At 38.3% G+C, this 240639-nt stretch overlaps 3 protein-coding genes and 2 pseudogenes across 3 annotated transcripts; 3 read left to right on the top strand and 2 right to left on the bottom strand.

The window, feature by feature from the left end:
• Positions 1–4349: 4349 nt before the first annotated feature.
• Arf4 (ADP ribosylation factor 4) lies at positions 4350–21243 on the top strand. Its single transcript, XM_027389629.2, has 6 exons — positions 4350–4699; positions 11546–11626; positions 11804–11913; positions 17168–17239; positions 17838–17963; positions 20291–21243. The coding sequence occupies exons 1-6, from the start codon at positions 4633–4635 to the stop codon at positions 20375–20377; spliced, it is 543 nt and encodes a 180-aa protein (XP_027245430.1). The 5' UTR covers positions 4350–4632; the 3' UTR covers positions 20378–21243.
• Positions 9868–9970, bottom strand: LOC113832599 (annotated as a pseudogene).
• A 2046-nt stretch (positions 21244–23289) lies between the features above and the next one.
• On the bottom strand, positions 23290–31700 carry Pde12 (phosphodiesterase 12). Its single transcript, XM_027389628.2, has 3 exons — positions 30258–31700; positions 28507–28585; positions 23290–27971 (listed from the first exon to the last, which is right to left on the bottom strand). Exons 1-3 carry the CDS (start codon positions 31560–31562, stop codon positions 27529–27531), a joined length of 1827 nt encoding a protein of 608 aa, XP_027245429.1. The 5' UTR covers positions 31563–31700; the 3' UTR covers positions 23290–27528.
• Positions 31701–31871: 171 nt separating this feature from the next.
• Dnah12 (dynein axonemal heavy chain 12) lies at positions 31872–238165 on the top strand. Its single transcript, XM_035452634.1, has 75 exons — positions 31872–32494; positions 39383–39479; positions 45319–45518; positions 48885–48966; positions 49115–49141; positions 49979–50168; positions 53779–53851; positions 54361–54519; positions 54728–54923; positions 56698–56886; positions 57752–57908; positions 58845–58936; positions 68470–68648; positions 70058–70193; positions 72060–72185; positions 73733–73867; positions 74181–74374; positions 74859–75102; positions 92391–92576; positions 94297–94497; positions 97114–97308; positions 99353–99474; positions 99572–99854; positions 112941–113060; positions 113358–113514; positions 113700–113872; positions 116117–116269; positions 116526–116765; positions 117278–117523; positions 117832–117951; positions 122941–123050; positions 126594–126777; positions 129068–129208; positions 133017–133100; positions 133612–133800; positions 136168–136287; positions 138333–138521; positions 143056–143207; positions 143546–143684; positions 144743–144909; positions 152188–152443; positions 161418–161717; positions 162446–162624; positions 163208–163400; positions 165665–165826; positions 168347–168541; positions 172165–172298; positions 173883–174045; positions 174720–174800; positions 177227–177407; positions 182469–182596; positions 184345–184434; positions 185427–185567; positions 194664–194905; positions 196150–196297; positions 196650–196795; positions 198834–199048; positions 199730–199922; positions 201651–201843; positions 204910–205082; positions 206740–206880; positions 210105–210263; positions 215069–215213; positions 216518–216668; positions 216986–217239; positions 217930–218070; positions 221814–221951; positions 224674–224907; positions 225947–226135; positions 227612–227715; positions 231244–231448; positions 233016–233153; positions 233825–233916; positions 235849–235916; positions 237956–238165. Exons 2-75 carry the CDS (start codon positions 39399–39401, stop codon positions 238144–238146), a joined length of 11994 nt encoding a protein of 3997 aa, XP_035308525.1. The 5' UTR covers positions 31872–32494; positions 39383–39398; the 3' UTR covers positions 238147–238165.
• Positions 188748–189017, top strand: LOC103159739 (annotated as a pseudogene).
• Positions 238166–240639: the final 2474 nt, after the last annotated feature.

Here is a 240639-nt window from a genome sequence, read left to right as displayed (position 1 = left end):
CCTGTAACTCCAGATCTGTAGGAGCAGGGACAGAGACAGGAAGATCACTGGGTCATACTGGCTACAAGCCTAGCTTCAGCTTTAGTGAGAGACCTTTCTTCAGGTGAATAGGGTGAAGAACAACAGAGCAAGACACCTGATGTCCTTTTCTGGCCTTTACATGTGCACAACACACACAGGAACGTAGACCACAAATTATATAAATACACTTACATGTACACAGACAAACGTGAGGGGAAGGGGAGAACGGCATAAGGGGTGAACTTGTGTGTTGGTGAGAGTTGAGGTAACTTTATCACATCTTTGTCCACGTTGTTAGAAGTATAGGACTTCACCTGGATAAACAGTAGCAATTTTTTCTTGTGGATAGTTTCCTAAAGTAACAAGTCACTATATGTAGTAACTATAATATCATCAGAAAAAATAGGTTCCTATCCTAATTCTACTGCTTACCAGTGTGACCTTGCGTGTGTTATTTAATCTCTCTGATCCTAAAAATCATGAACAATTTGTATAATGTAATTCTAGCATGTCACTTGTTAGCATTCTGTTTTGTGAGTAGTTGGCTACTTGATCAATTAGCTACCTATATATTCTTAATTGGAAATCAGAAAATCTGTTTTGATATCACTTTTCCTTTTGCTTATTTTAGGTTTGAAGAGATGAACAGAATTATAGTACATTTTCCTTTTATTCTTCTTAACTAAAGATCATATGGAAGTTCTCTTGGGTTCAGAACTCAGGACCTAAAAGGGGGAATTGCACAAAATTGGAGAAATTTAAAGACTAAATTTGAGATCTTTTTAGTGATGTGGCCCACCATAGCACATTTGAGGCCAGCTTGGAATATATGAGACTCTGGGAGAAATAGGGGCTGGGAGACACACACACACACACACACACACACACACACACACACACACACGAGAGAGAGAGAGAGAGAGAGAGAGAGAGAGAGAGAGAGAGAGAGAGAGAGCGCACTTGAAAGAAACCATCTTTGTGACCTTTTATTATCTTTTTTAAAAAAAGATTTTATTTATTATGTATACAACATTCTGCTTCCATGTATATCTGCACACCAGGAGAGGGCACTAGATCTCATAACAGATGGTTGTGAGCCACCATGTGGTTGCTGGGAATTGAACTCAGGACCTCTGGAAGAGCAGTCAGTGCTCTTAACCTCTGAGTCATCTCTCCAGCCCCCTTATTATCTTTTTTTAAAGGTTATAAAGGTTATCTGGATTGTTTGTGTGTTTCCCTATTATAATTTTTAAAAAGATACCTTATTTGTATATTTGTTTTCATTTGGCGCTTTAAAAATTAAATGGGAGCTGGAGAGATAGCTCAGTGTACAGAGATAGCTAACAGTACTTGCTGCTGTTGCAAAAGACCAGAGTTGGAACTCACTGGGAGGCTCATATTTGCCTGTAATTCCAGTCCCAGGGGATCCAACTCGGGACTTACATGCAAGTATATAGAACCACTTAGATACACACATACACAAAAATAGAAATAAACCTTAAAAATACCAAGGGCCAGTGACTGGCTAGAGGCTGTTAGCAGAGAGGTTGAGTACAATGGAGTATGGGTAAGCTTGCTTTTGTGGGTAACAGAAATATTACCAGTGGTCTCACAAATAGGAATGTAGCAAAGGGTTTTATTCAGGGCAAAGTGAAAATATAGAATATATATGCTTTAGGGGAGCAATGGGTCCCAGGAGGCCCAGGTTTCTGGGGCTTCCTTTTATGGGTCCAAGAAAAGGGAGAGTTATTTTCTAGGGGTGGTATGTGGCTATTTTGTTTGTTTGTTTTGATACATAGACTTGTGTTTTGTATGCCTTTGTTCATTGCACATGTCCTATTTATATTAAAATATTTTCTGATTTTAATTTATATGCATGCCTCATCATAAATAGGAATAAGATCATTAATAGTTGGTTTTCCCCTAAAATTTCATTCCCAGGACAGCTTGCTTTACAGCATGTGCATCCAAAGCTAGTTCAGGCTGGCTTTTCCCATTGTCCTTAGTTCCTGGATATGTGTTTGGCCACAAAAGGGGATTTACTAAGGGTTTCTCAGGAGCTAAGTCAGTTTAATGCAGGTGAGGGTCTCAGGTTGCAAAGTGCATTATTGGGAAAGATGTGTGTGTAGGTCCAGCTAAGAAGGGTGCTAGGTTGCTAGGTCCCTATGCTCACAAGCCTTAGAAATGGATATACTACAGAATATATGTTATTAAATTGTACACTTAAAATTGGTGAATCATTGCAGTAAGTTATATCTCATTTAAAGTACAAATAAAACTCTCTCTATTTCAGTATGGGTTTCTCCATTTCCTGGAAAGGTTCCCTTCCTCCATGGGTAACAGGTAATGTTAAAGATGACTGAATTCTATTTGAGATTGTGATGCATCCACATGCATGAATGCATACAAGTAAACCCACATAATGATAATCTTTACTATTGTGGGGCAAGATCTCATACAGTTCAGGCTAGCCCTACATTTGCTTTTTAGTCAAGGTGACCTTGTCTTCCTGATCCCCCACTTTCTATCTCCAAAGTGCTGGGATTACAAATGTGCCCTATCACAGACTGTAGAAATTTGTATGTATTTTGTTTTAAAGCTGGTCTCATTTGTTCCAGGCTGGCCCTAAACTTTGTAGTGGAGCATGTCCTTAGACTTCTGATTATCCTCTCTCTACCTCCCAACTGCTGGGATTACAGGTATGTGCCACAACTGGTTTCATGCAGTCCTGGGGATGAATGAACCCAAAGCTTTTGTGACAAGACTTTCACCATCTGAAATGTAACCCCAGAAATATATTTTCATCTCACCTTACTGTATTTTCTATTTGTTCCCCCTCCCCCACTAGCCCTATTTTGGAGATCTTTTTATTAGGATACCATGTATAGTTCTGATTCATTTTAATTCCTCAATGTATTCTAGAGTATGGATATATCAATTTATTTGGTCATCTCCCTAACACTGCTTGTGGTATGCCAAGTTCTCTATTTTCAGACAGGAGGCGAAAGGTGGGGTGTTGCCAATAACATTAAATATGAGGTCATATTTATGAAGAGAAGTCATCACATTTTGAGCCTAACAAATGGGGAAATCTCTCAGTCAAAAAATACATTCCCAGAGAAAATGCTTACAAACCTTAAGAATTGGTCAGCACTAATAAGAAGGGTGAATTATGGGCACTACTAATGGTAAACTTGAGCAATGGTTGTAGAGGAAACGTGGGAGGAGGTGAAATTCTTAGTTTTCTTTTTTAAAGAAATGATATTTATCTTATTTTGTAACCATTATAACAGTAGTAAATTTTCATTATTCTTCTGGGAATGAAAAGGTCTCAGAAAAGCAGTCTTGACTTCTCAAAGCATAATACTCATCTGGGTGTAGTGTTACAAGCCTAGAAACCCAGCCGCACCGGAAGCTGATGTAGAAAGATCACCAATTCAAGGTCCGCCTGCCATTTCTGCCCAACAGTGGTAGAACATTTCTTAGCATGCTTGAGATCCTGGGTTCCAGTCTCAGTGATGGTGGGGAAGAAAAAGCCTTGGAGCACTCTTTCTTGTAATTAATGGGATTAGCGGTTTCAGTATAATTTGGCGTCGGGCGTAGGACTTTTCCACCTTTTCTCTGCTAGCAGTTCTGTTGTTAATTATCGCCGGAGAAGCTAGGGTCTTTCAGATGCTTTATTTACTACCTAATACTTCCATTGAACTGCTGAACTAAGAGACCTCTCTCCCATTAGAGGGAGACTTTAGAGGTCTATAAGTCAAAACAAAATAAAACAAAACCAAAAACGAATTTCCTTTGTTGTGCGGGCTGTTGTTAGAGCTCAATTTCCAGATTGTTGTGAGCGGCCGGGTTATTAAGGGTATTTCACATGAAATCCGTCTCAGCGCATCTCCCCACCTAACCTGGCAAGACTCTATTGTTTAAAACAGGGTCTATCTTCTTCATTGTGGAAGCATCCTGATCGCGTGCAACGATCGGTTACATTAGTGGGAGTGGGGAACCACCAGAGCTCCCCGGAAGGAGGAAGTCACCCAAAGGACAGCAAGAACGTCACTATTTAGCCCACAATGCCCATCTCGCTGGCCTGGAACGGCGAACTACAACTCACTCATCCGGGCGGAAGGCATTCACTTCGAACCCCATTGGCAGTGATGAAACAAGGAATCCTGGGAGCCTGCCGGTCCTTCCGTACGCATGTGCCAACCGTCCCCGCCGGGCTCCACCTCCGGTAGGTCACACAGCGGCGAAGCAGGCGCAGGCCTGTGCGCGCAGGCGCAGTGGTACGGGCGGCGTCTGCGACGCGGGGGGGTGGGGCAGCGGTGACGCGATTCTGTCCGCGTTGGAGCGGGCGGGCCGCCGCCAGAGTCTCCACGGCCTCCGTGTGACGTGGCACAGCCGAACACTTAACGCCGCGCCGGAGCCACCGCACCAGTCGCCGAGCAGGTCCCGCTCCCGCTACGTCGTGTCCCGTGGCCTCGCCGACACGCCGGCCAGAGAGACAGGTCTTCAGCCTTTTCTCTTCCGCCCAGCTGTTCGTGAGCCGGAACAGAGAAGGCCCGAGGACGCACCAGACCCCCTCTTCTGACCGTCCCAAGTGCCACCACCGCTATGGGCCTCACCATCTCCTCTCTCTTCTCTCGCCTCTTCGGCAAAAAGCAGATGCGCATTTTGATGGGTGAGTGGGAGGCCGGGAGCCGGGGAAGGCCAGGTGTTTGCGCCGGTGGTCTTGGACCCAGCCTTCTCCGGCCGAGGTGGGGGAGGGCGGCCAAGAAGAATCCTTCAGGGGGAACAATGGGAGCGAAGGGTGAGCGATCTGTCTTCAGCAGAGGCTGAGCCAGAGAGCTGGGCCAGATTCCCTCGCTCTTGGCTTTGCTTGTCTTTCTCTTCCTGATCTAATTGAGAGCCTGAGAAGATTGAGCGGGGTTACAGGGCTGGTTCATACTGGCGAGGCCCATTCTAAAGGTGCAATCTTCCAACTCACTTTTCTGGCTGTGGGCAGCGGTCGAGAGTGGGGCTGGGCCACTCCAGCCTTCCTCCTCCCCCTTTCCTGGTCGTGTACGCCCTGTGCACACACCATTGGTATGTGAGCCCAGCCAGGAGCCGCCTGGAGCAGGAAGTGACCAGGCCCACTGAGGCGAAGGAGCACCCAAGGTTTGAGGAAAAGTCCAGAGTCCTCTGAGCTCATTTTACTAAACTTTGCTTGGCTGTGGATTTGACCTCATTTTTCTCTAAATATAAAACACTAAACCTGTTTGGTTTACTACCTTTGCTCTTTTAAACTAATTTTATCCATCTGGCCTGGATAATAATAAAATTTAAAAGTCAGCTTTGAGAAAAGAACTTTGTAACCGGCTAGTTCTAAAGCCCCTAAACTGAACACGATTCTTGAGTTCGGGGTGATCTGTTAAAAAATAGTTTGTTTAAAACCTGCTTCTCAGCGGCAGGTTTTATTGCTCAGTGAGGCCATTCACTAGGGCGAAGTAAGAGTTCTCTCCTTAATACAGCAGTCTATCTCACAGCTGAGTTCCAGGGACCGGAATAGTGTCTTTTGACACTTGAGTGTGAGGAGAAAAGGGTTACTTTTCACCCACGACCAAGAAGTGCTTAATTTCTGTAATAATGAAGAGTATGGGGGTACAAGTTGGCTATTGTTTGTTTAGCTTCTCTACAATCCATAAAACAATTGTTCATGATATTCATTCACAAAGCTAAGTGACGATGTTTTCTTTCAGTTTTTCAGATCTCCTTTATGAAGAGGACAGTTATTTTAGGAGGGCCAGTGTGTTATTTAAGCCTTAAGAGTTGGAAATTGGCAGTGTGAAAAAAGATCTGAAGTCAAAGGGAGGACTTGGGACTGAGATAAATGTTTCTTAGAGATTAGCCAGTACAAGATTGTGTTACTGAAAAATAAAGAATTTATTGTAAACGAATTCTCTTTTTTTTTTTTTTGCTATGCTCCTGTGATGGCTAACTGGATAAGGGGAGACGGGTAGAATGATGCTTTAAGCACTTTACTGTGTTTGAGAAACTTTCCCATCCATCCCAGTAATGATTGGAAGAAAATGGAAGTAGACAAGCATTTAACCTGCTGTGATGGTGAAAGGATTAGAAGTAGAAGTCATGGGTTGGGATTGCTCTTTATGTTAAGTATATGATCACTTAGGTTTGCTTTCTTTTTGCTGTTTTTGTCTTATGATACAGGATCTCTCTACAATAGCTCTGGCTGTCCTGGAACTCAGTATATAGACCAGGCTGGCCTCGAACTCACAGAGATCCACCTGCCTCTGCCTTCCAAGTGCTGGGAGTAAAGGTGTGCGCCACCACACCTGGAGTTGTCCTTGGTTAGGAGCATTCTATTCATACAGTCAACTTTTATGATAGCTCATCAGAGGAAGTGTAAGTGTCAAGGGTTATGTGTATGAACTGGGGCATAGTGGTTTGGAAGTTTGGTGATTCCTAAGGTTTTTTGATTTTGCTTTGTGGCTTTATGAGTGATTAAATTTGTAATTAATAATCACTTTTATGGTGTCTTCCTCATCTAAGTATTGGGAATGTCAGTGAGTGGATGATTGTATGTACACCTGTGCATATGTGCTCCTATGTGTGTATTTTGCTTTGTGGTATGATTTTGAGAATGTAACTCAGGGCCTTCTGTATGTACCCTACCCATAGCCCTGAATGATCCCCCCCTTGATTAATGGGCTCCTATTTTCTTTATCAGGCTTATATATGGTTCCTTGAGTCAACAGCTTTATGAAGTCTTTATTCTTTTGCTGGGCACTAAAATCAGGGTCTTGAGTGTTGAGCACAACCACTGAGCTACTACATCTTTATTCCTAGATTACTGTTTATAAGCATATTAAGAGACAGTAGTAGTTAGCCAATGTGTCTTGTTGGCCCAACTACTGTGGAAAAGAAAACTTAATTTCTGTACTACTAGCTGCTCTCCCAATATTAATTTGAGATGTTGAAAGATATGTGTAATAGTTAACCCTAATTAAAAATAAACCAAACCTGGGTTAGCATGATGTGGTGTGCCTGTAATCCCAGCACCAAGGAGGCTGAAAGAGGAGGATCTCAAATTTGAGGTCAGGATGACTGTGTTTCAAGCACTAACAAATAAATAGCCAATACAATGCATTGAATTTAAAATCTTCCAGACTATTGGTCAATAGGCATGGTGTACTAGTTATTTATAAGGGAAATTTACTCATTGGAATAATACTAAATTTACTTAGATCACTCAAGTAGCCAGAGTTAGAAAGCAGTAGCTCTGAATTCTTTTTTCTCCCCCTTTTAAAATTTAAATTAGAAACAAGCTTGTTTTACATGTCAATCCCAGTTCCCTCTCCCTCCCCTCCTCCACTGCCCCCCACCAACCCCCTATCTCATCCCCTTTCTGCTCCCCAGGGAGGGTAAGGCCTTCCACAGGGGATCCTCAAAGTCTGTCACAGCATTTGGAGCAGGGCCTAGGCCCTCCCCCATGTGTCTAGGCTGAAAGAGTATCCCTCTATGTGGAGTGGGCTCCCAAAGTCCATTTGTATGCTAGGGATAAGTACTGATCCACTCCCAGAGGCTCCATAGATTAGCAGACCTCCAAAGTGACCTCCTTGTTCATGGGGTCTAGAACAGTCCTATGCTGGTTTCCCAGCTATCAGTCTGGGGTCCATGAGCTCCCCCTTGTTCAGGACAGCTGAGTAGCTCTGAATTCTAAGGTGTGTCCATATGTCCTGTCCTGTGTGGTGTCCCGTCCCCGTGTCTCCCCCCCCACCCCCCCCAAACCACAGGGTTTCTCTGTGTAGCTTTGTAGACCAGGTTGGCCTCAAACTCGGAGATCTACCTGACTCTGCCTCTCAAAGCAAGCCTCACCCCCACCCCACAGAGTTCCTAATTTTAACCTATTTCTTTTGAACTTGGGGAAAAGGCCTCTGAGGCTGTAGTGTCTTTACCCCATGAGCCATCTTGACAGGTTTTTTTGAGACAGGAGCTCATATAGCACAGGCTGGCTAACTTATTGACCTTGAACTTCTAATCTACCTCTTGAGCACTTCGAAGGGTCCTCTGTTTGCCAATTTAAAAAATACACTAATAAGTAATAAAATTTACTAATAAGTGAGGCTTCAAGGTAGAATGATGCTTCAGTTTTTTCCTCAAAAACATTTCATAAATTTTTTACTATATAATTCTTGTTTCTTAGTCTTTTTTTTAAAGTCCTTTTTGTGAAATTTAGACATGAAAAAAGTGATCATTGCCTGTAATTCAGCCATTTTACTATTATTATTTTATGTTCGTGTGTGTGTGTGTGTGTGTGTGTGTGTGTGTGTGTGTGTGTGTGTGTGTGTGTGTGTGAGAGAGAGAGAGAGAGAGAGAGAGAGAGAGAGAGAGAGAGAGAGAGAGAGAGAGAGAGATCGAGATCTCCTGGAACTGGAGTATACTGCCCAATATGAGTGCTGGGAATTGGATTCAGGTCCTCTAGAAGAACAGTAAATGCTTACCACTGAGCCATCTCTTCAGCTCCTACTTGTCACATTTATTCTCCACATTTTAGAAGGTTTTATTCCTCTAAAATTGTGTTTCTTTTTACTTAATATATTACAAGCATTTTCTTATACCAATTGCTAGCCGTTGATAATTTGTTGCTGATTAACTCATTCATAAAAGGGAAGATACTCTTCGATTTTGTTGGGTAAAAGCAAAATCCAAACATTAATTTTAGCAAAACCTAAACTTTTTTCTGTAGTTGGTAGTTCCAATTTCAGTTTAGATGGTCAAACCTCTGAGGAACTAGATAAAATATTAAGATCTTAAAGGTAAGATCACAGTATATACCATTAGAGAGCTCTGGCATTGGAATTAGCTTTCCTTTTTTTTTTTTTCCTTTTGGTTGTTCAAGAGAGGGTTTCTCTGTGTAATAGCTCTGGCTGTCCTGGAACTCACTCTTTGGAACAAGAGGCTGGCCTCTGCTTCCCCAGTGCTAGGATTACAGGCATAAGCCTGGGTCAGAATTAGCTTTCTTATGTTGATGGGTATTTAGTGATACAAGGTCTCATATAGCTCAGGCTGGGTTTGAATTCCTGATTTTTCTGTTCCATTTTCCATATTCTAAGATTACAACTGACCAACTGTTTTGTTTTTGATTTTTGTAAATAGAGGTAAACATTCATATACCGTAACCCACCCTGAACCATCAAGATGTCTCAGGAGATAAAGGGCTTGCTGCCAAGCCTGACCACTGGAATTCAGTCTTTGGGAATGGAATGGTAGAGGAACAGAAGTGACTCTGATCTCCACAGGCACTGCATTCATGCATTCAGCCACACATAGACACACAGAAACTCACACAGAAAATAATTAAATAAACTAATAAAAAAATGTGCCACCCCTAAAGTATAAGTTTTATGTTTACAAAGTTGTGTAACAGTTACCATTGTCAAATTCTAGAATATTTTCATGACTGCCCAAAATGAATACCATTACATACACCCCCAATTTTTTTGCTGAGATTGCCAAATCTAGAGCCTTATACTTGCTATGCAAGGGCTCTACCATTGAGCTACCACATTCAGATTTGCTCATCTTATTGATACTATTACACATTTGAAAAACAAATGTTTTGTGTAACTGTTAACCTTTCTTGTGTCTATAAGTCAGGGCAGATTAGTCGTTGCCTAATATCTGTCATAGTACTTTGGAAGGAAAAATCTGGTACCCAATATCAACAAGTGAGTGTCAGGGTTCAATTAGAGAGCATAGGAATAAGGAAATAAATGAATGCTTGATTCCCTTCCTTCTCCCACCCCTCAGTATCCCTCCTCACCACCCCTATTCTCAAGTTAGAGTCCTAAAAATTGGTGGGAGTACAAACCCATGTTCATGTTGTTAAGGCCTAGGGGCATTTTCTGTTACTGTCAAGAGGAGTGCTGACTTTCTTCCTTTTAAAGAGCATCAGAAAGATGCTACTGTTTTCAGGATATGAGTTGTAAAGGTTGTTTTATAGGTTGAAGTCCAATTCCTGTAGCTTTTCATTTCTCTTGGACTAACTGAAAAAGTCACACGTAAGCACACAAGAATATAAACTGGGTGGGTAAGGTTAAAACCTACTAGCTGTGTTTTCATGTGTTAAGTTGTGATTTGATTTAAACATTAAATGTAAGTATTTTTGCCTAAACTAAGGCTCTGTTGATTTTGTTTTGAATTCTGGGATAAAGTAAGTGCAGGCAGCCAAATGAGATGTTCTTAAAAAAAATAAATAAAAAGAAGTACATTCAATGACGTTATTAGATATTGATCTTTTATTTACGAGAGCTTTAATCCACAAAAATATATAGGTTTTGAGAGCCATACTTTAATTTGTTCTTTACTACTACTACTACTACAATAAAGAGGCTTATATAATACCTTCTAATATAGACTTTGTCCCATAAACAAGCATAAATCCTGTATCTCATGGATTTAAGAACATTTAGCATGTGTGGTGGCACATGCCTGTAATTCTAGCACTTAAGAGGAAAATTGAAGAATTTGACAAGAATATGATAGGACCATTTTCAAAATGCAAATTAAGACTTTGAATCTTTTTTTTTGTTTGTTTTTTTTTGGTTTTTTTTTTTTTTGGTTTTTCTAGACAGGGTTTCTCTGCGTAGCATTGGAGCCTATCCTGGCACTCGCTCTGGAGACCAGGCTGGCCTCGAACTCACAGAGATCTGCCTGCCTCTGCCTCCCGAGTGCAAGACTTTGAATCTTACTTATGCATATTTGATGTTGATATGGATTTAGTTGATATGTTCCCCCTTAGCATTAAGAATTTTTTAAAAGAAAGATTTCACTTTTAATTTTTAATTATGTGTATATGAGTGTCAGTGTGTGGGTATGTGCACATGAGTATAGTGCCTGTGCAGGCCAGAAGAGAGCATTGGATCCCTTAGAGCTGGAGGCACTTATAAGACATGTGATAGTGGCTTCCAGGAACTGAACCAGTACTTACTCTAAACCACTAAGTCATCTCTCCAGCATGAAGAGTATCTATTCAAAATAGATATTAAACAGGATTAATTTTTGGTCTGGAGACTTGGCTTAGTTGGTGTACAGTATATTAGCTTCTTTATTTCTAACAGGTACAGCTCACATATAATCCTAGCACTAGTATTCAGGGAGATAGAGGCGGGAATATCAAGAATTGAAGGCCATCCTCAGCCACATAATGAGTTTGAGGCCACTCTGGGATACATAAGAAGACCCTGTCTCCAGCAAAGGCACCCCGATAGTTGGTGGCACAGTGCCCAGAGATTAGAACTCAGCTCTGCCAGTTTCTTCTTTTCTATGTCTATAGATCTAAAAGGAAAAGCAGAAAGGGTAGAAGTGTTGATTGGGGATGGGGTGGGAGGCAGCTATGATAGAAATGAGAAAAACTGCTTATTAACTCATTTGTGTGTCAGACAATTAACTTTTACTTTGACACTAAATTGTTGAATTGCTTATGTATATTTGATTCAGATTTTAAATCTAAGGTGTCTTCTTCTAGTTGGATTGGATGCTGCTGGCAAGACGACAATTCTGTATAAACTGAAATTAGGGGAGATAGTCACCACCATTCCTACCATTGGTAAGAAAATTTATAGATGACTATATACAGTGAAAAATTAAATGTTGTTTATGTTAATCATAGAGATGATATTGGTAAGACTTAAAAAGCTATTCTAAGAGAATTCCACATTAAAGGGGTTTATTTCTTGGTACTTATGCATAGTGGTCATTTTGGTTTTGTTTTGTTTTCTTATAGGTTTTAATGTGGAAACAGTAGAGTACAAGAACATTTGTTTCACCGTATGGGATGTCGGTGGTCAAGATAAAATTAGGCCTCTCTGGAGGCATTACTTCCAGAATACCCAGGTGAGATATGCCATATATTTGTAACTTTAATTTATAGATTTTATATTCTGAATTTTATAGTGAATATTGACTTGTTTGCATTCTTCTCATCATACTCATTTTATTCTTTAGTATGCTCTTATCCATGCTTTTGAAAGTTCAGTTACATAGTGTGGAAGAATTAAATGTCGCTATTCCAGTGAGATTTTGGATGGGTGTAAATGAGTTCTCAAGAATGAAGTATTTCGAGGGTTGGCGAGATGGCTCAGAGGATAAGAGCACTGAGCCATCTTCCAGAGGTCCTGAGTTCAATTCCCAGCAACCACATGGTGGCTCAAAACCATCTGTAATGAGATCTGGTGCCCTCTTCTGGTGTGCAGATATACATGGAAGCAGAATGTTGTATACAAATAAATAAATAAAATCTTAAAAAAAAAAAAAAAAAGAATGAAGTATTTCATCAGTCTTAACCTTAACTGAGTCTTAATTTGAGTCTTAACCTTAATTTTGACTATGTTATATAGCACAGTGGACCTAAGATAGTGGTAGAACTTGATTTAACTTAGTCTGTTTTGTTAACTTGTAAGACATTTTTATCTTATCATATAAGATATACTGGGATGAAAATACCTTAGTACTTCACTTTGGACTTCTGAGGGAGTTTTGCAAATCCCAAAAGCCAAACAAAGCAGTCTTTTTTTTTTTTTTTTTTTTTCTTTTTGAGACAGGGTTTCTCTATAGCTTTGGGGTCTGTCCTGGCACTTGCTCTGTGTAGACCAGGCTGGCCTTGAACTCGCAGAGATCCTCTTACCTCTGCCTCCCAGGTGCTGGGAGTAAAGGTGTGTGCCACCAAAGCCTGGCCAGCAAAGCGGTCTTAATGTTGTAGGACTTTAGTATGTGTATGAATCACCTGGGTATCTGTTAAAAATATAGACTGAGTGGGAGGAACAAGCTTCTTAGATTTGATACTTCAAGCAAGTTCTCTTGTATTGATTTTGCTAGTTTGGGTTCTTATAACAGTAACTCTGTTGACGTTTTGAACCATGGGGAGGTCTCTCTTGGATTGTAGGATGTTTAACAGTATCCTTAGTGTTTACCTACTAACTGCTAATAGCCACTCTACCTTCCAAGTCAAGTTGTGACAACTACAAATGCTTGCATGATTGCAAAAAGAAAAAAAAAAGAACCTCCTTAGGGACAAAATTCTTTCCTGGTGAGAACAACTATTCTACTTCTATTTTTGTGATCTCTTTCTCTGTCTCCCTCTCTTTCCTTCCTTCCTTCCTTCCTACTTTCCTTCCTCCCTCCCTCCCCCCTCCCCCCTGAGTGCTGAAACTGCAGGCATGCACCATTATGCTGGGGTTTCTAAATGTGAGGAAGCTGAAACTTAGAAGTGACTTGAAGATTGAGTTCCAGCTGGGCAGCAATGGCACATACCTATAATTGCACTTGGGAAGCAGGAGGATGCATCTAAATTCAGTCCAGCCTGTTCCTACATAGCAAATTCCAGGCAGCTAAGGCTCCATAGGGAGAGCCTGTCTTTAAAAAGAAAAGATTGAGGAGTTCTTTTTTTGTTAACCTTGTCTCTTGTTAATAAGGGGTTACATACCAGGTTGTGTTTTACTACTAGAGTTGAGAATTTTTTGAAGTAGTATAGTAAACATTTGGGATATTTAAGATTTGCAGTGTTGTGCTTATTCTCCATTGAGGTTGTAGCCCAGTAGCAGTTGAGTGGCTGAAACAATCTTGGCCTAAGTAGTAAATCTTATTAATAAATAAGTGTATGAATATAAAAATGAATAAATGGCATAATTTTGTACTAAAAAACAATGTGTTAATTCACATGGCTTTGGGTAGAAAACAGATTTTGCAAAGTACAGACTTAAAAAACTTCAATGCAGAAGAAGAATTTAACACAATAAACTCACGCATATCTGAAGTAAAATTAGGCATGATATAAATCCTGCTGACTTTAATCCTTATATAATAGCCTTATCCTTATATTTGTTTAAAATGCTTTGTAAGACATGTGAATCATGAATTTGAGATTAGATCTATCCTGGCCTCTTTGGACAATCTTAGAATTAAAGGCCAGAGAGCATTCTTCATCTGAGGGAGTTCTTGCCGGATAGGGAAAAGTCTATGTGGCCTGATGTAATTACAGCTAAGCTCTTTTAGCTTGCATTTCTAGCATTTCTAATCACTTCTAACTCATAACACTTAAACAAAACTAATTGTTTACTATGGTAAATTCCTCTCCCCTTATAATTCCTTTTTTTTTTTGCTTTTCTAAATTTGGCTTTTTGTTTAAAGGTTGATTTTTGTTTTGTTTGTATGTGGGTTTTTTTTTTTTTTTGCCATCATGTATGTGTGTATACTACATACATGCCTGGTGCCTGCAGAGTCAGAAAAGGTTGTTAGAATCCTGGAACAGATAGTTGTGAGCTGCCATGTGGGTGCTGGGAACTGAACCTGGGTCCTTTACCAGAACAGGAAGTGCTCATAACCACTACCAAATCAACTCTTAGAACAGATGGGCTTGTTTTTAGAAGCCTAACTTTTCTATACTGTTGATCCTAGGCTATTACAGGAAAGGACTAACTTAGGATTTATTCTTAAAAATTTCCCTCTTACCAATATTACTTTGGAACAGATGACATTATTTGCATTTAGAAAAAAATGAAAATGTTAAGAAAATGAGATTGGGGCTTGCAAAAGACCTAAGTTTGATTTCCAGCACCCAAATTGTTCCTCACAACCATCTGTAATGCCAGTTTCAGGGGTATCTGATGCTCTCTTCTGACACCTCTGCCTTGCAGGCTTCTGCATGTGTGTACATATGTAACATTCACACACACACACACACACACACACACACACACACACACACACACACACATTACAAGAAATAAAATTAATTAATTAAATCTGTGGGGGTTAGGGTTGTAGAAAGAATATTTAACCAAACAAGTATAATGTATAGGCTTTAACAGAGATGTAATTTACTACTACTATTTTATTAGCTGGGAATTTTGTACTGTACCATATGGAAATTTTCTGTAAAGTCTTAATTCAGTTGTTTCCCAATCCCATTTTTGTTGTATAGAATTGTAGTATTTGTGAATAGCTTTAAAATTCTTACTGCTGTTATGAATTTATTTGTTATGAATTTGTTATGAATTTCTTACCTGATCATGCAAACTTTTAATTTTTCATGAGATATCTGCCTAGGGCTTGTTTCTCCTAATCCCAAGTTAACAGGCAACTTTTCGGAGCAAGATTTTTTTTTTTTTATTTCTATGATGAAGTATATAAAAACTATTGACTATTGACAGAGCAGCTTGTATTGATGTATTTAATAATACAGTAACAACAAAGCAAAAAAGGCCATGAATTTGAAAGAGAGCAAAAGCCTGGGGGTAAATGGGAGGGGCAGGAGGGACAAAAGGGAAGAAGAGAAATGATGTAATTATATCATATTCTCAAAAAATAGAAAAATATATAGTAATATTTTAATTTTAAAAGTTATACAGTTCCCATGTTTCTAGTGAAATTTTTTTTTTCTTAAAGATGATTAAACTATCAGGAAGTTATTCTTATAATCACAGAACTTATGCAATACCATTATGCAATTCTGGATTCTAATTTATTTAAAACAAAAAAGTACTGGTGTGTCATCTCTCCTTTTTACACTGCCTACATGCCTTTTACTGCATCCATAAATCCACAGTTTATAAATTTTTGAGGAGCCTTTGTTAATGTTTTCCTGTTGTTTTCACTATGTAGCCTCTGTTTGTTTTATTTTTGAGACTGTGTTTCACATAGCCCATGCCACCTTGAAAATCAAAGTATAGCTTATGGTCCCTTGGAACTTGTGATCTCCTGCCTCTGCTTCTTGAATGCTGAAATCAGTGGAGTGCAACACCACATCCAGTTTTATTCAGTGTAAGAGCTCAAATCCAGGGCTTCTTGCATGCCAGACAAGCATTCTACCCTCTGAGCTATACCCCCAGACCTGTAACTCTTTTGCTACTTGCATGTTACTATATTTAAATAGGATAGGGAAGAGAAAAGGGGTAACTATTGTTTATCTTAGGATTGAGAAAAGTAGTCATTGGTTAATAAAGTTTGGGGGCATGGGGGCACTTGGAGAATAAGTTAAAATTACATGGTGCTTAAGTTAAGTTTTCAATAGATGATCCTTGAACTTATTTTTCTTTTGTTTATTGGTTTTGTTTTGTTTTTGTTATTTTGGTTTTCTGAGACAGGGTTTCTCTGTGTAGCTTTGGAGCCTATCCTGGCACTCGCTATAGAGACCAGGCTGCCCTGGAACTCACAGAGATCCACCTGCCTCTGCCTCCTGAGTGTTACTGGTTTGTATTTAACAAGAATGTTTTAGTTAGGGTTACTATTGCTGTGCTGAAAGCCGTGACCACAGCAACTTGAGGAAGAAAGGGTTTATTTGGCTTACAATGTTCCTCAAAGGAAGTCAGAACAAGAACTCAACCAGGGCAGGAACCTAGAGGTGGAAACTGATGCTGAGACCATGGAAGATCTTGGTTTACTGGCTTGCCCTTCATGGCTTGCTCAGCCTGCTTTTTTACAGAACCCAGCACCACCAGCCCAGGGATGGCCCCACCCACAATGGGCTGAGCCCTAGTACATCAATCACTAAGAAAATGACCTACAGGCCCCCCTATAGCCATATCTTATGGAGGCAGTTTCTCAACTGAGGATTCTTCTGGATGAGTATCTTGCATCAAGCTGACAAAATTAGCCAGAACAGAAACTTTTTAATTTATTTTCTGGTGGCGGGAGGAACGAGTCTCTTCTTTACTCTCACCATGAGGGTTTTGGGACCAAAGTCATGTCATCATGTGCCTTTACTTGCTAAGCTGTCTTGCTAAGCCATGTTAGAGACTTTTAAAAACTATTTTTAAACACTCTTAGAGTTACTACTGCTGTGATGAAACACCATGATCAAAGCAACCCAGAATCACCTGTCCAGGGATAGCACTACCCACCATGGGCTGGGCCCTCACACATCAATCACTACTTAAGAATATTCCCTATAGCTGGATCTTATGGAGTCATTTTTCTCACTTTCAGTTCCCCCTTTCAGATGACTCTAGCTTGTTGATGTAAACCTAGCCAGGATGCAAGAACATATTTTCTACCTATGTGTCTAACTCCATACTTTTCTGTTAGTGTATTTTATAGCTCATGTGGCCCTTAAGTTTAACTGTTATAATTTATTGAAAAATATTTTCCCTAGGGTCTTATTTTTGTGGTAGATAGCAATGATCGTGAAAGAATTCAGGAAGGAGCAGCTGTGCTGCAGAAAATGGTAAGTGTGTATTTTAAGTTGATAATTTTCAAGAAGTGTTTTTTTTGGGGGGGTATTGTCTATGGTTACATATTTTAGAGGTAGAAGTAAACTTAGGAAAATATATTTTTCCAAGTTCTTAAGAATGCACAGAAAAGCCAGCTATAGTCTATTGATTTATTTATGTCGTTCATCGGTTCTCAACCTGTGGGTCAAGACCCCCTTTTGGAGATCAAATGACCCTTTCACAAGGGTTATCTAAAACCATTGGAAACCACAGAGATTTACATTATGATTCATAACAGCAAAATTACAGTTACAAAGTAGCAATGAAATAATTTTATGGTTGTGGATCACTACAGCATGAGGAACTGTATAAACTGTATTAAAGGGTCACAGCATGAGTATGATTGAGAACTACCTTCTTAAAAGCCAATCATTTATTTGCTCAAACAGAAGGATATGAGATTTATAAGAGTGCTTGAAATTTACATAAAGAAATTTAATTGGTGTTTAATAGATTGTTCAATGTTGAGTAAAATGTATATTTAAGAAGACTTGTGAGTATTCAGTTCAATTTTAGAAGAGTAGCTGCTAACGGTTTAACCTTTATCTCCAGCTTCTGGAAGATGAGCTGCAAGACGCAGTGCTGCTGCTTTTTGCAAACAAACAGGATTTGCCAAATGCTATGGCCATCAGTGAGATGACAGATAAGTTAGGTCTTCAGTCTCTCCGTAACAGAACAGTAAGTATTTGAAGGTGATATAACCTCCTCACTGATGAAATTGGGGTAATTGGGCTAATACTCAGCTGCTTATTAGTATTGCTATTATTCGGAGATAAATCTAACTCTAGTCCTGGCTGGCCTGGAACTTAACTCTGTAGACAGGCTGGCCTCAAACTCACAAGAGATATGCATGCCCAGTTTAAATGTGTAATAATTTCCTTTGGATAAATCATTTATAAAAATATGGTAATATGGTTATAGGAAATACATCACATACTAAAAACCAGCCCTTTCAGGCTTTATTTCAAAACTATAAATATTAACTTATATATTAAGTTAAAATTAGTTTTTAAAAAATATTGATAGTCTCTCAGATTTGTTTATTTAATAATTAACTATTTTCTGTATTGATACATTAATAGTACTGAGTTGAATGTTTTGAGATTACAAACATTCTTAATTTTGTATCATTCAAATAGCTCTCCAGCTATTTTTATTTAATACAAATGTTTTATTTTTACTGTTTCTTGTGGTGTTGGGGTTTCAACCCAGAGTGTTTCTATCATGTGTGAGGGCAGTCACCCTAACATTGAGCAGCATCTGTAGTTGAACAACAATTTTTTATACTTGGCTTGCTTTTTTTTTTTGCTTTTTTTTAAGGTGCTTCTCAGTGTGTAGTCTATATTGGCCTTGAACTTAGGGACATTTTCCTGCCTTTTTTTCCCTAGTGCTAGAATTGCAGGTGTGTGCAATTGTACCAAGCCCTACATTTTGTGCTGTTGATAAAAGGTCCAGGATTTAGCAGCTGTATGTTAAATCATATTGTTTAGTGCTCTTTGTTTATTAACTTCAAAAGCTTATGGAGGAACTTCTACTGACATTTTTGAATACAAAATTACAAGAAATACTGTGCTTATTAGTGATCATACACATAGAAATTGTACCACAGATTGTATCACAGTCATGAGACCATGTCTTCAAAAAACAAAAGATACTGTGAAAAACCAATAGTGCCCCATACTTTACAGCAGCTTTTTATTAACTTGTCAACAACGAGCAGACTGTGGTGATGTCCCACATGAATTAAAGATACACTATAAAAAATGCAAGACTAGGATATTTGGTATTCAGATAATTGGCAACATGGTAAACCACTATGACTTTGCAACATTAAGTCTTTTCTTTTAAGATTTATTTATTCATGTGTTTTATGTGTATGAGTGCTCTGTATCCATGCACACCAGAAGGAATCTGATCCCATTACAGATGGTTGTGAGCCACCATGTGGTTGGTGGGAATTGAACCCTGGTCCTGTAGAAGAGCAGTCAAGTGCTCTTAACCACTGAGCCATCTCTCCAGCCCCATTTTTTTTTTCTTCTAAGGTGAAATAAGACTAGTCAGTTTAAAATGAATAAGCTGTCCATTTGTGAGTTGTTTTCTAGGTGTTTTTTGGGGTTTTTTTGTTTGTTTCTTTGAGACATGGTCTCTCTCTCTCTCTCTCTCTCTCTCTCTCTCTCTTTTTTTGGTTTTTCGAGACAGGGTTTCTCTGTGTAGCTTTGGAGCCTATCCTGGCACTCACTCTGGAGACCAGGCTGGCCTCGAACTCACAGAGAATCCACCTGCCTCTGCCTCCGGAGTGCTGGGATTAAAGGCGTGAGCCACCAATGCCCGGCTGACATGGTCTCTTATTATTTAGATTTTATGGTGTTTCATTACAAGCAATTAAGGATTTTTACTGTTTAAAAGGTGAAACTTTTTGGAATATGTGAGATCAAAGATGCTAACACTATTTTTCTTAAAGTAAAATTACGTGAAAAATTAAAGTTCTTAGAATATCAGCAAACATATTCCAGAAACGTAATCCTTTTAGACAGGGAATGTGGTTTAATGGCAGAGGACTTGCCTAGGACATTGAGGTCCTGGGTATGGTCTCTAGGACTACAAAAGAAAAGTTTAAAAAAATCTGCACATGTGTTTTACTTAGTTTATGGGGTATAATGAGAGGATCTTAAGGACCAGTTAAATAATTTGTTAGAGACTTTCCCATTACTCTTCAGATTTTTAAAAGGATAGAGTGAGGAAATTCCAAAGGATACTTTTGAGTGACCTTTGTAGTTAGTTACTGAAAGCATTAAATTCCTGTGTGTGGGATGCAAGTAGATAGTAGATTACTTATTTTCTTAATGTTTATTACTGGGATTTTATAGTTTCCACTTTTGTATACTCATAATTACTTACTCAGTAGTGCCCTTGGGCATTTATTGGCAGGGATTTAATATTTTCTATTTAAAATGGCAGTGTGTATTATCTTGTTAATCAAGTATTTTCTTGTCCTTTCTTCACAGTGGTATGTTCAAGCCACTTGTGCTACCCAAGGAACTGGTCTGTATGAGGGACTCGATTGGCTGTCAAATGAACTTTCAAAACGCTAAATGAACTGGGATATCTAACCAAGGACATGTTTGATAGAATTGGTCTAGACTTGTTACAACAAAATTAGTTTGCATCTTGGTTATTAAAGGATATCTGAGACAGGTTTGGGCAGAATATTACAGCATTTAAAACTTAATTTGTTGCCAATTATTGTTTACCAAGCACAACGTTGCTATTTAGCAATATGCTTGGGTGTAAGAGAAATTCTCCGTGGGGAAAAAAAAAGTATCCACTGTTATACTTCCCTTAAGCCTAAAAGCCTGGACATTTAGCTTTTGTGACACCTTTAAACAAATCTGTTTTGAGTGTTTTTTGAGCCCACACCAATAATGTTATAAAGTTATTCCCTTGATACTTTATTGATACCTTTATCATTCCTAGAACAGTCTGCTGATTTAAAAATGTAGCATTCCATTTGTATTTATTTCTACCCCTTGCCAAAAAAGATTTTTCTAATACTGCTTGGACCAGCCAGGGGAACACTATTCAATTTTCTTGTACTGAGGATTCACCACCACCACCCCCTCACATTATTGACCCCAGGCTTCCACCAGCCAAACTTACCTCGTCAATGTGGTTTGGATTTGATAGCTAATTCTGTGCTGGTTGCAAAGAGTTCACATTGAAATAACTTTTAATACTCAGCAGATTGTCTTCCTTTATATTGTTACCTTTTTTATGTTGCATGTTGCTTTTGGAATCAGCCTGACTCTTTGCCCAGTATATGATAGTTCTGCTGATATTTTACTGTTTATTGATGAACATATCTTCATTAAGAATTTTTTGAAAATTCATTAAATTCAGCAAATAAGTTTTCTTCGTAACCCATTTGAAATTATTCCTAATAAAATGATTCAAAATTGTGTTCGAGTCTTTGCAGTGTTTAAAACTGATTTCCTTACATAGCAAAGTTGATTTGCATATTTTACATGGTATGGCCAATAATACAAATCTCAGTGAGTTTACTAATGGTTTAAGCTGGCAGTAAACTTAACCATAGTTTATCAAGAATGTCAAAGTAAGGTGCAGTATAAAGAATTTTACTTTTTCTAGTAGAATACCAGTTAAAGTTATAAAGTTCAAATGACAGATCGAGTGTGAAGTTGAACTCCAGAAGCAGGGTATGAAGGGGTTAGTGATCAAGCTCAGTTGGAGTGCTTGCCTTGTATGCACAGAGTCCCAAGTTTGATCCCTAGTACCATGTCCCATGGAAGTGTCAGGCTTGTCAGAAATTGTCAATGTTTACTTAGTGAGTTTGAGGCCAGCCTAGGAAACAGACCTTTCTCAAAAAAAAGTAACAAATGGGTATGCATACATTTGGCAGCTAACATTCGATGGAATAGATCGCTAAATGAGAATAGGCTACAAGCACTTCATAACTTGGTGGTTCACAATGTCAAGACAAAGCTGTATGAAACTTACTTGTTAAGGCAGCAACAGTGGTACATGCCATAACTATACTAATTAGAATAGATTTTTGTATATATGTTAATGTCTCATGCATTATAAGCCTCTTATGATTTTTTTTAACGATCCTTAATAGCTTAGAGGTTTATATAAACTCATGGATCAAAAATTTTTGCTGTGTTTTGAGACAGATTTCTGTAACAATCCTGCCTGTTCTGGAACTTGTTTTGTAGACCAGGCTGGTCTCAAACTCAAGAGATTCACCTGGTTCTGCCTCCCCAGTGCTGGTATTAAAGGTGTGTGCCCCTATACCTGGCTTCAAAAATCTAATTCCACATGTGAATTTTTAAATGGTTGATAAAAAAACCGGATTTAGCTAAATAAATTGAAGCTAAGCAGTTTATCAATATCTGAAATAGGCCACTGGGATAAAGTATGTTCATTTAGTCAGTTTCATTTGATGTGATTGAAACTTCCTTAGCCTAGCAGGTGAATTCTCTGTTTTCAAATAAGAGAGGTCTTATTTCTTGTTGGAGAAAACTAAAATACACTACAGTATGTTTTTTATGGTGTATAGACAATATGAAACTTAAGTTCAGGGGTAGGAATTGTAAGTTAGCACCATAGTAGTTCTTAAAACTAAGCCACTTAAAGATTCTTTAGTTTGTTTTTTGTTACATTTAGGCAAATATATTAATAACAATATAATTATTTCCAGTTATAAACTTATATTTAGGTGCCTAAATTGGATTTGGTGTACAGTAATACCAAGATTCAGATAGAAAAAAATTAGTAAAGCATCTGTGGTAGTGATGCCTTCTAGGTCATTATTACAGTAGAAATGGATCTAGGCTCCCTTTTGCCTTGACAGTTCCTATTTTGCCAATGAATGGTATGTGTTCAGTTTTCTTGAGCACTTAAGAACTAACTCTTAGGAACTATTCTGGCTTTAGTTACAGTGGGTTTTTTGTTTTGTCCAGACTTAGAACCATTCAAATAGGGATGTACAGTAGTTTTCTCTCATCTACACTTTGCTTTCCATAATTTGTCTTAGTGTTCAACCTTGTTTTTAAAAAATGGAAATTCTCAAAAGAATTAGGTTTTAAATTTTATAGTATGTAAATTTTTCTATTTGTTAGTTCATTGTGCTTAATTTATCAGTTAAACTTTTATCATAAGTATGTACACACAAAAAAATTGATATAGGCTGTGATACTGTTTTAGGAATCCATTAGGAGTCTTACTAGTAGGGAAGATGATCTCTAGAGGAATGCAAATTAAAAGGCAAAACCAGTACCACTTCATACTAGAATCCCTGTTATCAAAGAATAAAACTATTAAGTGTTGAGGATGTGCAGAAATCAGAGCCTTCATGTATTTCTGGAGATTGTGTACCCACTTTGAGTAATACTCTAACAATTTCCCAAAAGGTAAATATATTTTCCGTATGACCCAACAATGCTCCTGTGTTAGAGGAATACTCAAGAGAAAATACCCACACAAATCTTATACACAAATGTTTATAGCAACATTATCTGTGGAAGCAATATAAATGGCCATCAGTTTGTAAATGTAGTATAACAATGGAAAATTCATTAAAAAAACAAAACAAAACAAAACAAAAAAACGGTATTGATGCTACAACATGGAAGTACCTAAACAGCCTAAGTGAAAGACACCAGTTACAAAGAACAGATTTCTTTGCATTTATGAAAGTCCAAAACAGACATTTCATGAAGACAAGAGTAGGTAAAAGGTTGCCAGGGCAAACAGGATTACTACTTATAAGTACAAGGTTTCTTTTAGGTGTCAGTCTGACACTCAAATACCAACAACAGCTCTCAACAATAAAAACACCAGTTTAATCCTAGCACTCCAGAAGCAGAAGCAGGCAGTTAAAGGCCAGCCTGGTCTAAAACAGAGTGAGTTCCAGGACAGCCAGGGTTACACAAGGAAACCCTGTCTACAACAAAAACAACAAAACATTACAGAACTTGGGTTTTGACAAATCAACAAAGGTTCCTATCAGAATGAATCCAAATGGCAGATAGATGAAAGTAATATTAAGCCAGCTTAACAGGTTTAATGGTTTTTGTTGCTAGCTTTTAAACTTTTTAAAGTTTAATTTATGGGTATGGGTATTTTGCCTCTCATGTATCTTTGTACCATGTGTATGCCTGGTACCCAGAGATGCCAACAGAGATGTTGGATTCCTGGAACTGGAGTTACAATAGGTTGTAAGTCACCATGTGGGTGCTGTGAAATGAACCCCAGGTCCTCTGGAAAAGTGAGCACTCTTAACCACAGTGGTCTCTTCAGGCTCAAGTTTAATGTTTCAAATGCCATTCATTATTAGTTATATAGAGGCTGGTACCAGCCAATTCAACTGATTAAGTTTAATGTTTGAAATTGTAATTCTTACATAAATTTTAGCATCTGTATGTTAATACACTAAAGGCAGTCAAGTAATATTTCACCACCCCCTATTAACAGGGTAAATGTCAACTTAATTTACTGGCTTACAGTTTAAAGGTTACCTTGAATTTAGGGATTTTAAAAAAATGCAAATAGCTTTAACTTTTTATTATATATTTAATTATTATACTCAATTATAATCATCTCATTTCTCAGTAATGAGTATTCATTCTTGCTATCTACTAACCTGGATTTAGCGTTCCCATTTAAAAGTAAGTTCTCTGAAATTGATGAAGTGTAAAAAATGGCCTTTTGTTGTGAACATCTTAGGTTTTTCCATAATTTTTTTGTTTACATTCAAGGTTGTGATATTTTTGAACTTTGATATTTACAGTTTTCTTCAAAGGAAGCAGTAAGACCTTTTTCACTTGGAACAAACTCATAAAAATAAGTAGCAGTTGCTGAAGGTAGGCTCTGGAAAAAGAGGTTTGGTTAACTTTTAGAATAAAGCATGTTATGACTGCAAGAATTTCAAAAGCTAAAAATGTGTCAGAGTATTACTTCATAGTAACTAGGATGACCGTTTAAAATGGGAATAAGAGCCTGGCTGTCTTGGTTCCCCAACCCCACCAAATGTTCAGATAAGCAAGATGTATTATCCATGCAGTAGAAAATATTTGGCTGTAAAAGAAGATGAAGTATTGGTAGAGACTGTAACACAGATGAACCTGAAAAACATACCAAGTAAATAAAGCCAGAATACTGTAGCCAGAAATGCTCTTCTTGCTAATGAATTACAAACTGTTAGTATTTCTTATGGGGACAACTGTGTAAGAGTTGGTTTTAACAGAATAACATTCTCTAAAATACTCACTTTTCCTTCAGCAAGAACTTGGGACATAAAATGTGGTTTACTACAAAGTTGCTAGATTTCTCATATTAAAATTAAATGTACTAAAAAATTCCAAAAGTAATATAAAAATTCAATCACAAAGATAGTTTTAGACACTTCTAATTAATACCTTGTACTAACTTGTAAGTACAAATAAATTTTGGTAAGATATTTATAGAACTTTTATAGTGTTGCCTATCTTTGTACTCCAGTCATCCTAACATCTGATTACTGGAGATTTGACTTTTAGTCAAATCTTTATACTTCATTATCTGAATGTCCTAAAATATCTGTATATAACCTGACTATATCATTTAATTCACAAATATCAAATTTAAGGGCTTGGGATGTTTGGTAAATCCTAGTTTCTCTGACCACAGTTCAAGCCCACCATAAGATTAATATAGGATCTTGATGATTTTTTTTGTGTGTGGGTATGAATAATCTCACATTATAAACATTTTTCTTTCAAAATGTTGACTTCTTGCTGAGTAATACTATTAGCTCCTTAAGAGTCAGTGTAAAAATTTGTCAATATGCTTATTTGAAAGCAAAACAAACCTAAATTTTGAAAAGTGTTGCTGATATAGTTTGGTAGTACTTCTGGGTTCATTCCCCAGCAACACAGAAATAATCCTGAAAATTTTTTGGTTTTGCAAAAGAACTACTACTGACTATATAAACTGCCATTGAAATGCTCTTTTAAAAAAAAGTATATATATATGGCTGGGAATGTAACTCAGTGGCCCTGAATTTGATCCTCAGGAAGAGAAACAAACAAAATAACCCACTACCATATTTAGGAAGGCACAATTTGGTAGCATCAATTTTTTATGAGCTATTTTTTTTTTTTAAACAAGATCCCAAGAAACTGCCACCTTAATGATTATTTTCCTTTAAATAATTTGAGTAAAGAGGTTCACCCTTTAGTGCAGATAAAATGTTCTTCAGGGTACCTGATAGAATATGAAAACACAGACTACATTAGAAGAATATGGGTGAAAAGACACATTTTTCAAAAGAGGAAAGTTCTTACAGTATTGGGTTAGAAATGAAAATTTTTGAAATAGGGGCTTCAAGACTCGAAAATCATACCTCTTTTTGAGGTGAGAGGCCTTTACTATCTAAGCCAGAAATTAACTGCAGAAATAATGAGCTACGCTACAGTTAATTCTGAATAACAAAAGCAATAGCTAAAGCATTACCAGTTAGCTATGGTGACAACAAATTTAGTAAAACTTAAGTTATCTAAACTAGATACTAATCTATACAACTTGCAATTTCTCCTCTTCAAATGTTTGGTTTCATTAAATTTTATATATAAATTATGTGGCACTCTTCTGTTACTCAAACTATAATGCTTAAGTCTATAAAAAAGTTTATTTCAGATATTGGCAAAAGCCCACTGTCCCCCTTTTTTATATTTATGTAGCCCCAACTGGCCTTGAACTGTGTAATCCAGATTAGTATTGAACTCAAAGCAACCTGACAGACTCCTGAGTGCTAGGATTGCAACTATAAAGCACCATGCCTGGCTCCCTTCTTCCTACTTATAAAAACTACAATTTTGAAAACACTTCCAGCATAGAAATGCTCAATGGTTCAAGTATAACTTGAAGCCCCTATCAGAAGTTTCTCATAAAATAATTGTGCTCTGTTCTTTCATATCATATGGTCATGTACCCTGTATGTTTATAAATATTTTTCAATAGTAAGAGTGAAGACAAGAGAATCAAGTTATGTTGCTGCTCCCTTTGAATACTCCATTGTGCTTACATCTTACTATTAAAATGGGCTGAAGTGCAAATGAGAACACAAATTATGTGCATTTGTGCCATCATTTGTACACTAAAAAAAAAATGCTAGAAATAAAGAGAAGGAAAATACCTAGCCAACTGAAAAATAAAGAAGCTATAAAAATTGGTAATGGCATATTTTAATCTTTTGTTAAAGCTCTAAAATTATAATAAATTCTAAACAAATTGAGGTAGTGATAGACTAATGTATTATTCCATGTCTCTCTGAAGTCTTTCACTTTTTACCTGCATGGCCCCTCCTCCCTCAGTTATATGAACATAATTCAATGTAAAATGTATTATGAAAGAAAAGTTATGAGATTATTCAAATAGTACTTAAAAATCTTAATTACCAGCTTAAAAAAACTTATAAAATGTACACAATAATTCATTTTTTTCTTCGCTAGTCATAAATATGTTTTTCCCCAAATGTAGGAAATTAAAAAGAGGATAAAGATATTATATGATGCAAACATTATGAATTGGTTCTGTAACAAAGCCATCTGGAACTAGTAGGGAATGACCATACTAAAGTTTAGTGTCTAGATTTCCTCTTTGAAGATTTTTATATATAAGCTCTGATTCATATTAAATTTTCTGAAAAGTAACTAGCTTCCCTTTCAGACAAATGAAGCAAAATCTATTTCCATTTTAAATCGCATACCAGTGCTATGTGATCGGAAGGATGAGAAACACTAGGTAAGGCCTGGTGGGTGGTAACTTCTTCATGACTAGGTAACGGAATCACTTGTTCAACTTCTAAAGCATTTAAGTCAATGAAAATGTAATCTAGACATCCGTGAAAGCCGCCAACATAATTTGTGTAAGCAGGTTCACCACAAGCACTTTTCAGTTTGAAAAGGTGTGTGAGAGACATGTTGCATCTTTCCTCTTCCCCATTGGAAGCCCAGTCTTCATGATCCTCAGTAATGTTGCCATTGATGACAAAATGATACATTCCTGTTGACGGTGTACTATTAAAGTCTCCACAAAATATAACAGGTATGCCAGGATACAGATTACATGAAACATGTCTAATGTGAACCAAGGCTACTGCCATTTGAATGAGACGAATGTATCCACCTACAAACAAACAAAATTACTGTAAGTACTTTTTAAAGCCCTCTCTAAGGAGGGGGGACCCCTCACAAATTATGGTACCTGAGTAACATTCAACATGTATATGTATGTGCATTTACACACACACATACATTTTTACATTGAGTATGTGACAAGTGGGATGTGATGTGCCTTGGAATTTGTGTGGAGGTCAGAGGGCAATTTACATTGAATTAGTCTCTCTCTCTACCATATGGGTCCCTGGGATTGAACTCAGGGCATCAGGCTTGATGGAATAAATAATCACCTACAGCATCTGAGTGACATTCAAGATAAATGTTTGTATAGGGCTGGGGTAGTGGTACACACCTGTAATGTCAGCTGTGAGAAGGCTGAGGTAGGAGGATTTCAAGTTCTAGGCCAACATACATTTCAAAGCTCTATCAAAAAAAAAAAAATCAACTAAAAGCAAGGTGTGTGTGTGTGTGTGTGTGTGTGTGTGTGTGTGTGTGTGTGTGTAAAACAGCTTTAACAACATTAAGTCACTTATAAAACCTACCTTTTGGGTGCCAGTAGAGATGGGTATTAGCAACACATATCTTTTTAGAAGAGTCCTTTGTAGATTGAAGAACTGAAATCTACAATAGGAAACACCAAGAGTTCAGTTGGTCTGCCAATCTGAGAAAACTTTTTGTTGCTTGAGACAGTTTCTCATTATATAGTTCTGGCTGTCCTGGAACTTTATGTAAACTAGATTGGCCTTGAAAATCACAGAAATCCACCAGCCTTTTCCTCCAAAGTGCTGGGATTATGGGCAGGTGCCACAACACCCCACCCTTCAAAATAATTTGCACTTAAGACTGTAGGTGGGCTGGAGAGATGGCTCAGAGGTTAAGAGCACTGGCTGTTTTTCCAGAGGTGCTGAGTTTAATTCCCAGCAACCACATGGTGGTTCACACCATCTATAATGAGATCCGGTGCCCTCTTCTGGCCTGCAGGGATACATGCAGACAGAGCACTGTATAATAAATCTTTTTTAAAAGAAAAAACTGTAGGCTGAGCTATTTTATTTCATAGTCCCTTGAAAACTAAGATACTTTTAAAATCTGATATTGCAAGTTTTAAGGTATGTTAACATGAGTAAATGTAACATTTTAGTAACCAATATATAGAACCATTATGAAAAAATACATTTAGTTGACAAAATTAGGACTGGATACTGTTTTTAAGTGTGAAGGCACATGCCCTTGGAGTCAGGCAGATTTTTTAAAGAAAAGGCAAGGAGCTGGAGAGATGGCTCATCGGTTAAGAGCACTGGCTGCTCTTCCAGAGAACCCGGGTTCAATTCCCAGCACCCACATGGCAGCTCACAACTGTAACTCCAAGATCTGACACCCTTCACACACAGACATACATGCAGGCAAATACCGATGCAAATAAAATAAAACAAAGACAAGATCCAGTGTAACGGCACACCAATTAGATCCCAGCACTTAAGAAGCAAAGGAAGGTGAATCTCAGTTAATTCAAGGCCAGCCTGGTCTACATATGCAGTTAGTTCCAGGACATTCAGAGCTACACAGTGAGACCCTGTCTCAAAAATCAACAAAACCCAAAAACAAGCAAAAAAATAACAAAGACAGTTTTAAGCTAAGAAGCAGTTCACACCCTGAACAATAATTCTAGCCTCGTCAACTGGCTAAGAATCCTGGCTCATACTTCTATGAACTAGAGTAACAGCATTTGAACATTTTCTCATTTATGAAACAATAATCTGTAAAAACAGACTAAAAAGCCAATGATTTTTTTTTTTTTACAATCTAGGCAATAAATATGAAACAGGTCTTAAAACAAGAGGCACTTATACTTGTAACTGCTTTAAAGTGCTCTAAAACAGTGCTTGGCAAGTTACTATCATTACTGAATTTCATGTGTATCTATCTGGATCTTTTGGGGTTTTGTTTGTTTTTTCAAGACATGGTTTCTCAGTGTAGCTTTAGAGCCTGTCTCTTCCAAGTGCTGGGATTAAAGGCGGGCGCTACCACCACCTGGCCTCTACCTATTTTTTTAAGCACTAAGAACGTCTCCATTCATCTTGTTCAAGACAACCTGCAGGGTTAGGCATACTAACTAGGGGTGCTTAATTTATTCTGGATAAATGAACACTGTATAAGACACTAGGGCCAACATACTTTAAAGAAATGCAATCTAGATAGTTTTCAATGATAAGTACTAACACCATCCCATCCCTCCACTCCTAAGACCCCTAAACATGGGTGAGTATGAAGAAAACAGGCAGAGCTACTTGACCTGAAGGACAGACGATCTCTGGAGTACTTTCTCCTGCGCTAGAGGGTTCAGAGCCAGTTTCTCTAGTAGTTCTTTGTGCAGTGGGTCCGACTGCAGGGCTTCTTGAAAAGAAATGTCGTGTTGGCTAAGAAGGCTGAATTTTGACTTCCGGTAGAAAGTGGCTAGGCCTTCATGCTGTTTGATTCGAAACACGCCCTCCAGCCCGAAGGCCTCCAGAGCGGGTACCAAGCTGTCCGTGAACACTGCGCGATCCACCTCCTGCAAACAGATGAGGTCTGCGTTGTAGCCCGTGAGCTCCTTCTGGATAAGGTTCTGGCGGTAGTCAAGCTCCAGGGCGTAGGGGGCACAGTACGGGTACAGGACTGTCCGAGAGAACTCAGTCTGGGCGTACGTGTCTGCCAGGAGGTTGTAAGAGACAGTACGGATGAAGGAGTTCTCTGTCACCTTCTTGGTGTACAGATGTCGATGGTCAAAAGTGCAGGTGCCAGGCCCGGCCTCCACCGGACACACGCTTTCCAGCTCGCGGCTTGGCCCGAAGCGCTGTCCATTGCCCGGAGTGCAGTGAAGCTTGAGCCGCAGCCCTATGTCAGCATTGCTCGGGGTGTAGACACGCTCTTCGACACCGGTCTCGGTCCAAGTTGAAGACGGCAAAGAGTGAGACGACGACGCGAGGCCGCTGTCCCCAAGCTCTGCCGCCCCGGGTTTGACTTCCTTGTACCAGCGGAACACGGAGCTGGCGGAATCCCCAAATTCCAGACTGAGTTTAGGGCACACCGGGAAGCCAGCCATGATGTAGCGCGGCAACTGCAGCTCCGTGAAGGCGGGCGGGTTGCGCTCTACTTTGTACTTGACATCGCCGATCTGCAGCACCGCGCCGTCCTGCCAGGCATCCACGTTGAGCACATCCTCGGCCACGGCCTCCTCTCGGTAGTACAGCTTCACCACCGGCTCGCACGCCGCAGCCGCTTCAGGCCCCGCCGCCGCGCAGGCCGCGCCGCCGCTCGAGTGGGCTCGGTTCTTCCTGTTCTTCTTGGCAGCCGCTACCTTCGCGTGGCCCTTAAGAGCGTTGGTAGCGATCCGGCTGAGGGCCCGGCCCAGAGGCTCGCTCTGGTCACGCTGCATGTTTTTGTGGCTGCCGTCGGCCAACGCAAAGGACAGGCTGAGCTTGGGCTCCGAGGGCACACAGCGCACCACAGCGCGCTCCATGGCGCGCACCGCCTCGTCAGTCGCTGCCTCGGCCCGGCTGCACCGCTCCACCACCGACCGGACCCCACGAAGCGCGACGCGACCTAGGAGCCTCCACATGAACCTAGCGGTCGGCTTGATCCGAGATCAAGAGTCGCCCGGTGTTAAGCCCACATAGAGGACAGACGGCCACCGGCTCAAGACCCATTCAGAACGGGAACTTCCGGCCTGCGGCCCGTAGAAGTCGCGGTGGGAGAAGAAAGCGCACGGTGTTTCCGACACGCACTTTCGCCAGGTCCCACTACCCGCTCGTTCTTGTCATAGCCGCCCGTGTGGACGTTCACGCGCCTTGCTGTTGGTATTCAACAAGGGTTAAAAACAAAGAGAGAAGGAAGTGTAAAGGTGCCGGAGGGAAATATCACAACCCAGGGTTTTGTTGAAAGTGCAGGCTGAGGGTAGGAACCTTACGGAACCGGAAGTGACTGGGCGGTGTCACGCACTCTCCTCCAGACAAAACTAAGCTTTCTGTGACATTGCGCCAGTCTTTGCTGTGTGAAGGCGTGGGTATCCTCACCAGGATTGCGACGTCCGCTCTGCACAGATTGGCCGCCCTGCTCTCTTTTTTTCCAGGTGTGGCGGGTTGCGTATGAAGCTAGACTTGGCAGGCGCCGCGAGCCGTCAGCCCGCCGGGTCTCTTAACAATCTAGTGAGCACTGAGGGTGCGTGATTTACTTAAGTGTCACGTTGTTGTTGTTTTTGAAGTAGGTCTCGATTGCGTCGCTTAGAAATGTGGAACCCAGAAAGACTGGGTCAGAGCCACACAGCACAGTAAATTGACAGGGAATCCCGACAAGTTGCCGACAGCTGTTAGTCTTTAAGTTGTAAACAGCTTGGGAGGCCTTGTCTGTAGGTTTGCAAGATTTAGCACCTTTACCCATTGGGTCACTTTGCCAGCCTGACCTTCTGTTTTTATGATCTTTCATTTTCCAAGAAGAATTGTGAAGTGTCAAGTCTCGTGGAAAGCTTGTTTTTAATTTACAAGCTTGGAAGTAGTAAGTAAATGCCATGCTTGAATCTTTATTTTTATGAGATTAACTTATAGCCCTATTTATAAAGCCTGTAATTGAAACGACATTGAAAGATTAAGCAATAATATGATTTCGATAATACATATGGGGGGATGAGGTGAATAGAACTAATTTTATTCACCTACTTACAGTTCATGTCAAGAACCAAGCTAAGGTTGTAGCTCATTGGTAGAGCCCTTGGCTAGCAAATGTGAGGACCTTAGAAAGTCCATACCGAAAGGAAGCCTACCCCGCTGGTAAAATAGCATACTTAGTAAAGTGTTTGTCACACAAGAATGAGGATTTAAATTTGATCCACAGAACCCAGATGAAAATGCTATGCAGGGTGGTATTTGCTTGTATTCTCACCCTGGGAATGCAAAAACAGGTGGAGACTTGGGGCTACTGGCCAGCCAGTATTACAAGCTAGCCTGATTACAAGCTCCAGGCCGATGAGACACCCTGGTATCAAAAAACAAGGTGGTTATGCCTGAATAAAGACCTGCAAGTTGACATCTGGCCTCTGTACACATATGCATACACCCCCCACCACCACCACAAACACAGAACACGTGTGCCCACATAGACAGACTTTTTTGTTGTTAAGTTTTAAAAGAAAAGAAAGCCTACAAGACTAAGCTAGCATGGTGGGACATACCTCTAATCCCACCGATCGAGAGGATCATGTGTTCTGGACCAGCCTGGGCTATATAGTGCTATATCAAAATGAATAAATAAAACAGCACAAAAGAAGCATGCTTTTACCAACCAGAATTATGTCTACCTATGTATCATTTATAAATCTCCCAATATTCATATGTGAAGACTAGGGGTTTTTGATGTTGTTGTTTTTGGTTTTTCAAGACAGGGTTTCTCTGTGTAGCCTTGGCTGTCCTAGAGCTTACTCTGTAGACCAGTCTGGCCTTGACCTCACAGAGATCAAAGGCGTGTGCCACCACCTCCCGACAACTAGTTACTTTCATTCTGGTAGATGATACTGGCAGTTAAACACATAGATTGCTTATATTACTATCTATACTGATGGCCAAATGATACTTTAGTTTTGGGTGATATCAACTACTACTCAAAATTTCTGAATGTTATCAATTTGTGTTATTTCCCAGCATAATTCAAAAGTCAGGCTAGTGATAGAGTGCCTAACAGAGACAGGGCTCTAGACTCAGTCACCTGTACTGAAAAAGGGGTGGGGCATCGCATTAAAATAATTTCCATTCGACATTTTATAAAATTTAAAAGGGTCAACTTACTTTTTTCTTTCCTTCCTAAACCACTTCCCTTTCTTTCTTTCTTTCTTTCTTTCTTTCTTTCTTTCTTTCTTTCTTTTCTTTTCTTTTCTTTTCTTTCTTTCTTTCCTCTTTTTTTTTTTTTTTGAGATAGGAGATAGGATTTTACTCTGTAGCCCAAGCTAGCCTTGAACTCACAATTCTCCACTTCAGTTTCCTCAATGCTGGCATTACATTACACTATCATCCTAACTAACTTGTTTCTTTTAGGTTTTGTGCTTTTAAAATATTTGTGATACTATGTAATGATATTTTGTTTGTAATATAACAAAGCTTGCCTGAAGATCAGAGTACAGAGCTAAGTCACTAATTACTAGTTAAGAGCTAAGCTACTTGTTAGCCACACACCTAAGCCACTGGTTAGCTAGCCATAGAGGACAGGCAGTGATGGCCACACCATTAATTCCTGTGCTTGGGAGACAGAAGCAGATGGATCTCTGTGAATTCAAGGTCACCCAGGGCTACATGAGAGTGAAATGAAACAGTCTAAGAGAAACAGAGCTCACACCTTTGATCCCAGCTCTAGAGGGAGGAGCTTAGTGCAGTCTGAAGTTTGGTGGAGAGCATTGCAGTCTGCAGTCACACTGAGGACAGGCTCACCCCCTTTAGTCTAAGCCTTGGTAGAGGTAAGAACTCTCTAGTGGCTCGGCTGCTTTGCTTATTTGATCTTCAGTTTGAATCCCAATATTTGTCTCTGGGTTTTGTTGTTTTTTTATATTTCTTTAATTTTTTGTACATTGGTGTTTTGCCTGCATGTATTTCTAGTTACAGACAGTTGTGAGCTGCCATGTGGGTGCTGGAAATTGAACCCAGGTCCTCTGGAAGAGCAGCCAATGCCCTTAACCGCTAAGCCATCTCTCCAGCCCCTGTCTCTGGGTTTTTATTATTCATGCTACAACCTTATATATGCTATTTATTATAATGCTATGTAATTGCAATCAAAATTAGTTTGAAGAAAAATTTGAAGAGCTCTTGTAAAATCTGTCCAAATTTAGCAGCCAGTGAGATGGAATAGAGTAGGTTAAAGCACTTGCCACACAAGCCCTACAACTTTAGTTTGATCTCTGAAATTAACATAAAGGTGAAAGAAGATCCCACAACCAAATTGTCCTTTGACCTCTAGTAAAGCTATGTGATGTACATGCTCCTAAAATACACACAACATGCACACACAAAATTAAAAAACATTTATGCAAATTTAGAGCTATATGGAATTCTTAAGCTTATTTCTTTTTTCAAACTTATTTATTATGTATACCATTTTCTGTCTGCATTCAGGCCAGAAGAGGGAGCTGGACTCATTACAGATGGTTGTGAACCACCATGTGGTTGCTGGGAATTGAACTCAGGTCCTCTGGAAGATCAGCCAGTGCTCTTAACCACTGAGCCATCTCTCTAGCCCTAAGCTTGCTTGCTTATTTATTTATTTATTTATATTTAAGTATTGTCCTTTGTTTCCCTCCATTTTTTAAATTTAAATTAGAAACAAAGTTGTTGTACATGTCAATCCCAGTTCCCTCTCCCTCCTCTCCTCCCTTACCCCCAACTAACACCCTACCCATTCCATATCATTTCTGCTCCCCAGGGAGAGTGAGGTCTTCCATTGGGGTGTCTTCAGAGTCTGTCATATTTTTGGGGCCCTTTCCCATGTGTCTTGGCTCAGGGAGTATCCCTCTATATGGAATGGGCTCCCAAAGTTCACACCTATGCTAGGGATAAGTACTTATCTACTACAAGAGGCCACATAGATTTCCGAGGCCTCCTCACTGACACCCACGTTCATGGGGTCTGGATCAGTTCCATTCTGGTTTCCCAGTGATCAGTCTGGGGGCCAAAAGCTCCCACTTGTTCAGGTCAGCTGTTTCTGTGGGTTTCACCAGCCTGGTCTGGACTCCTTTGCTCGTCAGTCCTCCTTCTCAGCAACTGGATTCCAGCTCAGTTGAGTGTTTAGCTGTGGGTGTCTGCTTCTGCTTCCACCCTAAGCTTATTTCTTTATCCTTTGCTCCAAAATCATCTTATAAAATCTCGTAGTATCTTCAACATTTCTCTTGTAAAGAAGAAACTTTAAAGATTTATTTATTTATTATGTATGCAGTGTTCTGCCTGCATATATGCCTACAGGCCAGAAGAGGGCACCAGATCTCATTATAGATGGTTGTGAGCCACCATATGGTTACTGGGAATTGAACTTAGAACCTTCTGGAAGAGCAGCCAGTGGTCTTAACCTCTGAGCCATCTCTTCAGCCCCTAGGAAACAATTTTAATAAGGTAATTTTTAAAAAAAGGTCAGGAGGCTGTATCCAAAGTAAGAAAACATCATATCTTAGATACCTAATGGTTATTACACAGGTAAAGTACATGAATAGTTTTTGTTTTCATGCCAAATTTAGGTTCTCTTAACAGGCACCTTAAAATGTTTTTCATTGTTGTTAGAAAAAGCATTCATGTCTTATTAGTGCTTGCGAGGCATCAAAGGTAGACTAAAGCATCCAGGGCAGAATAGCTTAGAATTTATGATGTTATTGTAATATTTAAGATTTAAATATGTTTTAAAATTATTTTTAAATTAATATGGTTATAACTACATTAAAAAATAAAAAGGCTATGAAAATTATAAGGTAAATTTAACACCCTGAGAGAAAATTAATGATTGGTTTTCTACATTTTTCTTAAGTATTGAATTGTTCTTAATATCATTTTTCTGAATTGACATTCTATGATTAAAAAAAGAAGAAGCATCTTGATGGCCCAGTGGTCAAGAATGCTGGCTGCTCTTTAGTACTCATGTGATGGCTCATAAATGCCTATATCTCCAGTTCCGCAGCATTCAACACCCTCTTTTGGCCCCCACCGGCCCATACAGACATACATGCAGGCAAAACACCTATACACATAAAATTTTCTTTTAAAGAAGAAACTTGATATACATATCAGAGGATCACTTTTTGGTGTTTTTTTAATTATTACTTTTATTTTTGAGACAGGGTTGCTCTGTGTACCCTTGGCTGTCCTGGAACTCTCTGTAGACATACTGGCCTTGAACTCACCGAGTTATGGGATTAATGGTGTATGCCACCACTGCCTGGCTTGGTGTTTTGGTGTTTTGTTTGTTCTCTTTTTTGCTTGTTTGTTTTTGATATAGGTTTTCACTGACTTCAGGCTGGCCTCAAACTTGTAGTCTTCCTGTCTCAGCTACACAAGTGCTGAAATTACACTGTATGCCACTAGGCTTAGCAAGATGATCCCATTTTGATGTCATATCCATAAATCCTTTTACAGTAAACAAGACTTTGTAAAAAGAACCTTATCTGATTTTACAAATTGTATTCTTGGACTCAGAAGTGGAGCTTTTACTCCTCCTGCAGCAGATAGGAACAAATACAGAGACCCACAGCCAGACATTATGCAGAGAGTGAGAGACCTTGGAACACACAGCCCTAAATGGGATAATCTCCATCAAATCCCTCCTCTCAGGGCTCAGGGAACCCTGTAGAAAAGGAGGTGGAAAGAGCGTAAGAACCAGAGGGGATGGAGAACACCAATTTTTAAATTCTACCTTTAGCCAAAAATGTCTCACCTTACCTCCCTTGTCCCTTCTATTTGTACTTCCCTAATTCTCTTTGTGCATTTTATACACACACCAACTAATATATTACGGCACACAGCCATGTCAATGTTCCTTCTTAAAATGATTGGCAATTAAGGGATGACTTTTTTTTTGCTATCACTATTTTCATAATGTTCCTACTCTTTGAGAGCAATTATTTTGCAGGCAGTGTTCCCTATGAGGAAGTACTGGTGATCAGCCAGATACCACAAACAGTGAAATAGAGGAAAATGACACCTCAACTCTACTAGAACCTAGTCATTCTAAAATATTGCACATATTTCCAGGTACGGAATAAGGATTGTATTTTTTTTTTAAAAAAAGTTTATCCTGGGTTAACAATATGGCTCATAGGATAAAGGTACCTGTTTCCATGATTGACGACCTGGGTTGGACACCTGGGACTCACTTGGTTGAAGGAGCGAACCAGCTCCTACAGGTTATTCTCTGACCTCCACATACATGCTGTGGCATATGCATACAAACACCTGCATACAAACACATACACTGAATAAGGAAATGTAAAATAAAAAAATTAACCCCAGATATGCAACTTGCATGACAAAAACACAAGAAACATGAAAATCCAAGGCAACATAACTGCTTCACAGATTACTAACCCTTGAGTAATGGCTTCCAATTGCAAAGAACACAAAAGAATGATTCTAAATATGCACAGAAATTAAAGAGGACACTCATTCATGAAATGTATTCCAAGAGAACACAGGTATCCACATTAACTAAAGAAATCAATATATGATATAAAAATAGAGTTTAACAAAGAGATGGAAATAATGAAGAAAGATCAAACTGAAATACTGGGAACAAAAAAAAAAACTCAATAAGGAAAAGGATACTTTCTGCAGAAAGTATCAACAGTAGAATGGATCATGGGAAGGACAATGTCAGGGCTTGGAGACAAAGAGAGAAATTGGAATAGTCCACACTCACAAACTTTGAGCACAGCACTTGAGATCTATGGGACACTTTGAAAAGACCAAATCTATGAATTATGGGCATGAAAGAAGAGTACTGTGTTAAAGCAATACAAAACATTTCAATAAAATCATAGCAGAAAATTTCCCAAATCAAGGGAAAAGATGCTACAGCACTAGAAAACAAGCAGGTATCATTGTCCTAAAGCCTGACAAAAGATATTTTACACTAAAACTGGTCAGAGAAATTAAGGAAGATAATTTCATACTGATTATGGGAACAACCTGACAAGAGGGCATAACAATTTAAAATTATATACATCAAGCATGGGTGCACCCAATTATATGAAACTTATTACTAGATGTAAAGTCACAGATGTGACCCCAACACAAAAATAGTGAATGAAAGAGAGAATTGATAAATGTAATAAAAAAGTTAAGTAATAATATTTTTTTTACAGAAATTTACAACGTGCAAACAGAAGCCAAAGTTACGTAGTGGTGAGAGCTTGTCTGAAAATATAAAAGACATTTACAAACAATCTAAACTTTTTATGGAAATGCAAAGTACCTACAATAGAAAAAAACTAGTTCTTTTTATAAAAGATCAAAGAAGAGTAAAACTACCTGATCTTAAGACTGTAATCATTTTAATAAGTTACAGTGACTCAAGGTAACATTGTATTATGCACAGGTAGGCATTCAGACCAGTGGAACAGACTGAGAGTCCAGAAATAAAACTCTGCAGTTACATTGTAGTCAAGTAATAGTTTTGTTATTTTTGTTTGTTTTTGGTTTTGTTTGGTTTTGAGATATGGTCTCACCATGTATAAGCTGACCTTGAACTCCTTGAAGTTCCAACTTCAGCCTCCTGAATAACTGAAGATACAGGCATGTGTAGGCCACCATTTCTGGCTATTCAAGTGATTTTTTTTCTTTAAAATAAAGATGCTAATGCAAATCAGTGGCAAAAAGATAATGTTTTTCAGCAAATGATACTAGAGAGTTTGTATTTTCTTTTATAAAGGTTTATTTTACTATGTATGCATGCATGCATACTATGTGTGTGCCTGCTGCCCAAGAAGGCCAGAAGATGGATCAGACCCTGTGGAACTAGAGTCCAGGTTGGTTGAGAACCACCACGTGGGTGCTAGGAATTGAGCCTGGGTCCTCTGCAAGAGAGCAACAATGTTGTAAATTGCTGTGCCATCAGTCCAGCCTCTGCATTTGTATATTCTTATGCAAAATATTAACTTGGGTCATACTTGTAACTATGTAAAAATTTAATGGAGTAAAACATAATTAGAAGAAAATAGAAAGTCTTCATGAGTGTGCCTACCTTTTATAGATTACCTCAAAATACATATACATACACATTGGCTTTATCAAAGTTAGAAATGATTGCTCTTCAAAGACATAATTAAGAAAAGAATAAAACAAAATGAAGAACAGGAGAGCATGTATTTACAAAATATCTAATTCAAGACTTGCATCTAGAATATGCAAGGATCTCTTAAAACTCAGTGTTAAAAAGCTATATAATCCTGGCTGGATGAGTTAACTCAGCTGTCAAAACAGTTACGAAATCTTAACCTGAGTTCAATCCCTGAAACCCATGTAAAGGTAGAAGTGTAGACTGGGTTTTTCTGTGTCCCAACAGCCACTCTCAACCACACAAAGACAATATTAGTTATAAATGTTTGACCAATAGCTCCTATAACTTAAATTAACTCATTTCTTATCTGCTCTCTGCTATGTGGTGGTACCCTTTTGCAACATGGCAAGTTTATCTTGCTTCTTTTGGAGTTTCCTCAAGACTCCTCAGACTTGTGACTCCGCCCTTCTCAGCATCCTCTCAGTTTGACTCTCCTGCCTATTCTCTTCTTCCCTAGCTATTGGCCAGTTAGCTCTTTTATTAAACCAACCAGAAGGTGCCTTGGCAAAGACACATCTTTATGGTGTACAAAAAGATTATTTTATAACATAGAAGGAAAAAAATGATTCAAAGGACAGCAAAGTTGTCCTTTGGCTTCACAGGTATGTCACCACATTGCTACCCTCACCCCATCATACACACATATAATGATTATTAAATTTTATATTTTTATTGTGAGCCTAGCCTTTAATGGCTGAGACATCTCTCCAGCCTGATTATTTAATTTTATTTAAAAAATTTTCATACAATATATTTTTATCATATTTTCTCTCCCCAACCCCTTCCACCTCCCCACCTACCCAACTTCAAGTTCTCTCTCTTTACAAAGCAAGGATTAAAAAAATGAAAAAAAAAAACAGGGCTGGAGAGATGGCTCAGGGTTTAAGAGCACTGTTTGCTCTTCCAGAGGACCCGGGTTCAATTCCCAGCACCCACATGGCAGCTCACAGATGTCTGTAACTCCTCTTCTAGGGGATCTGATTCCCCATACAGGCATACTTGCTGGCAAAACACTAATGTATATAAAATAAAATAAATAAAAAGTGTTTAAAAAAGAAAAGAAAAAACAAATATCAAGACAAAAACAAAATCTCATGGAGTTTTGTGTTGGTCAACCACTGGGCATGGTCCTGCTCTGGAGTGTAGTTGATACCTAGAGACACTATACACTGGGCAAAACTGGTTTTCCCTTTCCCAGCATGTATCTATTGCAAAGACTTTAGTAATGGGAGATTGTGCCCAATTCTTCTTTTAGTTTAAATTTATTTTTAAATTTAAACATTTGGGGGGTTCAAGACATGATTTTTCTGTGTAGCCCTGGATGTCCTGGGACTTGCTTTGTAGACCAGGCTGCCCTCAACCCCACAGATATAACTCCTCCCTTTACCTCCCAAGTGCTGGGATTAAAGGTGTGCACCACCACTGCCTGGCCAATTCTTTTCGTGCTGAGATTGTCTGGTTTAAACCTATGAATATTTTGTTCATACTATCAGTCTCTGTGAGTTCATATTTTATCAATCCTATTGTATCTAATAGACACTGTTTTCTTGGAGCCATCTATCACCTCTGGCTCTTACTGTCTTAACATTTCTTCTGAATAGGTGTCTGTGATGATTTGAATAGGAATGGACCCCTAGGCTCAATTATTTAAATGTTTGGTCATTAGAGTGAAGCTCCTTGGAAAAAGATTAGGAGGTTTGGCCTTGTTGGAGGAAGTGTGTCACTGGGAGTGGACTTTGGGGTTTCAGAAGCCCAAGCCAGGTCCAGTGGCTCTCTCTCTCTTCTCTGCTGCCTGCTGATCTAGATGTAGAACTCTTAGTTCCTCTCCATGTTCCCATGTCTGCCTCCATGCTGGCCATGCTTCCCACCATACTGTTAATGGGCTAAACCTCTGAACTATAAGCCAGTCCCAATTAAATTCTTTCCTTTATAAAAGCTGCCATGGTTATGTTGTTTCTTCACAGCAATAGAACATTGACTAAGACAATATCTGAGCCTTGAGGGAATGGAGTTTGAGAAAAACATCTATTTGGGGCTGAATGTTCCAAACTTTCTCACTTTCTGAACATTTTTTTTATTTCAGTTTTTTTAAAATAATCTTAACATTTTCTACTTGTGAGTCTCTGTGCTAATTTCCATCAGTTGAAAGAAGTAGCTTCTCTCGTGAGGGCTGAGTGATGCATTGATCTATTGGTACAGAAATATGTCATTAGGAGTAATTTTATTGCCATGTTCCATTAGCAGAATAATAGTAGTAGGTTTTCCCCTAAGCCTATGACCTTTCCAGTATTAGGTTCTTGGCTACTGTAACAGTGTTTAGTATGAGTTTCTTCTCTCATGGAGTGGGCCTTATGTCCAGTTAAAAGTGGTTGGTTACTTCTGTAATGTTTGTGCCTCTATTACACCAATATATCTTGCAGGCAGGTTATTGTTATAGGTCACAGAGTATCTTGGCAATGTTGATGATTACCTTTCTCTCTCTTCCAGTAGCATGCAGTGTACCTTCCAGGACCATAAATGCTAGTCAGTAGAGGTGAAGCTTCCAGGTAGACACTAGCTTGATTTCTCCATGTTCAGTGACATAAGTAAGTGCTGTCTTACATCCTTACAGCTGGATGTAGTAGCACATGCCGTTAGTCCCAGTACTCAGGAAGCAGAAGCAGGAGAGTTCCAAGTAAGCCAAGCTACACAAAACAACACAACGCACAAAAACTTGTCCTTTATAGGAATTGCTGTGTCAATGGTTGAAACTAGAAGAAATCATTCTGATCAAGGTAACCCAGTCACAAAAAAAGACAAACCTGGTATGTACTCACTCATATATGGATTTTACACATAAAGCAAAGGATTACCAGCCTACAAACCACACCACCAGAGAAGCTAGGAAACAAGGAGGACCCTAAGAGAGACATACATGGTCCCCCAGAGAAAGGGAAAGGGGCAAGATCTCCTGAACAAATTGGGAGCATGGGGGGAGGGTAGAAGGAGCTAGGAGAATGAGAAGGGGAGAAGAGGAGGGGTGAGGAGGACATGAGGGAGCAGGAAGGTTGTGTAGGGGGAAGAATAGAGGAGAGCAAAATAAGAGATACCATCAGAGAGGGATCCAGTATAGGTTTAAAGAGAAATCAGGCACTAGGAAAATGTCCAGAGATCTACAAGGATGACACCAACTAACCATCTAAGCAACAGTGGAGAGGCTACCTTAAATGCCCTCCCTTGATAATGAAATTGAAGACTAATTTACATACCATCCTAGAGCCTTCATCCAGCAGCTAATGGAAGTAGAAGCAGGTACCCACAGCCAAAAACTGACCTGAACTGGAATCCAGTTGCAGAGAAGGAGTGATGAGCAAAGGGGTCATTCTGGCATGGTGACTAGCACACAGAAGATACTCAATACCATCTGGAAACTGCGAAAAAAAAAGAGAGAGAAAGAAAGAAAGGAAGGAAGAAAGAAAAAAAATTAGAAGGGAAATCTGCTCTGAGCTTGAGAAGCACACTTTGGACTAAATTGTAGTCTGCTATGTCTCTTTTCCTCCAGACTGGGGTGAAGAAGGGTGTTTCTGAGTACAAACCCTGTTACTATGCTGGTCTGCCAGGGAAAGAAGAAAAATCAGCACTATACTCTCCAAAACCTTCAGTACTAAACAGCATCACTGACTAGGCAAGGGAAGACCCCCTCTAACTGTGCAAATAGGAGAAATAAGCTAAGCCTGACAGAATCATGAAGCAAATATACTCAGGCAAAAACTGTAGGTCCTTGGAGAAAAAGTCAAAGTCCAGGAAGAAGGAAAGTGTCCACACACTGTCCCCACCCCCACCCTGGGGTTTGAAAACTAGCAATATAAAATGCTACCACTGGCACAGTGGAGAGAAGCCTGCAGCTGGTGGGAGGACAAGGTATTAAATGGGACAGGTCATGTCAAGTGAAACAAGCCAGACATAGACATCTACCACATGTCTTCTCATGTGCAGAATGTTTATTTGAATGCATATACAGTAATAAAAGTAGAAGGGTGAAGAAAAGGAGCCAGTGTGAAGAGAGAATAGGAGGGGGAATGCATTAAAGCTAAAGATAAATATGTATAGAGATCTCATAGTGAAACACATTATTTGGTATGCTAACTGAAAAAAATACTCCACAAGAATGTATTCATCCCACATAATCTTTTTAGACTATACACAGGGGTTTCAAATCACAACATTCTTTCCTCAAGCATAACTGCAAATTTTGCACCTTAACCTGTTTGATTCTTGGTAAGGACTTTTTTTTTTTCAGAGACAGGGTTTCTCTGTGTAGCTTTGGAGCCTATCCTGGCACTCTCTCTGGAGACCAGACTGGCCTCGAACTCACAGAGATCCGCCTGCCTCTGCCTCCTGAGTGCTGGGGGTAAGGACTTTCTAAAAGTGTTGTATAAACAAATAGCAAATACAGAAACAAGATAAATTCGATTGAGCATTAGTTACAAGAGTTACAGAAAGTCACTATGTGGATACATGCAAACTCCATTCTTCATTATGCATATTTACATAAATCTGTATGTTTTCCAGTGTATCCAATTTTCTACTTCTACAATTTTTGAAAATCCTATTTCCTGGACTTCTTCCAAGGTAGTTAGTGAAACAGCAGCAGCGACAACAAAAAGAATTCTCCCTCCATTCAATTGAGTGAAAAATTATGGGGCTGTTAATTGTAAATCTGTCCTAGTTCAGCAACTGCCTCTTCAAGCAACCTTCAACCCTTCCAGGAAGCCAGGACAGTTCCCATGGTGACTGTGTTGTTTCTACTGGATTGTCTACGCCCTCCACTGGATACTTGTTAGAGGTTTCTACTTTCTTTATCCATGTCGCTTTCACCAGAAGAGAAATTCTTAAGTCTGTCTCTGCGTGACGAATAAGACAATCAGATAGGTACCAGTCCTCTGCATTTCTCTTCCTTTGCCTCTGAGATCTATGAATTGGGTGCCTACAGAATTATCTCCAAATCCTTGGGGCCTAAGGGGGAAGTGTAGTTGGTACCATAGTTAAATTGTTGAGTGTTTACATGTTTTACATTTGCTTTGCATTAACTACTACTATTTGTGTCAGTCATGATATCACTTTACATGATGTTAGCAAGACTGATTCAATAATGCTTTGAAAAATGTTAATGATATTAAATACTAGCTTGGGGGAGGGGCATTCTCTCTTAACAACTAGATTTTGTTGTGTTTTGCCTCTAGGGGAAAATAACAAACCCTGGGTTTTAGAGTTGAAAGGCTATTCAGAGCACACTTAATTCAGTTCCTCAATTTCCGATCCTAAGGGAAACAATATCTGGCTTCATGTCTTCATAGTAAGTGGCTGTAGAGCTATGTTTAGAATCTCTACCCACTCATCTCAACTGTCATTCTTTAACTACTACCATACTTGGCAAGTGAATCTGAAAAGGTGTGGAATTTTATTTATGCTATCAATGTGTAAGATTCACTGAATATATTGAGACTTGATTTCATGAAATAATATCTGTATGAACTTTTTCTTTTCAGGGTATAGATTATTTAAATTCTGATACCAAGATGTCAGATCCCAACAAAACTGCCATTAGAGCAGAAAAGGAGGCTTTGAACTTGAAGTTGCCCCCTATTGTCCAGCCTCCCAAAGACATAGGTGTTGACACACCAAAACAAAGCCAGCTGCTAAATTACAGAAGATCTAAGGAGCAGCAGAAGAAAATTAATCAGTTAGTGTAAGTAGCACATTAGTAAATAATTATTGCTTGGGATTAATAAAGTTTTTTAAAACTATATAAGTTGTCCATGGATAAAATAAGGATTAAGTTCAAATTAACTAAAAAAGCAATTGAAAATTAATCATGGTGATAGCCAAATTTGTAGAGTGCTTGCTTGTCTCTATCACCTTACTTATACTTCTCATAGCACTTTGATGAGGTATATATTATTGTTAAACTCTTTTTAATTTAATTTATTTTTTAATTTCTCTGTGACTTTGGAAGCTGTCCTAGAACTAGCTCTTGTAGACCAGACTGGTCTCAAACTCACAGAGATCCACCTGCCTCTGCCTCCCAAGTGCTGGGATTATAGGTGTGCACCACCACCGCCCGGATTTAATTTTATTTTTAAAATATTTATTTTATATGTATGTGTATGTACACCACATGTAAGCAAGAGACCAGGGAAGTCAGAAGAGGGATCAGATCCCCTGGAACTAGAGTTGTGAGCTGCCATGTGGTTGCTGTAAATGGAATCTGGGTCCTGAGACATTTATCCAGACCATTTATCTGTATTTTTTAAATGACTGAACTAAGGAATAGAAAAGTAATCTGCCCACATCCCTGAGATTTGGTCTGGTTCTGCAGTTCAAGTATCTTGTTATGTTGCCTATTATGTTATAACTGTACTGATTTCTGAAAAAGAATCAGAACTTTCCCTTCTTGGTCAACTTCTTTTAAAAGTGGTTTTGCAACTGACTTAAATTTTATTGCCACATGTTTGATGGTCATATTGTCAAAAATGATCATTTAAATTTTGATAGTTACACATTATAGTTAAACAGGTGTGGAATCATATAACTTCCATAGACATTTTTATAAGCCCATTATTCACTTACTCATATTTAAACCTAAATTTATGAGGAATATTAACCAATATCATGGTATATACTGTTAGATATCTTTTGCCCTCTTCATTCTTTTACAAAATATTTCATTTGAGTATGTATGTGTATGTATGTAAATGTACATGCAAGAGCCCTCAGAGGCTATAAAAGGATATCATATTCCCTGGCAGTTGTGAGCTCCCCAACATGAATGCTGGGAACCAAACCCTGGTCCTCTGGAGGAGCAGCAAGCTCTCTGAGGCACTGAGCCCTTTCTCCAGCCTCTTCTCTGGTTCATTCTGAAGACTCAGTAATATTGTAGAAGACTTAGAAAGGCTTCCCAGCATCTCTTTGTGATTTCCCATTGTCATGAACTACTCACAGTTCCCTGGATATACTGTATTTTTATCAGTTTAAGGATATGCTTTGCAATTAAGGTGTTTGAATCCCTTCCACACTGCTTTAATCCTTTCTACAATTTATATCATTTTATGGAAAGATATTAATTACCTGATAGTGCCTGTTACTAGGAAGATCATAGAAAATAGTAAGAAAGGACTGTGTCTTTAACAAAATTCATTTGCCATGAGGATAAGACAGTAAACATGTAACAAAAAATTATATTAATCCTTTAGATCAGTTTTCAAACTGTGGGTCTTGATCCCTTCAAGGGTTGAATGACCCTTTCACAGGGGTCTCCCAAGACCATTGGAAAACACAGATATTTACATTATGATTCATGACAATAGCAAAATTACAGTTATGAGGTAGCAACAAAAACAGTTTTATGGTTGGGGTCACCATAACATGAGGAACTGTATTAAAGTGTTACAGCAGGAAGGTTGAGATCCACTGCTTTAGATGATTGGTACTTGAAGAAACAAGATAGATAAATAATGTGTTAGTACAATCTTGTAATCTCAGTACTGAGAAAGCTGAGGCATGAGAATTGTGAGTTCAGCCTGGCTTGCATAGTGGGACCCTGTATGAATAAAAAATAAGGTAACATAAATAATAGTAACATACAAGACTATCCCAGGAGCACCACAAGAAATGGTTGTGGGGACAATATTTAAGTAGAGAATTAAAGAATGGAAAGAAACTTTCCACTTAAACAAATAGGAGAAAGTCAACCTATGGATGGGATAGCAACCACAAAAGTCATGAAATATGAATGAGTGCTTTTAATGTACATAGCAGTTGACAACAGCCAATATCATGAAGGTACCATAGGCCCAGGGAAGACTGGTAGAAGGTGAAGAGGAGATTGGAGGAGATTGTTCAGAGCTTTATAGACCATAATAAGGAATTCAAGATGAGTTTTTAGAACAGTGGATGCCATTAAAATGTTCTAAATAAGCTAGTTGTGGTGGTGCATGCTTTGATCCTAGCAGTTGAGGGCCAGAGGCACGTGGCTACAAGACCAATATATTAAGGTCCAGATCAGCCAGGGCTAGAAGAAGAAGAGGAGGGAAGGAAGGAAGGAAGGAAGAAAGGAAGGAAGGAAGGAAGGAAGGAAGGAAGAATGAAAAGAAGGAAGGAAGTGCTCCAAACAGGGATGTGATGGGGAATTATTACCAAAATTTTAATAATCAGCAAATGAAAGTGGTATTACTTACTGTATGGTCAAGATGGGTTTTTGTTTTGTTTTGTTTTTTCAAGACAGAGTCTCGCAGATCTGTACCACTTTTATTTCCTGACTGATAAAATATACTGCCTCAAAGTTTCCCAACCATAATACTACATTAATAATAATGAAAGAATTTCCATGTATTTCTTTGCAAAGAAAGACTGGAGTTAAATAATAATTTGCCTCAACTTCTCTGATGCCAATAACATTGCTATGGCCTCCTAAGTATTTCTGGTGCTTGCTCAATGTGTCTGTGGCTCATGTGTCCCCAGTTTGTTTTCCTTGTCTTCTTAGTCTCAATGGCATGTCAGCTGAAAGAAAGGGGGAAGCTTTGTGAAGTCTTCAAGAGGTGTTTCTTAATACAGGATGTAAGGAAGCTTCCTCTGACATGTTGGCATTTTAACAGAGATGGCTTAGTCTATATCAGACTTCATTTTAAAACTATCAGTAAGCTATAATTGAGAATGATTTTATTTTTAGTATTATGTTTACAATGTTCTTGAATAATTTAAAACTTAAGATATCATTGGTAATGGCCATTAGTATTTGTTTCTCATAAAAAGTTCTGTCAGAGGCAGATATGATGGCTCATGCCTGTAATTTCAACATTCTGGGAAGCTGAGGCAGTGGTATTGCCACAAATAGAAAACCAGCCTCAACTACATAGTAAGTTCAAGGCCAGCCTGGGTGAGATTGTCTCTCAGTATCTCTCTCCTTAAAAAAAAAGGAAATGATAATGTAGTCAAATAAAGATCTCTTGAAAATTTCCTTGTTTAGTATTAGTGTAGAGTCTAAAAATGTTCAATTTGAGGTATTTTAGTAATTAATGATAATTTTATCATACATTTTTCTAACCATAAATTTCAGAATTGCTGGAGCAAAAAAAAATTTAGACAAAACCCTGGATAAAAGAGTACCTTCATTACCAGAGCCAGACTTCCCTCCAACTGTGAGTTCTCTCCTTAAAACTACCCTATATCATTTTACTTCTTAAAGCATCTCAATAGAACTCATTTTTAAAAGAACAATTATATCTGACATTTGATTAAAATGTTTTAAACTTCATCCTTGTTTTTCTTTTGTTTTATTTTTGACAGATGACCAGTGACATAAAAAAAAAAGGAGTGAGTTGGATTTTCTTGTTTTGAAAATATTCAAAATAATTATTACAAAGTATTTTTCTAAGACCATCCACCAAATTTCCTCCTAGGAAAGAAGTCTGTAAACAGTTTTATATTTCTCCATCCAAAGGAGCAAGCATGTTGTGGGCCACAAATGAGGTTTTTCAAAAATTATATTTGTGTTGCCATCCATTATTAGAGGATTATCTGCATAAATATTTTAGTTCTTATTCAAAACTATTGAAAAATATTCAAAATATCAGCTACAGAAGAAATGTATCTCTCTTGTAAAACTAGTATAATAATTATTAATCCTAATATTGATATAATGTTTATTTTTCACTTAACAAATACGTAATGAGAAGTACTATATGCTAGGGACACTAACTGCATGAATAATGACATGGGGCTGTGAATGGTCGAGCATGACAACATGTACAATTTATTCAGTAGTAAAGGATCCAGAAATTTTTGGAGCTGGTTACATATAAGAGGAAATTATGAAGCATGTTTGCAGATGGGGCTGTAAATGTCCTAAGTCCATTAAAATTTTCTTTGGGGATAGAGGACTGAATATATGAATATGAAATTCTCCTTATGAACTGATAATACTATGGAAGAACCTCCTTTTACAAGTCAAGATTTTGGTTTAGTTTATCTGATTTTTTTAAAAAATAAATTACATTTATTTATGGTGTGGGCTGGTGGTGTGTGTGTGTTTGTGAGACTTTTAGAATATTTTTATTATGAAAAACATTGTCTTAGTAAGTAGAATGTAGGAGCTACACAGAAATGCTGTATCATTCTGACCATTTGGCTTGTTCCTTTACTGTTCCCAAGCTCAACTACATTTACATGAAGCAGTGCGTAGAGAGTAGTCCTATCGTACCTATCCAGCCAGAATGGCTGGACAACATGTTAATGCTGATACCTGAGCACTTAAAGGAAGGGAAAAAAAGAGAAGAACTACTTGGAAGTCTTATAAATGAGGTGTCAAATGACTTTGAAAAAAGCATGAAGAGATATTTGGGTAAGTAACATTTGACACAGACCGAACTTCTTTATGCCTATCCCACAGGTGAGTAAGAAGAGGAAGGAAGCTGAGGTTTGCACCTATCTATGATACAAGCACTTGAGAGGTAGAAGGGGGAGCATGAAGAGCTCCAGGTGTATCCTCAACTCCATAGTGAGTTTGAGACCGGCCTGAGCTACATGAGGTCTTGTCTCAAAAAAAGCAAAATAAGACAAAATAGTAGAAGCAAAATGAATACTGAATACTATATATTTAAAATGTACATATTTATTCACTATGATTTATAAATACCTTCACTTATAATCTGAGACTACAACCCAGTGAAAGACTTTGTAATTTAAGGGTACCTTTTGTATTAATTTGCTACTATTTATTGCTATTTGATTTTTTTGTCACTATAGTTTTAGCTATCCTGTTTTTTTAAAGATTTTATTTATTATGTATACAACATTCTGCTTCCATTTTTTATCTGCACACCAGCAGAGGGCACCAGATCTCATAATGGATGGTTTCAAGCCACCATGTGGTTGCTGGGAATTGAACTCAGGACCTCTGGAAGAGCAGTCGGTGCTCTTAACCTCTGAGCCATCTCTCCAGCCCTAGCTATCCTATTTTAATGATTGTTAGAAACATTAATATATCTTAATATTTGTGGTTTTTATTAGAATATTGTTGTTGTTGCTTTTGAAACAGAGTATCACTTTGTAGCCCAGGCTGGGCTACAAAACTTATTATGTACCCTTGGCTGGCCTCAAAGCTCATGACAATCCTCTTGCCCTAGTCTCTTGGGCACTGTGGTTACAGATACAAGCTGCTGTGTTAGACCCTGACTTTAATTGACAAAATTATGTATATTTATCATATATAATATGCTTCAAAATAATGCATGTGTTGTATAATGTCTAAGGTAACCAGTTGACACGTATTACTTCATGTACATGCTGAAATTGCTTAAAAGTACTGTTAGGTATTGTAAACAATGTATTTTTTCACTGTCTTCACAATATTGTAAAATAGATCTCTTTAACTTATTCCTCCTAGCTAACTGAAATTCTCTAACATTTTACCAACATTTCCCTAACTCCCTTTCTCCCCAATCCCTAATAGCTGTCTTAGAATGGATTTCTTTTTTTGTTTTAAATTATTTTATTTTTTACATTCCAACCCCAGTTCCCCCTCCCTCCTCTCCTCCCACTACCCTCACTTTCTCCCTCCTCCTACCTGCTCCATGGAGAGGGTAAGGCCTCCCCTAGGAAGTCTACTAAGTGTGTCTCATCATCTTGTTGAGGCAGGACCAAGGCACCTCTCCATCCCCACACCCTGTGTCTAGGCTGGGCAAGGTATCTCTCCATATATAATGGGCTCCACTAACTCAGTTTGTACATTAGTGTTAGATCTTGGACCCACTGCCAGTGGCCTCATATATTGTCCCAGTTACTCCATTGTTACCTATATTAAGGGAGTCTAGTTCGGTCTTAATGCAGGTTCCCCATTTGTCAGACATGAGTCAGTGATCTCTCACTAGCTCAGGTCAGCTGATTCTGCGGGTTTCCCCATCATGGTCTTGATTCCTTTGTTCATATTATCGCTCCTCCATCACTTCGGTTGGTCCATTGGTTAGCTGTGGATTTTTTTTATTGATTCTTTTTTTTAAAGATTTACTTATTTTGTATACAATGCTCTGCATGTACACCTGCATGACAGAAGAGGGCACTAGATCTCATTATAGATGGTTGTGAGCCACCATGTGGGTGCTGGGAATTGAACTCAGGACCTCTGGAAGCACGGAGCCACCTCTCCAGCCCAGTTGCGGACTTCTGTATCTGCTTCCATCTGTTTCTGGAAGCTTCTCTGGGGTTATGGATTGTAGGCTGGGTATCTTGCTTTATGTCTGGTATCCACTTAAGAGTGAGTACATACTATATTTGTCTTTCTGGTTTTGGGTTACCTCACTTAGGATGGTTTTTTCCTAGTTCTGTCCATTTGCCTGCAAATTTTGGGATGTCATTGTTTCTTACTTCTGAGTAGTACTCCATTGTGTAAATATACCATGTTTACTTTATCCATTCTTCAGTTGAGCGGCAGCTAGGCTGTTTCCAAGATCAGGATATTACAAATAATGTTGCAGTGGATATAGTTGAGCAAATGTCCTTGTGGTGTGAATGTGCCTCCTTTGGGTATATGCCTAACAGTGGTATTGCAGGGTCTTGAGGTAGGTTGATCCCTAATTTTCTGAGAAATCGCCATACTGATTTCCACAATGGCTATACAAGTTTGCACTCCCACCAGAAATTGAGGAGTGTTCCCTTTCTCCACATCCTCTCCAGCATAAACTGCCATTGGTGTTTTTGATCTTAGCCATTCTGATCGGTGTAAGATGGAATCTCAGAGTGGTTTTGATTTGCATTTCCCTGATGACTAAGAGATTGTTCTGTTGAGAATTCTCTATTTAGATCTGTACCCCATTTTAATTGGATTATTTGGTGTTTTGGTGACTAGCTTCTTGAGTTCTTTATATATTTTGGAGATCAGTCCTTTGTCAGATATGGGGTTGGTGAAGATCTTTTCCCATTCTGTAGGGAACCATTTTGTCTTGTTGATTGTGCTCTTTATTAATTGTTTCTCTCAGAGTCTGTGCTACTGGTGCTCTATTTAGGAACTTGTCTCCTGTGCCTAAGCATTCAAATATATTTCCCACTTTCTCTTCTATGAGGTTCAGTGTGGATAGATTTATATTGAGATTTTTGATCCATTTGGACTTGAGTTTTGTGCATGGCAATAGATATGGATCTATTTGCATTCTTCTACATGTTGACATCCAGTTATACCAGCACCATTTGTTGAATATATTTTCTTTTTCCATTCTATATTTTTAGCTTCTTTGTCAAAAATTAGGTGTTCATATGTATGTCGGTTGATATTGGGGTCTTCGATTCAATTCCATTGGTCCACCTGTCTGTTTTTATGCCAACACCAAGCTGTTTGCATTACTATAGCTCTATGGTAGAGCTTGAAGTCAGGGATGTTGATGCCCCCAGATGATCCTTTATTGTACAGGATTGTTTTGGCCATCCTAGGTTTTTTGTTTTTCCATGTGACATTGAGTATTGTTCTTTAAGGTCTGTGAAGAATTGTGCTGGGATTTTGATGGAGATTTCATTGAATCTGTAGATTACTTTTGGTAGGATTGCCACTTTTACTCTGTTGATCCCACCTATCCAAGAACATGTGAGATCTTTCCATTTTCTGATATCTTCTTTAATTTCGTTCTTAAAGACTTGAAATTCTTGTCATACAGGTCTTTCATTTGTTTGGTTAGAGTTAGAATGAATTTAAGTAGTCATGCCAGTGATCTTTGAATAGATAGAATGCAAAGAACTCAGAAATAAGAGTGTTCCTATATCTGAATTCGCCTTCAAAGGAAGGCCAAAACAATGCTAAGCTTGATAATATGAAAGAAAGGGATTTTTTTCTTTTACTCATTTTAATATACAGTAAATTTTACTTTACAGTATCAAGTTAGGGATGTAGACAAAAAAATCTAACTTAGTCTTAGTTAGAACTTGGAAGGATATTCAGAAAATGTTAACATATATGTGTATTTTAGTACAGAGTGTTCTTGTGAAACCAGAAGTTAAGTGGCTTGAAGATGAAGGGGGCCCTTTGCCTGAATCTCCTGTGTGAGTAAACTATTTTTAAAAACAGTATATCATCTACCTTTGGATACAATTTAAGAACAAACTGACCTTATATTCAAGTCTGCAATCATGAAGCTCAAATGTGTTTTCTTTTTAAAATTTACAAAGATATTCTCTACATTAATCATCTCATTCTACTTACCTTACTAGGAGGACCTATGTGAAAAAATAATTAGCCTTGAGTAATCTTTGATATATGCCAGATAGATTTTCCTATAAACCTAAATTGTTCTTGCTTCTGTATTTTGGATAGCTGAGCTATAGTAAAGTAGAAGTTAGCCAGGCATACAGGCTAGCACCAGTAGTCTTTTCAGCCACAAATGATCTCTCTGATAATGTAGTTTCAAAACTGAGTGTGCAGACTCAAAAGACTTCCATTCTTGACTGCAATACCTTCCTCCAAGTCCCAAGCATTTTCACTTTAACATTAATTTCTTAAAACTTGGGGTTTATTGTTTCAATTGTGTTTAATGTGGTTTTTGTTTTTCCAGAGGACTAGATTATTCCAATCCTTGGCATTCAAACTTTGTGCAGGCAAGAAGCCAAATATTATCTAATTTGCACATTGTTCATCCAACTATGAAAGTATTACTGGAGCTTGGTTATACAACATTTGCAGATATGATTTTGCTGGACTTAACAGGAATTAGGTAAAATTTTATATGTATTTATTAAAACTTAAAAGTTGAATGACTCCTTGTCTGACATATTTTATTGTGTAATTTTAAAACTGGTTTATAAATCTTTAAAGCCTTCTTATATTTTAGAACTTTAAAATTATATCTTATGTGTTTCAACAATTGTATATAGAGACCAATCTGTCATTTGCTTGAACTATTTCCCTTTGTTCATCTATAGAGCTAAAGGACCAATTGATTGTGAAGCACTGAGAAATGATCTATCCATTCAAGCTAAAAAAGCAGAAGAGAAGATAATGAACACATGGTATCCAAAGGTTATAAATCTCTTTACTAGGAAGGAGGCACTAGAAGGCATTAAGCCTGAAAAATTGGATTCCTTTTATAACTGTGTTTCCATACTTATGTCAAATCAGGTATATATACTATTGTGTCAACTCAGATATATGTGCCATATGTATATTTTGAATGATAACACTTAAAATTCAGTACTTTAAATAAAATTCATTATATCACAGTGCAATGCAATTATTTACAAATAAAGTAAAGAAGGCCAAGGAAATGAATCATTAGGTAAAAGAGCTGGCCATACAACAACCCAGGTTCTACTTCTGGGACCTATGTAAAAAGCTGGATGCAACAGCCTGCACCTGTAATCCTACAGTAAGATGAGCAGTAGAGACAGGAGAATTGATCAGAAGTTTGCATAGTCAGTGCAACAACAGAAACAAGAGAGGCCCTGCCTCAGCAAGATGAAAGGAAAGAAATGACTCCCAAAAAGTTGTTTTCTGACCTTACAAAAGTACCATGGCACATACATGTGGCATGGCATGAAAATGCCTGTATTCACATATTACTATATAAATTTTAAAAATAAAGAAAATATTTTATTATAATTTTACTTAAATAAATGTATCAGTAAATACTCATTTTCTGAAGCAACCTAAAGTGAGAAGAGAACTGGTAATACAGCTCAGTGATATTGTGTTTCTGTCATGCACAAGGATTCTATTTCCAGGACCACTAAGCACATACATAATGAAGTAAAAACAAAGCAAGAGGAAATTATGGAAGCATGTGCCAATGAGTATCACCTAACGCATGCTTAAAGCTTATAAGACAGTTGTCTCTAGTTTTCCTGTAATGTGTTAACAGAAAGAGTAGCCTAGCAAATATATTTTTCTAAGATGGTTACTTTTCACTTAATTCTCATGAAACATTTCAGAATATTTTTGATCATTTTAAGCTGATAAACATAAAAAGAACATTAATCTTATACAGTTTTTATTTTATGGATCCCTTAAATTTTTACTATTTTAGACATGGAACTCTAGAAAATTAGTTTTGAATGAAAACATTCCTTTTCAGTGAAGAGCTCCAAAAGTTCACAAACTCTACCTTGTTTCTTTAGGAGGGTACAATACAAACATATACAATACAATACATAATTGGTAGCTGTATCTAACATGGCAATTCAAATATATAGTTTCCTTTCCTCCTACTGTTACTATCCTAAAGACTATGATTATTTAATGAAAAGATGAAGCCCATTTTGGAGATTGTTCAGATCCATGCATGTCCTCTGGGCCAAAAATCTAACAGTTGATTCTAAGTAAGAATGCAGTTTTCATACTTAGAAATGTTGTGCACATTTCTAAGTTACCATGGTTCTACCCTTGCCTTCACCAAGCAGTGTGATGGAAATCTGACTTTTTAGAAGGAAAAGTACCCTGAGTTCTGCTTACTGATTTCTGCAGTATAAATATTTTCAACATTTGGAATTCAAGTCCCTAAAACTTTAGCAACTCCTCAAATTTGTGATTATTTAACAGTTGGCTCTTGTGACTGTACAAGCTATCTTTAATATCAGTCCACTGTCCACTCTTGCCTTCAGGTGTGAGCCTTCCTAATCTCCAGGCTTCCACATATTGTTTGGTCATTTGAAACGTGCCAGGGACAAACTTACTAGTAAATGTAGAAATTCTATATTGTCATCTTCAGAGTGCTAATATTCTATTTCAAAATTTTGTTTGCATATATTATTCTATTTATTATTTAGACATTTATTAAGAGAGTTATATCTCCAGGAGAAAGCAAGTTTATAGAGATGATATAATTACACACAACTCATTTAAGGTAAAGATTGAATTTATACCTTCTGAAATAATAGTAATTTATGATGTCATGTAGCTAAAGGATCTCTTACGGAGAACTGTAGAAGAATTTGTAAAGCTCTTTGATCCAAAACACCAAGACAGGCTTCCAATATTTAAGATGGAATTGACATTTGATGACGATAGAATGGAATTTTACCCCACCTTTCAAGATTTGGAAGATATTGTTTTGGGTTTGGTAGAACGAATATCTGAAACTCTGCAGGTATTACTTTATCCTTAACCACTATGGATTCTTATACTATTATATTTCATAATACTTGAATAATTGAATCTCATTGTACTCTGTATAAACATAAAATATTACAGCTATTTCTTCCCTCCCAGTTATTGTAAGTTATAAAATGCTTTTTTCTTTGAAAACATCTGTTAATTGGAGATGTTTTCCTCATTTTTACCTTTTATTGTTCTGAACTAATACTTTTGTATGTGTCTTCTTGCTACTAAGTTGTGAATACCTTAAAAAGAAAATCTAAATCATGGTGGCACACCCCTTTAATCCAGGCACTCTGGAAGCAGAGACAGGTGGATCTCTATGAGTCTACGGCTAGCTTGATCTACAAAGAGTTTTCCAGGACAACCAGGGCTACATAGAGAAACTGTCTCAAAACAAACAAACAAAAACCAAAGCAAGATTTAACTCATATTTCTTTCTAGTACTTTTTAGTATTATTACCTTGATGTAGTTAATAAATACTTTTTAAATGGCAGAAAACTAACTAAACTTAAGGTGGTTTAGGTTCCTTTTGTGGTTGTTGTTCTATCTTTGAGGTTTTGAGTTTGTTGTTTTATCTTTGAGGTTTTGCATTTGGAGACATGGTGTCATTTTGTAGCCCAGGTTGTTCTGGAACTCTTTATCCTCCTTCTTTAGCTACATAGAGAAACTTTGGGGATTTAGATATACATCATGCTCAGCTCCAATTTAAGTTTTTATATTGGATTACAAACTATTTACTATTAAATTAGTACTTTTCATTGAGTTACCTTTTCTTGGACCACAGAAATTTAAAGAAAATGTTATAGATCAGTTAGATATGTGTGACATTCATTTCTGTTTTTATTTGTGTTAGAATGTCCAAACAGTACCTTCTTGGCTGTCAGGAACATCAGCACCTGTCAATCTTGACACAGAACTTCCAGAACATGTGCTACAATGGGCTCTTATTACACTGAAAATGGCAGTTTATCAGAACTTAGAAGGCGCAAGAGCACATTATGATTCATATGGTACATATAAAATATATTTTATCATTCTATTGTTAGCTAGAATTTGGGCAGATATCTCATTTTCTGGTATTGTTATGAAAGAACCAGAAACAAGCAGAATCATGGATTCAATAGTCATGGATCAGACCTAGAAACTTACATTTTGTTGTCTGGTTTGAGGGGTGACTGTTAATGCAGCAGGGTGATAAAGTCAAAGGAGAAAGAAAATGGGGATGTTGGAGTAATAAAGAAGCTAAAGCAAGGCTGAAATCAAGTGAGTTTGACCATGATACAGTGAGCAATATAGATAGCACAAATTGATCTTGTTTTTTTCTTTTTTTAATTTTAATTTTTTATTTTTGGGGGGAGGAGTCACAAGAGTGGGAGGATGGACATGGAAGGACTGGGAAATGAGTGTGATCAGGATGTATGATATGAAATTACCAAAGAATCAATAAAATATTTTTTTAAAGAGAATAGTTTTGAAAACCTTGAAGTTTCATTTTACTACACAAGTGTATCTGATGCCAGGATGGATAGTTGCCCTTTGACAGGCTATTGGCTAAAATTGTCTGCTATCTGACATAATTTATTCCTCTAAATTATTTTCAAAGTTTCAAATATTGTAGTACATTTAACATTTAAAGATACACACATGTTTGGGCAGACAGTTCTATTGCTCCTTTGCAATATACTAAATAAACTTGTCCTTTTGGCTTCAGAATCTATTTTACTTGGTTTACATCTTGAATCTTTAAACATTTTCATTAACTTTTTTAGGTTAGAATACAAAGTAATGGCTGTTAATTTTTTTCCTCTTCTCTAAATGTAATCTACATATGTTAATACCCTATTAAAATCATTCTTTAGTATTATCATAGTAGTTCTATGATAATACAAAATCATTTTACTATATTAAAATGTTATCCAGATTTTAATTGGAATATTAATTTTCAGTTGAAAAATATAACTGGCTCCTTGATGGAACTGCAGCAAAGATGGTAGAGACTTTCCAGACAGAAGACCATACTTTTGATGAATACACACAAGTAAGTGGTAATTCTGTTTTTTCATCTTTACTCATATATTATTTTTGTTTTTTGAGACAGGGTTTCTCTGTGTAGTTCTGGTTTTCCTGGAACTCACTTTGTAAACCAGGCTGGCCTTAAACTCACTGAGATCCACCTGCCTCTGCCTCCTGAGTGCTGGAATTAAAGGCATATGCTACAACTGCCCTGCCTTTATTCATATTTTTAATTAAAGTATAATTACATCATTACCTGTTCCCTTTCCTCCTTCCAGTCCCCACCCCCCTCAAATACACACATACACACACAGAGAGACACCACATACACACACACACACACACACACACACACACACACACACACACACACACACACACACCACTGACTCCTTTTTGTTGTTTGTGTGTATATGGTTTCAGGACTGATCACTTTATCTTAGCTAACCAATATGGGGCTCACCCCGAAGAGGCTATTTCTCCCTCTCAGTCATTAGTTGCCTGAGTGTAAGAGCCAGAATACCATATATCATGCTGTGAAACTATCTTCCCTATAAATAGTTACAAAAACAGGACCTGGAAAATCACAATATGAATAGACACTATAACTCATAAGGATAACTCTGTTTATTTTTAATGAATACTTTTGAATTTTCTTTAATTAGGATTTTTTTGCCCTGTGTATAATGCTTCAAATAATGTAAATAGAATTTCTTAGTCAAAGCATCATTTTAGTAAAGCCATTGATTTACCTCATAATTATTTTAATTATTCATTCAGTCATCTGTTGAGTTAATAAAATTTTATTTGAACATTTTAAGATGGGATTTATTTATTTACTTGTGTGCCATGTCGAGTCAGAAGAGTTGGTTCTCTCTCTATTATGTGAGCCCCAGAAATGAAGCCCAGGCACTTAGGCTTGAAGGCAAGCACCTTTACTTGGTAAGCCATCTCACTCACTCCTATATATTCTTTTTAAATCACCTTCAGTAAGATTTAAAAAAATATTTAAATGTTCTCTTCAGAAGCTTAAATTTGTCACTGAATTCTTAATGTAGAAATAGCAATTATGGCTGGGTGGTGGCACATGCTTTACTCCCAGCACTCAGGAGGCAGCGACAGGCAGATCTTTGAATTCAAGCCAGCCTGATCTACAGAGCAAGTTCCAGGACAGGCAGGGCTACACAGAGAAACTCTGTTTCAAAAGACAAACAAACAAACAAATAACAAAAGACAAAAAAGAAAGAAGGAAATAACAATTATGATATGTTGATATAAATATTACAATAACAAAATATTATGTGAACACAGAAGAAAATTGCTATTGTTTTTAAAGTTGAAGATTTCATGTAAGAAAAGGAACAAAAAGTGAGCAAGTGTGTGTGTGTGTGTGTGTGTGTGTGTGTGTGTGTGTGTGTGTGTGTGTGTGTGTGCCAGTTTGCATTAGACAGGGTCTTTGTGTTCACTATGTTGAACAGGCTAACCTGGAACTCACTATGTAGCCCAGGCCAACCTGTCTTAAATGCATGATCCTTTTGCCCCCAGCTCTCAAATGCAAGGATTACAGGAACACAATATTTGTATGGAGAAAGAAGGAATAGAGAAGAAAGCTGTGTGTGTGTGTGTGTGTGTGTGTGTGGTGTGTGTGTGTGTGTGTGTGTGTGTGTGTGTGTGGTGTGTGTGTGCGTGCGCGCGCGCGCGCACGCGTGCACACGCACATAAGTGCACATGTATGTGTACCTACCATGGCACTTGTGTGGTGGTAAAACAACACTATCAGTTCTATCTCTACCATGTCAATCCCTTCTCTCTCTCCCTCTCCCTTCCCTCCCCCCAAGCCCCCACCAGCTCCCCATTCCAACCCCCTCCACACCCCAGGGAGGGTAGGGCCCTCCATGGGGGCTCCCCAAAGTCTACCACATCATCCTGGGCCGGACCCAGGTCGAGACACATGTGGGATGGGCTCTCAAAGTCCTTTCTTACACCAGGGAAAAATACTGATCCACTACCAGGGGTCCCATATAGTGCCCGAGGCCTCCTCATTTAATACACATTTAGGGGTCTGGATCAGTCCCATGCTGGCCTCCCAGACAGCAATCTGGGGTTCGTGTGCTCCCCCTTGTTCAGGTTAGTTGTTTCTGTGGGTTTCACCAGCCTGGTCCCAACCCCTTTGATCTTCATTCCTCCCACTCTGCAACTGGGTTCCATAGTTCAATTCAGTGTATAGGTGTGGGTGTCGGCCTCTGTTTCCATCAGCCACTGGATGACGGCTCCTCATGCTCCCAATTAGCTCAGGAGATCCTACCCCTTCCCATTCTCCAGGGTTCATGCATTTTTCTCTTAGAGTCCTTCTTGTTTCCTAGTTTGTTTGGTGATGAGGATTGTAGGCTGGTAATCCTTTGCTCTATGTCTAAAATTCATATTTGAGTGAGTACTTACCACGTTTGTCTTTTTGTGACTAGGTTACTTCACTCAGGATGTTTTTTTTCTAGTTCCATCCATTTGCCTGCGAATTTCAAGATTCCATTGTTTTTTGGTTTTTGTTTTTTTTTCTGCTGAGTAGGACTCCATTGTGTAAATGTACCACATTTTCCCTATCCATTCTTCAGTTGAGGGGCATCTAGGTTGCTTCCAGGTTCTGGCTATTACAAACAATGCTGCTATGAACATGGTTGAACATATGTCCTTGTTGTATGAATGTGCATTATTTGGGTATATGCCCAAGAGAGGAATTGCTGGATCTTAAGGTAGAATGATTCCCATTTTCCTGAAGATCAGCCATACTTACGTCCAAAGTGGTCTTTCAAGTTTGCATTTCCACCAGCAATGGAGGAGAGTTCCTTTTTTCTCCACATCCTCTTCATCATAGACTGTCATTGGTGTTTTTGATTTTAGCCATTCTGGCTGGTGTAAGATGGTACCTCAGAGTTGTTTTGAGTTGCATTTCTCTAATGGCTAAAGATTTTGAGTACTTTCTTAAGTGCCTTTCAGCCATTTTAGATTCCTCTGTTGAGAATTCTCTATTTCTGCACCCCACTTTTTAATTTCATTGATTGGTGTTTTGGTGGCTAGCTTCTTGACTTCACTGTATATTTTGGAAGTCAGACTTCTGTCAGATGTGGGGTTGGTGAAGGTCTTTTTCCATTCTGTGGGCTGTCGTTTTGTCTTGCTGACTGTGTCCTTAGTCTTAACAGAAGCTTCTCAGTTTCAGGAGGTCCCATTTACTAATTGTAGATCTCAGTGTCTGTGCTACAGGTGTTATGTTCAGGAAGCAGTCTCCTGCACCAATTCATTCAAGGGTATCTCCCACTTTATCTTCTAGAAGGTTCAGTGTTGTTGAATTTATGTTGAGATCTTTGATCCATTTGGCCTTAAATTTTGTGCATGGTGATAGATATGGATCTATCTACAGTCATCTGTATGTCTGAATCCAGTTATGCCAGCACCATTTGTTGAAGATGCTTTCTTTTTCCATTGTATAGATTTAGCTTCTTTGTCAAAAATCAGGTGTTCATAGCTGTGTGGGTTAATATCAGGGTTTTCATTTCGATTCCATTGGTCTGTCTGTCTATTTTTGTGCCAACACCAAGCTGTTTTCAGGACTATGGCTCTATAATAGAGCTTGAAGTCAGGGATGGTGATGCCTCCAGAAGTTCCTTTATCATACAGGGTTGTTTTTGGCTATCCTGGGTTTTTGTTTTTCCATATAATGTTGAGTATTGTTCTTTCAAGGTCTGTGAAGAACTGTGTTGGGATTTTGATGGGGATTGTGTCAAATCTGTAGGTTGCTTTCGGCATGATTGCCAATTTTATTATGTTGATCCTACCTATCCAAGAGCATGGGAGATCTTTCCATTTTCTGGTATCTTCTTTCATTTCTTTCTTTAGAGACTCAAAGTTCTTACTGTACAGGTCTTTCACTTTTTTGGTTAGTGTTACCCCAAGATATTTTATGTTGTTTGTGGATATTGAGAAGGGTGATGTTTCTCTGATTTCTTTCTCATTGCATTTATCATCTGTATATGGTAGGGCTACTGATTTTTTTAGTTAATTTTGTATCCTGCTACTTTGCTGAAGGTGTTTGTCAGCTGTAGGAATTCCCAGGTAGAGTTTTCTGGGTCACTTATGTAGACTATCATATCATTTGCAAATAGTGAGAGTTTGACTTCTTCCTTTCTGATTTGTATTCCTTTGATCTCCTTTTGTTGTCTCATTGCTCTAGCTAGAACTTCAAGGACAATATTGAAGAGGTATGGAGAGAGTGGACAGCCTTGTCTTGTTCCTGATTTTAGAGGAATTGCTTTGAGTTTCTCTCCATTTAGTTTGATGTTGGCTGTTGATTTGCTGTATATTGCTTTTATCATGTTTAGATATGTTCCTGTTATCCTGTTCTCTCCACAATCTTTATCATGAAGGAATGTTGGATTTTGTCAAAGGCTTTTTCAGCATCTAGTGAGATGATCATGTGGTTTTTCTTTTTCAGTTTGTTTATATGGTGGATTACATTGATGGATTTTCATGTGTTGAACCATCCTTGCATCCCTGGGATGAAGCCTACTTGATCATGGTGGATGCTTTTTCTGATGTGTTCTTGGATTTGATTTGCCAATATTTTGTTGAATATTTTTCATCGGTGTTCATGAGGGATATTGGTCTGTAGTTCTCTTTTTTAGTTGTATCTTTGTGTGGCTTGGATATCAAAGTAATTGTAGCCTCATAAAAAGTTTGGCAATGTCCCTTCTGCTTCTATTGTGTGGAACAATTTGAGGAGTACTGGTATTGGCTCTTCTTTGAATTTCTGGTAGAATTCTGCAGTGAAGCCATCTGGCCCTGGGCTTTTTTTTTGTTTGTTTGGGAGGCTTTTGATGACTGCTTCTATTTCATTAGGGGTTATAGATCTATTTAAATTCTTTATCTGTTCTTGATTTAATTTTGGTATATGATATCTGCCCAGAAAATTGCTCATTTCCTTTAAATTTTTGAATTTTGTGGAGTACAGGTTTTCAAAGTATGACCTGATGATTCTCTGGATTTCCTCAGTGTCTGTTGTTATATCCCCCTTTTCATTTCTGATTTTGTTAATTAGTGTGCTCCCTCTCTGCTTTTTGGTTAGTTTGGATATAGGTTTGTCTATCTTGTTGATCTTCTCAAAGAACCAACTCTTTGCTTCACTGATTCTTTGTAATGTTTTACTAGTTTCTACTTTATTGATTTCAGCCCTCAGTTTGATTATTTTGTGGTGTCTACTCCTCTGTGGTGAGTTTGCTTCTTTTTGTTCTAAGCTTTCAGTTGTTCTGTCAATTCTCTAGTGTGACTATTCTCCAGTTTTTTCATGTGGGCACTTAGTGCTATGAACTTTCCTCTTAGCACTGCTTTCAAAGTGTCCCCTAAGTTTGGGTATGTTGTGTCTGCATTCTCATCAAATTCTAGGAAGTCTTTAATTTCTTTTTTTATTTCTTCCTCGATCCAGGAATTGTGCAATTGGGTTGTATTCAATATCCATGAGTTTGTAGGTTTTCTGCAATTTGTATTGCTGTTGAATTCTAACTTTAAAGCATGATGGTCTGATAAGATACAGGGAGTTATTTCAATTGTTTTGTATCTGTGGAGGTTTGCTATGTTGTCAAGTATGTGGTCAATTTTAGAGAAGGTTCCATGTGGAGCTGAGAAGAAGGTGTATTCTTTTGTGTTTGGATGGAATGTTCTATAGATGTCTGTTAATCCCAATTGGGTCATAACTTCTGTTAGATCCTTTGTTTCTTTGTTAAGTTTCTGTCTGGTGGTCCTATCTAGTGGTGAGAGTGGGTGTTGAAGTCTCCTACTATAAGTGTGTGGGGCTTTTTGTATGGTTTGAACTTTAGTAATGTTTCTTTTCCAAATGTGGGTGCCTTCGTAATTGGGGCATAGATGTTCAGGATTGAGACTTCATCTTGGTAGATTTTTCCTGTGATGAGTATGAAATGCCCTTCTTCTCTTTTGATTGGTTTTAGTTTGAAGTCTAATTTGTTAGATATTAGGATTGCTACACCAGCTTGTTTCTTGGGTCCATTTGATTGGAAAATCTTTTCTCAACCCTTTACTCTGAGGTAACGCCTGTCTTTGAAGTTGAAGTTTGTTTCTTATATGCAGCAGAAGGATGGATTCTGTCTTCGTATCCATTCTGTTAGCCTGTATCTTTTTATAGGCAGATTAAGACCATTGACTTTGAGGGATATTAATGTCCATTGATTGTTAGTTCTTGTTTGTTTTGGATTTATTGGTGATGTCATTGTGTGTGGATTTTGCCCTCCTGTTTGTTTTTATGTTCCATAAAGTTGGATTATCTATTGCCTATGTTTTTGTGAGTGTAGTCATTTTCATTGGGTTGGAGTTTTCCTTCAGAACTTTCTGTAGGGCTGGATTTGTGAATATTTTTTTTTAAATCTGGTTTTGTCATGGAATAACTTGTTTTCTCCATCTATAGTGATTGAAAGCTTTGCTGGGTACAGTAGTCTGGGATGGCATCCATGTTCCCTTAGTGTTTGTAGGACATCTATCCAGGACCTTCTGGCTTTCAATGTTTCCATTGGGAAGTTGGGTGTGATTCTGATAGGTCTGCCTTTATATGTTACTTGGCCTTTTCCCTTTGCTGCTCTTAATATTTCTCTTTATTTTGTAAGTTTGGTGTTTTGATTATATGTGGCAAGGGGACTTCTTTTTGTGGTCCAGTCTATTTGGTGTTCTTAAGCTTCTTGTACTTCCATAGGCATCCTTCTTTAGGTTGGGGAGTTTTCTTCTATGATTATATTGAATTTTTTTTGTACCTTTGAGCTGTATTTCTTTCTTTTTTTAATATTTTCTTTTTTAATGAAATATTTTTAAGCATTTATTTTTAAGATTTATTTATTCATTATGTATACAGTGTTCTGCCAGCATGTATGCCTGCATGCCAGAAGAGGGCACCAGATCTCATTACAGATGGTTGTGAGCTAACATGTGGTTGCCGGGAATTGAACTCAGGACCTCTGGAAGTGCAATCAGTGCTCTTAACCTCTGAGCCATCTCTCCGGCCCCTCGAGCTGTATTTCTTCACCTTCTTCTATATCTATTATTCGTAGGTTCAGCCTTTTCACGGTGTCCCATATTTCCTGAATATTTTGTGCTGAGATTTGTTGGACTTGAGATTTTCTTTGGTAGATGACTGAATATCCTCTAGCGAGTCTTCAACACCTCAGACTTTCTCTTCCATCTCTTGTATTCTATTGGTTATAGTCACATCCTTAGTTCCTGATAGTTTATCCAGCATTTCTATTTCCAGCATCCCCTCATTCTGTGTTTTCTTTATTGTTTCTATTTCAGCTTTCATGTCTTGAACTGTTTTGAGTGCTTTCTTCATTTGTTTGGTTGGTTTTTCTTGGCTTTCTTTAGATTCTTTAAGAGAATTACTTATTTCTTGAATTTTTTTGTTTGTTTTTTCTTCTATTTCCTTAAGAGATTTTTTTTTGTTTCCTCTTTAAGGGTCTCAAACATCTTCATAAAGTAGATTTTTAAGTCTGTCTATTTTTCTTCCTTTGTGTTGTGCTTTTCAGATCTTGCTGGTGTGGAGTTCCTAGATTCTGGTGGTGTCATATTGGTCTTTCTGTTGTTGAGTGTGTTCTTATTCTGTCTTCTTCCCATCTCTTCTTCCAGTGGGTGCAGGTGGGGGTCTCTCTATCTCCTCTTGTCACCAGGTGGTGTGTGTGGGCCAAGACTTCAGTGTCTGCAGCTCTGGATGGTCTTGCCTCTCATGGTAGTCTCTTCACTCAGCAGGGGTTGGGGTGTTGGAGGGGGAAGAAAGAGTGAGGTGTTTCTGGACTCAGGGAGATCCTCCCTGTCTGGGCGGATCCACTCTATGCCAGGCTCAAGGTCAGAGAGATCTGGTGGGAGGGTGGGGGAGTTGGGCAGGAGTCGGGCAGGAGCCCGACTTATATTGATTTCTAGTTTCATTGCGTATTCAGTACAATTCCAAGTTTTCAAATTTTGTTGAGATTTGTTATGTAATCTGTTCCTATGAGTTATGCTATCCCTATGAGAATAAAAGTCCTATGGGTACACTATTATACCCAAATTTCTCATGAGTTCTGGGAATCAACTCAGGCCTTCATGCTTGGCAGCAAGCAGTTTAACCATAGAGTCATCTCCCCAGCCCATCCGTTACTCCATCGTTTGGTTGTAGAATTTAATCCATTGATAAATTGCTGATAGATAAGGTCTTATATAGCTATATGATAACTTGTTTTCTGTGTCACCTTCCAATGGTTAAGTGACATTTTTATTTCAGATTTTGTGTTTCAGAGTATCTTTGATGAGTTTCATTTTTCCTTCTTATATTCATATTTTCTCTATTTTCTTGAACATATTGAGCATATTTGAAGTATACTACAGGAAGATTATGCCTTAAGACTTTTCCACTTTCCCCCAGCATTTTTGTATTATATAAACCTAGCATTGTTTAATTTTGTCTCATGACAAGTCTATATGAAACATAATATAGTGATTGCATTTTTGTGGTTTTCTCTCTCATTGTTGTTAAATTCATTGATACCCATTGGTTTCTATTAATATCAGTACTATTTATTTTTTGTTATATTTTCATCTAACCAAAAGGAAAGTATTCAAGATAATCATTAAATTAATGTTCTCTGATCCATTTGACAATGAAAAGGTTAAAGCCAATTCATTAAATACTTCAAAATGCAGAAGAATATGATAGCTTTGAGATAAAAATGAAGGAAAATCTTTTCATGAATGAATAAAAGGAACAAGATGTTTGGCTTGGGTGGAATAAGGATAGCAAGGATGAAGGTTGATAAAAGCATTAAAAGAGGATTGTGACATTAAGTCAAAGATTGTTCAGAGTTTGGAAGCATGTTTCATTTGCACAAAATGCAGGATATGTTGTCAAAGTTTTATTTTATACTACTTTAATTTTTGAATATCATCCCAGTTTTTAAGTATTAAGAAATTGATATAAATTTCAAGATCTTGGATCTTTGGTAATGGTAGACTATAATATCTCTGTCCTTCTGTACTAATTTAGCACAAAAAGTTTCTTGTATTTCTTTTCCTAAAGATTGAATTAAACCTTCAGAGATATATTCAATAGTGTCAAAAGCAAATATATGCAGCTGCAAACACTATAGCATACTATACTATACTATACTATACTATACTATAGCAGTGTACAGGTTTGTTCCTAAACAGATTTGAATTGAAGAAACTTTGTGAAATATGCAGATTTTGATGTTATAGATGTCAGCACACTCTGTATTTACTAGTAGATCAAATTCCACCATAAAGGAACAAGAACTTTTAGGCACTGACTGTGTATGTAGTTCAGCGGTAGAGCACAAGGTCAGAATCCTCAGGCCCTGGGTTTAGTCTCAGCACCAAAAGGGAAAAAGTTTGTGTAACAAAAGGAATGTGAGTCACTTAGCAAGAATAATATATTATGTGATTAAGAATTTCATCATAATATAGTGCTATAAAACCACAAATTATAAAATCCTAACTTATTTTTTAAAACACTCTTCTTTAAAGTTTATAGAAAAGTTTTTCAGCCTTGCTTCTGAAATAATGCTTTTGCCTCAATGGGTTCATTATCCTATGGTTCGTTTGGACTGTGAAGACTTGAAGACAGGCTTGACAAACAAAGCAAGAGCCTTTGCAAACATATTATTAAGTGACATAGCTTCAAAACATAAGAAAGAAAATGAAGCGTAAGTAAAATTAATTACTCTATTAAGAATAACAGGCCAAATAAACATTTTACTAAAAATTACTCTTGTTTAAAAAAATGAAAGATTTCTGGGCAGTGGTGGCTCATGCCTTTAATCCCAGAACTTGAGAGGCACCCTGGTGTATAGAGTTAGTTCCAGGACAACCATGGCTACAGAGAAACCCTGACTTGCAAACCCAAAATATGTAAAATATTATACACACACACACACATATATATAGATATATACATAGTGTTTCAAAAACCAAAAAAAGAAAGAAGGAAGGAAATAACAATTGTGATATGTTGATACAAATATTAGAATAGAGATTAACAAAGTATTATGTGAACACAGAAGAAAATTACTATTTTAAAATAAATAAGGATTTATTTAAAATTCAAACAAAAATTAAATAATAAAATTAATATTAAAAATAAAACCAAAACATTAAAATATGTACATGCACCTTTTTCAGCCTAGCTGGACTTTTTCCTGATATTTCTAGTGGTAGCATAGAAAGGAAATCTGAAAAATACACTTTTGTTGAATAATGATACAGGGTACCTAGATTCACATTTCTATACATGGGATAGAAGTTTAAAATATATAAACAAGGATTTGATCTTTTTCTTTGCTATACTATTATATTTCACAAGGACATGAGCTACACCCTTTACATTTGTTTTGTATTACACAGTCCATCGAGATGAATATTAATAGCTTCATTTTATAAATATAGAAACTGGATCTTGAAGTTTGGCCTAAATTCATAAAACTAGTTGTCTTAGTATGCTTTTCATTGCTATGATAAACACCATGGCTGAAAACAATTTTGGGGAGTCAGGGCAGGAACTCAAGGCAGGAGCCTTGAGGCAGGAAGTGAAGTAGCAACATGGAAGAAGTCTGCTTACCTAAATGACTTGCTCCCATGGCTTGCTCATCTTGGTTTCTTGTACAAGTCTCTCCTGTATCAATCAATCAATATACCCCCAGGCCAGTCTGTTGGAAGCAAGTCTTTAGTTGAGGTTTCCTCCTCTCATATGACCCTAGTTTATGTCGAGTTGACAAAAACTAATGGCATCCCAGCAGCAGCTGAGACAGGATTTAGATTAGGGCAGTCAGAGTTAAGTTCTGCTACATTGTTTAAATCACTCTTGAAAAGAATTTAAGAGATCACTAGAAAAATAATGAAGTATGCCGTAATTTCAAATGAAAATATTACCTTGATTTTTATTGATATAAAGTATGGTGACATCAGACAAATAAGCTTAAATATTATATGATTCTTAATGAATCAGCCAGTTGTTTTTAGGATAGAGAGTTCCAGTTTTATAATAATCATAGCACATATTTATTAAATATGCTGCAAATTACTTGTCTAAGTAGAGTCAATCAGAGTGTTCTGTTAGTATTTGCAGTGAATTTGAAGCAATCAAAGATCATGCTCTACGAGTTCCTGAGACAACAGAAGAAATGATGGAGCTAATATCTTATGTAGAAAAAGCCCGAACTTCAGGAATTCATGATTTGGGTGTAAGGATCCAGGTAAAAAAAAAAAAACTAAAATATAAAGTGGGTTATTAGTATTGACACTCCAAGGTTAAAAAAAAATCAGAATAACCCAAAAGGCCTTACATGTGTTCTTCTGGTACACCCATTGCTCTTTCTCCTCCCTCCATTATAGGCGTCTGCTGTCTTTCTCCTCCATCCCCTAGAAGCTCCTACTTGATTTTCTCTGAAATGATGTTTTTGATCTTCTTTAGTTTCATCAATTATGTTTATATTCTTAAACAATATGGAATTTAAAACTTTTTAGACTTTCTACATCTAATATTAGTCTTAGAACATGCACAAGATTCTTTACCCATTCAAATAAATTAAACTTTCATTCTATTTGGAAGGCTTTATATACTGCAAAACATGACAGATTACGAAAATCACATCAAACATAATTTAGGATGTTGTAAAACAAGTAATTCCTACCCAGAGAAAGAATAGAACCATCACCCACCCCTGGCCTATCAGCATGTGAATACTGTCTTCACTTTGTTTGTGTTCACTTTCTTACTCTTCTTTATAGTTTTATCAACTAAGTGTGCATTTCTAGTAAACATGGTTTATTTTTGTCTGATGCTGATATTTATCCAAGAGGAATCATTTTGTTTGTATTCTTTTGCACATTACCAGCATTATATTTGCTGAGAACGCCAGACCCATTTTATATTTAGTTACATTTTAATTAATGCAGTAATTAATTAGAGTGGGGTGTGCACATGCTTAGACATATGTGTGGAGGTCAGAGAACAACCTAAGGGAATTGTACCCCTTTGTGTGGTTCCCAGGAACCTAACCTAGGTTATGGGGCATGGCACCAAGTGCTTTTCCTTCTGAACATGTTGTCATCCTCAACTTTTTAGAAGTGTTACAGCACTGCTGTATAACATCTGGATCAATGGTATCCATAATGATCCTGCCTCTCCAATTAGGTATATCTACTGTGTTAGGTATTTTTCCTTTTCCATTCACACTGGAGCTCTTCTGGACTACTGCTATAATACTAAGTAGTCAAAAATATGATAATATTGCTAGCAGGTAAAGTAAAACAAAAGATGAGAAAGTATTTATCATCAGAGATTAAAAACAAGTCATAAGAACAAAAAGAATTTAAGTTTTTTTTTTGTTTTTTGAGACAGGATTTCTCTGTGTAGCTTTGTAGACCATGCTGGCCTTGAACCCATGGAGATCCTCCTGCCTCTGCCTTCCCTTCTGAGAATTTAAGATATTTTAAAATTAAGTTTCAAAGATTGCCAACTTTTAAAATCATGGACAAAGAGGACAGAAGAGTTACCTTTATAATTAATTATATTAAGTCAATAATCAGAGAAAAATAATTTCATGTAAGGGAGTGTGTGTTTGTATGAGTATGTATGTATGTATGTATGTATGTATGTATGTATGTATGTATGCCAGAAGTCACATCATATGTCTTTGTCTATCACTGTCCTCTTTGTGTTTGTTTAGACAGAATTTCTGTCACTGAATCTGGAGCTAACATACACAGTCTGGTGGTCAGTAAGTCCCTTGGATCCTCCTGTCTCCACCTCCCACATTCTGGCATCACAGGCACACACCACCATACCTATTTATTGTTGGTGCCAGAGATCCAAACTCAGGTATTGTGTAGTAAGCATTTACCCACTAAATCATCTTCCCAACCCCAGGTGAAAGCACTTAAAAATTTTTAAAACCCACATTAAAGTACAGTGTATGACTTGAGGCCAAATAAATGTATGATAGGTATTAAAATACCCATGTGATTTGGACAGTGCATAAAATATTAAATTTGAAGGAATATTAGAAATTGTTGACCCTGTTCTTTTTCATATGATATATCTAGAGTTTCTTTTGTAGGAATCTAAACGGCAAATGAGTTACTTTTTAGATGTTTTTCTGTTTCCACAAGAAGACTTAAATTTAAATGCTAGTGTCCTCATGTGGCCTACACAAATTAACCCTGTCTTTGATGAGAATGATGAAGTAAGTATATTTTTAAATAATTTGTGTTCTGAAAGTTTTAATATTACATCGCTCTCCCTGCCCTGTGTGTGTGTGTGTGTGTGTGTGTGTGTGTGTGTGTGTGTCTGTGTGTCTGTGTGTCTGTGTGTCTGTGTGTCTGTGTGTCTGTGTGTATATGTGTACACTATGGCATGCATGCAGAAAGTTAGTTGCCAAAGTTAGTTTTACTTCCACCTTGGGGGTCCTGGGTATAGAACTCAAGCCATTGAGCTTAGTGGCAATCACCTTTACTGGCAGAGCCATCGTACTGTCCACATTCTGACATTTTAAGTACAGTGTGGATTTTAATTTTTATACCAATTTGCCATCTGACTTTAAAAACTCCATACCTGTTATGGTCATGCCAGCCTAGAACAGGCTTCTAGGCTTAACTCACTGGGTTTGATAAGTATAGGATGAACAACAAAGAGGTCAGAACTGTTATGTAATTAGTACAAGCATAAATTAAGTGATTTTCATTTACTAAGTTATTAAGTACTCATAAAATCCCAGCTGCTTCCATTTGTACTATTTTATAGATGATTAAAATATCATTCAGAGAAGTTGATTAACTTGCTCAAATTTATAGAGATTGGAGGTGTCAGACTCAGGATTTTATATCAGACTGAATATAGTTTAAAATTTTTGAAAAGTAAACAGTCAGTTTTAACCTAAATTGTGAGACAAAATAGAATAATGACAAAAGTCATGGGATAGACAAGGTTTTAATCTTGACTTTTTGCTTTTACAATCTTGTGACTTTGTTATGCAAAACAAAATATTGATTTTCATATATCAATTTCTTTATCTTTGCAGAGAAAATAATAATGTGGAAAGGGTACTTAATGGCTCTTGATATATGATATATGTATGCTCAATAAATAGTAGGCTTTAGTATTATATCACAATATATAAAATAATCAAGCTATATAATTAGCTATTTTTGGGGGGGTTTTCGAGACAGGGTTTCTCTGTGTAGCTTTGGAGCCTATCCTGGCACTCGCTCTGGAGACCAGGCTGGCCTCGAACTCACAGAGATCCACCTGCCTCTGCCTCCCGAGTGCTGGGATTAAAGGCGTGCTCCACCAACACCCGGCCTAATGAACTATTTTTATATTTATTTTTTAATTTAAATTGGAAACAATCTCGTTTTACATACCAGTCCCAGTTCCCTCTCACTCCCCTCCTCCCATGACCCCCACTGACCTCCTATCCCACCCCCAGGAAGAGTGAGGCCTTCCATGGGGGATCATCAAAGTCTGTCACACCATTTGGGGGAGGGCCGAAGAGATGGCTCAGCTGTTAAAGGGTAGTCTCACACATAACCAAAAATATAATTAACAGTTTTGAGTTTTGAAACATCTAGGAAAATTTGTCCCTGTGATTAACTCTTTGCATTTTTACACCAGTCATTAAAGACAATGATTCTGTTTCCATTTTCTCTAAATTACTATAAAACATTCATATTTCTATTTCAAAATTATTTTCTTTCTACTATGTTAACATCATTAAATGATCTTTTTAAAAAGCTCATTGAGAATGCTAAACTTTCAAAAGAGAATGAACTAATAGCCAAGAGAGAAAAACTGATTTTGGAAATAGAAAAGGAATCGCGTCGCATGGAAGAGTTCACGGAGTTTGCAGAACTGGACCGCATGCAGCAGGTCAGATACATACTTAGAGCTGTAACTGTGGCCACCCACCGGTTAACACAGGGCAGATGAACATATTTGAAAATGTAGAGGAAACATGCATTTACCATGTCGAAGGTTTGCTTGGTTATCAAACCTGGTATCTGTGACTTAGTTTACTGTAATACAGTGTGCATAACCATATCCTGTTCATCACCATGGTGATGTTGTGAAGTAGATATTTAACATAGTTGTATAAATAGGAGAACTTTCCTTATGTAATATTATGCAATCTTGTTATTATATCATCTGGATATTTCTGGAACAGACATTTGTTTGCTTTTAGTATGTGATGGATGTAAGACAACTACAGAAACGTATTCAGGAATCAGAAGAAGCAGTTCAGTTTATTAATAAAGAAGAAGAACTCTTTAAATGGGAATTGACAAGGTATCCTGAACTGGATAAATTAAAGGTCAACATTGAGCCCTACCAGAAGTTTTTTAATTTTGTTTTGAAGTGGCAGAGAACAGAAAAACGGTAATTATTGGTAATGTAATATAAAAATAAGCAAATAATATAAAAAAGTGTATAAACATAAAGCATTTCTTGTTAAAAGTTTACAAGCAGGACTTATTCATTTACTTGTGTGAAAAGTAAATATCATATAGGAGAGCCTCAGATGATGCTAATGTGCCGCTGGGCCTTATAATAGGACTTCTGAGTCTTGCTTGGATTTATCAGAGTCAGTTTGCATTTTATGTGACTAGTTTACTGACACATACACAAAATGAAAAGCATTTTACTTGAGTAGTTTTAGTTAGCTGTTTGTATTCTGATGCATATTTTAGCACAGTCACTGTAGTTTAAATGATGATGTTAACTCTATCCCTTTACCATCATTTCTACCTGTGTGCCTCAGTTGTCTCTCTTATGGAAAAAAAATGAGTTCACACAAAAGTTTCTCAATACTTATGTATAATTCAAAAATGTAAGTTTTAAATTATTTTTTCTTTTGATTCAGGTGGATGGATGGAGGGTTTTTGGACCTTAATGGGGAAAGCATGGAAACTGATGTAGATGAGTTTTCCCGAGAAATTTTTAAGACACTGAAATTCTTCCAAGTTAAGCAAAAGAAAGAATTACAAGAAAGAAGAAAGGCAGCAAGAAAACGATCTTTGATGGAAGAGAAGCCCGAAGAAGAACCAAAAGAGAATCCTACAATTACTATGTGTAATACAGTAATGGAGCAGATAAAGGCTTTTAAGGTATATGTGAATTTAATGGCATTTAAATATTATACATCTCTTCTCAGTACCATGTTGTATGGAGGCCAGAGGACAACTGTGGCTGTCATTCCTCAGGTGCATGTGCATGCATTCCTTATATATGTGTATAAGTCAGAAGACAACACCTAGGAGTCATCTCTCTCCTTCCTCCATGTGTGTTTTGGAATTGTACTCATGTCATCAGTCTTGTTATGCAGCCCAACCTGTCCTGTAATGCAACTGGGGGGCCAGCCTCCTAATGTGGGAAATTACCAATATGGAGTCAGGTAAAAATACAAGGGATTTTAATAGGGAAAAGCCTTACTTACAGAGCCATCTAGCCAGCCGGCAGGCAGCAGTCTGTACAGCAAGCCAAAGTGAAAACATAGGCAGAAACCCAACACCTGAACGTCCCTCACTCTACATCACCCTGACATGCCCTCGCAGGTGTGGTCAGGCACACCTGTAGCCAGCCCCTAAGCAGGCGTGGCTACAGCATCCCCTACAATTCCCCTTTTAGTCTAAAAGAGGATTAAAACTTAACAGTGTAAAGTATCCAAAATTAACAATCATAAAGGTGAAATATAAGAAGACACAACAATCTGCTTATTTCATATCCTAACTATTTTAACTAAACCCTAAAATCATCTGAAAGAGGTTTCCAAGCCTGAACACCTCCTTCCAATCCCAGCCATAAACAATAGGAAGCTATCCCTAACTAGGTATATACAGTATCCTAAATGACAACAATGGAAAGGGAGCGTAGCATCCTCCAAGTTAATTCCTGCTGAAATGGGATGACGACATCCTTGTGGGGTCATGTAGGAAGAAAATGTTAGTATAGTGAAAGTCTTGAATGTATCTAGTCCATGTTTGATGGGATTCGCTTGATTGAAGATCTTGCTTGAAATCCTCAACTTGATTGAAGTCAGTACCCGAAGCTTTGGTCAGAGTGTCAGTTGAAATGGAGCAAGTTGGACCCAGTGCAGTCAAGGAGGTGTGGCCCATTTTCTTTCCAGGGTGTCCAGGGATTGCTATCAGGCAGGTCTCCGTTGGCTGTGTGGGACTCAAACATAAACAATTAGCAGAGAAATGTTTGCTTGTGTAAGTATGAATACTAGAAAAGGCAACCATGGGAGCATAACAATTGTGAGAGGGTATACACCTTGAAAGAAAGAGCCAAGAAAAGACAAAGACAGTCCCCACATTCTTCTCTTATTATGTATTACATCAATTGGCTTCTTGATACAATACAGAAACTCTAAAGTTTAGTTAAACAACGTGCTTGGATTTTAGAGGAAGAAAGCCAAATCCACCTCTAAATCCAGCATTGGTTTAATTGAATAGGGACTAGGAAATAAAGAGAAATAGAGTTCTCTGAGATACATCTGTAAAGTTTTCTGTATGGCACATTCCTTTTGTTTGATGGTTATAGCTACCTTCTCTTCTTAAGTATCTACCCATGTAGTGTCCTTTGACTTCTGGAGATGAGTTTTCCTGTGAAGATAAAAGCAAAACACTTCACTTTCCTTTGGGAGGTTTCTATTTAGTTTATGAGGTATACCTTAGTAGAATACCTGTCATTTCTCCTCATCAAGAGGTTTTTCCTTTTCCACTTGAATCTTGATCAACTTTGATGGTATCCAAAGTTTTTCTTCTCCTCTGGAAACCAATGCAAAACCCTTACCCCATTGTAACACATGTCCTGGTTTCCATACAGAGGTTAGTACATCTTTGAAGTATACAGGCTGATTGAGTTCAGCAGTTTTTTCTGTAGTCCAGTGTCTTTCCGAAGCTGTTTGTCCTTTTTCATTGACATTAAGAAAGTTTAGTGCTAATAAAGCATTATGAAACCTATGTTTGGGGGGTTTAGTCTTCCAAGAGTGTTTGTTGAGTATCTCCTTAAGTGTTCTATTAGATCTCTCAACCACTGCTTGTCCTGTAGGATTGTGTGGTATACTGGTGACATGCTTTATGTTATAGTTATTTGAAAAACTGTTCCAATTTTGTGGAGACATATGCTGGAGCATTGTCAGTTTTTATTTGTGCAGGTATACCCATAACTTCCATCACCTCTAGCAGGTGTGTAATAACAGAATCAGCTTTTTCAGAGTTAAGAGCAGTAGCCCATTGGAACCCTGAGAATGTGTCTATAGTATGAATCACATATTTCAAATTTCCAAATTCTGCAAAGTGAACGACATCCATATGCCAAACCTCATTTCTCCAAATGTCCTTAGGATTACAACCTGATGGCAATGGAGTTTGATTATAAAAGGAACAAGTAGGACAGTTTCTCACTATCTCCTTGGCTTATTGCCAAGTGATGGAGAAGTCATTTTTCAAACATTTGCTATTTACATGATGTTTCTTATGAAATTCTGAGGCTTCTAGCACACTTCCAATGAATAAATGATCAATCTCGTCATTGCCTTGTGCTAGTGGGCCTGGCAGACTTGTATGGGATCTGATATGTGTAATGTATATAGGATTACTTCTGTTTCTGATTGTTTCCTGTAATTGTATAAACAGTGAAGTTAATTCTGTATTATTAGGAACGAATTCTGAAATCTCAATGTGTAACACAACTCTCTCTGCATATTGAGAATCAGTAACTATATTAAGAGGTAATTATGTAAAATCCATAAGTACCATGAGAATTGCATATAATTCTGCCTCCTGTACAGATGTATATGGGCTTTGAACTACTTTACTTACCTCACCTGCTTTATAACCTGCCTTACCTGATTTGTTGGCATCAGTGTAGAAGGTAAGAACTCCAGAAATGGGAGTTTGTCTTACAATACGTGGAAGAATCCAGACTGTCTTTTTTATGAATTTAATTCTGTCAGTTTTGGGATAGTTGTTGCTAATCGGTTCCAAAAAGTCATTAAGAGCTATTTGCCAGTATTCATTATCCTTCCACAAGGAGGAAATTCCTCATTAGTTAAAGGTACTATAATTTCTGCTGGATCTTTTCCAGTCAGTTGACAAAGTCTTAATTTTTCCCTTTAAAATCAAATCAGGCTGGGCATTGGTGGTACACGCCTTTAATCCCAGCACTCAGGAGGCAGAGGTAGGCGGATCTCTGTGAGTTCCAGGCCAGTCTGGTCTCCAGACAGAGTGCCAGAATAGGCTCCAAAGCTACACAGAGAAATCCTGTTTTGAAAACCTAAATAAATAAATAAATAAAATCAGAAATCTTTTCTATATATGTCTTTAACTTTTTATTCTGTTTATGTGGCAGAAATATCCACTCCAATATAGTGTTTTCCTTCTGCATCAGAATCCCAGAAGGATATTCTCTGGATGGCAAGATAACCAGAATACAGTCTAAATCGAGGTTTATCTGATCTACATGCACATCCAATATTTTGTTTTCTACCCATTGTAACTCTTTTTCTGCCTCAGCAGATAATATTCGAGGACTGTTTCGGTCCTTATCACCTTTAAGGGCCATTTTTAAATGCTTTAAGTCATGTCTTGCTACACCAATAATCGTCTGTAATTGAGAAATTTCCCCTAATAATTTCTGAAGAGAATTAAGAGTTTGATAACGATCCCTTCTAATTTGTACCTTTTGAGGTCTGATTCTTTGTAAATCTATCTTGTAACCTAAATAGTTAATAGAATCTCTTCTTTGTATCTTTTCTGGGGCAATCTGTGACTCCCAATGAGGCAGAACTTCCTTCACCATTTCAAACATACATTCCAAAGTTTCCCTATTAGAATCTGATAAAAGAATGTCATCCATGTAATGATAAACAAGAGATTGTGATAATTTCTTACGAATTACTTCCAAAGGTTGCTGTACAAAGTGCTGATACAAAGTAGGACTATTTAGCATTCCTTGTGGCAAAACCCTCCACTCATATCTCCTAACTGGCTGTGAATTATTAAGAGTTGGTACAGTAAATGCAAATTTTTCTCTATCATTTTCCTGCAATAGTATTGTGAAAAAAAACAGTCTTTTAGATCAATTACTATGATTGGCCATCATTTAGGTATCAAGGAAGGCAAAGGCATTCCAGGTTGCAGAGAGCCCATTGGTTGAATTACCTTATTTATGGCTCTCAGGTCTGTCAGCATTTTCCACTTACCTGACTTATTTTTGATAACAAATACAGGAGAATTCCAAGGACTGGTAGATTCCTCTATATGTCAGCATCTAGCTGTTCCTGTACTAACTTTTCTGAAACCTCTAGCTTCTCAGAGGTCATAGGCCATTGTCCTACCCAAACAGGTTCATCTGTAAGCCACCTCAATGGCAGGGCCTTTGGCTCCTCTGAAGGTCCATCATTTGTACCTTGTTTCTGTATAGCCTGGATGGTTGGTAACCGTTTTCTGTAGCGTCTTACCAGATCTTTTCTACTATCTAAAGATTGTACATAATTTGTATCCGACACTGGAGGAATATTAATCTGAGTATTCCATTGCTGTAAGAGATCATGACCCCAGAGATTTATAGCTATATCTGCCACGTGTGGTTTCGGTCTCCCTTTCTGTCCTTCCAGTCCAATGCAGACCACCGAGTTAACACTCTGTCGAACTCTAGAGTTCCAATTCCTAAAAATTGTACATTAGCCTCTCTAAGAGGCCATTTCTGAGGCCAAGACTTTTGGGTAATAATAGTCACATCCGCCCCAGTGTCTACTAAGCCAGTAATAACTTTGTTAATTTTCACTTTCAACTGAGATATTTTTATCATTAATAAAAGTTTGCCAAAATATGCGTTTCTCATTTTGTCCATTCACATTTGATTCTTCATCACTATTCAAACTACCATCTAGAGCAGTATCATTTTTCACAATAGGCAAAGAACTATCTATTCGTCCTATGAGAGATTGTCTTTCACTGCTACTGGAAATGACCAGGCCTTTCTTGATGTGGGGGACTTCTTGATCCCCCCTCGGGGTTTCCTGGCCTTAATGGGTTTCCTTGCATGTCCCTGGTTGATGTACATTCATTGGTCCAGTGCCTGCCTTTACCCCATCTTCTACACAATCCAGAAGGCAGTGGCCTTCCGTATGAGGCATTGTTAGAATTCATTTGTCTACAATTTCTCTTAATATGTCCCATTCTACCACAGCTGAAACATCTAGGTTCCTGGTGCCTTTGTGGTCTCCTGGGGAAGGCTCTTCCTACCCAAGGTTCTGGTTCATAGTAGTAGTAATTACTTGGTACCTATGTTGACCTCTGAAAGGTGTTTCTCCTTCCCAAGCCCTTGCATCCTCACCTCTAGAACTTTAATCTCCTCTTGCCTTTTTAAACCTTTCAAGATGGCTTCTCCTACCCAAGCTCCAGTATCTTGCACATTATAGTCAATGTTGGCTGCATGCAAAACCCATTGTTCTAGTGGAGCTGATCTGATCTTTAAAGGCAAAAGTATTCTTTTGCATATTGGGTTTGCATTTTCATAAGCTATTGTATATATAATTGATTGTCTTGTTTCTGGATCTGTTACCTTCAATTCCATTGCCCTAGTTAACCTTTGTAAGAAGTCCTAGAACTGTTCTATAGGTCCCTGTTCTATTCTGGTATAAGCTTCTAGTCATTCTCCTGGCTCACAAACCTTATCCCAGGCGTTTAATGCTGCTTTCCTGCATAGGGACAGTATATGGTCATCATATTCAGCCTGAGCCTGTGGGTTAGCATAAATACCCTCACCAAGAATCTTATCTAGGGGGGCTTCAAAACCTTCCTTTATGCTTTGACACTCAATGAGCTTCACGTCCTCCCTGACCAATGCCCTCCATTGGATTTGGCATGAATTCCCAAGTACAGCTACTACCAGTCTTTCCCAGTCTGTGGGTGTCACCCTGTTAAAGGTTGCCCATGAATGTAATAGCTGTTTTACATATGGGCTATGGAGACCATATGAGACAACTGATTCTTTAATATCCTTAAGATCCTTCAGCTGTATAGGTTGCCATACATAAGCCATCTGTCCCTGAGGGTGTTTTTTAGAAGCTGACTTTTCTACCATGGTAGCTGGGTACACTAATGGTGTACGAGTAACAAACAACCTTAGAAGAATAGTCACGGAACCTGGGTGGAGTAGGTGCCTCGGATTGGAGTGATTCTGCCTCTGAGGCATCCCAATGTTCTTTAACCCTAGTAATGATATCCTCATGAAAAGTTTCAATTTCCTGCATCATAAAATATTCCAAGCATGTTAGGGAGTCTGTAAATTGCTCTAACTGCTCCTCTACACGTTTTTCTAGGTCTTTAATCAGGTCATACGTAGACAGCATCTAGATGGTATGGAAACTGCCTTCTAGGTATTGGAGTCTAGATTCGAGGTCATGATTTGCTGATTTTGAGTCCTCAGCAATTGACCGTATGGACCTGCCTAATCTGTCAGCTGTGTACTGTAAAATATCTTCCAAACATTCGAATCTAGACTCAAATTTGTGATCTACTACCTTAGATGCTTTAATAATTGATTGAATGGCATTGTCCAATTCTTCAACCCTATCCTGGGTATTTTGTAACTTTGCATCTAGTTTCTGGGTCACAGCGCCTATCTGAGTTTCTAGCTGGCTACAGATATTCTTTAGTTCATCATGGTCCTTTGACAGCCTAGCCTCTAACGCCTCAGACATGGAGGATGTCTCTGTGTTTATCTTATCATAAATACACTGCATCTCATCTTGGGTAATAGACAGCTCTGTCTTTAGCGTATCGGACACAGAGCCAATTTTGTCATCCAATTTCTGTTCTATTTGCTGCACAATTGTGGCCTGACCTAATCTGTTCTCCAAAACCTCATTGCATAAAGCTGTTATTTCCTGCAAGCAGGTGGTGAGGTTACCTTTGTCCCTGTTCCTGAGCCTTTTGCCTAGGAATGTTATTTGTACCAGCAAGCTAACTGCCATTACTGTTTATAGGCCAGTAATTGGCAGATTAGCCTCCTCCTCAAACATTGAATTCACGTAATAAGCAAAAAATTACCGATTTTAGCAAATGATAAATATTCTGCCATGATTTTACCTCGTGGCTCCTACTCCAGATGCAGTAACTATCTTTGACCAGCAGGTGGCACAGGCGCTCAGTTAGTCTGCTTGGCGTTTGTCAGAGGTCGGTCAGGAAAGATGGTGGCAGCGGGGGAGAGAGGTCACAAAGTTGGCTGCACTTATCTTAGTGAGTATACGGCCTTGCAGCTGCAACCACTGAAAGAGATGCAGCTTTATGGCCACAGTGGTCAGGGGAAGCTGCTCCTGAAAGCTGAGGCCTACTCGGCTCTAGGGCAGGAGGCTTCCAGGCGCAGGTAGGCCACAGTCCGGGCTGGTCCTTTGCACATGGTGGTAAAACCGTGGGAGGTCTGTAGAACTCTCCCAGCAGAACAGACTGTTCTGAGCAGCTCAGCAGCAGCTGGAAGGTGCTCGTGTGGTGCAGTGGGTCAGCTGTGAGCCAGGAGCACCTGTGGGGAGGGTGCTTTCCTGGCCTAGGCCGCCATCTCGTTGGGACCCGCAGGCTGTCCCAAATGGAGCCTAGGTTTACAATATCCCACTTCTGACAACCAGATATTGTGGGAAATTTCCAATACGGAGCCAGGTAAAAATACAAGGGATTTTAATAGGGAAAAGCCTTACTTACAGAGTTACCTAGCCAGCCGGCAGGCAGCAGTCTGTACAGCAAGCCCAAAGTGAAAATGAAAGCAGACACCCACCACCTGAACATACCTCACTCTACATCACCCTGACCATGCCCTTGCAGGCATGGTCAGGCACACCTGTAGCCAGCCCCTAAGCAGACGTGGCTACAGCATCCCCTACAGCCTCCAGTCAGCACTTGGTTACACAAAAAATTTCATGAATGTAGTGAGGACTAGACTTTTCTATCTGAGGGATAAATAAGGAAACACATAATTTCTGATGGTAACTTTCTCTTTTACTTCATCTTAAATAATCCTCTCTGAGAATATCTGTGTCCACACAGCTACATATCTCCACATAGCCACTGCTATACATCTCATTCATATATCTCTTTCACCATACAGCACTTTACACAGTTTCTTAACACTCTTGCACACATTCCTTTACATAGCAACAGCTCTTTCACACAGCTCTCTCTCTCTCTCTCTCTCTCTCTCTCTCTCTCTCTCTCACACACACACACACACACACACACACACTGCCACAGCTCTTACATAGCTTTACACAGCTACCTCTCTATACACTACCACCCCACTCACAGCCAAAATCTGAACAAGTATATGTTACATTTTCAGGGCCCAACCCATTCTCATAACACAATATAAGTCACACAGTATCTTTTAGGCTAGGGAGGTCATATTGACTGGCCAGTGAGTAATGCTTGGCCATGTACTTGGGCCTAAATGTTTAGGGTTCTCAGACAGAAAGTAGATAGTTGGCTGAACCTTGAGCCTATAACATAAACTGAGACTGGGACTATGTGCAAAAAGACAATAATTGTAGAGGGTTATGTCTATCATAGTTGCTTCTAGCCTGGCCCTGAGTCAACAATAAACAACACATGGGGTCGATGTGCTCTCCCTTGTTCAGGCCAACTGTTCCTGTGGGTTTCTCCAACCTGGTACAGACCCCTTCGCTCTTCATTCCTCCCTCTCTTCAACTAAATTCCAGATTTCAGCTCAGTGTATATCTGTGGATGTCTGTCTCTGCTTCCATCAGCCACTGGATGAGGACTCTAGAATAGCATAGAGAGTAGTCATCAATCTCATTTTAGGGGAAGGGCTTTTAGGTTATCCTATATTTTTAACACTTGCTTTTCTATGGTGTACCCTGAGCCTTGAGGAGGGTGTATGATATAGAAGTCCCATATAGGTGTCTAAGCACTCAACAGAAACCTATTCTTAGCACTCTGGCAGTCTCTGCTTTAACTTCTGCCCACCAAAGATAGAACCCTCTTTCCATAGGTTGAGAGAAGTACTTACTAATCTATGAATCTATACATAGCTATATAGAAGTCAGCTTGATATGTATATTTAACGGAACAACAGTAGTATTTTCCTCTCTCAGTCCTATGACCTCCTCAACCATGGGCTTTTTACAACATTTGCAGTAGAAGACATTGATTCCTTTCTGTGGAGCATGCCTCAGATCCAATCAGAAAGTAGTTAATTATCCAAATAATTTACTTACCATTGCACCAGTAAGCACATCTTGCCTGGCGGGTTGGCATTGTAGTATGAAGGGTCCAGCACTGGATAATACCATTGGTGTCTTTTCTTCCCCAGTAGCCTGCATAATAACTTCCATCACTATGAAAGCTAGCCAGCATGGGGGAAATTTTTTTATCAGTTCCAGCTTGATATATGTCCTGCAACCAAAGTGCATGATGTCTTCAGCAGTAGGATCTTACCATGAAGTTTTAGTGAACAATCAAGAGCAATGGCAGTACCTTGCAGTGTTTTTAGCAGGGGAGCTCTGGGATGGTATACCATAATTAATTCATTGAGTTGTGCAAGTCCTTCATATAGTTTAGTCTCTCATCAGATTGTTGATTTGTGGAAACTTTTCTTCTTTTGTGTGAGTTTTCTTTTCTTTTCTTTTCTTTTCTTTTCTTTTTTTTGCATTACTGAGAATTGAACCTAGGGCCTTAAACAGGGTAGGCAAAGTCTCTCAGCTATATCCCCATTCCTCTTTTACTTTTTTTTGAGATAGGGTCTCATGTAAACCAAGCTGAACCAAAGTTCACTATATAGCTGAGGCTTGCACTGAATTCTTGATCCTCTTGATTTCATTTCCCAAATGCTCCCCAGTGTGCCACCATACCCAGCTTCATTTTACTTTTGAGACAGGATCTCAAAGTACAGGCTGGCCTTTAACACACACTGTAGCTTAGGCAAGCCCTGAACTTGTGATACTCAGTAGCCGAGATTTCAGGCCTGTATCACCAAATATTCTTTCTGTCTTTTGTATTGCCTGTATGTTTCTCCTTTAAAGCCCAATACTTTAAAATTTTTGTTTGAATTTTTTCATCATTTTTTATTTTACATACCAACTACCATTTCCCCTCTTCTTCTACTTTCCTTCTACCTCGCCCCTCCATATCCCCTCTCCTCCTTGCCTCCATTCAGAAGGGGTAATGCCTTCCATGGGAATCAACAAGACTTGGTGTATTAAGTTGAGGCAGGACCAAGCTCCTCCCCACTGCATCAAGGCATAGGGAATAGGCTCCAAAGAGCCAGTTCATGCATCAGGGACAGGTCCTGGTCCCATTGCTAGGGGATCCACCAAAGACCAGGCTGCACAACTGTCACCCAGATGCAAAGGGCCTAGGTTGATCCCATGCCGGCTCCCTAGCTGTCTGTCCAGAGTCTGTGAGCTCAGGTCAGCTGTCTCTGTGGGTTACCCATCATCATCTTCACACACACACACACACACACACACACACACACACACACACACACACACACTCATATAATCCCTCCACCCTCTTTCAATGGGACTCTGAGAGCTCAGCCCAGTGCTTAGATGTGGATCTCTGTATCTGCTTCCAACAGTTACTGGATGAAGGTTCTATGATGACAAGTAGGGTGGTTACCAATCTGATTACAGGGAAAGCCAGTTTGGGCACCCTCTCTACTATTGCTAGGAGTTTTAGCTGGAGTCATCCTTGTGGATTCCTTGAAGTTTCCCTGACACAGGTTTCTCCCTAACCCCACAATGGCCCCTTCTTCCTGCCCACAATTCAACCATCCTGATTCCTCATGTTCCCATCTCCCTATCACCTCCTCTGTACTCCCACACTTATACCCCCAGTTTACTCAGGACATCTCATCTATTTACTCTTCCCAGGGAGATCCATGCTTCCCTCTTAGGGTCCTCCTTGCTGGAAAAAAAAATCATCCTGAGTGAGGTAACCCAGACCCAGAAAGACAAACCCTGTATGTACTCACTTATAAATGAATATTAGATATAAAGCAAAGAATAACCAGATTTCTTAATTTTTATAATGTTTTGTTCACCTTTTCCCTTTTACTTTCAATACTTTGTGAGGTGATTTTGTGTAATGGTTAGCCTTGATTGTTAGTCCAACTTGATTAAGAAATTAAGAAATATCAAATATTTAGATGCCTTAGTAAATTCTCTCTCCCTCTCTCTCTCTCTCTCTGAGTGTGTGTGTGTGTGTGTGTGTGTGTGTGTGTGTGTGTGTGTGTGTGTGTGATGCTAAATAAAACACCCAGAGACAGATATTGGGGTTCAAACTTCAAGCTGAAGGTCAGAAAAGCAAAGCCGCTGGTCACTAGCTCTTATTCTACCTCAGGTTGAAAGGGCTGATCCTGTCTCTATGAGCTCTCACCAAACCTCAGACTGTAGCCTTTTCTCAGCATGGCTGGAGAATCCTGAGACTTCAATATCTTCCTATCCTCAGTGTGGCTGGAGAATGAATGCCTGATACTGACTATTGAAGACCCTGCTCCTAACTTTTATACCCCTCTAGTGCTTGGATTAAAGGCTTGTGATCCCAGGTGCTGAGATCATCTTTGTGTGAGCTGTTTCTCTTTAGGATTGGATCAATCTTATGTAGATATGGGTGGCCTTAGACTCACAGAGATTCATCTACCTCTTAATCCTGAGTCTGAGGATTGAAGATGTGTACCACCACCTCCTAGCTTCTGGCTGCTGGGATTAAAGGTGCGTGCCTGGCTTCTATGGCATGCGGCTGACTTTGCTTTCTGAATCCTCAGGCAAGTTTTAATAAGTCATAAATGATATATCACCGTGTGTGTGTGTGTGTGTGTGTGTGTGTGTGTGTGTGTGTGTGTGTGTGTGTTTCCAGAAAGTTATATCATGAGATCATGAGAATTTGTAATGAGTATATTTGCACATTTATCCCTTGATGGATTCATATGATTTTATTTTTGGAAGTAATGAAAAGGAAGAGGTTGGGTCTTTAGAAAAATTAGGTCATTGGACCAATATGTTCTATGTTCATGTCCTACTCCCATTTACTCTGCATCCTAGCTCATAATCACTTGAACACCTTCTGCTGCATACTCTGTGGTGATTTGAATGAGGATGTCTCCCATGGTCTCATATTTGAATTCTTGGTCCTCAACTGTTTTAAAATGATTAGAAGGTGGACTTGTTGGAGTAAGTGTGTCACAGGGCAGACTTTGAGGTTTCAAAAGCCTCCCATGATCCCCAGTGTCTTCTCAGCCTCCTGCTTGTGATTCAAGATGTGAGCTCTCAGCTGCTGCTCCATTCATCTGCTGCCTGATATCTCCACTCTGCCATCATGGACTCTAACTCTGTGAAACCACAAGCTCAAAATAAACTTTCTTCTATAAGTTCTAAAACACCTTGGTTTATAACAGAAATAGAAAAGTAGCCAAGACACAATCCCAGCATCATGATGTCTGCTGTAGTGCACACAGCAAAACAACCATTAGCTGAACCCATTGCTGAAGATGCTGTCTTTTTTTTAGTGTGATTTCTGATTTCATTATCAAAAACCAGGGGTCCATAGGTGTGTAGATTTATGTTTGGGCCTTCAATTCAATTCGGTTGATCAATATGTCTCCTGCCCCCCCCCAGTGCTAATAGCGTGCTGTTTTTATTACTATTTCTCTGTAGAACAACATGAAACTGGGGTTGGTGATACTCCAGCAATTCTTTTGTTGTTCAGGATTCTGTTGGCTATCCAGGATTTTTGATGTTTTCATATGAAGCTGAAAATTGGACCTGCAAGTTCTATGAAGAATTATGTTGAAGTTTTGATGGGTGTTGCATTGAATTTGTAGATTGCTTTTGGCAGGATGGCCATTTTTACTGTATTAATCCTACCAATCCATGAGCAGAGGAGATTTTTTTTTCATTTTTAGGTATCCTCTTTAATTTCTTAAGGTTTTTAGTCATAATATGTCTTTCACTTGCTTGGTTAGAGTTACCTCAGATATTTTATGTTATTTGAGGCTATTGTAAAAGATGTTGCTTCCCTGATTTCTTTCTCAGTCTATTTATCATTTGTATATAGGAAGGCTACTGCTTTTTTTGGAATTAATCTTGTATTTAGCTGTTTCTATGGGTTTCCACAATGTGGTCTTGACCCCTTTGCTCATCACTCCCTCCTCTCTACAACTGGATTCCAGAAGTTTGGCTCAGTGCTTGGCTGTGAATCTCTGCTTCTGCTTCCATCAGCTACTGGATGAAGGCTCTATGATGACATTTAAGGTAGTCATCAATCTCATTACAGGGGAAGGGCATTTAAGGTAGCCTCTCCACTATTGCTTGGATTCTTAGTTGGGGTCATCCTTGTGGATCCATAATGTGGTACATTTACACAATGGAGTACTACTTACTCAGCAGAAAAAAAAATGAAAACTTGAAATTTGCAGGCAAATGGATGGAACTAGAAGAAACCATCCTGAGTGAAGTAACCCAGACACAGAAGGATAAACATGATATGTATTCACTCATAAGTGGATATTAGACATAGAGCAAAGGATAATCAGCCTATAATCCACAACCCCAGAGAAACTGGGAAACAAGGAGAACCCTAAGAGAGACATACATAGTTCTCTGGAAAAGGGGAAAGGGACAAGATTTCCTGAGCAAATTGGGAGCACAGTGGGAGTGGTAGGGAAGTAGAAGAAAGAGGAGGGGAGAAACGGGGAGGAGAACATGAGGGATCAGGAAGGTTGAGTTGGGGGAAGAATAGAGAAGGAGAGCAAGAAAAGAGATACTTTAATAAAGGGAGACATTATAGGTTTAAAGAGGGGGGCTTTTAATATCTGCTTCTATTTCACTAGAGATTGTATGTCTGTCCAAATTGCTTATTTGATTTTGATTTAACTTTGGTAAATGGCATATATCAAGAAAAGTATCCTTTTCTGTGGGGGGGTCTCTTCAAACACCTGAGCCAGCAAAAAGCATCCATATGAGGCAAGAAGGAAATCTGGTTCAACATTACTCAATAACTGGTATTTGTTCAGACTTCTAGAGCATGATGCCAGGCAGTTTATTTTAACCATATTTAAGCATTGCACAATCTTGGAAAAAAGTTTCCTGGTGATAATTAACTCAATCTCATGTGTACAACAAAACTTTGAAACACTTTACAAAGTACATATGGCCTCTTCCATAATGATGGGTTCTGCTGATTTAGAAATGATGCTCAAGATAAAGGTCTAGGAAGAATGACAGAGAGCATAATAGTCTGTGGGAGTCAGGATTGTTCTGTCCTTACATATAGCATAGATGTTACCTAGACTATTGTAAAGTACATGTGCCTCTTCCATAAAGATGGGTTTTATTGACTGTGAAACAATGCTCAAGATAAAGGTCTAGGATAAACATAATAGTCTGGAGGACTTGAGTGTGGCCTGACCCTACAGATAGCATACATCACCAGACTATTAACTACATCCATTCCCCAGTTTAGGTGGGAAATATGTATATATCTCCTCCACTGAGGAGACAACCCTGCATGTTCAACACTCCTAGTTTCCCTAGTGCTTATCTGTGAGCACAAGTATTGCATGGGAATCAAGATTCACTAGACTCAGTACAGGTTAAGTGAAGTTTATTTGGGGAGATTGCACTTATACAAGAGGTAGGTGATTGCCACAGGTTCCAGCTCCAAGAATCCCCCCTTGCGGTTCCCTGTGACCTGACCAGCATCAAACCTGTCTGGGACCCCAGACTAAGTCCCCCAAACTCACATATGTACCTGTGACCACTCCCAAGGGCGTGGTCAATACCACAGGTGTATAGTTAGATCTCTTACTACAATTCCCCTTTAAGTATAAAGAAAAAGATTTAGACTTGATACAAAACTATACACAAAGACAGTAAATATCAAGTATGCACTAGGAGAGGAAAAATAAGGGCATATACCCTTAAGACATATTGTCAATGAGGCAACAAGAACAAATGGCAAGAACTACATATCCAGTCCTAGGGTAATGGTATAACAGAGATTACTATAGAGCTGTCCTAAGCTGGAAAGTTTAAGTCTAGTACCTAATATTTCTATCTGGGAAGAGAGAACAGTAATTGTGACAGTCTAATCTTCAACCTCATCAAAGACCTAAGAAGGAAGATAACAATACTAGGGTAGGCAGGAAGTGCAGGTGAGTAACTTCCAAAAGTTCAGTGAAGACAGAAACAGCAGGCTTCCTGGAAAGTCACCCAGAGTCTCACAGCAGGGTAAGGCCAACAAGCTTTGGCTAAGTCCTAGAGTATCTGACTGACCAACACAGAAGCAGGGAGGTTGAAAGGCTGTCTTACCCTGACTTGGCAAGGTTCAGCAGTCTTCTAATTTATCTCCTGCAAGCACAGTAGGACAGCATGTCCAAAGTCAGCGGTTGAGGTGGGAGCAGTTCTTTGCCCAAGAGGCCATTAGCCAAGAAGAGAATGGACTACAGAAGGAGTGACATTGGTGTCCAACATATTCTGGGGAATAGCTTAGTGCTGTCAGGAGCAATTGTGTCTTATGTCAACAGATTACTAATATTAAGATATTTAAATGCCATATTCTGCAGGACTGTGAAGTATTTGAAGATCAAAATCTATGTATGACTAATATAATAGATATAAGAAATGTGGGTGAAAATATCTGTAATTCTTGGGAACCTAGTCATACAATGGCTGAAGCTTCGCAAAATAATTTAGCAAGGACCATGATTACAGCCATATAACTATATACACACATATATGTGAACCTAAAACAGAGGTAGAATTGAAATATCTTAATCAAAGGTAGAACTGTATACTGCAACATGATAAAAATATCCTAAATTGTGTCAATATACAAAATATCTTAAACATGTAAAAGAATACATACATAGAGTATGATAAGGATATTTGTGTACAAAACATTGTAAACAGAAAGAAGACCTTACACAATATGACAAAATATATAAATTATCTGAGAAAGGAATACAAACTTAATTATACATGTTACATTATATGAGAATCTATAACAATTAAGTTGTCTATAGTTAATAATTACTAAGATAATACAGAAGAAGATATGTTAATCTACCTATATCCCATCCTATCCATACCTTTCCCATCCATATCCTAAACTTATCTAAAAGAGATACGTGAGTCTGAACACCTCCTTCCATACCCAACCCTAAACAACTAAAAACCAACCCTATGCAGGTGTAAGTTATCCCTTAATTCCAACACACAAGGCCCTTGTATCTTCTACATATTTCTTTTAGGTTTTCTAGCTTGATGTAATACAGGTTTTTAAAGTATGTCCTTATGATTCTATGGATTTCCGTAGTGTCTGTTGTTATGTCCCCCTGCTAATCTCTAATTCTGTTCATTTAAATATTTTCTCTCTGCCTTTTAGTTAATTTAATGAGGGTTTGTCAATCTTACTGATTTTCTCAGAGCCAACTCTTTTGTTTCATTGATTTTTTCCATTGTTAAAGATTTTATTTTGTTTTTTATTTTATTTAAATTAGAAACAAACTTGTTTTACATGTCAACAATCCCAGTTCCCTCTCCCTCCCCTCCTCCCCTGTTCCCACCAACCCCCTGTCCCATCCCCTTTCTGCTCCCCAGGGAGGGTGAGGCCTTCCATGGGGATCTTCAAATCTGTCTTGTCATTTGGAGCATGGCCTAGACCCTCCCCTGTGTGTCTAGGCTGAGAGAGTATTCCTCTATGTGGAATGTGCTCCCAAAGTCCATTTGTGTACTAGGCAATGGCAGTAGCCTGTAATATTTAAGGGTCTATGGGACTTCATTGGTCAACAACTTCAAAAGAGCTAACCAGTTCCTGGCACTGGGCTTTTCACATGTTGACCTGTGGTGTCTAGTGGGGGCATTGTCACCCTGAAATAGAGTAACGTTATCTAAACTCTTTCAATACATGTGTATGTATATATTTTAGAAAGCCCCCACAGTAGTAGATTTGCAGGTGACTTTTTCAAAAGGTCTGTAGTAGTGGTTATCCCTTCTCTACTCAGCCCTTAACATAATTTATTCTTCCAGGAAGTAAGCATTTTTCCAAATATTTAGATCTCCATTCCCTTTAAAATTATATTTTTTAATTTTAAACCCAAGTTTTACTGGGTAGGCCTCACATTTCTTAAATTTGCAACTAAGCACTTTATTTTTTGTGATACTAAAGTTCATGGAATTTTTTTCCTTACTAATTCTTACTTTGGTAATTTCATGATTATTTTGCATGCCTAATGAACTTTAGAATCATTTGCCCCTTGTTCCCTTCCTCTAAATCTAATTGATGTTTTGATTGTACTCACATTAAAGGTTTCACTTATAGAGTCCATGTGTGTGGAAGGCAAATGAGATTATTGTTTGTATTTTTATCCTCAGGAGTATATCCCCACTGTCTCCATTCTGTGCAATCCAGGCATGAGAGCTCGACACTGGAAACAGATGTCAGAAATTGTGGGCTTTGACTTAACTCCAGATTCTGGAACTACGCTGAGAAAAGTCTTAAAATTAAACCTTGCACCATATTTAGAAAAATTTGAAGTGATAAGTGCAGGTGCAAGCAAGGTAAACATAAAGAGAAACCGAATACTTCATAAGTTTGTTCTCTGATAGTCATAGTTTTTGTTTCGGTGTGCTGTATATAGTCCAGATAGCAATGGGAAGTGGAGTGGAAGATGATAAAAGACCAGTCTTTTATGACATAAACATGTGCTTGCTTTTTTGAAATCCAGACTAGAAACTGTTCCTTTGACATATTCCTAATTCTGCTACATTCTGATATAATTGAATATACACTAGTATTGATGTATGATTATTCCATTAAGAATCTGAGTGGATGATATGTGTGTGGCATGTAGTGTGTGTGTGTGTGTGTGTGTGTGTGTGTGTGTGTGTGTGTGTGTGTGTGTGTGTGTATGTATGTATGTGTGTGTGTATGGTCTGTGTGTATGTTCCAACAAATAAGTTTGGCCTTAGAGAGAAGGTTCTTGAAATACACAGAAAATTCCAAACTACAGGCTACCTGCAGAAAGGCCATTTGGGAGAAAAATTTCAGTGGGAATTTTATTATGTTGCCCATTTTAACAGTGACAACAAGGGTTTTCATAACATCTAACCTTTAAAAACTTCATTTTTTTCTTAGGATTTTTGTTTTTTAATTGAAAGTAGAATTTTTTCATGCAATATATTCTGATTATGGTTTCATCTCCCTAAATTCCTCCCACATCCTCCCCATTTCCCCTCCAACCTCAACCCACATGTTTTCTTTCTCTCAATAGAAAACAGGCATCTAAAAATAATAATAAAATAAAATAAGTTAAAATAAAAACAACAAATCAGAATAGGACAAAACAACCAGAAGAAAAGAACCAAAAAAAAAACCCACACACAAGAAACAAATATAGACACAATGACTCACTTGCTCACACACACACTCATAAAAACACAAAATCAGAAGCCATAATATATATGCAAAAAACCTATAAGGTTAAAAAAAATGAATATCATTGAATTAGTTTTCTGTTGGCCATATGCTTCTGGGCATGGGGCCTACTCTTAAGAGTGCTTTATATGCCCAGTGAGACTTCATTGGAGACAGCCAATTTTTCCTTTATGAGCAGTTATCAATTGGAGATAGCGTCTGTGTTCTCTCTCAGCACTGGGACTACAACTGACATAGACCTGTGCCTGCCCTACTGTGTTTGGAAGGCCTGGATACTTGGTGTCCTCCATCCCCTCTGGCTCTTACTCTCTTTCCACTTCCTCTGCCACAGGGTTCCCCGAGTCCAGAAAGAGGGTATTTGATGGAGACATTTAGGACTGAGTGTTCTAAGGTCTCTTACTCTCTTCAGACAAGCCAGTTATGGATTTTATTTGTTCCCATCTAGTGCAGGAAGGAGCTTCTCTTATGGTGGCTTGGCAAGATACCTATGAGTACAAGAGAGTGTTATTTTATTGCTCAATTCCTTTAGCAGAACTACAATGCTTGATTTTCTCCTAGATCCATGACTTATTTAAGGAACTTTTAAATTATTAAAAAATTACCCCTTCCCAATAGACAGATGATAGATAGATGGATGGATGGATGGACAGACGGACGGACGGACAGACAGACAGACAGACAGACAGACAGACAGACAGTTATGGAGATTATGTTGTAATGAGCAAAATGCTTACTGAGCTACCCAGGGAAATTAAATAACATAATTAAGTTCCTTTTTCATTGTCCTATTGTTATCCCCCTCCAATTTTGATCATCCTCTTCTTTTCCATTTCTCCCTTTTAGGAATTTTCCTTAGAGAGGGCCTTGAATTCTATGATGGCAACTTGGGATGATATTTCTTTTCATATAAGTCTGTATCGTGATACTGGAGTCTGCATCCTTTCTTCAGTGGATGAGATTCAGGCAATTCTTGATGATCAAATTATAAAAACTCAGACAATGAGAGGCTCACCTTTTATCAAACCATTTGAAAATGAGATCAAGGTATGTTAAATATGATAACTCCTTGTCACTTATAAAAACTTCTATCTTGTTTCATATATTTTCTCATGGAAATATTCTGGATGCTTTAAAATGTTGATTTGAGTGATAGAAATGAGCCTTGATATTTTGTGTGGTGAGATACAGAAATACATATTTGAAGATGAACATGCAGTAGGAGGCGGAAGAGATGGGATGGCCTTTCTTGTTGAAATTGTGTGTGTGTGTGTGTGTGTGTGTGTGTGTGTGTGTGTGTGTCTGTGTGTGTGTGTGTGTGTATGTGTGTGTGTGTGTATGTGAGTGAGTGTCTTTAAAAGTTCTTAAGAAGAGAAATTTAGAAATCTTATGTTTTTTCAATTTATTTTTCATTTTTATTTTAATTAATTTTTTAAAATTAAAAACAATCTTATTTTACATATTAATCTCAGTTCCTTCTCCCTCCTATCCTCCCATTCTCCCCACCATCCCCCCATCACACTCCCCATCCACTCTTCAGGGAGGGTGAGGCCTCCCATGGGGGAATCATTAAAATCTGTCATATCATTTGGGGCAGAACCTCGACCCTCCCCCATGTATCTAGGCTGACAGAGTATCCCTCCATAGGGAATGAGCTCCCAAAGCCCATTTGTGCACTAGGGATAAATACTGGTTACACTGCCAGAGGCCCCATAGACTACCCAGGCCCCCCAACTGACATCCACGTTCAGGGGACTTGGTTTGGTCTTATGCTGGTTCCCCAGCTGTCAGTCTGGGGTCCATGAGCTCCCATTTCTCAGGTCAGCTGTTTCTGTGGGTTTCTCCAGCATGGTCTTGTCTCCTTTGCTCATCACTCCTCCCTCTCTACAACTGGATTCCAGGAGTTTGGCTCAGTGCTTGGCTGTGAATCTCTGCTTCTGCTTCCATCAGCTACTGGATGAAGGCTCTGTGATGGCATATAAGGTAGTCATCAATCTCATTACAGGGGAAGGGCATTTAAGGTAGCCTCTCCACTATCGCTTAGATTCTTAGTTGGATCCCTGGAGATTTCCCTAGTGCTAGGTTTCTTGTTAAGCCCATAGTTGGCTCCCTGTGTTAAGGTATGTCTTTCCTTGCTCTCCTCTGTTCTTCCCCCAACTAGACCTTCCTGATTCTTCATATTCTCCTCACCCCTCCCCTTCTTCTCTCCTCTTTCTCTTACCTCTCCCCTGCCCCATGCTTCCAATTTACTCAGGAGATCTTGCCCCTTTCCCCTTCTCAGAGGTCCATGTATGTGTCTCTTAAGGTCCTCCTTGTTTCCTAGCTTCCCTGGGGTTATGGGTTGCGGCTGGTTATCCTTTGCTCTATGTCTACTATCCACTTATGAGAGAGTACATACCATGTTTGTCTTTCTGTATCTGGGTTACCTCACTCAGGATGGTTTCTTCTAGTTGCCTCAGAAATGGATAGAAATTTTATGTGTTAAAAAAGAGAAATGAAGCGACAAACCTAGGCCATTAGACCATACACTTGAGAAATATTTTATTAACTGTAGGTAATCTCTGAGAGTAAGGAGGCTTATTTTGCAATTTTTATTTCAATTCTCTCCAAACTGTGCTGATATAGAACAAGATCATTCAACTTTATCCTGTTGATATTTGGGAATGACTATATATATATACATTTCTTTCTTCATATGTTTGTTACTGTGTATCTTTGTGTAAGTGTGTGCACATGCATCAGAAAGCAACTTATAGAAGCCATTTCTCCCCTTCTACTGTGTGGGCCCCCATTAGAGGCACCAAACTCAGGATGTCAGTCTTGGTGGCAAGTTCCTTTACCCACTGAGCCATATCTCTGGTCCTGAGCTGAATAATCCTTTATTATGCGTGTGGTGGGATATTTGTATACTGTGTGAAGATATATTGCTGCGATTAGTTTAATAAAAAGCTGAATGGCCTGTATCTAGGCAAGAGATATAGGCAGGACTTCTGGGCAAGGAGAGAAGAAGTAGGAGATGAATCCCACAGAATGGGATAGAGGTAAAAGCCATATGGTAGAATGTAGATTAATAAAAATGTGGGTTAATTTAAGTTATAAGAGCTAGTCAAAAACAAGCCTGAACTAAAGGCCAATCTTTCATAAATTATAAGTCTCTGTGTCATTGTTTGGGAGCTGGCTGGTGGGACAGAAGAAGACTCGTTACATATGTTTCTATCCTGAATATTATAGTACATTTTGCGGTATTTCTGGTCTCCAGACACTAGATATTAGCAGTATCCTCCCCCATTATCTGTAATAACCAACATTATGATATTTCAGACACACTTAAATATTGCCTGATATGGAGGACAACATAATCCATAGTTGATAATCACTGATGTATAGCAGGATATACATTTAAGATTTGGAGTGATTCCCTGAGAGATAAAGAAATGAAATAATTTTACAATCACCACCAAATATGATTTCCATTGATTTAGGGAAAACGTATATCTCCTGTGTTTTTTCTAAGCCTATATGAGAGTCCTATGAGTGAGATTAAGGTATAAGTTATTTTGTATTGATAGTAAAACAATGGTGAATTCTAATGCTTTTTTCTTGCTATAATTTATAGTTTTTCTTTTAAAAACTGGAATTTAGTACAGTATGCTTTTTATTAAGGCCTGGGAGGACCGTCTGATTCGAATACAGGAAACAATTGATGAATGGTTAAAAGTGCAAGCGCAATGGCTGTACTTAGAGCCTATCTTTTGTTCTGAGGATATCATGCAGCAGATGCCAGAAGAAGGACGTCAGTTTCAGACAGTAGACAGACACTGGAAGGATATCATGAAGTTTTGTGCTAAAGATCCAAAGGTGAAGTGCTTGTTTCTCACTTATAGTAGGTGAACCTTAGTTGTGGTTTTAAATAAACATTTGGCTTTTTTCTGATTATTAAAATAAAACTAACTTACTGTATACAAATTGGAAAGTTCATAAAATAAAAGTTCAAAAATATCAAAATAATTTTATTTTTCAATTCATAAAAATGCTACTGTGACTCATTCATATATGTGGGTATGAGTGTGTATATCTCAGCATAGTGTAACTCCTTTAGACGAACAATTATCTCACTTGACTGCCACTATATACAACCACTGTTCACCACTTCACAGAGTACATAAAATAATGAGATAAAGAAAAAATGGAGAATGCTTGATCAGCACAAGCCATTCTTCATTTGCTTGGAAGTGTTAATTAGGGGGAAAGAATCTACTCTCAATTGGTCTCAATTCCAATGTGTCTTTCCTATTATGAGTACCTTGTACAGGTTCTGATGTTGAAAAACGGTATTTTTCATATATTTAGCATAAATCATAGCTGTGCATCTACTTTTAAAATGTATTCAACTTAAGAAATAACATCTTCCAATACTGAGAAAAAAGCTAAATAAGTGCTTGACTTATTGAGTGTTAATTACAGAAATATATGAGTTTGAATGATTTTTATCTTACTGAGTTTAGGAGCTTTTCAGTACATGATTTCTTATAGATTAGATTTTTCTGTAAATAGCCAATTAATACGTTTTTTAGGCTTTGAAAGACATGTAGTCTATTTTGTAATGCTTACTTGCCATCATATAGTGAAAAGTGGCCAGAACTAATATAGAATGAATGGGCATGTTTCTGTCATAATAAAGCTTTGCTTATAAACACTGACAAAATTGTTACTTACGTTATGAAATAGCATTGTTATCTTCATTTTTGTTGTTTAATTTCATTTTTGAGGCAGGGTCTCTAGCCCAAGTTGCTTCAAATTCTCTATGTAGCTGAGAATGATCTTGAACTTCTGATCCTCCTCCTCCTCCTCCTCCTCCTCTTCCTCCTCCTCGTGGAATGCTAGGATTGCAGCTGTGTGCCAGCACCCTCAGCTTATGCATGGTGCTCGAAATACAACCCTAGGCCTCATACACACTCAGCAAGCATGTTGCCAGCTGAGCTACATTCCTAGCCCCCCTTTACTTTATTATTATTAGCCTTCTGAAAGTATAAAAATATTCTTAGTTTGAGGATCATACAAAAACTAGCAGCTGTCTAGATTTGGTCAGTAAGCTAGATTGCCAAAACCTGCTGTAGATTAAGTTTAAAATTCGCAATTGTAAAAGCTAAATTTAAATCACACACCATCCTAACAAGACTCTTTCCATATCAGTCAAAAGAACAAAGGAGCGGGACTGTAGAGAAGACTCAATAGTTATGATTACAGCCCACTCTTCCAGAGGATCCAAGTTCAATTCCCAGCACTACTCAACTGCCTGCAACTCCAGCTCCAGGGGATCTGACATTTTTGACCTCACAAGGCACTACACGCCCATGCACAAACCCATGCTCAGACCTACCTTCATTTCATACACACAATTAAAAATGAAAAGGTCATAAAACAATATAATAAAGTATACATGATAATCATAATATCATTTGTAACTAATGTCCTCAGATTACAATATGTTTTACTTAGTGAATTTCAATATTTTTATGTTATAAAAGAAATTTCAAAGCTGGATGTGGTCTGTTCAGGGTGTTAGAGCAAGAAGAGAATTAGAAGTCTGTGGCCAGCCTTAGCTACATAGTGAGGTCCAATAAGTGGGGGGGGGCAGATATTTCACTACTAATTTCCTTGAGTTTCAGAAACATTAACATTTTTGTTTTGGTGTTTTTGAGATAAGATTTCTGTGTGTATTAACCCTAGCTGTCCTGGAACTAGCTCTTATAGACCAGGCTGGCCTCAAACTCACAGAGATCTGTCTGCCTCTGCCTCCTGAGTACTGGGATTAAAAACGTTGACATTTTTCCAAGTGTATATTAATGCTTGTGTCTTATACTAAGCATGTAAGTGTGACTCATACGAATCTGTCTTTTAGGTTCTTGCTGCTACTTCTTTAACGGGCTTGTTAGAAAAACTCCTGAACTGTAATGACCTTTTGGAGAAAATCATGAAGGGCCTGAATGCATATCTTGAAAAGAAACGACTTTTCTTCCCTCGGTATGATAGATAGTCAATTATGCTATAATTTAAAACATTTTCTGGTGTGTGGTGAATTGCCACCAAAACTTTTTTTATTCACCTATTTCTTTTCTAGATTTTTCTTTTTATCTAATGATGAAATGTTAGAGATTTTGTCAGAGACCAAAGATCCACTCAGGGTTCAGCCACACTTAAAAAAGTGCTTTGAGGGCATTGCTAAATTGGAGTTCCTGCCTGATCTGGATATTAGAGCCATGTTCAGCTCTGAAGGGGAACGAGTGGAGCTGATCGCACTGATTTCCACATCTGCAGCAAGAGGTGCTGTAGAGAAGTGGCTCATTCAAGTGGAAGATTTAATGCTCAGAAGTATTCATGATGTGATTGCTGCCTCCAGGCTGGTATGTTTCCTAGGATTAAATGCATACTCTATATTCTACAAATGTTAGGCTTTTCTTTTGTTTGGTAAACATTATTTTTTCCCTATTTCTTTTTTCTTAGATGGAGATAATCATGTGAGCATTTTATTTATGTTTTTTATTAGTTCAAATTAGAAACAAGCCTGCTTCCAATGTCAATTCCTGCTCCCTCTCTCTCTCCTTCTCCCCCACTCCCCACCAACCCTCCATCCCATCCCCCTTCTGGGTAAGGAGGGTAAGGCTCTCCATGGGGATCCCCAAAGTCTCTCATAACGTCCTAGGCAGGGCATAGGCCCTCCCCCATGTATCCAGGCTGAGAGAGTATCCCTCTATGTGGGATGGGCTCCCAAAGTCCTTTCATACGCCAGGCATAAATACTGATTTACTACTACCAAAGGCCCCATAGAGTGCCGAGGCCTCCTCACTGACATCGACGTTCAGGGTTCTGGATCAGTCCCATGCTGGCCTCCCAGTCATCAGTCTGGGGTCCATGTGCTCCCCCTTGTTCAGGTCAGCTGTTTTTGTGGGTTTTACCAGCCCAGTTTTGACCTCTTTGCTCATCACTCCTCCCTCTGCAACTGTGTTTCAGAGTTCAGTTCAGTGTTTAGCTATGGTGATAGGATGGCATATAACGTAGTCATCATTTAGGGTAGTCTCTACATTATTGCTTAGATTGCCAGTTGGGGTCATTCTTGTAGATCTCTGGAAATTTCCGTAGTGCCTGATCTCTCCTCAAACCCATAGTGGCTCCCTCTATTATCTCTCATCCTGCTCTCCTCTATTCTTCCTGCAACTCAATCTTCCTGCTCCCCCATTTCCTCCTCTCCCCTCCTTTCTTTCTCCCAGCTCCCTTTCCTCTATCCCCATGCTCCCAATTAGCTCAGGAGATCCTGTCCCCTTTCCCTTCTCCGGGGGGACCATGCATTCTTCTCTTGGGGAGCTCCTTGTATCCTAGTTCCTCTGGTGATGTGGACTGTAGGCTAGTAATCCTTTACTCTCTGTCTAAAATCCATATATGAGTGAGTACATACCATGTTTGTCTTTTTGTGACTGGGTTACCTCACTCAGGATTGATTCTTCTAGTTCTATCCATTTGCCTGCGAATTTCAAGATTCCATTGTTTTTTTCTGCTGAGTAGTACTCCATTGTGTAAATGTACCACATTTTCTCTATCCATTCTTCAGTTGAGGGGCATCTAGGTTGCTTCCATGTTCTGGCTATTACAAACAACACTTCTATGAACATAGTTGAACATATGTCCTTGTTGTATGAATGTGCATCCTTTGGGTATATGCCCAAGAGAAATTGCTGGATTTTGAAGTAGACTGATTCCCATTTTCCCGAGAAACCACCATACTGATTTCCAAAGTGGTCTTACAAGTTTGCACTCCCACAAGCAATGGAAGAGAGTTTCTTTTTCTCCACATCCTCTCCAGCATAGACTCTCATTGGTGGTTTTTATTTTAGCCATTCTGACTGGTGTAAGATGGTACCTCAGAGTTGTTTTGAGTTGCATTTCTCTGATGGCTAAAGATTTTGAGCACTTTCTTAAGTGTCTTTCAGCCATTTCAGATTCCTCTGTTGAGAATTCTCTATTTAGTTCTGCACTCCACATTTTAATTTCATTGATTGGTGTTTTGGTGGCTAGCTTCTTGAGTTCTTTGTATATTTTGAAAATCAGCCCTCTGTCAGATATGGGGTTGGTGAAGATCTTTTTCCATTCTGTGGGCTGTCATTTTGTCTTGCTGACTGTGTCCTTAGCCTTACAGAAGCTTCTCAGTTTCAGGAGGTCCCATTTATTAATTGTCAATCTCAATGTCTGTGCTACTGGTGTTATGGTCAAGAAGTGGTCTCCTGTACCAATTAATTCAAGGGTACCTCCCACTTTCTCTTCTAAGAGATTCAGTGTGAGTGGATTTATGTTGAGGTCTTTGATCCATTTGGACTTGAGTTTTGTGCATAGCGATAGATATTGATCTATCTACAATCTTCTACATGTCTGAATACAGTTTTGCCAGCACCATTGGTTGAAGATGCTTTCTTTTTTCCATTGTATAATTTTAGCTTCCTTGTCAAAAATCAGGTGTTACAGGTATGTGGGTTAATATCAGGGTTTTCAATTTGATTTCATTGGTCTACCTGTCTACTTTTGTGCCAATATCAAGCTTTTTTCAGGACTATGGCTTGATAATAGAGCTTGAAGTCAGGGATGGTGATGCCTCCAGAAGTTCCTTTATTGTACAGAGTTGCTTTGGCTATCCTGGGTTTTTTGTTTTTCATTATAAAGTTGAGGATTATTCTTTCAAGGTCTGTGAAGAACTGTGTTGGGATTTTGATGGGGATTGTATTGAAACTGTAGATTGCTTTTGGCAAGATTGCCATTTTTTTTATTTTAAAAATATATGAACATTTAATTCTACCAAGTCCAGAATGACATAATGCTCTCCCACACAATGTTCTACATACACATTCAGCAGGTTTATGTATAGTATTAGTTACTGAGAACAATGAAGTTTTCTTTTTCTTTTTTTTCAGATATTTTTATTTGAATTAGAAACAGGATTGTTTTACATGACAATCCCAGTTCCCTACTCCCTCCTGTCCTCCCCTACCACTCCCCCCAACTAAAACTTTACCTATCACATATCCTTTCTGCAACCCCTGGATGGTGAGGCCTTCCATAGAGTGTCATCAGAGTCTAGCGTATCCTTTCAGATGGGGCTAGCCCCCCCCCCCCCCCCGTGTGTCTTGGCTCAGGGAGTATCCCTCTATGTGGAATGGGCTCCCAAAGTCCACACCTATGCTAGGGATAAGTATTGCACTACTACAGGAGGTCCCATAGATTTCGGAGGTTTCCTCACTGAAACCCATGTTCCTGGGGTCTGCATCAGTCCTTTGCTGGTATTCCAGCTATCAGTCTGAGGAGCAAGAGTTCCCCGATGTCCAGGTCAGCTGTTTCTGTGGATTTCATCAGCCTGGTCTGGGCCCCTTTGCTCTTCACTGGTCCTTCTTTGCATCTGAGTTCCAGTTCAGTTCAGTGATTAGTTGTGGGTGTCTGCTTCTACTTCCACCAGCTGCTGGATGAGGGCTATTGGGTGTCATATAAGTCACTCATCAATCTCATTATCAGGGGAGGGCATTTAAAGGTAGCCTCTCCTCTGTTGCTTAGATTGTTAGCTGGTGTCATCTTTGTATATCTCCAGACATTTCCCTAGTGCCTGATTTCTCTGTAAACCTAAAATGTCTCCCTCTATTATGGTATCGCCATTCTCGTTATCTTCTATTCTTCCCCTGACTCAACCTTTCTGCTCCCTCATATCCTCTGCATCCCTCCTCTTCTCCCCTTCTCATTCTCCTAGCTCCCTCCCCCCTCTTCCTGTGCTCCCAATTTGCTCAGTGGTTCTTGACCCTTTCCCCTTCTCCATGGGACCATGTATGTCTCTCTTAGGGTTCTCCTTGTTTACTAGCTTCTTTGGCAGTGTGAATTGTAGGCTTGTAATCATTTATTCTGTCTAAAATCCGCATCTGAGTGAGTACATATCATGTTTGTCTTTTTTGTGATTGGGTTACCTCACTCAGAATGGTTTCTTCCATCCATTTTCCTGCCAATTTCAAGATTCCATTCTTTTTTCCGCTGAGTAGTACTCCATTGTGTAAATGTACCACATTTTCTCTATCCATTCTTCGGTTGAGGGGCATTTAGGCTGCTTCCAGTTTCTGGCTATTACAAATAATGCTGCTATGAACATCGTTGAACATATGTCCTTATTGCATGAATGTGCTTCTTTTGGGTATATGCCTAAGAGTGGAATTGCTGGATCTTGTGGTAGACTCATTCCTATTTTCTTGAGAAGTCATCATAATGATTTCCAAAGTGGCTGTACAAGTTGGCACTCCCACCACCAGTGGAGAAGTGTTCCCCTTTCTCCACATCCTCTCCACCATGAACTGTCATTAGTGTTTTTGATTTTGGCTATTCTGACAGGAGTAAGATAGTATCTCAGAGTTGGTAGCATGGTAGATCTTTCCATTTTCTGGTATCTTCTTTCATTTCTTTCTTTAGAGAGTCAAAATTCTTATCGTATAGGTCTTTCACTTTTTTGGTTAGTGTTACCCCAAGGTATTTTATGTTGTTTGTGGCAATTGTAAAGGGTGATGTTTCTCTGAATTCATTTGCCACCAATGTGTCATCAGTATATAGTAGGGCTACAGATTTTTTGAGTTAATATTGTATCCTGCCACTTTGCTGAAGGTGTTTATCAGCTGTAGGAGTTCTCTGTTAGAGACTTTTGGGTTACTTATATAGACTATTATATCATCGGCAAATAGTGAGAGTTTGACTTCTTCCTTTCTGATTTGTATTCCTTTAATCTCCTTTTGTTGTCTCATTGCTCTAGCTAGAACTTCAAGGACAATATTGAAGAGGTATGGAGAGAGTGGACAGCCTTGTCTTGTCCCTGATTTTAGAGGAATTGCATTGAGTTTCTCTCCATTTAATTTGAGGTTGGCTGTTGGCTTGCTGTATATTGCTTTTATTATGTTGAGGTATGTTCCTGTTATCCCTGATTTCTCCAAGACCTTTATCATGAAGGGGTGTTGGATTTTATCAAAAGGCTTTTTCAGCATCTAGTGAGATGATCATGTGTTTTTTTTTCTTCAGTCTGTTTATATGGTGGATTACATTGATAGATTTTTGTATGTTGAACCATCCTTGCATCCCTGAGATGAAGGCTACTTAATCATGGTGGATGATTTCTCTGATGTGTTCTTGGATTCGATTTGCCAGTATTTTATTGAGAATTTTTGCATCAATGTTCATGAGGGATATTGGTCTGTAGTTCTCTTTCTTAGTTGTGTCTTTGTGTGGTTTGGGTATCAAGGTTATTGAAGCCTCATAAAAAAAGTTTGGCAATGACCCTTCTGTTTCTATTGTGTGGAATATGTTGAGAAGAATTGGTATTAGCTGTACTTTGAATTTCTGGTAGAATTCTGCAGTGAAGCTGTCTGGCCCTGGGCTTTTTTTGTTTGGGAGACTTCTGATGACTGCTTCAATTTCATTAGGGGTTATAGGTCTATTTAAGTTGCTTATCTCTACTTGGTTTAATTTTGGTAAGTGAAATCTGTTCAGAAAATTGTCAATTTCCTGTAGATTTTTAATTTTGAGGAATATAGGTTTTCGAAGTATGACCTGATGATTCTCTGGATTTCCTGAGTGTCTGTTGTTATGTCCCCCTTTTCATTCCTGCTTTTATTAATTTGCATGTTCACTCTTTGTTGTTTGGTAAGTTTGGATAAAGGTTTGTCTATGTTGTTGATTTTCTCGAAGAACCAACTCTTTGTTATATTGATTCTTTGTATTGTTCTCCTAGTTTCCATTGTATTGATTTCAGCCCTCAATTTGATTATTTCCTGGTGTCTGCTCCTCTGGGGTGTATTGGCTTCTTTGTTTTCTAAAGCTTTCAGTTGTGCTGTTAATTCTCTAGTGTGATTATTCTCCTGTTTCTTCATGTGGGCACTTAGACCTATGAACTTTCCTCTTAGCACTGCTTTCAAAGTGTCCCATAGTTTTGGGTATGTTGTATCTGCATCCTCATTGAATTCTAGGAAATCTTTAATTTCTTTTTTTATTTCTTCCTAGACCCAGGAATGGTGCAATTGGGTGTTACTTAATTTCCATGAGTTTGTAGGTTTCTGTAATTTGTGTTGTTGTTGAATTCTAACTTTAAAGCATGGTGGTCTGATAAGATACAGGGGGTTATTTAAATTTTTTTGTACCTGTTGAGGTTTGTTATGTTGACAAGTATGTGGTTGATTTTAGAGAAGGTTCCATGTGGTGCTGACAAGAAGGTAAATTGTTTTGTATTTGGATGAAATGTTCTGTAGATATCTGTTAAGTCCAATTGGGCCATAACTTCCATTAGTTCCTTTGTTTCTTTGTTAAGTTTCTGTCTGGTGTTTCTGTCCAGTGGTGAGAGTTGGGTGTTGAATTCTCCCACTATAAGTGTGTGTGGTTTTATGTGTGATTTGAGTTTTAGTAATGTTTCTTTTACAAACATGTATGCCTTTGTATTTGGGGCATAAATGTTCAGAATTGAGACTTCATCCTGATAGATTTCTCCTGTGATGAGTAGGAAGTGACCTCCTTCATCTCTTTTGATTGATTTTAGTTTAAAATCCAGTTTGTTGGATATTATGAATGCTGCCCCTGCTTGTTTCTTGGGTCCATTTGATTGGAAAATCTTTCCCAAACCTTTAATTCTTAGGTACCATCTATCTTTGAAGTTGAGGTGTGTTTCTTGTATGCAGCAGAAGGATGGATTCTGTCTTCTCATCCATTCTGCTAATCTGTGTCTTTTTATAGGCGAGTTAAGACCATTAATGTTGATGGATATTAATGACCATTGATTGTTCATTCTTGTTTGTTTTTTAATTTGGTGATGGTGGTGAAATTATGTGTGGGATTCTATCCTTTTTTCCTTTTGTCTGTTGGTAAGTGGGATTATCTATTGCCTATATTTTTCTGGTTGTAGTTAACTTCCTTGGGTTGCCGATTTCCTTCCAGAACTTTCTGTAGGGCTGGATAGGTGGATATGCATTGTTTGAATCTGTTTTTGTCATCAAATATCTTGTTTTCTCCATCTATATTGATTGGAAGCTTTGCTGGGTATAGTAGTCTGGGCTGGCATCCATGGTCTCTTAGTGTAGGAAGAATATCTATCCAGGTACTTCTGGCTTTCAGAGTTTCCATGGAAAAGTCAGGTGTAATTCTGATAGGTTTGCTTTTATAAGTTACTTGACCTTTTTCCTTTGCTGCTCTTAATATTTTCTCTTTATTCTGTATGTTTGGTGTTTTGATTATTATGTGGCAAGGAGACATTATATTTTGGTTCAGTCTATTTAGTGTTCTGTAGGCTTATTGTATTTTTATTGGCATGTCTTTCTTTAGGTTGGGAACGTTTTCTTCTATGATTTTGTTGAATATGTTTTCTGAGCCTTTGAGTTGGATTTCTTCACCTTCCTCTATACCTATTAATCCTAGGTTTGGTCTTTTCTCCGTATCCCATATTTTCTGGATATTTTGTGTTAGGGATTTCTTGGACTTAAGACTTTCTTTGGTTGATGATTCTATTTCTGCTAGTGTGTCCTCAACTCCTGAGATTCTCTCTTCCATCTCTTGTATTCTGCTTATGTCTGTTGTTCCTGATCATTTACCCAGCTTTTCTATTTCCAGCATTCCCTCAGATTGTGCTTTCTTTATTGTCTCTATTTCAGTTTTTAGGTCTTGAACTGTTTCCTTGATTGATTTGTTGATATCTTGTATTTTTTTGGTTTTTTTTTTCTTCCATTTCTTTAAGGGATTTTCTCATGTCCTCTTTGAGGTCCTCTATCACTTTCATGAGGATGTTTTTAAGGTCATTCTCTTCTGCTTTATCTGCATTGTGATATTGAGGTCTTGCTGGTGTATGGTTCCTAGACTCCATTGCTGTCATATTGGGTTTTCTGTTGTTGAATGTGCTTTTTCCTTGATTGCTTCTCATCCTTTCTTCTGGTGGGTATAGCATGAGTCTCTTCCTCAACTGGTGGGTATGGGACCAAGGTTACCTTCTGGTAGATGTAAACAGTTCCAATATTCTGATGTCTGTCCTCTTGTCATGGATGGAGGCAGAACTGCCACAGGGTCCTCGGCAGGGTCCGGGTGTGTCGGATCAGATGACTCCAAGCAGGGTTGCTCTGTAGTTCTCTTTCTTAGTTGTGTCTTTGTGTGGCTTGGGTATCAAAGTTATTGTAGCCTCGTAAAAAGAGTTTGGCAATGTCCCTTCTGCTTCTATTGTGTGGAACAATTTGAGGAGTATTGGTATTGGATCTTCTTTGAATTTCTGGTAGAATTCTGCAGTGAATCCATCTGGCTCTGGGCTGTTTTTTTGTTGGGAGACTTCTGATGACTACTTCTATTTCCTTAGAGGTTATAGGTGTGTTTAAGTTGCTTATCTGTTCTTGATTCAATTTTGGTAAGTGATATCTGCCCAGAAACTTTGTCCATTTCCTTTAAATTTTCAAATATTGTGGAGTACAGGTTTTCAAAGTATGACCTGAAGATTCTCTGGATTTCCTCAGTGTCTATTGTTATGTCCCACTTTTCATTTCTGATTTTGTTAATTTGCATGTTCTCTCTCTGCCTTTTGGTTAGTATGGATAACGATTTGTCTATGTTGTTGATTTTCTTGAAGAACCAACTCTTTGTTACATTGATTCTTTGAATTGTTTTCTTTGTTTCGACTTTATTGATTTCTGCCCTCAGTTTGATTATTTCCTGGCTGTCTACTCCTCCAGGATAAATTTTCTACCATTTGTTCTAGAGCTTCCATCTGTGGGATCAACTCTCTGGTATGACTATTTTCTAGTTTCTTCATATGAGCACTTAGAGCTATGAACTTTCCTCTAAGTACTGCTTTCAAAGTGTCCCGTAAGTTTGGATATGTTGTGTCTTCATTTTCATTGAATTCTAGGAAATCTTTAATTTCTTTATTTCTTCCTTGACTCAGGAATGGTGCATTTGCCTGTTGTTCAATTTCCATGAGTTGGTAGGTTTTCTGCAATTTGTTTTGTTTTTGATTTCTAACTTTAAAGCATGGTGGTCTGATAAGACACAGGGGATTATTCCAGTTTTTTTGTACCTGTTGAGGTTTGCTATGTTGAAAAGTATGCGGTTGATTTTTTAGAAGGTTCCATATAATGCTGAAAAAAAGATATAATCTTTTGTGTTTGGATGGAAAGTTCTATAGATGTCTGTTAATCCCAATTGGGTCATAACTTCTGTTAGTTCCTTTGTCTCTTTGTTAAGTTTCTGTCTGGTGGTCCTGTCCAGTGGTGAGAGTGGGGTGTTGAAGTCTCCCACTCATAACTATGTGAGGTCTTATTTGTGATTTGAGTTTTAATAATGTTTCTTTTATGAATGTTGGTGCCTTTGTATATGGGGCATAGATGTTTAGAATTGAGACTTCTTCATGATGGATTTTTCCTGTGATGAATATGAAATGACCTTCTTCATCTTTTTTGATTGATTTTAGTTTGAAGTCTAACTTGTTATCTACTAGGATAGCTACCCCAGCTCGTTTCTTGAGTCCATTTGATTGGAATATCTTATCCCAACCCTTTTCTCTGGGGTAATGTCTGTCTTTGAATTTGAGGTGTGTTTCTTGTATGCAGCAGAAGGATGGATTCTGTCTTCATATCCAAACTGTTAGCCTGTGTCTTTTTATAGGCGAGTTAAGACCATTAATATTGAGGGAAATTAAGGTCCATTGAGTGTTTATTCTTTTTTGTTTTTTATTTGTTGTTGGTAGTGGTATTGTGTGTGGATTTACCCTGCTTTTTATTTTGGGTTTTTGTAAAGTGGAATTATCTATTGCCTATGTTTATATGAGTGTAGTTAATTTCCTTAGGTTGGAGTTTTCCATCCAGTACTTTCTGTAGGGCTGAATTAGTGGTTACATATTGTTTAAATCTGGTTTTGTTGTGGAATATCTTGTTTTCTGCATTTATAGTGATTGAAAGCTTTGCTGGGTATAGTAGTCTGGGCTGGCATCTGTGTTCTCTCAGAGTTGATAGAATATCTACCCAGGTACTTCTGGCTTTCAGAGTTTCCATGGAGAAGTCTGATGTAATTCTGATAGGTTTGCCTTTATATGTTACTTGGCCTTTTCTCCTTGCTGCTCTTAATATTCTTTCTTTATTCTTGTATGTTTGGTGTTTTAATTATTATGTGACGAGGGGACTTTTTTTGTGGTCCACTTTATTTGGTGTTCTGTAGGCTTCTTGTACTTTCATTGGCATGTCTTTCTTTAGGTTGGGAAAGTTTTCTTCTATGATTTTGTTGAATATGTTTTCTGCATCTTTGAGTTGGGTTTCTTCACCTTCTTCTATACCTATCATCCTTAGGTTTGGTCTTTTCATGGTGTCCCATATTTCTTGGATATTTTGTGTTAAGGATTTGTTGGACTTAAGATTTTCTTTGCTTGATGAATCTATTTCCTCTAGTTTATCTTCAGCATCTGAGACTCTGCCTTCCATCCCTTGTATTCTGTTGGTTATGCTTGCATCTGTGATTCCTGATTGTTTACTCAGCTTTTCCACTTCCAATATTCCCTCAGATTGTGTTTTCTTTATTGTCTCTATTTCAGTTTTCAGGTCCTGAACTGTTTCCTTCAGCTGTTTAATTGTATTTTCTTGGCTTTTTTGGCTTTCCTTGATTTCTTGCATCTTTTGGTTTGTCTTTTCTTCCATTTCTCTGAAGGATTTTCTAATTTCCTCTCGTAGGGTCTCTATCATCTGCATGAAGTTGTTTTTAAGGTTGCTCTCTTCTGCTTCTTCTGTGTTGGGATGTTCATGTCTTGCTGGTGTAGAGTCCCTAGACTCTGGTGGTGTCATATTGGTTTTCCTGTTGTTGGATGTGTTCTTATATTTTTGTCTTCCCATCTCTTCTTCCAGTGGGTACAGGTGGTATCACTTCCTTTCCTGATGTGTATGGGTCCAGTGTTCTCTTCAGGTGGGTGCAATTGGCTCCGATACTCTGATGGGTCTCAAGGTGGGTGCAAGCAAGTCTGAGGCACTCACTCTCCAGGTGGGCGAGAGCAGGACTGGATGTCAGCAGACTCTGGGTTGCTTGGTCCTCAGGGTTCAAGTCGTCCTGTCTGTAGACCCTTGCTCAGGAGTTCCCAGAGTGGGCAGGCAGAAGTTGGGCCCAACTCAGGGGCCAAAACAGCTCACCTCTGCACTCTCTGCACTCTGCACTCTGCACTGCCTGGGGGGCGGAATAGCCCAGTGATTTCAGCAGAGTCAGGGTCCCTGGGTCCTCAGGGACCAATTAAGTCTGCCTGCAGACCCTGGGGCGGGATTTCCCAGAGTGGGCAGGCAGAAGTTGGGCCCAGGGCAAGGGCCAAAGCAGCTCACCTCTGCACTCTCTGTACTCTGTGGGGGCTGGAATAGCCCAGCAATCTCAGCAGTGTCAGGGTCCCCCAAGATTGGCATTTTTACTATGTTGATCCTACCTATCCAAGAGCATGGGAGATCTTTCCATTTTCTGGTATCTTCTTTAGAAAAATATGTATAATAACATATACAACAATATGGTTATGTTAAAAGGAAGTTGTATTATCAGAGAGAATAATACTGTATAACAATTTAGAATGGGAGAGGGTTCAGCAATAAGCTCATAGAGGAAGTTAGACTGAGACTGAGATATGAAGGATAAATAGAAAATAGCTAGATAAAGAGTGAATTTGGTATCCTGTGTAATGACTCTGGGCTCAGAAAGATTCAAGGATTTGTAAGAAACTGTTAGAAGATCTTTGTGTCTGGAGTAAAATTAATATGATAGAGAATGAAGATAAATGAAGGCTGAAAGAAAGATGAGCAAGGGAATCATTTTTATTTTACAAAGGAAATTTAAAAATATTTTGATCAGGAGAAAGTCATAAAGAATAGATTAGCAGACTATCAAAACAGGAAGACAAATTAGGAGACCTTCATATTAGCCTAGAAGATAGATGAAGTGGTCTGACATTAGATAGTTGGTGGGAAATATGGAGGAAGTTAGGTGGATGAGAAATATATTTGTATCTAATTTCAGCAAGTCTTAAATTGGTTGTAGAGTAAAAGGGGAGGAGGGAGAAAGTCTCAATAATTACTTTAGTAATTTTTACATGAGCATATCAGTGAGATTTACTCTGGGGGAATGCCTGAAAGAGAAGTAGGTTTGTGGAGGCTTGTGAAAAGTCAGAATTTTATTTCATAAATGTCCAAATTAGAATGTTGCCAGACACAGTAGCTCACAGTTGCAATCTCAGAGCTGGAGAGACTGAGGAAAGTGAACTTCCCAGACTTTGAGGCAAACATCAGTACATAACAAGTTCCTGGGCAGCATTGGCTACACAGTGAGACTCTTGTCTCAAAAAGCAAAATAGGGACCACAGAAATGGCTAAACAGTTAAAGGTTCTTTCTGCCAAGCCTGACAAGCTGAGTCTGACCTCTAGAATCCGTATGATGGAATGAGGGAACTGATTCGCACCAGTTGTCTTTTGATCATCACATGTGCACTCTGGCATGTATACTCACCCCCACAATAAATAAGTAAACAAATACTTTTTAAAACTCAATAAATAAAACATTGCAGTGCTACTTACATATTTCTTGTAGGCTAATAGTCATGTGCTTTAGTACTTGCTGATCTACAGGTCAGATTCACTCAAACAAGTTGTTAAATAAAATTTCCAATTCACTTACTGCTTTTGAAACTTAACTACTTTAAAATTCTAAATAAGATGGACATAGGACAAACAGGAACTTATCCTTAACTGCAAACAAAATTCTTAACCTGCAAGGTATTTTTCCTCTTTTGGTCTTACACGAGCCTAGTTTTTACATTATATGGTCTCTGTCTTAGCTACTTTTCCTGTTGCTGTGATAAAATATAAGCAACTTAAAGAAGGAATCATTTGTTTTAGCTCACAATTCAAAGTACAGTCCATTGTGGCAGGGAAGTGAAGATAGCAGGAGCCAGAAGCAACCACAGCCAGGAAGAAGAGAGCCATGAATGCTTGCTAGTGCTTAGCTGTCTTCCTCCATTTTATATACTCGAGAATCCTCTATACAGGGTATGGCCCCACCCACAGTTAAGATGGGTCTTCTTGAATCAATTAACTAATCAAGATAAACCCCTGTAGTCCTGCCTAGAGGCCTACCTCCCAGGTAACTATAGACTCTGTCAGGTTGACAATTAACCAGCAGTTTGCTTTTCAGTTAAAATTTAACATCAATATATACATATTATATTTGACTTGTTTTCAAGTCTTTGTATGTGCATAAATTATACATTGTATAACCTTCACCTTCCTTATGTATGACTTTTCAAATATTTTTATATTTTCCTTATAATAGAAATAATGTGTATTGTTCACCAAAACTTGGCAATTAACCCAGCAAAAGAACATAAAAATTGTTGTTAAATGTTTACAGATGTCTTTTCTTTTGTAACCTTTTAAAGATAGAAATTCATTTTAATTACTCAGGCTTATCCAGAATCTGCAAGAAAAGACTGGGTCAGAGAGTGGCCTGGCCAGGTTGTGCTGTGTGTTTCTCAGATGTTCTGGACTTCCGAGACACAGGAAGTTATAAGTGGTGGAACAGAGGTAAAGCATTGTTTGATTTAAACAACAACATTCTTTCTTTCATTTCATATTTCTTTGTTTACTTGTTTGTTCTTTGCAAAGATAATATCCTCAATTTCTATATGTGGCATTAAAATTATACAAATTTTGGAAAGCTTGTTTTTACTAGGATTATACAAACTCACTCTTTAACTCACTTAATGTTTTGAAATAGATTATGAAGGCACAGTTATTTCATAAATAAGTATTTATAGTGTTTTGAGTCATATACATACATTTATATATAGCATCAATTAAACTGTCTCCATTATTTTGTAGGGATTAAAGAATTACTACAAGGAACTTCAGTATCAACTAAATGATATCGTAGAGCTAGTAAGAGGAAAATTGTCTAAACAGACCAGGATCACACTGGGTGCTTTGGTTACAATTGATGTTCATGCTAGGGATGTTGTTATGGACATGATTGAAATAGGTAGGTGACTTTTTCTTTAATTTAAAATGTAAAATATCAGTAGCTTCTAATAAACAAAGACTTGTGAGTTTTTTCTTAATAGGATCCTTTGGAATGGTCTTTAATTTGAAAACATGAATTATTTTAATATTTGCTGTTAGATTATTTTTCAGATTATTTTCACTTAATGATATCATTCTTTCTAGGTGTCTCACATGACACAGATTTCCAATGGCTTGCTCAGCTTCGTTATTACTGGGAATATGAGAATGCACGAGTTCGTATCATTAATTGCAATGTAAAATATGCTTATGAGTACCTTGGTAATTCCCCTCGTCTTGTCATAACTCCTCTGACTGACAGATGTTACAGAACATTGGTATGCACTTAAGTTATTTTGTATAGAATTTTTTTGTCCAAATTTAATATTGACTATCCTCATTTACTTAAAACATTTTTATAGGTGTGTGTGTGTGTGTGTGTGTGTGTGTGTGTGGTGAGAGAGAGAGAGAGAAGAGAGAGAGAGAGGAGAGAGAGAGAGGGAGGGAGGGAGAGGGAGGGAGGGAGGGAGAAGGAGAGGGAGGGGAGGAGGGGGAGGAGGCATGCAATGCATCAATACACATGTAGAAGTCAGAGAACAACTTTCAGGAGTCTGTTCTCTCCTACCTTATGGGACCTGGGGATTAAACTCAGGTTCTCAGGTTTGGTGTCAAATACCTTTACCTACTTGCCATCTCACTAGCCACTCATTTGTTAACTTAGCTCTAATAATCTAATGCACTTATCCTTTCCTAACCCCAACTTCTCTTTTAAAAATTATTTTAACATATATATATATGTTAAATATATATTAATATATATAAATATATATTTAACATATATATATATATGTTAAAAATGTGTGCATGTCAATGAAAATGCTGGTGTATGCCCCAGAATGCACATATGCCACAGAGGACAACTTTCAGGAGTGAGTCCATTTCTACCTTCTCCTATTGGTTCTGGGATTGAACTCAGGTTCCCAGGCTTGTGTGGCAAGCACTTTTTTTACTGCTCAGCTTGCTGCACTCCAAATTCTCTTTATATGGAATTGTAATACTAAGTATTTACTTCTCAGCCCCCCTTTTAACATACAAAAATGTTTGAATTCTATTGTATATAAGTCATAAGTCACTTCCAATGTGACTAATTAGAAAAAGAAAGGTACTGAAGATAAAAGACAAAACCAGAGCTTCAGAAAATAGTGTCAGATTTTACAGTGGAGTACTAGAGAAATGACAGGAGGATCAGAGTACAGTTGCATTCTAGAACTCCCAATTACTGCTGCTGAGTATGAACAACAGAACTAAAAGTAGGGGGCAGAGAGCTGCGCTTGGTTGAGAAGCTGTAAAGACAGAAGTATAACTATTAAAACCCATGATAATGATAATAATGGATAGAATATAGGACTCCTGGGTAAATCTAAATTTCAAATGATTACAAAATTTATTCATATGTACTTAAGGATAGAGATGCATTCTAGAAAATGTTTTTAGGCGATTGTGTCTTGTATAAATGCCACAAAATATATATTTGCAAAACGAGATGTTTCCCAAAACTAGATGGTATGGTCAACAGGATGAGGATGTATGACATATGTTATTGGCACCATCTACTGTTAACTGAAGTATCATTATGTGGTATTTGGTGTGCGTATGTGATGTTTTCTTTAAATAGAGCAAGAGAAGAAAGAGGAGTGCTAACAAATAATCCACTGTTCATCTGAAATTCAAATTTCCCTATGCATTCTGTATTTTTACTTGCTACATCTGCCAAGCCAACTTGGGATTTGAAGAGAAACATTTAGGAACTCATTTAATGTTGAGTAGGTTACAGTGTGAAGTTGAATTCTCTAAGTAGCAGATGAGATGAGGATCCTTGTCCATACAATTTATATAATTCATATACTAGTGAATTTAAATTCTGATTAATGGAAAAGAGGAATCCATGTTAACTGCAATATAAAGTAGAAAGCAATAATATTGGCAAGAGAAATATAGAGTAGTTCTTTTGGGCATGCAGAAAACCAAGAGTATGTTCTCCAAGGCAAAATCTAGAGAAATCATAAATGATATATTTGTTTGTCTTCAAAATATGGACCCCATTTGTACCACTTATTTCAGGTGTTTACCCTTTTGTAACTTGCCATTTGGAAGATATCTTTATTATCTTCTACTTTCTGAAAAAAAATCACCTTGAATGAATTTTACTCCCCCAGTGCTAGATTCTCTGTTCTTGAAGGGGAACTATGCATATGTGAAGTCTTAAACAAAAATTTTTTTAAAGATAAAATTTTATTAATTCACTCGGTTAAAGTATTTTCACTTGAAGATATAATCAGTATAAAATTATCCATGAGATATTTTACAATCTTTTATTCATTTATACTAAAGTCTTCAAATTAGACAACAATTTTTACAGCTGTAAATTTCTATGCTGAAAAGTAACTGAACAATATATAATAATAACTGGCTTCCCTGAAGCTATAAATACAAATAACTTCATTCGGCCAGCAACTATCTAGTTTGGTTTTTTTTCCTGGCTAATCATAGATTTCTTTTCACACATAACTTTTTTTTTTCAGATAGGAGCATTCTATTTAAACCTTGGAGGTGCTCCAGAAGGGCCAGCAGGCACAGGAAAAACTGAAACCACCAAAGACCTGGCTAAAGCTCTTGCTGTACAGTGTGTGGTGTTCAACTGCTCTGATGGGCTAGACTATCTAGCAATGGGAAAGGTAGTCATGTCAATTGTTACAGCTGGGTCTACCTGGGTACACCAAGGCAAACTGATGTGCTCATATTACTGGATTGTAGTTTCAGTGTTACTTGAGGTTTGATTTTAGTGGTAATGACATTGAAAATATCCTTGGAGCTTTTTAAGCTTAACTTTTAATTTTGACTTAGAAGTTCAAATGTTTTTGTGTGTTTTGTTTTGTTTACAAATGATGTCCTTTCTTAAGAAAATTCACCATTTTCCTCCTATATCCTTAGTTTTTTAAAGGATTGGCTTCTTCAGGCGCCTGGGCTTGCTTTGATGAGTTTAATCGGATTGAACTGGAAGTGTTATCAGTGGTGGCACAGCAGATTCTTTGCATTCAGAGAGCCATTCAACAGAAATTGGAGGTGTTTGTTTTTGAAGGGACAGAACTTAAACTCAATCCAAACTGTTTTGTAGCTATTACCATGAATCCTGGCTATGCAGGACGTTCTGAATTGCCAGACAATCTCAAGGTAATTTTTTTGAGAGTATAAGTTTGTTAATCAAAACTAATAGCATAATCCATTCAAACTGTAATAAATTCATCCATATAGCTTGTCATTTCCTTTCCCCTTTTCCCTTTCATAAAAAGTAAACTTCAAACCCTCGTTTGTTTGGTGATGCAGGGGGCTTGGGCTCAGGCATACTAAACAAGCACTCTACCCATGATTGCTTTTATTTTTTTTTTGAGAAGTCCCACTAAATTGCCTAGTTTGTCCCTGAACTTGCATTTCTCCCACTTTAATCTCTTAAGTAGCCAGGATTGTGCATATAAGCTACCATGCCCACTTTCTAAAGCATTTTTAGAAATCCAAAACTATCAAGTACATAAAAACATTTAACTACTGCTGAAAAAATAGTTTATAAATAGATGTTGCATTTAAGGAATAAACTTACTATCAACATCTTTTGATCCTATTTCTGCTTAGCTTTAAAAATGGTTTCTTCTGCCTAAGTAATATATTTCATTTATTATATGCCTCAGGTTCTTTTTAGAACAGTAGCTATGATGGTTCCAAACTATGCCCTTATAGCAGAGATCTCTCTCTACTCCTATGGATTTCTGAATGCAAAGCCTCTGTCTGTGAAGATAGTGATGACCTACAGGCTATGCTCAGAGCAGCTGTCATCTCAGTTCCATTATGACTATGGAATGAGAGCAGTGAAAGCAGTTTTAGTGGCAGCTGGAAATCTAAAATTAAAATATCCTGATGAAAATGAGGATATACTGGTAAGTATTAATTAAATATGTGCATTGTGAAAATATTAGTAGAAAGATAACTTCTTTAGTGAGATTAATCAGCAACTAAAAGAGTTATTGCTCCCAGTCTTTAAGGTAAGATTTTAGGTTACTTATTGTAACATTGTAACATTAATACAGATGCCTTTATGTTTGATAACCATAGTGTTAGTTTCTCATTATGGGAATTCTGTGATCAATGTAAAATAAATTGACTTTAGCTAAGAGTGTGTGTGTGTGTGTTCAGTGAGCATATAAGTGCAGGCAATTAAATTATATTATCCTTTTTGTGATTTTAGCTTCTTCGATCAATTAAAGATGTAAATGAACCAAAGTTTCTGTCACATGACATACCTTTATTTAATGGAATAACTAGTGACTTATTTCCTGGTATTAAACTTCCTGAAGCTGACTATAATGTAAGTGAACCCGTGAGAATGACTTACTCTGTACAACAAATTCAACTGATGGCTCAGTTGTTTACAAACCTTTATTGAATTGGGGACCTTATTCTGTTTGGATAGTCTTGTTATTTTGTTTTTTGAGATAGAGAGTTTCTCTGTGTAGCTTTGGGGCCTGTCCTGGAACTTGCTTTGTAGACCAGGCTGGCCTTGAATTCACAGAGATCTGCCTGCCTCTGCCTCCAGAATGCTGGAATTAAAGGCGTGCACCAGCACCGCCCCACTTTATTTTTATTTCGAAGCATATCTTTTTCATTCATTTGCTTTTGCTCTGCGAGTATTCTATAAGATGAAACAAGCAGCACATGTTTGGTCTTGTGTTTGTTTAATCCATGCATGCCACAGCTCTCAGAGAGGTCCGAGAACAGCTGGCAGGAGTAAGCTCTCAGGGACTGAACAAAAGTCCTCAGGCTTGTTGGTGGCAGGTGCTTTTACCTGCTGAGTCAGCCCAAATTAATTATTGATATGTAAGGAGTAACCCATGCTATTTTGTTAATTGTTTTAGGTTTTCACATCTGTTTTTCACTTGTTTCCTTGGTTGTTTGAAGGCTTTCTGTAGTGATATGCTTTCCTGAGTTTTACATAAAATGTACTTACAGCTGGCTTTTTAAAGTTGGTAGCAACTTTAATTTATATTTACATACTAAAACTCCTGTTTTCCCACATATTGTGTTTTTAATATCACACTTTGTATCTTATAATTTGTTATCACTTAGTTACATTTGACTTGTTTTGTGTTTTAATCTTTGTACCAGAGATAGAATTTGTTAACCAACTACCATTATTGTGTCATTGTGTTTGGGATTTGACAGTATACTCACTCTTTTCTCTTTTGTTAAGCAAGGAGTGAATCTATCTTTAATCACAAATATGATTTTTATAGAAAATCTTGAATAATTTACATAATAATTATAAAACATAGTTTAGCAAGGTTATGGAATACACTATACAAAATCCAATCACATTTTTGTATGTTTGCAATGAACAATCCAAAGTGAAATTAAGAAAACAGTTTATAGCCAGGTGTGGTGGAGCATGCCTTTGATTCCAGCACTTGGGAGGCAGAGGCAGGCAGATCTCTGTGAGTTTGAGGCCAGTCTGGTCTTCAAAGTGAGTTCCATGACAACCAGAGCGGTTACACAGAGGAAATCCTGTTTTGAAAAACCAAAACCAAACAAAACAAAAAAACCCCAAAACCAAAAACAAAACAAAACAAAACAAAACAAAAAAAAACACTGGTTCATTTTTAATAGCAACAAAAAGAATAAAATTCTGAAGAACTCTGAAATTTACAAGATTTCATTGAACAAAAGTAAACAAGCTTAGTGAAATAGTGCATTTCTAGGATCCCAGAATTCAAGACCAAGGAGTATGAAGCAGTAGGCTCTTGAGTTCAAGGCCATTTTGGGCTATACCTCAAGATGAGGGTAGGGGAAGAGAAGCAGAAGGGAGAAGAAAGGAAGGGGGAGGAGAGAAGAAAGAAGAAGAAATGGGACAAAAGGAAGGGACAGAAAGCAAAACAAGTTAAATAAGTGGGAAGATACCTCATGTTCATAGGTTGGGGAAATTAAAATGTCTAAGATAACAGTTTTCCACAAACTGATCCACAGCATCAATTCAGTCTCCACTAGAATCTCAACTGGCTTTTATAGGCATTTAGATTTTTAGATGGTCATTCTCAAAGTCACAAGTAACTGCAAGGCACTCCAAATAGTTTAAACAATCTTGAAAGAAAAAGAAAAAAAAGTGGAGATAAAGCTCACTGTAGAACACAGGCTCACCTTTAGCAAGTTAGTTCAGACACAGAACCAAAAGGTGAGCAAAAAGAAAAGAAAAAAGGTAGGAGGACTCACACTTCAATTTCAAACTCAATAAAATGGTATTTGACTAAAAGTGACACCTAAAGATAGGCATATATAACAACAGAATTGAATTTGCAGTTAGAGGAAAAAACTCATACTTACTAATTTTTTTGACTAGATATCAGGTCAACTCACTGGGCTAAGGAATAATTTTTCTAAAACCCAGTACTGGTGCAACTGGGTAGTCACATTGGAAATAATGAGAGGGACCCCTGTCTCACACGTGCAACAGTTTTTTCTTTTACTGAAAATAGATTCATTTTTCTCACATAATATATACTGACTACAATTTACTCCCACTCTACTCCTCCCAGTTCCTCCCCTCTGATCTGGATTCACTCCCTTTCTGTCTCTCATGAAAAAACAAACAGGCTTCTAAGGAATAATAATATAATATAATAAGTTAGAACTAACACACCAGAGTTGTACAAGACAAATAGAAGGAAAAGAGCCCAAGAGAAGGCACAAGAATCAGAGAGCCACCCATACACATACCAGGAATCCCATAGAAACAACAAACTGGAAGCCCTTATATACACAAAGGACCTATTGCAGACCCATGTAGGCCTTGTGGATGCTCTGTGAATCCATGAAAGCTTTGATAATGTTGGTTAGAGGCTTTTGTTTCCTTGGTGTCCTCCATCCTCCCTGGCTCTTGCATTCTTTCCACCTCCTCTTCCATAGGGTTCTCTTGCCTTGAATGGAGGGAGGGACTTGATAGAGACATCCCATTTAAGGCTGAGTGTTCCAAGGTCATTCACTCTTTGTATAATTCCTGGCTATGGGTCTCTGCATTTGTTCCCATCTGCTGCAGGGGGAACCTTCTCTGATGATGACTAAGCAAGAATATAATGAGTATATAGCAGAATGTCATTAGGAGTCATTTTATTGCTATAGTTTCTTTGTGTGTTGGGGTGGGGGGTTAGAACAGTAGCATTTGGTTTTAGCCTAGTCCCTGGGCTATTTGATCTCTGATTCTTAGTCACCCAAGCAGCATTAGGTTTGGGTTCCATTTCATGGATTGGGCCTTCAGATATTGGTTGGTTACTACCACAAGAGTACCTTACTGTATGAAAGATGATGGAAGTAGGAGTGAAGGCTTTGTGTAGGAACTAGCTTGACTTCTGCGTGTTCAATGAATTGTGTAGGTGTTGTATTCAGCAATGGGGCTGTTTGTGGAGAACTAGTCATAGTCTTGGCAACAGTCTGGGTTGTTTGGTTCCCATGGCTCTACTTTAGCCAACCACTCAATTAGATGTAACACAATCCTGGTACTGGAAGCTTCATTTGCTGGTTGAAACACTGTTTTCCCCATTATTGGTAATTTCATTTGGATTACCTTCATGTATGTATGTGTGTGTATGTATATGTATGTATGTATGTATGTATGTATGTATGTATGTATGTATGTATGTATGTATTTTAGGAAGCTTCTATTTTATTAGGTTTCCATACTACCTTTCAAATGTCCCTTAACTTTAGCTGTCTCTCCTCGAATTCATCATCCCCATCTCCTCTCCTCCTTTCCACTCAATCCTCCCATTCCAATCCCATCCATCCTTAACTATCTATTCTATTTCCTTTTTATAACAAGATCTATCTGTCCCCCTTACTCCCTGCTGCACCTATTCTCTGTGATTCCACAGATAGCTTCTTTGTTTTCATTGACCTAACAGCTAACATCCACATAGAAGCAAACGCATACCACATTTGTCTCTTTGGCTCTAGGATACCTCACTCAAGATGTTTTTTTCAAGTTCATCTATTTACCTGTGAATCTTGTGATTTCACTTTTTTAATGGCTGAGTAATACTCTATTGTGCAAATGTACCAATTTTCTTTATCTATTCTTCTGTTGAGACACAGTTGTTTCCAATTTCTGGCTATTATGAATAGAGTAGCAATGAACATGGTTGAGCAAATATCTCTATGATAGGATGAAGCATATTTTGGGTGTATTCCCAGTAGCTGATCTTGGGGTACACTTTTAACAGTGAGTTTCATCCTCCCATGTTTTTGTATGCTATCCAGCTGTAGTATAGGTCTTTTCCTTCAGCAGAAATTTATTTTGGGGGAGGGGGATTAGCACAGGGTTGAGACAGAGTCTCACAATGTATCTCTTGCTGGCTTGGATCTCACTATGTAAAACAGACTGGATATATATATATATATATATATATATATATATATATATATATATATATAATAATATATATATGCTTTTGCTCCCAAGTGCTGGGATTAAAGGTATGCACTACATTAAAGAGGACTTTAAAAGAGCTGTTGCTGTGTTTGGCCAGTGTCTTACTAGAGTCTCTATTGCTGTGTTGAAACGCTATGACCAAAATCATCTTGAGGAGGAAAGGATTTCTTTAACTTATACTTCAGTATCACAGTTCATCACTGAGGAAGTCAGGACAGGAATTCAAACAGATCAGGAACCTGGAGGCCGGCTCTGATTGCAGAGGTTGTGGAGAAGTGCTGCTTACTGGCTTTCTTCTCATGGCTTGCTCAGCTTGCTTACTTGCAGAACCCAGGGTTGCATCACCCACAATGGGCTGGGGCCCCCTACATCAATCACCAATTAAGAAAATGCTGTACAGGTTTACCTGCAGTCCAATCTTATGGAGACATTTTCTCAATTTAGGTTCCCTCCTCTCAGATGACTGTATCTTGTGTCAAATTGAGTTGGCATTAAACTAGCCAGAACACCAAAGAAAGAGTAACCCATTTATGAACTTAAGTTCCTTCAGAATAATTTGTATCTACAATACTTTATGGCTCTTAAATTTTAAATGATTTTTTTAGCTTCTCTGTTTATTCCTTGCTATGGTATGAAGGATTCTCTAGCATATTCTTTTGCATTTTAACCAAAAATAGAATTTGGGCAAACACCATTAGAAAGAACTGTTTTTATTTAACATACATCCAGTGCTAGAATGCTATGATCATTAATAACTTACATTGACATATTAACAGCATTGTAGTTTTATTTATTCTTTTTAATTTGAAAAAATAAAACTTTCTGTCTCAGTGATTTTAATAACATCTCATAGGAACACATTCCATTTTTATTTTATTTCAGGAATTTTTGGAATGTGCACGTGAAACCTGCGAAGCACATAATATTCAACCTGTTAAATTTTTTCTTGAAAAAATGATTCAGACATATGAAATGATGATTGTTCGACATGGGTAAGGATTGATTATCTGCCATAGTTTGATGTTATTTTAAATTAAACTAAAGAACAAAAAGAAGCAATAAACTTTTATTTATGAATGCTAGAGAACAAATAGTTTCTCCTTTCTCAGTAGCTTACAGCATAAACCAAAGAACCAGGGATGGGGAGGCATACCTGTAACCCTCATATGAGGCAGGAGGATCTTGTATTCCAGGCCAGATTGGCCTATATGCAAAGATCCTGTCTCAGAAACTAGAGTAAACACAACTCACACTATTAGGTAACAATTCTGAAATCCACTTGGACACATAATGGCCCCATTTAAGAGATGGATTTATTGTGAAACTAATGGAGTTTAAGCTTCAGGGCCTCTTCCTGGTAGGGAACCATCCAAGAGCTGTAAACATTTTATGTATATAACTTATATTATAAGGTATTATTAAAGTAGATATGTAATAATTTTGAGCCACAGACCACCCTAGCCAGGTATGGGAGTCCCTGGGATGAAGGTTCTTGAATAAGTGGGTAAGGATTCGGGGGTGACAAACAGAAACAAACACAGAGGCAGTTTGAATCTGAGTGTATTTTGCAGTTCTCAAACAAGGTTTTTTTATAGAGATATTTTCTCAGGGGATGTTTTTGCTAAACAAACCCAAACATATGACATTATTGTTACTTGGCACAGTGACACAGAAATCCAAAACATAGAATCATCCAGGGTTAATAATACATAAAATTTGTCCTTGATTAGTCAAAACATAAGACCAACATAGTATCATCCAAGGCTAACCACATATTTCTTAAATCAAATTAATATATTTTTATGGTCAGTTATTGTTTAACATATATTACCTAGTTCTTGTGAGTTTTTGAAGTATTGAGCTATTTTAACTATTTTAACTTTTTCTTATTAAAAGCTTTCGTTACCAGACACTTGAGCCCACTTTCGATGACACATGTACAGCCATATGACATTCTATTGTTGGGAAAGTTTTTACTATTTGTACTTATGTGAATGACGTGAATGATTTGGAAAGTGCTGGTTTTTCCTGAGATGAGGTCATGGTTAGTAACCCCATCTCAGGGGATGGTTTCTTATCTATTTCTGTTGTTTGAAATGTCAGCATAGGCTTTTAGGAACATTTCGTTAATGTGAAAAAAGGAATAGAAGAACAAACAAAAATTGCCACGAGAATCACAGCCCAATATTTTTCTCTGGCTGAGAGTTCCACAACTGTTTCCAGGAGACCTCCTTCTTTTGAAGTTATTGCCTCAGTCTGTGGAACTTGTTATACAGAATCTACTGGATTTGGTGTGGCAAATTTGTGTACGTGTGTGTGTGTGTGTGTGTGTGTGTGTGTGTGTGTGTGTGTGTGTGTGTGTGTGTGTGTGTTTCCTTTACAAGATCTCTTAAATTGTGTAAACTTAAGGTTCTTTTTAACATCTTGGATCTAACTCTTCTTGATTTTTCTTTCTTGGGAAGCACTTTCTTTTTTAATTTTTTTTTATTAGTTCAAATTAGGAACAAGCTTGTTTCACCTATCAATCCCTTCTCCCTGTCCCTCTCCCTGTCCCTGTCCCTCCCCTCACCCCTCACCCTTCCTCCCCCACCCCCGACCTACCCCCACCCCATCCACCCTCCACTCCCCAGGCAGGGTAGGGCCCTCAAAGGGGGCTCCCCAAAGTCCACCACATCATCCTAGACCGGGCCTAGACCCTTTGGGAAGGACTTTCTAATCAGCTGTATTCCAAGGGACTCAACCTTTGAAAGGTCTTCCTATTTTTGTCTTTTCTCCTCAATATGCATGAGTTATCAACAAAGAAAAATGTTATTTGTAGTAGTTGAAAAATGATTCAAGCCATTTTCTGCTTACAGAAGTTAGGGTCTAATAATCATGATTTTTGAAAAGTTAAAAAGGAAACAACTTTGTATTATGCAGCATTTCAAATGTATACTAAAATGAGGGAATAGTAAGTCAATCCTTATGTATCCAGGATTGAACACCTATATATGTTGTTAGACCAGAATCAGGAGGTAGAAATCAGTAGATATCTTCAGAAATTTAATCAGCTTTTATGTGTTTTATCCTCCATCTGCCCTAATTACAGTTTTATTGTCATATTTCTCAAAATCTTGTGGTAACCTTAATCCTGCCAGGCTTGATTTGACACCTCTAGCCTATTTTCATCAAGTTTGTTCTCCTGTAATGATTACGTAGCCCTCCTTACCATCAGCTTTTATTTCTATGGCTTTGTTTACCCACAATCAGTTAACAGCTGTATAAAATATTAAAGGGACAATTTCATATTTTGAGAGAGAGAGAGACTAAACGCTGTCATACAATCTTCTCAAAGTATATTATTGTAATTATTCTACTTTATGACTAGCTACTGTTAGTCTCTCACTATGTCCAATTCATAAATTAACCTTTATAATAGTTCTGAATGTGCAGGTAAAAAACATAGTATTATATACACTTGTATAGTACAAATGGTCTTGGGTATCTACTGGTGGACTAGAACATAATTCCCAAATATTGGGAGACTCCTGTACTAAGAACCACATCAATCCTTCATAGATTTTAATAATGTGATAAAGTAGCCCTGTCCTTTATAACATTCTGAGTTTTCATTGTTGAAAAGTATTCTTGGTGAGTTTTTTTTCCAAAGTGCATGAAAATTCTATAGGTCCCTGAATTTCTGAACTCTATTTAGTTTCTTATTAAATCCAGCTACATCTTTCCATTGTACCTAATAACAGTGTTCACTACCCTTCCCCCCTTCACTAGGTGTATTATCTGTCTTCCAAGTTGCCTAAGTGGTTAAATTCATCAAATGTTTTACCCTTGTATAACAACAGTTGTCAATCATTTATACTCTAGAAACTTAATTTGCCCTGGCTTCTAAGCCAATGCCTTATATTTCTTTTATTATTGCAAGAACATCCTCCCACGAGCTGACTACATTGTAGGAACAACCAGCCAAAATGTTAGTGATTTACAATGCAAAGGCATAGTTCATTTATAGGTTATCAGGGAGACTCTGTTTATAATAGTCACAAAGAGTAGCCACCATCTCTCCATTGTGGATTACATTTTTGCTAGAGAGGTGACAGAGCTCTGTCAGTTCCCTTACTGGGAATTATCTACCTTGTATGATTCATTGGAATTAGTCACCTCATGTTTCCACAGAGTGGCAAGGAAGCCTGTGTGCCAGGAGGTCTGGAAATCTTTGGCAAAGAGCACTTTGCCACTACAACAATTGAAAGCTTTAGAAACAGTTCTTCCCATGCCTTGGGTTTTATTTTAAGAATATATAAATAGTAAAATTTTATTGTCATTTAGACTCTCTATACTTTTTGATAGTGTTATGAATGTGGAAAATTCAATGTAGTCTCAATCAGTTTAAGGGAAGTGTATTTTATCTATCTGAGGAAACATTTTAGAGATTCAAAAACTATATATGGTGATTAACACAGAGTGGTGTTTTCTATGCTGGTATAAATAATTTAATTGGCCATATTTTTACCATCTTATTGTATAACTCTCTTTCATAGTTTTATGCTGGTAGGAGAGCCTTTTGCTGCTAAGACAAAAGTTCTGCATGTGCTGGCTGATACTTTAACTCTTATGAATGAACGCAACTATGGAGAGGAAGAAAAGGTCATGTACAGGACTGTAAACCCAAAGTCAATTACTATGGGCCAACTTTTTGGGCAGTTTGACCCAGTGTCTCATGAGGTAATCTACAAAATAACACCCTTGCACATTTTTTTTTTAACCAATTAAAACAAAGCAGCTGTTTATTTTTGGTTTGGCATTCAGTATTTACAAAAAACAAGTTGTGTTGCCCAGGTATGGGTTATTGTATACAAGAAAAAGTGGGGTGCAGAACTAAATAGAGAATTCTCAACAGAGGAATCTGAAATGGCTAAAAGACACTTAAGAAAGTGCTCAAACTCCTTGGCCATCAGAGAAATGCAACTCAAAACAACTCTGAGATACCACCTCACACCTGTCAGAATGGCTAAAATCAAAAATACCAATGACAATCTATGCTGGAGAGGATTTGGAGACAAAGGAACATTCCTCCATTGCTGGTGGGAGTTCAAACTTGTAAGACCACTCTGGAAATCAGTATGGCAGTTGCTCAGAAAAATGGGAATCAGTCTACCTCATGATCCAGCCATTCCTCTCTTGGGTATATACCCAAATAGTACATGTTCATACAACAGGGACATATGTTCAACCATGTTCATAGCAGCATTGTTTGTAATAGCCAGAACCTGGAAACAACCTAGATGCCCCTCAACTGAAGAATGGATAGAGAAAATGTGGTACATTTATACAATGGAGTACTACTCAGCAGAAAAAAGCAATGGAATCTTGAAATTCGCAGGCAAATGGATGGAACTAGAAGAAACCATCCTGAGTGAGGTAACCCAGTCACAAAAAGACAAACATGGTATGTACTCACTCATATATGAATTTTAGACATAGAGCAAAGGATTACCAGCCTATAATCCTCTTCACCAAAGAAACTAGGAAACATGAAGGACTCTAAGGGATAAATGGACCCCAGGAATGGGAAGTGGCATGAACTCCTGAGCTAATTGGGAGCATGAGGGTAGGGGAGAGGGAGCTGCCACAATAAGAGCAGGAGAAGAAGAGTAGAGGAGAGGAAATGGAGGAGCAGAAATATTGAGTTGGGGGAAGAATAGAGGAGAGAGAGCAGGATGAGAGATACCATATTAGAGGGAACCACTATAGGTCCAAGAAGAGATCTGGAACTAGGGAGATCTCCAGAGACCTACAAGGATGACACGATCTGACAATCCCCTTTAATTTTTTAAAACAATCTTTTTTTATTTTACATACCAATCCCAGTTTCCCCTTTGTCCCCTCCTTCCACTCTTCCACTTTTCCTCCATCCCATCCCCCATCCACTCCTCAGAGAGAGTGAGGCCTCCCACAGGGAGTCAACAAAGTCTGTCACATCACATTATCACATTGAGGCAGGAACAACGCCTTCCCCTCACCCCACCCCCACCCTGGTATCTAGGCTGAGCAGAGTATCCCTCCACAGGGAATGGGCTCCAAAAAGCCAGTTCATGCACTATGCCCCACTGCCAGTGGCCCCATAAACTGCCCAAGCCACACAACTGTCACCCACATTCAGAAAGCCTATTTTGGTTATGCAGAAAGCCTATGCAGTTTTCCCCACTGTCAGTCAGTGAACTCCTACTAGCTTGGGTCAGCTGTGGGTATCCCCATCATGCTCTTGACCCCTTTGCTCATATTATTACTCCTCTCTGTCTTCTACTGTACTCCGGGAACTCAGCCCAGTGCTTAGCTGTGGATCTCTGTATCTGCTTCTATCAGTTACTGGATGAAGGTTCTATGATGACAATTAAGGTAGTTATCAGTCTGATTACAGGGGAAGGCCAGTTCAGACTCCTTCTCCACTATTACTTAGAGTCTTAGCTGGGGGCATCCTTTTGGATTCCTGGGAATTTCCCTAGTGCCAGGGTTAGTTTTCCCTAACCCCATAATGACTCCCTCAATCAAGATCTCTCTTTTCTTGCTTTCCTTCTCTGTCCTTCCCCCAGCTGGACCATCCCATTCCCTCATGTTCTCCTCCTCCTCCCTACCCAGTCCCCTTTTACCCTGCCCCCACCTCCACATTCCTGATTAACTCAGGAGATCCTATTTCCCCTTCCCAGGGGGAATCTATGCATGTTTCTCTTAGGGTCCTCCTTATTACCTAGATTCTCTGGGGTTGTGACTATAGGCTGGTTATCCTTTGCTTTATTTCTAATATCTACTTATGAGTGAATACATACGGTGTTTGTCTTTCTGGGTCTGGGTTATCTCACCCAGGATGATTTTTTCTAGTTCCATACTTTCCTGCAAATTTCAAGATTTGACAGTGCATATTAAAGCAAGAAACTAGAAGTATTTATATGGTTTTTAATGATAAATTCAATTTACTTTATGAAGGAAGCTTTTTAGCTTTTCCTTTTTTCCACAGTGGACTGATGGTATTGTGGCAAACACATTTAGAGAATTTGCCTTAGCAGAGTCACCTGACCGGAAGTGGGTTGTATTTGATGGTCCTATTGACACTTTGTGGATAGAGAGTATGAATACAGTCTTGGATGATAATAAAAAGGTAAATAACTACTGTTTTAAGCAGAACTTATTCAGATAATTAAGCAATTCTAGGATTATATACTTAAGCTAAAGTGTGTAAAAATTGAATACACTTGTAAATTGTCTTCAGTAAAGACTATGCTATAATAAGCCTTTTGTTTTTAATAGAATAAAAGTGTATTATATTAAAGCTACTGTGTTAACTAATAATTGTCTTAGTCACTGTTCTATTGCTGTGAAGAGACATCATGACCAAAGCAGCTCTTATAAAAGAGAGCCTTTAACTGAGTGCTTGCTTGCAGTTTCAGAGGAATAGTTCATTATCATCATGGCAGGAGCATAGAGGCATGCAGGCAGGCACTGGAGCAGCGGCTGAGAGCTGCATCATGATCCAAAGGCAGAGAGAGATAGTCTGGGTTTGGTGTGGGCTTTTGAAACCTCAAAGCCTACACCCAGTGACACACTTCTTCCAACAAGGCCACACACACCTACTAGTCCTTTCAAATAGTGCTACTCCCTGGTGACTCAGCATTCAAATATATAAGCCTATGAAGGCCAATCTTATCACAACCACCATAGTAATCTACCAGCAAATCAAAATGAACTGGAGAGATTGCTTGTCATTAAGAACACTGACTTCTCCTCTGGAAACTGATGACCCAGAATCTGTGTTTGAGTCCCAGCCCCCACATTGTGGCTAGCAGTCATCTGTAACTCAGTTCTTGGTACTATATGCACAGATATACATGTGAGCAAAACACTCATACCCATAAGAAAGAATTAAGCTATTTCAATTTTATAGTTTCATACAGAACTTTAATATTTTAGAAGAAGATGAAAGTCTCATTTATTTTTTAAAAAAGTTGAATACTTTAGTTTTTATCTGTAAAATGTTACCCTGGGACATAAGTTGATATGTAAAAGATAGATACTATGATTTTAATGTATTTGTATACTTTCATGACTGTTACCAAAACAAAGATGCATAAAATTCTCTGTACCCAAAAGTTCATTCATGCACATTCCAAGTCAGTATATTTTCTAGAGATCATCACTTAATCAGTAATAATTGGTTTTAGCAGGACTTCCTATGAATGGACTCATATTCTTTATTGCTTTCCTATTTTGATCCATGTACATGAGGTGTTAGTATTGTATTCCACTTTATTCCTTATTCCTTTTCATGTCTATATTAGTATTCTCCTATCTGTATCTCAGCTTATTTCCATACTTGTTTTGTGACACTGGGGACTGAATCCTAGGGCCTTCATATGCTAAAAAGTACTCTATCATTAGGTCATTTGCCCTGCCCTGTTGATTTCCATACATATATGAAATGACTGTCATAATAATTAGTAAATTTATTTAATTAGTCTCAAATTTATGTTCAAGTACCTTATCATTGCTGGTCATTATATTTTTCCTTATTTTTACTCAGTAATATTGATTGCACTGAGAGTGGAAAGTAAACTGACAAGTATTGATGATTCAGAAAGCAAGAATTAATCAGTAGAATGAAACATAAGAATTTAAACTCAAATATAAGGGTGCTCCCCAATTAGAGGAAAGGGGGAGTATGGCCAGAAAGTTTGGATATAAAAAAAAAGAAAGTTTGAATATACAGGGTTGATGGTGAAAAATGAAAAACAATCCTAATGACAACTTGTCTTTGTGAAGTGGTAAGCCTCAGTTCTTTGCAGATGTAAGAAGAAATGAAACGTTTTTGTTTTTGTTTTTTTTTTTTTTTTCTGGGAGTGGGGAAGCGTTTCAAGAGAGGATTTCTCTGTGTAGTTTTGGAGCCTGTCCTAGAACTCCCTCTGTAGACCAGGCTAGCCTTGAACTCACAGGGATCTGCCTGCTCCTACCCCCTGAGTGCTGGGATCAAAGGAGTACACCACCACTGCCCAGTGAAATGAAACAGTTTTAATTAACCATAGTAGACTCTGGGAAACAGGTCTGCTTTAGCAGTGGTTCTCAACCTGTGGGTCATGACCCCTTTGGAGTCATATATCAGATATTTACATTATGACTCACAACAGTAGCAAAATTATAGCTATGAAGTAGCAATGAAATAATTTTATGGTTGGGGGTCACCATAACATGAGGAACTGTATTAAGGGGTCACAGCATTAGGAAGATTGAGAACCACTGGCTTAGGGAAACATAGAAGTATGTATGTGTGGGTAGTGCTGGTTAAATTAAAAGGCTTAACTCACAATTCATTCAACCAAGGGCTGTCTTTGTGAAATATTCTCTACAAATAAGCAGCCTGGGCTTAGGTAAAGGTAACGCTGCAATCCTGGAAGTACACAAAGACTTGAAAGACTGTAGCAGGAGAATAGTAGAAACAATGGACATAAAGCAGAGTTTACCTAACAAAGGAGACAAAACCTGCCATGATGAGAAATTCCTTACAAAAATGAGGAGAAAGTGTATTAGGGAGAAAGAATTGGTAGGAATAGAGGAGTGGAAACTGTAATCAGGATATATTATGTAAGAAGAAAATCTATTTCTAGTAAAAGGAAAAAGTGTATTTGGTGTCAGTGGGAAAGAGAACTGGGTGGTTGGGAACTGTGGACAAGAAATTAAGATGCTTGAATTTAGTGGCTCAGAATTACTTAGTTTTTTTTTTCCAAGAGATAAATTTCTAGGTATATGAAATGAATGGCTGGAACAAAGTAAATAAAAAACAAATGAAGACAGGATGGTAAGGAGCATAACATAAGTTGCTATTGTTTTAAAATGTTCGTCCTCATGAACCCTGGCCCAGGCAGGAATTAGAATGAGATTGGGCCAACTGCTGAGGGCTTTGATGAGAAGAGAATCCTTAGGGCCTGTTAGGTGACAGCAAGGCAAGGGTTGCCAGACGGCTGACTTACACTTGATGGTTAAGTATAAGTAGCTGGTTGACAACACAGTAGATTGAGTGACAATGTTATCCTAACTTGGTAGCAAGGAGAAGAGTGTTTACTGGCATAATCTGATATACATTTAAAAGTATTGTAGATGAGTTCTCTCAACTAGAACTTTCTACAATTATGGAAATGCCTGCGCTGTTAAGATAGTCATCAATAAGTCACATGTGGCTTGTTAACATTTCATTTGCAGAATGACTTAGTATAGTTGGAGAACTGAACTTGGAGTGGGGAGATAGCCCAGAAGTAGAATGCTTGCCTAGCATGCTTAAGGCCCTCACTTCATCTTTGGCACCAAGAAAATAAAAGTGTTAAAGAACCAAACTTTAAACTCTATTTAATTTTACATTGGCAAGTTAAATACAAATAGCTCTTCATGATAGTAACTACCATATTACAAGGCTACTCCTTGCCACACTATTTTATACCTAAGGACTTGAATCCAGTAATGTTAGATGCTTCACTATTGACATATGACTAGACAAGGTAAACCTGAGTCTATAATGGTGACTGTAGGAGTGAAGAGGAAACAGAGAGAAAAGTAGATGTAGGAAAAACTTTGTAGTGAAAATTAATTTGACATATGGATAGTTGGTAATAATAGTTACTAATACTATCAAAATTTCATGATCTTTAAGCCAAGGAGCTTGAGATAAGGTAGCTTTAATAATAATGTAAAAGATAAGAATTTTAGAGAAAGGATGAATTCAGTCAATAAATCCAAGTTTTGAACATATTTGATACGAGTGTTTTAGATTAAGGAAGATAAGGAGACATCATAAACATGGGACTAGACTAGGGTTTTTTCTGGCTTCCAGGCATACTCATGTCTTTATGTCATAGCACATGCTTTATCTATAAACAGATTAATTCTATCTAAATTTTAAATATTTAAAAAATATTTGCCTCTAGCTTTGCCTTATGAGTGGAGAAATCATTCAGATGTCCCCTCAAATGAGCCTCATCTTTGAAACAATGGACCTTTCACAGGCTTCTGTAAGTTCTTATTATAATAGTATTTTGTTTGTTTGTTTATTAATTCATTAATTGAATCAAAATATTTTATTTTGTGTCCCAAAGTGGCCTTAATACCGGGGATAGACAGATGAATAAGACTCAATGTATATTTAAAAAGGATGAAAAGCATGCTAATAAATAATCCCAACACACAGTTACACATACTCCCTCTAAGAGTATGGAGGGGACTGAATACCCATGGGGGCAATTGGAAGAGAAAGACCTTAGAAGATGTTTGTGTCTGACTTCGTCTTCCAGAAGATTCAAGACTTCTTGAGGGAGATTAGTTACGTTAGTTTCAAATCATGACTGGATGATACATAAACTTGAAGAGGTGTAAGATGTCTAAGGACATGACTGAAAATAGTTTTCTGTACAGGGAACATCTAGTGTGTGCTAGACTGTAGAAACAGGCAGACCTAGATCATGAATGGACTTAGAAGTAGTAGCTGATAATTGTCAGTTAAAGAAAGATCTGCTTTTTCTCCAGCCTGCCACCGTCAGTCGTTGTGGCATGATTTATTTGGAACCTTCACAGTTAGGATGGGAACCAATTGTGACTTCATGGTTGAATTCATTGGAAGAGCCTCTATGTGAACTAGAGCATCAAATTCTGCTGAAAGAACTTTTCAAATGGCTAGTACCACCTTCTTTAGTATTTCGAAGGAAAAACTGCAAGGTAACAGCACTGTAATTCTCTGACTTACTACAGTTTCTAAAGATTCTGTTTAGCTTACCTAGATCTACAGTCACTATTGTAGAATGACTGACTAAAGCCAGTTTTTTTTTCATTACCTTTGTTTTATTTATTTATATATTTATTTTGGTCTTGACCTCATTATGTAACTGAGGATGACCTTGAACTTCTAATCCTCCTGCCTCCACCTTCCAAGTTCTGGGATTACAAGCATGTTCCTTCCATGCCTAGCCTTCTTTGGTTTTATATTGCTTAAATTACAAATTACTTAAAAGGTTAAATTTACTTTAGCTAGAATATTTGTATCAAACCATAGTTTCTAGACCTTTAAAATCCTAATTACTTCCTACATTTTAAAAATATTTTAGCTGCTAGAGAGATGGCCTAGTGGTTAAGAATACACACTGCTGTTGTAGAGGATCCACATTCAGTTCCCAACACCCATGCTGAGTGGCTCACAACTGTCTATCACTCCAACTCCAGGGGCTCTGATGACTACCTACCCTCAGATTCACACACACACACACACACACACACACACACACACACACACACACACACACACACACCAATAAAAATAGATTTTAAAATATTTCACATATGTCTTTTTAAATTCACCTGAGTGTTTAGCATTTTATGAAGATACTTTATGCTGTGCTATTTTCCTAAGACTGTCATAACAAATTATACAAATGTGTCTTCTTAAATAAGAGAAGTTTACTTTCTCATGGTTCTGGAGATTAGAGGCTGACATTAAGATGTTGGCAGAGCTGTGCTTCCCCAGAAATGCTAGAGAGAATCTTTCCTTTATCTTCCAGATTCTAGTGGTTCCAGTTCTGTGGCTCGTGGCTGCATAACTCCAGTCCCTTCTTCTAGCTTCACATGCCCTCTCTCTGTGTCTCTTCTCTGTGGCACTTGGGGTCTTAGATTTCATGCCTATTGGATAATTCATAAGATGTCCTCATCTCTATATTCTTAGTTACAGCTTCAAAGATCTTTTACCATAAATTCTTGGGATCATAAGGTAGAAGTGTCTTTTGGAAGACCACCATTCAGTGACAACTACCACTCTTGCATGAGTACACATGCACACTTAATATATTGATATAGAAAGATACTCAATGGCTTCCCATCCTAAAATATGATTTTAGGAAGAGAAAATATATGGTATTAAAAGAAAAATGCTATACAATTCCATATTACAAAGATTATTTAAGGTGACTTCATAGGAAAAATAAAAGTTCTTAGCAGTCTATCAGTTTTAAATTCCTAGTACTATACAAATAAACAATACAAAAGAAGCTCCATCTTTCCAGGTTATGAATGATGGGTTTTCTTTCGGTAGTTATCATATTCTCTATATGAAGCCAGTTCTAAAGCAATGTTGTTTTATATCCTCTTTGGTAATCTTTCCATTTGTCTTCTCTCCAACCATTTCCATACTTCAGCCTTCCCTGGAGAGTGGCCTCAGTTCTGACTTCCCTCCTACCTGGATCATCACAGTAGCATTGCTCTGGTGCAGTGTAAACCTTACAATTAGAATGGAGATTCTAATCACCCACCTATCCTGTTTCTTCCCTACTTAAAAATCCTTCTTTGGAACTTTCTTCCTATGATGACCTTTAACAAAGCCCATATAACTCCTGGAGTACGATTCTTGTCTGCTTCCGAAGCATAACTTTTTTTTTTGTCATCCTGCCTTTACATCCCCTAAGTCTGTATCTGTTTGTACTTGTTATATAATTTATGGCCTTAAACATCTCCCCTACTGTATTTATCTAACTCGTATTTCCCTTGAAAATTCAGTTCACCACCTTCTTCTTCCTTGGGAAGGCCTTTTGTTTTTTATACTTCTTCAGTTTCCCTAAAAACAATTTCTGAGCCCATTTTTACACTAAGTACTCTATCACCATCTCTCTCATCTGAGACTGACTCCTTTATATAATTATCTCACTATATTACACATTCCTGTTTTGTTTTAGTGTTGCTCCTTTTCAGGGATCATGCCTCTTATTTCCACATCTCCCAGCTTGCTCCAAGGCTATAAATATGTCTTTCATAAACATAGAATAAATAATTGAATGAATGTCTATAAGAGACTTAGAATTATCCTTAGAATATTGTTTATTCTTGTGTAATACCTAATTTCCATTTGTCATGGGATTTAAAATAAGAATACATAGTGTACAATTTTGTCATATAATAAGTCAAACTAAAAATCTTTGAAAAATGTTTTTATTGTACCTATATATGTCCCTACATTTGTATAAAATGAAATATTTACTTGCATTTCTTCTCCAAATAAGATGGAAATTTTTTAAAAAGCATTTTATTATTTTCCCTTTGCAGGAACTGATTCCTACAAGTAACATCAATGCAGTTGTCTCTCTCACACGCCTCTTTGAGACACTTCTCTGTAGTGTGCTGGAAAGTGAACCCACCAGCAAGCACACTCGTATTTGGATTATGGTTGGTTTTATATTTAAGGTGGTTTTAAGTTAAAAATAAAATGTGGTTATAGAAAATAATATTTGTATTTGAAAAGACCTTTACAAGATCCAGAGCAGTTTTTTGATGATCACTGAAGAGTAGCTGAGGATGCTAAGTTAACCTGACCTGGCATTCTGATTCTAAAAAACAACTCTAGCGAAAGTAAAATATGTCAGAGTGAACTCAAACTGTGCCATTCTTAATGAAAAACCATATGTTGATAGTCCCTTAATGTCGTGGTGCAGTGTTAAGCTCACTTTCTTTAAATTAATTGATTTTTTTGTCTTAATGCTAAGCAGGCTTATAGGCAGCATAGAAACTAGCTATGAAAGACTGGGAGAAAGTATCCAACCAGATAGGTGGATACAGGCAGAATCCATGGAGGCCTTTGGGAGCATTAGTAGTAGTCCTTGTTAGCTAGTGTCTAGAGTTCAAAAATCAGAGACTATGGCAATCATGAGCAGAAGTTACCAAAGGGAGACAAAAGAAAATTTTAAAAATCTCTGTCCCTGTCTATGCCTTTCTCCAATCTACCACCTTGTTCTTAATGCACTCTACCCTTCCTTCTCTTCCATTATGTGGCAATATCATTTCCCTCTCATTGTTTTTCCTCCACCTTGTTGCTAAAGAAAATAAAAATAAAAATAAACAATCTACCTCTTAGGTAAGGGAGATAGCTTAGTGAGTAAAGGCACTTGCTGCCAAGATTGACAAGTTTCATCTCTGGGAGTCACATGAGTGGAAAGGAGAGAGTCAACTCCTGTCAGTTGTCCTCTGACCTCCACTCATGTACTTTTGCATACACACACACACACACACACACACACACACACACACACACACACACGTACACACACATACGTACACATACACACATACATACATACATACATACACATACCTACATACATACACACACATACATACGTACGTACGTACACACATACATACATACACACACATACATACATACACGCACGCACGCACGCACGCACACACGCATGCACACAAAAATAAAATGGACCACAGTCTCTTAACTTTGGAAACTCTCTCAGACGTCTCACAGTCCAGGCTTTCCTCTTAACTGTGACCTCCCCCTTTTCACCTTCCTTTTCACCTCACACCCCTTCACAAACATGTTATGTGAAGTTTGTTTATATGTTTTCTCCTTATATTTGGAGTTGTCTTTTCAGGTCTATCTCTTCACATTCTTCCATGGCCATTACTGTTTGCTTTCATAAAACTATCCCAGGAATAGTCCATCTATATATAATTTCGTGTATTTCCAGAAAATGTTTCTTCCTTGATAAACCCAAACTCCCAGCTTTATCAGATGGCTCAGAATCACATCATAAGACTTATATAGATTGATTCCTGATTGAAAATTTGAGGGCAGTGTTTTTGCTAGCCATATAAAAATGTACACAGAATAAAATTTAAAAGTCAAAAGCATATTTTCCATTTGTACCAATCTCCCAGCTACCCTCAAGGTAACTATTGTTAGTGCCCCACATAGCCAAGCCTTGTAAAGACATTTTGTGTGTGTGTGTGTGTGTGTACTCTTTCCTGTATATGTATTTTATGTCAATATTTACTAATTTGCATGTCACTTGCAATATGTTTTGATTTTTCTGTATCAGTGTTACAGAGTTGTACCTTTTTTAATAGCTGTATATATCCATCAGTGTGTGTGGCATACTCTAAATAACCAGATTTCCAGTTGAAGAAATAGTGATGTAATAAATATTTTTATACCTATATTGGTTTTCACTGGTAGGAATGCATTTGAGGATGAATTAAATAGATGTCCCTAGGTCATTTGATGTAGACATTTAAGTTTTTATCACTATTGCCAAAGAAATGATTCTTTATATAATTTAGCTATACAAAGCACTAATTTATTTATCTGATGACCTTTCCCAGTAATGTAAACAGGCCTTAACATGTTAAATTTTAGTTATTTCCTCTGAACTTTCTTTAAAAATAGTCACTATAAGTTAGCTTTTTTTTTTTTTCACCAACAGGCCTGCTTTATATTCTCTTTGATTTGGTCAATTGGAGCAAGTTGTGATACACAAGGCCGCCTTGTTTTTGATAATTTCATCCGATCCATTGTAACTGGGAAAAATGAAGAAAACCCAATGCCAAACTCTGTGGAAAAATGGGAATGCCCATTTGATGAAAAAGGCCTGGTCTATGACTACATGTATGAGGTATGACCTAAAGTGCATACATATTAGGACAAAATGTAAAACACAAAGCCCTGAGTTACAGTGCCTGCGTTTTCATCAGAGTCGAGATTCCCTTGGTGAGATGCTTAGTCCCTTCTTACTTCCCCTTGTAGCCTTGTTCTAGTCATAGTTTATGATGTCACATGCAACTTTAGTTTACTCTCCGCTCTGTGAAAGAATTCATAAAAGCCTTCTTTAAAACACATATTTAATCAATTATCTTATTCATGAAAATTTTATTTTACAACCATAAAATCTAATTAGAGCCTTGCTTATAATTTTACCTAATTTATAGAAATCTAAAAAGAGACAGGACTCAAACCCAGATAGCAGTGGAGAACTAATTCCTTCATCCAAATCGTATAAACATTAAAATTTAAGAATATGACCAAAAGCAGTTTTATCTTTATTAGTCATAGAAGAAAGCCAGTGGGATAATCTCTAAAAGTGAGTAATCAAGAGACAACAATATAAGCATGTTTTCTAAAAATTAAAAGTAAATATCAAAATATCCAGTTTAAATAGGTAAATGTGGTTTCCATTGGGAAAGAGAAAATGGGAATTGAGAACTGTTCTTTTTCTTAATCTTTTTGTTTGTTTGTTTGTTTCATTTTGTTTTTTTGAGACAGGGTTTCTCTGTGTAGCTCTGGCTGTCCTGAAACTCACTCTGTAGTCCAGGCTGCCCTTCCTCCTGAGTGCTGGGACTAAAGGTGTGCACTAACCACACACAGCGTCTTTTTCTTAATCTAATAAAACTTTTGAATCTGAAATACATGTCTGTATAGCTTTAATATGACTCTAAAAGTTTTAAAAAATGAATTACTGAGCCAGTGAGATGGCATTGAGTAACAACACTAGGCACACAAGCATGAGTACCTGTGTGCTACCATGTGTGTCCCACAGGGGAAGGAGAGGATGATTCCCAACAGTTGTCCTCTGACCTCCACATGCATGCTATGGCACCTGTTTGTCTAATAAAATATAGCAACAAATTCTTAGCACCAGCTATAGCACTGGAGAAGGTCCTAGATTCTGGCTACTTTGCCAGTAATTAACTTTTATAATTTGATAATAGGAGACCTGGGGATCTACAGGGAAAAGGGAAGAATAATCAGAAGAAAATAATGGTTGAGGCTGGTACTGATTGGAAGACAAGACAGCAGCATGTTCAACTAGTGGTTCAAAAGACTGCAGTTAGACCCAAGCCTATCGCCTTGCACAAAACTTAAGTCAAAATGGATCAAAGATCTCAACATAAATCCAGCTACACTGAACCTTTTAGAAGACAAAGTGGGAAATACCCTTGAATTAATTGGTACAGGAGACTGCTTCCTGAATGTTACACTAGTAGCACAGACACTGAGGTCAACAATTGATAAATGGGACCTCCTGAAACTGAGAAGCTTCTGTAAGGGAAAGGAGACAGTCAGCAAGACAAAATGGCAGCCCAGAGAGTGGGAAAAGATACTCACCAACCCCACATCTGACAGAGGGCTGATCTCCAAAATATACAAAGAACTCAAGAAGCTGTTCTCCAAAATACCAAACAACCCAATTAAAAAGTGGGGTACAGAACTAAATAGACAATTCTCAATAGATGAATCTAAAACTGCTGAAAGACACATAAGAAAGTGTTCAACATCCTTAGCCATAAGGGAAATGCAAATCAAAACAACTCTGAGATACCATCTTACTCCTGTCAGAATGGCCAAAATCAAAAACACTAATGACAGTTCATGGTGGAGAGGATGTGGAGAAAGGGGAACAATTCTCCACTGCTGGTGGGAGTGCCAACTTGTACAGCCACTTTGGAAATCTGTATGACGACTCCTCAAGAGAATGGGAATCAGTCTACCACAAGATCCAGAAATTCCACTCTTAGGCATATACCCAAAAGAAGCACATTCATACAACAAGGACATATGTTCAACCATGTTCATAGCTGCACTATTTGTAATAGCCAGAAACTGGAAGCAGCCTAGATGCCCCTCAACAGAAGAATGGATAGAGAAAATGTGGTACATTTACACAATGGAGTACTACTCAGCAGAAAAAAGAATGGAATCTTGAAATTGGCAGGAAAATGGATAGATCTAGAAGAAACCATTCTGAGTGAGGTAACCCAATCACAAAAAAAGACAAACATGGTATATACTCACTCAGATGCGGATTTTAGACATAGGGTAAAGGATTACCAGCCTATAATCCACACTGCCAAAGAAACTAGTAAAGAAGGAGGGCCCTAAGAGAGACATACATGGTCCCCTGGAGAAGGGGAAAGGGTCAAGATCCCCTGAGCAAATTGGGAGCACGGGAAGAGGGGGAAGGGAGCTAGGAGAATGAGAAGGGGAGAAGAGGAGGAATGCAGAGGATATGAGGGAGCAGAAAGGTTGAGTCAGGAAGAATACATGATAACAAGAATGGAGATATAATAGAGGGAGACATTTTTGGTTTACAGAGAAATCAGGCATTAGGGAAATGGCTGGAGATCTACAAAGATGACACCAGCTAACTATCTCAGCAACGAAGGAGAGGCTACCTTAAATGCCCTCCCCTGATTATGAGATTTATGACTGACTTATATGCCATCCTATACACTTCAACCAGCAGCTGGTGGAAGTAGAAACAGACACCCATAACTAATCACTGAACTAAACTGGAACCCAGATGCAGAGAAGGACCAGTGAAGAGCACAGAGGTCCAGACCAGGCTGGTGAAACCCACAGAATCAGCTGACCTGAACATCGGGGAACTCTTACTCCCCAGTCTGATAGCTGGAATACCAGCATGGGACTGATCCAGACCCCAGGAACATGGGTTTCTGTGAGGAAACCTCAGAAATATATGGGGCCTCCTGTAGAAGTCCAGTATTTATCCCTAGCATAGGTGTGGACTTTGGGAGCCCATTCCATTTAGAGGAATACTCCCTGAGCCAAGACACACCGAGGTGGGCCTAGGCCCTATCAGAAAGAATACAATAGACACTGATGACACCCTATGGAAGGCCTCACCATCCAGGGGGAGCAGAAAAGATATGTGACAGATAAGGTTTTAGTTGGTGGGGGCGGTAGGGGAGGACTGGTGGGAAAAGGGAACTGGGATTGTCATGTAAAATAATCCTGTTTCTATTTCAAATAAAAAAAAAGTTGGGAAAAAGAAATAATAAATAAATTTTTGTTTTGTTTTCTCTTGTTTTTTTTTTGTTTGTTTGTTTTTTGTTTTTCAAGGTAAGGTGTCTCAATATAGCCCTGGAGGCCATATTAAACCAGGCTGGCCTTGAACTCAGAGAGATTCACCTGCTTATGCCTCCAGAGTGCTGGAATTAAAGGCATGCTTCACCACTGCTTAGTATGAATTTAAAGACTATAGTAGTTCAGCTCTGCGGATTATTTTGCCTGGACATCAGCTTAGGTCAAAAAGCTAAAATGTCAAACAAATACAGAGGTCTCAAATGAATTTTTATTTTTAGTTAGATTATAGCTCATTTACTTCAAGACATGAAAGATACAAAATCAAAATCTAGCAGATTGTAACATAAGTTATACTATAATACTTTGAAATAAATACTCAGAATATGCAAAAGGACATAGTAAAGGTGTTTAGGGAAGATTAGATATTAAGAGGACATAAATTCAGCTGGCGGTGCACGCCTCTAGCCCCATCATAAAGAAGGCAGAGGCAGGTGGATCTCTGTGATTTCAAAAAATAAAGGACATAAATTCTAGATACATTGAGTTTATGATAATGTTTATATTCTTTGGATTATCATTAAAATTAATTGTATTAATTGGGTGGTAGATTCATGAATGTTTACTAATCTGCTTTATGACTGAAGATATTACATATATTGTATATGAATTATTATAATATTTCATTGTAAGGGAGGGAAATGCTACAGTTTTTTATTTGGGGGTTTCATTTAGAGTATTTAAAAATGTTTATGTATACGGGTGTTTTGCCTGCATGCATATATGTGTACTAAGTGCATGCCTGGTGCCTGCAAAAGTCAGAAGAAGGCATTAGATCCCCTGGAACTGGAGTTACAGATGTTAGCTGCCATGTGGATGCTGGAATTGAATCTGGGACCTCTTGAAGAACAGTCAGTGCTCTTAAACACTGAACCATTTCTCTCTGATTTAGAATTTTTAACAAAAACTTACTTTTCAAATAGACAGTGAAGTCCCTTCTCCAGCACTGGTCATCCAGGAATTCAGGCTCTGGCAGTGAGTGCAAATGACCTCTCAATGTTATCTCAAGTTGCAGATCCTTACTGCAGCAGCTGTCTGCTGCCCATTTGTATTTATTCTTCTATAAACTGCACATTTCTGTCCTTTATCCATCTTTCAACTGAGTTAACTTTTCCTTGTCAATAGGTAAAACGCCATTGTGTTACAGTTGTTATATTTTATCTAAGGGCTCAAATTTTAAAAAGTAAATGGTGCAAGTGTTGTACAGTTTCTTTCAGATGTAGCAAATGCATTGTTATAGTATTATTTTTAAACATTTTCTCTTATAGTTAAAAAACCGAGGCCGCTGGCTCCATTGGAATGACTTAATTAAAAGTTCCAGTTTAGAAGACAAACGTACCAAGATTCAAGATATCATAGTTCCTACAATGGATACAATTAGATATACTTTCCTAATGGATTTGAGTATTACCTATGCAAAGTAAGAAACTCTACCGTAAATGTGAATTCTAAATGTATCAGTACTATTCTAATAAAATGATAGCATTTTTACAGTAAACTTTGAGGTTCATTGTTACATGGGTTCTAGGGATCCAAACTCAAGTCATCAGGCTTGCAAAGCAAGTGCTTCTACCTGCTGAGCCATCTCCTTGTCCCTGCCTCTACTGGTCTTTCAAGAACAATTATATACATGTTGAGTTTTAGATAGAAATGACTTGACTACTATTTAAAGTCTTTTAAATACTTGAGTTTCTTTTCATAAAAATGCTTTCATATGTTCTTCCATTTTGAATTATGCTATTCATTGTTTTCATAAAGGCCACTGCTTTTTGTGGGTCCAACTGGTACAGGAAAATCAGTGTATGTGAAGGATAAGCTAATGAATCACTTGGAAAAAGACAAATACTTTCCTTTCTATGTTAATTTCTCTGCACGGACCAGTGCCAATCAGGTTCAGGTTAGTATAAAGCCAGAAACTTGAGCTTATAATTACTATACTTTATCTTATTTGGTAAATATTAAAAATTTAAAGCTATATGTTAGATATGCAACTTTGTAAATCTATGAACCAAAAGATAACACTTTTACATTAGCCCTTTATTAAGATTTGTCACTATTTTTGACTAAAGCAACAATTGATTTAACTGGAGAAGAAAATGTAAGAGACTCATGTATGTGTAAACAAGAGTAGTGGGTGTGCACAGGAGAATATCCAGTTGTTCTTTCAGTATTCTTCTGTGTGGCTTTTAGGAACATTTGCTGCTCACTTGGTTGGCCCAGCCATGATCTATTACATGCCCTTCTTTGACCCTAAATATAACAAGCTGAAGCTATTTCAAGCTATTTCATGAAACCTCTTGTAATTGCCATGTTCAGCATCTGTGCCTATTTATTGCCCCCAACCCTATTTCTGTTGTTTTAGCCAATAGATTTGCCTTAACTTCAAAGTCCTTCAAAGTTAGAATACTGTAAAATTTCTAAGTAAAAGAATTTTGATATCCAGTTTTACAATGGACAAGCAAGTTTAAAAATTACCAGAAATATTTAAAAAGCATATACATTTATGTTGGCTATAAAAATCCAACAAAGGTTAGGAACATTAATGTTTTAAAACCTTTGGTAAAGAGGTATCCAGTGTGAAAAGTATTATAGAATTACGCATGTATATATAATGCAAGCTTGACATGTAAATACCTGTTATAATTCTAAGTGCAGAGGAGGGTCTCAAGAGATGTATTTGAAATGATGTTGAGTTTAAGGTTTAGTATCAATTTAAGTAAGAGTAACTCAGAGTAATTACACACATAACATTATTTCCTCTGAAAGACTGTTCAGTTCTTTTTTCTGATGTTAATTTTTTATGTTAAGTTATTGACTAATTAAACAAATTGTAGCTGCTACTGGTGTACCATGGATACTGGAAGCATAGATCTTAATATTGACTTAAACAATGGTGATAATAGTAAGTTAATAATACTACCATAGGTAAATATATCTTTCTTTTTAAATTTTTAGAACATCATTATGGCAAGATTGGACAAAAGGCGCAAGGGAGTATTTGGACCACCTATGGGAAAGAAGTGTGTAATATTTATAGATGATATGAATATGCCTTCATTGGAGAAATATGGAGCCCAACCTCCTATTGAGTTATTACGACAGTTCTTTGATTGTGGACACTGGTAAATAATTAAAGTATTTTTTCATTTATATTTATTCTTCTCTCATACAGTATATCCATTTCTAATACAGCCTCTTCTCCCTCCACTCCTCTCAGACCCCTACCGCTCCTCCAGATCCACTCCTCCTCTGTTTTCCTTCAGAAAAGAGCAGGCCTCCCAGGGATATCAACCAAACACTGCATAACAAGCTGCAATATGACTAGGCACAGACCCTCATATCAAGGCAGGATGAAGCAACCAATGAGGAGGAGAAAGGGTGTCCCAAGAGCAAGCAAAAGAGTTACAGACGCTCCCGCTCCCGCTCCCGCTCCCGCTCCCGCTCCCGCTCCCGCTCCCGCTCCCGCTCCCGCTCCCGCTCCCGCTCCCGCTCCCGCTCCCGCTGTTAGGAGTCCCACAAAACTCCCAAGTTAACAACCATAACATATGTGCAGAGGACCTAGTGCAGACCCATGCAAGCTCTGTGATTGTTGCTTCAGTCTCTGTGAGCCCCTATGAGCCCTGCTTAGTTAATTCTGTGGGCTGTGTTTCTCCAGTGTCATTGACCCCTCTGGCTCCTACAATCCGTCTTCCTCCTCTTCCCTAGGGTTCCCCAAACTCTGCCTAATGTCTGGCTGTGTGCCTCAGTATCTACTCCTGTCAGCTGTCAGGGGAAGCCTCTCTGATGATGATTGGGCTAGGCACTGATCTAAGAGTATAGCAGAATAACATTAGGAATCATTTCATTCTCTCTCTCTTTTAAAACTCTTTTCTATCTGAATTAGAAACAGGATTGTTTTACATGACAATCCCAGTTCCCTTCTCCCTCCCATCTGCCCCTACCACTCACCCCAACTAAAACCCTATCTATCACATATCCTTTCTGCAACCCCTGGATGGTGAGGCCTTCCATAGGGTGTCATCAGAGTCTATTGTATCCTTTCGGATAGGGCTAGGCCCACCCCCGTGTGTCTTGGCTCAGGGAGTATTCCTCTATATGGAATGGGCTCCCGAAGTCCACACCTATACTACGGATAAGTACTGAACTACTACAGGAGGTCCCGTAGATTTCCGAGGTTTCTGCACAGAAACCCATGTTCCTGGGGTCTGGATCAGTCCCATGCTGGTATTCCAGCTATCGGTCCTGGGAGCAAGAGATCCCCGATGTTCAGATCAGCTGTTTCTGTGGGTTTCACCAGCCTGGTCTGGATCCCTTTGCTCTTCACTTGTCCTTCTCTGCATCTGGATTCCAGTTCAGTTCAGTGATTAGTTGTGGGTGTCTGCTTCTACTTCCACCAGCTGCTGGATGAGGGCTATCGGGTCACATATAAGTTAGTCATCAATCTCATTATCAGGGGAGGGCATTTAAGGTAGCCTCTCCTCTGTTGCTTAGATTGTTAACTGGTGTCATCTTTGTATATCTCCAGACATTTCCCTAGTGCCTGATTTCTCTGTAAACCAAAAATGTCTCCCTCTATTATGGTATCTTCATTCTTGCTATCATCTATTCTTCCCCTGACTCAACCTTTCTGCTCCCTCATATCCTCTGCATTCCTCCTCTTCTCCCCTTCTCATTCTCCTAGCTCCCTCCCCCCTCTTCCCGTGCTCCCAATTTGCTCAGGGGATCTTGACCCTTTCCCCTTCTCCAGGGGACCATGTATGTCTCTCTTAGGGCCCTCCTTGTTTACTAGCTTCTTTGGCAGTGTGGATTATAGGCTGGTAATCCTTTACCCTATGTCTAAAATCCGCATCTGAGTGAGTATATACCATGTTTGTCTTTTTTTGTGATTGGGTTACCTCACTCAGAATGGTTTCTTCTAGATCTATCCATTTTCCTGCCAATTTCAAGATTCCATTCTTTTTTCCGCTGAGTAGTACTCCATTGTGTAAATGTACCACATTTTCTCTATCCATTCTTCTGTTGAGGGGCATCTAGGCTGCTTCCAGTTTCTGGCTATTACAAATAGTGCAGCTATGAACATGGTTGAACATATGTCCTTGTTGTATGAATGTGCTTCTTTTGGGTATATGCCTAAGAGTGGAATTTCTGGATCTTGTGGTAGACTGATTCCCATTCTCTTGAGGAGTCGTCATACAGATTTCCAAAGTGGCTGTACAAGTTGGCACTCCCACCAGCAGTGGAGAATTGTTCCCCTTTCTCCACATCCTCTCCACCATGAACTGTCATTAGTGTTTTTGATTTTGGTCATTCTGACAGGAGTAAGATAGTATCTCAGAGTTGGGTTTTCATTTTTAGTTGTTTTGATTTACATTTCCCTTATGGCTAAGGATGTTGAACACTTTCTTATGTGTCTTTCAGCCATTTGATATTCCTCTATTCAGAATTGTCAATTTATTTCTGTACCCCACTTTTTAAATAATTTATTTAAGTTTATTTTATGTGTATTGGTGTGAAGGTGTCAGATCCCCTGAAACTGAAGTAACAGACAGTTGTGAGCTGCCATGTGGGTGCTGGGAATTTAACCCGGGTCCTCTGAAAGAGCAGACAGTGCTCTTAACCACTGAGCCAGCTCTCCAGCCCCTGTATCCCACTTTTTAATTGGATTGTTTGGTATTTTAGATACTAGCTTCTTGATTTCTTTGTATATTTTAGAGATCAGCCCTCTGTCAGATGTGGAGTTGGTGCATTCTCTCTTTTTTTGCCAGTTGTGCTTGGTTCTATCCTAGGTCTCTGAGCTATCCAGCTTCCAGTTCCTTGCCATCTAGGTAGTGTCAAGCATGGGTTCCCTCTTGTGACCTGGGCCACTCCAAATTCTGAGCCACCTTTGCCCCAGAACTTCAGGCAGGACAGGTTGTATGTCTAAGGTTTTGTGGCTGGGTTAATGTCCCACAGGAAGTTTTGCCTGGTTACAGAAGATGGCTGGTTCAGGCTCTATATCTTCCATTACTAGGAGTCCTCACTAGGGTCACATGTAACAGTAAGTCTTTACTCCAAAGCCACTCAAGCCCTGTCGCCACATGGGCGCTTTCCACCAGGCCACCCAAGTTCCACCTGCCACCACTTTAAGGTCCCAGGTAACACACAGAGACCTATATTAGGTACAAATGCTGCTTGGCCAATGACTATGATTTCTCATCTGCTGTCTCAGTCTTAATTATCATAAATCTATATATGTTATGACTTATCTTATTGAGGACACCTTCTGCTGGCACCCTCTCTTGCTGGTGGATCATATGGTGACTCCAGAGCAGAGACCAGGAGGAAGAACAAGAGAAAAGGAAGGACTTCCTTCTTGTCCTTGCTTATATATGAGTCTGCCTGCTATGTCACTTCCTGCCTGGATCTCTACTAAATTTCCCAGAATCCACCTTGACTCCTAGTCCCACCTAACTTGCTGCCTCATTGGCCAAACAGTACTTTATTTTTCATCCAATAAGACAAACACATACACAGAAGCACTTCCCCGATGAGTCACCCTCATGGGTTCCAATATGTTCCCACTGTACTAGGTTTCCACATAACCCTCCAAAGTTCCCCCCAATTCCAGTCATCTCTTCCTCCATTACTCCCTTGTCTACTTGATCCCTCCTGTTCCCATACCCAACCACCCACAGTCCATATGCATAATCTATTACATTTCCTTTTCCCAGAGAGATCCATTCTTTTCCCCCTTAGAACTCTCCTTGTTACTTAGCCTCTGTGAGTCTGTAAATTGTAGTGGGATTATCCGTTACTTAACGGATGGTCTGAGTTGCCTTGCTCTGAATAATTTTTCTTTTAGTTCCACCCATTTGCCTGCAAATTTCATGATGTCTCTTTTTTAAACAGCTGAGTAATACTCAATTGTGTAAATGCATCACATGTTTAAAATCCATTCTTTAGTTGAGGGACATCTAGGTTGCTTCTGGTTTCTGAATATTATGAATAAAGCCTCTATGAACATAATCAAGCAAGTGCCTTTGTGGTAGGATGGAACATCTTTTGCATATATGCCCAGGAGTAGTATAACTAGGTCTTGAGGTAGATCAATTCTCAATTTTCTGAGGAGCTGCCATATTGATTTTCATAGTGGCTGTACAAGTTTGTACTCCCCCCAACAATGGAGGAGTGTTCCCCTTGTTCCACATCCTCGACAGCCTGAGCTGTCAATTGTGTTATTTATCTTAGCCATCTGACAGGTTTAAGATGAAATCTCAAAGTAGATTTGATTTGCATTTCCCTGATGGTTAAGGATTTTGAACATTTAAGTGTTTCTAGTCATTTGAGATTCCTCTATTGAGAAACTCATTTTTTAAATTCAGTCATTTGGTTTGTTGATGCTTAGTTTCTTGAGTTCTTATATAGTTTAGATACTAGCCTTTTACTGAATGTAGAGTTGATGAAAGTCTTTTCCATTCTGTAGACATCCATTTTGTCCTATTGAATGTGTCCTTTGCCTTATAAAAGCTTTTCATTTCCATGAGGTCTCATTTATTAATTGTCAATCTTAGTACCTGGGCAATTGGTGTTCTGTTTAGGAAATTGTCTCCTGTGCTAATGAGTTCAAGGCTATTCCCTACTTTCTCTTCTATCAGGTTCAGTGTATCCAGTCTTATGTTGAAGTCTTTGATTCATCTGGGCTTTGGTTTTGTACAGGCTGATGAATATGGATCTATTTGCACTATTCTTCATGGTGACATCCAGTTAGACCAGCATCATTCATTGAAGATGCTTTCTTTTTTCCATGGTGTATTTATGGCTTCTTTATAAAAAAAAAAAAAAAACAAGTATCTACAGATATATGGATTTATGTCTGGATCTTCAATTTGATTCCATTGATCAACATATCTGTCTTTATGCCAATACCATTTGGTTTTTAATACTATAGCTCTGTAGTAGAGCTTGAAATCAGGAATGGTGATATCTCCATAAGTTCTTTTATTGATCAGGATTGTTTTAGCTCCCTGTTTTGTTTTGTTTTTCCATATAAAATTGAGTATTGTCCATTCAAGGTCTGTAAAGAATTATGGTGAAATTTTGAATGGGATTTTGTTGAATCTGTAGACTGCTTTTGGTAGGCTGGCCATTTTATAATATTAATTCTAGTGATCCATGAGCATGGGAGATCTTCCCATCTTCTAATATCTTCTTCAGTTTCTTTCTTCAAAGACTTAAGGTTTTTGTCATACAAGTCTTTTGTTTACTTGGTTAGGGTTACCCAAGATACTTTATATTATTTGTGGCTATTATGAAGGGCGTTGTTTTCCTGATTTCTTTCTTAGTCCATTTGACATTTGTATATAGGAGGGCTACTGATTTGCAGGGGTTAGTCTTGAATCCAGACACTTCACTGAAGGTGTTTATCATCTGTAAGATTTCCCTGGAAAGCAAAGCTGCTTGTCTTATAGCTGGGAAGCAAAGGAGAAGATACTGGGTTCCCAGAGTCCCTTTAAAGTCATAGCTCCAGTGATCTGAATACTTTCCACTAGTCCTCATCTCTCAGTGGTCTACTGCCTCTCAAGCTGGCTACCAAGCTTTTCTGTTATGGATTTTTGGAAATTATACCAGGGCATCAGGAACTTAAAGCAGTATTCACAGTCCATTTGCAGTCAGAAGAGAATGCAGGCACTGGAGCTCAGGTGCTTTCTCCACTCTTATACAACCCAGGATCCCCAGCCTAGGAAATGGTACTAACCAAAGTGGACAGGATTTCCCACCTCAATCAATGTAATTAAGATAATCTCCCAGCTGGGTGGTGGTGGTGGTGGTGTACACCTTTGATCCCAGCACTCAGGAGGCAGAGACAGGCAGATCTCTGTGAGTTCAAGGCCAGCCTGTTCTACAGAGTGAGTTCCAGGACAGGCAAGGCTATACAGGGAAACCCTGTCTTGAAAAAACAAATAATAATAATAATGATGATGATGATGATGATGATGATGATGATGATGATGATGATGCTCTCCCATAGATATCCTCAGAGGCCCATCTCCTGAGAGATTTTGACAATTAAAACTAACCTGCACAAATTGTTATGGCAATATTCTATTTGGTTTTAAGATAAGTATGATTGGAATGTAAAAAATAAATTAATTTTAAAAAGTAAAGTAAAAAATTATCAATACAAGTAACATTATACAGATTAAACTATGTTATATTTGGTAATATGCATGTATGCCCATATATATATGCATGAAATGGCAATTATTGAAAAAAGAGGCCATGAGCTTGAAAAAGAATGGCAAGAGGTATATGGGAGGGTTTGAAGGGAGGACAGGGAAGAGAGAAACATCATTATATAGTACAATCTCAAATAGAAAAAAAATACATATAAAAAGATGAGTATGGTAATATACTCCCATAATTCCAGCCCTCAGAACAACAGCCCTATAGAGTAAAACCCTATATATATAATATATTATATATATATATATATATATTCTTTTCTCCTAATCTATGTCTTGCCTTTCACAAATAATAAAAGTTTTTATTTTAATGAAGATAGCCTTTTCAATTATTTCTTTCACAGTTTGGGCCTTTGTTATCATAATTTTCTCCAATGTTATCTTCTAAGATTTTGGTGATTTTGTACTTAATATTTAGGTCTGTGGTCCATTTTGAATTAATTGCTGTGATAGGTGTATAAACCCAGTGTTTGAATGTATTTCTCTACATGTGGATGTCCTAGCACTATTTATTGTAAAAGCATTATGTTTTGCAAGGTCTTTGAACCCAGCTGCTCACTCTTCACATCTTCTGATGAAAGTTTCAGTATTAAAGAACTTAGCTGCCTGTTGAAAATAGTAAACTAAATTTAGTTATTCAGCTGACTGACTAGCACTTCTTTGAAGTTTTGTGTTTCTGTAATAAAGCCCTCTCTGAATGTAAAATGTGTAGGTAATATTTAGACATTGTTATTGCACTCTGAAGATAGGACCCCAGATGATAAGAAGACCAGGACTTTACCATAAGCAGAGTGTTCAAACTGAAGACACTGCTGAGCATAAAAGGACAGTGTTGTTGCTGCCAAGCACAATCCAGACTCATCCTAGGCAAAGTGGAACAGTCACCCCTAACTATAACCAGCTACAAGTATGTTGTAACAACATGCTTCCAGAGTTCTGGTTTTGAAGAAAAAGAAAACTTATAGAATCAAATTTAAGGAAGCATGGAAAGGAAGGGAAAGGCAGGGGAGGGGAAACAGAATCCCCAAACCTGGAAGGAGGAGTAGAATATTTTCTTCTACTTGAAACATGATCTAAAGTTATTCCCTTTACAGAAGCTAAAACTAACATTAAATTTCTAAAGCTATCTGTGCTTCATTCTGTGTTCTTTTCTGTCTTTGTCTTGTGTGTTTTTTCCAGGTATGACCTTAAGGACACCAGTAAAATCACATTGGTTGACATAGAGCTGATGGCAGCCATGGGTCCCCCAGGTGGTGGAAGAAATGCAGTCACTCCCCGTTTTATTCGACATTTCAACATCTGCACTATCAATACTTTCAGTGATGAAACTATGGTCCGAATTTTTTCATCAATCATGGCATTCTACCTTAGGACTCATGAATTTTCTCCGGAGTACTTTTTAATTGGAAACCAAATAGTCAGTGGGACTATGGAGGTGAGCAAGTAATACAGTGTAAGATGTGTTAGTGTCAATTACTACCCTTACTTGATCTTCCTAAAAAAAAAAAAAAAGCATTCCCTTGACCATCTTTGGTTTCCATTATCAGAGATCCTGTTCAAACAGTTTCACAGCAGGAAGATCATAGATTCTGAAAGTAGAGAATCTACCTGGAGTTGAGACTTGTCTGCTATCCCTAGTTGGATATCCTAAAAGAAGCAATTTGACCTTTTGGAGGCCCAATGTGTAATCACTGAAATGACATATAATACATGTTTCCTAAGCTTATCGTAAGGAATTTGCCCATAACCAGTACCTGCCTCACCATAATCATTTCCTTGATGCTTAGGTTCCCACTGTGGTATTTGTTAAATTTTCTCTTTTCTGTCTCCCTTCTTAAAAAAAAAAAAAAAAAAAAAAAAAAAAAAACGTATTTTTTATTGATTCTTTGGGAATTTCACTTCATGTACTCTAAGCCCACTCATTTCCCAGTTCCTCTGTATCCACCCTTTACCCTTGTAGTGTGCCTCCAGCCAAAAAGGAAAATTTAGAAAGAAATAAAATAAAAAATAAATAAAAAATAAAAACAAAACAACACAAAACAAAAACAATAGCAACAGCAAAAAGCAAAACAAAGCCAACAGGATCTCCATGACTCCAGGCAACCACAGGATATCTGGGAGGAATTTGGGGGAGGATCCAATATTAATGGTGTTCCAGAATCCAAAGTCCTTGAACCTAACCTTTATAACTCATTACACAATAAACATTTGCAAATAAAGCTGTTTGGACAAAAGGGTCAACTGAGTGACATAGTGCAGTTCCTAATGTCTCTAAGACAAATGAAGAGGTGATGCAGAGGCAGGAAAGATGGAAAAGTGAAGAGGGTTTTTTGTTTAGTTGGTTTTGTTCTGTTTTCCTTCTTGTTCTTCATAATTTTTTCTTCTTTATAATTTTTTAAATTTTAAAACAGTCTTTTATAATATTAAAAAACCAATACCAGTTCCCACTCACTCCCCTCCTCCTGTTTCTCCCACCTCCCCCAAACCCCACCTCACCATCCACTCCCCAGAGAGGGTGAGGCTTCCCATAGGGAATCAACAAAGTCTGGCTATCACTTTGAGGCAAGACCAAGGCCTTCCCCCATATATCTAGGCTGAGCAAGGTATCCCTCCAAAAAGATTGGGCTCCAAAAAGACAGTTCAAGCACTAGTGATAAATCCGGGTCCCACCATCAGTGGCCCCACAGACTTCCCAAGCCACACAACTGTCACCCACATTCAGAGGGCCTAGTTTGGTCCTATGCAGGTTCCTCCACTGTGAGTCCACAGTCAGTGAGCTTCCCCTAGCTCGGGTTAGCTGTTTCTGGGGTATCCCCAAAATGGTCTTGACCCCTTTTCTCATATTATCTCTCCTCCCTCTCTTTGACTGAACTCTGGGAGCTCAGGCCAAGTGCTTAGCTGTGGATCTCTGTATCTGCTTCCATCACGTTACTGGATGAAGATTCTATGATGACAAGTAGGGTAGTCAAACTGATTGCAGGCACCTTCTCCACTAATGCTTAGGGTCTTAGCTGGGGTCATCCTTGTGGATTCCTGGGAATTTCCCTAGTGCTGGGTTTCTCCATTGCCCTATAATGGCTCCCTCAATCAAGATATTTCTTTCCTTGTTCTCCCTCTCAGTCCTTCCCCCATCTCAGCCATCCCTTTCCTTCATGTTCTTCCCTCTCCCCCTTTTCCCTCTCCTTCCACCCTCCCTTATACCCCCATGCTTCCAATATTCTCAGGATATCTTGTCTATTTACCCTTCCCAGGGGATCCATATATATGTCTCTTTTAGGGTCCTCCTTGTTTCTTAGCTTCTCTGGGGTCATAGACTATTATCCTTTGATTTATATTTAATATTCGCTTATGAGTGAGTACATACTGTGTTTGTCTTTCTGGGTCTGGGTTACCTCACTCAGGATTTTTTTTCTAGTTCCATCCATTTGCCTGCAAATTTCAAGATGTCATTGTTTTGTTTTGTTTTGTTTTAACTGCTGAGTAGTAATCCATTGTATAAATGTACCACATTTTCTTTATCCATTCTTTGGTAGAGGAACATCTAGGTTGTTTCTATAGGTTCTGGCTACTATGAATAATGCTGCTATGAACACAGTTAAGCAGATGTCCTTGTGGTATGAGTGTGAATCCTTTGGGTATATGCCAAGAATGTTATTGCTGGGTATTGAGGTAGATTGAGTCCCAATTTTCTGAGAAACCACCATGCTGATTTCCAAAGTGGCTGTATAAGATTGAACTCCCACCAGCAATGGAAGAGTGTTCCCCTTACTCTGAATCCTCTCCAGCATAAGCTATCATTGGTGTTTTTTATCTTACCCATTCTGACAGGTGTAAGATGGTATCTCACAGTTGTTTTCATTTCATTGCTCAACTAAGGATGTTGAGCAATTCCTTAAGTGTCTTTCAGCCATTTGAGATTCTTCTGTTGAGAATTCTCTCTTTAGATCTGTACGCCATTTTTAATTGAATTATTTGGCACTTTGATGTCTAGTTTCTTGAATTCTAAATATAACTGGTGTTATATTTAGGAAGCGTTTTACTGTGCCCATGCTTTCAAGGCTACTTCCCATTTTCTCTTCTGTGAGATTCAGTGTGGTTGGATTTATGTTGAGGTCTTTGATCCATTTGGATTTGAGTTTTGTGCATGGATATAGATATGGATCTATCTGCATTCTTCTACATGCTGACTGCCAGCACCATTTGTTGAAGATGCTTTTTTTTCCATTTTATATTTTTAGCTTCTTTATCAAAAATTAGGTGTTCGTATGTGTGTGGGTTGATTTTGGGGTCTTCAATTCAATTCCATTGGTCCACCTGTCTGTTTTTATGTCAATACCAAGCTGTTTTCATTACTATACCTCTATAGTAGAGCTTGAAGTCAGGGATGGTAACACCCCCAGATGATCCTTTATTGTACAAGATTGTTTTGGCTATCCTAGATTTTTTGCTTTTCCATATGAAGTTGAGTATTGTTCTTTCGAGGTCTGTGAATTGTGTTGGGATCTTGATGGGGATTGAATTTAATCTGTAGATTGCTTTTGATAAGATTGCTGGTTTTTACATGTTGATCCTATCTATCCAAGAGCTTGGGAGATCTTTCCATTTTCTGATGTGTTCTTCAATTTCTTTCATCAAAGACTTAAAGTTCTTGTTGTACAGGTCTTTCATTTATTTGACTAGAGTTACCCCAAGATATTTTATGTTATTTGTGGCTATTGTAAAGTGTGATGTTCCTTTGACTTTTTTTCAGCCCTTTTATCATTTGCATATAAGAGGACTACTGATTTTTTTTAGTTGATCTTGTATGCTGCTGCATTACTGAAGATGTTTATCAGCTGTAGGAGTTCCCTGGTAGAATTTTTGGAGTCACTTATGTATACTCTCATATTGTCTGCAAATAGCAAAAGTTTGACTTCTTCTTTTCAAATTTGTATCCCCTGATCTCCTTTTGTTGTCTTATTTCTCTACCTAGAACTTCGAGTACTATATTGAATAGATAAGGAGAGAGTGGACAGCTTTGTTTTGTTCCCGATTTTAGTGGAATCCCTTTGAGTTTCTCTCCATTTTATTTGATGTTGGCTGTTGGCTTGCTGTATATTGCTTTTATTATGTTTAGATACATTCCTTGTAACTATGATCTCTGCAAGACTTTATCATGAAGAGGTGTTGTATTTTGTCAAAGGCTTTTTCAGCATCTAATGAGGTGATCATATAGTTTTTTTCTTTCAGTTTATTTATATGGTGGATTACATTAACTGATCTCATATTGTGAACCATCTCTGAATCTCTGGCATGAATCCTACTTGGTCATGGTGGATGATTTTTTTATGTGTTCTTGGACTTGGTTTGCCAGTATTTTATTAAGCATTTTTGCATCAATGTTCATAAGGGAGATTGGTCTGTAGTTCTCTTTCTTTTTTATTTTTTAAGTTTTTTAAAATTAAAAACAATCTTGTTTTACATACCAATCGCAGTTCCATCTCCCTCTTGTCCTCCTACTCTCCCCACCATCTCCCCATTCCACCCCCAATCCACTCCTCAGAGAGGGTGAGGTCTGCCATTGGGAATCATCAAAGTCTGTCACATCATTTAGGGCAGAACCGAGGCCCTCTCCACTATATTTAGGTCGAGCAAGCCCACAGGGAATGGGCTCCACAAGCCTGTTCATGCACTAGGGATAAATACTGGATCCACTGCCAGTGGTCCCATAGACTGCCCAAGCCCCGCAACTGACAGCCACATTTAGGGAGCCTAGTTCAGTCATTTGTGCAGGTTCCCCAGCTGTCAAGTCTGGAGTCAGGGAGTTCCCACTTACTCAGGATAGCTATTTCTGTGGGTTTCCCCAGCATAGTCTTGACCCATTTGCTCATCACTCCTCCCTCTCTACAACTGGACTCCAGGAGTTCAGCTCAGTGCTTAGCTGTGAATCTCTGCTTCTGCTTCCATCAGCTACTGGATGAAGGCTCTATGATGACATTTAAGGTAGTCATCAATCTCATTACAGGGTAAGGGCATTTAAGGTAGCCTCTCCACTATTGCTTAGATTTGGAATCTACAAGGATGACCCCATCTAAGCAATAATGTTGTTCTCATTCTTAGTTGCATCTTTGTGTGGCTTGAGTGTCAGGGTAACTGTAGCCTCGAAAAGAGTTTGGCAATTTCTTTCTGTTTCTATTGTGTGGAGCAAATTGAGGAGTATAGGTATTAGCCCTTCTTTGAAGTTCTGATAGAACTCTGTGCTGAAGCTGTCCAGCCCTGGGCTTTTTTGGGGGGGGTGGGGAGACTTTTGATGATTGCTTCTATTTCCTTGGGTCTATTTAAATTGTTTATCTGGTCTTTAATTTTGGTATGTTGTATCAATCAAGAAAATTGTCCATTTCTTTTAGATTTTTCAATTTTGCGGAGTAATGATTCTCTGGATTTCCTCAGTGTCTGTTACGTTCTCTTTTTCATTTCTGAGTTTGCTAATTTGGATATTCTCTCTCCACCTTTTGGTTAGTTTGGATAAGGGTTTGTCTATCTTGTTGATGTTCTCCAAGAACCAGCTCTTTGTTTCATTGATTCTTTGTATTGTTTTCTTTGTTTCTATTTTATTGATTTCAGCCCTTAATTTGATTATTCCCTGTTGTCTACTCCTCCTGGTTGAGTCTGCTTCTTTTTGTTCTAGAGCTTTCAGATGTGCTGTTAAGTCACTAGTGTGAGATTTCTTCATGTTATTTATGTAGGCACTTAGTGCTCTGAACTTTCCTTTTAGCACTGCTTTCATAGTGTCCCCTAGGTTTGGGTAATTTGTGCAATTATTTTTGTTGAATTCTAGGAATTCTTTAAATTTCTTTATTTCTTCCTTGACCCAGGGGTGTTTCAATTGACTATTGTTCAATTTCCATGAGTTTGTAGGATTTCTGCAATTAGTGTTTTTGTTGAATTCTAACTTTAAGCCATGGTGGTCTAATAAGATACAGGGGGTTAGTTTAATTTTTTTTGTGTCTGTTGAGGTTTGCTTTGTTACCTAGTATGTGGTCAGTTTTAGAGAAGGTTCCATGAGGTGCTGAAAAGAAGGTATATTCTTTTGCTTTTGGGTGAAATGTTCTATAAATATCTGTTAAGTCCTTTTGAGTAATGATATCTGTTAGTTCTCTTATTTCTCTGTTAAGTTTCTGCCTGGAAGACCTGTCCATTGGTGAGAGTGAAGTGCTGAAGTCTCCTACTATTGGTGTTTGGGGTTTGCTATGCAATTTAAGCTTTAGTAGTGTTTCTTTTATATATGTAGATGCTCTTGCTCTTGTATTTGGAACAGAGATGTTCAGAATTGAGACTTCATCTTGGTGGATTTTCCTGCAACAAATCTGAAATATTCTTCTCCATCTCTTTTGAGTGATTTAATTCAAAATCTAGTTTTTTAGATATTAGGATAGCTACACCCACTTGTTTCTTAGGTCCATTTGATTGGAAAATCTTTTCCCAACCCTTTACTCTGGGGTAATGTCTGTCTTTGAAGTTGAGGTTTGTTTCTTGTATGCAGCAGAAGAGATGGATCCTTTTTTTTTTTATCCATTCTGTGTCTTTTTATAGATGAATTGAGTACATTGATATTAAGGGATTCTAATGACCACCAATTGTTAATTCCTGTTATTTATTTATTTATTTTGGTTTTTCGAGACAAGGTTTCTCTGTGGCTTTGGAGGCTGTGCTGGAACTAGCTCTTGTAGACCAGGCTGGTCTCAAACTCAGAGATCCGCCTGCCTCTGCCTCCCGAGTGCTGGGATTAAAGGTGTGCGCCACCAACATCCAGCTAATTCCTGTTATTTTTCAGTGGTAGTATTTGTGTGTTTCCCTTCTATGGGGTTTTCTGGTGTGAGGTTATCTGTTGCCTGTGTTTTCATCGGTACAGCTAACTTCCTTGGGTTGGAGTTTTCCATCTAGTACTTTCTGTAACATTGGATTTGTGGATAGGTATTGCTTAAATCTGATTTTGTCATGGAATATCTTGTTTTCTCCATCTATGGTTATTGAAAGCTTTGCTGGGTATAGTAGTCTCGGCTGGCATCCATGGTATCAGTGTCTGTAGCACATCAGTCCAGGACCTTCTGGCTTTCAGAGTTTCCATTGAGAAATCGGGTGTGATTCTGATAGGTCTGCCTTTATATGCTACTTGGCCTTTTTCCTTTGCAGCTCTTAATATTCTTTTCTTATTCTGTATGTTTAGCATTTTGATTATTATATGGCAAGGGGACTTTTGTTTGGTCCAGTCTATTTGGTATTCTGTAAGCTTCTTGTACCTTCATAAGCATATCCTTCTTTAGGTTGTGAAAGTTTTCTTCTGTTATTTTGCTGAATATATTTTCTGTGCCTTTGATCTGGAGTTCTCCTTCTATCCCTATTATTCTTAGGTTTGGTCTTTTCATGGTGTCCCAGATGTTTTGTGTTAAGAATTTGTTGGATTTAATAGTTTATTTGACCAATGACTCTATCTCCTCTATTGTATCTTCAACTCCTGAGATTCTCACTTCCATCTCTTGTATTCTGTTGGTTTGTTTGCATCTGTAGTTGCTGTTTGTTTACCCAGATTTTCCATTTCCAGAATTCCCTCAGTTTGTGTTTTCTTTATTGCTTCTATTTCAATTTTCAAGTCTTGAACTGTTTGCTTACACCTATTTGTTTTTTCTTAGTTTTCTTGACTTCCTTTAAGGGATTTATTGATTTCTTCCAATTTTTTGTCTGTCTTTTCCTCCATTTCTTTAAGGGAGTTTTTCATTTCCTTTTTAAGGGTATCTATCATCTTCATAAAGTTATATTTAAAGTTGTTTTCTTCTGCTTCTTCTGGGTTAGGATGTTCAGGTCTTCCTGTTGTAGGACCACTAGGTTCTGGTGTTGCCATATTGCTCTTTAGGTTGTTAAATGTATTCTTTTGGGGGCATTCAAGATAGTGTTTCTCTGTGTAGCTTTGTAGACCAGGCTGGCCTCAAACTCACATAGATCCTCCTGCCTCTGCCTCCTGAGTGCTGGGACTAAAGGCGTGTGCCACCACCTCCCAGCTGTTAAATGTATTCTTGCATTGACTCCTACCCATCTCTCCCTCCAGTTGGTGCAGGCAATGTCTTTGCCTATTGGTCCAATCCTTGCTGTCAGTGTCTCAGGGATCCTCTCTTGGATTGCTCATTGCAGTTGCTGTCTGTGCCTCAGGGAGCCACTGAGGTCATGGGGGATGGCTGGGTTTGGGGCCTGAGTGGGACTTGTAGATTACAGGTTCCAGTGGTGGTGCTGGAGTAGCCTACCTGCAGGAGGCTTGCCCGATGACTGGCTAGTGCAGCTGAGGTGGCTGAGGCACTTGTTCTTTTTATTTATTCTCTCATCCCAATTGTGGCATTTCCTCCCTCTACTCCTCCCAGCCTCCCTACCTCTCCTCTTCCCCAGATTCACTGCTCCTCCATTATCCTCCAGAAAAGAGCAGGCCTCCCAGGGATATCAACCAAACACTGCATAACAAGATGCAGTAAGTTTAGGCACAAACCGTCATATCAAGACTGGATGAAGCAATCCAGGAGAAAGGATGGGGTCCCAAGAGCGAGCAAAAGAGTCAGAGATACCCCCACTCCCACTGTTAGGAGTCTTATAAAACCCCCAAGCTAACAACCGAAACATAACATACCTAGTGCAGACCCATGCAGGCTGTGACTGCTGCTTCAGTCTCTGTGAGCCCCTATGAGCTCTGCTTAGTTGATTCTGTAGGCTGTGTTCTCCTGGTGTCCTTGACCCCTCTGGCTCCTATAATCTTTCCTTCCCCTCTTCCCTGGGGTCCCTGAGCTCTGCCCAATGTTTGGCTATAAGTTACTGCATCTGCTCTCATCAGCTGCTGGAGGAAGCCTCTTTGATGTAGTCTAGGACTGATCTGGTCTTCTGGCTGTAATTTTTTAAGAAAAGAACTACAAACAGTTTATATACATAATGCTTTTACTCAGACCACACACCCTGCAGTGAAACATTAGAGCATGCAAGGATGGGAGTAAAATAACTTATGCTCATGTGGTCAAAGAAACCTCCTGATTTGTTGATGATGTGTTACCTCTCTCACTCATAAGCCAGAACCAGCCTCATACCAAGTGTTGAAACGGAAAATAATATGCTCAAAAGTAATTTAGCCATAATCTCAGCAAACTAAGCTCACCAGAATCTTGATAAAGAGAGGATATGCCCACAGTGACTTCCTTCCTTCCAGTAGGCCACACCTTGTAGTTTCTTCCATCTCCTGATAATGCCACTGTGCTATGACCCATCATCAGATCAGAAGCCCAGGATCTAATCTCTTCCTAAAGCCCATTTTCTGCCACTCAAGTATTTAACATGAGAGCCATGGTGGGAGCCTTTCAGATTCAAACCATGACTCTAAAGGTTGCATTTTTCCTTCACAGATATATAAGCAATCTATGGAAAATCTTTTGCCCACTCCTGCTAAATCTCATTATACTTTCAATTTGCGTGATTTCTCACGAGTCATCCGGGGCTGCTTGCTCATTGAGAAAGATGCTGTTGAGACCAAGCAAACTATGGTCCGCCTGTTTGTGCATGAGGTACTCCGTGTGTTTTATGATCGCCTCATTAATGATGAAGATCGAAATTGGCTCTTCACGTTAATTAAAACTGTTATAAAGGACCACTTTAAGGAGCCATTTGATGTTCTCTTTCTTCACCTGCGAAAAGAGAATGCTCCAGTAAGTATATTTAGTAATTAAAACATGTCAGTTTAAAATGGGATTTTGTGAGTAATTCCTAAACTTATTTTGCAAAACTGTACTTGCTTTTTATTGAACATATTCTTTTATTTTTTCTTATGGGTCTGAGTTTATTTTGCGATTAGTCTGTACAATAACTCATGTGATATATTGACTATTTAGAGTTATTTAGTTGTTAGGTCATTATTCTATAGTGGCTGTTAATGAGGTGGTACAGAGTACATAGCATGATAGCAACTCATATACTCTTCTTAACAAAGAGAGTCCAGAAAGATGACTTTCCAGCTTATGGAAAAAGCATCTGAAGAGATGGCTCAGCAGTTAAAAGCACTGGCTGTTCTTGCAGAAGACCTGGGTTTGATTGCTATGACCCTCATGGCAGCTCACAACTCCCTATAGTTCCAGCTCCAGGAGATCTGATGACCTCTTCTGGCCTCTTCAGGCATAACACACACACAATACACTTAGATACATAACAGCAAAACACTCATAAAATAAAAACAAATAAATCTTTTGATTCCTGGTCTATAGAAATAGCAAAAAAATTGTTTTCACCACATAAAGTTATCATTTAGTATACTAATATTATACAAATATTATTTGCTGTCTTAATGTTTAAAGTTGGCAACCCATGACAAATTTTTGTGTTTTTTCTTAAACTTATTTTGTAATTTAACTTTTGTAACTTTCGGATTTATATCCTATAGATAACTGAAGAAGACTTAAGAAATCTCATGTTTGGGGATTATATGAGCCCTGATCTTGAAGGAGATGATCGAGTTTATGTTGAAATTCAAAATATTCACCAGTTTAATGATGTTGTTGAACAGTGCCTAGATGAATATAATCAAACTCACAAAAGAAGAATGAATCTTGTTGTGTTTAGGTGCCTATATTTTACTTTTATGTGTGTGTTCAAAACTTTTATTTATAAATTTTCATGAAATATGTAAAACAAAAATGCAGTAAATTCCTGTCATATATATTACAATATAAAATACCAATAACTTAGTAGGTTGCCTATTTCAGACAATACTCCCCATCATCTGTATTAATGAAAAGAAACCTCTAGCGTTTTGGACAGAGTATGGGGGTCAGAGGACAATCTTCAGGTATCAGTCCTTGCCATCCCACCTTGTTTAAGACAGGACCTCTTTCTACTGGGTGAGCCAGGCTAGCTGGCCTCATGAGCCTTTAGGAGTCACAGATCTGTGCTTCCATCTCCTATAGGTGTGCTGGGATCACAAATGCTTGTTGCATCCAGCTGTTTTCTGACTTCTGGAGATTTGAACTTAGGTCATTAGGCTTGTGAGGCAAGAACTTCCCCAACCCCAGCTCCTGCATGTTTTAGCTTTTCAATAAATTTTTGGCATATATTTACAGTGCAACATGATGTTATAGAATATTTATAATAAAATGGTAAGGAAACATATGTGTATATTGCTATGGATAATAACTTATTTTGGTAGATACGTTTTGGAACATTTGTCAAGAATATGCCGCATTCTAAAGCAGTCTGGTGGAAATGCATTGCTCATCGGGCTTGGAGGAAGTGGTCGGCAATCTTTAACTCGTCTGGCTACATCTATGGCAAAAATGCAGATTTTCCAACCAGAAATTTCTAAGAGTTATGGTATGAATGAGTGGAGAGAGGATCTGAAGGTAAAATTATGACGCTATCTAGTGTGTAAAACCACGATAGTTCATTCTTTGACTAGTAAAAGGGAAGTCAGCCTCTGTAGCTGTGTATATTTGGGTAGTTGTGGTAATACTGTCCTATCCATTGGGCGCCTGCTCTGAGTGCTTTACTTACATAATCTCATTCCATAGATACAGCACTTCGGATGCAGCAGATACAGTTGTCTCTATGTTTCATTGTTGAGGACACTGAAGCTAAAGGAAATTATATATACCAGAACAAGGCTTTTTAATGCAAGTTACCACAGTTGCCACTGATTCTGTCTTTATCCTGGTTTGAGAAGACTTATTCCCCAGGAATATATGATTTCCATAAGGTCTTGTACAGACAGCAACAGTTGCTGTGAGTTCATGAGTGCAACATCCCTGTCATGTCCAAACACCAGTATCTCAAAACAGTAATTCCCAGCTTATAGCACTTAGTATTTCTTTTCTCCCTCTCCTGTGATATTTCCTGAGCCTAGGGAGAAGGGAGTTATATGGACTTTCCGTTTGAGGCTGAACATGGCACTTATTCTCTGCACCTCTACTAGTTGTGAGTTTACATTAATGACCACCCACTATAATAAAAAAAATTCTCTAATGAGGGATGAGAGCCAGACTAATCTGTGGGTTAAAGGATAAGTATTTAGAAGGTGTTTAATACTGTCTGGGTTAGGTTTCTATGCTGTGACAAAACACCAGGACCAAAAGCAAATTTTAGAGGACAGGGTTTAATTGGTTTACACTCTACAGTACTATTCATCATCAAAGGAAGTCAGGGTAGGAACTGAAACTTGGCAGGAATCTGGAGACAGGAGCTGGTGCAGAGGCCCTGGAGGGGTGCTGCTTACTGACTTGTTACCCATAGCTTGCTCAGTCTGCTTTCTTATAGAACCCACGACCACCAGTCTAGGGATGACACCATCCACAATGGACTGGGCCCTCCTGCAACAATCACTAATTTTAAAAATGCCCTACAGGATTACCTACAGCCTGATCTTGTGGAGGCATTTTCTCCATTGAGGTTCCCTCCACTCAGAGGACTTTAACGTGTGTCAAATTTACTTCAAACCATCCAGCACAAATGTTATGTCCATGTATCAAAAATTATATTAGTAGGTTATATTCCCTAGGGAAAGTCACCTTTCCAACCAAGGATGTTTTACAAGTATCACATATGAGTTTCCTCCTATGGATCAGGCCTTAAATCCAATCATAAAACTGTTGGTTGTCCCCTGCAACCCATAACATTCAAGCCACTGTTTGACCATTGGGTATTGTAGTTCATAGGATTCACCACTGGCTAATGTTGATGACCTTTCCTCTCACAGCAGCTGAAACAACACCTTTCGGTTACTATGAAAGATAGCTAGCAGGGAGAATGTTTCCTGTCAATTTTAGGGGCTAACCATCAAGTTCTGATGAGTGACCAAGGGTAGTAGCAATAGCCTTTATTTTGTGGGGAGGTTCCTGGGAAGCCCCTGACTAACAGTTCCAAGGGAGGTAACTCACACCGGAGACTGGACTTTTTGTTTGATAACTTATGGCTTCTGGGAGGAACATTATCATATCACTTAATTTCAATTGTGGCTATATCTAATAATTTCCTAAAAAGTTCTTGAAAGTTTAACTGTCAGTTTTAACAGACGTATACAATTCAGCTCTATCAGACTACTAAGTCCGTATTTTTATTTCAGTTGGGAATTTTGCTTGCAATTGGCCAAAAACAAATGAAAAAAAAAGTGAGCTCAAGCTAACTTAAATAAAGGGGAAGTAATTGGTTTATAGGGCTTAAGTGTTCAGAGGTGGAGAGTCATTTAACATGATTCGATTTAAGGGCCCAGATTAGAAATTTCTCTATACTCCCTGGAAGTGATCTTCATTTGTCTCACTCCTCCAGCTGGCTCAGTCCATGATTCAACACACTTGACCCAAGTACTTGTATTATTGGCCTTTGTAAGCAACTTCTCAGTCCAAGGGCCGAATTTTAAGTCCAACTCAGTCCTTAAAGTGATAGTTTGACTGGGCCCTTCTTAAGCACATGCCTCTGAAACAACTGTTATGTCTACGAACTTGAGGAAACTACGTAGTTTATATTGCCCACCTACAGTATGGGAGAAATGGAGTTCGTTATTGACAGATCCACCAGAATCAAAGTACACTTACACCCAAGTATAAAAAGAAGGGGAAAGCAAAACCTACACAAGTCCACTGCATTCTGCTTATAAGTACATTTTCCCTTTAAGTCCTTGCTAAGAAACGTGGGCATGAGGGGCCAGAAGACAGTCTTTCTGATCACAGACACTCAGATTAAGGAGGAAGCTTTCCTAGAAGACATTGACAGTGTGCTCAATACTGGTGAAGTTCCCAACATTTTTGCAGCAGATGAAAAGCAAGAAGTAATGGAGGTAAGTGCTTTTGGGGAGTCCTGCTCTCGGCACAGGAGTTTTCTTATCATGAACACTTTGCTCTGCTCTTCAGGAAAATATACAATTAAGCAACTAAATAAATACAGCTAATACAATTTAAAGTAGATTAGTTTAATACATCATTTTGTTGAATTTTTAATTTTAGCATCATAAATCAAATTATTTTATAATTATCATCTTCACAAAATAGCAATTGTTTTATATGTTTGGTGATACTTACATGCTTATGATTGATTAGAGTTTAATATCATCTCTTAAACTGGTGAGAGAACAAGAGCTGGGTGTGGTGGTATAGACCTTTAATCACAGCACTCAGGAGACTGAAGCAGAAGGATCATGAGTTTGGTGCCAGCTTGAACTATACTTTGAGATGCTATCTCAAAAACAAAGCAAAGAAAGGAAGAAAGAAAACATGACTAATATCTTACTCTGTTAGTTGTATGGCTTTCTGCTGTCCAGTATAATTTTCACCTGCAGTCAGGAAGCTGGGTCAGCAACTAGCTGACAGGAAGTTGTAGGGTGGAACCAGATGGAGAAAAGTTTACAAGAAGGGGTGAGAAAAATCACAAGGACTTCTTGAGAGACTTGAAGAGGTGAGCTGTTTTCTATTCAGCCTCTCTGGAAGGCAGGATTCTACCTCAATCTTTGAATCTTGAGTTCTTTAGCAGAACAGAGATTTAAATGCTTTCTTGATAGATTTGAAAGAGTCAAGGCTTGAGGGAACAGAATTCCCTCAGACCTCAGCTCTTGTCGCCTACCTAGCCACTGCTGGTGGCTGCTGGTAGTGGCAGAGTAGCAGTTGCTGAATACGATAACGGTAGCTTAAAAGACAGCAACAATTTAAAAAGAAAAACAACAAATTGACACCCCACATTGGGTGCCATTTTATTTGTTGAAATGCTTTTTACTCTTTTGACTTTTTTGAGGGGCCCACCACCCAGCTCCCAAATGAATCACACACAGAGGCTTATTCTTAGTTATAAATATCTAGCCCCAGCTTGGCTTGTTTCTAGCCAGCTTTTCTTACATTATCCTGTCTGCCTTTTGCCTCTGGGCTTTTCCTGTTATCTTACTTCTATAAATCTTACTCTGTGGATTGCTCTGTAGCTGGATGGCTGGTACTTCTTGTTCTCTTACTCCTCTTTCTCCTATTTATTCTCTCTGCCTGCCAGCCCTGCCGATCCTTGCTCCTGCCTCTCTATTTGCCGGCAATTCAGCTCTTTATTAGACCAGCAGGTGTTTTAGATAAGCAAAGAATCACAGCTTCACTGAAAGTCAAACACCTTAAAATAATATTCTACTAGAGGGTGTGGATAGGGGTATGTGACAGAGATGTCCCATTTAGGTCTGTGAATTCAACAGTATTTTAACCAGGCATGAGTTTCAGCATTAACCATTGCCCACTGCACAAAGAAGTTTCTCTAACCAAGGATGAGAGCAGCACTGATTTATGAAATAAACATAAGTAGTTAGAAGGTAGTTTGACAACATGTCCATTTAGCAAAACAACAGTAGCAGGCTTTCCCTTATGTCTTATGACTTCCTGAGCCATGGGGCTTTGACCAAATTGACAGTCCCAGGCATAAATTCCCTCCTGTGGAGCAGCCTCACATCCAATCAGAAAGTGGTTGGTTCCCCATGAGAGCCATGCTGCTCTTAAACCAGTGGGCATACCTTGCATCCAAACTGCATAATTCTAAATTTAATACAAGAGAATCATATTCTGTGTATTCTTTCGTAACTTGGTTTTTGTTTATTTTCCCAACCTTGCCATAGAACACACATAATACATCTTTTGTTTTCATTATTTTAGTACACATGCAAACTAATAGGTTTCTTTATGACATTGTACTTTGCTCATCACCTTCCCATGGATAGTTCCTTTCTGCTTTAAATTTAAGTTCCACATTTGAGAGAGAACTTTGAATATTTGTCTTTTTTTCGTTTTTCTTTCCCCTTCCAGTACCCTCTCATTCTCTTCACCCTTTCTTTAGATTCCTTTCTCCACATTTCTGCTATACATCATATGAATCACACACACACACACACACACACACACACACACACACACACACACAGAGAGAGAAAGAGAGAGAGAGAGAGAGAGAGAGAGAGAGAGAGAGAGAGAGAGAGAGAGAATTTTTGCTCATGAGAGAAAGCATGCTTTCAGTGTTTGTCTTTCTGAGTCTGGCTTACTTTGTTTTTTAAAGGTTATGTAAAATCCTGTGTAAAAGTCATCAGAATGTTTTGTGAATAGACATCGAATTAGTTTCCATTATTCCTCTAAAAACAATGCTGCATTTAGGCCTACATATAATCTTGATGGGTTTTCTGATTGTCTTTAACAGGTACATTCTTGATAGATACTTATTTTAAATATCCAATGGTATAAAAATAAAATTTAAAGATAGTTCATACAAACCTCATTCTAATATCTGATCATCTCCTTATATTAAATCTGATTTTTTATTTACAAGGTTTTTGTTTTCTATTCTGTAGGGTGTCCGACCAGTAGCTCAGGCTGGCAATAAACATGGTGAACTCAGTCCCTTAGCCCTGTTTGCTTTCTTTGTGAATCGCTGCAAAGATAATCTTCATGTCGTTGTGGCCTTTAGCCCCATAGGAGATGCTTTTCGAAATCGTCTGAGACAGTTCCCATCCCTCATCAATTGCTGTACTATTGATTGGTTCCAGGTTTGTTTCATTTTGTTTTGGAGGAGCAGAGTTGCTAATTCTGAATATTTTACCAAAATCATATTCAAGCTTGAATAATAGTAAACAAGTGTTTATTGATCAGTTACTATAATGATGGGCATAGTACTTAGCACCAGGAGCTGATGAGACTATGTTCATAGTCTGGACTAGAAGCCATTAAAAAACAGTTAATAAAAAAGAGAGACATAGTGTTGATATATAAAGTATATAATGATGAAGATAGTGAATTTTTAAGTATGAAAATGAATCAGTTACATAGAAGGTTGGATTTGGTACCATAGGATAGTGCCTGTGTGTTTAACAAAATATATAATTATACACATATATCATATATGATGTGAGTTAATCCAAATTTCTATCATATTGTTATGTTAAATAACTAATTAATTCTTCCCATTTGAGGAGAGAGAGAGAGAGAGAGAGAGAGAGAGAGAGAGAGAGAGAGAGAGAGTGTGTGTGTTTACCTCTATGGAGCAGGCCTCCAGTCTAATAAAAAAGTGGAAGAAAACCTCACCATTATACCAGCAGACTATATTCTTTAATTTATTTATTTTTAATTTAATTTATTTTATGTGTTGTAGTTGTCCCGACCCTCGGGACAGCAACCTAGAGCAATAAGTCCAGGGAGGGGAATGGGGACAAGAGATGCGAGAGAATGACCACAAGACAGGATTCTGATCAAATGACAAATTTTATTTTTTCAAGGGTAGCTTATATAGTCAGTAGTATGGGGTAAAGGGGAGGAGGAGAAAAGGTTAAGAGCTAAGCAGGATGTTAGAAAACTATAGAAAGAGGATGTTGGCAGGGTGAAAAGTTCATGGGTGGTGGGGAGAGTTATCTAGGTGAATGGTGGGAAGAAGGAAGGTTGCTTAGATAAGTAGTGGGATGCGGGAGGTTTGCTTAGGTAAGTGGGCTTGTGATTGGAACAAAGGATTGACTTCTGGGTCATGTTGTTCCTTCTGAGTGCTCATGCTTCTAGAAGCCATTTATAATCAAAAGACAGTTCTATAACTATGTGGCTTGGCAAGTTTGGCCTAAAGGTTCATGCCAAGCTGTGTGGCTCCCAACAATGTGTATGGGTATTTTGCCTGCATGTATGCCTGTGCACCACTTATGCCCAAGAGGCCAAAAGAGGCATCAGATCCCTGGAATTGGAGTTAAAGACCACTGTGAGCTGCCATATGAGTGCTGGATCCTCTAGAAGAGCTGCTAGTGCTTTTAACCACCAACCCATGCCTATAGACCCCATATTTTAAAATTTAATACAAAGAGATGTGTGTGTGTGTGTGTGTGTGTGTGTGTGTGTGTGTGTGTGTGTGTGTGGTGTGTGTGTGTGTGTGTGTATACAGGGTGAGGGGAATTATGGATTTGGTCCCCATGATTATAGAGTCTTACAATTGTAAAGAGTCAGTGATCCAGTTCTAGTATGAAGGTCAGGAGGCTCAAGACTCCCAAGATCAGCAGGGCAGTGGTGGTGTATGACTTTAATCCCAGCACTCAGGAGGCAGAGGCAAGCAGATTTCTATGAGTTCGAGGCAAGCCTGGTCTACAAAGCTACACAGAAAAACCCTGTCTTGAAAAACAAAAGAAAAAGACTTCAAAGATCTCCTGTTTTACTTCATTTCTGAAGTCAACAATAAAACCCATGTGACAGCCTGAGGGTGGTCAGAAAGGAGGATTTCCTCTTTATTTGGAAGGAGGACAACATTTTTCTTTGCTTTACGACTTCTGATTGAAAGAGGTCTTCTGACATTAGGTTAGTGGGTTGTGCATTTAATCCCAGCACTCAGGAGGCAGAGGCAGAGGATCTCTGAATATGAGGCTAGCCTAGTCTACAGAGTGAGTTCCAGGACAGCCAGAGCTGTTACACAGAGAAATCTTGTCGTTCCCCCCCCCAAAAAAAAAAACAAAAAAGCAAATTGTAGCCAGATTTTTCTTCCCCACTCACCACTTCCCAAATAACCAACACAGAGACTTAATAGCTCTGCCAATAGCCCAGGTTTGTTATTACTCTTACAACTTAAATTAACTCATTTCTATTAATGTACATTTGCCACATGGTGTTACCTCTCTTTCATCTTGTACCTCCTGTTTCCTCTCTGTGTCTTACTGGTGACTCTTCTAACTCTGCCCTTCTTCTTCTCAGTGTCCTTAGTGTGGTTTTCCAGACTAACCTTATCCTGTCTAGCTACTGGCCAGTCAGCATCTTTACTAAACCAATCACAGCATAATTTGCACGGTGTACAGGATTATTCCACAGCAACAAACAAAATCTTAAAATGTGCACTACTCCAGAAGAAAAAAATTACAAGCATCTTATTGAAATTGAGTGAAAAGAAATTAGTAAAAAGTAAAATATTCTAATGAAAAGTAAAGTAGCATAAACTGTTTAATTAAACTTTTAAAATACTTGTTGTCAAGTATTGTTTTAGGCACTGAAGATCAGCAGTGTTAAAAAGATTGCTTCCACAGATTTTATAATTATTTATTTTTGTTTGTTTGTTTGGTTTTTTGAGACAGGGTTTCTCTGTGGCTTTGGAGGCTGTCCTGAAACTAGCTTTTGTAGACCAGGCTGGTCTTGAACTCACAGAGATCCACCTGTCTCTGCCTCCTGAGTGCTGGGACTAAAGGCATGCGCCACCACCGCCCAGCTTTGGGTTCTATAATTCTATCAAGGGTTGCATGGAAGCCAATAGCAGACACATGAGTAAATGGTATGTGAGGTATTAGTAAGTTCTGAGGATAACACTCCACTACAAGATGCTGAGTAGTAACAAGAAGGTGGTTGTTCAAAGAGTAGTCTGGGCACACCCTTCTGATACTTTGGAGTATAAGTATGAAAGAAGTGAAAGAGTGAACCATATGAAGGTCTGAGAAAACGGGGTTCTGGTTAGAGGAAACAGCAAGAGAAAGGCCTGGAGCAAGATCACAACTGGCATAGTTTAGGATAAAGCAGAAGAAAGCATTACACTGATATGGAAAAGACTAGCTAAGAAGGACATTTAGGTGGAAGAAAATAAACACTTCAGCTTTGGATGTTATGATAGGGATTCTGAAGGACTTCTAATGACAGAAATCCCAATTAAATTTTTTCCTCTTTCTCTCATATGGGAAAGGGGACTAATTGATATTGAGTAGACAGCATCTTCTACAACTGACATGCTAAAATTGAGAAGCCTAATGGACACCCAAGTAGAGGAGTTCTTAATATGTAATGTGTCATTAATCCTTGTTATGCTATTCTTATTTCCGTTTTAATGTATAAATCTAAAAAATATTGGGACCTCAGTCTACTTAGTTCTGTTTTCCTCATTAAAGTTTCAACCTCATAACCCTAAACTCTTCTTCCATATGAAGTCACTACTTACATTGTTGGATCGAGATTGCACATCTTTTAAAAACTAATTTATTTTTCTTTTATGTGCATTATTTTGCTTGCATGTATGTCTGTGTGAGGGTGTCAAATCTTGAAGTTACAGACAGTTGTGAGCTGCCATGTGGGTGTTGGGAATGGAACCCGGGTCCTCTGGAAGAACAGCTAGGGCTTTTAACCGCTGGAGACTGCTCATATTTAATAATTTTTTTCTTCTCCTTCTTTCCAGCCATGGCCTGAAGATGCTCTTGAACGTGTAGCTGTGAATTTCTTAGAAACCCTGGAGCTTACTGAGGTTGAGCGGAAAGAGATAGTCCCAATCTGTAAACACTTTCACACTTCCATTTTGCACCTTTCAGAAAGGTTAATTGTAATGATATTTTAAATTATACAAATGCTGTGTATTTTTTGTAATTTATTTTTTATTGAAATTATAAACAAGCTTCTTTTACATGTCAATCTCAGTTCCCTCTCCCTCCCCTCCTCCCTTGGCTTCCACCAACCCCCCATCCCAACCCCTTCTGCTCCCCAGGAAGGGTGAGGCCTTCCATGGGGGAATCTTCAAAGTCTGTCATATCATTTGGAGCAGGGCCTAGACCCTCCTCCATGTGTCTAGGCTGAGAGAGTATCCCTCTATGTGGAGAGGGCTCCCAAAGTTCATTTGTTACTAGGGGTAAATACTGTTCCACTACCAGTGAAATGCCATGTATTTTATGTGCCTTGTATTTTCCACAGAAGTCCAACATTTTGATATTATTTCTTTGTCTTTTAATCTTTCTGGTTATTTAATTAGTGAAACCCTCAGCTAGCAAGTAATAGAGAGGAAGAATTTATTATGAAAATCCATGACTGTCTCACAAAGATCTGAAAAACATCAAGAAGTTAGAATCTGTGAAAAACACACAACTTTTTTTCCCTCTGATATGCATCACTGCTTCCCTCTGGGCATTTCCTTTCTTTCCCTTTGACTGTGTTTAGAGGAAGCCATCTGCCTCTTGGCTTTTGAACATACTTCTTGCAGTTTTAGCTGGAGTGAGAAGATAGTCAATTATTTCTAGCTTCCTGCTCCAAATTTGTCCCCAAATGTGATTATCAGTGTATCTAATGCCCAACCCTGATCTGATCAACAATGGTTAGTGTGGCAGATTTCTTAGGTAAAACACTGCTGCTGAGGCACTGGGTGAAAGTTCTTGAGAAGGTGAGCTAATTGGATGGTGGGAGGAAGGTAGATACCTCAATAGAGGGAGTGTCCCAACTATTGATCTCTATGTCCTTGTGTCATAGAGGCATGGACTTAAGTGCTGTTATGTTGCCCATCTAGAGTTAGCTTTCTAGTATGATTGTTTTGGACAGTGGTCCAAGCAGTGTGCCGTCTGCATACTTGTACATCCCCTGTATATCCTTCCATGTGTGTATGGGTGTGTATGTACACACACACACACACACACACACACACACACGCATATATATATATATATATATATATATATATATATATATATACTAGTTTTATGAGTGTGGCCTTAATACATTCAATCAACATGCAACACACATGGTGTAACTCATACTTGTCCCATTTGCAGTTCCCTTTCTGGATGCTTGCCCACATCATACAATAGCTTGAGTGTCTTACAAGGCTAGAGCCTCCTAGCAAAAGACATATAGAAAAACAAAGACTATCTTTTTATGCTGTAGTTCACTTTTTATGGACATCTTTGTTGATATGTGCTTTTTAAAATGTGTCATTATCCTTTGATATTTTTCAGGTAAGATCTTGGAATATGGTTATGTATAGATTTCTAGAGTTTCATGAAGTTAAAATACTTAGCATATTCTGCATAAACCTTAACCTTTATTTGTAATTGCCTATGGTTAATGCTATGTTGAATTGACATCATTGTGAAACCCATTACTTATACTGTAGTCTGTTGCCTGGCTCCTTTTTAGGTTCTTAGAGGAGTTAGGGCGACATAACTATGTTACTGCTACTTCTTATCTTGAACTTATTGGCTCATTTCGGCAACTATTGACTAAGAAACGGCAAGCTGTCATGGAAGCAAAACAGCGCTATGTGAACGGACTTGACCAGTTAGCTTTTGCTGAGTCTCAGGTAAACTTGATAAGCTGTCCAAAATAATGTATATATACTGACTAATGTAAAAAGTAATAACAAAACAGGAGCAATTGTGTCTTTATTATAAGTTACCTATGAGGTTCTATGCTATGTATCTCACATACATTGTTTCAACTACTCTTTTAGCAACTCCAAGAGGCAGTCACTCTTATGTCCTCATTTTATAGATGTGTAAGTTTTAAAGAAGCTCAAGTTTCCCAGAACACAGAGACTCAGATACATTCTGTTTTATTTTTAAGTTATTTGTTGCCATTTGAGAGTATAAGGAATCTATTTTGGCTTTCCATTGTAACAGATGTTAAACATAAGATGGGCTTTTGTAAGATGGGCTTTTGCTAATGAATCCAGTGCTATTAATACTTGCTAGTGTTTTGTTTGTATATCATAGTTTAATGAGAATACCTGAGCTGACACCTTATCTGGTTTCATTTCTTCCATGGCTGCTTGTCCCAGTGCCCTGTGAAACACCTAAAAGATTCAAAGCCTTTTGTGGAAAGAACTGTATACGCTCTCTCATGATTCTTTTTATCATGCAAAGAACTGGGAAAATTAGGATTTCTCCTGGCCAGTATTTTATGATGTATTTAAGTTTCTAATTTCTATGTCAACTATTACAGCAGTGAAAACTTAATGACAAACTGTCTGTTTAGGTTGGTGAAATGAAACTGGAGCTTGTTGAATTACAGCCCAAATTGGAGGAGGCTAAGATTGAAAATGCACGTATGATGCAGGTAGGGAATCAATATTTTATTGATGTCAAAGGACAGTTGAATTGTGTGAAACTAGTCTTGAAACTAAGCCTCAATTTTTGTCACTGGAACCTATAGAGTTTATACTTTTCTATTGCCTGGGTATCTCACTGGTTCTATATGTTTACCACTTTTAGAGGGTGATATGAAACCCATTTCCAAATATGGTAACATATATTTATATTCTCATTTTAGACCTATCTATCTTTCTTTTTCTTTGGTTTGGTTTGGTTTGGTTTTAGTTTTTTGAAGACAGGGTTTTTCTGTGTAACAGCCCTGGCTGTTCTGGAATTTGCTCTGTAAACCAGGCTGGCCTCACAGAGAACCACCTGTCTATGCCTTCCTGAGATTAAAGGCATGCACCACCACTGCCCAGCTAGACCTATCTTTTGGGGGGGGGAATTTCATACATTATATTTTAGTTATCTTCATCCACCTCTCCATCCTGCCAGATCCACTCCCCATTGTACACCCACCCAACTTTGTGTTCTCATTTTTTTTAACTTACTGAGTCCTATTACTGCAACCTATATACTCCTTAATACTAGAGTATGTAAGACCTACCAGGGGCCAAAGGATTAAAGAAGCCAGACAACACAAGGACACCGCAAGTAAACTCACAGAATCATCTAACCTGGGCTCATAGGGGCTCACAGAGACTGAACCAACAATTAGGGAACCTACATGGGACTGACCTAAGCACTCTGCATATTGGTTACAATTGTGTGGTTTGCTTGGTCCCCTTGTGGGACTCCTGACATTGGGAACAGGGGTTGTCTCTGTCTCTTTTATAGGCTCTTGGGATCCTACTCCTCATGCTGAGTTGCCTTGCCCAGCCTTAGTGCATGGGGAGGTGCTTGGTCTTAATGCATGCTTGGTCTTGATATGCCATGTTTTGTTGATACTCATAGAGACCTGCACTTTCTTGGGCAGAGGAAGAGAAGGAGTGGATTGGGGTGAGAACTGAGGAGACATGGGGCAAGTTGGAGGGAGGCTGTGGCTGGGATGTAAAGTAAAAAAGAATAAAATTAAAAAAAAAAGATAGCAAATTCTCTGTCTCCCAACATCTATCAATTATCAGTAGCTCTTCAGCAAGGGATTGTCATTGTGTGAGCTTTCAAGTGACTTATGCATGCTGTCACAGTTGTTGAGTTCATATATGTAACTGCCCTGTTCTGTCCAGAAAATATGTTTCCTTATAGTCATCTACTGCCCCTGACTCTTCTGCAGTGATCCCAAACCTTGGGAGGAGGAGGATATGATATAGAAGCTTCTCTGATGAGATTTGAAAGCTACATTAATCTTTGGTTAAAATGAGAAGTTGTTAGGAGTCAGCAGAATAGTAGTAATGGGTTCTTTATCGTTTCTCACCTACAACCTATCTGGTTCTTGGTCCCAATAGCAGTGCCGAATAGGGGTTGCATCTTGAAAATCAGGCTTTAAACCTTATCAGAAAGTATTTGATTACTCCCATGCTATTCATTCCACTGTTGTACCAGTGAGAGTTTTTTGATAGACTGGTCATTATTGTAGCTAGCAGGATTCACAGCTAAATAAGATTGATAATTACTTTTCTCTTCTGGTATCATGCATAGCTCCTTCCAGCACTACAAAAGCTGGCCAGTAAAGATGAAACTTCCAAGTTAAGCACCAGCTTGATTTCTTCATGTTCTATACTTTGAACATGTGGTGTCTTCAGCAACAAAGTCTTACCATGAAGTTCTGGTAATGATAATAGCCTGTTATATTTAGGTATCAATGGAACCTTACTGACCAATAAATCCTATAGAGGTAGCACATTCTGGACACTGGACTTTTTATTAACCTGTGGTTAGTAGAGCATTATTATAGGGCAACTCCACTGAAGTTCTTTTTATATATAAATGTTTATATTTTAGGAACCTTCAGCAACAGTAGTTTTTCATGTGGTTTTCTTTTCAGAAAGTCTGTAGTATTAATTATCCCTCCCTGTATTTCTTTCTCTAACCTGCCTTCCCATCCCCACCCCATTTGACCACTCCTGTTTCATTATTCCTATTTCCCCTTTCTATCACTGCATTATGACTTCCTTCCTTGGAAATCTATTCTCTCTCCATCCCCCTTATTAATTTCCTGGCATCTGAGGATATTCTAAATGAGAAAAACATATCTAAAGATTCAAAACTAACATCCATAAAAGACATATTACATTTGTCTTTCTGGGTCTGGGTTACCACTCAGAATGATTGATTCTAGCTCTATCCATTTACCTTCAAATTTCATAATTTAATTTTTCTTAACAAACCTTTCTACTATTCAAAATGACATACTAAGTTCCCCAATTTTCAAATAGTCTTTTGTCTCTAGGCTTGAAGAAGCAATAGGTTACATGAAAATTTGTCCTTATTTACCTTGGTTCTTTTCTTTAGATTATTGAGATAGAATCTGCACAAGTAGAAGCAAAAAGAAAGTATGTGAAATTAGATGAAGAGATAGCCAGTGGGAAGGCGGAAGAAGCCCAAGCTCTGAAAAATGAATGTGAAAGTGACCTGGCTGAGGCAATTCCAGCCTTAGAAGCAGCTCTGTCTGCACTGGATACACTTAAGGAAAGTATTTGAATTTGCCACCTTGGGTTTCATCAACAAGGAAGCATATACAGGTCTTTGGTTAACATGCTATGACTCTATTTTGATGGGTTATATTGCATTTTTGTCAAGTTAAATGAACATCTGCATAGTTCTTCTTTGATACAATGCTATATTTACATATTTTCTTTTCCTATGTTATGTATAATTTTCAATCACAATAGTTTAGTAGGCATGGAATGAATGGTCCTTTTGAATACCTAGAGGTTCTACACATGGGCTAAGAAGTAAAGGAATGGGAGAAGAGGGAAAGGGAAAAGCCAGTGTGTATCTACTTCTGCAGCTTCCTGGATATATGGGCATAGAAAATTCAAGTTATATCTTATGCAGCTGTGAGTTGTACCTTTCTGCAGTACATTGTGTTGTATGTGACTTTTAAGGCTCTTTAGACAAGACAGAATCACTTCACCAACAGGAGAGTCAAGCACCAATTGATTAGGGAGGCTGAGAGTATCCAGATCCTATTCTCTGCCTGCTTCGTTAATCATTACCATGGTTTTCCATGTGGGAGACCTGACAAGACTACAAACTCAGCAAATGGCTAGCTTAGCATTTCACAGGCTCAAACCCTGTATGGCTTTAGTTCTACTGCTTAGTGGTAGTTTTAAGACAAGATTATTCTAGGGCATTCATACTAATATAAACTTCCTTGTGTTTTCACTCTGCCATGAACAAGGAATTTAAAACCTCAAAAAAAAATGAGAAGCTGAATGCAATGTCTCTGAGTGGAGAACATATGGAAGGAGCTTGTTTCTAATATTTCCTTCGTTTTTATGCTCCCAGCCAAGATATCTGACATGGAAGATGGAACTCATATGGAGGGAGGATTACAGTCTGTAATATTCTAGGCTAGTTATCTCTGAAGCTGTATATTTCCAGAACATTAAAAGAAGATGATGCTGAAGCAACATTAAACAGCTTCTAAAAGTTTTTAGAATTTGAAGATAAAGAAGGGAAAAGAGGGACTTAAAGGGATGAAACAAGTGGTTAAGATCAATTTCAACTTGACAAGTTTCCCAGGAGTAGTGAATATATATAAACAACTAATGGCATACATTCAAAATATAGGAACAATAAATTATTCTTAAATTCATTAATATTCTTAAATCAATAAAAAATTTATTAATATTCTATATTCTTAATTATATGTAAATGACATCCCCACTTCTAAACGAAATTCTTGCTTTTAAAATGTCAAGTGCATTGCCTCAGGAATTTTATGAAATGACACTGGAAGCTTAGGACCATGCTCTGAATGGCACACTGTGGTTTAAAACACACACAAAGCTCAGAAAATTATACTGTAAAAGAAAAGAATATGGAAGCTTTAAAATAATTAAGCTAGTTGTATCAGTCTAGGCAGACAAATGATAGAAAAGATCCCTGCGGGGAAAGGGGCACACAATCATTAGAAATGTTTGCCTCGGGGAGTCAAATGCACAGAGAACACAGGCAGATCACAGCAGACCCCTTCTCACCAACCCCGCCATCCCTCACAGGCAACACAGTGTGATAGCAAAATGGTGAACAGAGAAAGAATTGTGCTGACTCTTTGGGGAATTATGATCAATCAGGAAGTCAAAATTGCCACTCATTTAAAATATCTGGTCTCAGCAAATATACTAATGAAATTTAAAATAAGTCCATTTGATCCACAGAAAGCCAAGCCATACAGAAATTCTAGTAATGACAAACTCAGCCAATGGCTATCAGAATAATGATATCACTGAATTTGAAATGATTCTTAACACAGGTCACATGAAGAATGTAATCATAAAAACACACATTGAAGCTGGGCAGTGGTGGTACATGCCTTTAATCCCCGCACTCAGAGGCAGAGGCAGAGGCAGGCAGATCTCTATGAGTTCAAGGCGAGCCCGGTCTACAGAGTGAGTTCCAGGACAGCCAAGGCTACACAAAGAAACCCTATCTCTAAAAAAAATAAAAAATAAAAAAAGCATACTCTGAGATCTTTTATAAAACTCTTACGAATACCAGTGTTTATAAAACTGAGTCTTTTGTGTGTGTGTGGTTTTTAGAGACAGGGTTTCTCTGTGTAGCTTTGGAGCCTATCCTGGCACTCACTCTGGAGACCAGGCTGGTCTTGAACTCACAGAGATCCGCCTGCCTCTGCCTCCCAAGCATAAAATCAAGTCTTACAGAAGATATTTTACCTTTATTTCTAAGGATTAAACACAGATGTAGTTAATATGCTTCCTGGTGCAGAACATGTTACATAACTTCAATGCCAAATTGATCAAATCAACAGTATCTTCAACTGACAATCAGAAGAAGGTGGTGTATTATACACTGTGCTAGATAAATGGATTGTCCAATTAACTTCTATCCAGGCTGTCAGAGAACAGCTTTTATAGATGTGCCTAAGGTCACAGCGCACAGATAGAATCCTCAAAACTTTGGATAAGGCCAGAGAAACAAAACTACTGTTGGGTGAATGTCCTGAAAGTTACTGGACTGTGGTAGAAGGGCATTGTTGGTTAACTGGATCGTATTTTTCACTGCATTTATCCCAACAAAAACAGCTTTAAATCCCCAGAATAAAACCAAAGCACCATGAAACTTAATGCTACTCAAACATCTTGCTCTAAACACACAGCATAATGATTGTTCATCATGGGCTACATACCCAGAGGAAAAAAGGGGCCTGTGGCTTTTAAATGTTGTAACACACTGCCATTGGTTAAATTTAAAGATGTTTAGCTGAAGAAATTCTCACACAAATAACCTGCAGTGATTTGAAATGCATACCCCCTTGAACACTTCCTTTTCTCATGCTTAAAGGAAAATGTTTGCTGTATTTTGAAAATATCAGTTCTTTGAAACTATGTTCCAATATTTTTGTACCTGCAGTGTAATGAAGATTGAGATAAAATCTCATTGTAGTGACATACTTGGCAGTTTGGTTTCAAGCAGTACAATAAACAGTGTAGTTTAGAAATTGTTATAAAACAAAGCAGAATCAACCCCATGGAACCCATTATTATCTTTCTTTATGCTTCCCACTACTTTTAAAAGCCACATGGTGCTTATTTTCCCTGTAGAGGTTTGTCACCATAGACAAATTTAACAAATACTTTTATTTTAAAAATTGTTTTTAGATTATTTTATTTTATGTGTATTACTGTTTTGCCTGCATATCTGTATGCACCATGTCTGTCTGATGCCTGCAGAGGTCAGAAGTGAATGAAAAGAAGAAAAGGAACAGACATAACTGTTTGTTTATTATATGGGAGAGCACAGTCAGAGGCAGGGATATCTGGGAGAGTCTAGAGTGGACATGACGACACTGACCTGGGACAAGAGGAGGGGAAGAAAGAAGGAAAGGGGAGAGAGAGGAACCAGGTGTAGCAGCCAGGAGGCCAAAGGTATAAAAGGATGGGTAACCAAAATGTCTGGATTATATAGGGAAGAGCCTCTGGGGAGAGGCAGCCTAGCCCTTGGGCTACAGAGTTCAGGATAGAGGCAGGTTATCCCAGCCATACTCTTAACAAGAGGGACTGAGGGATGCTGGGAGAACCTGGATGCCAGGTCAACTTTGTCTTTTATTTTATTAACATGTTTTCATTTCTTTTACATACCAATGACAGTTTCTGTCTCTGCTCTCCTCCTTCTCCCTCCCCGTCTGCCTCCTCCCCATGCGTTCCTCCCCATGTACTCCTCCTCCCCATGCACTCCTCCTCCCCATGCACTGCATTCAGAAAGGGCAGGCCTCCCATGGGCTTGAACAAAGTATGACACATCAAGTTGAGTTAGGACAGAGCTCCTCCCCTCAATCAAGGCTGGGCATGAGGAACAGGTTCCCAAAAGCCAGCTAAGCACCAGGGACAGGTGCCAGGTCCAACTGTTATATGTTAAATAGCCACCTCAGCCATTTGCCCTGGGTTTGAAACTTAACAAGAAGAGGGTATCATATCCCCTGTAAGTGGAGTAAGGGATAATTGTGAGTCACTATGTGGGTGCTGAGAACTGATCCTCCCCTGCCCCCCCAAAAAAAGCCCTTGTTTTTAACAGAGACATCATTCTAGGCAGCCAAGACCATTAATTTAAGGAACTATTCTATCACTATGTTTCATGACCTTTCAGACTCTCCTCTAACACAAGAGTCTTAGTACCTTCCAAACTCTGCCAGTAGAGGACATTGGTCACGGCTGTGTATTTGCTGGTATGCAGTGTTAGTATGCTTTAGGGTCCAAGTTGATTCTATTTATTATAAGAAGTCAAGAAGTATTAAGGGAAATTTGTAAATGGACAACAGAATTATTGGAAGATGTACAAAAGAGCTCTTGAAGTGGTCCACTAGGAATGACCCACAAAGGCAAACCACAGACTGGTCTAATGGAGGAGTCATTTCTCCAAGAATGAAGCCTACACACCTTGTCCACGGAACTGTACAGCTCCACTCTCATCCATAGCAGTGAAACAAATGTCTCACACTGTGCCATTCTTCCCACCCATTGTCTGAGTTCTGGTGCAATTTGGGTGATGTGATAGTGGAATTTGTTCCTGTGTAGGGACTAAGACACTAGTTTCCCGGTACTTGAACCATTACAAGGAATATCAGAGGAATATTGAGATAATAAGACAACTGATGTTATCTTTCCTAACAATATAGGTAACAAATCATAGTTCTAATATAGGCTTGTCATATTATTTGTACATCATTTTGTAAATGATTCTCTGGGGGTTTCATAGCACTAATCGTGTCTTCATCAGGATTTAGGCTTGGTCTCTGTTCCTTTCCCTATTGCTAATTGTCTTATAACCATACAAGACAAAAAAATACTCAAGATGTTTTTTAATTCCCAAAATTACTTTTTTATTTTTTGAGGTAGTATCTCACTGAGTAACCCAGGCTGGCCACAAGCTCACAACTCTTTCCCAAACCCCTGAGCTCTGAGATTATAGGTTAATACTGCCACACCTAGCCTCAACATTAGTTTTTAATTCTCATTATTTAAAAGTAAGTTATTCTATAAGATGTCTTGTTTTCTTTTGATACAGCCAGCTGATATCACAATTGTGAAATCAATGAAGAATCCTCCAGCTGGTGTTAAACTAGTTATGGCTGCTGTTTGTGTCATGAAAGATATAAAACCAGAAAAAATTTCAGATCCTTCAGGAACTGGAGGGAAGGTAATAACTGAGCACAGATTCAAATCATATTCATGAATTGTAAAACAGAATTTGTTTTACCATTGTCAAATTAAATACCAACAACCTATAGTCCAGGAAAGAAATACTATTTTCTGGATTGAATGGACTCAAAATTAACTACAAAAAAAATAGTATCTGTATATGTCTTAGTAAATTTGGTGTCAGAAAGCTGTGGCTCTAGTTGCTTGTATTTTCTTTTCTGTCCATACAGACTCCCTGCTATTGCCATATGTTCTGAGGCCTGTTCTTTTTAGCTAAGATTTGTAAGAATATGACATATAGGCCAGGCAGTAGTGACACACACCTTTAATCCCAGCACTCGGGAGGCAGAGGCAAGTGGATCTCTGTGAGTTTGAGACCAGCCTGATCTACAAGAGCTAGTTCTAGGACAGCCTCCAAAGCCAAAGAGAAACCCTGTCTCAAAACACCACCCCATCACACACACACACACACCAAGAATATGATGTATAACCTTCAGGTGTTGTTTTTGAGAATTCATACATTTTTGCAGAGTTAAGAGAATTGTAGTAAAACAAAACAACTAAAAAGTCAACTTGTGCTGCCAGGTGTACTAATCCCAGCTCTCCAGAGTGGGAGGAGAGATGATCAGGAGTTTATGGTTAGCATTCAAGGCAACCCAGAGAAACATGAAGGAAAAAAAAAAAGAGGGTAGTGTGCGGTGGCTCACCTAGTAAGTCTAGCACACAAGAGGCTGAAGCCAGAAGATTGCTGTGAATTCCAGGCCTGTTGGGGCTCCATAGTGAGTTCCAAAGCAGATGAGATTTTGTCTATAAAACATTAACGTAAAAGCAAGGACTGTGGAATCAGAAGATCCACATTCAGAAATCTTAATCCGAGTAACCATGTGACCTCTGGATGAAGAGTCTGAATCTCTGAGGGATTCTAGTGAAAAGATAATCATAGCGTCCTCACAAAGTCAGAGGATATTAGCTAATGCATATAAAGCTCAATATCCAAAGCCTCATAAACAGCAAACACATAATGAATGTAACCTGTTATTATAATTATAATTCAAGGCATATATCCCTTAAGGAGGAAGGCATCCTACACTGAATTTACAGACATCTCCTCTCTAGGGTTTTATAATACCTGGGTTTGAATTCCTAAATTAATTTTTTAATTACATTTTTCATTAAGATAATAAAATAATTAGACCCTTCTCCAGTTATTCTCATTTACACATACACACACTAAATATATGTAATTTAATAAAAACAAAAGGAACCAACTTTAAAAAATAAAGTAATAAAAGTGTATTTTCTTCTGTGAAACTGATATGATATGTGACTACACATACTGTTTTTAAGTTTTCAAAAGAAATTATCACCTCTATTTTCAATTATCAAAATCTTAATTCAGTAAGTTTATATCCATGTTTAAAATACTTCATATTTTATATAATTAACATGTTCTTGGGGAGGATAGTCTTTTCCTGTTTTTGTTTTTGTTTTTTTTTTTAAACACAGGGTTTCACACATACTCCTGACTGCCCTGGAATACTGTAAGTTAACCAGACTGACCTTGAACTCACAGAGCTCTGCCTGACTTCTCTAGCATGCTGGAATTAAAGGTGTGCCACCACATCTGGCAAGAAATGAATCTTGATTTTCAAGAAGTTAAGATTTTTTTAAAAATATAAAAATCTTTCTGACTAATATGCATTCTTACTTGTATAACTAGTATATTTCCATAAACTTCATTTGTAGATACTCGATTACTGGGGACCTAGCAAAAAACTTCTGGGAGATATGAATTTCTTAAGAGACTTGAGAGAGTATGACAAGGACAATATTCCAGTAAGTTATATTAGATTTTCCTATTTAAATGTGATTTTGTTGCGATGTGATAATTTTTTAATTATACACTGTCTTATAAAACATAAGGAGATAATCCTTTTGTGAGATTAAGGTATTTGATAAAGGGACACTACATTTATTAATGTCAATAGAATGAATTTTCATAATAACAAAAAATACTTTTAGATTATCAGAAAGTTAATAAATTGCTATTTTAATATACTATTGATGAGTTCTCTAAATATCTTCATATAATAGTTCCTTTATTAGGAAATCTTGTTCATATTTACATAAAATAGGAAAGTATCATATTTTCCATTTGAATTGTTATTTATTAATGTTAATTATTCTATTTTCAAATGTTCTATCAATCCAATCTTTTTAGTGTTTTTAAAAAAGCTTTCTTCAATATCCATAAATTTATGTATTTTTACCATAAATATTTTTGTTTCTGCTATAATTATACTTTTAAAATTATCCCAAAATGTTTATTTTGAATTTTAAAAACAATGTAACTTTAGGCGGGCTGTGGTGGCGCACGCCTTTAGTCCCAGAACTCGGGAGACAAAGGCAGGCAGATCTCTGTGAGTTCAAGACCAGCCTGGTCTACAAGAGCTAGTTCCAGGACAACCACCAATGCCACAGAGAAACCCTGTCTTGAACCCCCCCCCAAATAAAACAGAAAAAACAATGTAACTGTAAAAAAAAAATGTGTGTGTGTGTGTGTTATAAGTGTGGGTACATGTGCCGTGGCACTCAGGTGAAGGCCAAAGGGTGACTTAAAGCATCTAGGTTTTTCCTTCCATCATGTGAGTGCTACAGGTTGAACTCAGATTATCAGGCTTGGTAGCAAATGTCTTTTACCCAACAAGTCCTATCAAAGGCCCTCAATGTAACTTTTTAAAATCCAAATGTTTTTATTATATATGATTTTCTTCTACTTTATGACTATGTGACTACTTTAATTTAAAATCTAAATCTCTGCTATATAGGTCGCTGTTATGCAGAAGATTCGTAGTGAATACTTGACAAACCCTGAATTTGATCCGCCTAAAGTCGCTAAAGCTTCTTCTGCAGCTGAGGGTCTGTGCAAGTGGATCATGGCCATGGAAGTGTATGACAGAGTTGCAAAGGTATTTTCAGGACTTGCATGCCCATTGCTTACTAAAATAGTCCCAGAAATAAATAAAAATGTACACATTAAGTTTTTAAATTTATTTTGTATTAGGTCTTTCAGAATTTTATACAATGTGTTTTGAGTAAACTCACCTCTCCCCAACTCCTCACAATCCATCCCCATCCCCTGCCCACCCACCCAACTTTGTGTTCTCTTTGTTTGTTATTTTCTACCCATCGAGTCCAGTTTGTGCTGCTCATATATTCTTAGATGTGTGCTCTTCCACTGGAGCATGGTCAACCACTGGTGGCAAAACCCTTAAAGAAAACTTGATATCTCCTCCCAGTTGCCAACTGCTCCTCAGCTAAAAGTGGATTTCATTTCCACCTCCCCTCTCTATTCTGGGAATTGGTCTGGCTTGAGTTTAACATGGGCTTGTGCATGCTGCCACAACTGCTGTGAGTTCATATGTAAAGCTGCTCTGCTGTGTCCAGAGGACACTGTTTCCTTTTATTCACTCATCATCTCTGGCTCTTAGAATCTTTCTGCCCCCTCTTCTATAATGATCCCTGAGCTTTAGGGGCAGGTGCAGTATATATGTTCAATTTAGGGCTAAGCATTCTGCAGGCTCTTTTACTTCAGTCATTTGTGAGTCTCTGTTAATTACCATCTGCTGCAAATAAAAGCTTCCCTGATGAAGGCTGAGAGATACATGCTCCATGTATGTGTCAGAAAGTCATTAGGAGTTGGCTTAATACCTTGTTCATTTAGCAGGATAGTAGTAGTAGTAGGGTCTCCCCTAAGGCTTGTGATCTGTCTAGCCACAGGTTCTTGACCCAACAATAGTGCCAGCCATGGGCTTCATCTTGTGGAGTGGAACATAAACCCAGTCAGAAAGTGGTTGGTTATTCCATAATTATTGTGTCATTATTACACCGGTGGCATGGCTTGCCAAAGCCAGTCCCATTGTAGCTCACAGGGTTCACAGCTGGGTAAGATTGAGAATTACTTTTCTCCTCTGGTAGCTTTCATAGCACCTTCTAGCAGTATGGAAGCTAGCCAATGGAATGAGCTTCAGCATCAGTACCCGAAGCTATCTATCTCCATGTTCTGTGACTCAAGTACATGGTATCTTGAGCAACAGGGGTCTTATCATTAACTCTGGAGGGTAATCAGTAACATTGGCAGTAGCTTGTAAAGTTTTGGGGGGTCTATGGAACTTCATTGACTGGCAACTCCAAACAAGGAAATCCATTCCCAGCATTGGGCTTTTGTTAGCTTGTAGTTTCTAGTAGGGTCATTGTTGTCTCATTACAGGATAAGTGATATGTGTGTGTGTGTGTGTGTGTGTGTGTGTGTGTGTGTGTGTGTGTGTGTGTGTGTGTGTGTGTGTGTGTATTAACTCTCTCTGTGTGTAAGTTTTTATAGTAGTAAGTAGGTTTCTATATGATTTTTAATCCCCCTTGTATTCCTTCCTCTAACCTTCCCTCCCCCACCTCAATGTAAACCTTTTCTGTTTTATTAGTCTCCTTTAAAATTTTATATTATGTTTTATATATCTCCCACCTTGAAAGCCCAACTCTACCACACCCTATGGCCTCTTGTTTCCAGACCTCTGTGGATATTCCACATGAAACATACACATCTGAAGATTCAAAGCTAACATCTACAAATGAGGAAAACATGTAACCTTCCTTTTTCTGAATCTGGGTTACCTTCCTCAGAATGATTGCTTCCAGCTCCATCAATTTACCTGTGAATTAAATAATTCCATTATTCTTAATAGCTTAACAATAAGCCATTGTGTAAATATACCACATTTTCCTTGTCTATTCATCAGTTGATGGACATCAAAAGTTTTTTTTTATTATTTCATGTCTATTGTGAGTAGAGAAGAAATGAATATAGATGAGCAGGTATCTCTATAGTAGGATATAAAGTCCTTGAGTATATATCCAGAAGTGGTGTAACTGGACCATATCGTAGATCTCCTTTTAGTTTTTAGAGGAATCTTCACAGTGATATCTACCAGTAATGGTTAAGTGTTCTTTCCCCATATCTACCAAAGAAATTGTTATAGTTATGTTTTTGTTTGTTTGGTTGGTTGGTTTTTTGTTTTGGGTTTTTTTGTTTTTGTTTTTTGGTATTTTGAGACTAGGTTTCTCTGTGTAGCTTTTGGAGCCTGTTCTGGCATTCACTTTGTAGACCAGTCTGGTCTCAAACTCACCTGCCTCTGTCTCCCAGAGGTGTGCACCACCACTACCCAGCCATAATTTGGTTTTGTTTTGTTTTGTCTTTTGCTGGTTTTTTTTTGGGGGGGTGGTTGTTTTGGTTTTGGGGGGAAGGTGGTTTTTTTTGGTTTTTCAAGACAGGGTTTCTCTGTGTAACTTTGGAGCCTGTCCTGGCACTCACTCTGTAGACCAGGCTGGCCTCCAACTCAAAGAGATCCACCTTCCTCTGCCTCCTGAGTGCTGGGACCAAAGGCATGCACCACCACCTCCTGGTGCTGGGTTTTTGTTTTTGTTTTTGTTTTTTTGGTTTTTTTTTTTTTTAGTTGTAGATATTCTGACTTGGATAAGATAAAAATCTCAAAGTATTTTTAATTTTATGATGAATAAGGATGTTGAACATTTTTAAATGATGTTCCAGACACTTATTTTTCATATTTTGTGAGCTCTCTATTTAGTTCCATGTCAAATATTTTAATTAGATTGTTTGGTTTCTTGATGTTTAGTTTCTTAGTTCTGTATATTCTAGACATTAACCCTCTATTAGATGTACAGCTGGTAAAGATTTTTCCCATTCTATGGGCTGCTTCTTCACTCAAATAATGGTGTCCTTTGTTATACAGAAGCTTTTAGTTTTATGAAGTCCTATTCAATAATTCTTGTTCTTATTGTCTATGCTATTGGAGTTTGTTCAGAAAGCCCTTTCCTGTGCCATTGAGATCAAGTGTACTCTCTACTTTATTATCTATCAGAATCAGATCTTGTGTTAAGGTCTGTAATCCATCTGGATTGAATTTTGTGCAGGATGAGAAGTAAGGATCAAGTTTCAATATTCTATATGTGCTATCCAGTTTGACCAGCATAATTTGAAAATTGTTGCTGAAAATTGTCTTTTCTTCAATGTGTATTGTTGGCCTTTTGTTATAAATCAAATGACAGGAGTCCAAGCTGCAGTGGTGTGAATCATTACAGGAAAAGGTTTTAGAAAGTTTGTTCCTGTCTTTGACATATTAGCTGAAAGAAGTGCAGTGAAAACTGTAACCAAAGGTTCCAGAAGAATCTCAGGGAAAGTATTGCAAACAACAGTAGCTAGGGGATCCAGTGGGAAAGGAAAGGGTGGATAAATTCAATTAGTTAGCATGAAAAGTTCTTCTCCCAGTGTGTGGAGGCACCAAAATAGTTCTAGGTAACAAGGATTATTTAGAAATGGTGACATTCTTGGAAAATATGTAGACTGAAATCACTGTTGAAATGGCATCACACGGAATGTCCATTCTACTAACATTCTGAACTATTTCATCATATAAATAATTTCCGCACTTCCCTTTTATATAATAAACTGATGATACCTAAACTAACATTCACTGTCTTTGCAACTTGGTTTTGATGTACTTTTATAAACATTTCCAAATAAAATAATGTAAATGAAAAAAGTATCTGTGGGAGTGTAGGTATATGTGTGGGTCTTTAATTCTATTCCATTGATCAATAGGTCTTTTTTTTTTTTATGTCCGTACCACAGTGCTTTTTTAAAGTTTTTTTTTTTTTTACTTTCTTATCTAAATTGGGAACAAGCTTGTTTTAATGTCAATCCCAGTTCCCTCTCCCTCCCCTCCTCCCCTGCCCCCACCAACCCCATGTCCCATCCCAAGTTTATTTTTTTATTTCATTTTGCATTCCAACCACAGTTCTCCCTCCCACCCCTCCTTCTGCCCCACTTACATCCTCCCAACTTTTATTAATATAGCTCTGTAGCATAACTTGAAATCTGAAATGGTAATACCTCTAGAAGATTTTTGTTTGTTTTGCTCAAGATCATTTGGACTATTGTAGGTTGTTTGTATTTCCTTATGAAATTTAAGGTTGTTTTTCCAATATCTAAGAATTTCTCTTGTGGCACACTCCTTTAATCCCAACACTCAGGAGGCAGAGGCAGGCAGATCTCTGTGAGTTCAAGACCAGCCTGGTCTACATAAGCTAGTTCTAGGACAGACTCCAAAGCCACAGAGAAACCCTGTCTTGAAAAACAAAAACCAACAAAGAATTACATTCAAATTTTGGTGTGAATTGCACTTAAATCTGTAGATTTCTTTGCATAGGATGGCCATTTTCACAATAGTCATCCTACCAATCCATGAACATTGCTGTAGCAGCAAGTACAGGTAGTTTGCCTGCTCAACTAGTGGGCTAAAAGGGTCCCTGGTTGGGAGGGTCTGTGTGCATTTTTTTGTAAACTTGACAAAAAGCTAAAGTCATCTGAGAGAAGGAAACCTTAGTTAAGAAAATGCCTCTAGCCGGGTGGTGATGGTACATGCCTTTAATTTCAGCACTTGGGTGACCAAAGCAGGTGTGTCTTTGCAAGTTCAAGGCTAGCCTGGACTATAGAGCTAGTTCCAGAACAGCCAGGGCTACACAGAGAAACCCTGTCTCAAAAAAACAAAAGAAAGAGAGGGGGAGAGGGAGGGAGAGAGGGGAGAGGGAGGGAGAGAGAGGGAGAGAGGAGAGGAGGGAGAGAGGGGGAGAGGGAGGGAGAGAGGGAAGGAGGGAGGGAGGGACGAAAGGAGGATAGACGGACGGTGGGCATTTTCTTAATTAATGATTGATGGTGGAGGGCCCAGCCCATTATGGGTAGTGACATCCATGGTCTGGTGGTCCTGGGTTCTATGAGAAAGTAGGCCAAGCAAGCTATAAAGAGCAAACCAGTAATCAGCACTCATCCATGGCTTCTGCATCAGTTCCTGCCTCCAGATTCCCGCCCTGCTTGAATTCCATCAGTCACTGCTTTAGATGATGAACAGTGTCTAGAAACTGGATTTCTATAACTGAAGAGACACCACGACCACAGCAACTCTTATAAAGGAAAACATTTAATTGGAGCTGGCTTACAGTTTCAGAGGTTTAATCCATTATCTTCATGGTGGCATGCAGACAGACATGGTGCTGGAGAAGTCCCTGAGAGTTCTACATCTTGATCTGCAGGCAGTGGAAGCAACTGTGTCCCACACTGGGCATAGCTTGAGCATATGAGACCTCAAAGGCTGCCTCCACAGTGACATATTTCCTCCAACAAGGCCACACCTCTTAATAGTGCCATTCTCTATGGGTCAAACATTCAAACACATGAGTCTATGGAGGCCATGCCTATTCAAGTCACCACAAACTGTTATATGGAACTGTGAATGAAATAAACCTTTTCCTCTCCAAGTTGCTCTTGGTCATGGTGTTTCGTCACAGCAATAATAACCATAACTAAGACAGTCTGTGATCTGGTGAGTCCCAAAGGGAGTGAGAGAGGCCAGGAGGAGGTCTTAGGAGATGGGGGTTATAGGTAACTTACCTTTGTTTCAGGGCCATGTGAATACAAGAAAATTTTTACCAGTTAAGATGGTTCTTAAGTGATTGCAAGAAGACCTTGACCTGCCACAGTTACAGTTTAGTCCTCAGATGTTACTTGTGGCCTAGTGGATGGAGAGTGTTGTGGGTGGTAATACTGGGACAGCAGAAATTATCTGCTTAACCACCATAGGCTGTGAGACAACAGGGAGGTAGAGCCTGATGATGGGAGAACAGAAGAAAGAAAGGATCCAAAACATAAGAGGCAAAGCCACCATTTTCAAAGTTGATTCAGATTGGTTAAAACAGCATATGCTTATAATGTCAGCTACTCTGGGATGCTGAGACAAAATTTCAAGTTCAAGGCCATACGGAGCTACAAAGTTCCAGACCAGCCTGGGCAACTTGGCAAGACTCTACCTAAAAATAAAATAAAATAAAATGGGTTGGTAGAGCTAGCTTAGTATACATGAGGCACCAACTTTAAAAAGATGGATCAGTCAGACAGTGGTGGCACACACCTTTAATCCCAGCACTTGAGAGGCAGAGGCAGGCAGATCTCTATGAGGTTGAGGCCAGCTTGGTGTACAAAGTGAGTTCCAGGATAGGCAGAGCTGTTAACATAGAGAAACCCTACCTAAGAGAGAGGGGGGAAGAAAGAAGAAGAAAAGAGAAAAACCCTCTCTTGAATAAATAAATAAATAAATAAATAAATAAATAAATAAATAAATAAATAAAAAGATGGGTCAATTTAATGATTTCCCCCATGGAAGGCCTCACCCTCCCTGGGGAGTGGATGGGGGTAGAAAGGGGAGGTTTGGTGGGGGGCATGGGAAGATGGGAGGGAGTGGAAACTGGGATTGATATGTAAAGTAAAATTGTTTCTAAATTAAATAAAAAAGAAAGAAAAAAAGATGGGTAAAGTTTGTGGATTTTCCATATGAGTCAAATCATGTGTTATTGACTTTGTCTAACTTCTTATTTCATTTGCCACCAGATATGTCTATATTACCACAAATAATAAAATTTTATTCTTTTGTGGCTAGTGTTCCTTTGTATATAGTACCATGTTTTTAAACAGTTGAACTACCACAGTACAAATAGCTTTTCTACATACTGACATGATTTCCTTTGTATATATAGTATCCAGAGTCTTGGATAATTAAGGAAGAAGAGGGTAGAGATATTTGGTTTGAAGGATATGTAATCATAGTTAGAAAAGAGGGAAAATTCCTAGAATAGACAAATAGAGAGAAATAGAAGGTAAATAAGTTATTTCCAGGCCACAGATTTGAAGAAGGGATGAGGAGATAGGTAGATGCAGAAAATAACTTAATAATGGTTATGAAGTTTCCATTTGGGGTAATGAAAAATGTTCTAAAATGACTGTGGTAATTATTGCATAGTTCTGTAAATATACTAAATACCATTGGTACTCACACTTTAAATGGGTGAATTGTGTGATACATGTATTATATCTCAATAAAGTTGTATTTAAAAGTTAATGCAGTAAGATGGGCCAGTGAATAATGCTTGCCACCAAGCCTGATGACCTTAGTTTAACCCTTGGGACCCACATAGTAAGAGGAAAAAACTCAACTCCTGCTAGTTTGTCCCCTGACTTCCACATGTATGTTGTGGCATGCCATGCCTGCATACATGCACAGACACACCCATACAATAAATATAATGAAAATGTAGAAGATATTAAAGATTCTAAGTGAGATGATCCATCAGGTTAAGATCCAGTATCGTTAAATTCAGAATGAAGAAAGACCCCATGAAGTAATGGCTTGAATTGAGAAGGGAACTTTTATGAGGTACCCACTGACCAAAGTTCCTGGGAAATCAGAGAATTTAGTTAAGAGTGATTTACAAATTTGTCTAGTAAAGGGGCAGAAAAACACAGGCATTGCATAATTATACCCAGGGAAGGAGGAATGTACACTAAAAGAGAAATGGAAATATTTGGTAACCTGTATTAGAATAAGCTCAAGTCACACAATAACCATGCAGTAGCCATTGGAAAGCTGTTCGGCAATGAGATGGACATATACTGATAGTGAGGTAGGGTCTTTTGAGTTTAGTTTGTGGAGAAGAGACCAGTGTGATTCTGTTAAGGTAGTAAAACAGATTCTATCTAGGATATCCTTCTACTGAACATATTTCTCTCCACACAGTAGTGTCATGACAGGTCCATTATCTCTCAATTCAGGTGGTTTCCAGATGCCCCACAGTGTTTCTTCCCTATCTGTACTTGTGTGTGCCATTTGCAGACCAATGCAGCTGCTCCATCTGGTGGTACATGCCATTAGTCCCAGCACTCAGGAGGTAGAGGCAGGTGGATCTCTGTAAGTTCAAGACCAGCTTAGTCTACAAGAGCTAGTTTCAGGACAGCCTCCAAAGCCACAGAGAAACCCTGTCTTGAACCCCCCTCATAAATAAATAAATAAATAAATAAATAAATAAATAAATAAATAGTAATAGGGAGACTTCAGCAATGTCTTCTCTGAAGTCAAAATGGAAAGGGAGCTTCCTGCCTTCTGTCTACTTATTTTAACACAGCATTCCTTGGGATTCTAGCCCAGAGGACAGAAAGTAAGACATTTAGAATTTGCTAAGTGTTTCTACTGCCCTCTTTGCCTCTAGCTTAATTCACCAGATGGGCTGGGACTACCCTCTTTCTGACTGTCCCAGATTCTCTCTATTCATCTTCTAAATGTTTTTGTACCCATGACTTATGGTATGATTAGTGATCAAGTTAACCAAAGCTTATTCTTGAAATGCTGATGGTACAACAAAATAACATTTTTAAAAATCCTTTCTCTTCAACAAAAAAGTGTCTTTTTAAGAGTTCTAGAGGAAATTTTAAATTTGTGAAACTTACTACAAAACTTTTCCTTCTTTGTATTTTTACTATCATAGTCTTAATCTCTCCAAGATCAATGTGCTCCTTGGTATGACTTAGAAGAAGGTCCCAGACTTAGGAAGGAAAATAATAATTTAAGAAAACATTAAAACAAAAAGCATATTCATATATATTAAAAGAAAAAAATCTCACTATAGAAATAGATCAAGAAGCCAGGCATGGTGGTTCATGTCTCTAATACCCAGACTTGGGAGGCTGAGGCAAGAGGATTGTCATAAGTTTGAGAGAAATATGGTGAGTTCAAGGCCAGTCCAGACTATAGAGAAGAGCCTGTCTCAAAACAAAAACCAACAAGTGAAACAAAAAGGAAGAAACAATCACCTGACTCCCCCACCCCTTTTTCAGTTGATAGGAAACTTCTCATTATATTAAAGCACTTTGCTGCATATTGTGATATTTTTACTCTATGTTAAAATAGCTTGTTATTCCAGAATTATTTACTTTATATACTATAGTTTACAAATCCAAATGATTTGTATATTTTGTGGAGTATATAGGTCTTTTTGCTTTATATAAGATTTAAATGCTTATTATGTACAATTTGTTGTTATACCCCATGTCTGACCTGTAACATCTAGCATCGACATAGAACACACAACATCTGCATATTGTTTCCAAACAGGTCGTGGCTCCCAAGAAAGCTCGATTATCAGAGGCTCAGAAATCCTTGGCTGAGACAATGGAGCTCTTAAATCAGAAGAGAGGAGAACTTGCAGAAGTAGAACATCATCTGGAGAATTTACAGAATACTTTTCTTGAGAAAACAGAAGAAAAGGCAGCTTTAGAAGATCAGGTGGAACTGTGTGCTAAGAAGCTGGAACGAGCCTCAAAACTGATAGGAGGGCTCGGAGGAGAAAAATCAAGGTAGAGGCTACTGCTTCTCATGAGAGCTAAGAATGACGGGCTTGAGAGGGGGGCTGTCATCGGGTGCTGGTCCCAGTTACTTCTGATTTTACAGTGGCTAATTGAGAATTGGGAGCTGGGGCTCTCTAAGGGAGCAAGATGCATGTTGATGACAGTATTTACAACTTGTTTTCAAAAACAAAAACAAACAAAAGGAGGGGAAGAGGAGAAAAGAAAATGCAGCAGTTTTTTAATCTAAGTGGCAATTGTTGGTTAGGTAGTTATTCTCCACTTTTCTGTGTATCTTTAGATTGGACTGCACCATCAACTATCTCATTATTGTTAATGTTCACTCAATGAATAGCATGAAATAGCAACTTAGTTCAAGTCAGATGGTTTTGAAATACCTTCTATCATGATGATTTCATTTATCATGAATGGAAAAACTATCGACTTTTTCTGCAGAAACTCAACTTTAAAAAAAATTATTTATTATGTATACAGTGTTCTGCCTGCACACCAGAAGAGGGCACCAGATCTCATTACAGATGGTTGTGAGCCACCATGTGGTTGCTGGGAATTGAACTCAGGACATCTGGAAGAGCAGTCAGTTCTCTTTAACCTCTGAGCCATCTCTCCAGTCTGAAATTCAACTTTTTAATTTAAGGAGTATCAAAGAGTCTTGCTTCAAAATAGTATTTCTGGAATGAATTACAAATGTTTCTGGTTCTTATTTTCTGAATAAATACTGAAGCAAACAGTGGGACCAAACAGAAAATTATAAAGCAAAAAAAAAAAAAAAATGCTAGGGTTGTCATTGTTGGAAAGGCTGAGTTTCACAGGACATACCTATTGCCCTAATATTGAAATGTGATAAATTCATACAATGTAGTATATCAGAGCTAGAAGGGATCCAACCTTCTCATTTTACAGATAAGCCTGACATTTCAAAGCTTTTTCTTACAGGATTTGAGCAAGAAGACCCTTATACTTTCTTTTTATTGTTTTAATTTTATGTATATGATTGTTGGCCTGAATGTATCTGTGCACCACATACATGCCTGGTGTCTGCGGAGGCCAGAAGAGGGAATTTGGCCCTCTGAGCTGTAGTTAAAGACAGTTGTGAGCCACCACGTAGGTGCTGCAAACTGAACCCTAGTCCTTTAGAAGAGCAGCCAATGCTCTTAACCACTGAGCCATCCCCCCAGCTAACCCTTCTCATACAATTGAATGTTAGTTGGTTTTGTCTTTGGTTTGTTGCACAGATGGTCTCAAGCTGCCAGTGACCTTCAGATAACATATGAGAACTTAACTGGTGATGTCTTAGTGTCAGCAGGAGTGATAGCTTACCTTGGAGCTTTCACTTCTGGATTTCGACAAGAATGCACGGAAGATTGGAGCTTGTTATGCAAGGTATTAAATTTACACTTGTACATTTTGTTTTAGAACATTTCAAGTATATTTTGGAAAATATAATAGTGATGAGGACAGAGAAAGGAAGAACACTAAAAATATGGGAAGTCCATTTCTCTCTCTCTCTCTCTCTCTCTCTCTCTCTCTCTCTCTCTCTCTCTCTCTCTCTCCTTCTTCCCTCTCCCCCCTCCCTCTCTCCCCTCCCTCCCTATTCTTTAACTTGTAAAATACTCTCAAAGTCCAACTTTCAATGTAGTTTTATGATCCTTAGTTATAGCAGTTAAATATGTATTTTAACTTAATATTTCATTAAGATGGAAGAATATATCAGACTTTTGTTCATTTCTTACAGGAGAAAAAATTCCCATGTTCAGAGGAGTTCTCATTGAGTAAAACCCTGGGTGATCCAGTAAAAATTAGAGCTTGGAATATAGCTGGCCTACCAACAGATACATTCTCCATAGACAATGGTGTCATTGTTAATAATTCTAGACGATGGTAAGTAATGTAAAGGGTTTCCTTCTGTTTATTTGCAAGAGTTCAAATATATAAAAGTTGAAAGACTTTCACCAGAAGCACTAGTGTAATGGTCACTCCCTAGACTCTGCAGTTAGCATTTTGTTTTATTTGCTGCTTAATCACAAATCCCATCTATGCCTCTTCTGCCAACCCATCTTTCTGAATGTGTTTACAGATGAGCTGCAGACATGTGTTTTTCCCTTAGCAATCATCATGTATATTGTTGACTACGTCAATATTAACTTATGTATTTTTTGTTTGAGGTAAAATTTATATATACCAAAATAGAAAAACTCAAGGGTACCATTTGGTGAGTTCAAAAAGAGTATACTCCTATGCACTCAAACCTCCAAGATGCAGAGCAAGGCTTCCTCCTGGATACTTCTTTTACCCAGGAAATCATTGTTCCAATTACTTCTCAAGATAGATTAGTTATGCCTAATATCTATATAAGATATCATATCTACTTCTTGACATATATATGAGATATCTTCCTCTCAGGATCACTGTTTTTAGATTCATCCATGTATGGGTACTTCGTTTCAGGGATGTTGTATTCTATTGTATAAACACATGAGCATTTATGATTCCACCATTTATTCAGTTGTCTTACCAAATGAAAGATTTCTAAATAATTCTTGCATCAGCTTCTCTATTTATAAAGTGGGGCAGTAAGTATGCCTAAATGAGGACATTGTGCGGATGTGGGACACTTAACCAGATGAATATAAGAACTCATGAGTATAATCATGGTATGGTTTAGAAATGGAGACACTTAAAATTGGATGGTGGCATGGCTGGATTACCACTGAAGAGACTCTTTCTCAAAGGAGAGTAATCTTCCAAATACTGGAAATTATTCCTCATATAAAAGTTGATTATAATTCCCATTTACTATTGTCTTCTCTAGCCTCCACCATCCAGTAAGTCCCAGGCTGAGTAACCACTGTTCTATTCTCTTCTAATTGATTATACGTTCTTCTTAAATGGATTTATTTATTTTATGTGCATAAATGTTTGCTTGTGTGTATTTCTGTGTACAGCATGCATGCCTGGTTGCCTACAGAGGCCAGAAAAGGGTGTTTGGTCCCCTTGAGCTGGAGCTGCAGACACTTGTAAGCTGCCACATAGGTCCTCTGCAAGAGAAGCAAATGCCCCAAATCACTGAACCATCACTCCAGTCACCAATTATATATTCTCAAACACAAAGCCTTTACTATCCTAGAAAAACATTCCTAAATAGATTTTAAATATACACCAAACTTAATTTGGGCACTCACTCTATGTAGCTTTACTTTCAAACTTGTGAAAATCATTTATTAGCTGATGTGTTTTTAACAAATGATTTGTACCATTATTTTTCACATTACAGTAAGTGATGCCGTGCATTAAAATTGCTGTGATGACTGTGCTATTGAAAACAACATGGCTCACAGATTCACAAATTCCCAGTTCTTCTAACACTGGTCTAGTTTTAGAATCTTGGGATTTTGGCCAATGTGAGACTGCATTTCTTCATTTATAAGAATAAAATTCTTTTTATTTGTTAAATTACTCTCTGGATAATTTCATACATGTATGTAATATGTTCTGCACACTCATCCATTGACCCTGTTACCCTCCTCCCACCACCAGTCCTCTCCCCAGCTCCTCCCACCATTGTACTTTCCTTGCTTTTTGTTTTTGCTTTGTGACCACTTGGTTTAGCCATGGGTACTTCTTTTACTTTCTGTTTTAACTTAAATTCTTAATTTTTTGAAAATTGCATATATGAATACTATATTTTTACATTATCTACCCTTCCCTCTCCCCCTTCCATCCCTCCTGTGCTCCCATACCTGGCAAATTCATGAACTTTTCTTTAGTCATACATACATAATCATAGGACTTTTATGAAGATAAATCTTGATATAAAATACTTTGTAACAATTGACAGCAACTTTTACTTAATTACATAGATTTTAAGAAATTGTAGCATTTATATGTTCCTCTTAGAATTTTCTTCTTATATTTCTAGGCCTCTAATGATTGATCCTCAGGGTCAAGCCAATAAGTGGATCAAAAATTCTGAAAAAGACAATCAGCTTAATGTTATTAAGCTATCAGATACAGACTATATGAGAACATTGGAAAACTGCATTCAGTTTGGAACTCCACTTCTGCTGGAAAATGTTGGTGAAGATCTGGATCCCTCTTTGGAGCCTTTGTTACTTAGACAAACTTTTAAACAAGGTAGAACTAAAAGATGATTGGATTATTTTGAGGCACAAAAGAAAACTAATACTTAAACTTACAAATGATGATGATAATGTAGAACTCATGCAGCATTGCTATGTAGAGAAAGAAGTCTGAAAGATGCTTTCAGAAGTGCTTTGCCCTCTTCTTTGCCTTATCTATTACTACCTACATTGTAGTTCTGTTGAGAGCCTGATCCAGTTGATGCCAGACAGAAATCCCCCTGTCTTATGATCCTTGGCCTCAGAAAGTCCATTTATTATGAATAATGACAAGAATGTGGGCCAGATTGAATCTAGGTAAACATTACCCCCTATGTATCTTTCTGCTGATGAGCATTTATCTCTGTCAAGTTCTAATACTTTGGTGAGCTTTAATCATATAAAAATTTTAGAATCACAGTTAAAATTTGGTAGAAAAAAACCCTCAAAAAGTATCTCGATTTACAAAAAGTCCATGACAACCAGAGATAATGCCCTATCTTGCTACAGATGAGTCCTACTGTATAATTGCTTACTTGTTTCTACATCAGTGAATTTTGTCACATCTGTTTTTTTATTTCAACTTACTTAGGCCTCTTTGCTTGTAACTTAGGTAAGGCCTTAGAAGTACATAGGAAAAGAGGCTAGGTAACTTTGGCTCGTTCATTATCTGGGTTTTTTTTTTCCTGAAATATAGGTGGTATTGATTGCATCCGACTTGGTGAAGTCATTATTGAATATTCTTTTGATTTTAAATTTTATATCACCACAAAACTGAGAAACCCACACTACATGCCAGAACTGGCTACAAAAGTATCTTTGCTCAATTTCATGATAACGCCAGAAGGGCTTGAAGATCAGTTACTGGGCATTGTTGTTGCAAAGGAGAGGTATGTATTTTTTTAGATGCTTTTAGGCAGTTTGAAGAATATCTGTAGGCTGTTAGTATTTTGTTTTGTTACTATTTTGAAATGACTACATTTTATATTTTGTTATTATTAATCAAGCAATTATATAATCTTTTAAAATAGCCTTTCAGCAATAACTATTAAGCCAAGTCATGTTATATTGGCCTTTTATTATAGATGAGAATCAGAATACATTCTGTGACTTCTATCAGAGTGAACTAGAAATTTTTCCCATAGTAATATAGGCCTTAGATATAATCATAAATGTATTCAAATACTTCTATACAGAATAGTAAATTTAGACAATGCTTGAGATAGGGTGTGAAAACAGGATATAAAACTACATATATAGTATAAGCAATACTGTATTTAAAAAATTAATGAATGGCCGGGTGTTGGTGGCACATGCCTTTAATCCCAGCACTCGGGAGGCAGAGGCAGGTGGATCTCTGTGAGTTCAAGGCCAGCCTGGTCTCCAGAGCGAGTGCCAGGATAGGCTCCAAAGCTACACAAAGAAACCCTGTCTTGAAAAACCAAAAAAAAATTAATAAATGAATCTGTGTTCAAAATGAAAAAAGAAAGGAAAAGATTAAGACAGAATACATCTGAATATTAGCAGTTTTTTAGCCAAGAATATAAGAGCATAGGCAATTTTTGTGGTTTTATTGGTATTTTGTATTTTTCTATTACTAATATACACTATTCTTCAAATGAGAAAAATATAACAGTACCCAGAAAAGGTACAAGAAAGAACTGCTCTGGGAGAAAATAGTTGATTGTAGTTGAAGCTTATTATGATATTATTAAGTAGTCTGTTGAGTGAAATCAAATTAAAAGTATATAAAAGTATCTTTATTACTTCTAAAACTAAAATATAAACAAGACCTGTTATAACATTCTCTAAACCAAATGGTATTATTTTGATGTTTGATCCTATTTTTGCTCATTAATGCTTAATAACAATTTCGCCTTTCACTTAAAAATTCAGGAGGACTAGTCCTTTTTCCTATGATTGTTATTTTAGAAGCATTATTGATGACAAAGCCAAAGAATTAATAAGAAACTTACTGTGTGGAGTCTTTTATTTTCCTGTATGTAACCAGCTGTGCCATTAGGATTGATCTAATGCATTCTTAGAGTTGCTGTCACATTTTAAGTATGCAAATTATGGTTTCTTTGTTTAAACTTCTCAACTCAATATTTGTAAGAGCCTTTTCACTTCCTATTGCTGTGATCAAATATATTAACAACAACAAAAAAGAAACTTGGGGGAGAAAGTGTTTATTTTAGCTCACAGTTCCAGCTTAGTCCTTCTTAGCAAGGAAGTCACAGCAGCAGGGGAGTGAATGAACTGGTCACACGACATCTGCTATGAGAAGAAGAAAGCAGTAGACATATGCATGTCCACACTCAGGTCCCTCTCTCCTTTTCATAGTTCGGGGTCCAGCCCATGAAGTAGTGGCCAACCTAATGTAGATAATCCCTCACTGAATCTCCCTTCCCAAGCAATTCTACATTATATCATATTAGCCATTAAAACTAACCATCACAGTATGCACACATTTCCCCTTACCATAATAAAATTGATTAGTCTTTGTTACAGCTATAAAGTAATTCAAATAGTCATGCATTCAAATGTTATGCATGATATTTATATATAAATCAGATTAATTACTACAAACTTACAGCAAATGTTTCTGTGTTTTCTAGACCAGAATTAGAGGAGGAGCGGAATGTTCTTATTCTTCAGTCTGCAGCTAATAAGAAGCAGCTAAAAGACATAGAGACAAGGATTTTAGAAACATTGTCATCTTCACAAGGAAACATTTTGGAAGATGAAAGTGCAATAAAAGTCTTAGATTCTGCCAAAATTATGTCTAATGAGATAACGAAGAAACAGCAGGTGAAAATGAGGACTCATAGAAATGTTTGGATTCTAACATTCTGATTTGTTTCTAGTCTCTGAGGACATGTTGTAGTAGGATTTCAGGAAAAGAAAAATTGACAAAATATGAAAATTTAGGAACTAATTTTAAACTCAGAAGGTAATATCATACTGTTGAATTTCTCTCAACTTAGTTCAATCCATACATTACCTATACAGAGAAGAAATAAAGTTATTACCTATGTGTGCAGTATATCAAGTTTGTTTAGTTTTCGTTGACTCTTCATCTAAAAACTGAACTTTGAAAGTTGCCTTACTCCAGTTAGTGGTTGGAATTTGAGACGTGTGGGAATAAGTCCTAAATGACTGAGCAATAAGTGGTTCTTGGAAGCGATAGGGGGTGTTCTAGCATCAGCTTGTCATCCATGTGTTTACTAGAGAGAGGGGGGAGAAGGGGGAGGGACGGAGAAAGAGTGGGAGGGAAGTAAGAAAAGAGGAGACAGAGAGGAAAGGAGGCATAAGTGGCAGGTGGGGGAGAAGACAGGCGGTCTATAGTCAATAATGTATTACAAATTCATGAAATAGCAGGTGCTGTTTTTATAGCACATCTTTCTCCCCCAAAGTTTTGTTAATTTATGAGATGGGACATGCAAGTGATAGGGCCAGTGGTGCACATGTGGAAGCCAGAGGCCAGCTTTCTAGAAGCCAAATCTTTCTTGTTACTTCTGCTGCTGCACTGTGTCACAAACTTTCAGTTGAATCTTCTGTCTCTGCCTACCATTTTCCCATAGAAGTTCTGGGATTACAGATGGGAACCACCTCATCTGGCTTTTTACATGTGGTCTGGAGAGGAACTCAGGTTGTCGGGAAAGTGCTCTTATCATTGAACCATCTTACCATCTTAAAAGTATTTTTAAAGATTTTAAAATTTTTCAAAGATTTGTTTTTGTTTTTATAGATACATGAGTGTTTTGTCTGCATGTATGTCTGTGCACTGCATGCTGCTTGTGTCTTTTGAGGCCAGAAAGGAGTGTCAGATCCCCTGGAACTGGAGTTAGATGGTTTTGAGCTGCTATCTGGGTCATGGAAAGTGAATTCAGGTCTTTTGCAAGAGCAGCTAGTGCTCTTAACTACTGAGCCAGCTCTCCAGCCCCTGTTGTAAAGACTATAACTTTATTCTTATAGCGAACAGAGGTTGCATTAATCAGCATCTTCCCCTCTGTTCCCCTTGCAATGCAGTGTCACTGTGGGGAAAAAATGTTCAAGAAGTCTGGTTTTATACTAATGTGTTCATAAGGATTCTTTCTGTCTGGTGTTTGGTCCCTTATCTTACGTCTCTGAAGAATCAGAGAAGGTAGTGTCTTGGAGAAATTTTCTGCAACAGCCCATGTCTGAGACCATAGCTGAGATGCTCTGTGGTATCTGTCTTCCCAGTTCTTGTTCATCAGAGCAAACGCTGAAGAACTCATTGTGCCCTCACTAAGCTGATTATCAGAGAGGAGAGACATCTGAATTTACTTTCTGTTGCTGTGATGAAACACTGCCCAAAACCAACATGGAAAGGAGATGTTTATTTGGTTCACAGGTTCCAGTCCATAATCAGGGTTAATCAAGGCAGGAACCTGGAGGCAGGACTGAAAAACATGAACATGGTGGTTTATCCTTCATGGCTTGCTCATCTTGATTTCTTATGCAACACAGGACCACCTGCCCAAGGGTGGCCCTGCAAACAGAAAGAGGAGGGGTGAAAGGAAGAAGGAAAGTGGGTCATAATGGTAGGATGCTTCCTTACATAAAATACTATGGATTCTCAATTGCTGTTAACTTTGGTCTTCTTCATATAGTCAAGACTGAGATTCAGAACTCTCAGACCATTTGTGATTATATTTTATCAAATGGGGGAACTTCACAAAGCATATAACTCCATTCAGACTAGCTATAATTTAAAAATATGCATTAGAATATTTTATTTTTCTATGATATGAAGTATGTCAGGGCTGAAGGATGAACAGAAGCACTGTATTCTCATGCTGTCTCTTCCCTTACTGGGGCTTTCTAGCTTTTAGCTGGAAACTCCTCTCTTGAGGAATGTACTTAAATTAAGTTCATATAATTTGTTATTGACTTTTGTGCTTCTCTACACTATCAAAAGATCAGTTTCTTCTGCAAAACTTCTGTCCTCATTTCTGTATGCATTTATCTAACATGTAGAAAACAACACAGAGAAAATTTCCCACTATCTGTAGCACTTATGACAAGAACCACCAGACTGACGTTCTGAAGTGCTTCAAGTTCTGATTGTCTTGGATGCCTGACTGTATGGGGTTATTCTATGGAATCAAGTCTACACAGGCATACCCATGCAGCCACTGGTGCATACAAAACCATAGCAAAACAAGGAACGTGTTCTAAGCATTTTCCCCATAGAATGAATATCAACCTACCAGATTGGGTTGTCAAGTGAAGAGCTACTACCTTAGGGAAGTTTTTTCTTCTTCTTCCAGGGTTGAATATATATGACACTATTAACTAACTGCAAAGATGTTACATGAGTGAGAGACTAGTTGAGAAAAGTATTCTCAGTATATATGAAACTATTAACTATTAGATAGTCGGGATTTGTGCTGAGCTATAATAGTACACATGGTGATATCTTCAACATTGGGTATGTGCACACTGTTCTCCATTCCCACCTCCTCCTTCCTCTGACCTGTTAAAACCAAAGAGGGTAAATAACTAACAGACACATGTTAGACTCATGCAGACATTGAGGGCTCATGATCTTCAGATAAGAGAGTAGTGGTCAGTGGGCATCACACTGTTAATCTACAGTGTAAAGTTCCTCCTTTTTCCTTTCTTCTTTCCTGCCTCTCATCTTCCTCTTCCTCCCTCTGCAATTCTTCCCTTTTCCTTTCTTTCTAGCTTTTAGCTGGAAACTCCTCTCTTGAGGAATGTACTTAAATTAAGTTCATATAATTTGTTATTGACTTAAGAGCTGTTCAAATACATATAAAATTCATTATATGAAAAATACATGATTAAGACACCCCCTATTCATTCAGCTTGATTTTTCTCTTCTACCAGGTTGCAGAGAAAACAGAACTCAAAATAGCAGAGTCCCGAGAAGGCTACAGACCCATTGCTAAACATTCATCAGTGTTATTCTTTAGCATTGCAGACCTGGCTAACATTGATCCCATGTACCAATACTCTCTCATCTGGTTTGTGAACCTTTATATCAACTCTATTCATGACAGGTAAGCAGATTCTAGTTTTATCCATTCTCTCTAGGTTGGATTTTTCCCCATCCTTTCCATTAAAAAATCTAATTGTTTCTAGTTACTTTTGTAGTATATTCATTATAGAACATTAAGTGAAAGGAAGTGAAAGAAGGGGGAAAAGAACAAAAGAAAGACACGAAAAGTCTTTCTTTTGAAAAGTTGTTTCATGCACCTAAGATCTGCGCATATAAGGATGGTCTCACTATGTAGCCCTGGCTGACCTAGTACTTGCTATTCTCATGGGGCTACCTCAAACTTGTGGCAGTCATTCTGTCTCAGTTCCCTGAGGGCTGATATTAAAGCATGTGGCACCACAGCTAGCTCTTCTTTCTGTCTTTTAAATATTTCAATAATGCTCTAAGATTGTCTTTCTTTCTTTTTTTCTTCTTAGTTTTGGTTTTTTGGAACAGTGTTTCTGTGTTCATACCTGCCTGTCCTGGAACTCACTCTATAGACCAGACTAACCTCAAACTCTGCCTCCCAAGTACTGAGATTAAAGGTGTGCACCACCACCATCCAACTTCAAGATTTCTTTTTGCTGACAATTCTAATATCTCTTTCTCCAGCTTTGAGGTGCCTAAAAGACTGTACCACATTTCTATTTGTTTGCTAGATGCTATCACTTTAATTGATTAGGAAATGTGTTAGTTACTTTCCTTGTTGCTATAGCAAAATACCTGGAAAAAGCAACTTAAGAAAAGAGGGGTTAATTTGAGCTCACAGTTTGAAGGTCCATCAAGCTGGATTGACCTGGTGGAAGGGTGTGAGGTGGCTAGTCACACTAGTGCTCAGTTCCCTTCCTCCTCTAGCCCATGGGATGGTGCCACCCATTTCAATTAGTCAATATAAAAAATCCCTACAGACATTCCCAGAGGTTAGCTTACATCATGGTCCTAAATCCATCAGATTGACAACAAAGGTTAACTGTCACAGTGTGTGTGTGTGTGTGTGTGTGTGTGTGTGTGTGTGTACATACATACATACATACATACATACATACATATACATAAACATACATACATACATACATACATACATACATACATACATACATATGTTTTAGAGTCATCCAATCTCAGTTTTACCTCATACATGCTACAGGACTATAGAAAAGTAAGTTACCATTTCTATAGGAATAATAATTATATTTGTCTCCTCTGGTCATTTTGAGAATTAAGTGAGATGTTTTCAAAGTGTTGAGAACAATGTCTTTTATTTAATAACTTCTGTACTTATTAAGTAAAATAAAAATGTGACTTGGGCCCACATGTGTACTCTAAGAAATTTCTTTCTGTGTAAGCTCTTGGTAGAACAATGTCTTCTGAATAATTAAAACCCCCAAAATTTCCCATTTGTGACTTAGAATGTGGATTTACACAGTGCTTGTGATGGAGAAAGGTCAAAATGAAGAACTGACATAAATGTGGTTTACATGTTTTAGTTATGAGATGGAGGAATGAGAACTATTAGCAACTACCTGAGTTTGACAAGTTTTACATTTGTATATGAGTGATTGCAAATGTCTCTAGCAATGAGTGCTTTAATAAATTTAAAACATTTTATAGGTTAACCCAGGTCACTCACTTTTCCTATTTTTGCTTAATAACATATTTTTTCTTTCTAAACACTTCAGTAACAGATCCAAAATTTTGGAAAAGCGCCTTCGATATTTAAATGACCACTTCACATATAACTTATATTGCAACATATGCCGATCACTGTTCGAGAAGGACAAGCTATTGTTCTCCTTTTTATTATGTGCTAATCTTCTTCTGTAAGTCACTTGTATTTTCTTATTTTACTTTTAAAAGTTGCCTTGGGATATAATCTACAAAATGGCTTCTTAGAGAATAGTATAATGCCTTGCTTGGTTTAATTCATTATTTCTCCCACCAACAATAGTTTCCACAATAGTGTTGATATTCTGGTTTTATTTTTATTTTTAATATTTATATACTACATAAATGTTCACAAAATATATTACAAAGATCAATCAACTTGCAAAGGCAAAATTGGGAATAGAACGGTCCAATCATTCCTGAATCTGTTCTGTGCTTCACCCCTTAACTCTCTCCAAAGTTGGTTCTCTTATCTAGTCTTGCAGTTTAATTTTCCTTTTATATAAACAATATACAAAAGTAGGTACTCTGTTTTCTTCTTTTGCCTTCAACCTTATCTAAATAACAATACTACAAACACTGCTATATGAAGATCTTGGTGCTGTAGTACACACACTTCCATTTGGAAAACTTCTAGAAAGAAATGGGCAAATTATTTGCCAGATGCCCCAGTTTATATCCCCTGAGCAGTAAAGCTCCTATTGTTCTAGGTCTGCACCAAATTCTGTATTCTCTTTGCATCAAGGTCCTCAGTGGCCAGGATGATGGCCTTGAACTCACAATCTTCCTGCCTCAGTCCCCCAAGTGCTGGATTATAGATATGTGTCATCTATTGTCATTTTCAAAATATATTTTAGTATGTGACAAGCATTATTCCTTTGTGGTTTAAACTTCTCTGTGATGATAAATGGTGTCAGGCTCCACACACACACACACACACACCACACACACACACCACACACACACACACACACACACACACACACACCTGTAGGGGTTTTAGAAATTTATTATCACTTTCCTTTTTTCTATTGGGTTTTTGTTGTTTTCTAACTAACTTATATGAGTTCTTCATATAATCTAGATCCAAACCCACCAACAGTGTGTGATTGTCACTCACTATCTAGAATGCCCTTTAATTCTCTTAAATAACACAAATTCTTAATTTTAATATTTTCTGGTTTATGGTCTGTGATTAGTGAAAACACTTTGCCCTCAGCTGATATTATAAAGATATTCATAATTATCTTTAAATTTCATTATTTTCCTTTTACATTTATATCTAAGCATCTATATCTAAGCCAGAGGTAACAGATCTGTGTGCACGATCTAAAATAGATGTCAGATTTTATCTTTATACATATAGCTCTACCTCGTTAAAGTCAGGTGTTATTCTAATAGGCCAGCCTTTGTATGTTGCTCATTTTCCTAAAGCCATCTCAAACAAGGATGTAAAGAAAAAAAAAAAAAACATGTTTACTTGAGACCAGGATGTGTGTGCCCTTGAATTTATTGGCACTCCTTTCTTATCCTTGAGCACAGTAAAATCATAAAACCATTTATGAAAGTAATTGATTTAACATAGAAAAAATAAATGTAAGTGGGGAGATGGTTCGGTATGGGAACCTCTAGTAACCACAGAGAGCTGGTGTGGGAGCATGTATCTATAATCCCAAAGCTCCTACAGTGAGGTGAAGGCAGAGACCCTAGAAGCTGTGGGCCAATTAGCCTAGCATGTGAAGCAGCAAACAAACAGACCCTGTCTCAAACAAGTTGGACAGCAAAGGCCAACACCCCAGGTTATCCTCAGACCTCTACGTGCGAGTTATGGCAACTGTGCCTACACTCACATGTGTGAATGCATATGAGCTCACACACACACACACACACACACACACACACACACACACACACACACAGAGAGAGAGAGAGAGAGAGAGAGAGAGAGAGAGAGAGAGAGAGAGAGGGAAAGAGAGAGAGATTTAAAATAAAAAGTTAGCTTGTATTTTTTACTTCAATTTTATATTGCTTAATCTTTAATCCTTGTCAGGAACTATATCCTTTTAACAATGTTACCTCAAAACACAGAAATATTGTGCCAGGCAGTGGTGGCACACATCTTTAATCCCAGCACTCTGGAGGCAGGGGCAGGTGGATCTTGGTGAGTTCAAGGTCAGCCTGGTCTACAGAGTGAGTTCCAGGATAGGCTCCAAAGCTACACAGAGAGACTCTGTCAAAAAAAAAAAAAAAACCATACAGCAACCACAACAACAACAACAACAAAAACCACAGAAATATTGTATCTACTGTAGATACCTAAGTACCTCTTTCTTTAGATATGTGCCATTATGTGCTGTTTTTGTTTGTTAAATAAATATGTGCTCTCCCTCCCCTCTACATAAAGTGTGTACAATCCCTTATTTCTGTCAGCAGTGGTGGGGCAGAGCCGTTGCCCTATCCTTCCATCAGCAGCCTGAGTTTTCAAGGACCTCTGAAGTAAAGCTGGATCATTGATCCTTGACTTCACTACAAGAAGTAATTCCAGGATGAGCCAATATGAAGCAGAGTTGGAGTTTACTAAAAGGTGGCTTCCACACAGGAGTAAATAGAAAGTGGGACTCTTAAGGAAAGCAATAAGACACACACAGCAATGAGTGTGGGGTTCCGAATTGAGTTGCAATTATATATCTTCCCAGTAGCCAGATAGACTGGTTTTGTTAAGTTCTGAAGCTACATCTCAAAGGGTTTTGTTTTCAGTAAATGAGAATATAGTTCCTAGTGTGTCTTAGATGGGATTACAACTGATACAGTAAAATCATAGGTCACAGAGGAAGTTAAGATGTTTCTACTGTACTCAAAAACTAAGCATTCTTGTTTGTGGGATTCCCAGACTCCTTTTCGACAGGCTTCCAGCAGACTCCTTTCCCCTTCTCAGTCCCCCTTATCATTTTCTATGCCCTTTTATCCTTCTTTATATCTGCTTTGTAAATGTGTTAACTTTGCTTCAGGAAAAGATTCAGCTTTACCTGAGCAGAGGTTCCTAAGTAGCAGAACTCCTACAACCACTATCAGCCACCTGGATCCCCACACTAACACTGTCAAGCCCTCTGTAATGCTGCCTCCTGTCTGAACAATACTGCCAGGCTTTGGTTTTTACCACCTCTGCTCTGCATCTGGGAATTGTCACTGTGAAGAGAACTGAGGCAACCATGTTAACCACCCTATTTGTCCCTTAGTGGTTATGTTCTGTTCTGTCTATTGTCTTTTCGTTAGTTGTGAAGTTAAGTACAGTCTGAGTGACTCCATGCAGGTTCTGATACAGTTGACAGTATCCCATTTTAACATCAACAGTTTACAATAGCTATTGTTGGGAACACAGGGCCAAGAAAGAGATTGAATACCAGGAACTGATGTTTCTTTTAACTGGAGGAGTAAGTCTTAAGAGTGGTGAAAAAAATCCTGCTCCAGATTGGCTACAGGATAAAAGCTGGGAGGAGATTTGTAGAGCAAGTGAACTTCCTGTCTTCCAAGGATTCAGGTAATTGTATACATTTGGTGACTTCACGTTGAATGGTAATACTAAATTTATAATCTAATTTTTAAATGATTCTTTCTAGTTTATTGTTTAGTAGAAAGACAGGCTCTTCACATAATATAACACTTCACATAAATGTAAGGAAGAATTAGGGCAAGACCATGGTCTGCTGCAGCTCTGTCATCTATCCCAATATACCAATGAAAGAAACAAGTAACAGTGGCCACACTGGGAAAAGAAGCATAAGGGCTGTGGCCCCTCCCCCAAGCCCATATTTAGAGTGCTGGTGTGAAGTTTAGGTCTACAGAGGAAGACTTAAAGCAATAAATAGGTGTAATTAATCAGTTATTGTGATACGGAGAAAGTGAGATTAAAAAAGAGAGGTCTCTTGAGGATGATAGAGGATCCTGGCCTCAGGTGGGCTCTAACCCAAGAGTTAGGATTTATAAGCTCACAGATACATACAACTTCCACTGAGAACATGGCTCCAGATTCTTATAAACATGAAAAATGAAATTCCTAAACTCCAGAAGGGTAAGATTTAGAAGTTTTAGTATAAAACTTACTACAAAGAAGACAGAGCTCCTGCATAGCAGGAGCAAATCCCAGGGAGCAGATTGTTATTGTCTAGCCTAGGACAGTTTTATCAGGTATATAGCAGAAACTGGGATGAAGTATGGGGAGATGAGCTGGTCAGTCCAGTTAGTTCATCCAAGAGTGTACAGATGCCTCTCTCTTTCAGTGGCATCCTCACATACAGTTTCCAGGCAAGAGAGTTCATTTAGGAGAAAAAGATAAGAAAACAAAGCAAGAATCAAATCCCACCCTGCTTTTTCTGTCATGTCTAGCCTCTAGGCAGAACAAAACCAGAGTAGTTCCAGCTGCTGGCCAAGCACTGGAAACTCCCTGACCGATTTCTGCCTCCTGTTCTTATCCACAGCATAGGTGTCTTCTTGATCATTGCTCCAGTCCTGCAAAGTGACCCAAAGAAATCTTTACAAGTGTTTTGAGAGATGAATGATCACGTCTGTTTCAGGAGCTGCCTGGCCCTCATGGAAAATTGCCATCTCCCGAGGTTTTGTGCTTCCTAGCACTGATGATGACTGCAGGTTTAGAACTATAGCTTGCACATTCAGGCTTGAAGGGATTAAGACAGGTTAGACAGATGGCACTGTTAGGAGGTGTGGCTTTGTTGGAGTAGCTGTGGTCTTATTGGAGGAAGTGTGTCACTGTAGATGCAGGTTTCATGTGCTCAAGATACACCAAGTGCCTAGACCACTTCCTGTTGCCTTCTGATCAAAATATAGCCAGCACCATGTTGGCCTGCATGCTGCCATGCTTCCCACCGTGATGATAATGAACTGAACCTCTGAATTGTAAAACACCACCTTAATCAAATGTTTGCCATGGAAATCAGAGAAACAACACCCTTTACAATAGCCACAAAAATATATAATCTCTTGGGGTAAAACTAAGTGAAAGGTATGTATGACAAGAACCTCAAGTGTTTAAAGAAAGAAATTGTAGAAGATATCAGAAAATGGAAAGATCTCCCGTGGATAGGTAGGACTAACATAGCAAAAATAGCACTCTTACCAAAAGCAATCTACAGATTCAATGCAATCCCTCTCAAAATCCCAACACAATTCTTCACAGATCTTGAAAGAATAATATGCAACTTCATATGGAAAAACTCAGGATACCTAAAACAATCCTGTACAATAAAGGAATTTCCAGAGGCATCACCATTCCTGACTTCAAGGTCTACTACGGAGCTATAGTAATAAAAACAGCATGGTACTGGCATAAAAACAAAATGTGGATCAATGGAATCAAATTGAAGACCCCAACATCAACCCATACACCTATGAACACCTGATTTTTGACAAAGAAGCCAAAATTGTACAGTGGAAAAAAATGTCTTCAACAAGTGGTGCTGGCATAACTGGCTGTCAGCATGTAGAAGACTGCAAATAGGCCCATATCTATCACCATGCACAAAACTCAAGTCCAAGTGAATCAAAGACCTCAACATAAGTCCAGTTACACTGAACCTGTTAGAAGAGAAAGTGAGAAGTAGCCTTGAACAACATTAGCACAGGAGACCACTTCCTAAATAAAACACCAACAGTACAGACACTGAGAGCAACAATTAATAAATGAGATCTCCTAAAACTGAGGAGCTCCTGTAAAGCAAATGACACAGTAAGGCAAAATGGTAGCCTACAGAATGGGAAAAGATTTTCACCAACCCCACATCTGTCAGAGGGCTGATTTCCAAAATACATAAAGAATTCAAGAAACTAGACGTCAAAGTGCCAAATAATCCAATTTTAAAATGGGGTACAGATCTAAACAGCGAGTTCTCAACAGAAGAATCTCAAATGGCTGAAAGACACTCAAGGAATTGTTTATCCTTAGTTATCAGGGAAATGCAAATCAAAATGACTCTGAGATACCATCTTACACCTGTCAGAATGGCCAAGATGAAAACCTCTGATGACAGTTTATGTTGGAGAGGATTCAGAGTAAGGAGAACATTCCTCCATTGCTGGTGGGAGTGCAAACTTGTACAGCCGCTGTGGAAATCAGTATGGTGGTTTCTCAGAAAATTAGGATCAATCTACCTCAAGACCCAGCAATAACATTCTTGGGCGTATATCCAAAGAAGGCTCCATCATACCACCAGGACAATTGTTTTCAGGGTTTTAACCCTGAGTTTACAGTCAAGTATGTCACCATCAGTACCCTTTGCTATCTGCCTGTTCCATTCTTGCAGGAGTGTGGGACAAGAACCAAGCTGGAGACAGGAACCAGTCTCCAACAACCACCTTGGCATCCCAGGAAAGGCATGTTAAAGACTGCTTAAAAATTCTTTATTTAAAAAAAAAAGCCATCTTCTCTTCAAGGGATTGGGAATGATAATAAAAGTAGAATGCAGAAATCTGTGATTGACAGTGTTAGACAATCTGATGTGTGTAATGCCTCCACATTGTGGCTTTAAATCATTCTGTCGGAACTGAGGTGGTATCCCTGAACCTTTCTACCTCAGCTGTTTTTCTAACTTCAAAAACAGTCCCACTGGTCTCACTATTTGTTTCCCTTAAGAGCTGTAGTAAAGGAGGAAGCTTTCATTTAACTATTTCCATTTTACCAATCTTCAGCCCTGAGGTGGGGAAACCTTCCCCTGCCTTTATTTTAGACAGACAGAAAAAGAATTTGGCAAGAAAAGGGGTTATGTTTAAAAAAAAAAACTCCCAATTAACTGTTTAACTGAAATAACTTTGCTGAAGCATCTCCACATAAAACAGCATCTTGAGGCATGGTGGAACATGTTTGTAATCCACAGAGTGAAGAAACAAGATTGACTTAAAGGCTAGCCTGGTCTAAATGGTGAGTTCCAGGCCAGTACAGCAGAGCTTGGAAGTTCAAGAGATCCAGTAACACCCAGCACATGGAATGTGCTTCAGTTGATGAACTAGGTGTTGACATATGAGTGTTGTGAACATGGAGATCTTCAGTCACTCGAATTGCTGATAATAGCCTTGGAGTCTTTTGTTTGTGAAAAGCTAATCATGGTTGGTGTCTACCAATGTGAGATTAAACTGGTCACTTGAAAGAGCAGAGGGCTCTGGGCACTGACTTTGAACATTTTTTACTCAGAGCTAAGGACTAAATGTAGGCAGTCTTTGATGACTTTGGAAAAAACCCAGTTCTGGTTATTTTATTTTTCTACATATCACTCTCCATTTCTTTCTACATGATGCTGGTCCTTATGAAGAAGTTACAGGGAGCAAGAAGTGGTATTTGTTTTCAGGATTGAAATAATACCATATGTCAGGAAAGAACTCAAAGCTGGATGAGGTCAACTGAATCTGTCATCACCAAGACCAGTGTCCTTCAGGCTGTAGGAGGACTATATCATAACTCTCATTAGAACTGCATTGTCTGAATCAAAGATTCTGGCTTCTTCTCACATGTCTTCGCCTACTCTCCTGGAAGTGTTTATCTGTTCCTAGATAGAATACATTCCTGCCTCCCCCTGAATTCCAACACTCAGGAGGCAGAGACAGGTAGATCTCTGTAAGTTCAAGGCCAGCCTGGTCTACAGAGTGAGTTCCAGGATAGCCAAGGTTATGCAAAGAAATCCTGCCTCAAAAAAAAAAACAAAAAACAAAAAACAAAACAAAAAGGAACAACTCCTATATTCTAGTGATTTTAACATGGTCCCCTGTTGTAGAATGTCATTTTTAAGATGTGTTACATTCATTTATGCTACAATAATGATGCATTCTTTTATGCATCATTTGTTTAACTCTGTGAAACTGTGTTACTTTGCCTGTCTAAAATACCTGATTGTATTTTAGACAAGAGCTGACTGGCCAGTAGAAAGGCAAGAGAAAGAATAGGTGGGACTGGCAGGCAGAGAGAATAAATAGGAGAAATCTGGGATGAGAGGTCAAGGAACGAGAAAAGGAAGTAAGGAGGTTACAAGGGGCTAGCCACCCAGTCACACAGCAAGCCATGGAGTAAGAAGTAAAGAAGGGTAGATAGTATAGAGAAAGATAATAGCCCAGAGGCAAAAGGTAGATGGAAAACTTTAAGAAAAGCTGGCTAGAAACTATCCAAGCTAAGTCCAGGCATTCATAAAACTCTGTGTGACTTATTTAGGAGCTGGGTGGCACCTCCCTCCAAAAAAGAGCCAAAGAGTAAAAACAACAATAATAGTTCCCTTAATGTCTTATTTCTTCCCTTGCTCAGTCATCTCCTAAAATATTTCTCAATGAAAAAAATATTTTTTCTACTAGGGAGCATTTTTGTGAAAACACAGAAGAATGGCAGGAAATCTATGACAGCAAAGAGCCACACAATATGAGATTTCCAGAACCAATGGATAAGACGCTAAATGAACTGCAGAAAATAATAATTCTTCGGTGTTTAAGGCCTGATAAGGTAAAAGACAAAGTTGAGATTCAGATAAACTGCAGTTTATAAAGTGCCAGTTTTAAACTCAACAGCCTGTGGTGCACGGTTGACCTCTTAACCAGCAAACACTGTGTAGCCAGAATTTCAGGTTTACTCTTTGACTGGTATTGAAAACCTAGAGATAACAATAACCTAAAGGAAATAAATGTACTTACAGTTTTAGCCAGTGTGGGAAGAAAAAGGGGGGAAAACCCCTGCAATCTCTGAGTCTTGCTTATAGAAAATGTTGCAGGAGGACCACTAGGGTTTCCAGGCTAGTCTGGGCTACAGAGCTACAGAGCGAGGCCTTGTTTCAAAAATCCTAAATAAAATAAATATTTTAAAATTTAAATGTAGATAAAAGTATATAGAACTAGACCAGAAAGGGAAATGTTTTTGGATGCTGTGCAATGTCTATATAAGCTAAATGTTAAAAAGTTTAAAAGTTGTATTATAAGTTTATGAGACTAAAAAGCTACAGTAAACTAAGAGTAATTTCTCTTTGAAGAATGAAAGACCTTGCTGAACTGGTCTAAAAAAATTCTTGCTTTGCATCTGGAGTCACTTATCTGTGCTTTACAGACTGGTTCTCTGGTGACAGTGGAGTGAGTCCCACCTCTTGTGGGGTTACTGCTTTGTTATCCATGTTTTGAAGGCTGAACTTACCATACACACCATTGAACTTATGCCCCTAGAACACACAATACTAGTTGATTTGTTAGGGTCTCCCTAGCCAGACTAGGGAACACTTGATATTGGGAACCCATATCTTGTTTTGCTGTGTATCTTCAAGACTTAAAGCACTACATGGGCAGATACGATATGGTCAGTAAATTTCTACAAAGTGGGTTGAACTAAATTGAATTAAAACATGCCACTTGGGGCTTTCCAGACTAAGTTACATAAGGGAGGCAAAAGTCACAGATAGTTTGCAGTTTCTGCCATACTAAATGAAAGGATCTTATTTTTTAAGGATCTTTTAAAGTGTGTGTGTGTGTGTGTGTGTGTGTGTGTGTGTGTGTGTGTGTGTGTGTAGATACATGTTTCCTTATGTTTAGGACTTATGTGTATTTTTTTCTATAAAAAGATAATCTCCTTTGTCCATTTTTTTGGAATGTTTTTCTTGTCCTATTAGTTTACAGATTACTTCTTACATATTAAGGAAATTAATGATTTTTCTATGGTGCATTGTATGCCTTTTGGAAATTATGTTCGATTTTTTGTTTGTTTTTCAGTAAATCTGTGGTATGCAGCAAAACTTTCTCAAAAGTCTGTATTTTCTCTATTCCCAGATAACCCCAGCTATAACAAATTATGTAACTGATAAGCTAGGGAAAAAATTTGTAGAACCTCCACCATTTGATCTGACAAAGAGTTACTTGGATTCAAATTGCACCATTCCCTTAATTTTTGTGCTGTCTCCAGGAGCAGATCCTATGGCCAGTAAGTATATATACTGTAACACACACACACACACACACACACACACACACACACACACACACACACACACACACAATTTATGTTTGTATGTGTTTTGCCTGTGTGTATATAAATGCACTGTGTGTCCAGCATATATTGTAAGCTTTTAACTTACAATTAAAATCTTTTGTTCAATATGCATTTGTTATGTAATTATAAATCTGTTAAATCTGTTGCTTAGCAAGATAACCAGGATTTTCCATGACAAAACATGTATGTATAGGAACTGTAAGCAAGAATAGAGTAGAAGTGGTGTCATTTATTTCTGACCCTTGTAGGCCTGCTGAAGTTTGCAAATGATAAATCTATGTCCGGAAATAAGTTTCAAGCTATTTCACTGGGACAAGGACAAGGACCAGTTGCATCAAAAATGATTACAGCTGCAATAGAAGAAGGAACTTGGGTTTGTCTACAAAACTGTCACCTTGCTGTTTCCTGGATGCCCACATTGGAAAAAATATGTGAAGATTTTTCACCTGAAGTCTGCAATTCAACTTTTAGGCTTTGGCTCACAAGCTATCCATCTCCAAAAGTATGTTTCTTATAATAGAGTCCAGTATTTCTTAATTAAGTTTTAAACTCTCAACCTTAGAGATTTTTTAAATATTCTACTACTATAACTGTTGCCGAGTTTTCTTTATCCCATTGCTTCAGCCCCAAATAAACACACAGAGGCTATATTAATTATAAAAGTGTTGGTCAATGACTAGGGCTTCTTATTGTCCAGGTTTGTCTTAATTATTAACCCATTTCTATTAATCTATGTATTTCTATGAGGTCTTATCTTACCGGAGAAAGGTCTGGACCTGTTACTCCTTTGGTGGCCTAAGTGGTGACCATTCTGGTGGGCCCTCTCTGCCTACCTTTCCCAGAATTCTCCTCATCCTAGGCCAGCCTATCTTCCTGCCTCATTGGCCAATGGTGTTTTACTCATCAACCAATAAGAGAAAAATATACAGAAGGACAACCCCCATCATATAATCTTTTGGGGGGGGGGTTCAAGACAGGGTTTTCTGTGGCTTTGGAGGCTGTCCTGGAACTAGCTCTTGTAGACCAGGCTGGTCTTGAACTCACAGAGATCTGCCTACCTCTGCCTCCTGAGTGCTAGGATTAAAGGTGTGCGCCACCACTGCCTGGCTCATATAATCATTTTTTAATCTATTGATGTTTACATTTTAGGGCTCAAGATTGTTATCTTTCATAATACTTTGTTTTGTCTTAGTTCCCAGTTACTATTCTACAGAATGGAGTAAAAATGACTAACGAACCTCCCACGGGTCTTCGGCTAAATCTCCTTCAATCCTATCTCTCTGATCCAATTTCTGATGCTGAGTTTTTCAAGGGATGCCAGGGCAAAGAACTGGTAATGTCCAGCTTCTGACACTCTCTAGTTGTGTTCTTATAGTAATTAACATGTTAATATAAGGTTTTTATTTAGTATGTTTTCAGAACTGGGCATAATTTCTAACATAACAAAAATTGTTTCTATATGATTCATTTTTTTATTCCTGATGGTTTATATTCTGCTTATGACATAGTATACATTGAAATAAATACTTTTGAGTGAATGTAGTTTAGTCTATAAAGTAAAGCCCAAGCTTGCTTCAGATTATATAACTTAACCATTCTTTCAACAAATGTATGTGCTGAGCACGTTCCAAAGTAATAGATATAAAGCAAAGAAAACACAGAAGCAGAAAAATATGCCTTTCAAGAACTTGCATTCTAGGTGATAATGGTTTTAAATACTATATTTTCCATAGTGTGTACCACCACTGCCTGGCTAGCTAGTGTGGCTGCTGGGATTAAAGGTGTGTATCACCACTGCCTGACCTCTATAGCTTGTGGCTGACTTTGCTTTCTGAATCCTCAGGCAAACTTTAATAAGTCATAAATAATATATCACCACAGTAGGAGAACAAATGAAGTAAGTATAATTAAAGTACATGATATATTTGAAATAAATTTTCTTCGCAAAATGCAGCACTATATATCTATATAGATAGGTAATGAATATAAACAAGTCAGTAAAATTGTGAAACATAATAACCCTTAAGTAAATAAGTGTGCAGTTTTGCACATGGTATTGAAGACTTTAGAGGATCACAGTATAGCACTCACTTTCCTTGTCTGAATTCTTTCCAACTAAGAATCTCACAAAAAAGCATACACATAGGAAAGACAAGATTACAACTTTACTGATGATATTGGCTGTCTTCCTCTACTGCTCTCCACCTTATTTTTGAGGCTGGATCTCACTGAATCTGAAACCTGCCATTTTGGCCAGGCTGAATGGCTGGCCTGTGAACTGTCTGGATCTATGTGCCTCTGGCCCAACTCTGGGGTTATAGCACACTACCATACATAGCTTTTACTAGTACTGGGGATTTGAACTTGCTTTCCCAGCAAAAGCTGTCTATACAGACCCTCCCAAACTTTTTTGAGTCAGGGTTTAGCTAACCCCAAACTCACAGCAATACTTTTGACTCGGCCTCCCAAGGGCTGCAATTATTGCTCTGTGCCATCATACCTGGCTCCAACATTAACTATTTTATATTTGCCTATTTAAACCAAAAAAGATAAATAGTGAAGGCAAGATATAGGACTGAATATTTGAAAGACTGCTTTTTAATGATTCCTATGCCTCTACTTCTGCACAGTAACTCTGTAACTCTAAGAAGATACTTTATGGTCTTAGAAGAAAGCCTAGCAGAAGGCAGCATAATGTTTGATCCCTACAATTAGAAAAAATATCCAGAGACAGAAAATCATAAACAAAGCTAATTTGTGACTCAGATTACTCAAATAAAAAATGGTGCTATGTTGGAGAAGAAACCCCCTCGCACTTTCTGTATTACAGCATTGATCAAGCAATGCTGGCACCCCATCATGGTTGTCTATAAGATCCAAAGTTAGTATCTATTATGATGAATAACTAATACGTAACCCGTAATGGTCAGGATATCTTTAATAAGTAAATGCCAACTGACAGGAAACCAGAGCGAGCCAAAGCAGCAGACAAAAGAGAGCTACCATGTGCCTTGGCTATCTGTTTAAACCTTTATCACATCACCTTGACCACATCCTGATGGGTGTGGTCAGACACACCTGTAGCTAGCCCTTAAGAGGCGTGGTTATGGTGTCTCCCTACAAGTTTCCATGCCATGTATCATAATTTTATCATTAATAGTGATGACCTTCAAGAAACTTCTCTGGAAGTAAAAACAGATAGAAGATAGGTTAAATAAGAAAGGTTGGGCCCTGTTTTGCTTTCCTTTGCTGTGATAAAACACTGACCAAAACCAACTTGGGGAGGAAAGGGTTTATTTGGCTTCCATGTACTGATCACAGACCATCGTTGAACAACAGAGCAGGAACTTAAGGAGGAGCAGAGGCAGGAACTAGGAGGAAAGCTGCATAATGGCTTGTTCAGCTCCCTTTTTTACACAACCCAGGACCACCAGCTTAGGGATAGTGTTGCCCACAGTGGGCTGGGTCCTCCTACATCAATCAGCAATCAAGAAAATGCCCCACCAACATGCCCACAGGCCTATCTGATGGAAGCTGTTCTTTAATTGAAGTTCCCTCTTCTAATATGATTCTAGTTTGTGTCAAGTGAAAAGAAACTGACCCACACAGAGTGAAATGCCCTGTGATGTTTGTTCTCACTGTGCCACAGATTCTCCTAAAGGGCTTGTTCCAACATGTATTGCTGGGCCCTACCTATCAGTATCTTGTGAGCCCAGCTCACAAAACTACCTCCAGGGTTCAGGTCAGAAGCCACAGTGTAGCAAAAGGAGCTTAGAAAATTTCTAGTCTGAAGGGTTACAGAATAACTCACACACATGCTTGCATCTACTATGAGATCTGAAGAGATCCTCCAGAGCACTGACACAGGAAGCCTATGTGACATCCATATTAAACACTGGAGATGTCATGGGTAGATCAGCTATCTATCTGTGGGAGGGAAAGAGGAATGGTAGCAGAGACCATTTTTAAGTATCTAGAGGAAAAGAACTATATCAAGTAATTGTTCTCATTGCCAAAAGGTTCTTCTCTCCCTGACTGTTTCACTATACTGTTATCTAATGAATGAACATATATTTTGACTTATGTATATTTCAAGAATAGAGTCTATTTATTAAGGCACAGTATGCTTACATTTCTGGATTGGTTGGGTTTTGTTTGTTTTCTTATTGTCCTGCTTCAGTCTTGAGATTGATTAATTTTGTTATATTTCCCAGAGTAACCTCAAACTCCTGGGCTCAAGCTATCCTCTTGCTTGAGCAGGTGAGGCTATAGGCTTGCACCACCATGCCTAGTTTACATCTTAATAATAAAGAAACCATGAACCATGACTTAGTCCTAGCGACTCCAGACTCTTGGGCAGGAAGATTGCTTGAGCCCAGGAGGCCAGCCTAGGTAACAGAGCAAGATTCTTCTTCAAAACAAATAGGAAGGGAAGGAGAAAGGAAAACAATCTCTATCACTGCATCACAGAAGGCAGCTGGAATTTCTTACACCTATGTTTGGGGTGTTCTAATTTAAAATACATTTCATCAGTATACTTGAAATCTACTATAGAAGACCTACAGGGATGGCCAGAGCGCTGTGCAGGAGGCATACATGACATCCATATTAGACACTGAAGATGTCATGGAGAGATCAACTAAAAATGCTTTCACTAGTGCTCTCCAAATGAAAAGTAATAAAGTTTGGAATTATATATTGAAGTTTATTTATATTCTCTTCATTAGTCATTCTTTTGCATTTATAGTCTCAAGACATGCCCAATAGTCTACAAGATAATACTGAGTGCTAGGATTAGAGATAGCTATGAATGGCAGGTATCATTAACCAACAGTTTTATAAATTAGTAGTAATTTATATTTTAGTAACATTTAATATTATTATGGATTGCTTAGCTTTGGACATTTGAATTAAGCATAAGATGAATGCTTTTTGTAGAAAGTATGCCTTTAGATACATGCCTTTTTAAAATAGAAGTCTGCAGTGACATCTGATCATAGACTCTTATAATTAAAGATCATCTATGATGATGGAAATCTAATCATATTTTTCTCTTGTACAATTTTTGCATTAAAGGCATGGGAGAAGTTGCTTTTTGGTGTTTGCTTTTTTCATGCCCTTGTTCAAGAGAGAAAGAAATTTGGTCCTCTGGGTTGGAATATTCCATATGGATTTAATGAGTCAGATTTACGCATCAGTATCCGGCAACTGCAGGTAAATTGAGAACAGAACAAGCATTTATGGAAGAGCACTGTTTAACAGTGCCTAGGCCACATTTAATGGTATTTATGTCAGACTTTATAATAAAATAAATAAAATGACATCATTTTTATAGAAATTCTTGGTGTTTGACTGGAGATGAAGCTCAGTAGTAAGCACTTGTCTAGTGTATACAAGGCCAAAGTTTGGGCCCCAGCACTGAAGGAGAAAAAAAAAGTTAAGAATAAATTATTAGTATATTATCACATATTTTAAAAATAATCAATCAGAAACCTTGACTGAAATAAGTCCTTCATTTTGAAAATCCTTATATTTGCTGAATTCCATGCTTATAAATTGTAATATATATTGAATGACTTTGATTTGAACATTGTTTTTGAAACTAGTAATAGATATGGAGAATATTTTTCCTTAAAATATTTGTCATACAACCAGTAAGCAACTGAGAACTAGCCATCTACCAGGTCCCAGATGGCAATCTCATGACCTCAACCTTCCCAGAACCAGGGTCAAAATTCACAGATATCAGCTAGATCCATTCTTTCATATATAGTGGTGGGGACATGAAATGAGATTTATCTTTAAACCATCCTCATCTGCTTGCAATGGCAGGTACCCCTCTCCAAAAGGCCAAAGCAGAAACTGACAAGTAAGTGGTTAAGCAACAGGGAAAGCATTCGCTCCATTTCTTATATATGCTACAAATTTAACATTAAGTTCTCTAAGGGTCTCCTCCAGTTTTGGAGGGAGATCCAGTTGAACATACATGTGCCCTCACTCAAAGAGAAGAAAGGGGAAACTTTTCCATACAGTACATGATTCATTCCCTCAAAGGATAACCTTTGCTGTTTCTCAGTCCCCCTTTCAAATCTCTTGACAATTCTCTTCTTCCTGAAAACATGGGAGTCTTGAAAAAGACTCAGTCCTTATTTTGACTGGGCTCTAGAGAACTTAAAAAATATTTTCTCAACCATGTACCATTTTTTCTATAATTCAGAGACAGACAAAACTCTCTCAATGAGTAACATACCATTGCAACACACACACACACACACACACACACACACACACACACACACACACACACACACACACACACACACATTCTGTATATTGGGCAAAGTATAGGTTCTAGAAGTCTTACCATTACTTCACATTTTCCTAACTCTGTTTCATGTTCTGCAAGATTAATGGCAGATGTATAAGACAGTGTGAAAGCCATGCAAATCATAGCTTTACTATTATTGCTATGATTATAAGAAAACTTATGTATTGAAACCATGTCATCATGTGAACCAGGCCTCAGCACTAGGACCTAAAATTGCTTTGTTTTTATCTCATTGTGAAAGGTGTCCCAAAACAGGCATCAGCCTTGAGCAGTGGTCTTGGTATCTGGGACTGTGGGCAACTATCCTGTGTACTAACAGCATCCATACCTCTACCCAAGAGATACCAATAACACCTCACAGCCACCACAATTATAATTTACTGATCTCCAGTCACTGCTGAGTACCCCCTCACAGATAAAAATGGACCCAAGTTCATATCAAAAAAGGCTTATTATTATGATTCATGATTCATTTTTTTAAAACTTCAGCAATTTTCATCCCACTTATTTAAATTTAATATTTTTCTCATTAAAAAAAGCATTATGGGGCTGGAGAGATGGCTCAGAGGTTAAGAGCACTGACTGTTCTTCCAGAGGTCCTGAGTTCAGTTCCCAGCAACCACATGGTGGCTCACAACCATCCATTATGAGATCTGGTGCCCTCTTCTGGTGTGCAGATATACATGGAAGCAGAATGTTGTATACATAATAAATAAATAAATAAATAAATAAAAAGCATTATTAAGACTGGAGAAATGGCTCATGGTTAAAAGTACATACTGCTCTTGCAGAGACCTGAGTTCAGTTCCCAACACCCATTCTGGGTAGTTCACAACCACCTGTAATTTCAGCTCCAGGGGGATCCATTGTCAATCTGGCTTTGGGGGCACCTACACTACCATGTGCTCATACTACATACACACACACACATGCACATGATCACATGTGATTTTTACTACTTTTTTTTAAAGAAAAAACTATTCTGAGGGCTTGAGGATGGCTCACTGGAAAAGAGATCTGACTTAGAATCTCCAGCACCTATGTGCCTGCTCATAACCCCAGCCTTGGGGGCCCGAGCAGGCTAATCCCAGTGCTCACTGGGCAGACAGCCTAGCCAAAAAAGAGGAGGAGGAGGAAGAGGAAAAAAAGAAAACAGGCTTCTGGTTCACTGAGACCATGTTTCAAGGCAGTAAAGCAAAGAGACAGAGAAGGACACTCAGTATCCTGATCTAGGCTCCACAGTCACACACTGAAATGCATGTCACCACACATACACAATCCACATATGAGCCAGGCATGGTCGCTCACCCTTGTCATCCCAGCACTTGGGAGGCTGAAGTGGATATATTGGCTTGAGTCTGAGGCCAGCTCGGGCTATGGAGTAAGAGTAAATAAATAAATATCAATATATTTATATCAGAAAAATGGGGAATGAAGACAAAGTAAGTCAAAATAAAACAGTAAACACCAGATACTCAATAGCAGCATGGTAGTGATATTTTCAGCCCCCTTTCTACATAGGTAGGGAGAGAAAAGAGGATGTCATTTTAAAACAAATGAAGTGAAGGAATTTAAAACTGTACCTTTTCACTTTTATCTTTGCTTCAGTTGTTTATAAATGAATATGACACAATCCCATTTGAAGCTATCTCTTACCTGACTGGAGAGTGTAACTACGGAGGAAGAGTGACAGACGACTGGGACAGACGCCTCCTGTTGACCATGCTGGCTGACTTCTATAACCCACTCATCATTGAAAACCCTCATTACAAGTTTTCCCCCAGTGGAAACTATTTTGCGCCTCCCAAAGGCACTTATGAGGATTACATTGAATTCATTAAGGTAAATGGTCTGAAAGGAGGGTAAGACAGGTGTGTGTGTGTGTGTGTGTGTGTGAGAGAGAGAGAGAGAGAGAGAGTGAGAGAGAGAGAGAGAGGGGGGGGGAGATTGTTTGAGAGAGTGTGATGGTATATGTGAGGAAATGTGTGTCTGTAAGAGTATGTGAGTGTATGTGTGAGAGTGTGTGTGTCTGTGAAAGTGTGTGTGTCTGAGAGAGTGTGTGTGTATGTGTGAGAGTGTGTGTGTGTGTATAAGAGAGTGTAAGTGTGCCAGTGTGTGTGAGAGACTGTGTGTGTGTGTGTGTGTGTGTGTGCACACGCACGCTCGCGTGTTTTAAGTGAATGATGAGCTGTACCCTCTAATGTACAAGTTTAGACAAGCAAGATTTTAATGAACTTTCAGATTCATTTTGTTCAGGTAATTACTGGACATCAGAAAATCTGAAGCTTTTGGTACTTAATGTTTAGTTGATTCTTAACCCTTTGTTGTTTGCATATCCACCTTATGAATTAATGCTTTGCAGTAGGAAAATTAAAACAAACAAACAAAAAACCTACTACTTTCCTCTGCCCTTGTGGCATTCTCTGGATGAAAGGCAGATTTATGGTTTGTATTGATGTTAATATTTTATATGTATGGGAGTTTTGGGGACAGGATTGAAAACTAAAAGAAACAGTTTACTTTGGGGTTTATAAAGTTGTTTAAATACGCTGATAAAACAAAGGAAAAGCCGTGGACCTTAAGAGTTTGTGAGAAAGTGCCTAGGAAACACAGTAGGGAAACTAATGGAAGATAGTCTTAGTAAACTCTGCAGACTCACCCCAGTACGATTTCTGTCTCTAGTAAAAACTCTCCTCTTCCTGGCACAACACAAGGGGAAACTTGCAAATGCCCTGCCATTAGACAAATTAGGAGAAGATGAAAACTAACCTGCTGAGCCTTTAGCTCAAAAGTAATGGTTATGCTAAGGTGGTGTGTTTTGGAGTGGTGTATCCTGATCCCCAGCGAATAGATGATGCATGCTTAACCTGTTTTCCAATAGAAACTTCCATTTACTCAAGAACCTGAGATATTTGGATTACATGAAAATGTTGATATCTCTAAAGATCTTCAACAAACAAAAGTCCTTTTTGAGTCCTTGCTCCTCACCCAGGGAGGCTCCAAGCAGACAGGCTCCTCAGGAAGTACTGACCAGATCCTGTTAGAAATTACTGAAGATATCCTCAATCAGGTAATACTTACTTTAAAATATAGTGCTTGTGCTGTATAGAAATTTCATTTGTAGCAGAAACTCCATGAAGCTGGACTATAACTTTTAGCAACATACTTTACTTCTCAGACATTAGCTTCCACATCTGCTGGGTGGAGAATAGTTTCAGTTGTTATAAGGTTTTTTAAGAACATTAATTTAGGGGCTGGATAGATGGCTCAGAGGTTAAGAGCACTGACTGCTCTTCCAGAGGTCCTGAGTTCAATTCCCAGCAACCACATGGTGGCTCACAACCATCCATGATGAGATCTGGGGCCCTCTTCTGGTGTGCAGATATACATGGAAGCAAAATGTTGTATACATAATACATAAATAAAATCTTTTTAAAAGGAACATTAAAGTAGTTTGTAAAATGCCTACTACATAGCTAAGTTCTTAATAACTATAGTTGCAGATGAACTAATGTGCACATAATTTATTTTTATTTCTAAATAAAAAGTAAAAGACTTTTTTATTTGAAAAATGAAATGTTCTGAACTTGCTGGTTCAAGGAGAACATCGTTTTTTATCTATACCTTAGGAGGTGGCCATCACAAGGAGGTAATGTCAGTGCTTAGCTGGCAGCTATACATTCTCTTTCCATGGTATAGCTCAGTGCACTGAGCCTGCTAGGAAATGTGTTATGGTACTCTACTATTATCTTTTTCCAGTGATTAATGGAAACTTGAACAGATTATGATCCTCAATAGCAATCTTTATAGTTCCCTTCCACATAACTACTGTAAATATGTCCATATTCAGTGTTAGGCACCCAGACATAGAAGAATCTGGGCCCTATTTCACTTGCCTCCAGAATCTATGAGCTGTACCACTACAGGATTCCCACATAACCCTGGCTATGTGGGGAGGGAAGTAGCACTATATGCCACCATGATGGAGGCCAGCAGTCAGTCCTGGCCTCCAAGCCACTGATTTTGCAATATGGCACTCTTCACACCTGCTTCTATGGTTTAACTCTGTGGGGAAAGCCTGTTGGCTTCATGAATGCTGTCTCCAGGAAGATTCCTAGGAAGGACCTGGAAGAAGATTTACGGCATATCTGGGGGAGTGCTGAGTCAAAATTACTGGATTGACAGCACTTAGATTCTTGGGACAGAAAGAGAGCTTGATTCTTAGTTCAAGCATTCTCTAACTGAGAAACTCCCTTGCCACTTGAGGAGGATGAACTCCAGTGTCCATACTATTTGATAGGAGGGTAAGTGATTATTGATTATAAGTGAACATAAAGCAGTTATGAAATTGTAAATACATTTTATCCATGGAAAACAAGGCCCAGTTTTCACAAAGAAACTATAGAGATTTTCAGAAATATAATGTCCTATCTGTAAAATGGAAATAATAATTACCTTAAGTGTTAGCTATTATTGACAATATAGCTGAATGAAGCTTATTGTCTATTCTGAGAGTAACTGTGATTTTTAATGTCTATTCCTTCAGCTCCCAAATGATTTTGACATTGAAAAAGCACTACTTCGTTATCCTGTGAGGTATGAAGAGAGCATGAATACTGTGTTAGTGCAAGAAATGGAGCGATTTAACAAGTAAGTAAATCCCCTGGAGCTCGGGAAGCAACTGATCAAAGTTGACAAAGTGATTTATGGTATTGAATTTGAAATCTTAAGAAATTATCAAAATGTCCAATTTTATTTTTTTAAGCCTTTTGCCCCAGAAGAGAATCTTCTATCATGCAAAAATGGTGATGAAAAAGATCTACTCTTATTGATTAGAAATAGTCATTAATCACATAACTTCTCATCTATCTCTGTCCTCTTCACCAAGTAATGATGGGGCTGGAGAGATGGCTCAGTGGTTATTAACACTTAACTGCTTTTCCAGTGGACCTCATCACAACCACCTGTAACTCCAGCTCCATGGTATTCAGCTCCCTCTTCTGGCCTCCTCTGGCAACTGCACTCATGCACATACCCATAGACAGATACCCAAACATACATATAATTTTAATTTTTTTAAATTAAAGACAGAGTGAGCATGGATTGAGTCTATATGTCCTTTCTACCAGTTTCTGTTGCTGCCATGTGCTTCCTTTCTTGTTAAGTGCTATGGCCCAGGTTAGCCATCAACTAACCTTTAGACCTGACCTTGTTTATGTGCTGGTTGATTGGTTTTAAAACAGAATATAGCCTAAGCTGGCCTCAGACTTGCTATGTAGTTCAAACTGGCCTTGAACTCCTAAACCTGCTGCCTCAACCTCTGAAGGTGTCAAATTACAGGTGTACCACTATGTCTAGTTTCTTACTGAAGTTGATTAGGTACCCCATGATAAACAAATTATTTGCTCTGAGTTTTATTGAATTTTTTGTAATTCAATACTGGATCAAGGAAGAGAAATTTGGTTTTGTTATGAGTTTTCTGTAATATTTCCATGTTTGTTTTCTAGACTTGTTGATATGTTAAGGTAAACTATATTAAAATACCATGTTGCTTTCTTTAATTCTGGGTTTTGGGGGGATGTAATTTGTTTGTTTGCTTGCCTCTTTGTTTTGTGGTGCTAAAGACTGAAATCTTGAGGCTCATATGAACTAGGCAGAGGCACTCACTGAGCCACATCTCCAACTATAACTCAGTATTTCTTATACAAATACTACACACGTGTGTGTGTGTGTGTGTGTGTGTGTGTGTGTGTGTGTGTGTGTGTGTACATATATATATATATATATATATATATATATATATACTAGTATTCAGTCTCTCAGCTAGTGGGACTTCTTTATTTACTACAGGTATATTTATAGTGTATTCAGCAGTTGGGCCTAAGTAGAAAACAGTGTTTGAAAATGTATAAATCAATACATAATTTATAGTTTGTTATAGGGTTTCCCTTTTTAGTCATTACATAATACTTTTTCATTTTTGTGAAACAGGTTGTTGATGTGTAGTACAGACGGTCCTTCAGCTGACTATATAGCCCAAGCTGGCCTCAAGTACAAAGAAATTCTGTCTCAGTCATTCAAGTTCTAAGATTATAGGCCTATGCCACTTTGTCCTGCTTGCATAGCACCTTTTTTTTTCAATTTTTTCTATATTTTCTATATTTCTTATCTGTAAAATATTATTTACCTAATATTTTTCCTTGGGTGAGTCTTTGCTTGAATGAATTGGGTCCTCCCAAAATGGTCCGTAAATCCAAATAAGCCCTTATGAAAGTTCAAATATCATGTCTCATAACTATATGGAAAACAATTTTAGAATTCATATAATTCATAAAGAATCAGAAAATATCTCAAATATCTAATGCAGTTATGAACAAAAAGAGCAAAACTAGAGGCACCATACTATCTAAACCCAAAGAATGCTATCAAAGGTAGTTACTGAAACAGCATTAACAAATGTAACAGAATAGAGAGCTCAGAAAACATACATTTATAATCAGTTGATATTTGACAGTGGTGCCAGCAATACACAGTGGAGGAACAGCCGTCTCATCATAAGTGGTCCTGGGGAAACTGGATGTGCATAGGGCAAAAGAATGAAATTGAACCTTAGGTCATTCCACATACAATGCTAACTCAAAGGAGATAAGATTTAACACAAGACCTGAAAGTGTGCTGGGCATAGGGTTCAGTGATAGACCAGGCCAACCTGATCTAAAGAGTGAGTTCCAGGACAACCAGGAAATAGAAACTCTGTCTCAAAAACCAAAAGAAAAAAAGAAAAGGACACACACACACACACACACACCACACACAACACACACACACACACACACACACACACACGCACACACGCACACACACACAAGTTCACACAACTTTCAGATATAAAACAAATATTCTGATTAATTGATGGGCAAGAGACTTGAACACACATTCTCACATAAGATATCCAAAGGCCAAGTATTAGAAGAAAGGCCAGTGCCACTACCTATAAGAGATGCAAATGAAAATCAGAAGAGCCATCCCTCACTCTTCATGAAAACAGCCAGTGAAAACAGGGTCCTCAAAAAACAACAAAATTACCATACCACCCAGAAGTCTCATTTTTTTGAGTATTTACCCAAAGATTTTCAATCAGTATATAAAAAGATACCTCTATTCCTATGCTTACCACATTACTGTTCACAACAATCATGTTATAGAATCAACATGTAATTCATCAAAGAATAAAGGAAATATGTTTACACCACACAGCAAATAGTATTTATTCCTTAAAAGTAAGGAATTCTGTCGTTTGTGACAACAGTGATAGAACTGAAGAATATTTCCTAAATAAAATGAGCCAAATCTAGAAAGACAAATATTATATGGACAGCAACTAATCTTCTATGACAAAGAGTAGAATAGTAATGATCAGAGTGTGGGAAATGGGAGAATTTGGAGGTGGTAGTTAAGATGTTCAAAGTCTCAGCTAGACAGAAAGAACAAGTTTGATTTGTTAGGTCAGTCACACAGCATGCATAATACAGTTAATAATTTTGTACATGTTACATCTTAATACTATAAAGATATAAATTCCCAATGTTCTCATGACATAAAAATATGAAATATTTGCATGGCTTTAACATGTCTTTCCAATTGTATTAAGAATTATAATACCACCTTATATTCCATAAACACACACAACTATGATTTACCAACATATAATTTTTACAGTTATCTAGTTCCTGAGTAATAATAGCCAGAAAAGTATTTTATATTACTTGATATCAGTATCATATAATAAATTGATATGCTACTGGTTTATTCTGTATTTCAAAATAGTATGCCACTTGTAGTGGTGCACACCTTTAATCCCAGCACTCAGGAAGCAGAAGAAGGGGGACCTCTGTGAATTCAAGGCCAGCATGGTCTACATAGCCAATTCCAGGTCATCCAGGGCTACATAGTAAGACCCTGTCTCCAAAAAGAAAAGTATGTAATGGCTAAAATGAAAAATGCTCATTCAAATGGCACCTACAGTTACCTCACATACCACCTATCAAGTGGGCACAGCCATGCTTTGGGAAACACTGCCATAAAGCTGTGACTGTTTCCTGTTGTCTCTTCTTTGCAGATTACATGTAGATATTTAATATCAAGTATATGTTGATAACACAGTTTCTTTCATTGCAGTTTAATTAGAACCATACGTAATACTCTACGGGACCTTAAAAAGGCTATTAAAGGTGTGGTTGTAATGGATTCTGCATTGGAAGCACTTTCAGGCAGCTTGCTTATTGGAAAGGTTCCAGAAATGTGGGCGGAACGATCATACCCAAGTCTGAAGCCCCTTGGAAGTTACATCGCGGATTTCCTAGCCCGGCTGACCTTTTTACAGGTAAAATATTATAGATGGATGGATGGATGGATGAGATAGATAGATAATTTTATACTTAAAATATGTATTATTCAAATAAAAAATATTCAAATATTGTCAAAATTACCGTATAGCACAATATATATTTGTCATTGTTGAACAGAGAGATATTAGTAAGCACCTGTGGTCATTTTAATGTCCCTAGGTTGAATGGAATGTGATTAGCAGTTTCCTGGTTATCTAACCAAAATGCACACATATATAAAATGCACATGTTTTGATGTGCTAAGTAGAAAATGGAAACCTACTTTAGTCAAACTCAAGTGACATTCATATTTATGAAAGTTCTAAGTCTGTGATTCCCAGACGCTACTGTTTAATGTTGTCTTGTGATTTTAATACTCAAAGGAAATCACCAAAAAAAAAAAAAAAAAAACCCAAGGCTTAGATTTATCAACATTTGGCCTTTGTCTTAAAAATCACAGCTTTTTCTTCTACCTAATCTCAAATATATATATGAAGTTCTCCCTTTGAATCTCCCTTCCCAGGCCAAACATTCATATATATATATATACAAAGAATGTTCAGGGAACGGGAAAGTATAGGAGAAGAAACTGGTTTTCTTCCTCAGCTCCTCTGCTTTCTCATCTCATAGTTTATGTTTATACAAAAGTACAGTGTAGGGAGAATTGCAGGAATACTTCGAGAGTAGGGTGAAACTTGTAGCAAGTGCTTTGGCATCTTTGGCTTACATCGTGTCACTTGCCACTATGACTTGGAATATGATTAGCTATATGTTAATCACCTGCTGCACTCCAGGACTGAGCAGAGTTCTGTCATCAGAAAAGCTCAGACTTGAGAGCACAGGAGTGAAAGGAGGGCTGCAGTAGTTAGTACCTTCTAAAAGGCAGAAAAAAAAAAAAAAAACAGTGCTCCTTCAGCACAGACAGAACTACCATGCAGTCCTGACTAATTAGAGGGAAGACTTCCTGAAAGTAAAGGGCACTCTTGAAAGTACACCCTCGGGGGAGATTGAAAAGGATTTTGAGTAGGAGACTAGGAGGTTTGGGTTTATTTTGTTTTGATGGGCTGCTGACGAATTATGCAAGATATAAATCTGATCCAAACTATGCATGGTCAGAAGTGTTTCAATGACATTGAGTAGACAGGAGCAAGAAGACATTGCACACTGGAGCAGAAATCCCTGGTCCAGAGTGGGCAGTGCACATGCAAACCAGGGGATTGCCAGGGCTCAATCTGGAATAGCATGAGTTACAGTATTAAAGGTTAAAATTTCTAAAGATGGCAACTCTTCATTGGGCTAAACAATATAATGAATACTCACAATTACAGTTGGCCTTTACAGATTTGACTCTTTCCAGCTAAATTTATTTAACTTAATGCTCAAACCATTTTGAATTTCCAAGAATAACTAGGGGGGAAAAGAGGAAAGAGGGAGCATGCATTGATGTCAGGGAAAGTCTTCTGATGGAAAGTGGGAGCAACATAGATGAAAATCAGAATCAGGAATTGTATTGCAGTGGAATTTTGTAAAAGTAGATATAATGTATCTTGTTTTCCTTTGTAGGAATGGTTCAATGTGGGAAAACCCAATGTGTTTTGGATCTCTGGTTTCTTTTTCACCCAAGCTTTTTTAACTGGAGCTATGCAGAATTATGCCAGAAAATATACCATCCCTATTGACTTACTAGGCTACGAATTTGAGGTACAAAAGGCCACTCCTCTAACTCAACAGTATGATACTAAATCAGCCATATATCTAAGCAAGAAGAATATGCAAAATTTATATATTAATGTCCAATACAACCAAATTATTTTTGTATTCTATGTGTTCTATAAAGTATATAATTCTTGTCTTAACTGTATTTAGAACTTTTGTAATGTCAATATTTGGTACAAATAACCCAGTATTGTTCTTATGTTAAAATTAATATGATAAAATGTTTCAAAATACCTATACAAAGCTGGGTAGATAGCTCAGTTAGCAAAATGCTTGCCACACAAGCATGGGAACCTGAGTTCTCCCTCTACAACCCATGTAAAACTGCTAGCCAGATATCACATGTTTGTGATCACAGTGCTGGAGAGTGCCAGGTGGTCCCCTGGGGTTCACTGGCCAACAAACCAAGGTACATGGCTCCTGAAGAATAACACCCAGGTTGACCTCTGCCTCCACACACCCATTCATACACATGTTTATACACCTGCATGTGCGCACATTCGCAACTATATAATATTGTATGTTTTTAGATATTATGGCTGAAAAACTTCATAGTCTAACCAGTTTTTTAATGTATCCTGACTGTTCAGCCAGAGTTTTCTTCATGAGATGAAGGTATGTGGTGAACAATATTAATAGTGTGGGTCTCTCTTCAGGTGGTTGCCTTTAATAACTTTGACACTCCACCAGAAGATGGTGTTTATATTCATGGGTTATATCTTGATGGAGCACGCTGGGACAAGTTCCGGTTAGTACTTTAAATGTAAACCCTCTGCCAGCATAGATCAATCATAGACATGATAGTGGCCTCCTGTCTTCTGCCAAACCAAAGGATCTCTTCTATGAGAAGTAAGATGCTTTCAGAATACTTGCACAAGTCATTATTCAGGCTAGGACAATTAATGAGTGATTATTTTTAAGTCCTAACAATTTTAGCTAATATTCTAGTGGTCTCATTAGTAGAAAAGTTAGCTGAAATTATTTTCCTGCCTCTGCTTGATAACTGCTCCCTTCTATCTTGTAATGTGTAGGACTAAATCAATTTTAAACAACTGACAATTTAATTAAGCTCCCATTTAGTGAATGGAAATCTACTTACATTGAGTGTGTGTGTGTGTGTGTGTGTGTGTGTGTGTGTGTGTGTGTGTGTGTGTGTGTTATGTGCATGTGAGTGTATGTGTATATGTGTGTATGAGTATGTATGTACATGTCTATGTATGTATGTGTGTATGAGTGTGTGTGTGTGTGTGTGTGTGTGTGTGTGTGTGTGTGTGTGTACAGAGAGATTTCCAGCTTTGGTCTTAAAAACAGAGAGGAAACTATTAAGCTTTTCCTGGTTTAAAATAGGTAGGGGTGAGAAAAGGCAGAGCATTTCCCTTAGAGCCCTGGTCTTCAACAATTCAATAATCTGCACAATCTGTTGTCCAAAGACAGGGTTGAACTTTGCTCGAAAGTCTGGGAAATGAGGTAGAAAAAAAATCACTGAAGAGGAAGAAATATGGTACTGCTACAGAGATAATTTCAAGACATGGTTAATGAAGAGATCCAGCCCACTCCATGGCCTCCATGGGCTTCTAGTCACAACATAATGCAAAATGTATTCAGTCCAACCTCAAAAGTCCCCATAGTCTATCACAGTCTCAACACTGTTTAAAATTTCAAAATTCAGAGTCTCTTCTGAGACTCATGCCAATCTCTTAACTTTAATCCCCTGTAAACTACTGAGTTATATGCCCCACAAAAGTATAGACCAGAGCTGGACAGTGGTGGCGCATGCCTTTAATCTAAGCACTCGGAAGGCAGAGGTATGTGGATCTCTGTGAGTTCTCGGCCAGCCTGGTCTACAGAGTGAGTTCTAGAACAGGCGCCAAAGCCACAGAGAAACCCTGTCTTGAAAAACAAAAACAAAACAAAAAAAAGTGTAGTCCAGGCTGGCCTTGAATTCCTTATCTCCCCCAACCCCCGCCTCATCCTCTTAAGCATTGTCTTACAGGTGTGTAGCACCATGGTGGGTTTCACCCCTCATCAGTTTGTTGCCATTTTTCTTTGCCTTCTTAAATTATTTAATTTTCCTTCCTTTCTACCCCCCTCCCCAAATGTAGCATACTAAAAAGAAAACATTCTCTAGAGAGACAGACCTATTTTTTTTACTTTATATTTTTTATCTTGCTTATCAAAGTCTTACTCTGTAGCCAAGAGTGAACTTAGCCTCATAGTTGTCATCCTTCCTGGCTTAGCCTCTGTGGTGTTGAACTTACAGGGATGAGTCACCATGCCCAGCTTACACTTGAATCTGGACCCTGTCAAGAACTGTAAGAGATTGTTCAGAGTCTTGGAGCCTCCCCTGTGTCTGTGGACTAGGAATGGGCATGGTCATTGTGAGGGTGGAGTATGATAGCACAGTATCCATTTAATGAGCAATACTAAAAACTGGCAGACATTGATATTTGTTCCCTGCTTTACGCTTTGCCTTTCCATAATCTTCATTTGTTTCTCTCAACTATTGCCTCATCCTTCTCCCTTTCCTCTTCCCCTTTCCATTCTCCTCTCTCTTTTTTCTATAAATCTAATGTTTTTTTCTGTATCTCTGGTCCTCTCTCATATTGAAGGCCAATGTCCAAATTGCAATTTTGTTCTAATGAGCAAATAACTAATAATATCCATCAATTTCTCTTTGCAGTGGATTGCTTGCTGAACAACATCCCAAACTTTTGTTTGACCTGATGCCCATCATATGGATAAAACCAAGTAAATACCTAACAGAATATGTTAGAGTCTTACAGAGAATAATTATTCCCCTGAATAATTTTTTGCTCAAACCTTTTAGGTTTTAATTCATTTGTGATTTATACCAGATGGCATGTCTGTGCTGTAAATATATTGTGGCATTTACATTATCTTGGGACCATCACTATGCTGGGGTATGCTATTAGCTTATATAAGATATGGTTTTAAGGGCTAGAGAAACAGCTCAGCAGTGAAGAGTGTTTGCTGTTCTTCCAGAACAGACACAAGTTCAGCCTTTGTTTGTCAACTGGTAACTCCAACTCCAGGGGATCTGATATCTTCCTCTGGCCTGCTGGTAACTCCAGCTCCAAGTGATTTGATACCCTCTTCTGGCCTCAGCAGGCATCAGCTCACACATGTCATACATACACACAGACATAAGCACACAACATATAAACTAAAAAAATAACCATCTTTTTAATATACCATTTGTTTATTCCATCCTCATGCTTCTATGATGGATCTCAAAATTCGACAGCCTCTTTCCTCTTCCCGCACTTTGGCTGAGTGTCTTTGCTAAATGTGCAGAGTGCAAAGGGCTTGATGCAGACTGCACTAGCACCCAGCGTTTTCTGGCTGTAAAAGACCCATAGGCCTAGGAGCCAATCAGGAGCTCTAAGACCCATGTAGAAACCTCATGGAATAGAAGTCTACTTTACCCCTTGACGAAGGCACTTGCTCTACCATCATCATTTTTTTCTAAAAGTAAACTAATAACAGTAAAAATAAGGCTCATTCATTTTTCTAACTTTTTAAAAATTATTTTTAGTTTTACTTTTATGAAGTGCTTATGATCAAATCTAGAGCCTTACATATACTAGGCGAGTGTTCTACCACTGAGTTACACCCCCTAGCCCCAGTTTTCTTAGTCTTAAATAACAATGGATGAACATATTCAAAAATTACCTAAAGTCACCACCCAAGCTATCAAATATCTTCCCTATTAATATGATTCAACTATGACAGGAGTGGCCTTCATTTAGAAAAACTCTTCTAGTAATTGTACATAGATTATTTTGTGAGTTTACAGGAATTGGTATGTTTTCCTTATTAATAACCTGCTAAAAACAAGTAGGAACTTCAGCTTCTTCTAATTGTCATGTTAAAGCTGGCTGACAGGTGGTACCAGCTTCCACACCTGCAAGGATATTATACTTATTGGAATTTGCTTCATTTGTAATTCAAAATGTCAAGTGCAGTTCTAATGAGTTCTATTAGAGTTCTAAGCAGTTTCTCCCAAATCTCCTTGCATACCCACTATATTTGACTTCTTCCATATCTTGTCCTGTTTCACCTTCCCTCCCATATCCTCTAGAAGTTTTCTATGCCTTTGCAGAGATAAAAACTGTTTAAGATTTATTTGTATGGGGCTGAAGAGATAGCTCAGCAGTTAAGAACACTTGCTTCTCTTCCAGAGGACCCAAGTTGCCTTCCCTGCACCTATGTTGGATAGCTTACAAGTGCCTATAACTCCATTTCCAGGGGATCCAGTGTCCTCTCTGGACTCTGGGGGAATTGAACTCATGTTCACATGCTCCATCCCCACACAGAGATACACACATGTATACACATAATTATTTTAAAGAGTTTAATCTTAATTTATGTATTTGTATGTGCACATGCCTGTGAAGGCCAGAAGAGGGCATCAGATCTCCTATATCTAGAGTTAAAAAAAAGGTTGTAAACTGCCAGGTGTAGGTGCAAGAAACTGAACTGGGGCCCTCTGGCACAGCAGCTAGTGCTCTTAACTACTGAATCATCTCTCCAGTCTCAAAGAGCAAAACTTTACAGTCAACTCTTGATTTCTAGGCCCAGACTCATGAACCACATGAAAGTGCTTGCCTTGATATGCCTACTGTTAAAAATAAAATCTAAACCTTTCAGATATCATTCTCAAGATCTTGGCCATTCTGTTACAAAGTAAACTATTGCTCTTTTAGAAACAGTGGCTGTTTCATCTTTATTTAATAGATATGTCTCTCTTTTTTTTCTTTTTCAAGGTGAAAAGTCTAAGATTGTGAAGACAAATTCCTATGTCTGTCCCCTCTACAAGACAAGTGAACGTAAAGGAACTCTTTCCACTACAGGACATTCTACCAACTTTGTCATTGCAATGTTGTTAAAAACAGACCAGCCTGTTCAGCATTGGATCAAGCGTGGTGTGGCTATGCTCTGTCAGTTGGATAACTAAATTGAACAAATTTAGAAAGCACCTCATAATTTTTTAATTTTCACTTACTTAAAAAAAAAATCCCAAACTGAGTATTGTGGTGTCTGTCATTCCTTGACCTGGTCTTTGCCCATTCTGCCTGATGTCCCACCCTTGATCAAAAAAGTTCTATAACCAGATTCCTTTGAATTCAGCTAGACACCTTCAGAGAAAATGTGAGGCAAAGTGTTACTTGGAAGCATATGGAAGTCTCTGCAGTTCTTATCTAGTTTCTTGAAGTTTGATACAAACACAGAAAGATTTGGACAACTAGATGGATATAACTTAATTTATATTAGAAAGTATTCCTTTCACTAATGTTGCCCTTTCTTCAGCTCCAATCATTATATACTTGTTTCTCAGCTACCTGAAACCATTATGCATGAACATTTTAAATACTTAAAAGCATAGTGAGGAAAGTATTAAAGCAAAGAGCCATGGCCTGTATCTCATACTTCTAAAAAATTAGTCCAAAATCTCAAAGTACTCTTGTGACTAACAAGGGAGTTTAGATGAGATAGTAAAGCTGGCTGGTGGCCAGTGCCAGTTTCCATGCCCCTCTTGGCATTTCATTTTTCACTGGAAATATCAAGTGTTCCCTTCATTTTAATTTTTTTGTTTTATTACTAGTATTAGTATTATTCGTGTATTGTGGAGCAGGAGAGAGAGGTGGGAGGGGTATACATGCCTCACCCAGTGCATGTGTGGGGATCAGAGAAGAACTTTGGGGAGCTAATGATCCACTTCCACCTTGGGATCTAGGGAGCAGAGCTCAGGTCATCGAGTTTGCATACCAAGCACCTTTACCCTCTGAGCCATCTTGCTGGCTCTGTCTCCCCTTTGTTATTTCTAATACTTGATATTCTTTTTACTTAGTGAGCATTGATAATATTAATATACACTGAGGATTTTTATAAGTATTTCAACAAAACAAAAATTCAGTCAAACTGCGTTATGTATGGGTCTGGGAAGATCACTTAGCTGGTAAAGTGCTTGCCATTTAGGCATGAAAGCCTGTGTTCAGTGCCCAGAAACCAAGTACAAAATCTAGATGTGGTAGCAGAGAGATGACTCAGCAGTTAAAGTACCATAGTGTTCTTGCAGCCCACCTGAGATCAGTTCCCTGCGCCCCCATCGAGTGGCTCACAACTGCCTGCAACTCCAGCTCCAAGGGATCCAACACCCTCCTCTTGCTTGTGCAGGCACCGCACTCATGTGCAGAAGCCAACACATAGGACACATATACACATAATTTTTAAAATTTTCAAGTTTTTAAAAAACTGAAGTGGCATGCACCTTGTAATTCCAGGGCTGAGAAAGTGGAAACAGGCAGATCCCTAAAACTCACTGGCCAGCCTGCCTAGTTAGCAAGCCCTAGGTCTCCGTAAAAGAGACTGTCTCAAAAACAAAAAGGTAGCTGGGTAATGGTGGTGGTGGTGGTGGTGGTGGTGGTGGTGGTGGTGGTGGTGGTGGTGGTGGTAGTGGTGGTGCATGCCTTTGATCCCAGCACTTGTGAGGCAGAGGCAGGCAGATCTCTGTAAGTTCAAGGCCAGCCTGGTCTACAAAGTGAGTTCTAGGACAGCCAGGGCTGTTACACAGAGAAACCTTGTCTCAAAAAAAAACAAGGTAGCTGGAAAGATGGCTCAGTGGTTGAGAATGTTTATTGCTCTTGCAGAGGAACTGAGTTCAGTTCTCAGCGCCCACATCAGGTGGCTCACAACTACCTGTAGCTAGTCCTAGGGGATCTAATATCCTGTTCAGCCTCCAAGGGCACCTACATACACAGGGACACACATAAACAAATACATGCAAGTATACACATATGCAAAAAATAAAAATCTTTTTCAAAGGTGGGTGGCTTCTGAGGAATAATAACTCTAGGTTGATCTCTGACTGAACACATGTACACACGTGTGTGCAACACCTGAACATGCACACAAGTTGAAAAATAAGTTCTGTAACATAATCCCTTCCTTGGGATTCCAAGGGTGCTGAAGGCTGCAGTTCCACAGCTTAGAGAATACATAGGTGTGGGTACACAGGGACTCTGGAACAGTTATCCTTTTGATGGTGCTGGGGATTTAACCGTCCATCTCATGCATGCAGGCCAAGTACTCTGCCACCGAGCTATAGCTCCGGCCCACATTTTTACTTTTCATTTTGAGACAGGGTTTCACTTAGTTGCCTAGGCTAACTATGAACTCACTCTATAGCCCAAGCAGGCCTTGAACATGGAATCTTCCTGCCTCAGCCTTCCCAGTAGCTGGGGTTCCAGGTCAGTGCTACTAGGATCCCCAGTTAAGTCATTTTTTATAAAATGCCACCAGAGCGAAATTGCTGACTCCTCTTAAGTGAGAAATTCTGGTCTCCAGTGGCTATGTACCTAAGTCTTAAACTTTTTTTTCATGGCCAACCTTCTGTAAATATATCTCCCAAATCAGATGAAATCTTTTAATCTGATGAATCTAGCAGTGA

The sequence above is a fragment of the Cricetulus griseus genome (genome assembly GCF_003668045.3).
Source record: "Cricetulus griseus strain 17A/GY chromosome 1 unlocalized genomic scaffold, alternate assembly CriGri-PICRH-1.0 chr1_1, whole genome shotgun sequence".
NCBI classification, from domain to species: domain Eukaryota; kingdom Metazoa; phylum Chordata; class Mammalia; order Rodentia; family Cricetidae; genus Cricetulus; species Cricetulus griseus.
The sequence above is the reverse complement of the archived record's forward strand: the minus strand, read 5'-3'. Positions and strand labels throughout refer to the sequence as shown.

Bases quoted from the DNA above. Each gene is read 5' to 3' on its own strand.
- Arf4 (XM_027389629.2), top strand. From the start codon at position 4,633: ATGGGCCTCACCATCTCCTCTCTCTTCTCTCGCCTCTTCGGCAAAAAG. The intron at 4,700-11,545 runs GTGAGTGGGAGG...GTCTTCTTCTAG, and splicing joins GCAGATGCGCATTTTGATGG to TTGGATTGGATGCTGCTGGC. The intron at 17,240-17,837 runs GTAAGTGTGTAT...CTTTATCTCCAG, and splicing joins CAGCTGTGCTGCAGAAAATG to CTTCTGGAAGATGAGCTGCA.
- Pde12 (XM_027389628.2), bottom strand. From the start codon at position 31,562: ATGTGGAGGCTCCTAGGTCGCGTCGCGCTTCGTGGGGTCCGGTCGGTG. The intron at 28,586-30,257 runs GTCAAGTAGCTC...TTCCTATTGTAG, and splicing joins AGAGATCGTCTGTCCTTCAG to ATTTCAGTTCTTCAATCTAC. The intron at 27,972-28,506 runs GTAGGTTTTATA...GTTTGTTTGTAG, and splicing joins TCTCTACTGGCACCCAAAAG to GTGGATACATTCGTCTCATT.
- Dnah12 (XM_035452634.1), top strand. From the start codon at position 39,399: ATGCATGCATGCATACTATGTGTGTGCCTGCTGCCCAAGAAGGCCAGA. The intron at 53,852-54,360 runs GTGAGTAAACTA...TTGTTTTTCCAG, and splicing joins CCTTTGCCTGAATCTCCTGT to AGGACTAGATTATTCCAATC. The intron at 231,449-233,015 runs GTAAAATATTAT...TTTCCTTTGTAG, and splicing joins CCCGGCTGACCTTTTTACAG to GAATGGTTCAATGTGGGAAA.